The sequence below is a fragment of the Mustela erminea genome, chromosome 15 (assembly GCF_009829155.1).
Source record: "Mustela erminea isolate mMusErm1 chromosome 15, mMusErm1.Pri, whole genome shotgun sequence".
In the NCBI taxonomy this organism is placed as follows: Eukaryota; Metazoa; Chordata; class Mammalia; order Carnivora; family Mustelidae; genus Mustela; species Mustela erminea.
In genome coordinates this window covers 14,648,648-14,873,525 of record NC_045628.1, presented here as the reverse complement: position 1 = coordinate 14,873,525, position 224,878 = coordinate 14,648,648, and the positions used below count along the sequence as shown (strand labels likewise).

General features: G+C 44.9%; 2 protein-coding genes, 2 long non-coding RNA genes, 1 other non-coding gene and 1 pseudogene across 7 annotated transcripts; 1 reads left to right on the top strand and 5 right to left on the bottom strand.

The window, feature by feature from the left end:
• Positions 1–17,802: 17,802 nt before the first annotated feature.
• CLDN10 (claudin 10) lies at positions 17,803–147,727 on the top strand. Of its 3 annotated transcripts, none has more exons than XM_032314479.1 (5): positions 17,803–18,250; positions 131,083–131,244; positions 131,332–131,413; positions 146,173–146,280; positions 147,398–147,727. In XM_032314479.1, the coding sequence occupies exons 1-5, from the start codon at positions 18,037–18,039 to the stop codon at positions 147,519–147,521; spliced, it is 690 nt and encodes a 229-aa protein (XP_032170370.1). In that variant the 5' UTR covers positions 17,803–18,036; the 3' UTR covers positions 147,522–147,727. The 3 variants fall into 3 exon arrangements, with proteins under 3 accessions (XP_032170370.1, XP_032170372.1, XP_032170369.1); XM_032314481.1 differs by having other exon boundaries at positions 17,804–18,193; XM_032314478.1 differs by lacking the exon at positions 17,803–18,250 and adding an exon at positions 122,077–122,376.
• LOC116574001 lies at positions 64,066–71,677 on the bottom strand. Its single transcript, XR_004279096.1, has 3 exons — positions 71,543–71,677; positions 70,891–71,491; positions 64,066–64,395 (listed from the first exon to the last, which is right to left on the bottom strand). It is a non-coding gene; the product is annotated as an uncharacterized LOC116574001 (long non-coding RNA).
• On the bottom strand, positions 75,583–76,843 carry LOC116574564 (annotated as a pseudogene).
• On the bottom strand, positions 89,329–104,615 carry LOC116574002. The gene is made up of 3 exons (XR_004279097.1): positions 104,509–104,615; positions 97,959–98,054; positions 89,329–89,502 (listed from the first exon to the last, which is right to left on the bottom strand). It is a non-coding gene; the product is annotated as an uncharacterized LOC116574002 (long non-coding RNA).
• On the bottom strand, positions 112,340–112,446 carry LOC116574616. Its single transcript, XR_004279396.1, has one exon. It is a non-coding gene; the product is annotated as a U6 spliceosomal RNA (small nuclear RNA).
• Positions 147,728–150,476: 2,749 nt separating the features above from the next.
• Positions 150,477–201,525, bottom strand: DZIP1 (DAZ interacting zinc finger protein 1). The gene is given in 24 exon segments (XM_032314477.1): positions 150,477–150,825; positions 152,798–152,972; positions 153,831–153,961; positions 155,468–155,661; positions 157,212–157,265; positions 157,859–157,985; positions 158,461–158,623; positions 159,068–159,210; positions 164,319–164,378; positions 169,687–169,743; positions 172,109–172,165; positions 173,339–173,387; positions 173,869–174,009; positions 180,191–180,253; positions 181,949–182,086; positions 185,844–186,005; positions 188,113–188,237; positions 190,938–191,022; positions 198,155–198,304; positions 198,306–198,716; positions 198,830–199,073; positions 199,838–200,051; positions 200,420–200,502; positions 201,194–201,525. Coding segments are annotated over 21 exon segments (2,598 nt in total). The 5' UTR covers positions 198,866–199,073; positions 199,838–200,051; positions 200,420–200,502; positions 201,194–201,525; the 3' UTR covers positions 150,477–150,748.
• Positions 201,526–224,878: the final 23,353 nt, after the last annotated feature.

Sequence of the window (224,878 nt, the reverse complement as noted above, 5' to 3'; positions counted from 1 at the left end):
TTCTTCTCTCCCCCATCTCTTCTAACCCATTTCCAAGCCCAGAAGTTTCTACTGGCAAACTGCTTCTCGACTCTACCTCTCCCTCTCTCACACCATGTAATCTGGGCTGCCATCATCTTCTGCCTATGGAACCACACTTTTTTTCTTCTCAAAAAAGCCTTGTTTCGCCGTTAGTTGAAAGAGGATCTTGAAAACCCCAAGAGATCTGTTTTTGGCCATAATTTGAAGAGCTTAAAATGTCACTATTTGGAATTTGTGATTTGAAGGAAGAAAGGATTAAACACGGTCGTGCTTTACTCAATAATTCCAAGTTAAGTTCCTGTAAAACATTTTAAGTACACAAACACACACAAAGACGCATAAACACAGCTGGGCGCTGAGGGTGTAGTTTTCACCGGACCAACTGTTTAAGGGGGGTGTTCTGGGTCTGCTGCATTGGAAGGGAGAGGAAGTAGTTCTGGGCTTTCTCGGGTGACCTGGGGGGGCCACTCCCACCCCAGAGGGTGTCTTGGGATTCTGGTTCTGGTATCCTCCAGAACGTGAAGCAAACTAGAGAGTGGAATTCTCTACATCCATCATCTGCCCGGTAATTCTCAAACAAAACCCAGAGTACCCTCAGCAGAGACGATGAAGTATAAACAGATTTCTTTTCTTCCTGCCTCAATGACTGCAATTTGATACCACTTTTCTCTTGCCTTCAGCAGACAGACAAGACCATGTCAAGCAGTGTAGCAGGCATTAGAGTAAATGAACATCTCAAAGTATAAAAATTGTTGCCTTTGGGTGGCTCAGTGGGTTAAGCCTCTGCCTTCGGCTCAGGTCATGATCTCAGGGTCCTGGGATCGAGCCCCGCATTGGGCTCTCTGCTCAGCAGGGAGCCTGCTTCCCCCCCCACCCACCTGCCTCACTGCCTACTTGTGATCTCTGTCTGTCAAATAAATAAATAAAATCTTAAAAAACAAAAACAAAAAAAGAAAAAAATCGTTGCCTTTTTATTGTTGAAAAAATGTAAACCATGCAAACGAAACCATCACTTTCATTCTAAACGAATGGCATACCACAGGTCAACCAAATGATAGCCAGGATTAATTTTTCTTCAGGGTCCCTACTTCTGATCATTATTACAGCCTACAATACTGTTCACTTGTTAATGGAAACAAAAATGTTTAAAAATTAATTTTAAGATATGAAAGGGATCTATAAGTGGTCCATGCTGCAAAGCCAATTGCTTTTTTGCTTTTATCAGCATATATAAAGAAAGGAAAAAAGAAAAAGCCGAGTCATGCTGAGTACCACTCATGAACTTCCTTTTCTTTCTCCTTTTCCTTCCTCTTTTTCAAAATAAATACATCATTAAACTGATAACCTGAAACAACCCCCGTCAAGCGCCTCTCTATCCTCTTTAATGCGTGTTAATCAGTGGCATTTTGTCCGGGGACAGGAGAGCAAAATCCAGTGCTAGCGATCCTGGGTGCTTGCTGGGGAATGAGCTCTTGTCTGGGCATTACTGCTCCGGCAGCATATCTGACAGGTACAGACAGAACAGAGAGGAGCGGAACGTTTCAAGGGCTTTATGAACTAGCCGTGGGTAAGTCAGTTCAACAGTTCAAGAGATTATGCCTTCAGTTTCCCCTTTCTACAAAATGAGAAGTATTAGAGATAACTGGGTGACCGGTCCTTTGTGGAGCAGAATCAGACAGACCTAGAAGCACAGAGAACAAACTGATGGTGTCTAGAGGGGGATGGGCTGCGGAATGGACAAAATGGGCGAAGGGGAGTGGGAGATACAGGCTTCCAGTTGCGGAATGGCTCAGTTATAGGAACAAAAGGTCCAGCATAGGCACATCATCAATGACATTGTCAGTGCTGATGGTGACAGATGGTAGCTACACTTTGGTGAGCACAGCATAAGATATAGACAAGTGGCTTTCTTTAAAAATTGTATTTAATTAATTAGCATATAGTGTATTATTAGTTTCAGGGGTAGAGTTTAGTGATTCATCAGTTGCATAGAACACCCAGTGCTCGTTACATCATGTGCCCTCCTTAATGCCCGTCACCCAGTTACCCCATCTCCCATGCCCCTCCCCTCCAGCAACCCTATTTTTTTCCTAGAGTTGAGAGTCTCTTATGCTTTGTCTCCCTCTCTGATTTCATATAGAGAAGATGAATAACAATGTTGTATACACATGAAACTAATGTAACATCGTGTGTCAACCATATTCAAATTTTTTTAAATTAAATGACCTTTTAAAAAAACTTTTTTGTGTATGCAAAGTCTCCTTGGTGTTCCCTTCTTCGTCGTCTTCTTCTTCTTCTTCTTTTTTTTTTAGCAATCTCCACCCCCAATGTGTGGCTTAAACTCACAACCCCAAGATCAAGCGTGGTGTGCTCTACCTGCTGAACCAGCCAGATGCCGCACCTGCAGTTACTCTTATTTTCTTTCTTTCTTTTTTTTAAAGATTTTATTTATTTATTTGACAGATAGAGATCACAAGTAGGCAGAGAGGCAGGCAGAGAGAGAGGGAAGCAGGCTCCCCGCTGAGCAGAGAGTCCAATGTGGGGCTCGATCCCTGGACCCTGGGATCATAACCTGAGCTGAAGGCAGAGGCTTTAACCCACTGAGCCACCCAGGTGCCCCTCCTCTTATTTTCTCCATAAGAAAACTAAAGTGCCTGTGGCTTCAGGGCTAGGGAAGTGGCAGAACCCTGGTTGGAAAGTAAGCTATGTGATCCCAAAGTCTGCATTATTAACCTCTACACTTTACATTGCCTCCCTGTTCTCAGCCTTCATTCACTTCCTCTGCGTCATCATTCTGTCGGTGTCCCTTCTCAGGGTCCCCAGCCCTCCGTCGCTACCTTTCTGCTGCCAACCCAAGCTTGCAGAAGAGCGGGACTGAGCGACAGCCGTGGTGTCTTACTGGTGCGTGCTGCCACCTGGTGGCCAAACAGGGCAACTGTACGGACCAACGGTACTTCTCTTTGGGAGGCTTAGTGCTTTATTTTGGGGTAACAACAGAGCTCTCTAGCCGATTTTTTTTCTTTTATTTAAAGAGAGTAACATCAATATGAATTTTATCAACTAAATTCGTGTTCCCGAATTCACATGTCAGTGGAAATAGAAAAGGGGAGATCGGAGGAGCCAAAACATGGCCAGGAGCATTTTATCATTCACATAAGACTGATGCCTCTTTTCCTGGCATTAATCAGGGACGCAGAAGTACAATCATGCTTGAGGTATTGGGATAGTAGCAATTCTTCTTTTTTTCTAAGATTTTATTTATTTATTTGAGAGAGAGACAGTGAGTGAGAGCATGAGTGAGGGGAAGGTCAGAGGGAGAAGCAGACTCCCGGTGGAGCTGGGAGCCCGATGCGGGACTCGATCCCGAGACTCCAGGATCATGACCTGAGCCGAAGGCAGTCGTCCAACCAACTGAGCCACCCAGGCGTCCTGATAGTAGCAATCTTAGAAGAACGTAGCATTGTGAGAATAAATCTCTCTGGGTATGTATATTCCCAATTTCAGTAAACGCCAAACCTAAGACAGGACTATGGAAACCCAGTTACAAATGTGCTTATCCTTCCTCGCACATTGGATAGTGTTCCGTGACTCTTCCTTGGGAGTCGTGGCCTCTGCCTGGGGCGATGATTTCAGGACAGTAGGAAGGTGCTTTGTTCTCTCCAAACCTTTGGTATGTGATTGTGAATGCTGGGAATGCCTTTGATCGAGACCAAAGCTGTCTGTCATGATGTGTGTTTGCTATATTATTTGGTCACAGTCCCTTCTGTTACAGAAGGCAAGACAAACAAGCAAGATGCACAAACCTCCCATGTGCTAGGTATGGATAGTACACAAGAAAGTCACTTGTGAAATATTAACAAAACGAATGGGATATATTGAATATAGCTGGTAAGCTGGCAATCTGAAAGCTAGGCTGAAGATATGTAGAAGGTGGCCCAGTGGGTTAAAGCCTCTGTCTTCAGCTCAGGTCATGATCCCAGGGTCCTGGGATCAAGCCCCGCACCGGGCTCTCTGCTCAGCAGGGAACCTGCTACTCACCCCCACCCACCCCCGCCTCTCTATCTACTTGTGATCTCTGTCTGTCAAATAAATAAATAAAATCTTTTTTAAAAGAATATATAATAGAACAAACAATATTCATCATAGATAGAAAGACAGAAAAATCAAGTTACCATGCTTGCTCTAAGCTGCCAGCTGTGATGTGTTCATGTTGACCACACACCAGGGATGCCCAGGATTGCCCCACTGTGGCCCCATATGTGGCGGAGACAAAGTGCAGTGCTGTTCAACAGGCGAACTGGCGGCTTCCGCTGGGGCCGGGTGCGCATGCCCCAGTGTTTCTGATCCAGCAGGTGGCATATGGTCCCTTGCACCTCTCTCTGTTGGGCCAGTTGCTCTAGTGGCAACCCTGGTCCTCACATCTATGCTTCCAGGAGGCTGACGCAGACCAAGGGTGGGTGGGTGGAGAGAGAGAGAAAGGCAGGTGCAGGAGTGCAAAGGAACTTTGCGTGAGCCGGGATTCAGGCAGTGTCGTCCATATATCCCCTTACACACTGTCCCGCGCCTGTTGACTTTTCAGACCATGAGTCTGTCTCCTGGCCCCTAGGGCAGCTCACCTCAGAGACACTCTTGGAGGCTACCACCACATTCCAGGTAATTACCTACACAACAAGTACAGGTAAGGGTTAACCTGTCGGAGCACCAGAATTTCTACATAGGAGGAACAACAGGATAACAATTTGTCGGGGAAAAGAGGCCAAGGGACCGTCTTGAAGGTGCATTTATTGGCAGATGCACTTTTTTATCCAGAGTGGTGGCGGGACATGGGACAGCTTTAAATCATCAGTCACTGAGCTTGAAAACCTTTATCCCTGGGAGGGGTGCCCCCAGACTTAAATCCACGCAAATCCACAGATGATAACAGGTTCCCCCACCCCCCGGAGAGCAGCTTGGGGCTGGCGGGGAGAAGAAGAAAAGAGGGTGTAGGAGGGTGTTGATGATGGGAAAAGCCACGAAGGAGAAAGGAAAGGGTAAGGGGAAAAGCCCATCGTGAGGCTCGCATATGACTCGGACATTTATCAGATGAGAGGTTGCCCTGACGGCTCTGGGCTCACAGGACCCTGGTGACATCTCGAGCTACCCTGCCAGATGGGACCCCGTTTGAAGACAGAGATGAGGCTGTGGATAGGGTATGACCCACTAGGAGGGCGTGAGGGAGGCGAGCAAACCATTGCTGATTGTCATATGAGCCAAGCGCCACGCTTGCTTTCCACACGCCCTTAGAAGTGACACTGGGCAGGGGATTGTATCTGCCTGGTTCGCAGCGCCCGGGACAACGCGGGCATCACTCTGGAGCCTCACTGAATCGTCTCGACAGCCCTGAGAAGATCGGCTTTTCCTTCCCCATTTTTAACAGTTTAAATAATTTTGATTATGAAATGAATCTATGTTGCTGAAAGCTGGGCGGGGGGCGCTGAGGGTGATGTGGGGGAGAGGCCGGGAGATCGGGACAGGTGGTGCCCACGGGGTGCTCGTCCTCTTCCTGTGAGCCAGTGCCCAGCTCGGGGAAACTCCACAAACGGCACACCTCTGTTCGTTTTCTGATAGTCTGTTCTGCTTTCATAATAAGCTACAAATAGCCTCCGACAATGAAGCGTGGAATTACCGTTGGGTGCAGCAACTCCTCTTTGGGCTACATACACCCAGAAGGATGGAAAGTGGGGGCGTTCCTGGAAGCATCACCCATCGGGGCTGAAGCATGGAAGCAAGCCAAGTGGGCACTGACGGACAAACAGATAAACAAAATGGGCCACATCCAGACCATGGAATAGTACTCAGCCCCGAAAAGGAAGGAAACTCGGACATATAACATGGATGAACCTTGAGGATGTTATGCTTGATGAAGTAAACCTGTCCCACAAGGACAAATATGGTGTATTTTCTCCCTCTCTTTCTAGAAGATTTTATCTATTCACTTGAGAGAGAGAGAGAAAGCAGGGGGAGAGGCAGGAAGAGAGGAAGAAGCAGACTCCCTGCTGAGCTAGAAGCCCGACATGGGGGCTCGATCCCAGGACCCCAGGATCATGACTCAAGCCCAAGGCAGACACTTAGCCATTGGAGCTACCCAGGCGCCCCGGTGTATTTTCTCCTATGAGGGGTGACCGGAGCAGTCAAATTCGAGCCAGAAAGTAGAATGGTGGTTGCCAGCAGCTGGAGGGGAGACACTTACGGTTTAGTGGGCAGAGTTTCAGTTTGGGAAGACGGAGCCTCTCGCTTATAGTGCATTGCTGCCCACGGCCTGACAGTGGGACCTGCATCAAATGCTAATCCATCTCCGTTTAATATAAAATTATGTTTTTAGCTTCTAGGCTGAGAGTTGATTCACTACAAACTAATCAAGAAAAGACAGTTCCAACACCAAATGATGATATGGTTATGAAATTATCATCCAAAATCCTGTCTAGAATTTACTCAAATCCGTATTAATTTAGGAAGCTGTGTGGAGAGAGTCGCTTGGAGATGACGATTCATTTTTCGGAAGGAGCTGTCCAGGGGTACAAAATATTGAACTAGCTTCACATTTGCTTTGAAGGAACTTTAATCTTCTTAAAGAAGCCAGGAAGTTTCTTAGGGGAAGTTAGGGAGGTTTGCTGTGAGGTAGCAGGTTGACAGAATTCACGCCACAACTCACTTTGTTTCTTTGTCGGTGCTGGGAGGTGTAGACGCTGCGTATGGTTCTGGAGTAATCGCACCAGGGTTCAGTCCTACTGGGATGCGTTGGAGGGGTCAGCCCGAAGTAAGTAAGGTCCAGAGATGTCCTAACCAAAGAAGAAGGAAAGAGGTCTGGAAGGTGATTTTAAAAAAAGTTGGGGGGCACCTGGGTGGCTCAGTGGGTTGAGCCTCTGCCTTCAGCTCAGGTCATGATCTCAGGGTCCTGGGATTGAGCCCTGCATCGGGCGCTCTGCTCAGCAGGGGGCCTGCTTCTCCCTCTCTCTCTCTCTCTCTGCCTGCCTCTCTGCCTATTTGTGATCTCTGTCTGTCAAATAAATAAATCATTAAAAAAAAAAGTTGGGGATGGGACGCCTGGGTGGCTCAGTTGGTTAAGCAGCTACCTTCGGCTCACGTCATGATCCCAGCGTCCTGGGATCGAGTCCCACATCGGGCTCCTTGCTCGGCGGGGAGCCTGCTTCTCCCTCTGCCTCTGCCTGCCATTCTGTCTGCCTGTGCTCGCTCTCTCCCCCCTCCCCCGATAAATAAATAAAATCTTTAAAAAAAAAAAAAGTTGGGGACACCTGGGTGGCTCGGTACGTTGAGTATCCAACTCTCAGTTTCAACTCAAGTCATGATCTTTGGTTCATGAGAAGAAACCCCGGGGCGGGCTCCACACTCCCCATGGAGTCTGCTTGGGATTCTCAGCTTCTCCCTCTCCCCCTGCCCCTCCCCCTGCTTACACACTCACTCACTTGCTCGCTCACTCTCTAAAATAAATAAATAAATAAATAACATAGCATAACATAACATAACATAACATAACATAACATAACATATATATTTTTTTTGAAGTTAATCCCAGACCCATATAGACAAACAGAGTCAGACCCCCGGGCCAGGTAACTGATAGCCACCAAGAATGCCAGTTTGGAGAGAGATGTGGAACCACAAGGAAGGGCTGAATACAAACGTTCGGGCCACTGGTGCGTGTCAGAGCAGAGCCCGAATGGGGACAGCCGGACCTTCCCTTCGTAGCCTGTCTGAGCTACTCGTGATCGGACCCCGAGGTTCCGTGAGAGGCCCTCTCCTGCTGTGTGTGTCCGTTTCACAATAAAGAGAAGGGAGAGTGCACCGTCTGTGCGCGAGGCCTGGGGCTTGCCGTGTTGTCTGTAATTGTTCCCGCCGTGGCCGATCTTCAGCGTGTTGTGTTTCAGGTAGGAGCTGGAGGGGACACCGGTTGCTGCCTCAAGCTCTGCCTCTTCTGACGTTGCCCGGTGCGTGCGGCAATGCGTGGTTTGGGGACAGAAGCCGGCTGAGTTGGCGCCCCTCTGCTCCGCACCCACCCTCCTGGGGACGTGCAGGGGGAATGTACCCGAAGGGTCTCCAGGCTGTGTCTCCCAGGGCAGATTCGGGCAACAAGCAACATCAAGAGAACCAGCCCCACTCATGCTTGTCTGGACCTTGAAGGATCTTCCCTGACTTTATGGCCAAGGAGCATCCTCAGAAAAACTCCTAATTTTCTTTGTTTATTTACAGGTAGAAAAGCCTGAATCTTTGTGTCCTGGGTAAAGGCCAGATCGAGCCTTTTGAGTCGCTACTCATGGTGGCAACATGCCAACTTGAAAGCGGGAAGCCCTGGGCAAAGCCGCGGGCTGTTTGGAGAACCCCGTTCAGGGCTATAAATCTGGTTCTTTCTGTGGAGGCCTCAGACTTACCCAATAAAGTGACAAATAATTCAATAACACTTTTTAAAATAAGCCACTACAATTCCAGATGACGGTGCTTTGTTAATTGACCCCAGTGCTGATGGCTTTAGCCGACGTCCATCCAATTTCCCACCTAGAATGGGGCCATGATATCCGCTGGAAAGCCACTTTAAATGAGGGTGGCCAAGTGAAAACACAGTTGGCTGGACAATACATTTTACGATTTCCTGCAATAAAACCATAATCGTGGCTTGTGATCACATTACTATGAAATCAGAGAGATAGATACGGGACATCTACCTCCTGATTTTAGATAATTTTCAGTGACACAGAACAAGAAATACAGTTATTATCGACCACGAGTTTCGCTAAGGGATTTGTCCAGAACATGCAAAACACCTCCTTATCTCCCCGTATCTGCGCCCGGTCAGCATCTCAGCCTTTCTCAACCTGACTTTCTTACGAACATCTGCTGGCAGTGGCATCTTGAGCAAAGGGCTTAAGAGATTGATTTTTACCAAAGTCCAAGTAGAGAAAAAATTTTTCCAGGTAATTCAAGACCTAAAAATGAAAGTCTCTGTCTAGAGATCCGCTTTCTTTCCATTTGCGAAGTCCCCTTTCTCTTACCGATGCCGAAGAACACTGATATTTTATTGCACTACGATGCCGTGAAGAATTTATAAACTTACTCTGAAATGTACGTAGGGAAATAAAGGTCCACCGGAATCAAAGGTTTTATGGTTCTGAGAGCTTTCTTGAAGAAATTAGGTGTGGCAGTGAATATTTTTAAAAATGAGAAAAGAAAGCACAACAAAATACTGGGAATCATGGAAATGTAGGTCCCTTTCTTGTAAGATGTTTTTTCTCTTTTTAGATTGTATTTATTTTTATTTATTTGGGAGAGAGAGAGACAGAGCAGGTAGGGTGGGTGAGCAGGGGAAGAGGGAGACTGACGGGCTTGATAGGGTGGGAAGGGGCTCCCAGGGAGGGGCTTTACACGGGGCTGGATCCCAGGATCCTGGGATCATGACCTGAGCCAAAAGGACACACTTAACCATCTGAGCCACCCAGACATCCCCCAAAATCAATCTTAAAAAGGGACGGTGGGGATGTTTGGGCCACTGAGGCAGGCTCTGGGGCGCGGGACTTGGGTTTCTTTCCTATGCAGACCTGGTGGCTGGGGAGAGTCGGACGGACTGCTTTGTTCCGAGGACGTGAATGTCTTGACACCCAATTCTCAGTAGGCATTGCTACTGTTTCTATGATTTCCTATTTCTTCTCCCCCAATATTTTACTTTGAAAATTTTCAGGCCAGAGAAGTTGAAATTATAACAGAAAGAACACCCAGACACCCCAACCCTCCTCATCAAATATCCACATCTTCTTTTCCCCCACTTAAAAAAAATTAAATTCATTTAATTAACATATAATGGTTTATTGGTTCAGAGGTAGAGGTTAGCAATTCCTTATTCCTTAGATAACACCCAGTGCTCTTGACCTCACGTGCCCTCCTTAATGCCCGTCACCCCCGCCCCCTCCTCTCCAGCAGCCCTCAGTTTTTTTTCTTCCTAGGAGTAAGTCTTTCATGGTTTGTCCCCCTTTGATTTCATCTTGTTTTCCTCTCTTCCCATATGATCCTGTGTTTTGTTTCTTAAGTTCACATTTCAGTGAGATCATATGATAATTATCTTTCTCTGATTGACTTATATCACTTAGCAAAATACGCTATAGTTCCATCCGTGTCGTTGGAATGGCACGATTTCATTCTTTTGGAGTGCAATAGTCCATTATATATACCACATCTTCTTTTTTTTTTTTAAGATTTTATTAATTTATTTGACAGAGATCACAAGTAGGCAGAGTCAGGCAGAGAGAGAGGAGGAAGCAGGCTCCCCGCCGAGCTGAGAGCCCGATGTGGGACTTGATCCAAGGATCCTGGGATCACGACCCGAGCTGAAGGCAGAGGCTTTAACCCACTGAGCCACCCATATATACCACATCTTCTTTATCCATTCGTCTACCGATGGACATCTGGGCTCTTTCCGCAGTGTGGCTATTGTGGCCATTGCTGCTATAAATATTGGGGTGCAGGTGCCCCTTGGGATCATTGCATTCATATCGTTGGGGTAAACACTCAGTAATGCAGTTACTGGGACGTAGAACAGTTCTATTTTCAACTTTCTGAGGAACCTCCGTACTGTTTTCCAGAGTGGCTATCCCACCTTGCATTCCCAGCAACAGTGTAAGAAGGGTCCCCTTTCTCCACATCCTCGCCAACACCCGTCGTTCCCTGACTGGTTAAGTTTAGCCATTCCATCAACAACATCTTGCCTCCTTAGCTTTATATACTAATTTTTGGAACCATGGGAAATTAAGCTGCAGATGCACATTTCATTCCTAAATACTTCCATCCACCTAAGAACAAGGACATTTTTCTATGTGACACACGGACACTATCACACCCGGGGAACCTACCACTGCCATGCTAATGGTGTCAATACAGCCTAGCTTCGGATTTTCTGGATTACCCTGTAAGGTCATGTGCGGCTTTAAAAAAAGAAAAAGAAATCCAATTCTTGATCTAGTCAAGGATTCACATCATGTTTAGTTTTCATGACTTTTTTTTTGAATTTTTTAAAAAGATTATTTATTTATTTATTTATTTGATAGAGATCACAAGTAGGCAGAGAGGCAGACAGAGAGAGAGGGGGAAACAGGCTCCCCACTCAGCAGAGAGCCCAACATAGGGCTCCATCCCAGGACTCTGGGATCATGACCCCGGCCGAAGGCAGAGGTTCAACCCACTGAGTCACCCATGACTTTTTTTTTTAAAGATTTTATTTATTTATTTGACAGAGAGAGAGAGACAGCGAGAAAGGGAACACAAGCAGGGGGAGAGGGAGAAGAAGGCTTCCCACTGAGCAGGGAGCCTGATGCAGGGCTCAATTCCAGGACCCTGGGATCATGACCTGAGCCAAAGGCAGACGCTTAACTGACTGAGCCACCCACGTGCCCCATGACTTTTTCTTTTCTTTTTTTTTTTTTTTAAGATTTTACTCATTTATTTGAGAGAGAGTGTGCATAAAAGAGTGGGGGAGGGGCAGAGGGAGAAGCAGACTCTGCTGAGTGGGACCCCTGACATCATGACCCGAGCTGATGTCAGATGCTTAATAAGCTGAGCCACCCAGGGGACCCTAGTTCTCATGACTCTTAAGCCCACTTTCACTCAGACAGCCCTTCTGCCTCAGCCTCACACACACGTACGTGATGTTTGATCTGCTATAATTTAAATTAATTTTATATCTTCAGAAACCAAAGACAAGCAGTAGGTCCCACCTAAAGATTGAAACTTTTTAAGGTATGAGCCCGTGTGTTTCATATTAAAGACTTTTTATAATATACAATTTACCATTTTTTAATAGAACTGATGTGCTCTAAGATGCTTTATTGAAGGTTAGCTTTTAAAAAATTTTTTTCCAAAAAACTCACCACCGACCCCCAAAATACATCTGGCTTTATTAAAATTTGTCAAAAACCATCATGTCTTTTTTATCTATTAAAAAAAAATATGTATATACAAAGTCTTTCTGATAAAACAATAAAAATTATTTTCTATTTAAAAAAAAACAAAACACACAGAGAGGGGACTTTCCTACCAGATGTTAGGATACATATAGAAGCAGAAGTGATAAAAACAGGGTAGTGCCTACAGAAGGATACACACACGGAGCAGTAAATTAGAGAAATGGGCCCATGTGCAGACAGGAGAACTTAATATGGGATGAAAATCACAACAATCATGAAAAAAGGTGTGGATGCCAGGTTGGGAGAAGAGAGAGGAAATGTCTCAAACCGGTAAAAGGGGTGTCTCTCCAGAGTAGACCAGGAATGCCTGCAAAATCAAAAGGAATCCTAAAGGGAAAATGGGCCAAGTCAGAAGAGGAAAAACTAAAAGGAAACAAAAAGTTAAAACCGTGCGAGAGATGCTCAAACTCAGGTTTCAAATGAATGCAAATTGAAACAGGGGCGTCACTTTACACCCCTCATCCGGCAAAAACATGGACATTGCATAATGCTAAGCGTGGGCGGGGATGTAGGGACACATAGAAACTCCCGTGTCATAGACAAGAGGAATGGGGATTAAAAAAAATAATAAAATCAGCTAGAGAGCAGCTTCCTAGAGGGTAAAGAGGATGTTACCTACACCCGTGAAGGTGTAGGACTAGCCCAAGGTTTCATCTAGTAAGAAAGCAAAGGGAATCCTTAGAGGCCAAAAAAAAAAAAAAAAAAAAAAAGGGAAGAAAACACAAACACAGAAAGGCCAGTCAGCTACCCTGAAGCTCCTTGGTTACTGAGATTTTAATTCCCAGTTGGCCATACCTGGGGATCCTAGCACTATGTAATACTGTAGTCAGGATCAGAGAACTCTGCATAAACTTGTTCCCACCCCAAAGTAATAACTATAGGGGAAAAAACTAAAAAGCATTGCTTCACCATCCCCATCATCATCTCCATCACTGCCCTCCTGGGTCATGGTAAGGGAATGTCCTGTCTCAACCATGGGTCTGAGAATAGGGGCAAACAGAAGTTACTTGAGAAGTCAGCCAACATTCACTTGCATGAGGGACTAGAATTCACACTTACTGAATGGCTAGTAAAAGATGATAATTTAAAGTACTCCTGGGGCTCCTGGGTGGCTCAATTGATTAATCATCTGCCTTTGGCTCAGGTCATGATCTCGGGGTCCTGGGATCCAACCTGCTTCTTCCTCTCCCTCTCCCTGCTGCTCCCCCTGTTTGTTCCCTCCCTCTCCCTCTCTCTGTCAAATAAATAAATAAAATCTTTTAAAAATAGTAACAAATAAAGTAGTCCTGGGTTGGGGTGACTTAGTGGCTCTGTTGGTTGTCTGCCTTCAGCTCAGGTCATGATCCTGGAGTCCTGGGATGGAGCCCCCACGTCAGACTCCCTGCTCAGTAGAGAGCCTGCTTCTCTCTCTCCCTCTGCCCCTCACACCCCTGCTCATCCTCTCTCTCTCTCTCTCTCTTTCTCCTCTCAAATAAAAAAAAAAAAATAGTCCTGGGTTGATAGCTCACCTAAACAACAGGAAGAAGCAAATATAAATTCTATCAGAGGGAAAAAATAGCCAACTCAGGACTCAAAACATGTCCATGAAAAAGTTGCCAGGAACATAAGCTTATAATCATAAATCACAAAACATGTGTTTTTAACAAACCACCATGAGTGAGAAGGTCAGTAGAAAAAAAAAAAAAGACCAACCTCCAAAAACTATAGATATGAGAATAAAGAGATACAGAATATAACTTAAGTATCTGGCATTTGAATTACGACTAAAGAACAAGAGATTAGAAAAAGGAATCAGGAAGATACAAAAAGGATAACATAGAAACTCCAGACTTTTTTTAAAGGATAGTATTAGAAATTAGAAACTCTGAATCGATTAACAGCAAATTACATGCAGCATGGAGAGATAAAGTCATCAAAAATTTTAAAGAGAAGTTAAGAAATAGGACAAACAAACAAAATCTTATCAAAGTTACAGAAGGAGATAGAGAAATAGTAGTGGCAGAAGTAACATCTGCAGAAGGAAGGAACCAAGAGTTTTCCAGAATTGATGAAAGATAAGAGTCATTAGATTTAAGAAGTTCAGTAAATGCCACAGGAGAGTACCAAAAAGTTCATACTTAGAAAGTCAAACCAAAACTGCTAAAACCAAAGAGAATCTTAGAATCATCCAAAGGGAAAATAAGAATTAATTTACAAAGAAATGACAAATCCAATTCAGGATTTCTCTACAACAAAAATGGAAGCCAGATGAAAATGGCATTCTATCTTCAAAGTTCTGAGTCAAAAAAAAAAAAAAAAAAAAAGTCAACTTATAACCGTATACCCAGAAAAATTATCTACCAACTCCAGCACAGAAGATATATTATCTGACAAACAAAACTAAGGTAACTACCAACAGCCCCTCTCTAAGAAAACCTCCCCAGGATAGACCTTAGGAAGGAGAAAAATAGTAAACTCACAAGGAAGTTTTGAGAAGCAAAATGGAATAGCAAGCAAAAAAAGAAAAACGACATATACAGTACTAAGTGTGGGGCTAACATATGAGGAGAGAAAACTCTAATTTATGGAACTAAAAATCAAACAACATAGAAATAAATAACGTAGGCCAGAAGAGGAGTTATTAATATTAAAATGTCTTAAGGTCCTTATATTATTCAGTAGGAGAGTAAAGACAATGATTGATTTTATTATTATGTATGCACTAAAATTTCTAGAGTAACTCTTGAACAGTACAAATAATGTGTAACTTCCAATTTAATAGAGTGGAAAAATTGAAATGTGGAAAAAACTAAAAAAAAAAAAAGAAAGAAGAAAAACAGTATGTACAGTTGATCTTTGATCAACAAGGGTTTGAACTGAGAGGTCCACTTACCTGTGGATTTTTTAAATAAATACAGTAGCAGTATTATAAATGTATTTTCTGTTCCTTATGATTTTATTAATAATGCTTTCTTTTCTCTAGCTTACTTCATTGTAAGAATACAGTATATGATACATATAGCATAAGAAATATGTGTTAACTGTTTATGTTATCAGTAAGGCTTCTGGTCAACAGTAGACTATTATTTACATTTTGGGGGAGTCAAACGTTTTATATGGATTTTTGACTGTGTGGAGGTTGACACCCCTAGTGACCATGCTGTTCAAGAATCAACTGTGTACATCAGAAGAAAATCAGAAAAATCATATGTTAGGTAAAATAGGTGTTAGATTGAGTCCTAAGTTCAAGAATAAATCTAGCCTGGGGCACCTGGCTGGCTTCAGTTGTTGGAGCACGTGGCCCTTGATCTTAGGGTTGTAGGTTTGAGCCCCATGGTGGGTGTAAAGATTACTTAAAAATAAGAACTTTAAAAAAAAAAAAAAAACAAGCAAAAACTGTAACAAGACTTAAAGTATATAATTTTACTGAAAGACACTAAAATGGGTTAAATGAAGAGACATATGGTACTCATTGTGAGGAAGACTCAACTTTATAAAGTTATTTACTTTCTTCCAACAAACGTCCCAATAAGCATATACATGTATAACTTTTTTTTAAAAGATTTTATTTATTTATTTGACAGAGAGAGAGAGAGATCACAAGTAGTCAGAGAGGCAGACAGAGGGGGAGGGGGAAGCAGGCTCCCTGAGCCTGATGCAGGGCTCGATCCCAGGACCATAAGATCATGACCCGAGCCAAAGGCAGAGGCTTTAACTCACTGAGCCACCCAGGTGCCCCATACATGTATAACTTGATAAATTTATTCTAAAATATGAAAGGGACAGCAGAGGTAAAAAAAAAAACAACAACAACAAAAAACAAAAACAAAGGCTCACTCTTGAAAAAGAAGAGCAAAGTAAGAAACATCAACAAGACCTGAAGAAACTTTTACAGAATTGGAGTAATTAAGGGATTATCGTGTGGTACAGGAACAGACAAGATAGATGGAACAGATTGAGAATCCAAAAACAGGTCATGCAATTGCTGATATCTGATATGGCTACAAATCTGTAGAGAAAAATGAGACTGTTTAGTAGGGACAGAGAAACTGGGTCCCCATATTAAAAAATGAAATAGGTCCTTAAATCATAAAACAGAAAAATCAATTCTGGATGATTTAAGAACTTAAATGTAAAAGCTGAAACTGTGAAATAGGAGTAGAGGGTAATGAATTTGGTATCTCTGAGGGGGATTTCTGAATCAAGATCTCAGACGTAAAAATCATTTAGTGAGAGCTTGATAAATTCGACTACATTAAAATTCAGAGTTTTTATCAAGTAGCCAAATAAAGACAAAACACAAACTGGGGGAAGATATTTGCAACATGAGTAATCAGTGAAAGATTACTATCCAAGAGCACCTGGGTGGCTCCGTTGGTTAAGTATCTGACTTCGGCTCAGGTCATGATGTCAGGATTCTAGGATTCCTCCCACTGAGCATGGAGTCTCTCTCTCCCTCTGCCCATCTTCCACTCCCCGACTCATGCTCTTGCTCTAATAAAGAAAATCTTCTTTTTTTTTTTTAAGTTTACTATCCAGGATATATAGAGAACTAAAAATAAATTATAGGGGCACCTGGGTGACTTAGCTGGTTAAGCGTCTGCCTTCCACTCAGGTCATGATCCCGGAGTCCTGGGATCGAGCTCTACATCCGGCTCCCTGCTCAGCGGAGAATCTGCTTCTCCCTCTCCCTGTGCCTGCTGTTCCTGTGGCTTGTGCTCTCTCTCCTTCTGTCAAGTAAAAAAATAAAATTGTTTTTAAAAATTATAAAAAGTCATGCAACTCAAAGAATTACGTGAGTAAAAATGGCAAATGTCTTTGTAGACGAAAACACATGACAACATACTCAGCTTCATCATTAATCCACAAATACAAAAGTCATCCTAATGTGATACCTTTACACTCATCAGAGTGACCAACCCCGCCCCCAAAAGCCCAGCAATTCTAAGAACATCCCAATACCACATGTTATGAAGTAAGGCAATGGGGACTCACCTACTGGTAGTGGGATGGTAACCTGCTAGAATTTCTCAGTAGGGCAATCAAGTATTGTCTATAAAGTTGGAGGACTAGTTCCCTCTTATTTCCAACTCCCTAACAGTTCTGTCTTTAAGATTACCCTGGAGAAATTCTTGTGCAGGTGCATAAAGAGAAATTCAGGGGCACCTGGGTGACTCAGTGGGTTAAAGCCTCTGCCTTTGGCTCAGGTCATGATCCCAGGGTCCTGGGATAGAGCCCCGAGTCAGGCTCTCTGCTCCTCGGGTATCTTGCTTCCCCTCCTCTCTCTCTGCCTGCCTCTCTGTCTACTTGTGATCTCTGTCTGTTAAATAAATAAAAATAAAGTCTTAAAAAAAAAAAAGAGAGAGAAATTCATTGAGAACCTTTACACCTTTTCCAGCCACTGTTGAGGGGAGGCAGATGGGGGTGGGGGAGAAGCAACACACAAGTTCATCTCCAGGAAAATGGATAAATTGTAGTGTATCTGTTTAACAACGTGCTATTTTTCAGCTGTACTATTTAATGAGCGACAGCTACATTCTCACGGACATAATGTGTGCAAAAACAAGGTTACAGAATCCGTGAGATATGATTGCATTTGTATGAAGATTCAGAAGCATGCGAGACTAAAGCAATTGGTCAAATAAGACTTCACTGTTACTGTATAATTTGTACTTTGTAATATCTGGTTATTGCATGGTTCGTTAAGCTTCAGGCTAACAGAAAATTAAGCATTAACTATGGTGCCAGGGGAAAAAAATCTGCGAAGTCAAAACGTTTAAAAATCCATCTGCGAATTTTTAGTAAATCTCCGTGTAGGAAATTGGAGAGATCATCTTAGGTTATCTTTTACATGCCGTCGGGGATGCCAACTTCATCCTGAATTCCGTCCTCCCGCGGGCCACCCGAGCCTGACATGCGGTCCCCTATGCACGTTAACTGGCCGTGACACCTGTCCGAGCGCCAGGCGCCCGCTGCATGCCTAGGCCACCAAAGCGTGCTGTGTGGACGCTGTCACTGCAGAAGGCAGAGCGACATGTCCAGGGCGCAGATCTCAGCGCTGGTGTTCGGCGTCGGAGGGTTTGGAGCTCTCGTCGCGGCCACCGCCTCCAATGAGTGGAAAGTGACCACGCGAGCATCCTCGGTGATAACCGCCACTTGGGTTTACCAGGGTCTGTGGATGAACTGCGCAGGTAACGCGTTGGGTTCTTTCCATTGCCGACCGCACTTTACTATCTTCAAAGTAGAAGGTAAATATAATGGCTTTGTTTGGGGGTGCAAGTAAACTGTCACTTTTGCCCTCGCTGTGCCGAAGCGGCTGCATCCGGCCGGCTGTTAACTCTGTGAACACTGAGCGTCTCAGTCAAGGGCCGGGCATGGCCTGGGAGGGGGTGACCAGTCTGAACGTGGCCTGAAGGGAGTCATCCCTGGGAAAGGGGATCAGGCCACAGCTCTTTTGCAGATAACGACTGCGTTGAGGGATAGACTCCAAGGGACAGGCTACAAGTGGCTGTTTTATGCGTCTATTCTTAAAGATTTATTGATTTATTTTAGAGAGAGAGAGTGTGTGTGTGTGTGAGTGTGCGGGGAGGGGGGACAGAAGGAGAGAGAGAGAGAGAGAATCTCAAGCCGACTCCCCGTTGAACCCCTGAGCACAGAGCCTGGAGCCTAACGTGGGGCTCGATCTCACCACCACGAGATCATGACATGAGATGAAATGAAGAGTCGGCTGCTTAACCAACTGAGCCCCCCAGGCGCCCCGCAGAAATGACTCTTTTAAAAGCTCTTTTCAGTTTCATGGAGGGTTTTATAGACAGGTATGTGCACATCTAATACACACACATATACACATGTACACATACCTATTATCAGTAAATCCTATGTTATCCCGTATTCCTATATTTCCTTGGCCGACTGAGCATGAGGTACTTACACACACGAGCAGAAGAGTATATGAATATTCATGTACATATTTAGGGCAATAGGAGCTTATGACTGGAAAGACAGTGCTGAGGAAAGAATTCTGTTTACAGAGGGGTTTCTATTTTTTTTTAATCATATTGAATGATAACATAGCAGAGCAAGAAGAATTTCAAAAGTAGCTCATGAACTTTACCTTTTTGTTACTTGGTTTTATTTATTTTAAAAAAATGTGTAAGCAAGCATTCATCATTTCACCTGTTAGAAACTCTATTACAAGTATATGATTCTTAGAGAAGGAGTTTTTTTTTCTTTAAAGGCATTTTCATACCTCAGGATACCTCCAGGGAAACAACTTTTGCTTTCATGTCGTTATAAGAATCACTATCTGCCTCTGCTTTCTGTCTTTTCAATGTGTTTGCAAATCTGCCGTGAGCTGTGGGTTTATTAGGTTAAAAATCACCCATTGATATTTTATGAAATAGAGTCTTTTTGCAGCCAAATGGCAAAACTGTACCTTGGCCCCAGTAAAGAAAATGAAAGAAAATGTTAACTAGGAAGTTACTAAAGCATAATGTTTTATGGGATTTTGTGTAAAGTATTCACGTCATTAGAGCACAATTCATGCCAAAGAATGAAGAGAGAATATTTAGTTAAAGTCAGGAGAATTCTAAAGATAAGCAATGGATGGGGCGCCTGGGTGGCTCAGTGGGTTAAAGCCTTTGCCTTCGGCTCAGATCATGATCCCAGAGTCTAGGAATCGAGCCCCGCATCGGGCTCTCTGCTCAGCGGGGAGCCTTCTTCCCTTCCTCTCTCTGCCTGCCTCTCTGCCTACTTGTAATCTCTGTCTGTCAAATAAATAAATAAGATCTTTAAAAAAAAAGAAAAGATAAGCAATGGACATGTTCAGGCTCGGAGAGCCCACTTAGGCGCTCAAATAACAAACTTTCTTGAACACCCAATCAAAGAATCAGGGTTATATTTCTTATAAATATTTATATTTATATTATAAATATTTATGTTTATATATACATATTTATATTATAAATATTTATATTTACAAGTCCCAACTTGTAAACTTACTTTGGGCTATTTCAGAACTGCTCCTTCTCCTCTGGAAGGTTTCCCTAGGTACAAGGAGAAATTGTAGAAGGAGAGGAGGGTTGTGGGGACCATGGTGCTGTTCCGCACATCTCTGTGGTTCTTCCTTCTCCATGGCCCCTGGTGCCCACTCCCATCTTGGGCAGCGCGTAGAAGTTATGTCACGTGGGTAAGTGTAGTTCTTTGTTCTTTACTAGGTTCATTTTTTTTTTTAAGGAGAAAAAAAATTTTTTTAAGTAATCTCCATATCCAATGTGGGGCTCAAACCCACAACCCTGAGGTCAAGAGTCACATGCTTTACTGACTGAGCCAGCTAGGCACCCCTACCGGGTTCATCTTTTTATTTTTTTTTTAATATTCTAAATTTTTTTTAAGTTGTTTTTTTTTTAAGATTTTATTTATTTATTTGACAGAGATCATAAGCAGGCAGAGAGGCAGACAGAGAGAGAGGAGGAAGCAGGCTCCCTGATGAGCAGAGAGCCCAATGCAGGGCTCGATTCCAGCACCCTGAGATCATGAACTGAGCCGAAAGCAGAGGCTTAACCCACTGAGCTACCCAGGCACCCCTTTAATTTTTTTTAAAGGAATTTATTTATTTGGGAGAATGAGCAAGAGAGGGAACACGAGCAGGGACAGAAGGAGAGGGAGAAGTTGACTCCTCTGCCAAACAGGGAGCCTGAAGCAGGGCTCGATCCCAAGACCCTGGGATCATGACCTGAGCCGAAGGAAGACACTTAACATACTGAGCCATCCAGGCTCAGCCCCTTGGTTCATCTTTTAAAAAAAAAATTTTTTTTTGTCTTATTACCCTTTGTTCTGTATTCCTTAATGAAACCCAGCTATTTGAAAAATTGACATTCAAAGTTAGCTCCAAAATGGCTAAAGAACAGTGGTAGATTTCCGTAGGACTCCAATAGCTGCTTCCCCAAATGTATCTTAGAAAACAGGGAGTAACATATTCCAGTTACTATATAGTTCCCCCCTTAAAATTTTATCCACCTTGATTCTGCTTTTCTAGATTAAAGATCATGCGTTCTCTATCTGCTGTGTCCCCTGCACATAAGAGGTAATTTGAAAATACGGTCCACTGACAATGCTGTGATGAGAACATGTAAAATTAATTTAACATAATCTCTCCCTGTTCTTCATCCTGAATCAAAATCTTTATAAAACAAACAAGTTGCTACAGAAATCTATTTTCAACACCAGGAACACTGATTCATGTTTCCAAAGGAAACGGGGGCTCACATCGGGGTTTCCTTATTCACATGGAATCGTTGCTGCTGATTTTCCTTGACTCTTGTTGGAAAACAGAGCAAGGGGGGTGTTGGGAAAGCGTGCCAGTGGGCTCTCTGATGTCACAATCATTCCAAATCAAGAACAGAACTCAGAGCCAGTGAGGAATGAAAATGGGTATATCGCGTTGGAAAATAAGAACTACTTAAGCCTGCGATGTCAGTCTGAGACAAATCTTCTTAGACTTAGGTGAGATTAAGTCTCCTCGAAGAAAGAAAAACAGAAAATCTTTGAGCTGCCAGGATTTTCGTTCGTTTGTTTTGGGCCTTGCTGTTACGTAACCTCACTGCCGGCGCCACACCGTCTTGCTACGACCCCTCTCGGATGTCTCAGTACAGCTGTGGCCTTTTAGGGACTCGTGTAGGTTAATAGTGACTAGAGCCTTGAAAGATTGGCTGTGAGCCAGACGGTCTCTGACAAGAAGCATTTACAGTTACAGTGAAAAATACAGGCCTCTTTGACGATCGTTCTGTGGGATGAATTTGAGGAAAACACCCCAGGGACACTTGTAATTCTGTCCCCCTTGTGGCCTGCCAGCTGCTTGACTTGATTTCATAAAGCCTGTCAGTGTCTTGAGGTACAGGACCCACCACGGGCTATATCTCTAGTTCTGTCATGTTTTGTCCTTCTCGCGTGTCACCGTGAATAGCGGAATTTCAACTGTGAAAGCCAAGTGTCTCTCCGAGGGAGGGAAGCAGTCATTTCGGACAGGGAACGCTGGGTTCAGAAAGTATTGCTACAAGGAGCGGCACTGGGGTCACCTCGAAGACAGGGACCCAGACCGTGAGGTTCTCCTTGTGCTCCTGTCACCCAGGGGGCTCTGGATATTTGCAACGTGGCTGAACAACAAAATAGTGAATGAGACAGATGGTTCCTGATGAGGGCAAAATTGTACTCACGGAGTGGTGTGACTGGAGTGATTTAGGATGTGGACTCAGGCAACAAAAAGGAAGATCACTGAATTGTGATTCAGCAGGCCGAACTTCAAACTCTGACTCTTTTTTTTTTTTTTTTTTTTTAAGATTTTACTTATTTGACAGAGAGAGAGCACAAGCCGCGGAGCAGCAGAGGGAGAAGCAGGCTCCCCACTGAGAGGGAACCCAGCGTGGGGCTCGATCCCAAGACCCTGGGATCGATCATGACCTGAGCCAAAGGCAGATGCTTAGCCAACTGAGCCACCCAGATGCCCCAAACTCTGACTCTTTCATTAACTAGCTGCAAGACCTTGACTTTGCCAATGAATCTCCGTGTCTCATTCATAAATTTCTTTCTCCATAAATTGAGAGCTGGACTCCCAGAGCCCCTTGAAGTATCTTCCAACCTGAAGTTCAATTCCAGGGCTTTGCAGGGCTTCACCACCTTGCGGTAGTTCACGGAAGAATTACAGCTGTAAAAGGCTCCTTTGATGTAATTTCTCATGAGATTAGTCCTTCTTTTTCTCCCGTTATCTATTATCTTAGCTGGCTTCCTGTGTTCCTGTTTAGAATCTTATCTGCATCTGGGTGGAGATAAGTTTAAATGACCTCAAATGACCAAGTAGAGATGCCAGGATTTCAGTGGAATGAAACCAAGCGCTGTTCTAGAAGCCGGCAGTCAAATGCTGGCTGCCTTCAGGAGCGTGGACCTTCTCTCCTCCCTACCTGTCTCCTCTACCTCTCTCCCCCCCACCCCCATCCCCTTAACAGTCGTGCCATAGAAGTGGGGGTAAAGAGGGCACCTGGGTAGTTCAATTGGTTAAGCGTCTACCTTCGGCTCAGGTCATAGTCCCTGGTCCTGGGATCGAGCCCCGCATTGGGCTCCCAGCTCAGGGGAGAGCCTGTTTCTCCCCCTGCTGCTCCCCTGGGCATGGTCTATGTCAATAAATAAATAAAATCTTAAAAAAAAAAAAAAAGAATGGGGGGGATAAAGGAATGGCATGTGCTAGGGAAGTTTTCCGAGGATGTTTATGCACATATAGAGAACAGCTGGGAGCCATCCGAGGTCCTAACCAGATTTCTTGCTGGTTGACATGTGTGACTTAGTCTATGATTAGGTAACAGTAAACACAATGCAAACAGTGGTAATAAATAGATGAAAACTAATTACCTTACCAGTGAGGGAAAACTGACTTCAGTAATTTAAATCCTTCCAAAATATTTCACAAATAACATGTTTCATAGATCTCTGCATTCTTGGAAGGCATTTCCCTTTCATCTCAGGAGAGGTATCCGTTTGCTAAGATTCTGACTGCTTTCTGAGATTCAGTTTCATTCGTTAAAGCTGAAGCTGGGGAGCCTGGGTGGCTCAGTAGATTATGGGTCCTGGGATCAAGTCCCACATCGGGCTCCTGGCCCCTCGAAGGAGGCAGAGAGCCTCCTTCTCCCTCTGCCTGCCCCACCCCCGCTTCTGTTCACTCTCTCCATCTCTCTCTCTGACAAACGAATAAATAAAATCTTTTAAAAAGTAAAATAAAACTAAAGTTAATTTTAATTTCCAATTTATTTTCTTGCCATATTCCAAGTGCACATAAAGTTATTTAAAATCATATAGAAAAACTCAAGTTTCATCTTTGACAGTTTTTACCCCCGAAATAAGCCCAAGAAACATTTGACATGTTTTGGCCCCAACAAAAAAATGACATAATTTCATATGCATACTGATGTGAGATAGGTGAATTGTATTTTCACAGTAGAATCTGGACACCATGAGCCACCATAAAATTGTCTCTATGGCAAGAGCAATGGAATGCGTAGTGCCGGTAGGTGCCCATGTTGTGGTGAAGATGGCCCTGGAGCCAAAGCAGCCAGGATTCAAGAATTCTACGTCCCTAGGGTGCAGGGTGTTTCTTCCTGGTAGCCGTGGAGATTTCCGAACACTGAGTCTCCATTAATAGTCTCTCTGGGGCCAGAACCTTATCTGATCCATCTCAGTGTCCTTGGTGCCCACAGTTGGGGCTGGGTCCTAGAGGCCCTCGAGAAAGGTTTGTGGGTGGAACAAATGGAAGACGTTGTTCATGGAGTTAAATTGCAACATTTAATAGATGCAGAGGAAATCTCCTATCGTGTCATCAACTCTGCCAAAGGGAGAAGGCCCTAGGGAGGTGCTTAAATGGAGAAGAGCCCTGCATGTTTTTTATGAGATGCAAGAGGCATTTTTCAAGACACATACTGATTTTTTTTAAACGATTTTATTTATTTGATAGAGAAAGAGCCCGAGCGCACAAGCAGGGGGAGGGGCAGAGGAAGGAGAAGCAGGCTCCTTCCCTGAGCAGGGAGCCCAACACAGGGCTCAATCCCAGGACCCCAGGATCACGACCTGAGCAACAGCACTTAATTGACTGAGTCACCCAGGCGCCCCAAGACACATACTGATTTAGAGCCTTGCTTCTTCAACGATGGTCCTCAGACTAGCCGCATCTGCATTACTTGAGAGCTTACTAGAAACATGGGATCTTGGCTCTGCACAGACCTACTGAATCAAAACCTGCATTTGAACAACATCTCCAGGTGTCTCTTATCAGATTAAAATTTTGAGAAATCCTTCCTCTTTAGGGCTTGGACTTTGGATCTAATGGACTCACTATTTACTAAATAAGGGTCTTAATTTCCCTGGGCTTCAATTTTCTTACCTGCTAGATGGTGATTAACCAAGATAGCAGAGGAAAATGCGTTGTTCAATGCCAGGCAGAGACGCTCAGCAGAGGGTAGCACTCATCCCTGTGAGTAGGTCTTTCAGCACCAAGAGAGCTCACATCTCGATCGTGGGGGGGGGGGGGGGGTGATCATTACTTTTGTTCCATCAATTTGTTTCCAGCTGGAACCACTGTAGCTGCTTCCTGGGATCTGAAGCCTAGAAGACGGGAGCCTCTGAACCCCAGGTCGTATTTATGATATTGCAAAGAACACTGTGCTCACCAGACACACACTGTTTATGCTTAGGATTTGTTAGACCCCATAGGGTGAGACCGGGCTGCATTCCGAAGTCAGGTTCTCCCTACGCATGTGGGGATCTGTTCGTTACAACTGTCACAGGTTGCATCTGCTGGAAAAGCGGAGAAAAAAATCCACTTTCTGCTCGCCTCATTGAGGAAGAGCTGCACCAAACCAAGGCTAGGCAGCCAAAAAAAGGATAAAGATTTACTCAAGTATTGCTAGCCTCGAAGACTGGGAAAAACTCTGTGACAGTTTAATATATTGATTTGAATCACATTCACATTTTACAAAGTGCTTTCACGTAATTATGTTTTTTCAAAAGATGGCAGTCTGTAGCCCCCATTATGTGGGCAAAATCACTGAGGCTCACAGGGGGACGTATTTATAGCTTTGTATGGTCGTCTACAGATTTTGGAGGGAAATATTCAGCATTTTGTACTAGCTCCCAAACCGCTTTGAGTCCCAGCTCTGCTGCTAATTTTTTTTAAAGCATTTATACAGGTTTTTTGAAAATAAATCAGTTTATCATATATTCAAATGTATGCATGACTTTCTCATAGGACTTTTTTCTTGGTCTTCTGTAGTTTTTGTTTTGTTTTGTTTTCTAATAGAGCGTCTCCTGCTCTCTTTAGTCCAGATTTTATAACTGCATTTAGGAAAGAGATCTAATTCTATAGCATTCTATTGCTTGGTGAAAATAGGTCATTATTGCCATTTCTGGCAGAAACAGTTGACAGGAAACAGGACAGGAAATGATGTAATGATTCCAGAATTGTGTATTACCCCGATGCCCTGCTGTTTGGGGAATGACCTTACAGCTAACCAGGAACTTGCCACGAATTCTTGTATGACCTTGTGTCAGTCACTGAAATTCACTTTGTTCCCCTTTCTTACCTACAGGATGAGGAGGATGGGATGGAGGACATCTAGTTAATACCTCAAAAGTTTGTGGAATGATCAAGAAACATAGTCCTATTACACGAAATAGACTTTTTTTTTTTTTAAGATTTACTTGTTTATTGGAGGGAGAGAGAGAGAGAGAGAGCACGAGCAGGGGGAGCAGCAGAGGGTGAGGGAGAAGCAGACCCCCTGCTGAGATCATGCCCTGAGCTGAAGGCAGACCCTTAACCATCTGAACCACTCAGACACAGACTAGAATGTTTTAAAATGTACCTGGGGGCGCCTGGGGGGCTCAGTGGGTTAGGTGTCTGCCTTCAGCTCCGGTCAAGATCCCAGGGTCCTGGGGTCGAGCCCCGAATCTGGCTCCTTGCTGGGCATGGGAGTCTGCTTCTCCCACTTCCCCTGCCTGTGTGCTCACACATACACTCTCTCTCTCTCCTCTCTGTCAAATAAACACTAAAATATTTTATGAATAGATAGATAGATAGATAAAATGTTGGGATCTGTCTTAGTCCAGGACGGTAAGACACACAGACCCAGAATGCTGTCATGAAGGAAGAAGTTTTTAAACTCAAAGACTCCTAGAAGCGGGAGGCCGGTTCCCCACACTGGGCCACTGGGGAAACCCCAGAGCCCGTGGGGGCGGCAGGAGTGAGAGGAAACCCTGGCCAACACCTTCACTGTGGTTTTCCCTGGGAAGGCTCCGCAGGTTCGGGACTGGCCAGCCTGAACCACCTCAGCGGGCTCTGGGGTAGGGGCTACATGGTCTGTACCTGGCCCGGGCGAGGGAGCGGGGGTGGGATTGGGGGAAGGGGGGGTTGGGACCCAGGAAGAGACTCATTGTGTACAAGCTTGACAGAGAAGGTAGTTGATAGGTGTGGGTGTTGGGTGTGTTGATTTGCATTTGAAAGGTGACGTGATCATTAGCCCTGGGCTGGGGGGCAGTCTGGGGATGCCCAGAGCACAGCGTGAATTCTCCTTTGGTGTTCGCACAGGTAGGGGAGCGAGGCGAGGGCTGGGTTCTTCCACATCTCCTTAAGGCTTCACTTACTCGTCTAATCTTCAGGATTTGTTTTCTCCTGTAAATATTTTGTGTGGAAAGGGGTCGGGTTTATTTTTCACAGGGTTCACTGCTCCTTGGCCGGCTTGTTGCCCAGCGGACCATACGTACCACAGATCAGCTGTCTCCAGTGTCCTCTGTCCCTGCCTTCGACGACCTCCCCTCCCCAGGGAGACACACTCAGAGGACCCTTTCTGGGGACACCCTCTGCTGGAGCTGGTGATTTCAGAGCTCCCTGCCGCTCTGCCTTTTTCGGTCATTCCAGAACATTCAGAAAGCTCTACTGCTCTTAAATGAACTCGGGATAATTAAGCTGCCTTTTGGGAGCCAGCTGGTTTCCCAGTTAGGCTTTGGCCAGGTTTCTTGTATGTATTACAGGAAAAATTGATTACCAAAGGTTGACAATTTGGCAAATGGCTGTGATGTCGTATTACAGCTACAAAGGAAGCCTGTGGGTAGTTAATTCAGTTAGTCACTAATGAGTGCCTTCATCAAAGCATTCATTAGGTTCCTGGCACAGAATATAGGTCTGGGGACGCAGTGAGGAAAAGGAAAGAAGCCTGTCCTCCGTGGGTGTGCTGACAATCATTTAGCGGACAATCAGCTCGGCGTGGTAAGTGCTACCTGGTGGTAAAGTTCAGGGAGGAGGCGGGCTTCCCAGGAGAACTCGCGCGGGGTCTGTCTGGAAAGATGGGTGGAAGTTGGCCAAAGAGAGAGACAGGGAGGGCATTTCAGGCTCCGGGACTCATGCGGCTCTGCACTTATTAACTGCATGACTCTGGGCAAAATGTTTGACCCAGGAGCTCCTCCATCTGTAAAATGGGAATAATATCATCTCCTTCAGAGGGCGGTGGTGAGAATTAAGTGAGTCCCTCTGTGTAGAGCGTGTAGAGCCGTGTCTGGCCCGAAAGGCAAAGGTCTCAGAGCAGGAGGGGACCGAGGGCCTGAGCACCCGAGGGAACGGCATTGTGTAGGGGCTCAGAGTTGTGTGGGGAGATGGGAAAAATCAGCCTGCAGGTGTCGGGAAAGGGGAGCTTGCCAAGGAACCTTTAAGCTCTATGAAGAAGTTTTGACATTGTCTTGGAGGAGCTGGTGGCCCGCGTTTTCGAGAGATCCTGCTGTATTTCATGTTAGAACCAGAACCAGCGGGGCAGCAGGGGAACAGGCAAGGAAGATGGTTAGAGGTAGAACTGGTAAGCTCGCAATGGAGTGACTTGTGAGGGATGAGAGGCATCAAGGTCAGCGCTGAGCGCTCCTTGCTGGAGACTTGATGAGCACTGACAGAAAGTTCCTTGCAGAGCAGGTGGGAAGGTTAATTCCATCTAAGGTACCATTAATAGTATGAGAATGTCAGAATGAGGAGGGCAGTAAGCCCCTGCCTCCTATATTCTGTACTTAAATTGCATAGTGCTGGCGTCGGGCACCATATTTTAAGGGATGTAGACATAAACCACATTTGCTGATTCTAGAGGATGGTGACATGGAGGATGAGGGGTTCTTGAGTTAAATTCACATGGGCAGTTATTTTTACTTGGGAAACAAAGAGGAAGACTGTGCTCAGGAGGGGGAGTGGGAAAGAGACAAGTAGCACCATTGGGTAAACTTTGCTATGGAATCAGATTTAGGGGCACTATGAAAAAGAAACTTCTTTGAGAGCGGCCCCAGAATGGAGGAGGTTGTCTCAGAAAGAACCGTCTAGAGGGGCACATACGTGGCTTAGTGGGTTAAGCGTCTGACTCTTGGCCTGGGCTCAGGTCATGATCTCAGAGTCCTGAGATCAAGCCTCATGTTGGGCTCTGTGCTCAGCAGGAGTCTGCTTGAAAGTCTCTCTCCCTCTCCCCCAACTCTTGCACAGGCTCTCTCTTAAAAAAAAAAAAAAAGAAGAAGAAGAAGAAAAAGAACTGGCTAGACGTATCCAGGGGAGGCTAATGATTCTCTGCTAAAACGGTAGTCCCAGAACTGGTTGGGAAGATAGAATAGGTCATCTCTAAAGCCATTTCTAGTTTGAAATCTGAGTTCTGTGAATGTGTCAAAAGAGAAATATTTCAGCACCAATCTTCCTGATTTGCTATTGACTTAAATACTTTTGGGCAATGCTCGGGCTCTGTGCTGAGCACTTGGGAACACAGCAATAAAGAAGAGACTTTGTCTTTGCCCTAGAACAGAACACTGTTTAGGAAGGAAATGTTATATATGTTGTATTAATGTTATTGTATTTAAACCAACGTATTAATATATGTTAGAGTGAATTTAATTAATATATAATTCACCATCTAAATTGATGTTTTAAATGGTCCTGAGCAAACCCAAGGGATGCCACCTAACCCTTGCCAGGGAAGGAATGACTTCTAAGTCCAGGCATAAAGCTGAGTGATGGAGGCTGGGGGATATGAGAGATCAAGTCCTTCCTTTAATTAAATTTCTTTGGATCAATATTTTTGGTTCCCATGTACCAAATATAGTCCCTGTATAAAACCTAGACCAGCCATCCTGTTGGGAGACTGATTTTCTCCAGAACACAATATGTGGACTTTTGGCAAGAGAAGCAGAGGGAAATTAAGGCTGTTTTCTATCTTACTATAACCAGATGTTCTCATTTAATCCACCAGCAAATACTGAGCCAGTTTTATCTGGGAGCTTCAGCCCGCTCTGCAGGACTCCTACGACTGTCCCTACTAAACTGATTCTCTGCTGCGCGAGACCCTTCCTTGGCTCTGCGCCCTGGCTCTGCTTTGCTCGGCTCCCAAGTTCCTGGAGATCAGCTGATGCCCGCTCTCCTGTTTGAACTTGGACCTCAGACCCCTCGCTTTGTTCTGCAGGCTAATGTTTGGGTTCCAGGCAGTGGATCTGTCTTAGTCATGACCTTCCTGCCTGCTCTTTCCAGCCTGCCTGGCTGCTCAGTCCTGACCCAACGTCTTCCCTGATCCCCAAGCCCTGGACTCAGTTGATCTTCCTCCTGGTTCTGCTCCCTCCCCAGAACGTGCCCTTCTCCCACCCTCTTCCCCGGGAAGAACTACTGCAGTAGGTCTGCAAGCTCCTAGTCAGCAAACGGGCATGCAACCGTTGGGCGTGGCCTTGGTATGGGGTGGAGCCGCCAAGAGGGACCAGCAGACGCTATTCTAGAATTATCTGGGATTCATTTAGATCACCCGGGGAAATACCCATGTCATCCTACTGACCACCAGCCTCTCTCCCCAATTCAAGTTGGGACTGGCGGAGTTCTGAGCCTGACCCGTAGGTAGTGCTCTTCCCCTTGAACGTCCTATGCCGGCTGCAGCTCCGACTCTTTCCTGCAGGGGGCGCGCGGGTTCTCGTGGGGGCAGTGACGACGCCTCCGCTTTGCCTCGCTCTTCCTGCTTCTGCTCCCAGCGCCTTTATTAAGGCTTCCTGGGACAGGTGGGGGTGGGGAGGGGTCGGCCCTTGCCTGGGGCAGCGAGCCGTCCAGCCTGTGGTCCAGCTCCACTGGGGTTCTCAAGCCGATGCCCACTAGAGGGCTCACACCGCGTGGGCGCCCCCGTGCGGACGCCGCTGGTTCTACAGGTGACCTCGCGTCTGCGCCATCCTCGCCAGGCAGGCACCTCTGCACATCCTCGCTCACGCGCACAGACTCACGTTCGCCGTGCAGGGACACACGCACGGCGACACCCATACGCCCAGAGGCAACCGCAGGCCCCGCACCAAACGCCACACACACCCCCGCTCACCATGCGGGACGCGGCACATACAGCCGCCGCCGCCGGCAGAGTCCGAGGCCGGACTTGGAGACCAGGGTCTTCACGGACAAAAATGCGGGTCCGCAGGGCCGTGGTGGGGGGCGTGGGGGGCTCCGCGGGTTAAGGCTCCCACTCTTGATTTCGGTTACGTCATGATCTTGGGGTCGTGCGATGCCGCGCTGCGTGGGGCTCTGCACTCGGTGTGGAGTCCGGTTCAGATTCTCTCTCTCCCTCTCTCTGTCCCCCCCTCTCTGCTTACGTGTGTGTTGCACACAGGCTCTTTCTCTCTCAAAAGAGAACAAAAAATGTGGATCTCCTGCACAGAAACGGTTGCAGATTTCTGCTCCTCAACACCAGAATAAGGAGCATTTCACCCTGGAACAGGGTCAGCAGAGAAAATTTAGTTTCTGCCGTCATCCTTAGTGCGTCTCACAGCCCGGGAATACGAACACCCGCCATCACACGGTCCTCTTTGTCCACTAGATGGACTCGAAACCGCCCTGCCTTCTTCCACATCTTCTCTGCTTGCTGAGGGCTCCCTCAGGTGACCTCTGGGGTCTGGCGCACACTGAGTCCTCCATAATGACCAGTTCCCTCCTTTCCTGTCCTTCTTTTCAGAGCGCAGACCTTGAAGCTTGACTTCTTGGCCAAATTCCGGATCTGCCCTTAGTAGCTGTGTGACCTTGGTCTATTACTTAACCTCTCTGTTTCAGTTTTTGTATCTTTAAAATGAAGCTGATGATAGTATCTTCCCTATGAGAAAGGTTAGAGGAGGTGATATATGAGTTAGCTATTATTGTCATGTGCTCCAAGCTACAATTATAGCCTTCTATTTATTTTTTATTTTTAAATTTCATTGAAATCCTTATTTCTTTTTTTTTTTTTCTTTTTAAAGATTTTTCTTATGTATTTCACAGAGAGGCGGGGGGGGGGTGGAGCACAAGCAGGGGGAGTGAGAGAGGGAGAAGAAGGCTTCCCACAGAGCAGGGAGCTGGATGTGGGGCTCCCTCCTGGGACCCTGGGATCATGACCTGAGCTGAAGGCAGAGGCTTAATTCTAGCCTTTTAAGACTGTTTTGAATCCTGACTTGGTCATCTTCATATTAGTCACTCTCCCAGCTTAGCATCTTCTAAAAACCTGCAGTATATTCCCTGTGGTCTCTGTGGGATTCCTTCTATAGAGATGAAGACACCCGCCACCCTCCCCCTGCCCTAGAATTCCAAATTTGGGAGGATGACCGCACAGCCTCACCTCCTTGCTTCTTCCAAAGTGCGGACTCCGGGCTTTCACGGAGCCTGCCTCTTTGGAATTCCGTGTCATTTCCCTTGTATCTTTCCGAGACCCTCCCTCCTCCTGACTTTCTCGCTTGTTTGGGGGAGACCACCACTCAGCTGGTCCCCTAGACTGAAAACCTGGGGTCACAGAACGCTCGCCTGCTGCTTCTTCAGAGCTCACATCGGGTCAGTTGCCGAGTTCTGTAGATCCCACCTGCACTGCCCTCCTCTTCTCCTGGTGGGGAGGTGCTCCTTTTTTTTTTTTTTAAAGATTTTATTTATTTATTTGACAAAGAGAGAGACCACAAGTAGGCAGAGCAGCAGGCAGAGAGGAGGAAGCAGGCTCCCTGCTGAGCAGAGAGCCCAATGCAGGGCTCGATCCCAGGACCCGGAGATCATGACCTGAGCTGAAGGCAGAGGCTTAATCCACTGAGCCACCTAGGTGCCCTGGGAGGTGCTTCTCGTCTGGGCCTCAGCCTCCAGGGACTCCCTACTGAACTAGATTGGGACCAGACATTAGAAAGACATGACTTTCTGCTCTGCCACTTGCTGTAAGCAAGGCGATCCCACGCTGCCCCAGAAAACCTGCAGAGGCAGAGCTTGGCCAGCTTCATCCTGGGCTTTATTCAGGTGCCTTCAGGGAGCACTTAATCTATGCCAAGCCTCACACTACACAGCACCTCATTTAACCCCCAGAGTGACCCTCTGAGGTAGGCTCTATAGTCACATTCATTCTAGAGCGGAAGCGACCAGAGTTTAGAGAAGTTCCGGAACTTGCTCAATTTCACGGCTAAGGCGGCGGCGGTGGCAGAATTCAAGTGTCGGTCTGTGGCTCCTGAAGCCAGCAGACTGCCTACCCACCAAGGACACCTCGTGGCGGGTTCCTGGCGAGAGGAACGCCCCACAGCCGTGCTCACGTCCTTCCCAGTCTCCCTGCTGCAAGCAGATTGGACTTTGTGCGGAATCTTTTTCCTCGTCTGTGCCTCTGCTCACGCTGTTTGGGGCTAATGCCTTTCCTCCCTACCCCCTCTGTCCTCCCTCGAATCTCCACCTCAAAGGCCACCTCTCATGCAAAGCCTTTTTCATCTTCTAACCAGAAGGGGCCTTTGTCTCCGTCCACACGTGTGGCACTTGGTACTTCCCTTGTTGTGATGTTGTCTCTCTGGCTTGTGTTGCCGTTACTCATGCACTTGTCCTCTCCCACCACAAGCTTATAAACCCCCCGAAAACAGAGACCGAGCAGTGTTTCTCTATCCCTTGCCTAGAAGGGGGCCCTGCACTAAATCTCCACTGTCTAGGTGCATGCTGAACGAGGGAATATTTTGTTGGCTTGAATGAATGGTTGCAAGCCTAGGACCACAGGGGCTGGTTCACCATCCCTGGTGCCGTAACTGAGTCTATCTGGATGGTTGCCAGGCCCACATTTCTCCTTCCTGTCTACAAGCACAGCGTGGGAGAAGTTGTAAAGCATCTTAGTAAAACTGCTCCAAAATGACTTGGTCCAGTACGGTGCTTCTTGCTCTGAGGAATCATGCTGGCTCCTGGTGGGGGAGCACTTGAACCCATCTCTTCAGTGATCTATTTTAGAATTTACCAGGGTGTTGCTACCCAGCTCACGGGGGCAATTTCTGGCATGTGCCATTTTGAAATCTGGGACCTTTCCTTAATCCCTAGGCTTCTCTCCGGTCTTGTTTTCCTTCCTTCTAAGATCACATCTGGCCCTTTCCTTCCGATGTTCACATCATGAAAACTCTCGGGACCATTCCCAGTGTTTCTCCGGGACTATAGAAAACAGCCTCCCTTGGAGAGGTGAGCTGAGAAATCAGAATGTGATAAAAATGACTCTGATTATTCTGATCACTTGAAGGATTTTCTGTCCTCTGAGTGGTTCTGGGCTGAGTCCGCCTCTCGGTAATTAATGACTTTGAGATATGGATGTGGCTGCTGGTCTTGTCCATAAGTCATTCAGCCATGCATGACCACAGTCAGCAGAAAAAAACAGCCTCTCTAGCTCTCATCGGCCGGATTCCGAAGAGGGGCCAGACCGCTGGCCATTTCTGCAAGGGCTCAAGTCTCTGTGTGTTATGGGCAACGCGGTAGAAAGTGCAAGGTTGACATAACGTGCCATTCACTGAAAGGAGCCTAAATTATAAGCGCCAACCTTCTCTAGATAGTCGGGTGCCATTTGGGTTATCTGTGTTACAAAACAGGTCTGAGGATGATTGCTTTGGAAAAAGTCCTGCTTTTAGGTGTCTTACTTTAAGTCACGACGAGGAGTGGAAATCGTTTTCTAACAATAAGTTATTTCCTTCCTGAGATTTTTTTTTTCCTGTCAAGATTTTCCCCAACCACACCCCACCTCCAGTTTCACTGCCCCTCCTTAGCTTCTTAAAATACTTGGGACGATCTTTTATTAGTAACTTAGCTGACGGGTCTTCTCTTCCCGTGTATAAATCTTGACTCTTCCCGTAATCGGTATGCATGTATGCAGGTATGTTATTTCTTACTCTGTAACCTCTCTTAGCTCTCATATCTTTGGGTTTTATTTTTCCCATGTGTAAAAGTTATGCTCTGTACTACAGCAAGCTGTGCGGACCGATGCTATCATTTAGATGTTTATGCCCCAGTTCAAGTGCAGCCCAGGCAGGAACCAGACTTTTTCAGGGGCCCCGCTCTCCATATTTCTGACGTTTCCTGGTGATACTGACAATGATCTTCTCAGCTACCTGCTGTTATCCTATGTTTGCTATGGGGATATGGCTTCTAGAAGAGCCCCCCCCCCCATACCTCTCCCAACAACACTGCGGGGCATAGGCTCCTCCCACTTAGAATTCCAGGGCTAGCTGTTCTCCCTCAAGGTCATATTTCCACTACTGCTGGCCTCAGATGTCCCTGTCTCTATGCTGTCTCCTTCTCTCCTCCCTGTGTTAACTGCAGAGAGACTGTCCCAAGGATCCCAAGCCTGGTTGCAATTTCAGTTCAGCTGTGGGTAGGTGTTTCCCAGAATATGCGAGCTCAGCCAGGATGGTGAAGTCAGGATAATAGTGGGCCAGGACGCCGCAGTCCTCTCTGATACTTCAAAGAAGGCTGATCCTGGGACCGGGTCATGGCCTCAGGCTCCTCTCTCTCTCTCTCTCTCTCTCAGTCTCTCTCCCCACCCTTTTTGGGGATTGATTGCAGGCTGGGAAGGAAAATAGTGCCCATTCTGCAGTCTGGCCTCATCTCAGAGGTTCAGGGATGATGGTAGTAGAGGGGCGGTGTGGGCATGTGGACAGACAAGAGGGGATGTGGGGATGTAAGAAGGCGGTCCGGTGCCAGTTCCTTTCAGAAAACTCAACTCCAGTGAGAATTTGAGAATGCGAATAGGTATTGATGGCAAAGATGTTATCCAGCTCTGTAGGCACTATGCGATTTTCTTTTTTATTTTATTTTAAAGATTGTATGTATTTATTTGACAGACAGAGATCACAAGTAGGCAGGGAGGCAGGCAGGGGTCGGGGGCATGCTCCCTGCTGAGCAGAGAGCCCGATGCGGGACTTGATTCCGGGACCCTGAGATCGCAACCTGAGCCGAAGGCAGAGGCTTAACCCACTGAGCCACCCAGGTGCCCCTCCACTATGTGATTTTCAAGTGCAAAGGGATATTTGGGGGGCAGGTATGGTACCTAATTCCATCCCCCCCTCACAATAAAAGTTTGAATTCTAAGCCTTCAACTTCAGTTTAAAAAAAAAAAAAAAAGTCCTTTTACCGAAATCCCTGGCTAGCTGATTTTTTCTGCTGGCGGGACTTTCCTGCTGTCTCTGCCATTTGCTCTGAACTGCCTAGTCCGTGGAGCCACCCAAGAAGTTGAATATTCTTTGAGGCACCAGGAGGGCTCAGTCAATTAAGCAACTGACTCTAGGTTTCAGCTTAGGTCATGATCTCAGGGTCATGAGATCGAGCCCCACATTGGGCTCCACACTCAGTGGGGAGTCTGCTTGAGATTCTCTCTCTGCCTCTCCCTCTATAATAAACAAATATATCTTTTTTTTTAAGATTTTATTTATTTATGTGACACAGAGAAAGAGATCAGAAGTAGGCAGGGAGGCAGGCAGAGAGAGAGGGAGAAGCAGGCTCCCTGCTGAGCCGAGAGCCCGATGTGGGGCTCGATCCCAGGACCCTGAGATCATGACCTGAGCCGAAGGCAGAGGCTTAACCCACTGAGCCACCCAAGTGCCCCAATAAATAAATATATCTTAAACAAGTTGAATATTCCCATTTCTGGAGGCTTTGATGATTCCTGGGCTCCCCCGATCTTCCATACATCCTTTTGTGGTTCTTGGACCCTGTGTTCCATGCTGGTTCCTGGGAAGTAAACCAGAGGCCCCAGCTCAGGCAGGCAGTGGCCTCATTAATACTAGAAAGGTAATTCCTCCCCACCCCCCAGGGATCAGCAAAGCCAAGGGGCTGCAAGGACATGGTTCCCTTGATTTCTTCTGCCTTGGGTCTCCGCTAGTTCTGATCCCCACCATGAAGCCTGCGATCTCCTAGGACACCTGCTCCCCTCCCCCATGCTTTCACTTCTTTGCTGTATTTGACAATAATTCTGACTATTAAAGGAATAGTGCCACAATTTTTTGTGCTCTTCACAGTACAATGACTATAGAAATGACAAGCTCTTAAGTTTGATCTGCATTTTTAACCTTTTCTCCATCATTTTCTTAAGACTAGAAAATAAAAACAATGAACTAAGCCTTGGTTTGTAGCATTTGCCAATGTCGGTGGTATAAATGGTATAAATACTCCTCTTGGGGCAGTTTCAAGCTACCACAGGACGTCCCTGAACACGGAGTTGGAAAGATACATCCACTGGCACACAGGTGTGTGGATATAACAGACCTAAAATCCTCAAGAGCATAGAGAATGATTTAGGAAGATGAGTTTTTAGTATTTCAATATAATTTATTTCATTGTATGTTCAATATAATTTATTTGTCTTCAACACAATTTATTTCATTGTATGTTCACATATTTCTTTTTTTTTTTTTTAATGGCTGTGTTTCAAAACAGGCATGCAAAATTCCTGAAAATGTAACAACTGGCTCTCAGAGCTCGTATGAGCCATACCAAGTCAGGCCCAGCATAGGGCTGGTCACGGGTGCACGTGTTCTAGCTCACCTGCTAGACCGCAGATCGAGGAGGCAGGTTCCAGCCTCTAACTGCCTTTGTTTTCCCTTCGGTGTCTTACACGTGTCAGGTACAATATGACAACAGGGAAGCCAACGAGAGAAAATATGCTTCCTCCTTTGATTCAGCCTCATAGGTGACCAGATGCTTCCTGTGGCTCCAGCTTCAGACTCTCTCCTATCCCTCGTAGATTCGCTTCGTTTCTCCTGCTACATTTTAACTTCTTAAAGCTTGGAACTCGATCTTACTCGTGGTCCTGGACCGCCGGACCGTAGGCCATACTAGACCTCATCATTTCTTGATCTTTTCAACAGTGGAGAGTTCACCTTTGTCCAGCCAAAATTCACCTCACTGGCTGGGGCTCTTTCAGATTCTTCCAGACAGCCCGCTAGTTCTGTGTTTCACATTTGGGAAGTATCTGTTCCCTTCTCTTCTTACCTTTGCTCAGACCCCTCTCTTAGAACTAAGGTCGTGTTCTCCTTCAGAGCTTGGACCTTATTCTTTTTATCTTTATAATTCCAACAAGTAACAGAGTACCAGAAGAACAAGACTGATCTTGGGCAAAGTGCTGGATGGATGGATGGATGGATGGATGGATGGACAGCACTGAGGGGGCGTCAGAGCTCACCAGTCACTGATGAAGCAAGGAGTTTCTCTCTTTTTGGTCCTTAGCACTGGATCCAATATTTCTCTTAGCCAGTGCAGGAGAAACATTAATCTGTTCATTCATTCAACAATATTCATTGTTCAAGGCACTGGAGATGCAGCAGGAAACAAGACAAAGTCTTTGTCCTCATGGAGCTTGGGTTCTAGTGGGCACAGGAGGACACGAGGAGGGTGCAGTGGGCTGAATGTTTGTGTCCCCCATTCATATGTGGAATCCTAACCCCAGCGTGGATGGTATTCGGAGGTCAGACCTTTGAAAGGTGGTTAGGGAAGAGATTTGAAGGGATTGGTGCCCTTACATGCCAGGAGCTCTCTGCTCTCCTCCATGTGAGAAAGTCTGCAAACTGGAAGAAAATTCTCACCAGAATCCGACCGTGCTGGCTCCCTGACCTCAGAATTCCAGCCTTTTTTTTTTTTTAAGATTTTTTTTTTAAATTTATTTGACAGATAGAGATCACAAGTAGGCAGAGAGGCAGGCAGAGAGAGAGGGGGGAAGCAGGCTCCCTGCTGAGCAGAGAGCCTGATGCAGGGCTCGATCCCAGAACCCTGGGATCATGACCTGAGTTGAAGGCAGAGGCTTTAACCCACTGAGCCACCCACTGAATTCCAGCCTTTAGAACGATGTGGTATTTCTGTTTATAATCCATCCTGCATGTGGCACTTGGTTAAAGCAGTGGAAATGGACTAAGACATAGTGACAGCAGAACAGCCCGTCACATTCCATGGAGGCCCTAATCATCCTGTCCGCATGGGTGTTTGCCGGCCTTCCCTACCTTAACCTTTTCGGGAACATTCCATCATGGCCTTTTGCTTTCTGTACTGTGTTTCATTGAATCTTAAAGAAGTATAGTCCGACAAACAAGGAGCCAAGTTTGGGGCAGTGATGGATTAAATGGAGATTTTCTCAATGTATTTCCGGACTATAGGAACATTTGGTTCTCCTGGTCCATTAGTTTTTACTAAAGGTAATTCTTCCTAAAGCTACGTAGGCTCGTGGCAATGCTCAAAGGAAAATATATACTTGTTCTACTGTACTAAGGGTAGTTTCCTACGGCCCCTAATGGAAACATATGTCTTAAACATTCTCTTCTGTAGCCTACGTTGGCTAGTGGCCATGGATTCAATCCAACCAAACACACATACTCACCCAGCGATGCCGTGTCATCTGTTAGCCTTTCCCCTCACAGAACATTCAACATCTTCTTAAAGGTGCAAGGAAACTGTTCATGTCTATTTCTTTGTGAAGTCTTTTTTTTTTTTGAAGTTTTTTATTAGATTAAACACTAATATACGTGGAATTTAAACTGTCTCATGATAAAAAATAAAATTCTAAGCTTCTGGAAGACAGAAACAGCAACTTATTTTTCTCCTCTATTGCACGGTACTTCTCTCGCTCAGAGCATAGTAAAATAAGGGCTCTGTAAGTTCATTTGTTGGATGAATGAATTTATTTATTCATGAATAAATTCTTTATTCATGAATGAACTTATTTATTCACTCATTACTTTTCTCCCTTTCCTTGCGTTTTATCTGTCGTTTTCTTTATTCTTTTGACGCAGTAATACTTTTCATATCATTTTCAATAAGGGAGTTGAATAAATTCATATTGACCTGAATTGAAAAGAGAAATGGAAACAGACAGAAAATCTTTAGCAAATTGGACCAAACCTCTCCCAGGGAGTTGCAAATTAATCCAGTGAAATGTTCCGGATGTTTTGGATGAGGGAATTCTCTCCCAGACAGGTCACACTCTCTCACTAACCTCGGGTCTGGTTGAAGGAAGATCCCTCTAATCCAAAACATCCTGCGACTTTAATTTAATTATGAAACAACATGTGAAGTTGGACGCCAAGATGACTTGTAGAAAGTCTCTGGCTTGATACTTAAAACAAATGCCATTTAACAAAATAGGAAGGACAGCGTCAGGCCACACCGTCTGAGACACGTGCAAACAAGCTAGAGGAGGCTGCTTTTTTACATGATGTTAGGAGCGATGAAAAGTGTGTGTCATCTGGGGTTAAACTTTAATTTCACATCCTTTAAATATAAACTACACTTGCTGGTAGGCAGACCATCTAGCAGGTAGATCATCAAGCCATCTCTACTCACTTGCCTTACTTTTTTGGTGGGGGGCGGGGCAGAGGGAGGGGGAGAATCCCAAGCAGGCTCCACGGCCAGCACGGAGCCCCAGGCGGGGCTCAATCTCACGATGCTGAGATCATGACCTGAGCCCAAATCAAGAGTCAGATGTTTAACAAACTGAGCCGCCCAGGCACCCCTCGATTGCCTTACTTTTTGAAATGCAACTTGTTTTTAGGTTCCGCCAACTCTTTTTTCTTATCATTTACATTTCTCTAAGTGTCTTAAATTTGAAGGCAGGACAGAAGCAGAAGGGCAGGCACATAAGACGGAGCGGGACGTCCGTGCTTGCAAGCCATGCAGAGGCCTGACCAGGCCACAAACAGCAGGTCCCAAACCAAACACATCATGTTCCCACACAAAAACACGTCCTGTGTTTGTGCTGCTGTATACCTGCTCCTGCCTCTCGGGAGCATTTCAGTGTACCCGTCTTGTCCAGCTCTATTGCTGGCATTCGTGTGTTTGCCTAGTTCTTTTTTTTTTTTTTAAAGGTTTATTTATTTATTTATTTATTTGTCTGAGAAACAGAGAGCACAAGCAGGAGGAGCAGCAGGCAAAGCAGGCAGAGGGAGAAGCAGGCTCCCCACTGAGCAGGGGGCCTGATGCAGGGCTCCATCCCAGGACTCTGGGATCAGGACCTGAGCGAAGGCAGCGGCTTAACTGACCGAGTCACCCAGGCGTCCTGAGTTTCTCTACTTCCCGAGGAAGACTCCATCTTGAACCTGGAAGCGGACGGCAGATTCCTGGGGATTACTCTGGTTTCCTGCTTACATGGGGGCTCAAAACATATTTGTTGAGCTAGATTAAATCCTTATAGTTTCACAAAACTTACAAAATCTGCTTCTGATGAAAAACCACCTTGTGCCTTCTGGAGTTAGTTTTGAGGCAAATCCTCTTCTTCTAAAAGGACAGCTGTGCAGTTCAGGGAAGACCAAAACAAAGGTGTCTGGGGCTCTGTGTTTTGCACCTTTTTAAAAAAGATTTTATTTTTAAAATTTTTCCTGTAATCTCTACCCCGAATGTGGGACTTGAACTCATGACCCCCAAGATCAAGAGTGGCGTGCTCCACGACTGCGCCAGCCTGGCACCCCTCTGTACGTCCTTCATAACATTCCTGACCTTGGACTTGGTCAAGCGCATACAGATGTAGGGGGATTTCCTGTTGCTACCACTGTTTGTTCTATTCTACTCTGGCTTCAAATACTCTGCAGGTGGAGATTACCCTGGTTCCCTAGGGATGCCACTAGCCTGGAATTTGAATGGTTTCCCAATAAAAATCCCTCCCAAACAGAAAAGGTAGCCTGGATTTGTAGTCATGGTCTCTGACCCTTTTCTCTCCTGATGACCTCGTAGGAAGCCAAGCTCCCTAGACTGAAGCCATTAATGTAGAATATTCATGGAGATCTCTCTCATCTCATAAGGGTCTGATAAAAATGGGACGGTGTATGAGTTAGCCATGGTCAGAAAATCACTGTGTAACAAACAACCATAGATCCTCTTGGTCAACAACCACAAAGATTTATTTTCTGCGTCTGTGAAGTTTAGCTGGTCTAAGTGGGCTCAGTTGGACGGCTCTGCTGATCTCCACTGGGGATCTCACGCATCTAGGGGTCTTCTGAGGGTTGGCTGATCTTAGGTGGGATTGGTTAGGGTAACTTAGTTTTTCCTCTACTTGCCCATCTTCTAGGACCAGTGGGCTACCTGGGCATATCTTTTTCATGGCAAAAGCACAGCAGATCTCTGGATCCCATAGGTGGTTTTGTAAGCCTCTCCTTGCATCATGTCTTCCAGTATCCTATTGTCCGAAGCAAGGCACATGACTGAACTCAGAGTGATAGGATGGAGAATTGCACTCCCCATTTTGATGGAAGGAACTGCAAAATGAGGCATCCAAGGGCTTGGTTATAAGAAGTCACAAACTGGGGATGTCTGGGTGGCTCAGTGGGTTGGGCACCTGCCTTAGGCTCGGGTCATGATCCCAGGATCCTGGGATCGAATCCCGCATGGGGCTCCTTGCTCAGTGGGAAGCCTGCTTCTGTCTCTCTGTCTCTGCCTGCCTCTCTGCCTGCTTGTGCTCTCTCTCTCTGACAAATGAATAAACAAAACCTTAAAAAAAGAAAGTCACAAACTGGAGCCAACCATGCAACATGTCACAGTTGGAATATCACCTGGGCAGTGACTTCCGTTCAGCTCCTCTCCTTTCCGGATATTTTGCACAGAACACTTTTACATGTGGGACTTAAACTCTCTTACCCGGCTGGGCCCTTTCCCCTCCACATCCTTGTAAAATGGTCACAAGCTCCCCAAACATTTTCATGTCATCCATGATAAACATAGAAAACATTTGCCCAGGCCTGGGATTTCTTACGGGTTGGGGAAGCGAGCCAGGGGAGCTGGGGAGACCTTACAGATGATCGCAGGTGGGGGAACAGTTGGGAAGGGTATTGCCAGGGCAGGAGGGTTACCAAATATCTCTTCAGGGGACTGTTGGATTATGGTCCTTTGCAGGACTGGGTTTTCCTACAGGGGTGAAAGCCCTTGTGCTTCTAGGCTATTCTACAGTTCTGGGAAGGCAGAAATTAACTTGCGGAAAACTGACAATAATGCTGGCGATTCTTGCCCTTAGCAATACAAGCAACCCCTGCTCAAGGCAACAGAAAAGAATTCTGTCGCGTAGAGACTATGAAAACCAGTCTTAACATCTTACCAATTCCTCCACACACTAATAACAATTAATAATAATAAAAAAAACCTCACGGGTTAATGATGGCCATTTAATATTAGCTTGAGAGTCCCGATTTGACCTTTTTAAAAATTACCCTGGAATACAACATTGCCGAGTTGTTTTCAGGTTCCCATCCCTGTAGTCACTTCCAATAATTTCGTTCGTTCAGCCTGTAAAGCAGTGTGTTTAAGTTTACCAACCCCATAACTGGCTTTCTTGGATCTTTCTCTAAGTATTTTTTAATGAGTAAACAGCTTTCTTAAAGGTGGAGGCTTTGGTATCATAGGAAACCAAGAGGCTGAGAATGAGTCTGTCGGTAGCCCCGAGGGCCGGGATCCGGATGGTTCCCTCACACACTCCGCTTCACAGAGGGCTGGGGGCCGCTCCCGAGACGCATCAGTGCCCACTGATGGCTCAGCACAGGAATCGGCTTCTAGGTCAGGACACCGGGAAGTATTTGAGGCACTAAATGCTCGGAAGAGAAGATGCAAAAAACCAATAGTGCTCAAATAGGCCGAGACAGCAGCCAAATTGTAGCTAGAGGAGAAGAGAGGAGGGTTTGAGAAGCAGCGGAAGGCCACCAGGAACGGGAAAATGTAAGCAACTTGGAAGATTCTGTGAGCTCACGATTCAGAGCGTTTAACCCTTCGGTTCCTGCAAGGTGTGCATCTGACTGAACGGGGAAAAAACAATGCATGGGTTCAGGGATACAAAAGGGAAATTCCTAATCGCTGCTGCTGCCCTGATCACAGAGGGTAAGCTGCTTGCCGAGGATGGGGCCTTCCCGGTCTTTTTGTCTGGCTAGCTGGTGCTTCTGAAATGATGGGACTCAAAATGGTCTTCACGGGGCCCTGGGTGGCTCAGTGGGTTAAGCTGCTGCCTTTGGCTTGGGTCATGATCTCAGGGTCCTGGGATCGAGTCCCGCATCGGGCTCTCTGCTCGCGGGGAGCCTGCTTCCTCCTCTCTCTCTGCCTGCCTCTCTGCCTACTTGTGATCTCTCTCTGTCATATAAATAAATAAAAATCTTAAAAAAAAAAGTGGTCTTCACACAGGCCATGGCCTCCGATAATAGGCCCTTCTCTGTACTAGCCCGCACTGCCTCCCTCGGCTCTTTTGTCCATGGAAGCATCTGAGTTCGCATCCTTGACTCATATATTGTATCTCCAAGCACTTTTTTGAAACCAGTGGCACAGATTTAATGGCTGTAACATTATTTACAGCAGTTAGCCGGCGCTGAAGTGAGTTCAAAACCCTGCTCCTGTCTCAACAGTCACCCTTTGGCAGTGACCCCAGAATACAGGCCAACGACTTATTCTGCTAAATCCTTTATTTTGGCAACGCCCACACAGCACTGTCTTTGCTTTGTGCCATCTATATGTTTACTTTTTTTTTTTTTTTAAGATTTTATTTATTTTGTGAGAGAGAGAGAGAGCACGCGCACGTGAGCGGGGCAGAGGGAGAGAGAGAATCTCCAGCAGACTCCACGTTGAGCATGGAGCCCCCAACACGGGGCTCACTCCCAGAAACCCTGAGATGACAACCTGAGCTGAAATCGACAGTCGGATGTGAACTGACGAGCCATCCAGTCCCCCCACTCTATGTTTACCCTAGATGCACAACGGCTGAAGTTGTCCCGAATGACATTTCATTCTGCTGCTGTTTTCAACAACAAATCCAGCTCTTAAAAGAGAATATTCGTCCCTTTAACTTGGTAATATGAAATCCTTTAGAGGCAAATCCTTTGCCTGTAAGTGGCAAACATAATAGTCGAAAGACAGACCCCATGATTTACCCAGTCTCGGACGTTGTTTGAGATGGCTAATATTTCCGTGGCCCATGCACCGTGCTACATACGTCATAGGTATTATCTTCTAAAATTCTCATCCTATGTGTTGGTTTCCTAATTTCAGAGGTGAAAAAACTAACACTCCCAAGACTTAAAGTTTTAAGAACTTGCCTACAATCACACAACTAGTATGAAGTCGAAGTCTGAGACATTTGCCCTCAACTTCCAAACCATCCAAAGGCTTCTGAAATATGGCACCAAAATACTCATTAATGATGTAGCAGGTGAATGATTATAGACTTTATAGGCAGCAAAGAAGGAACACATACACGTCCTAACTTCAAGAGTTTACTCTCAACACTCCTCTAAGATCTTGGTAAAGTCATTCTTTCTGTCATTGTTCATGATCAAGGCAGATTCAAGGAGACTCTGGCAGATTCAGGAAAAAATTCTTCCCAGTCTCAAACCCTGGGATCCACTCACCTTCTAGCCCAAGGGTCTTCCTTCTCTACTGTTTGTCATCAGCTATGGTCAGAGACCATCTAGAACAGGTGTTCTTTTTTATTATTTATTATTTATGTTTTAATATAATGGGCATGTAGCCTAACAGCGGTTTGAACTCATGATCCTGAGATTAAGACCTGAGCTGAGATCAGGAGTCAGATGTTCAAATGACTGAGTCACCCAGGTGCCTGTAGAACAGGTGTTCTTAATCTGGGGTCCATGAATGTGGATTTTGTCAAATGCTTTTTCTGCATCTACTGAGATGATAATGTGATTTTCGTCTTTTATTCTACTGATAAAATACGTTACGTCAGTTGATTTTCTGATGTTATACCACCTTCGCATCCCTGAGATAAATCCTTTTGGTCATGGTGTGTAATTCTTTTTATTATTTTACTATGTTTAAATTGTGGCAAAATGTATGTCCTACAACATTTGCCACGTTTAAGCTTATAAGTCTTATACATTAGCTGGATTCAACTTGCTAGTATTCTGTTGAAAATTTGGGGGTCCATTGAATATAGATATTGGCCTATATCTTTCTTCTTTGTGTGATATCTTTGTATGGTTTTGGTATCTGGCCATATAAAATGGGTTGAGATGGGTTTCCTCCCTTTTGGTTTTTGGAACAGTTCATGTGACAGGTGGGGTGGAACTTGATTATGATGGGCTTAAAGTGTCAAAGCAGGGGGTCTCCGCATTTTACCCCAAGGTGATGAAGAGCCATGGGACCTTATATTACCGAATATGCATTTCAATAATTATTTTTAAAAAATCACTACAAGTAAGGAAATACGACTTTAAACAAATGGGAACCCTCTTCATGAGATAGGGGAGGAGAGCTAAAATCTTGTAGTTTAGGAGCAAATGGAAATGCATTTGTAATAGACAAAAAGGGATATGGGTACCTTGAAAATAAGGCTAGGGCACCTGGCTGGATTGAACCTATGACTCTTGGTCTCAGGGTTGTGAGTTTGAGCCCCGTGAGGATGTAGAGATTACTTTAAAATAAAACTTAAAAAAAAAAAAATATATATATATATAAAATATATCTCCAATATAGATATATATATATATATATATATCTCCAATGTAGAGATCACATTTGAAAAAAGCACTTACTTATAAAAAAAACTTATTATGAAAATAGTATACAAAGTGGAGAAAATAGGATAATGAGACCCCATGTTCTGATGATCTATTTTTCAACAGTTATCAATACATGACTACTTTATTTCTTCTGTGCTCTCTCTGCTCCTCAGTCTTACTGCAATCCCTACTAAATTTTTTTCTTTTTTTTTTTAGAGAGAGGGGCGGGGAGAAAGGGGGGGGGAGAAAAGCAGAGGGTGTGGGAAAGTGAATCTCAAGCAGGTTCCATGCGCAGTACGGAGCCCAACATGGGGCTCGATCCCCTGACCCTGAAGTCACCACCTGAACCAAAATCAACTGACTAAGCCGCCCAGATGCCCTCTGCTAATTATTTTTAAGCATCAGATATTGGAATTATTTTATTCATAAGTATTTCAACCTCTATGTGAAAAAAATAAGGACTTTTAAAAGCGCCGTCTCAAATATCATCGCACCCTTCACATTTATAGTATTTTTCCATGACACTGTAAAATACCCAGGTGATGTTCTGAATAGAGCTAGTTCCCTCATAAAAGTGGTTTGTTTGTTTGTTTGTTTGTTTTTATAGGTAGTTTGTCTAAATCGGGATCCAGATAAATCTCCTATATTGCATTTAGTTACTATATCTCTTAAATCTCTTTTAATCTACAGGTTCCCCATCCTTCCTTCTTCTTTATGCAATTTATTTGTTGCAGAAAAATAATTTCTACAAGCCTGTAGAATGTCCCATACTCTTTTTTGTTGTTGATGATGATATTTCTGTGGGGAGGTATTTCCTAAAACCATTTGCCTTGATCCATTATTTCACTAGAGTTTGCAAAATAGAGGTTTTCCGATTCTAGTATCCCTCTGTACTTATTAGTTTGAATTCTTCTTCTTTTAAAAAATGTTTAAAGATTTTATTTATTTATTTGACAGAGAGAGAGAGATCACAAGTAGGCAGAGCAGCAGGCAGAGAGAGAGAGGAAAGCAGGCTCCCCGCTGAGCAGAGAGCCCGATGCAGGGCTCGATCCCAGGACCCTGTGATCATGACCTGAGCTAAAGGCAGATGCTTAACCAACTGAGCCACCCAGGTGCCCTTCACATAATTATTTTGTCTTTCTTTTTCTTTACCAGTTTTTAAAATTTTTATTTATTTTTTAAAGTATTCTCTTTTTAAAAATTTAAAAAAAAAAATTTAACTGATCTCTATACCCAACGTGGGACGCGAAACTCACCATCCTGTCAGGACTGTGAGATCAAGATCTCTACCAACTGGGCAGCCAGGTGCCCCTCCCAGTTTTCAGAATAATGAGTTGGATTCCCAGTTTCCTTCAAAGCGGTGTGTGTTGTAATTGTATGAACTCACAGATGTGTTTCACTCTTTTGCAGTCGTTATTCTTTTTGGTGCTGAAATCATGTATTCTCTGGCCTATGGTCTCTTCAGCTTGGTTCCTAAGTCTTTCGGGCATGATTCTGTGGTCTTTGATAACTTCCTTGCTTGCTGGAATGACAAGATAGTCCAGGCTCCTCCCTGACCCTAAGGCACCCATTTCTCCAAGGAGCTCTGTTCTGTCTCGTGAAATGGTATTTAGAAAACACTGTCTGGGTGCTAAGGGTGTTCATTATTATGAGTTAGTCAAGTCATCTAGGTCTTTTCAACAGACAGAGCTAAGAAATAATTTTTTAAAACTACAAGTACATATATATTCTTACTAATATTTCTAATTCAAACTTAGAATAAAGGGTTCTGATCTGGGGTTTTATAAATAAAGGGTTTTATATCTTTGTCCCCCCCTCACTGAAAATCTTGGCACCTAATTTAAAAATACTTAATTTCTTTTGCTACTAAATCTATTCTTCTTTCATAATAACTATACCTTATTATCCAAAAATATCATAATATCAAGGAGGGAATCATGGTAAAAAGTAACTACTGAAAATCATTTGTGATTTCTTTGCAGTTTTGGGGGTTGTTTCTTTTTTTCTTTGGTATATGCCCTACTAGGACTGTACAGTCCCATCGCTGCGGTTTAAAAATAGAAATATTTTAGAAGTCCAGATTCAGCAGACAGCCAGGGAGTTTTAGCCAATACTGAAGGCAGAAATGAGAGCTTACGAGCTGAGTGCTGTAGCCAACTATTAACTCAAGTTTCTATTTATCCGGGGAAGGATAGGTACATAATTATATTTACAATAATTCCTTTAACTTAACCATCGGTATTTAAGAGGAGTTTGACCTTTGCTAATGATCAATTACCCAGCTGACTGAGAGTTAATTTCACTCATAAGGCTGGTCTACTGAACCTTACAGGTCACCTGATTCAGTCACCTCTGTTTGCAGAGGAGGAAACCAAGATCCACAGAGTCTGGTAATCTGGCTAAGGTGGCACAGCTGGTTAGTAGCAGGGCGGGACTGGAAACCATCTGCCATCCCAAATCCGTGACGCTGCACCCCGCTCCCTTGCTCTCCTGTGTGAATGCCGAAGGTTATGGTCATTGCTGCAATAAGCAAGGGAGATCTAGTCTGAACGTTTAGCCTCAAGACTCAAGATACTCAATGAATGTTTGAGAATTTGCTCAGTCATTTGGTAAATAAATATTCAGTAATTGGGTCGGAGTACATAGTGAGACAGAATTTATGGTCCCCTTTTTGTTTTGCTTTTTACTTGCCCAGTAATAAACTGATGAGAACATGTATCTGCATGTATCTGGTACAACGTGAAGACTGAAGACGATGTCAAACATTTAAAATGATTTTCCCACAATGTTTTATCAAAAAACAACCTTAACATAATTTCTACTGTCCTGATTATTAATGTTCCTTTGGATTTATTTATCTAATTCCATAAACCACGACCACATACAGAGCTCTGGGCTTAAGAGGATTTTCCAAAAATTGGAATCCAATGTTGTTACTGTGTTGTGAATTGTTATCAGAGATCTACAGAGGGATTTCCTGCAGAGGTCAGAGGAGGGGATGCACTGCTATCCAGGTCCTTTCTAACCCTGAGATTGGATGAGAAATTTTCTTCTGTAATTTGTGTGATGTCCCAATGACCACGGCTTGTCTGGGGGTAGAGAGTAGTAACCATTTATACAAAGACACACAACCTGTGTTTCCCTCCAAGCTCAGTTCTGTTTACAACATCGCCCACAGAGACCACATATCAGAGAATAAGAGGAAGTGGGCCCTTTGGGGGAGAGTCTCCATGCCATTCTCATCTTGGGGGCCCTCCTCACAAATGAAAGGAGAGGCTCTGTGGGAGTCACAGCAACTTGCCGTTAGCCATGCACTTCCTGAGCTGCCAAGTTCTCCTTCTCTCCCCAGCTGTCTTCTGTTGAAATCATACACGGCTCTTCCATACCCTCCTTCCCCCTGAGTTTTATTAGCCCAAGGATAGTTCCTAGCCCAAGGATAAAAGAAGCAAGTGGACTCACTTGGAACTTGGAAAGTTATTTGCCTAAAGCTGGCGAGTGTTCAAATTTCTCCAACAAATACTTGAGTCCCTACTGTGCGCCTCGCTCCGAGATAGTGCTGGGGGTCCAAGAAGGAGACTCTGGGTGTTCTTCCAGGCTAGCAGGGGAAGGAAGAGGAAAAAGGAGCAGATGAAGGAAAACTGGTGAGGGGGGAGGTCAGGGAAAGGGAGGATCCTCACCTCATGGACGAGGAGGAGGAGTCTTGCTGGGCAAAGGGGTATTTCCCTTTCCTCCCAAAAGGCGAAGAAGGAATTAGTCAAAAAAAAAGCAGAAAGAAGGCTGCATGGGTGGCTCTGTCCATTAAGTGACTGACTCTCAGGGTCCTGGGATCAGGTCCCAGGACAAGCCCCATAATGGGCCCCACACGCATCTTGGAATCTGTTTCTTTCTCTGCTTCTTCTTCCCCCGATAATGCGCTCTCGCTCGCTCGCTCTCTCTCGCTCTTCCTCTCTCTCTCTCTCTCTTGCTCTCACTCTCAAATAAATAAAGTCTTTGGGGAGAAAAAAAGCTGAGGGGAACTTCCCAAGCAGGGCAAAGTCTAGTCCAAAGGCCCAGAACAAAAGAAAGCTTGGTAAATTCAAGGACCTGAAAGAGGCTGAGACGTGTTGAGCGTAGGCTGGAGAGGGAGAGTGTCTTGAGGAGAGGGAAGCAGGCACCAGGTGGTGGAGGGGCTTCTCCCAGCACCTCTCAGCGTGTCACAGCATTTCCAACCTGACCTGTGATATATTCTTCAGTCCTAAAGGGAATTCTTTTCCAGCTTCTTAAATGGCATATCAAGGTTTCTTATTGAGAAGTTAAAAACCAACATTTGAGGGGGTTACTGGGTGGTTCAGTTGGGTAAGCGTCCGACTCTTGATTTGGGCTCGGGTCATGATCTCAGGATCTTGAGGTCAAGCCCCACGTGGGGTTCTGTGCTGAGCTTGGAGCCTGCTTGGAGTTCTCTCTCTCCCTCTGCCCCTCCCCCACTCGCGCTCTTTCTCTTTAAAAATACACACACACACACACAACCCAAGAATCCAAGAGACAAAAGATTAAAGGCTAAAACCCCTCACATCTTTAACTTCTTCAGACTAAATTTTAAAAAGATAGGATACTCATTACTACAGGTAATATCGTAAATCTGAAGCAATAGGGTTCTAATTCCCTTGACAGAGTGCTTATTTTTAAATATTGAGATGTAACTGACATGTAATAATGTTTCGGTATAAACGTAACAATTCAGTATTGGTATATATGTGAAATGAACATCACCATGAGTCTTATTAACATGTACCATCACACAGGTACACAATTTTTTATGGTAAGATTTTTAAGATCTTAGCAACGTTCAAATACACCCCATTTGCCCAACCCCACCTTTGGCAACCACCAAACCTCTCTGTATCCACAAGTTTTGTTTTGATCTTTGGCTTTTTTTTTTCCCCCTGGGTGGGAAGTTAACAAAATGTTTTTAAGTTAAGAATGCTAGGAGAGGGGCGCCTGGGTGGCTCAGTGGGTTAAGCCGCTGCCTTCGGCTCAGGTCATGATCTCAGGGTCCTGGGATCAAGCCCCACATCGGGCTTTCTGCTCAGCAGGGAGCCTGCTTCTTCCTCTCTCTCTGCCTGCCTCTCTGCCTACTTGTGATCTCTGCGAGGAGAGAAAACCCGGCACCATGACCACTCAAGAATTGAGCCTGACAATGGTAATCATGGCGCTTGGAAGCCCAGGCTTCCTGTGTGCCTTGGGCTTCTGCTTGGGACACTCCTGAGACATTAGTGTATATTCCCACGGCCCCCTCCCCCCAGAAGGGGATCTAACAGAACACATTAGAACAAGGGCTGAGGGAGAGGTGGACAACGGGCACCCCAGGCTGCCATAACGCCCAGGGATTCCCAGTGATGAGGAACCATCAGCCCTCCTGTCGCAATTCAGTCTAGGTTGAATAATAATACCAAATTCCATACATATCCTGTTTCACTACGTTCTCATTTTTAAATTCCGTTGATCGCAAACTTGAGTGTCTATCAGAATCCTCTGGAAGGTGTGTGAAACCTGGACCCCACCCCCCTGAGTTTCTGACTCAGCAGGCCCCGGGCGGAGGCCAACGTCTGCATTCGTGATGAGCCCCCAGGTGACGCTGCTGCTGCCGGTCCAGGGACCGCACTTTGAGAACTCCTGATGAATTCATCCCACAAATACTGTTGAAGGGTCTGCTCTGTGCTGTTCAGCTGTGGAGGACACAAGTCCCTGCCCTCAACGAGCTCACCCATTCATGGAGAAAACAAAGGAAAAGAAAGAATGATGACATAATGTGACAGAAACTGTCTCCAGTGGAAGGTAGCAGGGTTTCCGATGGACACTCGGAAGACGAAGGGGTAGGTGAGAGCAGGTTAGCTGGCACAGAGGGGCATGGACGAGAACCAGGGAGAAGGAGCCACTTGTTCACAAAAGGAAGCAGCCCCCCCGGCTGTGTCTCGGTGGAACTGGAGCAGGAGGTGCGAGTAGACAGCAGCAGAGATGAGAAGGCAAGAGATCAGAGACCCGTGCAGGGCTCTGGGCTGGGGTGAGACCCTATCGGATTGCCTTTGGGAAGAGCATTCTGGTGGTGGAGGGGATAAGGAGTGGGGGGGACAGGGTGGTGTGGAGACCATTTGGTGGCGCAGATGAGAGAGAGGTCCTGGCGGGGCAGGAGCAGGCAGGTGGAGACGCTAAGGCTGCTGGTCTCCTGGGGATGTATTATGGGGGTAAATCCCAAGGCCTGGTAGAGAAGAACATTGGCTTGTAGGACACCTGAGTTTTGGGCTGAGGGTGAATTGCTGTCCGCTGAGCGGTCCCGGACACACACCCCGCAGCCCATTCCCTGCTCCTTCACATTCTCCAGCTTCGTAGGGACAGGCTACAGGGACTATCCAAGTGATTATGGAAACTCCTAGTGGGGAAGTAACCCGGTTAGAAAGACGGAGTGTCTGTAGCTTGGCGGGCGCTCCAGCCTGGGCTTCTGGGGAGCTGAATGTATTAGTTTCCTATGGCTGCCATAACAAACGCCACAGATGGGGTGGCATCAGCGACAGGAATGTGTTTTCTCCATCCTGGAGACCCGGAGTCTGAAGCTCCGGAGACCAGTTCCCCGGGAGGGCTATGAAGATGCTCTGCTCTGTGCCTTCCTCCCAGCGTCCGCTGGTCTGTCGCCGCCCTGGTGTTCCCTGGCTTGTAGACCCAGCACCCCGTCTCTGCCATCCTCCTCACATGGGGGTCACCCCATGTTCAATTTCCCCCCACTTTTTTGAATTTGTTTATTAGAGAAAGAGAGAGATCATGAGCAGTCAGTGGTAGAGGGAGAAGCAGGCTCCCCGCTAAGCAGGGACCCCGATGCCAGGACTCGATCCCAGGACCCTGAGATCATGACCGGAACTGAAGGCAGATGCTTAACAGACTGAGCCCCCCGGGTGCCCCAAATTTCCCTGTTTTATAAGGATACCAGCCATACTGGGTTAGGGTCTGGCTAATGACCTGATCTTAACTTATTACATCTGCATCACTCAAGGTCACGTTCTGAGGCAACAATGATTGGCAATTCAACGTTTGAATCTGGGGGCAGGGAACACAAGGCATCCTATAAAGGGAGCTGACACCTGGGCTGATCTGGCCCTCTGCTGAGCGGCTAACAGTTGGGAGGGCCTGAGCCTCTGCGATCGCCATCAGACCCCCCAGCCATTCACAGGGACGGGGCCAGAACCCGGGCCAGCCCCATCTCAGCTGTCCCTCTGCACAAGTGTCCTCCTTGGGCTTCCCTGCTCCTCCGGGAGCCCAGGGAAGGGGCCGGCAGGGTTTGAAAGGGTTTGGATGCCCTTTGCCCCCAAAGGTCTCGTGGACTCTGTGAGGCTGTGCTGCTTGCTGCCCTGTAGGGCAGGGGCACCCCGACGGGAGCTCCAGAAGGTGGCCCCTTGTCCATCTCACGTCTTCCAGTGCCATTTCTGTAGGTGGGGTCTCGGCTCACTGTCCTCGCGCGCTCCCGCCCGCCCAAACCCACTCCTCCAGATCAGGGGAGGCTGATTTTTTGTTTGTTTGTTTTGCCTGCCAGGGAGTGGGGGGAAGAAATGCCATACCTCACTGTAGCTTGACTAATGTTTGATGCCTGACGTTCTGAGGGGGGTGATTGGTCTTCTCTGCTCACTGCAAATGTCTGCCAGCTTATCCCGGGTCCCCGCCACCCACCTTCGGTCACCTCTCCCCTCTCTGCGTGTCCCTCCCCTTCTGGGAGTTGATGGCAGGAAGATAGAGGAGAGAAGGCCGTGTCTTGGGAGATGCAAAGGAATGATAAAGTGACTTGTCCCAGGTAAATATGGCATGTGGATGGGTCCACACGCTGGACACACAGGAATCCTGCAGGATTCCTGCAGGAAATGCAGGCATTTGGTGGGACTTTCGGAGTGCAAGAGGGAAGTCTGAGTTGGGGGTCAGGATAGGGAGGTTCGGAAAGCTAGGCTTTTCCAGGGAGTGTGTGAGGGGCAGGGCTGTCCCCCCCCCCCAGCAATGGTGACAATGTGAGACCGAGAATGGAGGATGCCGGCCACCGTGTTGGTGAAAAGGAGCTTTAACGCCGGGTCTCTCCTTGGTCCTCACGGTGACACGACAAGGTCAGTGAAGCAGGTCAAGTGACGGAGTCTCGAGGAGGCCGAACCTTGGGCAAGCGCTCCTAGCTTCTGGGTGGCAGAGCCTAGTCTTCAACACCAAGTTCCGAGCATTTCTCACTCCACTGGTTCATTGATCCCTCCTGGAGTCACACACGGGGTTTTTTGCGTGTGTGCAGGGTCTTGGTCCACACCGCGGGCAGCGTGGTGGGGACCCGAGTGGAGGAAGGACAGGATGGGAGACGAAGCCAGCCCCTCTTCCTGCTGCAGCACGAAAGGCGGAGAAGGGACACAGGGAACAGTGGCCAAGGCCCATGAGCAGAAAGAGGCCGCGGTCCCACCGACCCTGCGGCAGGTCGTCCGTGCACCAGCAGGGCCAGCACCTGGGAGCGCACTTAGACGCGCAGAATCTCAGCGAATGTGAATCTGCTGGGGACCAGTACCCCCAGGGGACCCGTATTCTGTGCAGATATGAGCAGCGCCGGCACCACCTGCAGACAGATGGAGGAGAACGTGTGGCTCCTTAGGCACAAGGCTTCTTGGAGACAGCCTCTGGCAAGGAAAGCCAGCGGCCACTTGGGAAGCAATGAGATCTTTAGTCCACAATAGCGGTTCTCAGAGTGGGCTGCGGGGGGGGGGGGAAGGGGGGATGGATCACCTGTGGTGCTTAAAAAAAAAAAGTATTGATCCCTGGGGGCGCCTGGCTGGCTCAGCTGCGATTCTGGATCTCAGAGCCCTGAGTTCAAGCCCCATGTGGGGCGTGGACCCTACTTAAAGAACAAATAAAGATGAAGGCACTAAGATTAAAAAAAGAAAAATTTTTTTTTCGGAAAGTGCTGCTTTCTGCCTCCCCGCGCCCGAGACTCTGACTTGGTGGAGAGAACAGGGCGCTGGGATTTTACAGAGCTCCCGGGGGACTCACGTGCGCAGCCAGGGGCGACCCCGGCCTTCCGCCGTGTTTAAGAAGTAACGGACCACACCTGGGCGAGGAAACTAAACAAAGATCATCGGCGGCTCCAGTGCAGAACCAGGAGCGTGTGTTTGGGTGTTAGAGGGTGGGGCTGGGGGGAAGGGGGCGCTCGCTCCCGCCGCCGTTCCTGCCCTTCGGCTCTCCTGGCGCCCGCACCCCCCCACCCCATCCGTCCGCGCTCCTCACGCCTGGTTTCTGCTTCCCCCTAGTGGTGGTTTTCGGCATGGCACCGCCGGCTCGGGTTTTGTACAAATCGAGGCCGTACAGCTTGCGCGCGTTCGCAGCAGGACCTGAGCCCGCGGGCGGGACTGCGTGGTCTGCCCCAGCTGCTCCTAGGTCCCCTGCAGGACCCGAGCGGTCTCACCTGCCCAAACCTTTGCACCGTGGCTTCAGCACGAACTCCGTTTGGGTCCAGAGGGCCCCTCCAGGCGCCCCTAGCTCCTTTTGCTCTGCGCTGTGCGTTGACTCCTATACTTTCCTTTGCAGGGCAGCCCCCGCGTGGGGCAGGAGGACACCCTTGCCCTATTCTAGCGGAATGCTGCTCCCTACAGCCAGTTCCTGGCGGGATGGGGGCTGGGAGCGGTCTCCTGTCGTATTTTGAGGAGCATTTTCCCTCCTTCCTCTTGTCTCCCCTGAAGCTTCTGGCTCACTCGGGCCAGCTCCTCTCTGCTCTGTCTTCACTACGAGCGAGCGCTTCTGAGTTCAGGTGTGGATCAGAATCAGCAGGAGGAGCTGGCTGGAATGCAGCATCCCAGACACCAGCCCCAAGATTCTGATTTTGGGGGGCCAGGGGAGGGTTACAAGTGGGGCCTGGGAATCTGAATTTTTTAAACAACCCTGTTGTGGTCCTCAGAGCACACTTGGAGAAGCATTCAGCACAGCTGGCACTGAGATTTGTGGGGCCCAGATCAGGAGCATAAAGGAAGGCCCGTACTATATGTTTAAATATTTAGAAGTTATACATCAAGCTAACAAAGAGTCAGATGTACCTTCACAATCCTGGCAGGCTAGGATTCCTGGAGTCTGGAGCTCTAAGCCAGAAGGTGGACAACAGAGAGCCTACCCCAGTGCCTGTTACTCCCCCATCTCTTCCCCCTCTAGCTCTGACTCTCTTAGTGCTCTGATGAATCTACTGCTTAAGCAAGAGGATGACCAGGTGACCTACCTTCTTCCCACCCATAAACAGCTGTATTTCAACCACCTATCTGGCAAGAGATGGACCAGGGAGAAGGTCTGCTTTGGCCCTGGAAGCAGGAATTCGAGAGTTCTAGGTACTCAGAGTATGGCCTAGAGTGGGGAGGGGAGCTCCAGGGTAGACACATCTCCTTGTCCTTATTGGCCACCTGCACATCCTTGGGTGTGGCCAGAGGACCACCCAAGCAGACCTCTCTAAAACCAATGCTCCTCAAACCTTAATGGGAGTAGGAATCGCCTGGGGTCTGAAGATCTTGGATCTGTAGGGTCTGGAGCACAGACCAGGACTGTGTGTTCCTAACGCTTCCAGGCAAAGCCAGTGTTGCTGGCTCATAGGCCACACTGAGAAGAAAAAGGTTCTAGGGCAGACTGGGCAAGGTTTTTCTGTAAAGGGCCAGGGAGTAAATCTTTAGGCTTCGTGAGCCCTATGTTCTCTCTGCAGCACAAAGCAGCCATAGTCAAAATGGAAATGAAGAATTATGGACCATGTTCCAATAAAACCTTATTATGGCCACTGTAATTTGAATTTCATGTAATTTTCCTACAGCATAAATCCTTCTTCTTTTGACTCTTTCAACCAAAAATGTAAAAACTCTTCTTAGCTCATAGGCTAAACAGATAGTGGGTCAAACTTGGCCCCAAATCTCTGAACGATCAGGATGTTTTAAGGTAACCCAACGCCAACATCACACCTAACAACAATTAGCAATGATTATTTAATAATTAAATACCCTTTAAGTGTTTGAATTTATAATTGTCTCATAAAAGAGAGATTCACCACCATTCTTAAATACAGAATGCCTGTCTGATCTGTCTTTTCACTTGATTCCTTATCTCCCCTAGTAACTCCATGGCTTTGTACCCAGAAAACGTGGTCATACCAAATCTCACCAATAGATGGCACTAATAATTGCAACATTTGCTAACCTCCCTCGACATTTACAAAAGAGAGAAAACATTTGTATGCAATTTACAATTACAGGTGAATAGAAGAACACACACAAAAAAATCGAAAATAGGCTGTTGCTCTGTGTAACATGTATAAAACCTCAATACATTCCAATTCGAAGGAAAAATCATTGATGTCAAACAAACTCTCAATTTGTTTTAAATGAAGAGCGAACGGCGAGCCCAGGGCTCTATATTGAGGCTTATTGCTACGTGTCAACATTTTCAGTGTTAAATCATTGAGGCCACTCGTGTTTTTATATTCTTCTGCTCACAAAAAAAAGTAAAACAATCTTTTTGCACAGTCGATCGTGCGTGGAATATTCATTGCCAGTGGGCTATTTGGGTTGTATTAAGTGTGCGCACCTCTGAGCAAAAGAGTTTCTTTCCCAAACTTCCTCTAGAATGTTCTGAAGAACCAGGAATCGGGATGTGCTATGTGAATGGAATGTATAGAGCCCCCTCAGCCGTGAGATCTTACGATGCAATCACACAGCAATTTGACGGTGTTCCGTGCACACGTGCCGTCATTCCGTCCGCAATCTCCCCTTCTTCCCTCCACCCCTACCTACCCTGCAGGAAGCATAAACTATTAAAAATATCTAACTACTCAGCTCATTCTAATTAACATTTCACTTTAAGGACACAAAACCCAAATTGTGCGCTTACCCCTCCCCTTTTCTGTCCTTTGGGCGCAGTTACTGCATACCGCAACGGCCAAGCAAGATCTTCTCGCCCAGCTGGGCCTTCTCTTTGAGGTCACATCTTGTAATTCCCTAGAAAGAAATCAAGACAGGGTGCCTGGGTGGCTCGTGGATTAAGGCCTCTGCTGTTGGCCTCGGGTCATGATCCCAGGGTCCTGTGATCGAGCCCCGCATCAGCCCCCCTGCTCAGCGGGGAGCCTGCTTCCTCCTCTCTCTCTCTGCCTGCCTCTCCGCCTACGTGTGATCTCTGTCTGTCAAATAAATAAATAAAATCTTTTAAAAAAAAGAAATCAAGACAATGTTAGGACATCCGTCCATATTAAGTTTCTAATGGGCATCACTGATGGCTCTTTCCTGCAGATGATACAATCATTCTGAGATTTGTTTGTTTTCCTATTCTCCTATATTCAAATTTACACAATTTGGTAATGGCCTTTCTGTTCTAAAGTCAGATCCTCTGTCCAGGGAAGGCCCTAAACTTTTCTCCTGAAAGTTAGTTCTCACCAGATTTACCTGAGAACAACTTCCTTGTAGTACATCTCCCCACTCACCTTCCCGATGTTTCTGGAATAGCTAGGCTCTTCTTCCTCTTCAAGAGACACTCACGGCCCTGCGCTGGATTTCCCATCTTGGTCTGTGCCACTAAACTTTCCCTACACCAGCTGCTTCTTCTTCTTTTAAAGATTTTATTTATTTGACAGAGAGAGAGAGAAAAAGAGAGAGAGACAGCAAGAGAGGGAACACAGCCGGGGGAGTGGGGGAGGGAGAAGCAGGCTCCCCACTAAGCAGAAACCCCGATGCCAGGACTCGATCCCAGGACCCTGAGATCATGACCTTAGACGAAGGCAGACCCTTAACAACTGAGCCCCCAGGAGCCCCCCTACACCAGCTTCCGACTTCACGGGAAGTTACATTCACCTGGAAACAAGCGCACCATCGTTCCTGAGGCGTTTACCTCAGGAGCACCTTCCAGTGTGTTCTGTGAAGTATTCCTAAGTGGGGGATTTCCATAGTCAATAAAGTCTGAGAAGCAACTGGTTAAACAAATTAAATGAGTTTCTTTGCTGCAGGACGTTCCAGAGCTTTTGATTTCCTGATAGTCACTGTGAGTTCTTTCAGACAGGGAGCGAGTAGAGAACATTTCCGAATTGATTTGGTTAAGGACCGCGCTCCCCTGGATTAGTCAGCTCAGGTCGCTCTTACAAAAATCCCGCAGACCCAGTGGTTTAAGCAGCTGACACTGATTTCGCACAGTTCTGGAGGCCGGGAAGTTCAAAGTCAAAGTGCCAGCAGTTTGGGCTCCCGGTGAAGGCCCAGTCTGTCTTCTCGGGGTGTCCTCACAGGACAGCGAGGGGAAGCAAGCCTCCTCAAGGCCTAATTGCTCCCTTCGAACCCCACCTTGAAGGACCTGCACACCAGGCGTTGGGGCTTCAACATAGGAATTTTGAGGGACGTTCAGTCTGTAACACCCGCTTTCCATGTTTCTCGCCGTGTTGTCTACAGTGAGTTGTGTGGAGTAAATCCTGGGACACACACTCCCCAGCAAGCTTTGAATCAGACCCCCAGAGTCCGGGAGCCAGCCACCTGCTTTCCCTCCTGGCTCCACTTCCTAGCTGGGGGCCTTTGGATGAGTTTTCTCCAACTCCTCTTATATTATCTTTTTTTTTTTTAACTTTTTAAAATTTATTTATTTGAGAGAGAAAGAGTATGAGAGAGGAGATGGTCAGAAGGAGAAGCAGACTCCCCACAGAGGCAGGGAGCCCCATGCGGGACTCGATCCTGAGACTCCAGGGTCATGACCCGAACTGAAGGTAGTCACTTAACCAACTGAGCCTCCCAGGCACCCAATATTATCTTTTTTTAAGATTTTTTTTTTTTTTGACAGAGAGACACAGAGAGAAAGGGAACGCAAGCAGGGGGAGAGGGAGAGGGAGCCAGGATGCGGGACTCCATCCCTGGACCCTGGGATCAGGACCCCAGCCCAAGGCAGATGCTTAACGGACTGAGCCACCCCGGTGCCCCCAATTAATAAACATAACTAATAATGAAGAACGGTTTTTATGAGGCAATATTTGATTTCAGCTTAGGCTGCATGCTGGATTTCACAGTCAAGTCTGGGTCAAGCCTCTACTTTAAATCCCGGACTCCCAGAGGGCAGTGCTGTGCTGGAGAAACAAGAGGGGCCACCGCACCGTGCCAGGCATCTCAAGTGGAGGGCAGGGAGACGGGGCCACGGGTCCTGGGGCCAAGGCTCGGTGCCAGCCGCCACAGCCCTGGCAGGAAACGGAACTGTGAGTCTGCAAAGGACAGGCCGGTGGCACCATGGGGGCAGCAGGCCTGCCCATCACCCCCCCCCCCATCACCCTCCTGCCCTGTACAGACTCGTGGGTCTCGGTTGTAAATAACAGGGCCGTTTCACGTGTCTTTGATCGGGGACAGCAGTCACCGGCCGTAGGTACCTGACCCGATCGCCAGAGAACAGGGAAACTCCCATGCAAATGTTCCCTCGGAGTCTCAGGGGTGTAAGGGACCCTTTATGTAACAAGGGACTCGTGCCAGCCAGGAAACCCAGTGCTCCAAACCTGTTCAACATTTTTGCTGCCAAAGAGTAAGCTGCCAAACATTTTTTCTCTCAAAAGAAAACAGGCCACCGAATGAATACGGGATGGAGGAGATTCTGGGAGGAAAATCAAGAGAGGGAAGGGATGTCTCTTTTCTTTTTTTAAAGAGTTTATAAATAATCTGAGAGAGGGAGAGACAGAGTGCACCAGTGGGGGGAGGGGCCGATGGAGAGAGACCAGCAGACGCCCTGCTGAGCAGGGAGCCTGACCCTGGCTCCGGCGCCTGCTGGATCCCAGGACACTGAGATAGTGACATGAGCTGAAGTCAGATGCTTAACCTCGCTGAGCCACCCAGGCACCTCGAGGGAAGGGATATTTTAAGAAAATGTAAACGATGCTTGAATTTAAATTGAGGGGATAGTGAACTTGAATATGTTTTTAAAAATCCACCCCAAGAGAGAAAACAGAAGGCAAGCTGATTTTTAAAAGCCAACCAAGAGAAAATTTTACAATCTAAAAAAGAGATTCTTTGTTGGAGATCCTGGGAGCACTCAAGGAATTGGTGGAGTCAGGCTCTTCCCAGGAAAGAACTTAAAAAGTCAGAGTGATGGTCTGAGGCAGTACTTCTTTGGAGCTCACAATCCAGCTCTCATTGTCTGACATCATCGGTGCCTCCCCCGCCCCCGACCATTAGTATTTTACTGAAATCTCAACCGGTGCACAGAGCCGATCTCCAGATCCTTTTATACTTAAATATTCCTTAAGTAGAATCAGAGTAGAAAATGTTCCAGGGGTACCTGGGTGGCTCAGTGGTTAAAGCCTCTGCCTTTGGCTCGGGTCACGATCCCAGGGTCCTGGGATTGAGCCCGCATTGGGTTCTCTGCTCAGCAGGGCGCCTGCTTCCTCCTCTCTCTCTCTCTGCCTGCCTCTCTGGCCTACTTGTGATCTCTGTCAAATAAATAAAATCTTTAAAAATAAAATAAAATAAAATGTTTCCAAAGAGAATTTAAGCTTCTTTGGTATGTATATGGGTGGTACATTTTTTTCCCTTTATTTTAAAAAAAAAAATCAGTTGGGAGTAAAAAAAGCATGTAAAATTTTAAAATGACCATTTTTAAAAGTCATGTTTAAGTGTACAGATCAGTGGTGCTGAGTATTCATGCCTTTGTGCAACCCAGCTCTACAACTTTTTTTTATCTTGCAAAACTGAAACTCTGTACCCGGTACACCCTCACTCCCCACCCCCCCTTCCCCCAGCTGTGGCAACCACCATTAAACGGTCTGTAGGTCTCTCTGAATTCGACCGCTCTAGGGACCCCATACAAGTAGAATCACACTACATCTGCTCTTTCGTATGTGGCTTCTTTACTGAGCATAATGTCCTCAAGGTTTATCTGTTCATCTATTTCCTTCCTTCTAAAAGCTGAAAAATATTCCATTGTATGGACACACTTCCCTTCATTTTACCCATTCATTGCTCAGTGGACTGGGGCAGAGCATTTTATTTAACAAGTTCATGAAAATGTTGTGGTGTCCTGCTAAAAAGGCTTCACAAATCACCATCAGTAGCAATTACTACAGCAGCAGGAGCTCCACGGTGACTATGCACCCTGGAAGGCCCTGACAAGCACGCCCTGAAACCTGCAGGAAATTTGACATTAGTAAAAAGTTTCCCCGGACCAAATATCTCCTCACCCACCTACCATTCATTCATTCATTGTTACTGACTACCTACTATGTGCCAGGCCACTGTTCTAGGACTTGAGGATACACTGGTGAACAAAACTCATGAGATCCCCATTCTCATGGAGTCTACATTCTAGGGGGATGGGGAGACACAATAAATGAATAAGTGAAAAAGGTTTTTGAGGCAATAAGGAAAAGTGTGGAGGTGACAGCACACTGCATAGTGAGTGAGGAGGTGGGGGTTGCTGCTTAAGAATGGAAGGTTGCGGCAGGACTCTGTGAGGAAACAACCTGAATGGCTCAGAGGGGTTACTGTGCATGAGCAAGGACAGCATGCCTTAAAGAGGGAACAACAAATGCAAAGACCCTAATGTGGTGTATTTGAGGCCAGTGCAGCTGGGGTTCGGTGAGGGAGGGAGGAGGGGGGATAACAGGGGCCAGTTCAGGTACAGTTTGTAGCCAAGTACAAAAGGATGCATAATTGATGTGTGGAGGAAGTGAAAGGAGGGGCTCTTTGACAGGTGGAGGAAGTATGTTCTGAGGGAAAGCATTGTGTGTTCTGGAACAGGAGTAATTGCTGTGAATGGGGTCAAGGTTGAACAATGGTCAGTGAAAGACAAACTGCTGGATAGTTGGGTTGGGACAACTGTAGCAAGCTAAGGAAGGGATTTGAACCTTATCCAGCTCAACACTAGGAATGATTAGAGACTTTTAATTAAAGGAGCCTGGGTGGCTCAGTGGGTTAAAGCCTCTGCCTTTGGCTTGGGTCGTGATCTCGGGGTCCTGGGATCAAGCCCCGCATTGGGCTCTCTGCTCGGCGGGGAGTCGGCTTCCCCTTCTCTCTCTGCCTGCCTCTCTGCCTGCTTGTGATCTCTGTCTGTCAAATAAATAAATTAAAAAAAAAAAAAAAAAGGAGTGATCCTATTTTTGTTTTAAATGTGAACTTGCAACCAGGATGGATTAGAATGGAAGATAAACATCGTCCTGCCAGGGAACCAGAAGAACCAACCTAAGCCAAGAGATAAGATGAAGTGGAGAGGAGGTGGCACGTGAGGCAGATCCTAACAAGGGCAGATTTAGTTTGTCTTCTTGAGGAATTGACGCTTTATCCTTATAAAATGACCCTAATCATCTCTAGTAATTCCCTTTGTCTGGAAACCTTCTTAGTCTGAAATCAATACAGCTACCCTAGCTTTCTTATGATTAGTGTTTGCATGGATTTTTTTCCCCGTATTTACACTTTCAACTTGTCTGTGTATTTATATGTAAAGTGCATCTCTCATAAACAACATATAATTGGGTCTTATTCTTTTTAAAATCTAGTCTAATAACCTCTGCCTTTAATTCAAATGCTTGGTCCGTTTACATTTAATGTAATTACTGATATGGTGCAGTATAAGTGTATGTCTTGCTGGAGTTTTTCTTGATTTCTTCTGTTTCTTGTTCTTCCTTTCCTATCTCCTTTTTGGTTATTGAATAGATTTTAGTAGTCTATTCTAATGGCTCTACTGGGTTTTTAGCTATACTTTTTTTAACACTTATTCTAGGAATTACAGTACATATCCTTAACTTATTACAGTATACTTTTAATTTCTATCACCTAATGTAAGAATATTTATTTATCTATTTATTTATTTAGTGCAAATGGGAGGAGGGGCGGGGGAGCAAGAGAGAGAATCTCAAGAAGACTTCCGGCTGAATGTGGAGCCCAAAGCTGGTTTTGATCCCATAACCTGAGCAAAATCAAGAGTAGGACACTTAATCAACTGAGCCACCCAGGCACCTGTCACCAAATATAAGAACTCCATAAGAGTAATCTCTCCCCAGTGCATCCTTTGTGCTATAGTATTTTTCTTCTGCACAAATTATAAAGCATAGATTTACATGGTACTTACCAAATTTCAGAGATGAAGGGAAAGGTGAAGTTTAGCTCAACTCTTGGGTTCCTGACTTGTGCCATTGTCTGCAATTCATCTAGGAAAAAGTGCTTTAAAAAATCATCACTCTGACAGTATAAATGAGATCACAATTACAGTAATATTTCAAATCTCAATATTCTGCTTCCCACCTGCTGGATTATGGAGAGTCTTGTCTTTTGGAAGTTCCCTCTGCTCACCAATTTCAACCCCAGGGAGCATTTTCTTTCTCTAGAAATTTGCCCTGATGCTCATAGTATGCGCCAGCTTAAGAGCATGTTTTAGGTCAGGGAGATGCATATTTTCCAGTGCATTCTAGTCAGTAAAAGGGGTCTCTCAACAAAGAGCTCATGCTCTTGCACACACACTCTCTCAAATAAATAAATAAGATTTTAAAGAATGTATCTTCATATAGAGGCAAACAAAAAGGCCGCTGTAAAAAAGGGGTGGTTATGGAAACTGCATGGAATTACAGGAAAATGCACGTGTTCAAATACACCTGGGTATAGAAATTGGGAAAACACTTAAAGAAAGGTTATCAAGAAAACCAACAAAGTAAACAAAGAGGATTCTTGAAGAAGTATGGCAACTAAAGGAGAGAGAGAAATAGAGGGGGGGGCTAGAGGATTTCCATTCCAGTTCACGTGTAAGAGCCTGGAAGTCACCACTCCTCCTAACAAGGAAAAAGCTGAACACACTGAAAAATCAACAATTTTTCTTGGCTCCATAAGAGAAGGGACTACACAGGGCAAATCCTATGTCTTGCAAGACTGGAGAGACTAGCAGGCCAATGCGGGGAGTGCCAGCTTCCTGGAACACACACTCAAGGAGCAGAAACCACTTCAGGAACCAGTACTCAGGCAGGAAAATCAGAAATTTAACTGAGGACTTGCTGGAGGCTCAGCGCAGACAAGTCTGAGAGTTGAAAACTCCACGGGGACCCACTCATGACAGGGCCCCTGCAGTTTTGTGAGATTTACTTCCAGGAGCTTAAGCACATTCCCACAGTAAATGTTGGAGAAAAATCCCCTCTTGCTTCCAGTACAGAGAGGGGGAAAGAAGCAGCCATTTTGAAATACATCAGAACACTTAGTCCTTCTCCTTCCTCCTCCTCCGCTTCTTCTCCTTCTTTTTGAAGATTTTTATTAATTTGTCATAGAGAAAGAGAGAGAGCACAAGCATGGGGAGCAGCAGGCAGAGGGAGAAGCAGACTCCACTGAGCAGGGAGCCCGATGCGGAACTCGATCCATGGACCGTAGGATCATGACCTGAGCTGAAGGCAGATACTTAACCGATTGAGCCACCCAGACGCCCAACATTGAGTTTTTCTTAACAAAGCCTGCACTCAGTGGAAACTAGTTGACCAGAGCCTACCCCACTGGGGCATTATCAGAAAGGGAAATAGAGTGAACTATGTATTATGGTAAGATATGGAAGGCCATATGTGGGCATACTTACAAGACAGAAGAGAAAGAACATTCTCTTCTGTCTGCCTATATTTTTAATTCTCCCACAAATCCTCTGCAAGAAATACTAATCATGTTTACCAGAACACGATGTGATCTTCACACATTCTTTAAAAGCCTCCATTTGTTTATCTGTGTAAATCCCCGTTGAATATTGTTACATCAGATATTCTCACCAATTTCAAGGTGCCAAAAATATAAAATCATATTTTCTGGATTCATTTCTCTAGAAATTTAGCACAACCCATGAATTTGAAAAAGCAGGCTTTGTTATAGCCATGTGGGTTATTCCCAGCTTCAATGCGTAGAAATCTAAACAAGGGATATCTTGTGATGAGCTCTGTGAGGTCTTCTGATCGTTGACTGACTCACTTTCTTCAGTGCACTGTCATCAGCTCATACTAGTATAAATACTGTGGTCTTTGGAAGTTGATTTTGGTTCCAGCCTGGGCCAGTGTCCTTTTTGTGGCTTATCTGAAGGATATTTTTGGAGCTTAGAGAGAAACCAAGATGGCGGTTGGCAGCAAGAGAAGCAGATACAATTCAAAAGCTCTCAACTATTTGTAGATTATAGCCACAACACATTTAACACGCTAATGAGGGAGTAGGCAAAGCACATGTTTGCAAAGTGAGGTTGACCGGTATGAATGCTTGAATTAAATATAATCGACACATCTGTGACTTCACTTGTGGCCAGCCCCATCTTTCAAGGCACCCTCTTAAAAAGGGGCTGAGTTCATCCTTGGCAGGGAAGGCACAGGGAACTCGGCCTCACTGCCTAGAGTTTCAAAGGATGTTCTCCCCTGCTAGCCAGCCCAAGGGGTCTCTGTAGCTGCTGGTGTGGGTGTGGGTGTGTGGGTGTGTGTGCACGTGCACACATGAGGAGCCTACAAAATGTTAGGATAATCTCTGTCCTTCCCCACGAGTCCCTCCTGCCACACTGACCTTCCCTTTCTGAACACACAAGAACTATGACAGAGTTTTCTTCAGAAGGGTCGGGCAGATCTCAAAAGAGCAAGCCCACTCGGTATAGGAAGACTAAAAGGTAGACCTTCGTCCTTGAAAACTCAGGCTTCTGGGGGCACCTGGGTGGCTCAGTGGGTTGAGGCCTCTGCCTTCGGCTCAGGTCGTGATCCTGGGGTCCTGGGATCGAGCCCCGCATCGGGCTCTCTGCTCGGTGGGGAGCCTGCTTCTCCCTCTCTCTCTCTGCCTGCCTCTCTGCCTACTTGTGATCTCTGTCTGTCAAATAAATAAATAAAATCTATAAAAATTTAAAAAAAAAAAGAATAGAAAACTCAGGCTTCTGGAAGGAAGGTGTCCTCCTCATGGATGTTTCTCTCTCCCACCCAATCTTCCTTGTGTTAATCTCACTGTTCATCTTATCTCTGAAATCTCAAGTTTTACATCCCATCTGCTGCTTCTCTCCTCAAGAGACTCCACTCCCTCTGCCTCCTGGGGAAGTTCTGCCTTCTCAGCCCCACTTGGTGTCTGAAAAACCCCATCTCAAGCTTCAGCCCTTGGTTAATAGCGGCTCTTCTTGCTCAGTAAAGAGGAATATGGACCTGGTTCGGTCGGCGAAGACAAGGGTCAGTGGGCCAAGTCCAGTGCAGTCTCCCAGTAGCTGATCTCTTTCCTGTTTTACCCAGGAACAAGAATGTCTTGCTAACATAAACACTTTTATCTCTTCCAAAGCAAGGAAACACCAGTTTCTTACGAGCTGGGCAGGGAATCTCACATTTCCTTGGCACAGTAAACTGCCTCACTATGATATACTCCCAGGTCCACCATCTCTCCACACCCAGGAGCACTGACATCCAGAACACCCAATGCCAAGCATCATTATGGGAAGAGATGGTCATCGGTCTCATCTTGATGAAAGGCATGGGCTAGGCTCCACCAATCTTGTTAGAAGATCACTGGAGGGATGCCTGAGTGGTTCAGTTGGTTAAGTGTCTGACTCTTGATTTCAGCTTGGATCTTGATCTCAGGGCTATGAGTTCAAGTCCCATGTTGGGCTCCATGCTGGGCATGGAGCCTACTTAAAAAAAAAAAAAAAAGAAAAGGAGAAGCTCACTGGAGAAACCAGGTCAAATCTCCTCTCCCCGCAAAAGGGAGGTGAGGGGAAAGGGAGGGTTTCTATGCCACAAACGCAGCACCCCCCAGAAGATGACATCTGTTTTCTCTCCCAGCTGTCCTCTCATACAGATGTGTAGGGTCAAGTCTGGGGCCATAGAGCTCTTGAAGTGGAGTTTTCCAGCAGGGTGTGGAGGAGGGGGCAGGTCTGTCCAGACAGCGGCGAGTACTCTACTCCTTATTTTCTCCCATGGGCCCCGGACCTGTCACGTGTGCTCGCAAACCTCAGCACAGCGTTAGTTACCCCAGTGAGCAAGACTGTCCATGCGCATTAAAAACACGTGAATGGGGGGGCGCCTGGGTGGCTCAGTGTGTTAAGCCTCTGCCTTCAGCTCAGGTCATGATCCCAGGGTCCTGGGATCGCGCCCCGCATCAGGCTCTCTGTTCAGCCCGGAGCCTGCTTCCCTTCCTCTCTCTCTGCCTGCCTCTCTGCCTACTTGTGATCTTTGTCTGTCAAATAAATAAATAAATAAAAATCTTAAAAAAAAAAAAAAAAAAGAAGGTCTGACTCTGCATTTGGCATTTGAACCTCCAACTTTTGAAATGCCACCAGAGTATTACTCCCACCTTAAAAGACCACCAGAGATGTGAGTCAAAGCCAAGCAGCAGGGGTGGTTTATTGCAGGTTCGAACCTGGACCTCTGCGCCGCTCGTTGCCGATAACGCCCAGAGGTCTAGAGCTGGGTTGGTACAGGGTTTTTATAGACTGATACAAACAAGTTTCGGGTAGGGTGGGGCTGGCCAAGTATGTCTGTTCAAACTGTCAACCAATCAGCTCAGCCCCACAATTGGCTGACAGTTTGCTCAGGCACACCTGGCGCCAGCGGATTGGTTCAGGGGGCCCTGCGGGCGAAACAAGCAAAGCAGTCTTACAGAAGCAGAAGCGGCCAGTTAGCCCGCGCGCGCGAAAAAGCAAACATTCGTACAGAAGCGAAACTAGCTGGTTAACAGGATAAAAATGCACTTCTAGCCAGGGGGGTTCTTTTGGTCTTTCATTCCCCTCTTCTCTCAGGTGCCTGAGGAGCCAGTCTTGGGTCCTTGGTTGTCATCAGTGAGGTCGTCGTTGTTGCCTAAGTCTAGGTAGGGGCTGATACTGCTGTCTTAGGAGCATGATTTGTACTGTCTGAAGGCGTTGATTGACAAAGGCCACCAGACGATTTAAAATACATGGGCCAAAGGTCAGTAACAGGATCAGAATACAAAGCGGTCCTAGTAAGGAGGATATTAAGGTGGTCAGCCAAGCGGATGAATTAAACCATGACCGGAACCAACCTTGCCCAGCTTCACGTTCCCTTTTCAGTTTTGCCAATCCTTCCCGTACCTTAGCCACCGAGTCTTTAACTACTCCTGAGTGATCTATATAAAAGCAACATTCTTCCTTAAGGGCAGCATATAAGCCACCTTGTTGGAGGAATAGGAGGTCCAATCCCCGTCTATTTTGGAGGACAACTTCTGCTAATGAGCTGACAGACTCCTGAAGTTTAGAAATGGATAATTCTAATTCCTGTATATCTATATCAATGGCTTCTCGTAAGTACTGATAGTGATGTTGTTGTGAGATTAGGGCTGATGCCCCAGTAGCCACCCCGGCGGAACCTAACCCTAGGCCTAGCATAAGTGCCAGGGTTAGGCTCACGGGTTCTCTTTTAGTTCTATGTAATCCTCCTTCCCAATATGACATTAAATCTTCATAAGGATGATAGATTAAGCGAGGAATCAGGTGGACCATCCACAGTAGTCTGCACTTCGGTTTAATGCTCCTGGGTGGATGCATGGAGTTATCCCACTGGCGCAGGCCCACCAGGCATCTTGGGGAGGTATTACATATTGCTCTGTGTTATTTATAGTAAGGTTCTGACTACGTAAGTGCATGTGTTCAGGCGGGATCTTTCCTACGCATGTCCCCCGGCCTCGTACGGCTGCTAAGGTTAGGCGGGGGCTTTGACTTGTCCACTGGCACATGAAGGGTGCAGATGATAGATTATAACCTCCTGGAGTGGCCAGTCCCTCGTAAAAAGGACTCAGTGGCATTGGGATTAGTATAATTCAGGACTTGAAAGGTATATTGGATCAATTTAAGTAGGTGGTCTTTGGGGTTTCTTGATCTAGGTTTTTCAGTACTTATTATGGGCTGTTTGGTGGGGCTTGTGGGGAGTGGGAAGATTACGGTCCGATTGAGGTCCGTTTGTGTTGCCCCGTAAGTGGCAGGGCTCTGGGTGACAACTGTTGGGCTGGGCCTGGGTGGAGGTGGTGGGGCAAGTACGGGGTTGGGCCCTATGGTAGCTTGGTAATACTCGATTGAGAGTCTTACAGTGAATATTGCTCCTGGGTCTTGGTAATTAAGCCTCGAATTGTCATAGAGTCTTAGACCCCATGTAAGACCTACTGAGCATCTGTTATCTGCTCGGCCAGCCTCTGTGAATTTTAGAGTTACCTGAGTGCCCCCTCTGCATCAATCCCAGCCTATGGTTTTGTTCCTCTTAAGGGTAATTAGGTCATCTTTGTAAGGGGGGGTCCACCAGATCTCACCAGTGGAGACACAACTCCAGCTGGCACAATAATAGTAGGCCGGTCCCCCACATTGGTATGCCTTGTGCCCCTTGTGGTATCCTGGGCAGACATAGAAGAATTGTTTGTGTAGTTGTAGTCATGAGTGCCATAGGCTTGTAGGGTTGGGAAATAATTTGGTTAGGTCAAAAGTAAGGTCGGGGTACCAGGTCTGCCGCAGGGCGACTTTTGAGAGGGAATATACAACCTCTGCTGTAGAAAGACTTGTTATTTGCCATGTGAGCTTATAGGGCTGATGGGGATTATCACTGCCATGAGGGGGGTCTATGTTAGCCCTAAGGATGTGGGGCAATGATAGGGAAAGTAAGATTACAGATAGGCTCTTCATGGTGACTGCTGAGGGGGAGATTTGCGGTGCAGGGTTAGTTTAAGAGGATTGTCCTTACTGTGGTCCACGGTCCAACTGACGTCCTGGTTGGGTTTTCTGATGAGATCTGACAGTGGGTCGACTGGCTTCGCATGGGTGTGGTGTATCCAGGTTGCTATGCTGTCCACCTTGATGGCTGCAGGGGTAGTCAGGATAACCTGGAAAGGTCCCTTCCAACGAGGCTCGAGGGTCTCGGCTCGGTGTCGCTTGACAAGAACCCAATCTCCTGGGTGGAACTGATGGGGTACAGACGGAGGTCCTGTTGCATGTAAGTCCCTTAGTCTTGGCCAAATACGTCTATGGACTCGTTGTAAAGCTTGGAGGGAGAATAAAAAGGAGTTATCATGATCTGACTGGGTAAGGTCAGTTCTGAGTTTAGGAATGATGGGAGGAGGCCTACCATACATGATCTCATAAGGTGTGAACCCCAGCTTATATGGGGTGTTGCGTACTCGATACAGAGCGTAGGGGAGCAGAGCCACCCAGTTAGCACCAGTCTCCATGGTCAATTTAGCAAGGGTCTCTTTTAAGGTTCTGTTCATTCTTTCTACCTGTCCTGAACTCTGGGGTCTATATGCACAATGTAATTTCCAATTAACCCCAAGTATGGAAGCCAGACCCTGACTTACCTTAGAGACGAAGGCTGGCCCATTGTCTGATCCCATCATAACAGGAAAGCCATACCTGGGCAGAATATCTTCGAGTAGTTTCTTTGCCACTACCTGTGCAGTCTCATGCTTGGTTGGAAAAGCCTCAGTCCATCCTGAAAAGGTATCTATAAACACCAGTAAGTACTTATAGCCATATTTCCCGGGTTTTACCTCTGTAAAGTCTATTTCCCAATAGGCTCCGGGCAGGGTTCCCCTCTCTCAGGATCCGGTGTAGAGGAGTGTGGGCAGGCGTTTTGAAGTTGGCAAGCTGCACATCCGGTGGCAATTATTTCTGATTTTTCAACGATGTTTCTGATAGTTAGTTTGGATTGTCGCATAAGGTCCAGTAGCCGTCTGGAACCTAAATGAGTTGTTTGGTGAATTCGCTCTAGAACTTCTTGTCCCATGGCTTCGGGGAGGATGATGTTATTTTTCTCATCACGCCACCAGCCATCCTTAACCTGGGCCATAGGGAGTTTACTCATCCATGCGATGTCTTTTTCGGAGTATTCTGGATGGGGTGGCAGTTCTCGGGGTCCCAGGTTGGGTAGTTGTATTGGTAGCGTCGGGACTTTGCTGCAGGCTACTTGGCGAGCAGTCTGATCAGCAAAATTGTTTCCCCTAGAGACTGGATCGCTTGGTTTTTGGTGTCCAGAACAGTGGACTATGGCCAATTTCTTAGGGGCCCAGATGGCTGCTAGTAAGGCCAGAACTTCGTCCTTGTTTTTGATGTCCTTTCCTTCGGCGGTGATGAGTAATCCCCTCTCCCTATAGATTGCCCCATGGACGTAGGCTGTGGCGAAGGCATATCGGCTGTCTGTATATACAGTCATCCGGAGGCCTTGCCCTAACTTGAGGGCCTGTGTCAGGGCGATTAGCTCAGCTTTTTGCGCTGAGGTGCCCGGAGGCAATGCACCAGCCCAGATAATTTCCGTCTCTGATGTGACTGCGGCCCCCGCATACCTTTGTCCTTCGGGACGAAACTGCTGCCGTCAGTGAACCAAACGACTTCAGCGTCTGTTAGGGGATAGTCCTGCAGGTCTTCCCGTAGCCCATGGACCTGGGCTAAGATGTCAATACAGTCATGGAGGGGAGCATCCAGGTCTGGGTCAGGCAGTAGTGATGCGGGGTTTAGGGCCTGAGGGGAAGTATAGACTATTCTCGTAGGATTGAGCAATACTCCCAGGTAGTGGACCATGCGAGCATTGCTCATCCATCGGTCAGGGGGCTGTTTGAAGACGCTTTCAATGGCGTGTGGAGTGGTCACTTGTAATTCTTGACCCAGTGACAGTTTATCAGCGTCCTTTAGCATCAAGGCGGTGGCTGCTATCATTCGGAGGCAGGGGGGCCATCCTGCTGCTACCGGGTCTAGTTTCTTTGACAGGTATGCTATGGGTCTAGGCCAGGGACCTAGATGTTGGGTCAACACCGCCTTAGCCATCCCATTATGTTCATCCACGTATAGGTGGAATGGTTTGGATACATCCGGCAGTCTTAGTGCCGGGGCTGAAAGGAGGGCCTTTTTCACCTGTTGGAAAGCCCGTTCTGCCTCTTCCGTCCATTCAAAAGTCTGCTGAGTTTTAGAGGCTACGTACAGGGGTTTGGCCATCTCAGCGAAGCCCGGTATCCATAATCGACAGTACCCTGCCGTCCCCAAGAATTCTCTTACCTGCCGTGGTGTAGCAGGTCGGGGAATGCGGAGTACAGTGCTCTTGTGGGCGTCGGTGAGCCATCTTTGTCCCCCTTTCAGTAAGTATCCCAGGTTCATTACCTCAGACTTGCAAATTTGGGCCTTTTTCGCTGAGGCCCAGTACCCCAGGTCGCCGAGAGCCTGGAGGAGGTTTTCAGTTCCTTGTAGGCAGGCCTTTTGGGAATCTGCAGCTATTAAGAGATCATCCACATATTGCAAGAGTGTTATATCAGGGTTTTGCTTTCTATATTCACTTAAATCCTCGTGGAGGGCCTCATCAAACAGGGTGGGCGAGTTTTTGAACCCTTGTGGGAGGCGAGTCCATGTCAACTGTCCACTTATACCTCTCTCAGGGTCTGTCCATTCAAAGGCAAAAAGATCCTGGCTCTTGGGGGCCAAGGGCAAGGTAAAAAAAGCATCCTTTAAGTCAAGAACTGTGTACCATATTCTGGTGGGCCCCAGGGCACTGAGGAGAGTATAGGGGTTAGGGACAGTAGGGTGTATGTCCATAACCTGTTTATTAACTTCCCTTAGGTCTTGTACAGGTCGGTAGTCCCCGCTATTGGGTTTACGCACCGGTAACAAAGGTGTGTTCCACGGCGAGTGACAGGGGCGTAGCACACCTGAGTCCAGGAGACGTCTAATATGTGGGGTGATGCCCGATTTGGCTTTCATTGGCATGGGGTACTGTTTGACTCGGATCGGGTCAGCCCCAGGCTTTAGCTCTATGAAGAGGGCCGGCCGATGCCTAGCCAGCCCCATGCCTCCTGTTTCTGCGCAGGCTTTAGGGAATCGGTGAAGCCAGGACTCGATGTTGAGTTCCTGGGAAGGGAGGGTGGTTTGGTGGAGTAGATGTTCGTCCTCCAAACGCATTGTGAGTATTGATAATAGCAAGGTCTGAGAGCTAGTTACCGTGGGGCCGTCGGGTTGAAAATAAATGTGCGCTCCCATCTTGGTGAGTAAGTCTCTTCCCAACAGAGGGCAAGGGCTATCAGGGATGATGAGGAATGAATGAGTTACTTCTCCTGTACCTAAGTTAACAGTCCGTTGAGTTGTCCAAGGGTACCTTTTAGTCCCAGTGGCTCCCTGGACCCAGGAAAATTTGTCTGAAACTTCTCCATGGGGTCTGGTCAACACTGAATGTTGGGCTCCGGTGTCAACCAGAAATTGTACAGGATTTCCCTCCACTTGTAGGGTTACCCTGGGCTCGGGGAGGGGATCCAAACTCCGTCCTCTCTATTCTGAATCTCGGGTAACCAGAGTGGGGTTGGGTTTCGTTCCCAATGGTTGCGGTCTACGCTTATTCTTTCTGGGGCAATTACGTGCCCAATGTCCCTTTTCTCTACAATATGCACATTGATCTGGGTCCAGATTGCGTTGGAACCCTTGGGCTTTTTGAGGTTCCCCTCGAGGGATTGATTCTTCCTGGACAAAGGCAGCTAGGACTTTGGACATTTCTTTTGTTACTTTGAGTTGCTTATCCTCCGGGGTATCTCGGGCATTATAAACCCGTTGTGCAATGCGGAGTAGGTCTTGAATCTGTTTGCCCTCTAGGTCTTCTAGTTTCTGTAGTTTCTTTTTAATGTCTGGTGCTGCCTGATTTACAAAAGACATGACTACTGCTGCCTGATTCTCAGGGGCTTCAGGATCCATAGGGGTAAACTGCCTAAAGGCTTCCATTAATCTCTCTAGAAATGCTGCTGGACTCTCTGTCTTACCTTGCAAAACTGCATATACCTTGGCCAGACTGGTGGGCTTGCGGGCAGCAGCCCTGAGACCCGCCATTAGAGTCGCAATAAATGAGTAGCCGTCCCCTACCTTCTGCCGTGTTGTAGTCGCAGTTGGGCCTGGTTAAAGGGAAACTCGCATTGATGAGGTCTGGATTCACGGTTGGTCTGCCATCGTCTCCGGGAACCAGCTTCCTTGCTTCCACCTGGATCCTCTCCCTTTCTTCGGTAGTGAATAGGATACGCAAGAGCTGTTGACAATCATCCCAGGTGGGTGGGCTGATGGGTGAACATGATGCTATCTAGAAGGGCTATGAGATCTTTTGGATTATCTGAAAAGCGCGCGTTTTGGGCTTTCCAATTGTAGAGATCACTAGTTGAGAAGGGCCAATATCGGAGTCAGGGATTACCAGTCTCATGGGGGGGGCCAATCTCTCTAAGGGGCAAAGCCACAATTGAATCTGCTGGGTGAAATGGATTCTCTCTCTGAGTGCGTCCCCTAGTGTGCCCGGCAGGGCCGTCAGTCCCTCCATGAGCGGCAGGGACCGCAGCAATTGCTTCTCGACCTTCTGCTTCAGGGCGCGGCGACTTCAACCGGGGCGGGCACAGGGGGAGGAAGCTCAGCCCCAGCGGCAGCTAGGGGAGGGGTGTGATAAGGGGGCGGATCTAGACTAAGTAAGTCTTGCCTATCAGGGAGGACGGGTGGAGGGGGTGCAGATGGGACACGAGGTCCTCGTGCTTCTGTCGGCCTGGCTGCGAGAACCCTGCAGCTTTCTGGGAACAGAAAGGGGGCCAACCAAGGGGGGGGGGGTTCCACAAGATCCTGCCAGACTATAATGTAAGGGACTTGGTCTGGATGTCCCTCTTTACCTGGGAGATATACCTGAGCCTTAACCTTAAGAATTATGGGGAGGCAAAAAGTGCCTTGGGTGGGCCATCCTACTCCAAAGGTTGGCCATTCGGAGCGGCAGAAAGGGATAAGTCTTGATCTCTGGATATCCAGGCTCAGGTTATTGCCTCTCGCCCGAACATCCTTAAAGTTAGCTAGGAGGAGGGAGAGCGGGGTACTCTGAGTTTGCCCCATTAGACTAGATGGTTCCCAGATCAAGATAATAGTTGAGACGAAAAGGAAGGCGCCTAGAATAGGCAGAAAGCGACAGAGACACCGGTGTAAGGGGTGCGAGACGACAAGCAGGTGAGGAATTCGAAAGGGCGAATTGAGGGTGGGTGTTCCGGTTCAACCAGTCCGAAGGGGTGGATGAAAGCCCTTGGTGGCCTGGGGGTAGGAGCTAGGCAAGTTTCATCCTCCGACGGCGAGAGTAGGAATTCTCTTCCTCTGTCCGCCAGGGTGAACCTGAAAGTGACATGGGTTAGGAGAGTATGGGCAGGATAATTAGGGAAAGAATTTCCTCCAACCTGGAGGGGCAACTGTTAAGGTACAAGGGACCAGCGGTGTTCAGAACGTTAGGATTCTCATAATTTGTTTACTCTCATATTATTGGCTCATTGAATCTGGTTTTAGCTCTTAATACCTACCTCTTATATTCCCTCCCGATATGTATGATGTCGCAGACAAGGGGAGGGGGACCTTTCAGGTGCTGTCCTGCTCCCGTCCCTCGCGGGAACTTAGGAGCGTCTTAGCTAAGGTCTATCCGTATAAACCCCGGACCAGGCTACTCCATGCAGCAGATGACTGCTATGCCGTATGATGCTCCGCGAAACTCAGGGTGCAGCCCAGTCAGACTCCTTAGCCGAAGGCGGTGGAGCCACACAAACACATTCATACAGTCAGGCATTCCTCAGATTCAAACGGGTTAGACACCCTCCCCTTAAATAGAATGGAACCTTCATAACCAGTACAAGGAACATATAACCACATTTAAAGACATACATGAAGACATACATTGTTGGCCTCCAAGGTGGGACTCGAACCCACGATCTCTGAGAGGCCCTGCCGGCCCCCGAGGTGGGACTCGAACCCACCATCTCTGAGGGGCCGTTCCCTCCGCTCACGAGGGACGTCTCCGTCGGCCGCTGGCAACCCTATAGCGCGTCCGCCAGGGCGTATTTGCCAGTCACCGCCCTGGGACTCTAACCCAGGTCCTGGGATTCTAACCCAGGAATAATCACAGAAAGCACAAAACACACAGTCAGGACATAAGAACAAAGCATACGAAAAACATAGAGACAAAAGACAAAGCTGGCTTTCTTACCGATCAGTTGCAGCGACCTGTTGACCAGTTGTCTGGTGAGCTTGAAGGGGAGATCTCGGTGGGACCTCCAAATGAAATGCCACCGGAGTATTACTCCCACCTTAAAAGACCACCAGAGACGTGAGTCAAAGCCAAGCAGCAAGGGTCGTTTATTGCAGGTTCGAACCTGGACCTCTGCGCAGCTCGTTGCCGATAAGGCCCAGAGGTCTAGAGCTGGGTTGGTACAGGGTTTTTACAGACTGATACAAACAAGTTTCGGGTAGGTGGGGCTGGCCAAGTACGTCTGTTCAAACTGTCAACCAATCAGCTCAGCCCCACATTGGCTGACAGTTTGCTCAGGCACACCTGGCGCCAGCGGATTGGTTCAGGGGGCCCGCGCGCGCGCGCGCGCAACAAGCAAAGCAGTCTTACAGAAGCAGAAGCGGCCAGTTAGCCCGCACGCACGAAAAAGCAAACGTTCCTAGGGAAGCGAAACTAGCTGGTTAACAGGATAAAAATGCACTTCTAGCCAGGGGGGTTCTTTTGGTCTTTCACTTTCGGTGTCCTTGGCAATTATCCTCAGTTTCTTAGAGATAAACCTATTCCATAAAGAGGTTGTGAGAATGACTTAAATGATGTGTGTCAAGCGTCTGGCACACCCAGAACTACAAATGTGCAGCCTCGTCCCCACTTCCTAGCCCCCCAACGTGTTTCATTTCCTCCTGTGAAGCTGCTGGCCTGAAGCCACCACGAACGTGCTTGTGGCTCCGTCCAGCCTTACTGCCCCTCTCAGCCTCTTCTCTGTGTCAGGACCATTGATGAAGCAATCGCCATGAAACGTCATTTTTGTCTTTCCAACCCTGACACTGCAATGCCACACAATTAAGCCAAGTGCTTAATTACACTTAATTACACTCCATATTGTATGCCTCCTGCATCCACACTCAAGCGACCTTCCCCAGCTACAAGGAAAATCAAGTTGAGGACAAATAATTATGCAAATACATTTTCAACATCAACTAAGTGTCAGGGAAAGGAGACACAAGACCAAAGAGGACATGGTTCCTGCCCTGTAATAAGAAATGCTGACGGGGCGGGGCGCCTGGGTGGCTCAGTGGGTTAAAGCCTCGGCCTTTGGTTCAGGTCATTGATCCCAGGCTCCCGGGATCTAGCGCCGCATCAGGCTCTCTGCTCAGCAGGGAGCCTGCTTCCTCCTCTCTCTCTGCCTGCCTCTCTGCCTACTTGTGATCTGTCAAATAAATAATAAATCTTAAAAAAAAAAAAAAGAAAGAAAGAAAGAAATGCTGATGGGTACCCGACTGTATGACAGCACAGTGATTGAAATGTACGCAAGTGCAGAAGCAGGGAGCCCAGAGAGGGGTCGGGAACAGACCCCTGGATCCGTCTGGTGTCATGGACAATTTTTTTTGAGAGGTGATTCTGAGCCATATTCAGAATGAGTAGGATTGAACAAAATCATGAAGCAGGTGCAGAGCTTAGGGGAGTCTGGTGGAGTTCCAGGCTAAGGCATAGGCCGTGCAAATGCACTGGGGTGCAGCACAGGGTGGCAAAGCTGACTGTCCAAAGAGCAGGACTGAAGGGTGGCTGTGCGGGAGCTGAAAGTGTTGTGGTACGGAGTCGACCAGCCCTCAATTAGACAGAGAACACTCTCGATAATGCGAGTCACACAACGAGGTTTATTTCCAACTAGCTGGGGTCCGAGTATCTGCCTGGCACAGCAGGTTTCAACAAGGACCCTGAGCACTCAAAGCCAAGGGCTTATATAGCATTTTCAAGGCACTTTTTCATAGCGACATACATATCTTGCACCCCACTTTGACAGTTTAACTTTGTTTAACTTTTTGCCACCCCGGCGTCACCCTGGCGGTTAAGTGAGATTTAGGTTTAGAAGAAATTTAACTTTATTTACATTTCCTTCTGCCTCAGCCTCCTTCAGTTTTACGGTGGGGAGGGCGACCTTAGGCCTTGAAGAACTGAGCCATTTGTCTCTGGAAATTGGGCCATTGAAAAGAGGGCCTTTTTGTTGTAAATCACCAGGACATTTGCAAACCAAGGGAGACTCGGGTCTAGCAGGATTGTGATCTCTGCAAGTGAACTATTTGTTTTTCTTTAACATCTGGTCCCTGTGGCACCATCGCCTACCTGCCCTGGTGGTATATGATTAAGTTGTTTTTTAGGTTTTAGCTAGTATCTCTTATCTCAAGTCACGTAGCCCTGCGGGCTGGTTAGGGGCGCTCAATAAAAAGGCTTCCCGGCCTTCAGGATGGCCATTCTTATGCTAACCCACTCTTACAAGAGAAATCCTGAGACCCGAGGAGTGAACGAGCCTGTTTCCCGAGGTTCTGCGGACTGATATGAGGAACTTAAACTTTATTGTGAAAAATTCTAGAAAACTTTTGAAGGAATGGGGAAATGACATGATCGGATTTGGATTTTCTAGATGCGACCCCACTGTGGAGCAGAGGTTGGAGAGCAGGCAGGCTAAAGGCCCCAGATCCCAGATAGGTAGGAAGTTTCTGTGGGACTCCAGAGAAAAAGGGCTAAGAACCGGATGTAAGGCAGCGGCCGTGGAAATGGGGAACAGGTGCTAACGACAGTAAGTCGACAGATGCGATGTGAACAGTGAGGGAAAGAGAAAAAACCAAGATGAAACCTGTAAAGTTCTTTCCGGCGAGACAAACACAACACCAGGCAAAGTGCGTGCAAGGCAAGATTTATTAAAAACACTCTCCGGCGAAGTTTCAGGGCTCAGGAGAAGGGGAGCCAGGAAAGATGCGCCGAGAGGAGGTGGGCACCCTCCGGCGAGGTTCCTCGACTCTGGAAGGCAGAGTGGCGGGAGTCGCGCCCAAGGCAGGGAGGAGGGGGCTTTTAAGGGGTCTCGGGGGGAGCTCAGGGGTCTTTTGAAAGTTTCCCTTATTCGGATATCTCGCCTGCTCGTCAGGATCCCATTGGTCCACTGGAGCCCAGGGCAGGGGTCTCAGATTCCTGCTTGTCAGGGTCCCATTGGTCCATGGGAGCCCGGGGCGTGGGAGGGTTTTCAGATTCCTGTTTGGGTCTTTGTTCTCCTGTCCGAGCTCAGGTCCTGTGGCAGGAACTTTCGCCATCTTAAGTAGCCCCTTCCGCCAGCCCAACAATACCAAACTTTTTATTTGGGCTAATTACTTAGAGGATGATAAGCAAGTTTGGAGTGCGGGAGAAGAGGCAAGAGTTGGGGGAGAGACCACGGAATCCATACTGGATGGGCTAGGTCTGTCCGATGGTGGCAAGTACATGAAGGTCTGTCACACCTTGTGGCCAGTCAAATCTGGACATGTACACCCTACAGGAATCAGGCTGAGGGGACGCAGCTGACAGCCTTGCTGTCAGGAGTAAGGCAGTAGGACTAAGGCAGACTATTACCAGATGTTTAAAGAAAATTGAGTGTAATGAGTTCACGTCTACCTCAAGACGGAGGGGACCAGCAGGAGTATCTGTAGGCGAGACCAGAATTCTTTAGGAATTGTTCAGAATCTACTCCAAAGACATATGAACCAAAGGGTCAAGCCGCAGAGCAAAACCACAGTAATTTTAGTTTCATAAAAACATTAGGAGTAAGGCAGACTGTTACCAGATGTTTAAAGAAATCTTAATTCAACCCTCCTAAAATACACAGCTCTGAGCGACTCTACCCTCACCTGAAGATATAAAGTAAGTGGTTCCATGCTTTGTGCAGCCATGGTGCTCTCCTGCTGCTTCCTAGGTCCTGCACATATCTTTCTGGAAAGTCATTGTGGGTTTTCAGGTTGGGGGAGAGGGCGTCTGAGCAGTAGCATCTGCCATTTCTGAGGTGTAAAAGCTCCCAGTTGGGCACGTTGCAAACCCCCCGTAAACATGTTGTGAATGGCCTCTCAAAACCCCTAAAATTTTAGCAACGGGAAAGCCTTTGCAGTGGGCTTCAGCTCACAGCCGCTGAAATGGAGAAGAGTCACCTTGAATGTGGTGGCTTTCCTGCCACTTCCCCTGGGGGTGGAGGGGGGGCAGCTGGGATGAAAATGGATGGTCTGGCTTACAAGTGACGGCATCTCTCAACAGATGAGGTTTGGAAATTCCTACCCCTTCTGGGGTCGTCCTGCCTCTGAGCAGGTGTGTGAATTCCTTCCTCACTTTGCCGTTTGGCAGATCTTCGTATTTTGCTCCAAGAGTCTAATTCTTTGTGCTATCCTCGATTAGAGAATGTTTGTTCCCTGTCTTCCCAGGTTGGTGGTAAACCTCTTAAGGGTAAGGATCTTATCTCTAAGGGGTGCCTGGGTGGCTCAGTGGGTTTAAGCCTCTGCTTTCAGCTCAGGTCACGGTCTCAGGGTCCTGGGATCGAGCCCCGCGTTGGGCTCTCTGGCGGGGAGCCTGCTTCCCCCCCCCCCCCGCCGCCCCTGCCTGCCTCTCTGACTACTTGTGATCTGTCTGTCAAATAAGTAAATAAAAATCTTAAAAAAAAAAAAAAAGGATCTTATCTGTACACACAACTGATTCTGGAACATTTGATTGACTTTTTATTTGTTAAGCCCTTTCCTGCTTTGCCCTGTCCTAATCTTTACTACGCCCTGCATTTAGAATATTATTTTTGTGGCTTAATAATAATAACAATATGTGTGAGAACGTATACATATTATCTGTGATAGGTTATGAAAATTCAGCTATGTTTATAGTAACGTAAAAAGTCTTTACCCAGTCAAGAACTCTTTCAATATTGATAAATTCATAAATTATGCGACTAGGGAATTTATGTGATAAGATATGCAAGTGTGTTGGAGATGAGCCTCTGTGACCGACTTCCCTGCTCTCAGAGGCAAGTTATTCAAACCTCAGGCCTTTAAGTATAAAACAAGGGTAGTAAGAAAGCTTTCAGGACATTGGAAAGGCCGCATCAGCCAAAAAACTTAAAGCAGTCAAACTCTAAAATAAAAATACCCTATGAGTGTGACGTATTTGTCAAGCCTAAGAATTTTTTAGAAAATAAAGCATTTTGCACTGCACGGTTCACTTTTTAAAGCTCTAAGATTCTTGGAACATCTACAAAATTTAGCATTTGACAACCAGTTTTGCAAGAACCTTGTCCAATCTTTTCATACATCCGAAAGTCAGTCAGCTGTAAAAACCAAAAACAGCATTAAGTAAAATAAGATACTACAAATACAGATTAGTATCATTTGTCCAAGCTACTGGGGGATTTTCTTGAGGTAAAAACAGCAAAACCTACAACAGAGGGGCAGAGAACAAAAAGGAAAGAAAAAAAAGACGCCTGAAACAAGATTTAGGTCTTCCAAACCTACGTCTGTTTATTAACAGAAACAAGTGTTGAGAAACTTGCGTCATCTGAAGGGAACTGGCTTCCCAGAGAAGCGTTCCTTTGTGTAGGAGTTTTCTGCAGGAGGCCTGGGTGAGAAGAAGAGCTGAGGATTCCTCTCCGTGGTGTTCAGACCCAGGCCAGGGGTATAAAGAGGAAAAGCCATTTAATGTCAAGATTCTCTCCTTCTCTCCCTCTCTCTTTCTTCTTGCTCTCTTGTAAATGGTAGCAATGTGTTGGGTCAACCCATCACAAGGTCTGGAGGAAGAGAGATGGGTGAACCAAGGCCTGGTGAGTGTTTTCCCTTCCTTTGAGGTAGGCGATTTCATCCAAGGACGATCACTTCATTTCTGCCACTCAGATTGCTGTCCTGGAAATATCCCCCGGGGCCCAGGGCAGCAACAGCCCTGTGCCATCCACTCCCGGACACCTGGTGCCATCTTCTCTCTGCCACCTGTGATTTCAGGTGAGCTGGGACGTGGTGTCCCTACACCTGGGTTTCATGTCCTTACAGGCTTACTTGGAAGAATGTGCTGAACCACAACGCAAAAACTTTAGCTCCCTGCACATCCAGGTTTTTAACCAATGCTTCCTTCTCACTCAAAAAATCTTTTATTAACTTGAATTTGGAATTTTTCTGTCATTTGGAATTTCTGTCAATTTGGAATTTTTCTTCAGTAGAAAGAACCTTATAATCCAAAGTCAAGAGCTTCTACGTTGTTCATTACTCAATAAGCATTTGCCTACCCGCTATTTGCCAGGCACTGTGCTGGGCAGTGGGCACACATGGGGGGGTGGGGAGGAGAAATTTACATTTTACATAACAAAAAGCAGGATTTGCTTATTTTCTAAGTAATACAAAGGCTAGAAATCCTTTCACTGAAGGAGTTTGAGCTATAAACTCATTCCTGTTCGTACCATACCCCGTCCAGCTCTCTCTTCCTCTGTGCCCTCCTTAGCCAATACCCTGTCTCTTTCTTGGCCTTCTGAATTTTAAAAATAGTGCATATGAGGGGTTTTTTTTTCCCCCCGAAGTAAGGAAATTAAAACAAAATTTTAAATATAGAAAACCTAAGAAAAGAAAAGGGCTTTGAAAAAGAGAACTCTTGTGTGTGAATGAAGCACTTACTACTAACTCATAAATACTTTTTAAATTTTTAAAAATTTATTTAAGTAATTTCTGCACCCAGTATGGGACTCAAACTCACAACCCTGAGGTCAAGAGTCACATGTTCTTCTGACTGAACCAGTCAGGCACCACAGCTCATAAATATTTTTTAAAAACCTACTGCACTGTGAGGAATTGGGCTGAGGTTGAGATAGACCATCCCTCATAGACCTGACATCCCGGTCTCTGTCCATACAGTTTAGAGACAAACAAAACAACAATTGTACAAACAAATACACACTATTACCGCTTTTCTCGGGTGCCAGACAGCGAACAAGCAGGCATGTGTGACACACAACAACACCCTAGAACCTGGACCAAGCTCAGGTCTGCTGACAGGAGCGGACTGTTGATCTCAGGACTTCTGCCAGCTCCAGGACTCATGCTGGCAGCTGAAAGGAAAAAGAGGAATGTCGTCCTCTTCACACCACAGAAATGAGCAAACACTAGCAGTCAGGGATGCCCTCACTTCCCTCAAGAGCCAGTGGTTGACCAACATCTCGCCATTGATCATGGGGTAGAGGAACTGGGTGATAACATTTAATCGGAAACCTGAAGTTTGAGAAGAGTCCAGTTAAACCCTCCAGACCAAGGTTCAAGAAGTACAAAGGCAGTAAACAGGAGAGCCGAAGGGTCTTCTATCACTTGTCAGCGGGTGAAGAGGGCTAGAGACAAGAGAGTGATGAAGGGCCCAGCCCACGAGGTGCCACGAATCACGTGATCCCGGCAAGGAGGCCATTCCGGTGTCTGAGGTGTGAAGTGTGTCTCGTAGACTCATGCAGGGGAGGCAGCGAGACGAGGGGAGCAGACAGCAGGGGACAGACTGTGGAGGAAGAGCGACAACTTGTACCCATTACAGCACTTTTCAAGAAAGGAAAGGGCCACACACCAGAGCAGAACGGCCACTGTTTGTGGCAGGAACGGGAGTCTCTCCATTGCCTGAAATGAGGCTCTGAGTCAGCATCCCTGAGGAAGAGGAGCCTGGAGGACTGCAGAAGCCTTGGGCTCCCCTCAGAGCTTGTCTTCTCTGTTGTGTCAACCAGACCCGTCCTTTGGATTGGAAGCACCCGAGAAGAGGGGGTCCCCGTGTGACTCCTCTGAAGCCAGCTTGTGGGGCACCCACGTGCAGGGGACAGGACCACCCACTGAAGCCCTGGGCCTCGGCCGCTTCAGAACAGAAGTTCTTTCTAGTCCTTCACTGAACTCGTGCCCATTTGGCTCCCAGTTAAAAGTCTACGTTCCTTCCAATTTTCTGAGAGAAATTCAGTTCTTTTCTTTCTTTTCTTTGAAATGTAGGCACTGACAAGGTGCCCTCAAATCCCCACAGTGAGAAGACTTACTTGCGAAACGGATGTTGAGTTCTTTGCTCCAATAACCGAAGTGATTTCTTTGGCAATTTAATTCTCGTGGTCCTTAGTGGCCATAATGCAGACGACCATGGGTCCTATATTGGTATTTGACCCATTTTTAAATATTCAGCTCAACAGAAGAAAAACAGGTCAAGGAGAGCCTGGAGTTTGTTGTTTTTTTGTTGTTTGTTTGTTTGTTTGAGGTGAGGAGGGTTTGGCAGGGTGTTTAGGGGAAGATTCTGTAGTGGTGTTTTTATAAGGCTCTTCTTTTCAGGAATACTATGGAGTTTTCTGAGAGTCAGATCAGTGCATTCTTACAAACTATGGGAATAACTTTGTAAGGTGACAGATGGTAACTACCTTTGACATGGTAAATACATTGTAGTGTGTAGAGTTATCAAATCACTATGTTGTACACCTGAAATTAATATAATATTGTATGCCAACTACACTTCCCATTAAAAATGAAGAAAACAGAACTATTGGATGGGAAGGAACATAGCAGGCATCCCAAGCTGGCCTATTTTTAAAAGTTTTTTAAAAAATGAAGATGTGGGGCGCCTGGGTGGCTCAGTGGATTAAGCCGCTGCCTTCGGCTCGGGTCGTGATCTCGGGATCCTGGGATCGAGTCCCGCGTCGGGCTCTCTGCTCAGCGAGGAGCCTGCTTCCTCCTCTCTCTCTGCCTGCCTCTCTGCCTACTTGTGATCTCTCTCTGTCAAATGAATAAATAAAGTCTTAAAAAAAAATGAAGATGTTTTATAATTTCAAAATAATATGTGTCGAACTATCCAAATAAAGAATTGTTGTAAACGTATACTAACTAAGCAGAAGGGAAGTTCGAGAACCTCACAGGGATAGGATATTTGTGTTTCAGGCACTGTGTGAGACATGATATTAATACAGTATCATGTGTTGCAATAATATAGTATACTATATACTATATATATACAATAATATAGTATATACAATAATATAATATAGTATTCATGTGTTTCAGGCAGGGTGTGAGACATGATATTAATATAGTGTCGTCCCAGTCTACATCTTCAGACAGATTAAACAGTATTATATAATGCAGGAAACACTGTGCCAGTCCTCCCCTCTGAGAACTTTAAAGATCATGTAAGGCAGAAAGGATTCACAGAGAAGGAGCAGTAGATCTCAGGTTTGTGTTGCCCAGAGATCTGGATCCAACCCAGAGAGGACCTTCCAGGAAATGCCTGTGTTTCAAGAGCACATTACTTAGTGAATGCTCTCAAGCTTTCCTTTAAAATCAAAAAACAAACAAACAAACAAAAAACTTCCTCTGAAATCCGAGAGGATAATGTTTTCACTAAAAATATTTACAAGGAAACGGGGAAACTTCAATGATTCCCGGAGAAAACCAATTTCCGAAAACCCTGAAAGCCTCTATTATTAGGGAAAACAGAGGCTCTACAGAGCTTCTGGTTCCTCTGCCTTCCCAAAGACTTGTTTGGGGTCGGGTGGGGGCAGCAAAACCTGCCCAGCAGGGAACAGAATGACTTTAGGTCTCGGTGCCTGCAGAGAGGGATGATGGAGGGAAGCAATCCTATTCTCTTACGGTCTTCACACTTACATCATGAATCCTGTACTGTATAAATTAAGAAATTAATCAGGGGGCGCCTGGGTGGCCCAGTGGGTTAAGCCGCTGCCTTTGGCTCAGGTCATGATCTCAGGGTCCTGGGATCGAGTCCCACATCAGGCTCTCTGCTCAGCAGGGAGCCTGCTTCCTCCTCTCTCTCTCTCTCTGCCTGCCTCTCTGCCTACTTGTGATCTCTGTCAAATAAATAAATAAAATCTTTAAAAAAAAAAAAAAAGAAATTAATCAGGACTTACGGTGGATGGGGAGGTTTCTTCCTGCCAGATACAGGACTAACCGCATCCATCAACCACTGGCAATATTTAGGCAGAGTTGCTTGTGCTTAAGCCATTCTCCTTTCCCAGCTTTTTTCTTGTCTTGCATGGACTTCTGCTGAGCACTTACTCCCATGCTAAACCAGGGGTTGGAGATACAGATGTAAATGAGGTGGCCCTTGCCCTCTGGGGGCTCTTCTCACAACAAACAAATAATAGGAAGGAGGTGGGATGAAAACCTACTGACCTTGGGGATCTGGCCGGGGGAGAAGGGGGCAGGGGAAGATTTTACTCATATAGTCCTGGATCTAGTCTAACGCTCAGAAAAATCAATGAGCTAAGTCCCAAAGCTCTGTCTTAGATCATATTGCTAATTATTTACATGAGCACATTTACCAAACCTGCACTTACTGATTGCAGCCATTAAGGGGAGGGCGCGGGGTGGGGAATGCTATACATTGAATGTCTGATTTTAGGAAGTACAACTTGCCAATGACTGCTCTGAGACAAAGTAGCCACTCAGCAGAGCCTACGTAACTCAGTTCTACTGATGTCCTCAGAGCTATAGATCTGTCGGCTGATGTTGGTTCCAAGAAAAATATTTGGGTATAGGCTATGATCTTGTGTCCTATTTCTGACAATAATTAAATAACTCGATCAGGGGTCGAGGCCTCCGAGAGCGTATGACAGCCATCAGTAAAGCCACGTGACCCTGGGAAACCTGGTTAATTTCTCCAGGAGTCAGTTTCCTGGAGAAGGGCTGAGCTGGGGTTGGAGAGTATCACGCATGTCAGGTGCTCCGGGCGGCTCTGGGCCCATCCTGCAAGCTCACTGGAGGGGAGGAGGCCGGGGGAGTTATTTTTCTCTTGCCAAACAAGCAGTCTGAAGGTTGGTAGCCCAGGGCTGGTCCGGGGGCTCGAGAAGGCAGAAGCAAGGTCTCGGTGACTCTGGACCTTTCTCTCATGTCTTGTCCCAGGAGGATTGCTGCAGCCACTGATCTAGGCTGTTCGCTTTAGGCAGGAACGTCAAAGTCTGGGGTCTGTTAGTTGTGTTTTGTTTTAAGATGTATTTATTTCAGACTAACGTTCTGTTAGTCATGTTCCACTTTATCACACCAGATCTTCATAATGACCCCAGAGGTAGAGAGGGGAGGAGGTATTATCTCCATTTTGCAGATGTGAAAACTGAGGCTAGAGGGGCTAGATTTGTCCGGGGCTGTATGGTAGTGAGGGGCAGAAACAGGCTACTAAGTCAGGCTACCATGCTTCTTGCTCTTGGTTCATCGCTCTCTCCAGAACACCAACCTGCCACGGGGAACAACAGTTTGTTGGAGGCACATGAATGCATTTTAAGACAGAAAATAAAGGGTTAACAGAAAGCAATATCATTAAATGTAAATTAAGATAATGTGCTGTAAAATATTCAGAGGATCTCAGGGTCTAGGTGAGATGGAAAGCCAGGGGGAAACGTTAGAGAGTAAGAGGGGACGTAAGTAAATGAGAGTGGTGTATGGAAATCCTCTGTGCAAATCAGATATGAAAAGCAGATGAAACTCTAACGTGCAAAGAAAGAGTTGCTCTTGGGACGCCTGGGTGGCTCAGTTGGTTAAGCAGCTGCCTTCGGCTCAGGTCACGATCCCAGCGTCCTGGGATCGAGTCCCACATCGGGCTCCTTGCTCAGCAGGAAGCCTGCTTCTCCCTCTACCTCTGCCTGCCGTTCTGTCTGCCTGTGCTCACTCTCTCTCCCTCTCTCTCTGATAAATAAATAAAATCTTTAAAAAAAAAAAAAAAGAAAGAGTTGCTCTTATAATTATGACTGAATTATGACTGTGTTTTCCTTCAAGATGTCGTTTGAGGAATATACCATAGGAGTGTGTACATACATGAACAGACATGGCTCAGTTGAGTGCATCCTTGTGCCGTGAGAGACACAATAGTTAACAAATTCAGACATCATCCCAGATTAAGCATTCTAGATCAGTAAAAGCTTTCAGCCCATGTAGATCAATTTATGTAAAAATTCTGTATTGGGTTTTTCCATGTTGTATATTACATATATGCTACATTTGATATAATTTAAACTTTTAATGTTTAAATACCTATTTTCTATCAAAGGACCTGACAATAACAAAACTCACTTTTGTGTATTATTTTATTTTATTTCTTTTCAGTGTTCCAAAATTCATTATTTATGCACCACACCCAATGCTCCATGCAATATGTGCCCTCCTTAATACCCACCACGAGGCATTTAAAATGGGGTGGGAGAGGGGCGCCTGAGTGGCTCAGTGGGTTAAAGCCTCTGCCTTTGGCTCAGGTCATGATCCCAGAGTCCTGGGATCAAGCCCCGCATTGGGCTCTCTGCTCTGCGGGAAGCCTGCTTCCTCTGTCTCTCTGCCTACTTGTGATCTCTGTCAAATAAATAAATAAAATCTTTTTATAAATAAATAAATAAAATGGGGCGGGAGGAAGATGACCATCATTGTTAGAAATCATCATAAAAATTAATCTTATTAGAAATTAAGGTTTAATTGAAGCATTTCTTCAAAGATAAAAACAACTAGCATGATAGAATTACGGATTTGTAGTCCAAGAGAGCTGCCTGGATCAAAGTCGTGGTTCTCTTCTTTGTTTCCTCATCTGTAAAGTGGGAACATATCAAATTTGATACGGTACCTAAAGTGCTTAATACAATGCCTGACGTGTAGAGAGCATGTAGTATTAGTAAATTTTCTTATTTCAGTAACTGGATTTTAGCTTCTTTTATCTTTATTGTATTGGCAAAAAATTTTCTTTCTTTTTTTTTTTTTTTAATATTTTATTTGAGAGAGAGCGAGCATGCGTGCGCACAAACGCAGGGGGCAGGTACAGCAGGAGAAGCAGCTCCAGCCCAGTGCAGGGCTCCAACCCAGGATCCTGGGATCATGACCTGAGCCGAAGGCAGACACTTAACGGACTGAACCACCCAGGCACCCGGCAAAAAAAATTTCTAATACCGACATTAGAGTTTTTATTTCAAAGCTTTAACATTTTTATTAAGGTTAAAATTCCAAAACGTGTACCTTCTTACTCAAACACACAACTACTGAAAGCATGCTAGGCAGAGAAATAATTTCACGGACCTAGCTTATAAAATTAAAGGGCAACATTATTTGTCTAAATTTCAAAATACAATTATTTTAATGTACAGAAAAGGCTTTAGAATTTAAACTTTGTCGTCCATCTTTTATAAAAGTAAGAAACCTAGACTCATTCCCATTATGAGACTGAACACCCTATCCCTACCTTGGCTGTCTGCGTCCGAATGCTTGGCTGTGCTTAAACCCAGTGGGCCGCCATCTTGACCTCGCAGTGGTAGGGTCCCTAAGAAACTTTTCAAACTGAGTGGATGTGAAGCTTCAACCAATTTCTTTTACTTTATACAATGGAGGGAATTCTGTTCCAGGGACAGTCACATCTCCAGAGATTTCCTTTAATCTCCATAGTAAACGCCAGAGCTTTAAGCTTCCCAAACTACAGAAGCGTTTAGCTCAAACATGAAAGACTTAATTCCTCAAGAACCAGCAGCTGCACAGTTCCTCTTCTTTTGGAAGACTCCTTCCTCTGCGAAGGAAGGGGCTGGGGGTGACAGGTTAACCTCAGGCCTTTGAAGATTTGGAAAAGCTGGAGGTAAAGTCTTGGAATAATTTTGACCTAGTTTGGGCTTTATTTTTTTTTTTTTTTTTTTTTTAAAGATTTTATTTATTTACTTGAGAGAGAGACAGTGAGAGAGAGCATGAACAAGGAGAAGGTCAGAGGGTCAGAGAGAGAAGCAGACTCCCCATGGAGCTGGGAGTCTGATGCGGGACTCGATCCCGGGACTCCAGGATCATGACCCGAGCCAAAGGCAGTCGTCCAACCAACTGAGCCACCCAGGCGTCCCTAGTTTGGGCTTTACAATACCATACAATTACACACGATTGTCCTACCATTTTATTTTATCTTTTTAGAAAGTTAATTTATTTTTTGTATCATCCTGACGCCGTATTCATACATAACAGGATCCAAAGACGTCCACAAACTGCATTTGGTGGATATTCCTCTTAAAGTTTTTTGAACTTGTACTCATTTACCCCACTTTTTTTTTTTTTTTTTAATGGCATTCATTTGTTGAATAAGGCCATTTGTCTTTTAGAACATCCCACATTCTGGATTGTTTTGCCATTCACGTAAATTACACAACCCCCTTGGAACTGGTTCATGTGTGTCATGTGGTATGGAGAGCTATTACATTTCTTTCTACGTGGCTATCCTATTGCCCCAGCAGCATTTATTAAAAGATTTGCTATCTAGGGGCACCTGGGTGGCTCAGAGGATTAAGTCTCTGCCTTTGGCTCAGGTCATGATCTCAGGGTCCTGGGATGGAGCCCCGCATCGGGCTCTCTGCTCGGCGGGGAGCCTGCTTCCCTTCTTCTCTCTCTCTGCCTGCCTCTCTGCCTACTTATGATCTCTTGTCTGTCATATAAATAAATAAATAAAATATTTTTAAAAATAAAATTAAATTAAAGATTTGCTATCTGGAATCAAGAATCAATCAGTCCATCCATCCAACCATCCATCCATCCATCCATCCATCCATCTAACCATCTATCTGATGTGTTTTCTGGAGTAGTGTTGTTGGGGGTGGGAGCTGATGGCCAAGAACGAATTCTTGAGCTGTCTTTGGTCCAAAAAGGTGATTTTATTAAAGCACAGGGACAGGACCCATGGGCAGAAAGAGCGGCTGCCCTGGGATTATGTGGAACAACTCAAATTATATACTTTTTATAACTACAAATTATATACTTTGGGGTTGGGGGGAAGTAAAGACAAAGGGGAAGTTCCAAAAAGATTCTCATATGCTAGAGAAGACTCATAGGATACTGGAGACCTGGCTATTGGGAAGCTGAGGTAGTTTTTCCCTCTTAGCAAAGCATTAACATTAAGACAGAACGGAGTGAGTTTCCTGGAGGATCCGTCTACTCTGCCTGCCTCCAACACTTGTTAATAGGCTGTAGGTTATAAAGACATTTAATTTTGGGGCACCTGAGTGGCTCAGTGGGTTAAAGCCTCTGCCTTCAGCTCAAGTCATGATCCCAGGGTCCTGGGATGGAACCCCATATCAGGCTCTCTGCTCAGTGGGGAGCCTGCTTCCACCTCTCCCTCTGCCTGCTTCTCTGCCTACTTGTGATCTCTGTCTGTCAAATAAATAAATAAAATCTTTAAAAAAAATTTTTATTAAAAAAAGACATTTTATTTTATTTTATTTTATTTTGCCTTTGTTCCCCCCATCATATCCATCTATCTTTCTCTGTGCAGGACTGTTTTTAGGCTCTGCATTCCTTCCTATTGGACTATTTGTCTAATACCACTCTGTGCTAATTCCTTTGTATTTATAATGAATATTGTTACCTCGTAGAGTAAGGAGTCCCAGCTTGGGGCTTCTTTAAGAGTATCCCGGCCATTTTGGACTTCTGTGTTACCATATGCATTTTAAAATCAACTTGTCTGGTTCCACAACAACCTGTCAGAATTTTTATTGGAGATAGCATTGAATTTATGAAACAATTGGAAAGAATTGCCATCTTTATAATATTGAATCTTCAAATTAACGAACATGACATATGAATAAGTATAATCCTCAGACTCAAGGAAATGGGGTCTCTGCCATGGACCCCAATTTAAGGTTTTCTGTGGATTGTGCCCCTTTCCCATAGACTAGAGTCTGCTGAGTCAACAGGATAGGTCACTCAGAGCTATCCCTCCCTCTCTAGACTACAAACTGGATATCAGGATCCTGAAATTCCCTGCCCAAATGGCTTCAAACCCACTTCTAGGACCTGGACAGCCCTTAGGGTGTCCTCCTGAAGCCAGAGAAACCCACCCACATACGCTCATGAAATTCCCCTCCTGGTGCAACACAAGGTGGAGCCAGGGCTGGAAAGAGCCATGGGATTAGGGAGAAAGAATCTCAATCAGGCTGTGCGCTGAGCACGGAGCTTGACATGGGCTTGATCTCACAACCCTGAGATCATGACCTGAACTGAAACCTACAGTTGGACACTTAACCAGCTGAGCCACTGAGGCACCCCCGTTTACTCACTTTTTTAGTGGAGTTTCAGGAGGAGATAAATGTAAATATGCCTGTCTATCATTTGTGTACCCAGAAGTCTATCTTCTCATTTCAAGCACTGAGCTAACATGGCCAGTCTGTGGTCAGTGTCTATCACCATATGGCTGTGTGCAATTCTGTGTTTCCAAAGGCAAAGGACATCTTAATCCAGTAGCAGTTATAGCCATTCACTCTACGAGGAACGGGTATACGTAAGGGAAAGTTTTGTGCTCATCAACTGGATTCGAAGTGAATGTGTGCTGAAAGACTGACTTCTAGATTCAGCAGCAACATGGAGATTTTCAGATTCTGTGATCAAGTCCTGTGATCTCAAAGTGTGTCTGAGGGGCGCCTGGGTGGCTCAGTGGGTTAAGCCTCTGCCTTTGGCTCAGGTCATGATCTCAGGGATCGAGCCCCGTATCTCAGCGGGGAACCTGCTTCCCCACCCCCCCTGCCTCTGCCTGTCTCTCTTCCTCCTTGTGATCCCTCTCTCTGTGTCAAATAAATAAATAAAATCTTTAAAATAAAATAAAAGTGTGTTTGGAGGCTCCATGAAGCACTTATTTGCATACTTTGTTCCCCCACCCCCCGTGTGACCGTTTCTCTCAAGTATCATTATATGCAAATGAGCCACACATTTTGGTGTCCAATATTTCTTGGTTTACACATACAGTATGAGCAAAAATTAAAAAATAAAAAGGTACCAGCTAAAGGAAGCCAAGAGCTAGATGAATGAACTACCTGCTAAAAAATTAACTTCAGATAAGATACTGGCAATGAGTAAGATCAAATAGAAATAAATATGAGGACTTGCTTCTCCCAAAGAACTGATATCCAAATTGAGTGACACCAACTCTAAGGAAAGGGAGTATGTCCCCACCAGTCCAGTGTGGAGACTCATGGCAGCAGAAACAAGAACAGACACCATAGCAAAAATCAGTCAATGAGAGTTAACTGCGTTCATGGGCCATTTTATTAAATGGGTAGTTGGCAAGAGGAAAAAAGGTTCATTCAAGAAGTTGGTAACTCTGAGTTCAAGAGGGGAATTAGCTGGGTCATTAAGACACCACACACACTGATCTCTAGAGCTTGAACATAGCATGAATTGATTGTTTACAGAGAATTAGAAAAGGTGCCAACATACATGGTTGATTGATGGCCAATGGATGTTTTGTTTCTTTTTGAAACAAAGCTGGAAACAAAGTTTCCTGTCCCCCACCCCCCACACCTTGAATGTGAAACTGGTTGGGTCAGTGAGATATGCCTGCCCACACCTAGTTTTTTCTAAGATATATCTTTGTGTGACTATGATCATATAAATCCATGCTATTATCTGTAGGTTTCTAAATCGAAAAATAGTAAAAATAATCAGGAGAAGAACAGTCAGCTGATGCTATTGCAATCTCTTCTTGCTTTGGCTATGGATTTATTTCTTCTCCCCGTAAGTCAGGAGTACTTTCTTTTCCAGTGATTAGGAACGTTTTCATCAGAGCTCCTGAAATATTTCTCCCATGGCAAGCGAGTTTCCCAACTAATTGAAGTGAATAAACACGCCTCTTTCCAAAGAATGTGCCACGTTACATAGAAAACAGGACTTGAAAGGAATTGTTAAGAACCATTAGCCTTATTAACATGTTATTTTTTTTATTTTGTCAAGGGCATAGGGAACTAGTCCTTCGCACAGAGTTCTTAGCTTTTAGGTGAGCCTGCCCCCAGGCTTGAATGATTTAGTCACCTGGCTTTCCTGTAACTCTTATTATTTTTGGCTTCATGAGGCGGCATTCATGCGCGAGTGGTCCTTTTCCATTCCCCAAAAGTCTTTTGTAGGACACTGCTAGTCTTTTTTCTTTCTCCACTTCTCTGCATGAAGTGTGCCAAAACCCCTAGTTGTACTCAGGGCTGATATACAAATAACGGATACATTTGATATTTTTCTATTTTTTTTTGTTTAACATTATAGTTTCTTGGTTTAGCAAAGATTGCTCTCCCTCAAAACTAACTTCTTATATATCCGATCACTTGATACTGCTTCTAATAATTACGGTAAAGAAACCATTGTAAATTGTCCTAGACCAGTCAAACCCAATATAAGTGTTATGGAAAGTCACTTTAGTATTTAAAACACTGAGTTTGTTATACTTAATTAAAAAAAAAAAAAGATGCTCAGTATATAAACTTCATGTACTGAAACACCAGGACACATTCGTATAATGATATTTAATGTACACCGACACCAACTAGAAAGAAAGATCGTTACTCTGTTCACATTTCTAAACACTCATACTTGTTTATTCTTGAAACTAGAGGGAGGAGAGAGCATCAGAAAGTTTCCACGATGCCCCATGAATTATTTAAATCCATTTCCTGTGCCGTGAAATCCCTATGACATTTCCAGAGCTGCTATTTATTTTAGGGTGTGCTTAAACCACAACGTTGATGAGTGGCGTGGGACAAAGACTCAAGGCGGGCAGTAAGTGTCCGGACGATCCCTACCGGAAGGAAAGAAGCTATTGAATTACCGGGGAGCAGGCAAGTTCGCAGAGGTTGGCAAGCTCAGGGGAGGCTGCAAAGAAGACTGACACCCATTGTTCCTCTCACCTGCTTGAGTGGATTTGGTCTACAGCAGCAGTTTTCTCTCTCGCTACCTTCATGAAGTGCACAGACCAAACACCAAATCACACAAAGGAGAATGTTGATACACTGGTTGTCGGCTTGTCCACCGAGAGAAACACCGGCTTCACAGATGCTCAAGGAAAACACCTTGTGTTTGTCAGCTAGCCCACACCATATATGTTTTGACTGTCTGTTTTTACTGAAGTGTTTCCCTGAAATTCACTAATCTTGACAACATCCTATCGTCATAAAAACAGTCTAAAAATGACTTTTCTTTCTGCTTTCTTTTTTTCTTCCTTGCTTCTTTTTTCACTCAGTTGTATTTGACATGAATATTATGAGAGCTTCAGGTGTACAATGTAATAATTCAATATGTGTATGTGCAGTTGACCCTTGAACAACAGGAGTTTAAACTGTGCAGATCCATAAATAGGTAGGATTTTTTCAATAAATACAATATAGTATTGTCAATGTATTTTCTCCCCCCATGATTCTCTCTCTCTCTCTCTTTAAGATATCTAGCCATATAAAATAGATAGATAAGATTTTATTGATCTATCTATGATCTTGTATATATATATATATATAATCTATATATCTATCTATATATATCTTATCTAGGTAGATAGATAGAATTAGAAAGAATTAGAATTAGAAGCAGTATCAAGTGATCAACCTGCGCCAGTGGCAGGGCAGGGATGGGGCAGAGGAGAGAAACTCAAGCGGACTCCATGCTGAGGGTAGAGCCTGACTCAGAGCTTGATCCCAGGACCCCGCTGACCTCACGACCTGAGTGGAAATCAAGAGTTGTATGCTTAACCAACTGACCCATCCAGGCGTCCCCCTTATGATTCTCTTAACAACTTTTTCATTTCTCTAGCTTATTTTATAAGAATGTGGTATATAATATACATAACATACAAAATATGTGTTTTTTTTTTATTTTTTTATTTATTTATTTGACAGAGAGAAATGACAAGTAGGCAGAGAGGCAGGCAGAGAGAGAGAGAAAGGAGGAAGCAGGCTCCCCGCTGAGCAGAGAGCCCGATGCGGGACTCGATCCCAGGACCCTGAGATCATGACCTGAGCCGAAGGCAGCGGCTTAACCCACTGAGCCACCCAGGCGCCCCCAAAATATGTGTTAATCGACTGTTTTGTTATCAATAAAGCTTCCTGTTAACAGTAGGCTGTGAAGTTTTTCAGGTATTAAAAGTTGTAAACAGATTTTTGACTGCACAGGCATTGGAAACCCTAACTCTAGCATTATTCAAGGGTGAAATTATCACAACAAATCTAGTTAACATTTGCCTCCATAAATGGTTTTCTTTTCTTCTTCTCTTTCATATTTCTCTTTCTTTATGAAATAAATAAGTGGAGGAAGGAAAGCAGGGAGGAAAGAAATCATTCATCTAAGTTCATGTTCTAAAGTCCCTGAAATACCTCTTGCCATTCAGCCACTTCAGACTCCATTAACAGGAAATGGGTTATCTTTATTAAAATATGGTGAACTTCAAATTGGGATATAATAGCAGTAACATAGCTCTTTATTTTGTACTTTTGAGGCCCCCTTCATGTTCAAATAAGGAATCCAACTTATTCAGTTAGCAAGATAAATGTAAAATCCTTGAAAGAGAGAGAAGTTGATTGATACTTTAAAGTTACAAGTTCTCTTTTTTCCTAATGGGCGATTAGAACCCATTATATCCCATTATATCCTCCTTATGAAAGTCTCATCCAGAGTATGATGTGTAAAGGTTAAATAAGGAGATGATCTTCAAGAAAGAAACTTCTAGGGGCCGCTGTTCAGCAGGGGGTCTGCTTCCCCCTCTCCCTCATTGTGCCTTCTCTCTGTCTCTCAAATAAATGGATACAATTTTTTTAAAAAAAACAAACAAACTTCTGGATGTCAATTGCTCTGTACTGACATATTTTTTGTCCCGATAGATGGACCTGCATGTACACAAGTGTATATCCAACAAAGGCACCAATGCAATTTAAGGGGAATTTAAACAAATGGTGCAAAATACCTCAGAGTCTATGAAAAAATGAGCCCTGATCCCTAACTCTCACCAAACACAACATTAATTAGAGGTACATCATCAGCTTAAATATAACAGCTAAAATCATAAAGCTTTAGTGGAAGTTATAGGGGCATATTTTCATAACTTGGAGGTTGGCAAAGTTGTTTCAAATAGGTCACAAAAAGCAATAACCAAAGACAGAGGAGCAAGTAAAATGTTAATGGTAGACTCTAGATGGTGGGTGCAATATACAGGTATATGAGTCAGCTTGTGCTGCTATAACAACATTCCATATACCAGATGACTGAAGTATCCAAAATTTATTTTCTCACCATTCTGGAGACTGGAAGTCCAAGATCAGGAGCCAGCATGATCAGTGTCTGTGAGTTCTCTCCTTGGATTGCAGACGGCCACCGTCTCACTGTGTGCTTACATGAAAGAGAGAAATCACTCTTCATCTTCTTTTAAGGTCACCAATTCCATCCGATTAGGACCCACTTTTATGACCCCTTTTAACCTTTATTACCACCTAAAGTACTTTCTCCAAATAGAGTCACATTGAAGGTGAAAGCTTTAAAATAAATTTTAGGGGGCGCCTGGGTGGCTCAGTGGGTTAAGCCGCTGCCTTCGGCTCGGGTCATGATCTCAGGGTCCTGGGATCGAGTCCCGCATCGGGCTCTCTGCTCAGCGGGGAGCCTGCTTCCTCCTCTCTCTCTCTGCCTACTTGTAATCTCTCTCTGTCAAATAAATAAATAAAATCTTTAAAATAAATAAATAAATAAATAAATTTTAGAAGGGGACACAATTCAATTCATAGCAAAGGGTGTTCACTATAAAATTCTTGCATCATTGCTCTTTATTTATACCTTTTCATAAGAAAATGTGGAGAAAAAGGAAGACATTAAGAGAAAGAGTTGGTCTTCCAGTGATCTTTAGATACACCATTTTCCTAACACTATTTTTCAGAGTTGTTGTCTGCTGGGATTATTTTTAATTTGTTCAATCCATTAAAAAATAAATCAGGTTGGTACTTTTGAGTGTCTTCTAGGTACAGAGGTATAAGGTAGAAGGGAAGAGCCTTGGGGCGCCTGGGTGGCTCAGTGGGTTAAAGCCTCTGCCTTCAGCTCAGGTCATGATCCCAGAGTCCTGGGATTGAGCCCCACATCGAGCTCTCTGCTCCACAGGGAGCCTGCTTCCCCCTCTCTCTATGCCTGTCTCTCTGCCTACTTGTGATCTCTATCTGTCAAATAAATAAATAAAATCTTAAAAAAAAAAAAAAAGGAAGAAGAAGAAGGGAAGAGCCTTAGGTCGAAAAAAAATAAGTATTCATTGAGCACTCATGATCTGTGCACCCTGTGAGATACAAAAACATGGAAGATCTAGGTCTTACCTGTAGGGGCCATACTGTCTTTGGGCAGCTCCAACAAATGGAGAAAAGTTCAGGTCTATAGGCAATCCAAGTGAAGGATAAATATCCAGGGCCCAGCCGTGCTGATGGCGAGCCCCAGTGTGATGCTTCCCTCCACACTCACTTCCCTCTAACTTCCGCCTACTACAGGTCCCTACACAGTCTGCTGGCTGTGTCTGCAAGCCTTTCCCCTTCCACATGCCTGAGTATCCCCCCTCATTCAGCAAGGCCCAGACCCAGCTTCCTTCCTCAGAGACATTCTCCCTGACACGGAGCACAGATCAGCTTCTTTGTTATATAGCTTCAGAGAACAGTAGTTCTTTTTCGTGAGTATGGGATTCAGTTCATAATTATATGGTCACTGGAGGGATCATTTGAATAATGAGTAATCTCTATTAGATTTTAAACTCAATGACACGTAAACTGTGTTTTCTTTTTAATTCCATTCATATCCCCAGCAATTCACAGCATCTGTTGTGTAAGAGGTAACACAGGAAAACACATAGAAACTGTTAGAGTGTTCATTTGTTTTTTTCCACTCTCAATAGGAAAGAAAAAAAATATTGCTATAACCACATAAACTACTGCCAGGATAGCTTGTTAATAGAATAAATTTATGAAAAATTTTTTCTAAGTAAAAAGAAGGAAAATGTTTGTAGAATTATAGAATCTTGCGTTGGAAAGGAGATTTTTGGGTCATCTGGTCTACCTGTTTAGCTATACTGTCAAATTTATGAATGTCTCTAGTAAGTCTCTTAAAAAATAACTATATATATATATATATATATATCAAACTGTTAAAGAATTGAAATGAAATCAATTCTGTATTCTTTAGACACTGATTATTATATAAAGCATTTAGAAGAATTCTTGATTCACAGTAATAATTATAGTACTTATTATTGGCATGAGCAATGTTACCAGGAAACCTCCAATTGGCAGTGCATTATTTTAAAAGAACACAGACTTCAGACCTAAAAACCCCAGGATTAAGCCACAACTCTGCAACTCACTGGGTACGTGGCTTCAAGCAATTTATTTAATATCTCTAAGCCTTGTTTCTTTTTTTTTTTTTTTCCCTCCTGGCATTCAATGAGTGATAATCAATATGGTTATAATAAAAACCACAGTGAGGATAAATCAGATTCTATGTTTACTCGCAAAGAGCTCACAGTCCAGTGGAAAAATAGGTGAAAACTCCAATTCTGTGTAGTAGATGCAACAATGGAAGCAGGCCACCAAGAAGAACAGAGAGTAGCTCTCTCACCTGGCCTGCTGGAGGAGGAGTGACTTTTGTTTAAAAAGTTAATGAAAAGCAATTCTCCAGACAGATTGAGGAAAAAAGACAATCTGGGCAGGGGAACACTGTGAAGTGGTTTTGGTATGATCCCAACAGAGTATTCCAAAAGTCAGGTGTGGCAGAAGATGGGCAGCAGATCCCAGGGTATGTTGTATGTCATGATGAAATTCATGGGTTTCCCACTCTGGGTGCTGGAGAACAAGTAGAAGGCTTTACAAGAGAAACAATCAGATTCATCTTTTAGGAAATCACCTGGGGAGTCATATGGTGGATGGCCTAGAGGGGCGAGGCGAGAGGCGGAGACGAGTTACGAGGCCATTGTGAGAGCGGGAAGAAAAGAAGGCCTAAATCAGGAAGAGTCTTGGGGGCAGGAGAGGTGAGAATGATTCAAGAGATGGTTCAGGAATAGAGTCAGCCAGATGGGGTGACGTGGAGTACAGAGATGTGAAGGGTCCAATGTGATTCACCGTGAGTCATGCCTGGAGCGCCTGGGCGCCTCAGTTGCTTAAGCATCTTGTTCTCGGTTTCAGCTCAGGTCCTGTTCTCAGAGTTGTGAGATCGAGTCCCTGTCAGGCTCCGCACTCATTGTGGAGTCTGCTCAGGATTCTCTCTCTCTCCCTCTGCCCCTCCCCTCTGTAAAATAATTAAATCTTTTTAAAAAATAATGACTCGTGACTTGCTGGTAGAGTGGGTAGACAGAGAGATATTCCATCAGCCAGGATGGAGGATATAGAAGGAAGAAGGAGGCGCTGGGAAGCAGAGGAAAGAGGAAGTGAAGATGAGCATTTGATTTTGGACATAGTAAGTGTGCGGTACCAAGGAGCTCCCCAAGAGAAAGGAGGTATCGAGCAGGGCCTGGGAATTGGGGCTGGGTAAGGGAATTCCATTCGGGAGCCACTAGTTCGCCTAGGGAAAGGGTGTGATGTGAAAAGGAGTAAGCGGCAAGCACAAAATGCTGGGGATGCCAGGCGATAAGCAGGAGAGAAAGAACCAGAGACAGGCAGAGAGACAGAAGTGAGAACAGCGTCATAGAGACCAAAGGAAGAAAGTAGTTCACAAAGGAGAACTGGTCAACCATCAGAAGGTGCAGAAAGGTCAGGCAAGAGAAGGAATGGGAAATATCTACTAAATCCCTTTGTATGAAACCACGTGGCACCTTGGCTGGTGGTGTTTCACTGGAGAGAGAAAGGGGAGGAGACTGTATTGCATTGGCTTTTTTTTTTTTTTAAGATTTTATTTATTTATTTGACAGTCAGAGATCACAAGTAGACAGAGAGGCAGGCAGAGAGAGAGAGAGAGAGGAGGAGGAAGCAGGCTCTCTGCTGAGCAGAGAGCCCAATGTGGGACTCGATCCCAGGACCCTGAGATCATGACCTGAGCCGAAGGCAGTGGCTCAACCCACTGAGCCACCCAGGCGCCCTGCACTGGCTTTGAAGTCAATGGGATGGTGGAGAGAGAGGTCACCATGACAGACAACTCTATCGAGATGTTTGGTTGAAAAAGAAAAAAGAAGAAAATTTTCAAAATATGCCCCAAGGTATCTTTAAAGATATTTGTGTAGTTCCCTAAATTGGAAAGGAACAAATCCTCTGAGATCTCCTTCACCCAGGCAGAAAGTTCACCCAAGGGACGATCTGTCCCTACCCCTACAAAAATTACAGTCTCAGGAGGAAGATAAGTGCTTACTACTGTTGTCTAGAGAAGACTGTTCCTAAGAAGCACTACTTTGTAATCTAACATTGGGCAAAAATCCTAAACAGATTTTGATTTAAAAGGAAACTGTAGATTCCTAACGCTGGGTCTTTCCTATGGCCCTTTTTATGCCTCTCAGTGGCAAAATCTTTGCTTTGCCGCTTCCTAGTATTATCTTTACCATGCCTCTAACATCTGTTCTTTTGCCTTCTTTCCCACGGTCTTTAAAACAAAACTGCATTTATTTTTGAGCCATCGACTACATTTTTTTAAAGTTCACACTGAAATGTCTTGACAATTGTTATCCAGAAGAGGGCGCAAATTTCTCATGAAATATAGTGCCGGATTTCACAAAATGTGCTGGCTCCTAGTAGTATTTAAATTTCACAGCTGCTGTAATTTAATGCAGAAACATTATTTCTGTGGCATATGCACATGAATTAAGTCCCATTGTGTGAGTGCTAATTAAGAACCTTTGGCGTCTTCAAGAGCCGTTTCAGAAAAGAGCCAAACTAAGTTGGAGCCAACGTTTTTCTATTTTGGGTAGCCAAATCAAATCAAGATAGGCATTTTAAAATTAAACATTCAATGGAATTTAAAAAACCCAGTTTGTTTACAATCTTCTAATTTTAGGGTGTATTTCCATTCTACCCCGGCTCAAAGAACAATTTGTGAAGTAATACAGTTCAGACCTTGTTTGTGGGCGGTTAATAGTGAATCTGGGTTTTTTGTCTTGTTTTGATCAGAGCTGGAATTGTTCGCATTTTTTTAAAGATTTTATTTATTTATTTGACAGACAGAGATCACAAGTAGGCAGAGAGGCAGGCAGAGAGAGAGGGGGAAGCAGGATCCCTGCTGAGCAGAGAGCCCAATGAGGGGCTGGATCCCAAGACCCCCGGGATCATGACCTGAGTCGAAGGCAGAGGCTTTAACCCACTGAGCCACCCAGGCACCCCACGGTACATGACTCTTAAAGACTTGCCACATTCACTGGTATAAAACCCATAATGAAATCAATTAGTTTAGAAAATGGATCTGATTTTATAAAAGTTTTTAAAAATTTCAGTCAGAAACATGTAGCCGGAAGAAAGCTATCACATTAGATAAGGACTTTAATAATATATAAAGGGAAATGGGCAATAAGGCTAACCACGAGCAGCTTAATTTTATTGATGTTATATTTTCTATTTTTCCAGTATATTATCATAACAACACTTACATATTCCTTTTTTTTTTTTAAGGAAAACTGTGAAAATAAGGCGCTCATTGTTTTGAGCTCAATTGTTTATGATTCTTTTGGTTCTTATTCAGCTTTCAAAGGATAATCTTGATTCTTTAACAAACATTTATCTTTGCGAATTGTCTACCACTGAAATCCAGCAGGATACATATTAAGTTACGAGAGAGTACCTCTTAGTTGTTAGTCTGGATTAGATGGGAAACACGTGGCATATTTGAAAATATCAGAAAAAGCTAAACAAAAATTAGGTGCTGGCTAGTGCTTCTGCGTGAGAAATGATATTAATTCTTAAAGTTGGCTCCCTTTGTTACCTGTAAAAATATCATCAACCGTAACTTAAGAGTGTGAGTAATCGAGTTAAACTTTGTATTTGTTGGAATATTGCTTTCCGTAGACACTAACAATATCAGTTTACTACCTATGACACTTTCTATTTAGAACTGAAAGTGATATGCAGTCCTTCTAAATGTTGAAGGTTTTCTCTCTCTCAAATAAATAAATAAAATCTTTAAAAAAAAAAAAAAAGTAAAGCTTGGAGGTTTGGGCACCTAGGCTTTTTTTTAAAGATTCTTTTAAGTTTATTTATTCATGAGAGAGAGAGAGAGAGGCAGAGGCAGAGGCAGAGGGAGAAAATGCAGGACTCGATCCCAGGATCCCGGGATCATGACCTGAGCCAAAAGCAGATGCTTAACCCACTGAGCCACCCAGGCGCCCCACTTGGGCTCTTTTGAATGTTATGTTTAATAAGGCTTGTTCACAACCATGGGCATAGGAAGCTCCTTGCAGTTGACAAGTGTGGGATTTGGAACAGCCATTGGAAAGGCCCCATGGCCCTGTGGCCCCGCCCTCACAGTGGGAACTCAGCAGCTGTCCATGATAAACCTGGTTGCAGCAGTAATCTGCTGTGGGACCTTCCGCAGGTTGCTTAATTCCAGCCTCGAGAATAAACACTGACACGAATCCCCAGCATAGATCTAAGGGAATCGGGCTGTTTGCCCATAAAACTGAAAACTCGCTCTGTCTTTCCTTCCTAACATCTGGGACAGGGAAGAGCTTGGAATGATGGGGCTGTTGACTACTGTTCTTTGCTTCCAACTAAAAGAGGCAAATATAAGCTAGTGGCCATGAGAAGGAGGGAGTGGGGCAACTGGGGTAGGGATGAGCAAAAGGTAAGCAGAATTGGAGAAATAAGAGTAAATCTCTGGGGGTGGTGAGGGGGATTTCTCGGTGTTTCTAACTCACCTGCGGGTTCCCGATGTGGATGGACCACATTACACTCCAGTCACTTGAGTTCCGTTTGAACCTTCCTTTCTCTCCTTATCCCTCTTTCCCTCTGCCTCTCCCGTTCCTTCCTGTTTTCCCTTTGCCAGCACTGTTGGAAGGGGAGGAGGAAACAATATCCTCCTCTTGAATTTTTTATTTCCTCCTTCTAAGTTTAGAGCCAGGAACAATTCTACAGAATCTCTTCAACCCATTCACAATGGGCCAAAGTAAACGTAAATTAACAAAGTAGTAACAGCTGGTAGTGGGGGCCAGGTCCTTGAAATGCCACTCCCAGGCTACTTCCATACCTCGCACCCAAGTTTGAGGACAAAAAAACAAAACATAACCAAAAAATGTCCAACACTGCACTGACTTTCTGTTTTTCATATGTAAGAATGATATTCTATGTTTGTTACTTTACAATCATGGGAATTCAGCAGGAGGAAGATGTGATTGTGTTTCAACTCCATTATTTCATCTACGCAAGGATTATTTGATTTAGAATATGAATGTATGTGCTTTAAAAGTTAGTTTTAAAATGTGGTCACAGGGATGCCTGGGTGGCTCAGTCGGCTAAGTGTCTACCATCAACTCAGGTCATGACCTCGGGGTCTTGAGATCAAGTCCTACATTGGGCTCCCTGCTCAGCAAGGAGCCTTCTCCCTCTGCCTGCTTCTCCCCCTGCTTATGCTCTCTCTCTCTGGCAAATAAATAAATAAAATCTTTAAAAGATAAATAAAATAAATGTAGTCACAAATGTAGTTCATCTTTGGCCCTACTTGGCCTGAAATAAAATACTGTACTCCTTGAAATATGCATATTATATTCTGTCAATAATGAAAAAAAGTTGTAAACTTAAGAGTCATAATCATAACCATAGTTTTTTTGTTTTTTTTTTAGAAACCATAATCACTAAGGACCCCCATACACATCTGTTCACTGGTTAGGTTAAACAAGCACTAGCATATATGTATGGGGGTCTTGTATCCACCCTTTGGAGAAGTCTTCTGCGCTGAGACCAAGAGTCAGCCAGAGCTTCCCAGGTGGTGAGAAGAGTGCCATTTCAACTGGGGAGGATTGTGGAGATGTATGCTACTTAGAGCTGAGCTTGGTTTTCCCTAAACCAGTAAAACCAAGTGTCATGAAAGTCAAAATTAATTGGGTGTTGGGAACAAGGATACAAGAAAGTGGTGATTCTGATCTGTGGGTCAAGTTGCCAAGGCAATTCCTACTACACTACAGGTAGTTAACTCAGCTTACAAACAGAGCAAAGCAAGGGTACGTTGGGGGCTCAGTTGGTAGAGCACGCAACTCTTCTTTTTCAAGATTTAAAAAAATTTTTTTAAGATGTTATTTATTTACTTGACAGAGATCACAAGTAGGCAGAGAGAAAGGAGGAAGCAGCTCCCTACTGAGCAGAGAGCCCGATGTGGGGCTCGATCCCAGGACCCTGAGATTATGACCTCGGCCAAAGGCAGAGGCTTAACCCACTGAGCCACCCAGCCACCCCAAGATTTTTACATTTTTAAAGAAGATTTTATTTATTTGAGAGTGTGAGAGAGAGAGAGCACCAGCTAGGGGGAGAGGTATGAGGGGAGGGAGAAGTAGACTCCCCATTGAGCAGGGAGCCTGAGATGCTGGGCTCAATCCCAGAACCCTGAGTTCAGGACCTGAGCTGAAGACAGAGGCTTAACTGACTGAGCCACCCAGGTGCCCCAAGATTTTTTCATTCTTAAGTAATCTCTGTACGCAACGTGGGGTTTGATTTTACAACCCCAAGATCAAGAGTCACATGCTCGGGGCACCTGGGTGGCTCAGAGGATTAAGCCTCTGCCTTTGGCCGAGGTCATGATCTCAGGGTCCTAGGATGGAGCCCCATATTGGGCTCTCTGTTCTGCAGGGAACCTACTTCCCCCTCCCCCTCTGCCTGCCTCTCTGCCCACTTGTGATCACTTGTGATCTCTCTCTCTCTCTCTGTCAAGTAAATAAATAAAATCTTTAAAAAAAAAAAAAAAAAAAGAGTCACATACTCTGCAGACTGAACCAGCCAGACCCTCCAGGCATGTGACTCTTGATCTTGCGGTTGTGAGTTTGAGTCCCATGTTGGGTGTAGAGATTACTTTAAAAAAGCAAAACCAAAACAGCAAAACAAATGAAAAAACATACTGCATTTTCCTAATTTCATATTGTGTGCTTCCAAACCCTGTAGAGGAAAAATTTTTATTTATTTATTTATTTATTTTTTTAAAAGATTTTATTTATTCATTAGACACAGAGAGAGCACAAGTAGGCAGAGAGAGAGAGAGAGGAGGAAGCAGGCTCCCCGCGGAGCAGAGAACCCGATGCGGGACTCGATCCCAGGACCCTGAGATCATGACCTGAGCCGAAGGCAGCGGCTTAACCCACTGAGCCACCCAGGCGCCCGAGGAAAAATTTTTAATGACAAATATATTATCTATATATGTATGTACAAATGGGTTTTGAGAGACAAAAAGATCAATCATTTGAGAATTAATTTGATCATTTGAAGTATAAACTAAGGCCCCATATTTGCTGCAAGAGTATAATTTGAAGGAATATGACTTTTTCTTCGTTTAAAGATTAATTAGTTGAAAGAATAAATAAAAAGTTAGACATTTACAGGTAGTTGAGAGTATGCTTAACATTCCATCCAATATTCTAAGTTGTCCTTTTTGACCAATAAATTCAATGACTATTTATCAAATGTCCATAGTGTTGTATATACAGTTTTATAACATCAGTGCTTTTTAAAAAATTAAGTAATTTTTTTTATTTTTTAAATTAACATATGACGTATTTGTTTCAGGGGTACAGGTCTGTGATGCATCAGTCTTACACAGTTCACAGCGCTCCCCATAGCACATCCCCTCCCCAGTGCCCATCACCCCGCCACCCCCTCCCTCCCACCCTGCTCCAGTCCAGCAACCCTCAGTTTGTTTCCTGAGATTAAGAGTCTCCTATGATTTGTCTCCCTCTCTGGTTTCCTCTTGTTTCATTTTTCCTTCCCTTCCCTTATGATCCTGTCTTGTTTCTCAAATTCTCAGTAAGATCATATGGTAATAATCTTTCTCTAATTGACTTATTTTGCTTAGCATAATAACCTCTAGTTCCATCCACGTGGTTGCAAATGACAAGATTTCAATTTTTATGGCTGCATAACATTCCATCATATATATACATATATATGTATATATAATCTTCTTTATCCATTCATTTATTGATGAACATAGTTCATCATAGTTCATCTTTCCATCGTTTGGCTATTGTGGACATTGCTGCTATAAACATTGGGGTGCATGTGTCCCTTTGTTTTACTATATCTGAAACTTTGGGGTAAATACTCAGTAGTGCAATTGCTGGGTCGTAGGGTAGCTCTATTTTCAATTTTTTGAAAATTGAAAATTGAAAATTGATCCTCCATACTGTTTTCCAGAGTGGCTGCACCAGCTTGCATTCCCACCAACAGTGGAGGAGGGTTCCACTTTCTTCACCTCCTTGCCAGTCTGTCATTTTCTGACTTGTTAAGTTTAGCCATTCTGAGTGGTGTGAGGTGGTATCTCATTGTGGTTTTGATTTGTATTTCCTTGATGCCGAGTGATGTTGAACACTTCTTAATGTGTCTGTTGGCCTTTTGGATGTCTTCCTTGCAGAAATGTCTGTTCATGTCTTCTTTATAACATTAGTGCTTTAATTTATTTGATCTTATCCCTTTCACCTGGAAATTAACATGAAAATAATGGGAATTTTATTATTTGCTTTTCTCCTCAACGGTATACAAAATCTAGAAACTAAACAGAATATCATTCACGTTACTTAACCAAATTTCATTGGCTGCTTTATGTAACATGTCAAAAAATTACAATATAATCTTTCATGTAGTGTTTTGATTGGGAAACAAAACATTGGTTAACTCTATAGGATTGCATGTGTGGATGAATTGCATGGTGGGGAAGGAGTTGACTTAGGGCATATTTGTTTGTCAGAAAGATTTATGTCCCAAATCCTAGAGGTGTGGCAGTTTGTAATAATTGCAGGCAAAACATGACATCAACTTTGTTCTTTAGATCTTTTTATTAATTCTTTACAAACCCTAAATCAACATAGAAACAGCTATAGCTTTGAACCACGAAAAGAGGTGTGTCTGTTAGGTCTGCCGTATTATCAGCATCAATTCAATTGTTACTTCCGTTCTTTTCATGTTACTATTCAAAAGTCATTTATAAAGATGACGCTGCATTAACCTGAAACGAGAACCTCCTAGCAATATACTCGTAAATATTTTATCAGCACAGATACATCATGGAGGAAAACCTGTATTGAATATGACAGTTTTCAACTTCTAAGTAGTCAAACCGTGCTTGTAATTTCGATTTTTCTTCTGCAGTAAACTTGGATGCTTTTTCAAATTTACTATTTTTGAAGAGGAACATGCACAAAATGTTATTCCCATTGATACGGGTACTGCAATATTCACTTTATACTCAACATACATTAAGAAATTCCTTATGGATTCTGATTTCGTCCTCTACAAAATGTTGAATTAAGTAAGTTTTAAGTGCTTTCTAACTCCAGCATTCTAGAACTATAAAACATGTGTGCCATCGTTTTTAAATGATACCAAACTAATTATTTTAGTACAAAGTAAAATAGACATAAATATAGAAGAACTATATTGTTATAGAATTTTTAAAAAAGGTTTTATTTGAGAGAGAGAGAGCAAGAACTGGGGGGAGGGGCAGTAGAGGGAGAAAGATGAGCAGACTCCCCGCTAAGCAGGGAGACCAACATGGGGCTCGATCCCAGGACCCTGGGATCATGACCTGAGCCGAAGGCAGAGGCTTTAACCCACTGAGCCACCCAGGCACCCCCAAAGCGTACTTTTTTTTTTTTTTAAAGATTTTATTTATTTATTTGACAGACAGAGATCACAAGTAGGCAGAGAGGCAGAGAGAGAGGGAGGAGGAAGCAGGCTCCCCGCTGAGCAGAGAGCCCGATGCGGGACTCGATCCGGGGACCCCGAGATCATGACCTGAGCCCAAGGCAGCAGCCTAACCCACTGAGCCACCCAGGCGCCCCAAAGCGTACTTTTTAAGCCTGAAGCTCTCCCTCAGCTCTGGACTTATATATCCAACTTGGCTCCTCCTCCTCCTGGAGGTCTGCTGCGCGTTGGAACTCAGGGTCTGTGATACTGAACTCTTGTTTCCATCGCTCAGTCTGCTCCCTGAGAGCTTTCCTCATCTCAGGAAACAATCTGCCCTTCCAGTGCCTGAGGCCAAAACCCTGATGTCTTCCTTGACTTCTACTTTTCTGTCATACTTCCCAGCCCATCAGCAGCAAATCTCACCAGTTCTAGCTTCAAAGGAGACCCAAAATGCAAAGTCTGAGCGTCTCTCACCACTGCACTTCTACCCTCTTGGTCAAAGCCACCGCCGTCACCCAGCAGGGTTATGGCACTAGCCTCCCAACCGGCACCCTCGTTCCTCTACAGACCTCCCGGTTCTGACCCATCCCAGAACGGAGATTGGATACTTCTTCTCACAAAACCGGCCGGCGTCTCCTCTTTGCAGTCAGAGTAAAAGCCAAATTTGTTAGGATTTACAGAGCCCTGCATGAACTGTTGACACCCCCACGCGTATACACATTCCCAAACACATCAAGAGGCATGCGCACACACAGACCCACAAAGACACATGAACACACAGATAAGCACACAGTAGAGACAGACACAGACACTCAGATGCACACATGGGCCTACAGCGTCACACACGCAGACCCGGTTCTCTCTCTGTCCTCATGTCCCACCACGCTCCCCTTCGCTCCCCCTGCCGCAGCCGGGCGGACCCCTCCACTGTTGCTCAGACAAGTCCCAAGTGCTCCCCGCTTCGGGAGTGCTCTGCAGAAAACCAGCCACATGGCTAGCTCCCTCTTTCCTTCAGGTCTTTACCCAAAAGTCATCTTCTCAGGGAGCTCTCCTCTGGCCATCTAACTAAAATTTAAAAGCCAGCCTCCCCCCCGACACACACTTGGTAGAATGCCCCCGTGCGCACTGTCTTAATGTCTTTCTCCCGAGCATCTATCGTCTGATACACTAACCATTTCTCTTACTTACTCTTGCCTCTGCCGATGGAAGGTGCACTGTGTTCCCGTGGAGATTTTGTCCATTTCACTCGCCGCATCTACTGGAAAGGACGCCCGGAGTGTGATAGGCCCCCAATAACTACACTTTGAATTGTTTCAATGAATGCATAATGCCGTGCTCACCATGAAAGCAAAAACTGAGCCAACCATATAGCTGTTTGAGCTTCTCGAGGCAGGGAACCCTCAGCTCTTACAATGGCTTCCCCCAAGCGCTTGGAATCCCCAAATGTCAAACGGGCTGCCTGGCTGTAACTTTTTCTAGCCACTGTTCCCGCAACAATCATTGGTTCCTCCCAGGTTTCAGGGATGTTCCGCAGTTGCTGGCTGCCTCTGCTTTCTCAGTCATATCCTCAAAGGGACGTTCCACAAGTTCTGTGGCCATTGGGGATGCCCTCAAGCATATGGGAGAGGAAATGCAGCACAAAGATCAATGGGCAAGAGAACTTGCCTTTGGGGCACATCAAGCAAATAAAACATAATGTTGGGGCGTCTGGGTGGCTCAGTGGGTTAAGCCTCTGCCTTCAGCTCAGGTCAAGATCTCAGGGTCCTGGGATTGAGCCCCGCGTTGGGCTCTCTGCTCAGCGGGGAGCCTGCTTCCTCCTCTCTCTCTGCCTGCCTCTCTGCCTACTTGTGATCGCTCTCTCTGTCAAATAAATAAATAAAATCTTTTAAAGAAATTTAAAAATTAAAAAAAAAAAAAAACCAAGCCAAAGGGGCGCCTGGGTGGCTCAGTGGGTTAAAGCCTCTGCCTTTGGCTCAGGTCATGATCTCAGGGTCCTGGGATCGAGTCCCGCATCCGGCTCTCTGCTCAGCAGGGAGCCTGCTTCCTCCTCTCTCTCTCTGCCTGCATCTCTGCCGGCTGTGATCTCTGTCTGTCAAATAAATAAATAAAATCTTAAAAAAAAAATAACGTTTGGTTATAAGGTGCTTCTCGTTACAAGTTTGTTTTGCCTCCCTCCTCATTCCACACATACATATAAGCTCATCTGAAAAATCCTCTTTGTCATCTTTCTTTTTTTTAAGATTTTATTTATTTATTTGACAAACGGAGATCACAAGTAGACAGAGAGGCAGGCAGAGAGAATGGGGAAGCAGGGTACCCACTGAGCAGAGAGCCTGATGTGGGGCTCGATGCCAGGACCCTGGGATCATGACCTGAGCCGGAGGCAGAGGCTTCACCCACTGAGCCACCCAGGTGCCACCCAATCCAGGTTTTAAAGAGAAAACATCTGAGGCGCCCGGGTGGCTCAGTCAGTTACACATCTGACTCTCGATTTCAGCTCAGGTGGTGATCTCTGCGTTGTGGGGCTGAGCTGCAGGCCGTGGGGTTCATGCTCAGCAAGGAGTCTGCTTGGAATGCTTTCCTTCCGCTTCCCCCCAGCTTGCATGTGCGCATGCGCAAGCTCTCCCCGAACTCAATAAATCTCCAAAAAAATGAGAGAGAACACATCTTCCTTTGTTATTACACGTCACTCTGGTTTCCCTTTTACTTGCATCTCTTTGTTTCTCTGATACACACACATCTGCCTCCCTGATATCTCAGTGCAATATTCCAAACTTCTCTCATCATCAGGTAAGAGGAGGTAATGTCTGGAATTTTTTTTTGTTAAGGTTTTTTTTTTCTTTTTCTTGTCTTTTTTTTTTTTTTTTTTTTTACATGAAACGCTTCAAGAATTTGTATGTCATCCTCACACAGGGGCCATGCTAATCTTCTCTGTATCCTTCCAATTTTAGTATCTGTGCTGCTGACGTCAGCACTTACGTTTTATTTAAACAATCTCTATACCCAACGTGGGGCTTGAACTTATGACCCCGAGAATCAAGAGTCACGTACTCTTCCGACCGAGCCAGCCAGGTGCCCCTGGAATGTTTCAGTATTTGTATTTTTTTTTAAATTTTTAAGCACATATCTTTAAACGGCTTCAGAATTTGAATGACTAGGATATCATTTAAACATAATAAGAACGTGAACTTTGGAAATGAAGAAACTTGGGTTTCAGAGTAATATAATAATTATATAGTCAGATGGAACAAGTATTGCGGATGTGAAAAAACAAAAACAAAAAACAACCCGCCCTGCTGTTGGTGAGCCCATGGGATCTAACCCTTCCAGAAACAACTCAGAAGTACCTAGTGAAAAAGGGAAAAAAGCAAAACCAAAAACAAAACCCTTGCATTTTACATCTGAATGGGACCCTTTTCCTTTGTTTTATTGTAGCGCACTTTTCTTTAGCTAAGATGGGTCCCAAACGTCATCAGAAAACAAAATAAACATAAGAAAGACAGTCCAGAGCAAGGGGAATTCCTTACACCACAGAAAACCCCCAATTCAGGACAGTGAGGGAATAGGGCTGTAAGGGAAAATTCTTGAATTCTAACTGGCTGAGAGCGTGGCACAGGACCCAAAGCATGGAATAGACAGAACAGAGTACTCTAACGAACTTTTTATAATGTGTGTGTGCACATACATATACGTACATACACACGCGTGTACATTTCTTCATCTACACATGCACAAACACGCGTACATTTCAAGAAAAGTGTTGCAGAAACCAACTGTGATACAATGAATCAGCATTGCCTGGGACATCATTAAACAGCATGTGATGAACTCCAGTTCATCTCTTAAAAGACTTATCTCACAATGAAATTAAATAAGGAAATTATTATTAAAAAAGGAAATTAGGTATCCTGTTCAAATACCTCTGACTATAAAAGCCACTCTCTGAAAAACAAAGATAAAAACAAAGCATCTAAATTGTGTTGATTCATTTTATGTCTGTATTTGGTCATATACCCAGGGAATTTTTTTTTTAAGATTTTATTTATTTATTTGACAGAGAGATCACAAGTGGGCAGAGAGGCAGGCAGAGAGAGAGAGAAGGGTTAGGAAGCAGGCTCTCCACCGAGCAGAGAGCTTGATGCAGGGCTTGATCCCAGGACCCTGAGACCATGACCGGCACCGAAGGCAGAGGCTTTAAACCCTCTGAGCCACCCAGGTGCCTCTACCCAGTGGATATTGATGGAATACACAACTTCACAGAGTTGTGTTGGTAGGAGGCAACATAGTACAAAAGACTGTGACTCTAGGACCAAACCTGGCTTCCACCACCTCCTAGAGTAAGTGACTTCACCTGTCTTTTGTTTGGTTTCCTCATCTCTATCTACAAGGGAATGAAAACAACCCACTTCATGGGGTTGTTACTAAATGGGTAACTATGACAGTACCTAAAAGGTACCCATACAAGTTTTAGTAGATAAAAATAGAAGAAAGCCTACATTTTGGAAGGAATCATCATCAATTATTTGCTTCTGGGTATGTTTCTGTAAGAATTTGCATTTTTGACCCTTAAAGAATTCGTTGTAAACGTCCAATAATGTTTGCCATGAAGCGAGCCAAACAGTAAACATGGAGCTCCTGAGTACTTTGGAATACATTCTCACCAGTTGTATTTAGAGGACCGCAGAGAGGGAAAATCTCTTCCTATGTAACGGTCACTGGAATGTTCTGCTTCCCCCCTTACACACACTCATGTGGGAAGGCGAGGGCTGTGGACGCAATCTCCGTCCTCTCTTGTGCCCATCCGTCTCCTTTTTCACTGCAAAGATTCTCTTCCCAACCACTGTTTGGTGGTCCCCTGGCCCCCTCCCCCACGTTTCTGTTCCCCTTCTTCTGTCATGTAACTGTCCATCCTCTCTGACTTTCAACTGTTGTCTAGTTAAATTTCCTACCGTTGCCACACTTCCCTTTGGACATCCCCCCCCCCCCCATTTCTTTCCCTTGGATTAATCTCCCTCTTGCTTCCTGGTTTTTCTCCCTCTGCTCCTGCATCAACCTCTTCTTTGTTGACACGCTACCAAATACTTTCTCTTGCCTGATTCCTCGTTTGCCTTCTGTCCCCTACATCACCCCGCTTCATTAGCGAATTCAACTATCCTGCTTTAATCACGTTTTTCATAAGCAAAAATAAGAATTGAAAATAAAATAAAATAAAATCATATTATCTTCATGCCCAACCCCTCCCCCGCAACACACACACCTGTACCTATACAGTCCTTTCAGTAAAGCAAAGGAGTGAGAGCGATGGCAGGAAATGGTTCATAGAAAAGAAAGCATGGGGGCACCTGGGGGGCTCAGGGGGTTAAAGCCTCTGCCTTCGGCTCAGGTCATGATCCCAGGGTCCTGGGATGGAGCCCGGAGTCGTCGGGCTCTCTGCTCTGCAGGGAGCCTGCTTCCTCCTCTCTCTCTCTGCCTGCCTCTCTGCCTACTTGTGATCTCTGTCTAATAAATAAAACTAAAAAAAAAAGAAAGAAAGCATGGAAGACAGCAAAGGAAAACTCTTGCCTTTCTTCTCTCCTTGTTGATTTGGTCTGTGGCTGGTCAAGATCATTAGGAATCAGACTCAGAGACTTTCAGAGCTCCAAGTGGTCTTGGAGACCATCAGAATAACTCCTTCATTTTATTAATTAGGAAGCTGCAACTCAGAGGGAAAAAAAAAAAAACAACCTGACTTGTCCTAAACATACAGATTTACTTGCTGCCCAATCTGAGTGGGTAGGATTTATTAGGATTCATGAGATGCTTATTGACTAGCGAAATACAACCAACCGATCTGCAAGCACTCACGGGAAGATTCTAGCATCCCTGAGTGAGAGTCCTTTCTGGCTGGAGGGGTATTCATCAGGACAGCTGTGAGCTACTGGGGGCCAAAACTTACCCCTCCAGAGGATCAAGAGGAATCTAGATGGCCCCAAGTACCTCAGAATTGGGAATGAAAGCATTTTTTATATTTAAATTCAATTACTTAACATAGAGTATTATTAGTTCCGGAGGTATTCAGTCATTCATCAGTCTTTTACATCACGCGTCCTCCTTAATGTCCAACACCCAGTTACCCTCCCCTCTCCCTCCCCTCCTGCAATTCTCCGTTTGTTTCCCATGATTAAGAGTCTCTTATGGTTTGTCTCCTTCTCTGATTCTGTCTTGTTTTATTTTTCCTCCCTTCCCCGATGATCCTCTGTTTTGTTTCTTAAATTCCACATACAAGTGAGATCATATGATAATTGTCTTTCTCTGACTGACTTATTTCACTTAGCCTAACACTCTCTAGTTCCATTCCTGTGGTTGCAAATGGCGAGATTTCATTTTTTTTTTTCATTTTTTTTAAATTTATTTGACAGAGATCACAAGTAGGCAGAGAGGCAGGCAGAGAGAGAGGAGGAAGCAGGCTCTCCGCTGAGCAGAGAACCCGATGTGGGGCTCGATCCCAGGACCCTGGGATCATGACCTGAGCCGAAGGCAGAGGCTTTAACCCACTGAGCCACCCAGGCGCCCCTCATTTTTTTTTTTTTGATGGCTGAGTAGTATTCCATTGTCTATATATATCACATCTTCTTTATCCATTCATCTGTCGATGAACATCTGGGATCTTTCCATAGTTTGGCTATTGTGGACATTGCTGCTATAAACATTCAGGTGCACATGTCCCTTCGGATCACTACATTTGTATCTTTAGGGTAAATACCCAGTAGTGCGATTGCTGGGTCGTAGGATAGCTCTATTTTCAACTTTTTGAGGAACCTCCATGCCATTTCCCAGGATGACTGCACCAGCTTGCATTCCCACTAACGGTGTAGGAGGGTTCCCCTTTCTCCACATCCTCACCAACACCTGTAGTTTCCTGACTTGTTACATTTAACCAGGGATTTAGTGCATTTTAAATGTAATGCAGGAAAAACAAGTCCACAAAACACATGTCACCAACTTGCAACAGGTCCATTGAAACATTCTTCTTCTTTTTTTTTTTTTAGATTTTATTTATTTATTTGCCAGAGAGAGAGAGCACAAGTGGAGGGAGCAGCACACAGAGGGAGAAGCATGCTCCCCAAAGAGCAGGGAGCCGGATGCAGGACTCGATCCCAGAACCCTTGGATCTTGACTCGAGCTGATACAGTACAGCCTTAGACAATACCAAATGCCAAAATAAAAATACTGTTTCCTCATAATTTGCAGAAAAATTATATATATATACATACATACATATATACACACAAATATATGATTAATGATGCAATGATAAGCATGAGTGTTCATTCCCATAATACTCCTATCACTCTGTAGTAGCTTTCCTGCTAAGGAGATTATAAATATCATAGAATTTGCCTCGATAGAATTAGTGTAGAGCATTAAGATAAACAGAGTCTTAGGGAAAATAGAAGGAAAAAGAACACAGATATGCTATTTTACTCTCTTAGTATCGGCATTAATGTCTTCTCTAACATGGTGTAACAGTATTTGGCTCCTGGGTAGTTGTTTTTCTAGTTAATACTACTTTATCAGAACTTAGTTTCTTCCCAGCTGATTAGCAGCACCCACCTCCCTGGCGTCTAGGAAGGAGCTAATGTCTACTGAAACCAAATTTGATGCCTAGAAAATCCTTGAGTTAAGAGGCACACCTGTGTTGTTTGGCAGGTGAGTTGAATCTCAAGTAAAGAATTTCTGCAAATCTCCTGTTAAGTCGGCTAAACTGGTTTCACTCCTATTAAACAACCCTGGGGCAGGGGGTGGGGGGAGTCCTCTATTTATCCTTAATAAGCATAATAATGCCCAAGAAATAACTTCCAATGCTAATCTCAGTGGTGTAGGTCTCAAAAGGGGAAAAGGTCAGAATATCTTTCAGGACATTCGATGGCTCCTTGTCAAATTTATTAATTTATAGATAAATTAGCATCATCATATTGGAAAAAAATCCACGGTTTTTTGTAAAGACCAGAATATTGTTAGTTAATTAAGATGTGACTTTGAATAACTTGGAGAAACAACTTTCTAGCTGTATTCACACAATATTCAAAGTAAGAATGGGGGCACCGGGGTGGCTCAGTGGGTTAAAGCCTCTGCCTTCAGCTCAGGTCATCATCCCAGGGTCCTGGGATCTCAAGCCCCACATCGGGCCCTCTGCTCAGCAGGGAGCCTGCTTCCCCCTTTGTCTCTGCCTACTTGTGATCTCTGTTTGTCAAGTAAATAAATAAAATCTTTAAAAAAAAATTAAGGATAGATCATCATGAATAAGTAAATAAAAATTTCAGTGAACTGAATCCTGAAGAAAATAAGGAAGCATTTATCAACGGAAAGGTACTCTGTAAATAGGTTTGCAGATTACCTGCAAAGGTTATCTGGGAATCTATAATCTTAAAGTGAAATAGACCATTTATTTAGAGATTTTAAAAAAATTTCTATTCAGTCTCTTTTTATTTTTTAGATATTCTAATGTTGAAGTATGTTGTTGCCTAGTCTGAGGTTTCTTCTGACTGAACAGGTTTTGAAATATATATAATATAAGACGTTTTAAAATAGATGCTTGATTCATTACATAATGCTCTTTAGGTACTGAAGGAAGTTAACATTTTCATCTTTTGGTCAAGCACTTGTGGGTTCTAAAATAAAACTCTTTGGCAATTATGCAGGACGTGCCAGGGAAGAAAAAGAAAGAGTTTAGGCTCTCTAACCTCATACAACGGACAAAGGATAAAAGTAAAAGAAATGAATCAAATCCACAGGCGTGACGACCCTAGTCTGTTTCAGCAGGCAAAGGAGCTAATAGCATTGCCATCCAGGTCTTAATTTATGGATCCCTTGAGGTATTTTCAACTGCTTTGAAGTTGAAATTGTGGGCCACAGTCTCTTTTTTACTCTTTTACAGAGTAAAAGAATATTTCTTTTTTCAAAGTTTTCAACCAAGAGATTAATTTTCTTTCTCTCTATAATGCACACCATCTGTTTTACTAAACTAACAGTTTATAGCCATATATAAATATATATATATATCTCAACCAGTCAGAGCTGTGGTTCCCAGCCTGGTTATACACTTATACACTAGAAGCTTTGGAAAACTCACTCCCGGCATTACCCCCAGAGATTCTGGGCTTCAATAAGTGGTCTGGTGATGCAGCAGAGAGAAAGAAAGTCTTTCTTGGAGTTCCAAGTTGGAATTCTTGGAGGATTTTTTTTTCCCCTCTGGAAACTATGTTGAAATGGTGATCCAGATTCATGGATTCTTTTTTTAAGATTTACTTATTTAGGGGCACCTGGGTGGCTCAGTTGGTTGAGTGACTGCCTTCAGCTCAGGTCATGATCCTGGAGTCCCCCATCGGGCTCCAGCTCCACAGGGAGTCTGCTTCACCCTCTGACCTTCTTCTCTCTCATGCTCTCTCTCTATCTCAAATAAAAATAAACAAAATCTTAAAAAAAAAAAAAAAAGATTTACTTATTTATTTTAGAGAGAGACGGAGAGAGTGAGCCCACATGAGCAGGAGGAGGGGCAGAGGGTGAGAGAGAAACCACAAGCATGCCCACCGAGCATGAAGCCTGCACAGGGGCTCGATCCCAGGACCCTGAAATCATGACCTGAACGGAAATCAAGAGTCCACCACTTAACGGACTGAGCCACCCAGGCACCTCTGGGTTTATGGATTTTTTTAAAAAAAGATTTATTTATTTATTTATTTGACAGACAGAGATCACAACACAAGTAGGCAGAGAGGCAGGCAGAGAGTGAGAGGAGGAAGCAGGCTCTCGGCTGAGCAGAGAGCCCAATGCGGGGCTCAATCCTAGGACCCTGAGATCATGACTTGAGCAGAAGTCAGAGGCTTTAACCCACTGAGCCACCCAGGCGCCCCTTATGGATGTTTTTTAAAGTACAATAGGGAAAGCTACATAATCTGTTAAATAAACATTCAGGGGCTGGTCTAAAACACCAAACCATTCTTCATAGTTCTTTCTTTAAAACACACAACGAGCTTTGATTCCAAACAATGAAATCTAGAACCAACCTATTATTAAATTAGGAACTGCTTGAGTCTTCAGAGCATAATACTATACATTTTTGTGTGTCAAATGACTCAGGGTTTTTTCTGGAAGAAAAAAAAAAAAAAGAAAGAAAGAATCAATAAATTTAGTACCTGCCAGGAGGAAGACACGAAGAGACTGTCAAACAAGGCTAGAAATAAAGTACAAAACCCAAATACGTGCAATTTTGAATTTTAGGAAACGCCATAGGGAATGTCCTGGTTCATGATTTTTTGTGTTTTCTGAATAGTAAACTGGGTTAGAAATAGATCAGTCAGAAAAGAATATGGCAGAGAGACCCTAATGGAAATACACTGGAGAGCAAGAAAGGAGGTGATAAAAGCTCATTAAAAGGCAAATCATACAAAAGAATAGTGGACAGTTTGTAGTCAATAGAGAAAGGTGATCTATTCCAACAGCAGCAAAGATGAGAAGGATGAGGGGTACCAGGTGCTTCCCAAACTCTTTTGAAGCTTGACACACCGGGACAAGGTGGGACCAAGAGCAGTACAGAAGTGGAACCATGTCTGCGTCCCACCGTGTACACACCATCTTCACCCTTATTCCCATTCGTACAAAGCATGACACGACCGTGCACACACAACACAGCTGCTGGGGCTGCTGCCTGGCTCGAGTAGGACTTACCTTGTGTTGTCTCAGCACAGATGACGGCATTGAGGTGGAAGAAAAAGAGACAGGGTTGAGGCGCTTGAGTGGCTCAGTCCGTTAAACATCCGCCTTCCGCTTGCGTCCTGATCCTGGGGTCCTTGGTTTGAGCCCTGTATCAGGCTCTCTGCTCAGCAGGGAGTCTGCTTCTCCCTCTCCCTGTGTGCCCTCTCTCTCTCTCAAGTAAATAAATAAAATCTTAAAAAAAAAAAAAAAAGGAAAAGAGGTTTGAGCTCATTGCACAGAAAAACTTTCTAAAGGGCTGTCAAACCAATACAAAACAAAAACAGAACATATGCACTGAACCCCATGGGCCTGAAATTGTAGCATGAATCAAATACTATCTCAAGAAATAGACTAATTGGGCTGAGCGTGGAATGTATCCTAATGGTCTCCAGCGGTTCTTCCTAATGTAAATTTCGATGATTCTATAGTCCAAACTTCTCTTTTCTTCATAGACATCTAATCACTTCTACTTTCATTCTGTACCAATTTGGCTGAAACAAAAAGTGACAAGAGCACACTTATGGTGATGAGCACTGAGCAATGTATAGCGTTGTCGAATTCTATACTGTATAACTGAAACTAATATTAACACTATATGTTAATTATACTGGAATTAAAATTTAAAAAGATATTAAAAGACAGTGACAAAGAGGAATTGAGAAACTCTTCACAATGAGTGAAAATGTGAAGCAGAGGGTTAGCAACTAGCTTTATTGTAGAGGACTGATTTACAGGTTTTTAGACCTTTGGTTACTTTTGGCAAGAAGTGAATCCTGAAAGCTCATACCAAGAACCGCAAGAACTTTAAAGGGACAAATAACCCCATAATAAAGCCAGCGTCTTTGTTCTCTTATTTATGCCCAGATTCGTGACCTCAGAAACTGAAAGGACAACTTGATCTTTATGTTTAATTCGATACAGCAATGAAAACACGAATGAGTTTATTTTTCATTTAGGTGCAAAAGGTGGCCGTCCCAAAAAATAAAGTAAAACAAGATATGGAACAGTGTTCACTGTGACAGAGCCATCCGCTGATAGAACAGACTCGCAGAACTGGGAGCAAGACGGGACGTCCAGGGAAAAAGTCTTAACTGCTTGTCCTACGCGTACTGCACGGGCACAAGCAGGCCAGGCTTGAGGCTGGAACATTCAAGATCAAAATGGCAAGGAAGGCTGCTGCCACTGAGCTTGCGCGCTCCACGTCCTGCGGTCTTGAATTTAAGCCTGTGCCCCACACCTCTTAGGATGACTTTTTGCATATCGCGGGGCCAAAAAAGAACTGCAGAGATTTAAGGGCAAGGCCTATTTCAAGCCCAGAACTGCAGTCGTCCCTCCGTGACAGGCTGAACAGGGTCACGCAGAGGAGCGTAGCATGAAAACCTTTCGAGTTCAGCAAGCCTAGGGCTGCGGCGTGATCTGGCAGGCCGTGTCCTTTCCTTTCGGAAGGCTTTTTCTGCTCTGCTTTTGCACTCTAGAAGCCGAGCTATTTGCCAGGGGTAGGACGGGGGAGGGGGAGGAGGGTGGAGGGGGAGGGGGAGGAGATGGAGGGGGAGGGGGAGGAGGGAGGTGGGGGGGCACGAAGCGGGCTGTCCACATCCTGCTGCCAGTCTGTCCAACAGGATCGCCGCTCTCCAGGGTCCCGGCCCCGAGATACCGGGGCTGGGGGCGAGGGGAGCGCAGGCCACGTTTCCCCCAGCACCCCCGACCCTGGGCGCCGGGCCAGCTGGCTGGAGAGAACCCAGGCAGCGAGCCTAAGAGCTCCCCGCCAGCCCTCTCCGCCGCGGAGGGAGCGTCCTGTCCTCCGGCCCGTGCGCGCCCCCTAGCGCCGGTCCGCGGACGGGGCGGGGCAGGGCGGGGCGGGGCGGGGCGGGGCGGAGCCCCGGGGCCGGGAGCGCGGGGGGCCGTGGCGCCCAGTGGAGGCGCGAGCGCGAGCGCGGCTGCAGCGGGAGGCATGGCGAGCACGGCCTCGGAGATCATCGCCTTCATGGTTTCCATCTCCGGCTGGGTGCTGGTGTCCTCCACGCTGCCCACCGACTACTGGAAGGTGTCCACCATCGACGGCACGGTCATCACCACCGCCACCTATTGGGCCAACCTGTGGAAGACGTGCGTTACCGACTCCACGGGCGTCTCCAACTGCAAGGACTTCCCCTCCATGCTGGCGCTGGACGGTCTGCATCCCCTCGGCCCCTGCCCCCGGCCCTCGCTCCAGCCCGGCGGGGCCGCGGGGCGCCCTCTTGGCCCTCTAACCACCCCCTCCCCGGCCGGGCTCCCTCGGAGGCCCGGGTCCGCTTTACCCCCAGGGCCTGGGGGAGCCGCGGAGAGCCCCATGCCCTTCGCCGCCGTGTCCGGACGCGTGTCCCGCGGGGGCGCCTGCCCGAGCCCGGCGCCCCGGGGCGGGAGAGGGGGACACTCCTGGGGGGGGAGAGTGGGCGACTCAGGAGTCTGGAGGGGGGTGCGGAGGGAAGCACCTTTGCAGTCCCGAGAGTCGAGGACACGGTTGCGGGATCCCCATCTCTCGGGGACTGTTAGGACACGGAGTGACGCTGGTCCCCTTCACCCAGCACTCCCCGAAAGAACTGGATCCTGAGTAAAGTGGTATCGTCCACATGTCAACGCCAAATTTGCTTGTCCTCAACTCCCTTTAACCGTTTTGTCAGTTCTTTTAAAAATAGGCAAGGGGGAAATAAACATATTGCGGGGAGTGTCAACCGGTTCTCGCCTCTCCCCAACTTCCTTCCCAAGGGAGAAAGAAAACAACCCCACGCTTCAACAAATGTGTCCTCCTGGGCTTTAATGCTTCCTCCAAGTTTTAGACAAATAAATAGCTTTTGCCTGTGCCGCAGTGGGTAGAGAATCCTGGCTAGCAAGAATCTTGTGCCAGAGACTGCCAAGGACTGTGTCGGTGCCTCCCTCATCTGCTCTCCGGGTCTCTCTCCTGCGGTTCTTTTGTAGATCGTTTGTTTTTAGTTGTGTTCTCTATTGTATTGCATTAGAGCAACAGGTAGATGGTCACATAGAAAACTGGTGTTTTAGTTTATTTTTTATTTTCTTGAAGATTTTATTTATTTGACAGATAGATCACAAGTAGGCAGAGAGGCAGGCAGAGAGGGGGAAACAGGCTCCCTGCTGAGCAGAGAGCCTAATGGGGGGCTTGAACCCAGGACCCTAAGATCATGACCTCAGCAGAAGGCAGAGGCTTAACCCACTGATCCACCCAGGCGCCTCTCTGTTTTAGTTTTGGGAGGAGTGGGTGTCAGCCCAGTTACCATGACTGCTCAAGTTCTAGGTTCGACAGGACTCAGTAGATCCAGGCACAAATTGAAGGATAGTCATTTGCATTACCTCTAGTTTCAAGTTGTTTTCTTTCCTTCTTTAAAAAAAAAAAAAGGTTTTCTTTTATTATTCCATGACAGGTTTTTATTTGCATAGCTGACTCCATAAAAGACAATAATTAATTCCCCTAACACAGTGTTTGCCACGAAAAGCAAACTGTTGCTCAATGTGGTATTTGATGGAACCTCCACAGACAGGCGTACGTGCCTGGTTTTAGATGGGTGACACCCAGGTCTTGGTCTGTTGTGTAAAAGTAGTAGCTGGGACACTGTTGATGCCCTAGAATTACTGGTGAATTTCCCATGCTCTGTAGAGCACACATTCAGGTAGATGCTTTGAACAGGCAGGCTCTTGTTTCTGTGGTTTACATTCGGGAATTGGGGATTGATGGTTACTGTCCTAAGTGCATCCTTCTGCTGTTAACTGTGCTGTTACCTGAGATAGTGTGCCAGATCCGATCCCTTCTATAAGACAGCTGGGGGACAAGAGAGAGAGGAGTGAGGAAGAAGGGCTCCGTGAAGAGCGGCGGGGTGCAGAATGGTGTTGTCGCCTTGTGAGAGTGCACTTAGCATGGAGACTTGGGGGCCAGGTTGGGTAGAGAGGAGGGAGGGGGGCATAGCCCTCAGTTATGAGGCTTTGGAGAGAGCTGAGGTTGGAGAAAAAAAAGGAGTGACATTAATGTACAACCCGACTTGCAAAATGGCCTTTCATGTGTGCTCACGTGTCTAGGAAATGGCTTAAAAAAAACACAAATGACTTCATACTCCCTGTTGTTCTGCAGTATTCTAAAATTAATAACATACCCTTCCCAGCCAGCACATATAGAAGTAACTCTTTCTAACAACTGCATAGGGTGCATAAGTCTGGACAGACTGGTTTGCCGAACTACTTTCTCCTTGTCCGACAACGGGCCCTTTCCAGCGTGTCGGTGGTGGTGGTGCTGCACTGAAAATCTTAATATTCATCTCGTTGTGCACTTGTGTATTTCTGTAAAGTAGATACTGAGAAATGGTACTGTCAGGGGGTAGATGATAACATTTTAATGTTCGGTTTATAGCGCCAAATCGCAGTCCACCAACAACATACGAGGATGCCTGTTTCTCTGCATTCTCACCACTAAGTTTTTCATCCAGCATCATAGGTGACATAGTATCCTGTTATCATTTTCATCAGTATTTCCCAAGTTTTTGCCAATGATTTTTACCACTTTATCATGTATTTATTGACCACTTTCTTTCTTTCTCTTTCATACATTGCCTGTCTATATCTTATGCCTATAGTCTCTTATTTCCTCTCGATATAAATGATTGGGTTTTTTTTTTTTTTTTAAGATTTTATTTATTTATTTGACAGAGAGAGATCACAAGTAGGCAGAGAGGCAGGCAGAGAGAGAGAGAGGGAAGCAGGCTCCCTGCTGAGCAGAGAGACCCATGCGGGACTCGATCCCAGGACCCTGAGATCATGACCTGAGCCGAAGGCAGCGGCTTAACCCACTGAGCCACCCAGGTGCCCGGGTTTTTTGTTTTTGTTTAATTTCTTTTTAGTGTTTCAAAATTCATTGTTCATGCACCACACCCAGTGCTCCATGCAATACTTGCCCTCCTTAATACTCACTACCAGGCTCACCCATCCCCCCACCCCCCTTCCGTCCAAAACCCTCAGTTTGATTCTCAGAGTCCACAGTCTCTCATGGTTTGTCTCCCCGTCCAGTTTCCCCTAACTCACTTCTCCTCCCCATCTCCCCATGTCCTCCGTGTAATCCCTTATGCTCCACAAGTAAGTGAAACCATAGGATAATTAGCTTTCTCTACTTGACTTATTTCACTTATTTCCCATCCACGTTCATACAAATTTGGGTATTCATCCTTTCTGATGAGGCATAATACTCCATTGTATATATGGACTGTATCTTCTTTATCCATTTGTCCGTTGAAGGACATCTTGGTTCTTTTCACAGTTTGGCAACTGTAGCCATTGCTGCTATGAACATTGGGGCACATGTGGCCCTTCTTTTCACTACATCAGTATCTTTGGGGTAAATACCCAGTAGTGCAATTGCAGGGTCATAGGGTAGCTCTATTTTTAATTTCTTAAGGAATCTCCACACCGTTTTCCAAAGAGCCTGTACCAACTTGCATTCCCACCAACAGTGTAAGAGGGTTCCCCTTTCTCCACATCCTCTCCAACACTTGTTGTTTACTGTCTTGTTAATTTTGGCCATTCTAACTGGTGTAAGGTGGTATCTCAATGTGGTTTTGATTTGAATCTCCCTGATGGCTAGTGATGGTGAACATTTTTTCATCTGTCTGTTAGCCATTTGTATTGTATGTCTTCTTTGAAGAAGTGTCTGTTCATGTCTTCTGCCCATTTTTGATATGACTATCTGTTTTGTGTGTGTTGAGTTTGAGGAGTTCTTTATAGATCTTGGATATCAGCCCTTTGTCTGTAGTGTCATTTACAAATATCTCCCTCCATTCCATGGAAAGTGATTGTTTTTAAGATTTTATTTTTAAGTAATCTCTGCACCCAATGTGGGGCTCAAACATACAACACCAAGGTCAAGAGTCATAGGCTCTACCAACGGAGCCAGCCACGCACCCCTAAATAATTGTTTTTTAACTTTATTTCTTTATCCACTCAGTTTCTACACCCAGTGTGGGGATCAGACTCACAACCCCAAAGATCAAGAGTCTTCTTGACTAGCCAGGCTAGTGCCCATAAATGATTTTTTTTTTTTATTTTGGAGGTCATTCCTGGACTTGTTATATACATTACAATCTCAGCCCATTGCTTGTCTTTACATTTATGACACCTTTTCTTATACAAAACTTTGAAATGTGTACTATGATCAAATTTATAAATTTCCTACCACCTCTGTCTTCTGTGGCTTAAGACAGCATTGCCAGAGTGTTTAGCCTTACTTTTCTGTGTCTCTCAGAATAACATCTTGGGGGGTTTAATCACACAGCTTTGTTTTCACGTAGAGGAGTCAATCCCCCCCATCCTAGAAGCTGACCTTCCCGGAGCAGGCCCCGCCATAAGGTGTCTGCTGTATTCCCCAGGGCAGCTGCATCTGGTGGAGGCTGGTTCTGAGAGCTCCAGCCAACATCGCACAGCCCATTGGACTCCCTGACACTCCTTTGAAGGGGCAGAGAAGACTGCATTACCGTAGACCTTGGTGACCGCAGGCCTCAGCAAACCAGTCCTCCCCTTCAACCAGGCAGGGGCTCTCGATTGAAAAAAGAATCCAGGAAGGAAAAGAGAAGGCCCACAACTCTCTCTAGGCCAAGAAGGAGCTTCTTAGGCAGAAGAAGGAGCTTCTTGGGTATAGATGATGGTGACGTTTTCCCCAGTATCATCCCTGTAAGGCAAATGAGACCCAGAAAAGCTCAATGTGTAGATTCAAGTTTACGTTAAGACGCCAACTCCACGTTCTGGTTAGTGCGATGGAAGGGAAGCTTTGGTGAGTTTCTCAAAACTCACCAGACGCTGTTTGTACCGTTCATCTTGCGAAGGAAGCGCTCTTAGCCCTGTTTTACAGCCGAGAACACTGAGGCTCCAGAGAGATAAGGTCATGTAATCAAGTCGCACAGAAGGTACATGAGTAGAAGATGCAGAGCGGAGCCTCGGGCTCCATGCCTTCCTCCCATTCCACTCTTCTTGCGGAGGATTTGCAAAAGCCACACAAATCTACCCACATAAGCAAAGCTCATTGTTTTTTCTCCCCCATCTCTGTCAGCTCACAAGAGGGCTACCAGGGTGTTGTCTCCACCAGGTGGATGTTTTCATTTTTGCTCGTTTGAAATGGAAAATAAGGCACACATCATTTGGAAATCACTTAACTTTTAAGGGACACCTTGAAGGTTTCCTCCAGCGGAATTCGTGAACTTAAAGTCCCTGTATTTTACTAACTGAAAATTTCACGGTGGAACAGCAGGTGATTTCTGTTTATCTCCAGCTCCCATGCCTCTCAAAGCACCGCACGGTCTTCATCTAAGAATCATTTTCAGCAAAGTTGTTTTTAGTACCTGCCGTCTATTTGTGTTAGTGGGAATGTTTGCCGTTTCTTCCAAGAGAGTTAACTATAAATTATACGGCAGAGAACTTCTAAGTAAATATGTTCATGCCTCAGCACTTTAATGTGTTAATTAGCTATTAAAGGTGTCAGTAAATTAGACCTGTCAAAAATAATGGCCTCCTTGACTGGGTTTTACTACCACTTCACTTACTTGCAAGTTTTGCCCTCTGGAACTGTTAATAAGCAAAGCTGCAGAGGTTAGCCTTGCGAAAGATAAACTCTGGAGTTTGTTGGAACTTACCTGAGGCCTGCATCTGTGGGTGTTTTAAGGAGTAGTAGCCCCAAATTTACACAACCCAGGCTTACCAACACCTGGAATCCATCTACCGCCAGCAGCCAGGGTGGTCTTTATCCTGCGGAGAATCTCGGTCCCTATTCTTTGTTCCCTCTAGCCAATGATTGTCTGGTCAGGTGCCTTCCTTTGTTCATACAGCAAATTAGCAGTTTCCCCACTGCTGTTGGAGGCTGGAGACCGCTACCTTTCCCTCCAGGTCAGGGTTCTTCTGGTGGTTACTGAGCAAGGACCCAAGCTCATCAGGGATAGTATTTCTCCTCTCTTGCTTGTGCCAGGAGACCAGTCCTGCTGCAGACCTGAGGGCCGAGACAGGAGAACAGGAAGAGAACCTCAGAAAGAAGTTCTGGGAGGAAACGGTTGAATATAGTTTAAAGACTCATGGTGTTTTCATATGAAGTCAGATGAAGGATAGAATGCACCACCAGAGATTCTTGCCTCCCACCTACATCTGGGAAAACTCATCCTGTGTTCTAAATGATCAAATTGTAGATTTCGCCTTTTGCCAGCCTCCTGCTTCTGCTCATCAAGCCCGTATGATTGCGAAAGTAAATGAAGTTTTCTAAGATAATATTTATGCATATCTTATGGAGGCTACCTCTCATACAGACTGTTTTCTCTGCTTCGTGATTGAGGCTAGTCAGCCAACATAACTCTAGACCAGAGATTGTAATAAATCTCCCGAAAAAGAAAAATGAAACCACACTGTCCCAGGAGCTCCGGTGGTAAACGATGAGCCAGTTGTGGTTATCCTGATAGATGTTCTCCAGTCTTATGAGGGGCTAAGGGCCTTCCTCTCCATCTGTGCTTCTGCCTGTCTCTCCGCTCCCCGACCCCCCCCCCCCCCCCCCCCCCCCGCCCAGGTCTGGCTGGGGGACTAAGGGTGGAAATTTAAAAAAAAAACAAAAACAAAACCTGGCTCAGTCTTATGCAGCAGAGACCCAGATAGCCTTGCAGCATTATAATTGCTACCCAAATAAGCCTCCTTTGTCCTGTTGTGCTAATAATAGATTTGTTTTGCTGTTTTTGATAACCTCACTACCAGCAGAACTATTTTGTCTGTGGAATTAGTTCACATTATAAAATAGAACATTGTCACTGCTGTCTACCTTCATGGAGGTCTAAATTTGTTGGAATTAAACGGAGCACTTTCAGAGTACTCTTCAAAACAGATCCTAGCAATGGAATTGAGGCTTAAAATTTCATTTCAAAGCAACGTGGGCTGGAAGTGACCTGTCAGCCTTATTTCTTGAATTTATAATTACTGCGGTCTTAGAATTATTACTTATCGTAGGCTTTCCCTGGATACTACCAATAAATGACTTGCTGTATTTATGAATCTTTTCAAATTAGAAAACTTAATTCCATATGTAAGCCTGACATACTCCTATGTTCATTTACCCAACAAACATTTACTTACACCTGGTATATGCCATCGCTATTTCAGGTTGAAGTATGGCCCCGTTTCAGGCTGAAATGAAAATGACCTTCTGTGCTTAAAATGTATGGGTTTAAATTCTGTTAATTTAAAATTTGTTAGTGTCTGGACAAAAGCCACGTCGAAGTTGACCCCCACTTGGCTCTTCAACTAAGAACAGGTGGTTAAGAAAATGGGTGGTGCCAGGAAATGATCAGGCAACCCAATAGAATGAGGTTTTGGGGGCTTGGAAAGCATCTATTTATATGTATGTAGTTAACTTCATAATGATGGAGTATTCTTTTAGTAAACAACTCTGCTTTAAAAAAATTTTTTTTAATTTTATTATGTTACGTTATTCACCATACAGTACATCATTAATTTTTGATGTCACATTCCGTGATTCATTATTTGTGTATAACACCCAGTGCTCCATGCAACCCACGCCCTCCTACATCTTTAGGGCGTGGGTATGAACGCCTGGTGGGTATGAACCCACCACTGGGCCAACCTATCCCACCTCTCTGAAACCCTTAGTCTGTTTCCCAGAGCCCATAGTCTCTCATGGTTCCTCTCCCCGTCTTGATCCCCCCCCCCTTCATTTTTCCCTTCCTTCTCCTAATGTCCCCCATGCTGTTCCTTATGTTGCACAAGTAAGTGAAACCATATAATTGTCTTTCTCTGCTTGACTTACTTCACTCAGCAGAATCTCCTCTAGTTCCAGTCGTGTCGATGCAAATGGTGGACATTCATCCTTTCTGATGGCCACGTAATATTCCATTGTGTACATGAACCACATCTTCTTTATCCATTCGTCTGTTGTAGGGCATCTTAGCTCTTTCCACAGTTTGGCTATTGTGGACATTGCTGCAGTGAACATTGGGGTGCATGTGGCCCTTCTTTTCACTACATCTGTATCTTGGGGTAAATACCCAGTAGCACAATTGCTGAGTCATAGGGTAGCTTTATTTTGAACTTTTGAGGAAACTCCACACTGTTGTCCAAAGTGGCTGCACCACCTTGCATTCCCACCAACAGTGTAAGAGAACAATCCTGCTTTTCTTTTCTTTTTTTTAATTTTTTATAAACATATAATATATTTTTATCCCCAGGGGTACAGGTCTCTGAATCGCCAGGTTTACACACTTCACAGCACTCACCAACAATCCTGCTTTTCTAAACCTGGTTTTCCTCTGTGTGCTCCGAAAATAATAAAATGTCATTAAAATACTTCTTGATTTAGACTCATCATGGTTTCTGATGGGATTCCAGTTGGCCTCCTTTATGAGGTCCCACTAATATCAGAATACCATGCTGCCCAATTATAAATTTTTATAATCTCAAAACATCCATCTCAAAGGTCAAATGTGCAAAGGAGGAGAAGGGTTGAGACAGTGGCAGACGATGTTTCTTACAGAGAAGGATTTTGTAGTCAGAACAGGGTGGAATCTGTTTTTGTCTCTTACTGACTCATCTCTGGCGTATCCTGTAACCTCTGGTGCCTCTGTGTCCTCACCTGTGAAAGTGGGAATACCAGCGCTCAGGGGCTCTATCCTGAGGATCATGCACACCCTGATCCTGGAAGTGTGCTTTCCTGGCTTGCTTGTTTTATGATGATGGGTTTTTTTTGTTTCTGTTTTTGTTTTTTTCCAGAAAACAGAGCGATCACTCAGAAGGACAGTGCAAAATGGGGATTTCTCCCTGGACAGCCACATGTTTTCTGTTAACGGAGATGTGACCTATTCTAATTGCAGGTTATATCCAGGCATGTAGAGGCCTTATGATTGCTGCTGTCAGCCTGGGCTTTTTTGGTTCCATATTTGCCCTGTTTGGAATGAAGTGTACCAAAGTCGGAGGCTCAGATAAAGCCAAAGCTAAGATTGCTTGTTTGGCTGGGATTGTATTCATACTGTCAGGTAAATAGTAACTTTCTCCCAAACGAGGTACTTCACGATATTAATGAGAGGACACTAACCACAGTTCTTTCTTCTGATACTTTGTAGGGTTGTGCTCAATGACTGGTTGTTCCCTGTATGCAAACAAAATCACAACGGAATTCTTTGATCCTCTCTATGTTGAGCAGAAGTAAGTACTCTTCTCAGTGTGTCTGTTTCTAGCTTGCAGGAAATGTACGCAGATTAATCTTCTAAATTGAGTTACATAAATTCCTTACGTGGTGCCTGAAAGGGAGACAGGCTGATCAGCAGTGTTCGATGACATCATGGCAATAGTAAACACGTTCTGTGCTGCATTGGCAAAAGATGCATCTAATCACTGCGTGGGTGTCACGTAGGGTCTTGTCTCTAAAGAGCTCAAGGCATAGGATTTAAAATTCTAAACGTCATCCACTGGACATCATTCATCTGGGGTCAAGTAGAAGGAAAGTGGAAGAGATGTGGGGGCAGGGGAGGAAGAATGATGTTGTGTGCTCACAGGAAATGAAGAGCTGGCTTTGACCGGTAGCCATCCCGATTATAGCTGCCAGCTGCTGGCATCTGGGCCAGGGGCCACCGCGCTTTCGGATGCTGATCTGGAAACTGCGACCATGCTCCTGAAGATTAGGGGTCTGTGAAGGAAGTATCATTTTTTTCATTTTTACTTAGCCTTTTAAACTAGCTCCTTGATGAGCTGCAATTAGTCAACCTTTATTTTAAAAAATGTACATGATGCAGGGTTAAAAAAAAAAAGCTCCCGCAGTGGTGCAGACACCACCCAGTTGTGACCGGTCTGGGTTACAGGTGAGTGGTTTGGCATTTACAGATGAGTTTGTGGGAGGGGGTTGGTTTTTAACTATGGGCTATTGGTTTTTATAGTTTCCCTAGGCTTATTTCTTTGCCTTGGGAAAACCCCAGGGATACCAAATTAGAAACAATGATATATGCAGTATTTTGTCTCCCACAAGAATATGCCCACATAGCCCTGTGGAAAGCCACATCTGTACGCAGATGGATAGTTAGCAGCTGGGCTGGTGATGCTTTCAGTCTTCAGGTCAATCGTTACTGAACTTTCCAAAAAAGTTACTAAAATTGCTGGCTAGGTGTGCATTCCTTTTTTCTGGTGGGTTTAGAATCTTCAGGGAATTGATTTGTTAATTCTGTCTTTAGTGTCTGTCTTTTATTCATAAATAACAGGTGCTTAGATAATGAAATAGAATGAAAATAGTCACTAATACGTGTTGAGCCCCTACCATGCACCAAGCAGAGCATTGCAAATATTCTCTTATTTTATTCTTGCAACAGTCTTAAAAGTAGGTTCTCTTGGTGCGACCTTTTTGAAAATGGATGTGTGCAGTTAATGTGTACAAGGGAACCTGGACTAAACAAGTACTGTCTGATTGAACTAGGATTGAACTAGGAGTCAGACCACACAGGCTTGCTCTAAGACGCGTGGTTTACAATACTTGATTTCATAATTTTGGTGACCGTATCCTATACATATTTTTCATCATGGGAGTTTCTTTTTGTATGATTTTAATAACTATTTTAAATTTTATTAAATGGGAAACAAAATAACTGTTTTGGACCCCAGTATAATTTTTACTCTCCTGCCTCTGTTGGAAAAATGGGTTCTGATTTATAAATTTTCTCCTAACTAATATTTGATTATGAGATTTGTACAAGTGTGCGTGACACCAGACATTGAGACGAAAACTCAGACCGTGCTCCTGGAGATAGGAAGCATGTTAATGATATTTAAATGAAATATAATTTTACTCGAATGATAGATTTTTATTTCAGGTTTTGGTATCCTAAATATATAACAAATTTCTCATGATTTACTGTATTAAAGAAGTTGCTCATGTTTTTGGACTAACCATTCTAATTGCTCTTTTTGTTTCCCTGACAATAATTAAGGATGTCTTTTTCAGAATCTTAAAAATCATTTTCGTCCTTTCTCAGAAGGTCAGGACTAATTCATATATACCCTGTAATTTAAGTCTGTCCTTTGTGTGATTTTATTTTTCCAGTACTTGCTATATACTCAGTCACCTAGTTTTGTGCCATCGGAATTTCTGACTTTCTTTTTTTTTTTTTTTTTTTTTTTTTTTTTTTAAAGATTTTATTTATTTATCAGAGAGAGAGAGGGAGAGAGTGAGCACAGGCAGACAGAGTGGCAGGCAGAGGCAGAGGGAGAAGCAGGCTCCCCGCTGAGCAAGGAGCCCGATGTGGGACTCGATCCCAGGACGCCGGGATCATGACCTGAGCCGAAGGCAGCTGCCCAACCAACTGAGCCACCCAGGCATCCCATTGACTTTCTTTTAGATTTTGGTTAAACTCAGTTTAGTGATTATGGCCTCTGAGATGTTTTCTTTATTTCCACATTCTTGGTGCAACATCGAACGACCCCATTCCCTGTAATAATCTGTCGGCATTCCTCTCTCTACCTGCGCCTGCTCTGTCTACACGCTCACCTGTAAAACCAGGATAATAATGGCACTCTGCTCGTAGAGTTAATGTGGGAATTCGTTCAGTGTGTGTATATATGCTTAGAACTGATTAGAACACAGGAAACCCCGGGTACCCTATTACTGTATGGCATTAGCTATTATTAAGATTGCTTTTAAAATTAGGTGTAGTATTTAAGATGTGGCTTATCTTTATAGATGCTTTGATTAGCTCTCTTCTGAAGTGACTTAAAAATATAACACCTGCATTTGGCAATTTACCTCACGTAATTAAAAACACAAGAGCGAGGCACTTTTTGAAAAGCAACAGGGCTTATAAAACGGTAATATTTACAAATAACAGCTCCTTCACACAACACACTGAGAGAAAATATAAACTTTATTAATTATAACCGCTGCATATTGAGAACATGTTAGCTCCTTGAGATAAGAGCTCGCTCACGTCTGTATCTCCGACAGTGCCTTGCGCAAAGGCAGATAGTCCATTCAGATGAAGGAATGACAAAGCCCTGAGAACTGTAAATGTGACCAGATTCTGATTACCCATCATGGTAGAAAAGAGGCATAAAGGACAGGGGACATCTTCAGGAATTCACAGGCGTCTCTGAAACAAACTCCCTTCTCTAAAAGCCGGCAAATCAACCCTCTTGGCTTCATCTGTTTTCCTCTTATCAACAGCTTGAGTAGAGGACAGAGAGTTGAAAATGAGAAAGATTAAGAAGCTAGAAATTGGCTCTCCACACGAAATTCTTTTTTTTAATTAATTATTTTTATTAACATATAATGTATTATTAGCCCCCGGGGTGCAGGTCTGTGAATCGCCAGGTTTACACACTTCACAGCACGCACCACAGCACATACCCTCCCCAGTGTCCGTAACCCAACCGCCCTCTCCCTAACTCCCTACCTCCCAGCAACCCTCAGTTTGTTTTGTGAGATTAAGAGTCTCTTATGGTTTGTCTCCCTCCCGATCCCATCTTGTTTCATTTTTTCCTTCCCTGCCCCCCACAACCCTCCACCCTGCCTCTCAAATTCCTTATATCAGGGAGATCGTATGATAATTATCTTTCTCTGATAGACTTACTTCGCTCAGCATAATGCCCTCTAGTTCTATCCACATCATTGCAAAGTGGCCAGATTTCATTTCTTTTGATGGCTGTTTAGTATTCCGTCACATTAATATACCACATTTTCTTTATCCATTCATCTGTGGATGGACAACAAAGTTCTTTCCATAGTTTGGCCATTGTGGACATTTTTGCTATAAACATTCGGGTGCACGTGCCCCTTTGGATCACTACATTTGTATCTTTGGGGTAAATACCCAGTAGTGCGATTGCTGGGTCATAGGGTAGCTCTATTTTCAAATTTTTGAGGAGCCTCTATACTGTTTTCCAGAGTGGCTGCACCAGCTTGCAATCCCACCAACACTGTAGGAGGGTTCCCCTTTCTCAGCATCTTCTCCAACAACTGTTGTTTCCTGACTTGTTAATTTTAAGCCATTCTGACTGGTGTGAGGTGGTATCTCATTGTGGTTTTGATTTGTATTTCCCTGATGCCGAGTGATGTGGAGCAATTTTTCATGTGTCTGTTGGCCGTCTGGATGTCTTCTTTGCAGAAATGTCTGTTCATGTCCTTTCTTGATTGGATTATTTGTTCTTTGGGTGTTGAGTTTAAGTTCGTTATAGAATTTGAATACTACCCCTTTATCTGATATGTCATTTGCAAATATCTTTTCCCATTCTGTCAGTTGTCTTTTGGTTTTGTTAACTGTTTCCTTGGCTATCCACACAAAATTCTTTTTTTTTTTTTAAGATTTTATTTATTTATTTGACAGACAGAGATCACAGGTAAGCAGAGAGGCAGGCAGAGAGAGAGGGGGAAGCAGGCTCCTCGCTGAGCAGAGAGCCTGATGCGGGGCTCGATCCCAGAACCCTGGGATCACAACCCGAGCCGAAGGCAGAGGCTTTAACCTACTGAGCCACCCAGGCACCCCTCCACACAAAATTCTTAAAGTAGAATCTTTAAAGCAAGATTTTGGTTTGGCCTCAGCCAGCATTTGCCAGAATTTCATCACCGGGGCCGGTGACTTAGTTTGTGCATGAACTTAGGGATGTACTGGAGAATCGAGGCTAAAGGCAGGGCAGCCCTAGGTGGGCTGGTGTTTGGAGAGTATGGCTGCAGGAAGGTTCTGACTTTCGCTGGCAAGAGTAAGTTCCTTGAGTTCAGAAAACATGTATCCCCTCACTGCCTAGCACCGTGCCTGGTAAGTGAAATTCTGATCTGTAGAACTGATCCTTTCAGGATCAGGGGGAAAGCTTGCCATGGTCTCCCCCCACGGTGGAGAGGAGGGAGGAAGGCAAGAAGGCAGGCACGCTCACTCCTCTTCCCATCCTTATCTTATACCCTTCTTCCTAAAACCAGTTACCTCCAAGTCACCGCTCCCCCCACAGCCCTAGAAGGCATGGCTGAGGCACAGGTGTGTGTGTGTGTGTGTTTGATCTTCAGCTAGGCGGTGAGCTCTAGTTTCCATCTCCGGTGAGCAAATCGTAGCCCTCCCACACCTACCCCCTAAAACGCACTGGGAAATGGTCTGGACTCAGAACCTAGTTGTGTTGTTGTTTGGATTTCCTTAGGATGCTGTGCTATATTAATTGAATCCTCTGTGGATTTCCAGGACATTCCTATGTAAGGTCTACCCTGGTGGCCTAGTTAGAAACACATACCTAAGCTCATCAACAAAGTTCCTACTCCATTCCTACTGTGTGCGAGGAACTCAGTAGGCACTTTACGGATGAGAGAAAACGAGTGGCTTCAAGGGTAGCTGGAGAAAAGATCAAGGCCGTAGCCATGCCCCCAGCATCCTGCTGTCTGTTCTGTGGCTTTGCATTCCGAAACCTGTCCTTGTTGGGAAGTTCTTCCTACCAGGCTCCGACACTTGACACATGGCAGTTCTTAAAAGAGTTACATCTGACTGTGGTCATGTTCTGCTTTTCCCCCCTTTCCCCCTTTTGTTTGGCTTCTTTGCTCTCATTCAAGTTGTAATTATGTTTCATGACATGACAGGCTGGGCTCCCACAAAGCCTTGAAAACGATTTCCCAACTCTCTCCTTTGGGCTATTTCAAACCAACTTCCTCCTTTTTATTAAAATAAAGCCTAACAAATCCAAAAAAATTCTACCTTCCTGCAAGGTTATGGTAACTGGTACCCCCAGCATGATTCATCCTACTAGGGGGATGAAATTTAAATCAGTTATTCCCACCACCACTTTGTTGTCCAAACCACGAACTTCCTAAAGGTCTTGATTTGTTTTCTTAAATAAACTGTTCCAAGAAAGAATTTATGGACACAAAGAAACTTCTTTTCAAATCCGTGCAAGGTTGGAGCATTGAACCATTGCCCTAATTGAGGAAACAGGGCGTTGTAATCTTAGATTTATTCTCTTTTAGTACACGAGATTTATTGTTAATATTTTGGCTCAGATAGTCTCACAATTGGGCCTTATCCTCCGGGCTTTCTTATTATTTTCAGAGTGTTTAAAACCATAGATGTATTTATCCCTTGCACTCACTCTTGGCATACATTACATTTCCACCTTAGGGCTTAAGCTTTACTCAGGTCAAGGCTTTTCACCACTGTGGTTATTTAGTCGTTAGAAATGAACAGCTGTCTACGCTCTGGTCAATTCTCTCTTCTTGTTGTCTGTCCCGTTCAACGAACAAGCGATAACTCAAGGAGTCCCTCTCTAAATTACACATTTCCCCGGGTGTGTTTCAAAGGAATATCGATCTCACTACGTGACCTTGCCAAGATATTTGACTTCTCTCTTTTGTCCCTATTATAACTTAATGAATTATGGATGTTTGTTTATTTAAGCATACTCCACTCATGAGATTATCTGGAGAGTGGATTAATATCGGTAGGCAGCTCACAGATTCTCGGACAAGGGGTTCCATGGATGTGTCAGATATCACGAACAGAAACAATTCAGCGGTTGAATATGAAGAAGGGTGATTCCATGCCTTCCCTGCGTTTAGGAGGAGCCCAGGCCGCTTCAGATCACCACAATGGCTCTGATGCTTTTGGCAGGCTAGCATGACTTAGAAATACACTTGGAAACCAAATGGGTTTTGTTTTCACCAACCTGCACCTAACGTCATGAACCCTGCCAGCTTGCTGTGGTTTCGGATGACTCTGCTTTCTGCACCGCGCCCCCCCCCCCTCCCAGGACCCCTTCCCTCTCCTTCTCACATACTGGCTAGTTCCTGCTTATCCTGCAGGACCTGTGTCCTGGGGAGGTGCCCCCCTGTGTGCTTCTGTTCATCGCCCACACTTGCTGCTCCCTCCCCCAGGCCAGACCAGCAGCATCTCCAAGCAGAGACCACATCTTGCTGATTTTGGAATCTCTTGTGCCTAGCCCATGCTCCGTGACATTTGTAGCAAGGATGGGCCGACAGCAGTGTTGTATGACTGTCTGTCTGCCTGCATCTCTCCTGCAGTGGAAAGACCAAGTACGTTTGTGGAGCTAGGCCGAAAGGAGTGGGGACAGTATGCACGTACTGTTTCAGTGTGAGGACCTGGATCCTGTCCTTCGGGCTGCCTGGGAGTAAACCCCTGCTCTGCCACTTATGCGTCGTGTAACCTTGAAAAAGAGCCTTATCTTTTCTGGGCCCCGTGTTCCTCGTCAGTAATGCGGGGATAATAAATAAATATTCAGTGATTTAGAACCGTGCATCAGCGCACAGTAAGGACTCAGTAAATGTTAACTCTGATTTTTAAGGATACTGATGCTTAGGCCGAGTACCTTAATGTCACTATTCCTTACTTTACGTGGTATGTTGAGGTTAGCCACAAAGAGATGGGTCTTGAAATGCTGGAGACATTGAAATGATATCATTGAAGTGGTAAGGCTTGGCTCTCAGATAGAAGGCATTTGGAAGAGGACCTAGCATGGAACCATTTAAAAGAAATAAGGGTTGAATAATTTCTTCTTTCTTCCTGATCACCTTGGTCATAGCATTGAGTTAGAGACGGGCAACCGCTTGAAACTGTCCAGTGCACAGACGTTCTGGAGGCCCTCCTCGTGAGATCTGTCCTGCATACTTCTCCCCCAACACCCGGCTGATTCTAAACTGCTTCCAGGCAGCCTGTGGACAATTCTGAATAAAATGTGGGATACGTGTTCTGTTGACCCAGGCTTTTTGCTGCAAGTTCATCTATGTATTTTTTTTCTCAACCCAAACAAATACACATACCCCCCTGTGCACACACAGATTCTTGACCTGTGCTCAGTGACGGGGGCCGTGCCCTCAGGGGTCCCAAGGCAGCGTCAATTGTTTTAGGAATTTCCTGTCTGGAATCACAGCCCCTTCTGCCCTGTCCGTTTTGCAGACTTCATGGTTGGTGTGCAAAGTTGTTACTGTACCGGCTTGAGCAGTAGGACTCAATACATCATTTCTCACCTGAAATCAAAGAAAACCCAGTAGACCCCACACTTGTCCATATGCATGGAGCTCAATGGCATGGATATTGCCAAACAATGTTTTTTAAAGATTTTATTTAATTATTTGTCAGAGAGAGAGAGAGCACAAGCAGGGCGAGCAGCAGGCAGAGACAGAGGGAGAAGCAGGCTTCCCTCTGAGCAAGGAGCCTGATGCGGAACTCGATCCCAGGACCCCGGGATCATAACCTGAGCCAAAGGCAGACGCTTAACCCACTGAGCCACCCATCCTTCCCAACAGATTTGTTTTTGAAGTGAAATATGAAACTTTGGAGACAGGAGTTACTTCTAGATTGTAAGTTAATTTGGCTAATATTATGTTAAGTTACACTGTGGATTTTTTTTTTTTTTTTAATTTCCCTGAATACTTGGCAAGAATTGGACTTCTGTAGAGATACTCACTGTGCGCTTTACAGGCTGTTGGAAGGGGAAGGCAGCAGAGAGGCGAGAGGCAGTTTGCAGGCTGGCTCCTGGCCGGCTCCTGGCCTCATCCTTGCCCCTCTGGCCTCTTCAGGGACATGAAGTTGTCTGTCTGGTTAAGAGCTCTACTCCCTCCTGCTTCTCCATGTTAAGAGGATTGAAGAAGAAACATATATTCACCACGGTAGCATGTGGTATGTCACCAATAAGTGTTACCCGTTGTTAATATATGCCATTTGGAGGATTCTGAACAACCTTGTTGGTGAGTCATAATACAGAGAAAGATAATGCGTGCTTGTCTGTTTTAATCTGGCCACAGAAGAACAATTTAGAATTGGCATTCCCCCCCCCCACAAAAAAAAAAATCAGTCTTTATTTTGTGTTTCCTAAAAATGAGGATTCTCCGTGAAGTTTCCATGTTAGTGGATGCTTATTATTTAAGTTACCCCTTCCTATTTTAGCCAGCATTTGGAAGGCACCTGCTACTACTTTGTAAGCCTCCTGGGAAGCCATGGGTGACGAATCCTGTGGCATCTCACAGGCCGTGGGAGGGAACTGTTCTCTGAGGGGTTTGTGGAAGGGAAACCAGACTGGGCCCAAGGCGGGGAGATGCACAGGCTGGGTGGGCACCCCACAGCCCGTCCCAGTAGCTGGCCCCCAGAAGAAGAGTGTGGAATAATGGGTGTGTGTATGTGTGTGTTTGTAGATCATACCTCTAGAATACTTCTTTCATATAAAATCTATTCATGTATTTATATAGACCTTGGATTATATAAGCCTTTGAGTTGAAGGAAGTTTACTTGAGGTGGTCATCTTTAATTTAATTTAATTTAATCTTTAATTTAATTTAATTCCGTACCGATGGAATTCAATTTTAAAATATTTACATTGACAATATATGGTATACTTTCTAAACTCTAAACACAAGGAGAGAGAGAGAGTGTGTGTGTGTTATTTTCAGGTAACTGGAATATTTATTTTGGCTGCTTCCACTCCTGGTGAAAATGAGGAGTAGGACAATATGTTTGAAGAAACACATTATCTTAGGTGTCAAGGGCTTGGACCCTAGCTCTGTGACTTTCAGCAAGGTCATGTCACTCATCTGGGGGTCTTAAAGGAGAAGACTTTTTTTTTCATCCACTACCCAGTTTTTGTTTTGCCGGAGCTGCTGCGTTTTTGTTTTGTTTTTTTTCCAGTCCAACATGCCCTGATTTTCATTACTACACTCACCTCTTTTTGTGTGGGGTGAGAAGACAGCCTGAGGGGAATTCAGAAGAAATTCCATACCCTGGAGCTTGTGAGCCACAGAGAAGGCAGTGAGCCGGGGAGAGAGAAAACACCCTCCTCTCTGGAATGACAACTAGAAAAGTACATTGCTCTGATTGTATTTTCTCAGATTGATAAAATCTTTTATTTAGCTAAAGTATACTGTAAAGGGAAGAAGGAGAGGTGGTGAAGGGCTCAAGCTTTGGAATCATGGTTCTGGGCTTTAAATCCTGGTTTGACTGTTTACTGAGCTGAGGCCCGAGGCATGTGGTTTCATCTCCCTGAGCTTCAGTTTCCTCATTTGTAGACCGGGGTAGCAATACCTCTCTCTCAGAATTAGAGTGAAGATCAAATGTAATTATGCAAAGAACAAAATGTTGACACACACACACACACAAATCCTAGTACAGTGAGCTGATGCTAATCGTCGCTATTGTTGTGGGCGTTTACTTGAACCACATCTCTGGATCTGAGAGAACAGATAATGTTTACTGGGCAAAAGCATGCTGTTCCGATGCTGCTGTTAAATTTCATTCCACTCTGCTGCTGCTGTTTGCTTAATATCTGCCTATCCTTGTGGGACTTGGAGATCCTTGAGAGCACAGCTGTATCTCTCTCGTCCACCTCGAAATACAGGATGAGCACAATGCCTGGCATGTCGTTTCTGTGCTGGTGACCCCAGTAGGCTACACGAGCACTCTGGGGGTGGCTGATAAGTCATGACAGGGGTTTGGATGCAAGGAAAATGGAAAGTGGAGGTGCCAATAAGAGGTGTTCTCCATTCCATGCCTTTAGATTACCATGAAGGTTACAGGGCTGAAATATGAGTTGAAGTGTGAGATGATCAGAATTAAGGCCTCCAGTGTGCTACCAGGCACAGCCAGGTGTGTGAGAATAATTTCACCCAGTAGTGTGGAGGACATCTGAATGTGTTCAATCTTTGTGTTTCTTTTGGGGGGAGTTTTTAAGGATTTAGTCTGTGGTTTCATTTCTCTGGATGGAAGTAAAGTTTTTCCCTGTTTACTAAATTTACATTCCATGGCATACATGAATTGAAGTCAGGCAATTACATACATGAATTGAGTAGTCCTGTCAACTGAGTGGATTTTTTTTTTTAAGATTATTTATTTATTTATTTATTTGACAGAGAGAGAGAGAGAGATCACAAGTAGGCAGAGAGGCAAGCAGAGAGAGAGAGAGGAGGAAGCAGGCTCTCTGCTGAGCAGAGAGCCCAATGTGGGACTCGATCCCAGGACCCTGAGATCATGACCTGAGCCGAAGGCAGCGGCTTAACCCACTGAGCCACCCAGGTGCCCAACTGAGTGGATTATTTGAGGTACTCCAAAAACAATGTTTTGATCCATGAAACAAAATTCTGTCCTCTCCTTGACAATCATGGATCTGTCTGGTGCTAAGCAGATTTATAGCTTTCCAGAATAATGAGAAAACTTCCACAATCGTGGCAGCCCAATAAAGAGAGCATGCTCTGAGTGGGGAAGCTGCTCTGGGGCCAGGAGGGCATGGTTAAAAAAAGAAAGACCCACAATAGAGCACCTGAAATTTGCTGATCTTCTGAGTTGTAAGAGTCAGCTTCTTAGCATTACCCCAAAAAATGAAGAAAGATTTCTAGGCAGAGACTAAGCTTCCCAGTGAGTGTCAAAGGAGACGAGCTCTGGAACGAATCTGAGTGGATATTATATTGCTCTCCCTCAATCCTGTCTCTCAGTAATACCAGCCAGTTTTTGCCAGATCACGCACACTGATAGGTGTGAATTTGAGTCCATGCTGAGTTAGTCAGCTCTACGTGTCTTTTCACAGAAGGAAGAAGAAAAAGTCTCTGCGAGAGAAAGGACCAAATCACAAAAGCCAGCTTGTTAAAAATTTCTGGTGTAGACATGGAGTCTCTCAGAGACTTCCGCTCTGAGCTGGTACTATTTATTGTTTGTCTCTGACAGAACTCACAAAGAACTCAAGTGGAAATGATATTTTTCTCGGAATAGAGTCTATATCTACAGATTTAAAGAAAAATGAAAATATATTTAAAAATAGGAATACACAAACCAGTTTTTTTAGCCTAAGACAAACCCATGATTCCTCAGGAAGTTTCCAGATGAGCCTAAATGAATATAAAGGCATGTCACGACATTTGACCTGCCTGAGTAATTTATCTTCTGATTTGTGACAACACTGTATACACGTTTGCATGCTCCTTTGAGTGAATTCACAGTGCTGAGCCATGGCTTATGATTTCTATCACCATCGCCGTTGATTGACTATTATTAATAATTAGAAGCTTGTTTTTAATCAATCGTGGTAGCCAGCACTGGAATCCTATTTTAGAAAGCTAAATATATTTTTAAGAAAAACCTCTGGCTATAGCTTCAGGGGCTAGTTGCAGGAAAAGTAATATTAAGGCTCAGGAGTGAAGACTTGCCTGAACTCTAGGAGGACAAAAAAGAGAGAAAAACAGAAAGTATCATTAAACGGTAATCCCACGATAATGTTCTCCAAGTAGAAATGTTCAGTGTGCTCACTTGTGACTGTTTTTGCAGTGACAGCATGACAAGGGGCATTTGGTACCAGCTTACTACTGTAGCACTTGCAGAATTTTGTTTGTTTCTTCATTTTAAGATTTTACTTACTTATTTTGAGAGAGAGCATGCGCACACTTGGAAGGGCAGACGGGGAGGGAGAGGGAAAGAATCTCAAGCAGACTCCACTTGGAGTGCAGAGCCTGACATGGGGTCAGTCTCCTGACCTTGAAGCCATGACCTGAATGAAAACCAAGAGTCGGACACTCAACCGAGTGTGCCATCTGGGCTCCCTAGGACTTTCGGATGTTTTAAAGAGGTCGGATGACCCGCGCTTAACAACCTGGAAGGCACTCTTCTTTTTTTATGTGCATGACTGTGTTCAAACATCGTAAAAGGGCTGATTGTGGAAATTCAGGATATTGTTTAATGAAGGCACAGAACAGAACTCACAGAACTGTGGATTTCATGCTCTTGGCCTGGTCAGCTCTTTTAACCAGTGCATCTGAGTCCTTTGGGGCCAGTTTTTGTGTGCAGTTTGAGGGTGTTTTTTTCCCCTTTATAGCAATCTTCTGTTCTTGGGAGCATTTCTTGGTTTCCAGAACATAGTTAGTGCTCTACTACAGGGTGAGGTCTTATCCCCTGATTGTTCTGCTGAGGCTCTTCCTTGCTTCAGTGACCCCCTGGGTTTCCCAGAAAAGGCAACACAAGAGTGAGAAAAGAAGGGACCCCTGGGCAGCAAATGCAGGCTGTGAAAATGCCACCGTAGCCAGATCTGCAAATGAGCAAGTAGACCCAACATTCCTAATCTTCAGTGAGTGTTGCTCCTAACTTCTCCCAGCTGGCAGTCGGGGCCACTCTTCCGTCACTGCTGTGATTCACACCAGAAAGCCTACCCCTGCCCGGCCAGGAGTTCAGGTCAGTGACACGGCATGTAGAAACAAACGAGGCAAAACTCAGGATGGGCCCAGGCAGGACATGCCTCCTGCTCTCAATGGTGCAGTATGGCCTTGAGACCTAAGCCTGACCTGCCGCGCCTGGCTCAGGGGACTGGCTATGGAGGGAGCCTGCCTTGGCCCTGCCTTGGCCCTTGTCACCCTCACTTCTGACTTTCCTGTCTCAGCCCTTCTGCCAATTCTACGTGACCAAAAGAGACCCCTTTCACTTGGGGTCTCCACTTCTTTTTATCGCCATTAGGTTGGGGGTAGCGTCCATCAGTCGTTGCCTTGAGACAGAAATCTATGGGCCAAAAAAACTTGAGAATCACTTCTTTATTTAAAAAAATCCCTGTTCTTCAGAATAAGGATAGGCAAACATGAAAACGCACAGCCCTAACACTTTGGTATACTTTTGTCATTCCTTATTTGTTTTTCTGGGTGAGTGCTCTTCCCCTAAAAAGATTTCCTCTAGTCCTCCACAGCAAAAAGTGATTTCCTTTTTTGTTCTCCATAGCATCATTTGTATCCTTGTGTGGGGACCTGTCCAGTGCAGGAGCTGACTTGTGTATCGGGTGGATCTTTGCATCTGCTCGAGGCATCAGCAGAGTGCTGTGGATAGCCAGATGGCAATCTGTCGCTAAATGATGTTATTTTGTATTTATCTCTCACAAGATTGTGGTGATAAGATAGTTCTGTATCTAACACTGACTTTGTATGGTCTCTGTAGAGGAAGAACTTAACTTTCTCCCCCCTCTACTCTCCTGGGCCCTATAAATTAGACTGACAAAAGACAGATTAACCGGAGAAAAATAGAGTTGGTTAACACCCGCATCATGGAGACCTGTAGGAGTACTCAGTGATGAGTAACTCAAAGGGCTGGTTAGAACTTGGGCTTATATGGCATCTAAATAAAAGAACACAAGTTCAGAGAGAGGTGACAAGACCAGAGAAAAGGACTTTGACCTTCTGGGGCAGCAGACTGTGGGAAGGCAGATCTATGGGGGAACTAATGGAAGATATGGCTGGTTAGTTGAGTTTGTTATGAAGATCCCCCTGGTGTCTTTGTGTGTCCGCCTGGGTGGTACTATTGTCTCTGGTGATTAACTTTTGTCCTTCCTGCTAGGCAGGGTAGGGGGGCTGGGAGGGACATCTTTACAAATCCATGTCCTGCTTTAAAACAAATGGGGAAAAAAAAAAAAAAAAAAAACAAATGGGGAGGGGTGGAGAGCTTTTCTGGTATCTGCTTCTCCGCTGCTGCCTTCAGCTCAAAATAACCCTCATGCCCCAGTGGCCTGTTTGGGGGTGGCATATTCTGCCATCCTTCAACACCTCATACATGATTTGCAAAGAAATGTTTATTGAATTGAATTAAACTGAAAGCAAAGGGAACCCACCATTTTCTGACCAGACTCTGCGAAATAATTTACCCTGCGCAGTGGACCAGCTAGATGGAACGTTCTGGGAGCTTCAGACGGGCCCAGAGAGAAGGTACCAGCTGAGCCGGGAGGCCTGGGCTCCTCAGCTGGCTTTGCTTCTGCTTTGCCTGCAGGGGTCACCTCTTCTTCCTTTCAGGAAGTCAGAAAGATATAATCAAGAGGTGGCTAGAAAAACACGTCAAGGGAAGTTTAAAGTGTTATACAGATATAAGGTGTTGGTACTTCCTGTACAAGCTGCGGTAGCAAACGTTTGCGATGAGCATTTAGACAGTCTTGGCTCGTTGGTCTTAAATACTGTTTATGCCCCGCATAAGTCCACCGTAACACCTGTACGCACTCCCTCGCAGGTACGAATTAGGAGCAGCTCTGTTTATCGGATGGGCAGGAGCCTCGCTCTGCATCATTGGTGGAGTCATATTTTGCTTTTCAATATCTGACAACACCAAACCTCCCAGGTATGGAAAAGAGACAGGAATGACCTGTTAAAATTATTGCAGGTGGGGCAAGTTAGAGATCGTTCACACGATTCTCAGAAATGTCCAAAAACTAGGATTGGTAAAAGTTTGGGACATATAGTGAAGGTAATATTAAATAAAATCAATACAGTGAATAGAATAAATAAACAGTTAAAGTTAATTTAAAGAAAAAACAAAAAAAAAAAACCCAGAGCGCTACCTTCTTACACTCCAGAGCCGTTTCTGTGAGCAGAACTATAGGGCTTCCTGTGTAAACTTCACCGTTTTTATAATTTATATATAATTATAATTTATATATTATATTATATATATTTTATAATTAATATATAATTAAAAGCCTCATCACTTTCACATAGAGAATCCTGACGAAGGTCCTTCCAATCCCCAGGGTCCAGGAAGATGGGTTTTATTTTATTTTTTATTTTTTATTTTTTTTAAGATTTCATCTATTCATTTGACAGACAGAGATCACAAGTAGGCAGAGAGGCAGGCAGAGAGAGAAAGGAGGAAGCAGACTCCCTGCCAAGCAGAGAGCCCGATGTGGGGCTCGATCCCAGGACCCCGGGACCATGACCTGAGCCGAAGGCAGAGGATTTAACCCACTGAGCCACCCAGGTGCCCCGGAAGATGGGTTTTAAAAGAGAAAAACTGAGGGGCGCCTGGGTGGCTCAGTGGGTTAAGCCGCTGCCTTCGGCTCAGGTCATGATCTCAGAGTCCTGGGATCGAGTCCCGCATCGGGCTCTCTGCTCAGCAGGGAGCCTGCTTCCCTCTCTCTCTCTCTCTGCCTGCCTCTCTACCTACCTGTGATCTCTCTCTCTGTCAAATAAATAAATAAAATCTTTAAAAAAAAAAAAAAAGAGAGAAAAACTGAGCAGATGAACAAGCCATGCGTTTCTTCTGCTGAATTCGCACTAACTGTTCAGAAATGACAGTGAGACCGCTGGGTGGGTGGGGAGTGGTGGCGCGAGAGAGGAAGAGAGAAAGCCCACTCCCGAGTCATCAGGGTAGGTCTGAAACTGCTGGGACAGAAGCAGGGGGTGATGGTTTCTGCTCTCTGTGTACAGGAGGATCTACCAGACTATGTTTTGCTTTGCAGGATGGGATACTCCTACAACGGGGCCACGTCCGTCCTGTCTTCTCGGACAAAGTATCATGGCGCAGAAGGAGATTTTAAAACCACAAACCCCTCCAAACAGTTTGATAAAAATGCGTACGTCTGAAAAGCACTGCTGCGAGCTGTCTCGAGTTATTGTACAAGTGAACTGTTCACAGAATGAGCCCCCTCCTCGAGGCCCTCCTCTAATTCACACTCCAAACTATTTTTAAAAACATGAATTTGGAGAATTTGCTGATTGTGTGGATGTCTATGTTCTAATCATTTTCTGTTGTGGCTTTCTATAAAAAAATAAACAGGTTATTTACAGGATTTGTACATATTTTGTACATTTATAGAACGTGAGGAGAATTTAGCACCAGCGGATCAAGTATGTGTAACGGAGCCTTCTCGACCATTCAGACGTGACATCCTTTGTCCCCATTCCTGGTTTCTCTTCCTTCCTGTATGAAACAGAAGGTGTGTAAGGAGCGGTGTCTTATGAGCAGTGTGAAGTCTGAGGCTGTTCCTCAAAAGATGTTTGGGTTGAATGATCAGGTTACTGGTTGTGTCGCGACGACTTCCAGTTTCTTACACCTGTTTGTCACCACTGTGATTCGCAGTGACCGCTCAAGGCTTATGGGGCCAGGACATTGCCTGGCACGTCCACCTTAAAGAACCGCTTAGGCTTCTCTGATACAGAAAGCAGATTGAGGGCTGGAGTGTCAGCATGAACCTGGCTAGAGACGCTGGTCATGGTTGACTCGGGGAAGGGTTCCAGAGCCTGCGTGGTGCCTGCCTTGCTCACAGTGACGGGTGAGTTCCGGCGTGTCTCTCAGGCCCTGTGTGCACAGCCACTCTGGGTAATGGAGAGACCTACCCTTTTTCAGGGCACGTGAGTTGCCCCAAGGGGTCTCTGAACAGCGTGAAAGACTTAAAAGGGAAAAATCACGTTATTTGGAAGATGCTCAGTGGGAAGAAGAGGAAATGAACAAGTTTGTTACTAAAAAAATGATTTCTGTATTACATATATACATATATAATATGTAGAAATATATGTGAAAATATATAAATATGTAATATATAATTAAAATAATATGAAAATAAGATATATATATTATATATAATATTTATAAATATCTCTTCTAGGGATACAAATGCAATGAAAGCCACAAGGGGGTATTAGGTGCTACAGGCCAATGTGGGGGGCAGGATTTTATGGGTGTGTGTTTAGAACCAAGTCTTTTATTTCAGAGCTGTGCTGAAGGTACTAAAGGTAATGTTTAGATTGTACTGAAGTGTTCTAGCTCCTGAAGAATTTAGGGAGAGGAGGGGGTGGTGAAAACAGAGAAAAGCTCTGTTGGGAACCACAAGCGTGGTAGCTGTGCATCGGTGAAGGGACACACAGGGTGCAAAGACGACTGAAAGGAACCACATCTCCGAGGACAGCAGGGTAGGTTGAAAGAGACGAGCTCAAGGAGTGGCTTTTGCAGCGCAGACGGGCCGACTTAATTTAAATACTGGGTTTGCATAGCAGAGCTCAGCCCATTTCCGCACCCCTTTCCACTGGGTGTGGAGACGCGGAGCAGAGACCCGGGTAAAGCTTGCTCTTTTCACCTTCTAGTTGTATGGCTTTGGGCAAGTTACTTAATAATTCTACATTTCTCACACCTTCAGGATGAGGATTATGATAAATACCGTTTCCCAAAGTTGTTCTGATTAAATGAACAAATGATGCATGTTAAAAAAGCAAAATAGGGGCGCCTGGGTGGCTCAGTCAGTTGGGTCAGGGCTTGGGTGGTGATCTCAGGGTCCCGGGATCGGGTCCCACGTCAGGCTCCGGCTCAGCGGGGAGTTTGCTTCTCCCTCTCCCTCTATCCCTCCCCCTGCTCATGTACTCGCTCTCACTCTGTCTCAAATAAATAAAATCTTAAAAAAAAAAAAACCAAAACACAAAATAGACCCATATACTTCAATAAATATCTGTTGGAAAAGTGACTGAATGAGTCCAGTGGCCCGTGTGTCTTCTCAGGCACGGTGTAGCTCTGGTGTGTTGCTCATTTCTGTCCTATATGGGAATTTGATTTGGCATTTATTAAAGTGCTTACACAGAAAGTGAGTGCATTTCCATAAAACGGCCCCTGTGGGAAGTGCTGAAAATGTGCAAGTGGACAAGTGAAAAGGCCCGTTGGGGGAGGCGGGGGAGGGGCAGAAACACAAATGATTGTGGCTTCAGATCAGGATGTCGAGTGGCACAGCTAACAGGGCGAGCCGGACCTCCCAACAAGGTAAGTTTAGCTCCGAACTCATCCTTAATAACTCAGCCGCAGTCACAGTGAGGTAAGGGACGGCTTTACTTGAAAGGTTGGCGAACTGAAAAAAGAGATCCAAGACCCAACAGACTGTTAGTTAAAATGTTACTTTTGGAGTGGGGGGGGTGGGGACAGAGTACAGATAGTACCACAAAGTAAAAAAAAAAATACAAAAACAGCTTCTATGAACTTTCTGACCACTGACAATTGTTAGGAACAGAACTAATTAGTTTTGAGGTATTTTATAATATGGGTGGGCATCTGAAGAGTGGGGAAAAAACCCGACATACACGTATGAGTCCAGTAATGTCTCAATCTTTGCATATTCTGATAAATTAATTGACATTGAAAACAGCTACATTTTATTCATAAAATATCCAAGGTAAAGACTATACTGCAGAAATGGTATTTAACGTTCTAAAATAATTGTTTAATAACAACATGCTTACAAGGGAGTAAGTACTCCCTTACAAGGGAGTCGGAGTATGGTGCACATACTTCTGGAAAATGTATTTAACTTAGCCCAGCTCTATTTTTATAATTCTAAACGTATTTCTATATGAAAAATAACCAATCTACTCTTAAGATTTCACCGATTCCACTAATTCAATTTTAAGCGTACTAACGGAATTTTATAATAAAACACTTCCAGTGTGAAATGGACATAAGATATATTAAATAAAAAGTTTTAATTCAAACCGAAACCTGCTATAAGTTTAAAAAAAATTTCACTTAATAATTAGTTGAAAAAATACACTTAAACACTAGAGTACCGTTCTGAAGAAAAAACTTTTTATGACTTCAAATGACATATTAGTTTTAAGCAGCAGAAGTCAAACACCTCTATATGCTTCAAAATACTGTTGACAATTTTTGTGTTCCGATACTGAATTAGGTGCTGTTATAGAGACCCTTGTTCTTGGAATCAGCTTCCGTGTCCTTGTGGGAAATACTGTAAGGCAGGAGCAGGGGGGTGGGGGTCTTGTGGGCAGGTCGCTGGGAAACTGCCGGTGTCTTCACCTTGACCCCCTTGAGGTGGTGGTTACACATCTGAAGAGTCGCTCCAGTCAGTCACTGTCACTAAGCTGCTTTTCAGGGTGCTGGATTCATCTTGAAGTCCTGTGGAGGGAGAGAGAGGAGGAGGAAGAGAAGCTCCAGTGATCAGACAAGCCTGTAAAAATCCGTCATTTGTCCCTCAGTGTCCAGGTCTGTTGGCTAATCCCCACACCCCCAACTCCCACAGGCTTGGAGGAGGCTACAGGGCCACGAAATGGCCACATCTCCAGGGAACCACGAGGGACCCTTGTCTAGAGGCTTCCACTCAGCATTTCTCCTCTGTATCCAGCCCGGGGTCAGGATCCTTAACCGCGCTCAGGAACGTTCTGTTGCTACTGACTCTGAGTGACAGGTGTGAAGAAAGGAGGATAAAATTATAATAAGCCAAGGAGGAACTAAATGGTAGATATGGGTTTTCCAGGGTCGATGGGCTTCACTAGGAAGCACAGATATGGGCACCATGTGAGAGCAAAGGCCCGGCTCACATTCTGGGGGAGAGGAAAGAAGACTTGGAGAGCAGACGCAGCAATGGCTCGGCTTACAAAGTGATGTGGCGAGAGATCTCGCTGAAAATGGGAAGGACAGGGAGGTTTGCGCATATAATTTAAAGTAACAGATGGGGCGGGGCACCTGGGTGGCTCAGTAGGTTAAGCCTCTGCCTTCGGCTCAGGTCACGATCTCAGGATCCTTGGATTGAGTCCTACATCAGGCTCTCTGCTCGGCGGGGAGCCTGCTTCTTCCTCTCTCTCTGCCTGCCTCTCTGCCTACTTGTGATCTCTCTCTGTCATATAAATAAATAAAAATCTTAAAAAAAAAAAAAAAAGTAACAGATGGGGACAGGAAAACACCGAACAGGAGTCCTGAGAGCTGTCCTGAGAGCAGAAAATGAGCCACAACCCCATCTGTCTTAGCAAGACATCAAGAGTTCAAGTCTAGGGGCACTTGGGTGGCTCAGTCATTAAGCATCTGCCTTCGCTCAGGTCATGATCCCAGGGTCCTGGGATTGAGGCCCAAATCGGGCTCCCTGCTCAGCGGGAGGCCTGCTTCTCCCTCCCCCACTCCCCCTGCTTGTGTTCCCTCTCTTGCTGTCTCTCTCTGTGTCAAATAAATAAACAAAATCTTTAAAAAAAACAGTTCATTTCTAAAGTTGATGAGCCTGGAATCTGTAGTCTGACTTACTACCGAGAGACGTGGTGGACCTCGGGGTGCCACACAGACCCGAGGGCGGGCGGCACAGACAAGCCCTTCTAGATGACCTTTCACCACGTGCAAGAATTACTTTGACAAAAATTACAAATCACATTTTATAATTTTAAAAACGAACTATACTGGGCGTTAAGTTACTGGACTGAGCCAGACCCTAGCGCTCATCCAGGAACCATGTCAGCTCCTGGTCTCCTCTCTAATTCATCCCACTGGCTACAGTGTTGCAAGAGAAATCTTTCCTCAAAGAAAATAGAGGGAAACATTTAATATGTAAACAGATTAATACAGGAAGACCGCCAGAAGAATGGCCCCATTCCGGTGTAAGATCAGAAATTTTAATTTCCGCGAGGCACCTGCATGTGGAGAGTAACTGTATGGGCATTTTCAGAAATAACATTAAAATTTAAAGACTAAAGTTTGGGTCCAAATTAAATACACCCGGGTTAAAGGACTCTGAAGAGGAGTAAGTGTGCACAAAGCATATGGTATTTGTTATACCAGCAGCATTTCTGTCCGATGCTGTTTCAACACAGTTTCGTTAGGTTTTTTTTTTGTTTTGTTTTGTTTTTAAAAGATTTTATTTATTTATTTGACAGAGAGAAATCACAAGTAGTCGGAGAGGCAGGTAGAGAGAGAGAGAGGGAAGCAGGCTCCCTGCTGAGCAGAGAGCCCGATGCGGGACTCGATCCCAGGACCCTGAGATCATGACCTGAGCCGAAGGCAGCGGCCTAACCCACTGAGCCACCCAGGCGCCCCTCGTTAGGTATTTTTAAAGAGGACACGAGTAACTGGAAAACGGAGAGCACTTTAAGGCGCTCGAGCCGCCAACCTTCTGCATGTGGCCCCTTCAGATTAGATGCGCCCCAGGCACTTGGCACTTGAGTCGAATTTGCCTCATTCTTCGCAGGGAGAGGTTCCTTCCGTTCTCTCCCGGTTTTCTTGCCCAGAGATCCTTCCTCCTCTGAGGACGAGAGGTCCCAGTCGTCATCATCCACGTCCGCGCACTGAAAGAAATGCACAGAAATGCACAAAGGCGTGAGCGTTTCTTAAAGACGCGGCGCATGCGGGCGTCCCTTGGTTACTCTCTTGGCCAGACAGAGCCGCTGACACTGGATGATCTGAAGCTGGGGAACCTCAGAGATTCCATGTCTGGTGATTTCTGGAGGGCAAGGAAATGGATTTGGAAATCTGCGCTTTGTAGGACGACAGAACCACCTCCTTGTTTCTTGCCATGAAATTTCCATGTTTTCTACTTACTCTACCAGCCATGACTTTAGAAAATCTTGGAAACACTACGTTGTAGCAGTAAAGCTGGGCTGGTCCACAGGCAGGAGCTCTTACGTCGGGATAATCTGACCTTGAACCTCAGGTCAAAGCTTCTGGGAAGGTGTTGGGGACTTTCCTCCACTTTGGGAACAGAGCTTGGGCTCTGCCCTCGTCTCTCGGATACCTTCCTCTGCACACTCCAGCTCCCAAGTGGGGCTAAGCCCCCAAAAGTCCCCATCTTACTGTCAGGTCCTGCTGTGGACCCAGAGCCGAGGCCCAGGTTCTAGCCAGTCTTAAGCATCTGGGTGCAAACTCGCTAATACTTGGCCGCGTCAAGCCAGACACGTGATAGGAGTTTGAAAACCTGTAAAGCCTGAGAAGCACGAGATGCCTTCTTACCCACTATCGTTCCAATATCCTGGATTCTCTACAGAATAGAAAGAAATGCAACCATCCTGCAGACAAGGTACGGTATATATCTCAGCGGCTGCCACTAAATATCTGTTTGACATTTTCCTACAAGAAGTACGGTTATTAAGGTATATTCGTTAAAAGATGAATCTCTCTGTATGTTTAGCGAGCAAGGGTGATTTTACCTTCAGTTCTTCTTTTAATTCTTTTTTGATGAACGCCTCAGCAACGTTAATCCCACCAGCTGGCTTATTCACATTTCTGTGATTTGAAACTGTCTTTTCAACCTTCTCGGTTAGTGTTTTAATGGCGGTTCCTGTGAGACCAACAGAAAATAGGTACGGTTTAAAAAAATATATATATCTTTTCCGATTCCAAAATATCTTGAACAAGTGACTTTGAAAGAGCCTGAGCATTACATTTCATCATGTTTATTAAATTAAAATCAGTTGATATATTTTGGGGGTTGAAAAAAGTTACATTAAGACGTATAACTCTTTTTAGAAAAGTCATGATCCCCTAGACCAGAAGCAGTAACATGTTCTTTTTTTTTAAAGAATTCATTCATTTATTTGAGAAAGGGAGAATGAGAGAGAGACAGCATTAGAGGGAGGAGATCACAGGGAGAAGCAGGCTCCTCGCCAAGCTGGGAGCCCGATGCGGGACTCGATCCCAGGACCCCAGGATCATGACCTCAGCTGAAGGTGGTCGCTTAACGAACTGAGCCACCCAGGCACCCTAAGGTTTCATTTGAAATCAAAGAACGGTGGTCTTATTCAAGCTGTGGTCAGAAACTTTAATTTCAGTGAGGTAGTCTGTAGGAGTAGAATATTCATGGGGGTATATGCAAAAACAGTACTACTTTAAAATTAATTAGTTATAGCTTATGTAATTATATAAATCTTATGTAATTATATAAATTATATAAACAAAAACAAATTTTATATAACTATATAATTATAATTATATAAAATGATAATTATATAAATATAAATTGTGTAGAGTACAATAAATGAATTCTATCTGATATGTTTAAAATATATAATTTTTGAACTGCATTAAACAGAATTTCTTTTTTTAAGAAATGACCGTTCAGCCCCACTTCTCTTCAGCAAACGGTCAGCAGCCGCACACTTGGCTCTTCTGCTCCTTTAGAACCAACGCGTCTCCCCAGGCGGCCCGGGGTCCGAGAGCGGCCCTTCTCACAGACGCCCAGTGTGTGCGTGGGTCGCGTCCGTCCACGTCATAGGATGATGTTCTCATCCCCAGTATCTCACAAGGTGACCTTATTTGAGGAGAAGGCCTTTGAAGAGGTCATCAAATTCAAGTGAGTTCGTGAGGGTGAGCCCAAATCTGGTACCACTGGTGTCTTTATAAAAATGGGAGATTCGGACACAGATGCATGAACGGGGGAGGGTGATGGTTCCCTCCAAGCTGAGGACAGAAGCTTAGACCAGATCTTCTCCGCATGGCCCTCACAGAGAACCAGCCTTGCAACCCTTGATTTTGGCCTTGTAGCTTCTGGGATGGAGACCAGCAATTTCTGTTTTGAGCCACGAGACCTGTAGACTGTGATCCTACAGTCCCAGGAAACGAACGTATCTAGGCACCCCTGCTGCTTCCTCTCCTTCCGCCGGAGCGTCAATTAGCTGCTAAGCCCTGGGCGTCTTCCTTAGGCAGCGGTGGCCTCTGCGTTAGCCCCCTCCTTTCCTTGAGCACTTTCTCAGCCTCTCCTCCCAGTGCCGGGGGCCCCCACCCCGCCCCGGGGAACCACTGTTCCCAAACAAAATTTCCAGAAGGATTTTTAATGACCAGAGCTCACCTGCGGGCTTGGGAGAAACATCGGAGTCCTCGACTTCACTTCCCTCGGTCCAGTCCGTGTCGCTTCTGACTGTGTTCTTCGCAAAGGTACACCTGTTGCTTTCGGAGGACGGCGCAGGAAGCAAGTCCGGGGATGCGCATGCCTGGATGACGTCATCACCGTCCAGCTCTTCCTCCGAACTGAACGGAGGGGTCCTAAACCAATGAAAACCCAAGGATTTGGGGGAAAGAAATCTTTTCTGTAGTAAAACTACCCCATCTTTTAAAATAGCATCATTACTTATAATTTACCTCCTCGCTGCACTTTACGGAGCGCTTTTATAGACTCAAACCCACTTGTTTCATCACATGAATTAGCACCCCATTTTAAAGTGGGGGGGTATGGGCTAGTAGGGGGTGGGCATTAAGGAGGGCACTTGTTGCAACGAGCACCGGGTGTTGCAGGAGGTCACGAATCACTGGATTCTGCTCCTGAAACCAGTACTGCACTGTATGGTAACCAACTAGAACTTAAATAAAAAATTTAAAAATTTTTTAAATAAGGAAATTGTCTATGCTTAATGTATATATAGCCGACAATAGTAGGTACACTTGGAAATTGCTGGGTGAGTTTTTTTTAGCCACAATTAAAAAAGAAAAATTAAAGGTATTTAAAAAAATAAAGTGAGATGTTTATAGCAGTGTTCATTCATTCAAGAATATTCTTTGATCACTTAAATTTTTCCAGACAATGTTCAGTCATACTATGTCCCATGAAATAAGGTTCCTATGAGATTTTTGTACCTAAAAAATGCTTTTGAAAGGTCATCTTATTGTCTCCATTATAGTCTATTTATACCGTCCTTATTATCTATATAATTTATTTTGTCTCTATTATATATACACAATGCCTCAAGAAGAGATATTTATAGCAGTAATACCTCCAGAAAAAGTCGATGATGAAATTCAGTTTATGATAAGATTAGTTTTACTTATAATTAATAACAATAATGTACCTATAATTTATTAAGTCCCCACTAAGTGTCAAGCCCTGAGGTCAAGCTCTTTTCTTTTCTTTTTTTCTTTGTAAAATATAAATCTTCTAATTTTTATCTATTTTACTTTATTTTTAAAGTAGGCTCCATACCTAATGTGGGACTTCAACTCATGACCTTGCAAGACTTGTGTGTTCCACTGACTGACCCAGCCAGGCACCCCTAAATCCTTTTCATATATCCTTTATTTATAGATCTGTGTTGTGAAAAAGGCAGCATCGCCCCACTGAACAGATAAGAAAACAGGCCTAAACAGGTAAGCAAGTGAATCAGTGGTACAAGTTCATGAGTGATGGATCTAGGATAAAAGGGCCCATGAGAGTAAGGTCTAGAGACATTCTTGATGTCTGTAAGAACACCACAATATCATCTGATTATACTCTCAAGGATCCAGCCACTAAAAGATGACATCATTCTTTGAATTCATCGTGCTTATTGAAAATCATATTGACACAGAGAGGGGAACAGTGGAAATAACTGGGGGTGGCCCCACTGCTTAGTGGGGGCCACAGGGTGATAAGGGCTATTGACTTACAGAGAATCTGATGAAGACACAAAGACATGTCACAAAGGAATAATGAATGGTGACAAATGAACTGCCATGTTTAATAGCGTTTTAGTTAATCACAGAGCACATACCAATTTACAACAAAACGAATGTTCAGGGGAATGAGCTTTTTAAACGCCCTCTCCCCACTCCCAAGTACTCACGTAATAGTTGAAGACTTTCTGGGAAAATTATCTTCTATGATATTTTTCTTAATTCTAAAATACAAAAGAAAACGATTTCTAAATGGCAGAAGCAAATAATGTAATTTTCAATATAAATTTCTATGGAATGGGTAATTTTTCCTTTTGAACATTTGTTAAAGAGAATAAGCTACAAGAAATGGGCTGGTACCAAGGACAGGCAGGTAGGAACTGTACGCGTGGCGCTCTGCTGGGGCAGACGTTACTGTGGGTAGAATGGCCCTACAATCCACGTGTTGAAGTCCTAACCCCCCAGGGACACTCTCTGAAGGTTGGGCCTTTGGGAGGTAACTATGTTTATTAGAGGTCATGAAGCTGGGGCCCTCAAAAGGATTAGTGTCTTTTTAAGAAGAGGAAGAGGGATTAGGCCCCTCTCTCTCCCTGCCACAGCGGGACACAGTGAGAGCGTGGGCCATCTACCAGCCTAGAAGCAAGCTGTCACCACAACCTGACCATACGTCATGCTGATTTCAGACGTCCAAACTCTGAAAGTGTGAAAAAACAGCTTTCTGTTGTTCAATCCACCCGGTCCATGGAATTTTGTTATAGCAGCCCAAGCCGACAGGGATAAACATGAGTACAAACATTTTAGGGTCAAAAATACTTACTTTGGGACAGATGTCCTATCAGTAAAAACAGGTCTTTGCCTTATCAGCTGTCTGCTTCTGGGAGGAAGCTGCACGGCCTTGGGTATCTCTCCATTGGAAAGGGTATCCACTTGAGGAACGTACTTATCTGGAACGGTACCATCATTCATGAATCTCCATTGCCTTCGCGATCCGTGAGTGAAGAGCACAGGAAAATACTACAATACCATCTATGTTGGCTCTTGATACCAAAAAGCTCTTGGCTTTAGAGTCCACATGACACGCATTTTTTTTTTTTTTTTAAGATTTATTTATTTTAGAGAGAGAGAGAGAGAGCAGAGGAAGGGACAGAGGAAGTGAGAACATCCAAGCAGACTCTTGCTGGGCATGGAGCCCGATGTGGGAGCCGAAACCAAGAGTCAGATGCTCAACCCACTGAGCCACCCAGGCGCCCCACCCTTTTTTAGTATTAAAATTAAATCCAAGACTCAACCTATAACGGTCCAAACAGTACGAGACTTGCCAATGAAGTTCCAAAGTCCGCAAACTGTTTAAAATTATAAAAGGCAACAGGACTTCTTTCCTATGTGCAGAAATGACATGGTGGCCAGTGACGGGCTTACCTGAGGTCAGTAAGGTTCTCTCCTCAATTTTACAGCTGACCTCATGTTCAAGGAAGTCTCGAATCTGCTGAATGTTGGGTATGTGTCTCTCTCGTTCGTGTCTTGCTGATTCCACGGTTCTTAGCACCCTGCTGAAGTGATCGCTTGGAATTCCACGTATATCCTGAGGCAATACAATGTTGAGCTTATTAGCCTGGGACATTCTCCATCTCATGAGCGTTTGTCAGCATCAACGGTGCCAACCTTGTCCTCACTGCTGCATCCGAGGGAGGGGACGCCCCGACATAGAACACAGCATTCTGGCCTCAAGAGGAGCTCCCAGGGCAGTGGGACATAGAGGGGGTGTGTATGAGTGCACGGGACTGGTTAGTGGTACCAGGCGGTGAGCGCCAGGACCGAATGCACAGAGAGGGGTGTGGTGTGTGTGTGTGTGTGAGAGAGAGAGAGAGAGAGAGACCGTCCAACCAATAATGCAAGCTGGGCCGTCAGGACAGAATGAGTGCACAAGAACAGAACAGACATGCCTTCTTCTCTTCTCTGATCCTCTGCTATTGAGAAAACAAAATACAACACAACCAGCGAACGTTCCCAAAATGAATGAGCTTACCGCATTAATCCCCAAGGTTTCCAGCTTCTCTAGCAAACTCTGCTCCAAGACGTTCCTTATTTCCTTGGTGAGGGAGGGGTTACTCTTCAAAGCTTTCCTTAGGTGGACCTTGCTTTGATTTAATTTCTGTTCGTTCTCCCTTCCTGAAATAAGGTTTACAAAGTGTGTTAAAATTTTAAATACATAAAAGCTCTAAGTAGAAAATGGCAAAACACCGCTTTTAAAAATAGCAAGCAAGCATTTTGTAATGTGGTAAGGTTTTTGGATTGTTTAATCATTTATATGGTGCTGAAGTATCACAACTTTTAAAAGTATCTTAAGTTGGCCTCAAAACATTGTCTTTAAAGACTCTTTCTTGGGCACCTGGGTGGCTCAGTCATTAGGCATCGGACTTCAGCCCTGAGTCAAGAGATCGGGGGTTGCTGGGATCCAGCTTGCATCAGGCTCCCTGCTGGGCGGGAAGCCTGCTTCTCCCTCTCCCACTCCCCAACTTGTGTTCCCTCTCTCGCTGTCAAATAACTTACATAAATAAAATCTTTAAAAAAAAATACTCTTTCTTGACCCCTTAACTGCATCATTATTAGATGAATAATCTAAGAGAAAGGTCTCTGCAGAAGCACAGTAGAAAAAAGGAGTTCTTTGGACATTCAATGGTCCATCCTGAAATTATTTTACTACTTTCTGAAGAATTCATCTTGCCTAAATCATTAGAATTTATGTATCATTTTTGAGGAAGCCTGATTTCTATTAAATAATGAAGTTTTGATTTAATAAGTTCAGTAGAACTTATTAATTTGATATTTTGAAATTGATATATTTGAAATCAGTAATTTGAAATTGATACAAAATTTCAAAGTGTGAAATGATCCCTCCCATAATATGTACCAAGAAAAAGAGGATAACAAGAGTGTTAGGAAAAGTATATTCTGTTTAAAAAAACCATCATTAAAAGCAAAGGAAAAAATAAATGGCCAGATTCTCCTAACTTTTCCTTCCCTGTTCCTCTTTCATTCCCCCACTAGAACGGGTGGCGTTCAAGAGCGTTTGGGGAAGGGGAGTGACTACATGACCCTGAATGGAGTCCTATGTCCAAGCAGAGGGAGGGCTTGATGGAAGAGGCTCCTTCCTGGGCTGTTCTGACCCTTTGTGAAGGTGCAAAGCCAGGTTTGGGAGAACATGATGACACTGCTGTCATTTGGAGTCTTTCCCCCAACAGGAACGTTTCACCCCCACAAGGGTGGTGCCTAGTGCCTGTGCCGAGCTGGTCTGGGGCTGCAGGGGCCCAGTCTCACCCACCCCGCTAGATGGGAGTTGTAGGGACCCACGAAGTTCAGACTGACAGAAGATCCACAACAAAACGCCGCAATGTCTCAGACTTTCTCTAAACTCTCTAAAAATTCCAGCAGTAAAGAATAGTTCTGTTCATGAATCCACACTTTTGCTGAGGGCAAAAGTAGTTCAATGAACTGCGTGTACATTAGGTAAGAGGAAAAATCCTGCATGTTAATGCTGTTCTATAATTTAGAACTGTGGTCTGAGAAACCGAAATTACAAAATTTTGTAAGATTATGCATTAGTAAAAATCAAAAGTAATCCTGAATTTTTCATTCTCAGCATTCATGCTGCTTTCTCACTGATGTTTTCCAATATTCTGGAGCCACCTTAGAGAAAATGCTTCTGCCCCTGGTGGCTCAGCTGGCCAGGCATCTGGCTCCTGATTTTTGGTTCAAGTCATGATCTCAGGGTCATGGGATGGAAGCCCGCATCGGCTCTCCACTCAGTGCAGTCTGCTTGTTCCACTCCCTCATGCTCCTCCCCCCCTCACCCCTGCCCCACTCACACTCTTTCTCTCTCTCTTTCAAATAAATAAAATTTAAAAAAAAAAAAAAAAAGCACTTCTGCCTTGGGAACAATACAGCAAAATCCGGAGGGCTTAGCTGCAGCCGTGGCCGTGTTGCAGACTTTGGTGATTGGCTGGCATTAAGTGTAGAAAACCATCTAGGGTGAGCAGCGAGAAGAGGTACCAAGAGATTGCCCAGGAGTCATCGTGCTACCACAGGAAGAGACACAACTCCCGCCCTGTTCACAGAAAGGGAATTTTCAGGCCAGTGCCCAGGATATAAAAAGAACTACACAGAAGCACAGCCAGAGAGACTCCAGGCTCTGTCTGCTCCCCAGGACCCGGGTCAAGAGAACTGAATTTGTTTGCCGACTGGGTTGAGTTCACCCTCAGCCCTGATGATAATAAGTTCCTTCTGGTGACTGAGTTTCCCAAAATGACTGCAAATTAAACATTTCCCCTATTCTCAAATTTGCATTATATGTTGACGCTTGCTTTGGATTCATTTATGGATAATGAGAAAACTCTTGGTAGGAAGGACTCTCACGAGGCTGGGGCTGGTCAGGGGGAACTAAAAGAAAGAATGTAGAATGGACAGGAAAAAAAATGAAGTTTTTAATGTAAAGGTGGAATTCATTGCTGGAAAGCTAATCACAACGGAAGATTTTAATCAAAGCACGTACTGCTCACCAAGATCAGTAAGACAACGCTTTCCCAGGCAGGTGGTCCAACATACAGCAGCCCACACAAGTGATCATTTCTAGCAGACGTACAACATACCAGTTTTGGTGAACAAATAGTTACAGCACAAACCAAAGAGTGAAAAACAAACACCAAAAAACAATTTCTGAGTCAGAAGGGACATCAAAATCTAGCAATCAGTATTCTCATTTTTCACGTGAGAATGAGAAAACCAGAGCAGTAAAGACACTGCTCCAACCCCCCCCCCCCCCCCAAGTCCTGGACCAGCCTGCCTCTGTCCCCTTTGTTCTGTGCGGTAAACTGTGGAAAGCTGGAAACCTGGGCTTGAGTTCCAGCCCTGTCACTAATTAAGCTCAACAACTTGGAGCACGCTCCCCATCCCCCTGTGTTTTGAGTCCCTGAACAATGAAATGGCCTCTGAGACCCCTGCTGGCCCACATTCTAACATCCTATAGGACAGCAAGATCAAATACGCCTCTCCAGGATTGTCAGAAGTGCTAAGGATGCAGAAATGGTCATGCACGCTTCTGGGTAACAGCCCCCGTGCTGTGCACGCCATTGCCAAAATCCAGCTGTACAGACATCATCTGCAAAATGTTAGCCCAGCTGAGGAACTTTCTGATGGCAATTTACGTGCTAGCGGCTTGCTGACTCCACAGAGCTCCTGAAGGACTCGTGAGGTCACTGGCTTCTGTAGCAGCCTGCTGGGGACTCAGGCCGGTCTGGCTTCGGCTCTTGTCTCTGTCCCACTAGAGCTGTGTCTAAACACGTGGAGGGCGGCAAAGGTTACTTTCTTTCCCAGTCTGGTGCCCTGCATGCGGCAACAACAAATGAGGGGGTTTGCTGGCAGTGATCCCAAACTCACACCGTATGTGGACTGGGGAGAAGAATTCTAGAACGCGGCCAGAAGGATGTCGGGGGTCTAAGCGGGGGCCCCGACGGGTGACAGTGCACTAAGTGAGGATGGTCTCTAGGAATCTAACAGACTTGTTTTTTTTTTAAATGAGTGTGAACTTGAGACTCTGTTGTTTTTTTTAAATGAGTGTGAAAACTTGAGGCACATTTCATGGATTCTGCTGAAAATAAGATATCTGGTGTTCCAGACATCAATAAATAACATGTAGGAGGGAAAAAGCATATTACTTGAAAGCGAATGGAAAATAAACATTGCACAGATACAATAGACGCGCCTGAGTCACGACTCGATTTGTAGCCCTGTTAAAAATAATTTGGGAAGGGGCGCCTGGGTGGCTCAGTGGGTTAAAGCCTCTGCCTTCGGCTCAGGTCATGATCCCGGAGTCCTGGAATCGAGCCCCACATCAGGCTCTCTGCTCAGCAGGGAGCCTGCTTCCTCCTCTCTCTCTGCCTGCCTCTCTGCCTACTTGTGATCTCTGTCAAATAAATAAATAAAATCTTTAAAAAATAATAATAATTTGGGAAGGGATGCCTGGGTGGCTCAGTTAGTCAAGCATCTGCCTTCGGCTCACATCATGATCCCAGGGTCCTGGGATCGAGTCCCACATCGGGCTCCCTGCTCAGCGGGGAGCCTGCTTCTCCCTCTGCCTGCCGCTCCCCCTGTTTGTGCGCTCTCCCTGACAAATAAATAAATAAAATCTTAAAATAATTTGGAAAAAGTCGTCTAGAGAACACAGAAGTTATAATAAATATTAAGAATTTACAAATTGGAATGTGTCGTTTTTAATTCTCTTCCTAACACAAAGGGTAAAACCTGAGTTCATACAAATATTAACAATTTGCTTTCTCCTAAAGAGATAATATAGGGTGTCAATCCTTATCATTGTTAAGGAGAAAATGATGGTAAACAGATTCAAGTATAATTGTTTCAGGATCTACAAGTCTGGCATCAGGAAATACTCTAAATAATGTGCAATGATTTTCATAAACTTCAAAGATTAATTGACAGGAAATAATTTTGAGAGCTGCTGAATAAAATGAATAAGCCACAATGACTTTAATTGTCTCCCCAAACCTTGAACTGTTCCCAAATTTCACCATAAAGATATTATCCAGGGGTCCCTTGGGTGGCTTAGTCGGTTAAGCCTCTGACTCTTGATTTGAGTTCAGGTCAAGATCTCAGGGTGGTGGGACCGAGCCCCTGCATCAGGCTCTGCACTGGGCATGGAGCCTGTTTAAGATTCTCTCTCCCTCTCCCCCCATCGACCATGTGTGCACTTGCTCTCTGTAATAAATATATCTTTTTTTTTTTTTTAAAGACATTCTGCCTACAAATATTCTACATTGGGAGCTTAAACATGCTTTTCTTGCTATTAAAATAACATGGAAACGGGCAGCTCACCCTCTCATTTCACAGATTCAGGGTGTGAGAAAGAACTCCTATGCTAGGAATATTTTTGTCTCGTCTGGCGCACAACGCATATGTGTTGACTTGCCCTCTGACCAGAAAATATCTGCATTGACATAAAGACTTCGGTTTTTTCCCCCAAGTCCCCTAACACAGGAAGGTCTTAGTCACATGCTAAGAATACAGTAAAGCAGGGGAAAATATAACAGCATATTAAAGGAATAAGATAGTAAAATAGTACGGATGGATTGAAAACGTCATCCCCAAACCTAAATGTCTTCCCTAATTGGTGTGACAAAACCACTGGATCATCAATTTCAAGATTTGGGTTTTAGCATCTCAATAGAATCTACGCAGGTAGAAACCCCGAGTGAGCCCTTGGTTACCTTTTTCCTCCTCTGAAAGCTCTTCTATGGTTTCCAGTATGTGTGACGAGAATGCCTGCTCTATCAACAAGGAAAAATAAGAATAGTACAAACAGGACAAACAGCAAAGTAAAATTAGTTTCCTTTCAAACAATTTTGAAAGATACAGTTTCATGGTATTTTAATCATGCCTAAAACAGCAGAATTTGCTGGGAAGAAATATGGAGGCAGTCAGTTAAAGCTGGTCCCTTTTTCATGGTATCTGCTCTTTCTGTGTATATTCCATTAATTCACACCCCCCCACCCCAGGGAAATTACCTTTTCAGATAATTACATCATTTCTCACTCAGCAACCTCGTGCCTGATGGGATTCTTTTAAGACACAAGGTCACAACTGCAAAAGGTCGTCTTCACTTATTCCCCCCCACACAATACTTTCCTTATAAAATATTTTGATGAGGTGGCTAAAGAGGAAATTAATTAAACTATTTCAATTCCCAAAGATTAAAAACATGATGATATGCCAAGGCCCTGGGATCCCCACTTCTCGCTAGCCCCTAAGGTCTTCAGGTGGGAGGACCAGGATGGTGAGAGAACAGGTCAACCCAGGGTCAGCAGCAAGATGAGGACCCCATTCTTAGACACGTCTGTGTCCCCAAACCATGGTTCACACCTCCTTCTGCTCCCAGAAAGCCACCAGGGCAAGGCTGTGGACAGATGACACGTGAACAGGGGCTGTTCGCAAACCCACCCCAGAACAGTGCCCTGGATGGGTGGGGGTGGGGGCGTAAGGTCTCTCAGTGACTTCCCAGGTAACATGACCGAGGCTCAAGGAAACCCGTGGGCAGCATGGATAAAGCCAAGCCCCATCCCATCAAGAGAGGGGAAGTTCCTTTTGGGGAAGGTCAAGTTTGGGGGGTCAGGAAATCAGGCTTCGAACACTGGGATAAAATGCAACCGGAAGTCTAGCCAGCAAGCGCATGTTTCACTCACCTTCGGCTTGGAAAGTGCCACAGGGCACCTCCCCAGGGAGCTCTCCCCCTGCACCTACAAGGTGAAGGCCATTTCACTCCACACTAGACCCCAGAGTGGGCAACCAGCGAGGGTAGTCACGGCCAATAATTACTGAACGCCCACCAGCTTGTCGGGCACAGATCTACATGCTTTGCAAGTATTAGCTTAGACTTAATACCTCCTACTTGGAAGTCTAAGCTTTTAATTTGCCAAAGCATATTTCTGATACTCTGTTTTAGGCATCTACAAACACACACACACACACACACACACGTATACACAAATAAATAAATATATACTATATTTAAGTACACGTAAAGAGGCTCTTCTAGCTTGTTAGCGACCTAGTCAATCTATCTAACACAGAGTGGGAGAAAAGCGTTTTACACTGCTTTCCAGTGAATGTTTGGAGCAGGGCTTATTAGAAAATAACCCCACTCAATTTTGAAACATGAACATGATCTCACAAAGAAGCATTTAATTCTATCCATGCACAACTGCTGAACATCAAAAATGTGCTTTCAAGTGTGTTATTCAGCATCGAGATTTTAAAGTTATATAGGTAATAATAAAAAAAACCCTGTAGCTATGTGTGGTAATGAATGTTAACTAGATCCTGTGGTGATCATTTCACGATATATATAAATATGGAATCATTGTGCTACACACCTGAGCTAATGCTATAGGTCAATTTTATCTCAATAAAAAATTTAAACAATTAAAAAGTCAAGTTATACAAAGAGCCTACTTACTTGTCTGAACTGCTAAAAATAGGGATTTTAGGAGGATAGCTAATTTCAGTTTTTTAAAAGTCACATGATTTATATTTTATTGCCCTTTATGGAAATGACAAAAATAAAGTTATGAGGAAAAGCTCTATAAAATCTCCCCGACCATCATATGCATCTTTGTTATCATTATAAGGACAGTCCTAGGACTTACTTGAGTGGAGATAAAGCTTCAAAATTGTGACCTTTGGTGCTGTCAGGCAGAAGGTGGGGTCCTGAGGGGTGGGGAACCTGGGCTTCTACTATACAGGCTAAGGAAATGAGGGCCACCAGACCCCAGCTCTAACCCAGCAGACTGATATCCAATGTGGAGTGAAGGGCCTGCCATTCTCATGCTTTCTAAGCCATGGGCCCAGCCTCCAAATGACCCAGCTCTTGTCTTACGTTGAGATATCCAGGCTGAGCTGACATACTCGAAGACCTGAGTCTCTCTCCTCTGAACTCTCCAGAGGCTTCCAGAAAAATCCTTATGTCAGTCTCCTGCCATTACCTCCAGAAGACGAACTCCCAGGTCTCTACCAGCCCTCCCTGGCACGGGCTGGCTGTGCTGGACTTTGTCAGCCCGACCCCCGAAGCTAACACTGGCTGGCGTGCTCGCTCACTGGCTCCGGTTCCAAAGGCGCTGCTTCATCTGACCTTACCACAGCCCGCTGAAGCAGCCATTCCTGTTCTCCCCATTCGGTAGGTAGGGAAACCCAGACCTATGGCTTCATGAGTCACCTGTGAATCCAGACTGCTTGCCTCCCTTTACAGTTCAGGCCCTTGGCACGAAACCGTACTGCCTTCCTACTGGCTGTTTCTGGGTTTGTCTTCTGGACTTCTCTAAATGGCATTGTCTCGGGAGCTCATGGAGGTCTTGACCCTTCCCTCGCCCTTGCCCGAATCACCTGCACCTACACCTTTCCAACAGTTCCACGGAACAACTGGTATGTCTGCCCTCTCTTGTCTCAAAACCTCAACCCCAATTCCTAGGTGAAGAGTCTCACAGAGACCCCCTCCTTGATCCCCAGCTGGTTTGTCTGGTTCAGTTCTTGGAGTACACTCTGGTGGGGCTGAGCTTCCCCAAGCTCCGGCCCTCCAGCCTGGCCATGCCCAGCCTCTCAGCGGCTACATCCTGCCCAAGGACGGCCCGAGCGTCTGGAGGCTGGCACCCGGGGCTCACTGCGAACAGTCTCAACCAGCCAGGCTTCCCTCAGACCTCTTCTGCATACCCTATGCTCAGCCAAATAATTCATCTGCACCACTCGTTCCCTTCTAGTGCTTTCCTCTGACCTTTGGCTTCTACTTTTTGCTTTGTCTCAGGGGAAAGGAGCAGCCTACACCCTTGAGCCCTCCATGGGGCAGCCCACATCTAGAAACGGATGACTCTATCCAGGACAAGTCTGAAGAGCCCATGCCAGCTTTCCAGCTCCCAGTGAGATCTGCAGAGGCCCCCACCACAGTGGGTCCAGGCTCCGTGTCCCCTTCTAGCCACTCCGGCCTCTCTCACAGGGGTTGTCCAAGAACACTGCCCAACAGACCTCCCGCCTGCAAATCTCCGCCTCAGAGCCGGTTTCCCCAGGGAACCCAACCGAAGACAGTGAGCGATCATGACATTTTTCATCATAAAGAGCTTCATCGAGCTCTAGAAGGAACAACAGGAAAGACTGAGAGGTAATTGGGTGAAATAATGTTACGCAATACAGACTAAGGCTCCCTGCCCCCTGTCCCCCTGCCCCCACCCCCTACAGCTGGGGTCACTGCCATGGCCGTGGGGGGGCGCAGGTCAGCGGGCCCCGTCCAAGCCTCCTCCTTCCTCCTGCCCATTGAGATGCTCACAAATCAGCTCAGATCCCAATCCAAAGGCATCAGGCCTCATGCCAGGTCTGGCTGGCATTTAAAACTAGCATTTTAATCCCAGCAGATGCCAGCAAGGGGGCATGGCTGTTCACGAAGCCCAGCTCCAATCAGGACAAAGTCCATAAGGAACACAGTGCTTTGAAACTGACGGATTTGTCAGGACTCTTGGATCAACTCCAGACAGCGAAACGTACCTACTATAGGAGTTCTTTTCTGGGTGCCACAAATAGGAAGCAAAGAAAATGTAGTCCTCTTATATTGTCACACAAAAGGCTAATGATAACAAAGTAGCAAGAAACAGAAAAAGAAACTCTAACACACTGAAGTACAGAAAAGTGACCAGCAATGTGTTAGAAAACTCAACTCTGAAAAACAAGGCAAGAGAGAGGTTTTTGACCTGACATAAAGAATACGACTAGGGAGGGGCGCCTGGGTGGCTAGTGGGTTATGCCGCTGCCTTCGGCTCAGGTCATGATCTCAGGGTCCTGGGATCGAGTCCCACATCGGGCTCTCCGCTCAGCGGGGAGCCTGCTTCCCTCTCTCTCTCTGCCTGCCTCTCCATCTACTTGTGATTTCTCTCTGTCAAATAAATAAAGAAAATCTTTAAAAAAAAAAAAAAAAGAACACGACTAGGGAGTACTTGCCAGGGGACTTTTTCTTGCCTATTCAGTATTAAAGCAAATTTACATCGGTCCCACACATATTTTACCTCTGTTGCTGATCCAGAAGGAGGATACCTGCATGTTCTAAAGACCTGTAAATACTAACACCCAGTAAGTGGGAGTTTAGGCATTACATAGTGTGAACACACGCTTAGGGGGTATTGATCTAAGTGAAAATGACCTCAGGAGAAAAAGTAAGGGGCACCTTCATGAGGCTGTTCAGTGATTCAGTGAACAAAAGGATGGGTACAGAAGGCCATGCTAATGTGAAAAATATTTGTGAACACACAGAGTCTGACTTGACTGACCACCATCAATTTAAGTCTAACTCAAAGGCTAAAGAGCAAAATGGAATGAAGTAATCATTTACATTCCAGAAGCATTTATAGGTAAGACAGAAGAAGCTTGGTCCCCCTCCCATCTTTTAATTCAGTGAATATACAGCGGACTGTAGGCAAACAATGGACTAAAAACATACTTACAAAAACTGTAAGTGCCTTAACACTATAAAAGTAAAATATGGCGACTGATATTCACCTATAGGCTAGATCACGTGATTAACAATGATCACCCTCGCACCCTGGTCCAAGAACTGATTCCTGGCAGCGGTTTCCTCCTGAGGCTCCCAATTTTCCCTTTGGTTTCCGTCACATGTCTTTTCTAGATTTTTCCAACCAATCACTGAAACTGTTTGTTTAAAAAAGGTGACTTGCTGCCGCACTGAAAGTTATAAAAACAGTCAGGTATGCCCTGTGGCATGTGCTGGTTGGCTGGTCTAGTAGAAAATCACCTTCTTGCCCAACACCTATCACTCTCCACCCAAAATCATACACAATCAAAGTACCACTCAACATTAAAATCTCTGCTTGTAAGTCTAGCAACACACATTTTTTACTTTATGACTTTGGTAGGTATCTACGGTTTATGATAAAGGGACATATGAAGACAGCAGTATTATTAGCTTCTCCGCATTCACTAAAACGTCTTCTGTTTTGCATAGTTACCCCACAGAAGCACTTGTGGTTAATCAGTTCTCTGACTCAGGGCAGAAACTGCACATAAAATGCTGAGACTTGGCTGACTTACCGTGGGCCATTGTAAGACCTGATTTAGCATCCACAGTCTGTACAGCCGAGGCACTCACTGAAACAGCAGAAAGAGAAAAAGCTCACAGCCTTCCGTAACGAAAACATGAGCATCTCAACTTCATGATGATCGAGTCCTCCTCAAATTAGTCAAGCTACATACAGATCGTAAGGGACAAATGTTTCAAATGACAATCACCAGCTAATCTAACACTCTTTGCTTTATTAAAATATAATTTGCTCCTTTAAAATATATAATTCAATATAAAATATACAACTTTAAGAATACAATTAGTATATTAAGAGTGGTGCAACCATAACCACTACCTAATTTTAGAACATTGTCATCACACGCGCTAAAATCACCCAGTAGCCGTGACTCCCCACGTCTGCCCCCGCAGTGGACCCTGGCAACTACCGATCTACTTTCTGTCTCTATGGATTTGCCTATTCTGGACATTTCATACAGAATGGACTCATACTTTGTGGTCCTTTGTGACTGGCTTCTTTCACTTAACATCACGTGTTCAAAGTTCATCCACGACAGCCTCAGCATGCAGTTTTACTAATTTTTTAAGATTTGATTCATTTGTGAAAGAGAGAAAGAGAGTGAGCACACACAGGGGAGCTGCAGGCAGGGGGAGAAGGAGGCTCCCCACTGAGCAGGGAGCCTGATGCGGGGCTCGATCCCAGGACCCTGGGGTCATGACCTGAGCCGAAGGCAGACGCTTAACCATCTGAGCCACCCAGGCGTCCCCAGTATGCAGTTTTATGGCCAAAGAACATTCCACTGTATGATCAGACCACATTTTATACATCCACCCATTAGCTGACGGAAATGTGGGTTGCATCCACTTTTCGGATGTTATGAACACTCATGTCATAGTTCCTCTCCAGACCAATACTAATGTATTTATTAGTTTTCTCTTTCACTAGCTTGTTATAATAGATCTTTAATTCTACTCCTACTCTGAAAACTACTGGCCACAAACCTCGGCTTCCTCCATAGGCATACATTTTTGTCTTTATGATGATCACCGGCAAAGGTGTGCATAGGTTGTAGCTATTCTGGAAATGTAAAACCCTCAAAGCCATTTGCAACTTACATCATCTAGATGGAGGTTTGCAAAAGTATAACCCATAGGACATATTAGCCCACCACTTGTCTTTGTAAATAAAGTTTTATTGGAACCCAATATTGTTCCAATATTGTGCCGAGTCTAATTAAGGTATGAACAAGAGCAATTTAATGCCTTTTAACCTTCCCAGCCTTCTGTGAAATGTATTTTTTCCATAAGATATAAGCCCAGCTTCTACTATTCCTTCAGACCTACTCTTGGGACTAAACTTCCCCTCCCTCCTCACAACTTTTAACCTCTTCAGGGTTCCAGAAACAACATCAAGAGGCCTCCAGAAATCAGGTGTCTGGGTGGGTCAGTCGGTAAAGCATCTGGCTCTTGATTTCGGTTTGGGTCATGATGTCAGGGTTCTGGGATAGCCTGTGAGGTGGGCTCCTCCCTCAGCAGGGAGTCTGCTTGAGAATTCTCTGTCCTTATCCTTCTCCCCATCCCCCTGTTTTCTCTCATAAACAAATCTTAAAAAAGAAAAGAAAAAAAAAAAAGAGGTCTCCAGAAGCACTTGAGAAGACTGAGTAGTTAAAACCATTAGCATTTTCCAGTCAATTGTTCCAAATTCCCAAATCTGCTCACCAAAGTCCTTTCATCACTGCAGTTCTGGGCCGATATGAATGGTCCCGTCACTCGGGGCCCAGCCCCAACCTGGACCCTCCCCCGGTACTCAGATGCCCATCCACACACACGTCCTCTCCTGCCCAGGGCCGTCTGCTCCCTAGTTTCCTCCACCCTTCCACTTTCCTGAATGGAATAATAAAATATAAAAATATCTCAACTATTTAACTATTATTAGGGAAACAACCTTTCCATTTCGACACTGTCCAGATGATGTCCTTGTGGATTACAGCCAAATCCTGACAGCTCCAAGAGACAGACGTGCTGAGTCCACCTCAGGTGAGCGGCTGACAGAACATTGGGTCAAAGCCTGCAACCCTGAGTCTCAGTGATGCTGAAATGTGGCGGCCACCACAAGGTCACGTCGTCACACAGCGCCACGCCTTGGGAAACCCAGTACAAACTAAAGCAATGCCAAAGAATTTATAGTTGTCCCTTGATTAGGTGAACTGAGACATAATAGGTACGGCTAACCAAAATCACCAAAAACCACAAGGATATTTACAGTGTTGGGTTTTTAGATCTAGGTCAAAAAAGCCAGGAATCAAAATAGATCATCATGTAATCTCCAAACACACTGGTTTTCGAAGGCAAGGCTCTAAAAATAATAAGTTGTCTATTGGGTTAGCACTTCAAAAGTATCTTTAGAATCCTGAGCCTTTTATAGAAACTTACTAGGTACAGCTGGGGCAGTTGGCTTTGATTCGAAAGTTTGCCAGATTACAGGATTCCCTGAAATTAAAAAAAAAAAAAAAGAAAAAGTTAATGACCCAAATGATAAGCTATGGGTTATATTTTGTCAGCACTTATCCTAATCTTTTCCCCCCAGAAAAAAAACAAGCAAAATTTACCAACATATGGTGACTCACCCAACTGAGTAAAGACGTTTAACATAAATCCTTATAAAACTTTTTCCTAAAATTATTATCACTCAAATATTCATGCTGAGTAATTACACAGCTTTTGCTCACTACCTGAACTCAAAATTTCGAAGAGAAGTTACAGGGAACCTCAGCCCTTCCCAAACCTTTTTCTCAAAACAAGGAACCAAGTATGTAGGTCGTTGAACTCCCTCAGGGGCCCCCTAGAGACAAGGAGGAGATCCAGCTCACACAGCCATTACCAAGCCCCTGTCAGTGCCCCCTCAAGTAGACAAGGATCCTTTAATGACCTGAGATGAGCAGGAGTCTTGGCTCCTACTCTGAGAGGGGGTTATCTGAGAGGGGTCCAGGCAAAGGCAAGCTGTGTGCATTACTGGGAGACCCTGCATGCACTTCCGGGTGCAGCCTCCCTTCTAGACTCGTTCCTGAGGGAGAGGAGATGGGTGGCCACTGCCGCCACAGACAGTAGGCTGGATGTGCCCCCTCTATGCTTAGAACAAACTTTTATCCCCCAACTGCCTCAGCTGACAAGCCAACAACCAGCCCCTACAGTAATTTGGAGTAACTGAGGCCAGGGTCGTTCACAATGGCGCATCCCCGCGAGTGCTCAAATGAGCTTTTTATACATGTTCCCCCATTTCATCCTCATACAAAGCCTGTAATATGGTTCTCTGAGTGCTCCAACTCCACAGCTGAGGAAACGGAGGCGGGCACTCACAGGGCTTCAGTGAGCCCCGTGTGTCTCCAGACCTGGTGCTTTTAGCAGTCACTCCCCCGCCATCACTCATCAGTCCAGAGGTACGGTTACTAAGCATGGATTCTGTGCCTAACAATATTCTGATAAAACCTAGGTGAGACCATTCAGTAACAGTCAATGTATTTAAAAATTCAACTCTCTGGATCAAGGTGACAGATCTCTCAAATTAAAATCACCACTGGAATGCCATGTTGGTGCCCCCAGGGGCCCCACATTCTACTGAGGAAGGCCACCTCACCTCCAACACTGGGATCCTGGTCCACTTACCTTTGGGCTCACTGACGTTGTTTAATGGTTTACTGGTAAACTCTTTAATCTGCAAAGAAAAACTGTTTTGTTTTTTTTGTTTGTTTGTTTTTGTTTTTTAGTGATACAAGTTTGAAACCAGATGGGGACATACCGGATTTCGGACAGATAATGTATTTAAGTAAATCAACCTTTTCAGGAAGTCCTCCAAAGACAGAGGACAGATGGATTTTAAAGATACAAAGGCAAAAACTGTATAAAAGTAGCCTTTGGATTGGGCTGCTTCTCAAAGTAATCTCAAAAAGAAATTTTTCTCTACCTTCAAGTTTATTCTAAATTGTAACTGAACAAATTTTTGCTCTTCACAATTAAAAAAAAATACCTTGAAAAAATTATCTTATTGGATTTACTTTTACAAACAACCACAGGGAAGAAAATATTCTACCTCTTTTACCTTATCCAACTTACAAATGCCCTAAAATAAAACAGAATGTTCTTTGATAAATTGCACTGCTTGAAGAAAAACAGTGCCAATATGGAGCCAAAAATACCTGTTGTCTCTGTGTGATAATCAGTTCGTTCTGTTCCTGGAGTCTCTGCCCTAGCTCTTCTATCCTTTTCTTGTAGAAAACATTACTTGCATTGAGATCATCTATCATGGAGGTCCGAAGTTTCTCTATATGTGACAAGAGCTGGAAAAAAAAAACAACAATGAAGGCGTCCGTCTGCAAACCGCATGCGCAATGTCTCCATCCCACCATCTGTACACACACACCCCGTGTTCTTTGCTGGCCTCAGATTATCTGTGCACTTCAAGTGACCGCATACATCTTTGGTAACCGTGTAGCAAAGCCTCAGCTTTACAAGGGCTTCACTTGTGCTCCCGGGGAGCTCGTGACCCAAGACACAGTACTGAGAAGGTGAACGACTGCGTGCACTCAAGCACAGCACAGGACACACCGCCAGGATGAGCACTGATCCAGCATTGGGGCGCTCCCACTGAGGGGCCATAACCCCACACCATCCTGCCCCTCAGGTGCGCAGAGAGCCCACCTTCCTTACTTGTAAGTCCAGTGACTAAGCACAACCTCAATAAATCCTTGCTGAGAAAAAGAAGGTGGAAGAAGGGAGAAGGGATGGGGAGGGGTGCAGAGAACAGAAAGATCCAGATGCATAGACAGATCCGTCCTCAGAGACTTCGTGTCGGAAAAGATCCTAGACTGCACGTAGGAAAAAAATTCCAGAACGATTTGTTTTCAGTGATTTAGGCAAAGATTCTTAGAACAATTTCAGGAGTCACTTACACAGAGGGGGAAAACCCGGGTCACTGGAGTTAAGCACAGTCCCAGCCTGGAAGAGCCTGAAAGTGGAGGTGACGTGCGGACGGAGCAGGGCAGGTGGTGAGGTGCCTCAGTAGGCAGAGTAGAGAGCGCGGGCGAGGCAGCCCCGCCCGACCTGCTCGGTTCTTCCCAACAAACCCTCATCAAGCACTTCATCCTGTTGTGTCCACACACAACCTTACGGATGCATGTTCTGACTCCACAGTACAGAAGGGGGGACTCGGGTCCAGACAGCGTAAAGCAGATGGTCTGAACTCAGACGGCTGGAGGGGAGGAGCCCAGACTGGAACTTTCCAGTCCGGCTTCAAAAATTACTGCTCTCAAATTTAGTGACTAAGGCATGGAACATCTTAGTAAACAGGACTTGAAAACAACCAAGAAGCCCCCCAGGCCTTAAGAAATAAGTCGTCAAAGGGGCTCCTGGGTAGCTCAGTTTGCCTTCGACTCGGGGTGTGATCCGTGGGTCCTGGGATCGAGTCCCACATCGGGCTCCAGTCCCACATCGGGTTCCCTGGTCAGTGGGGAGTCTGCCTCTCCCTCTCCCTCTGCCTGCCTCTCTGGGCTGGTGCGCTCGCTCTCTCTCTCTCTCAAATAAATGAATAAAATCTTTAAAAAATTTAAAATTAAAATAAAAAGAACCTTTCATAACCTAGAGGATGTCAAGAATCTCCCCCAGGAGAACAGTGTTAAGAACCCTCTCTACATTTTTACAGACCATGGGAAGAGGGCCCTAAAGCAGTTTGAAAAAACACTGAGCTAGAAAACAGAAGGAAAAGCCTGTGAAAATGTCCAGGGCTTAGGGTGGAGGTTTAGGACTGACAAGTCAGTCCAGACCCTCCAGAGGAAAGGGACACAGAAAACACTAAGGGAGAGCAACCTTTTGGTACTGGACTCAAGAATTGACAGAAATCACAGAAAGGAGTTTGCAGAAAGAGGAATGTGATAGTCTAAGCACAGGATAGCCAGAAATTATTTCCGAGAGTTTGTGGCCCTCGAGCCCATTTCTTGTGACCTCCTGTCCTTTCAAGTCCCTGCTCTTTCTCTCTGGCAGAGCACAGGACTCTGCCCTCTCCCTCTGTTACGTGAGCACCCGACAGCCTCCCAGCCTCCCCGGAGTCTTCTGTCAGGTCAAAAGGGCATCCCATCATTTATCTGTGACTCCCTTTGAACTCCTACCAATATTATTTAAAAAAAAAAAAAAAAAAAAAAAGATTGCCAGGAACCTAGGTAAAGCAATAAAAAGTTGGCAATCGCAACTTCCCTTAAACAGAGAAACACAATATGTGCATTGTAGGACCAGTAGGCAGCAATCATGTGGAATAATTAATAGTTAGGTCTCAGGCAGAGATTACCAAACCTGATTGAATTCTCCCCTCTGTTCGGGTTTAAGAGAAATTAAGGAAGAAGAAAGCAGCTTCAGAGAGAACAAAACCAGTAGACAATGGAGCAGCGTAGCCTAGCGGCAGAGCGGAAACCCCCACACCCCCAGGGCAAGGGGGAGGGGGCGCCTCACTCAGAACCAGGGAAGGCCTCTCCCCCCTCCTCCAACCCGCCACCGGGCGGTCCTTCCATCGGGACTTGCGGTGGCCAAGCGTGCAGATCGGCCACTTGCGTTCTGTTCCTGCCAGAGGGCCACTGAACCGATGGTTCCCACGCCAGTCTGGGACACCCGAGGCTTTAAAGGAGCCAGAACTGAACACCAAGCCCTATTCATCCGGAAGCCCGAATTCTGTCCCTAAGTACCAATGCTAGAAGACGCCTTGAAGGATTAGGGTAGAACGTCAGACGATAAGGACGGTGGTTCAAACCACGGAAATCATCGGGGGATCTAGTGCCCCCCCCATAATACACACTCCCCACCTGAGACTGAATCGGGATCCCCGGCAGTGCAGCTGGGGTGTGTGTACTGGCAAAGAGCCACTGGTCATTCTGAAGCCTGTCCCAGGTTCGGAACTACTACCTTAGAACCTCTCCAGGGGATGCCACGTTTCCCCAGAAAAGCAACAGCTCTTAGTTGTCCCTGCCTGTTCGTTCCCCTTGCGAGCTGGCTCAGTGCCTGACAGAGGAGCAACGTGACGAGGCTGACAAGCAGGACCCCAAGTTTAGGAGGTTCAAACCTGCAGTCATCCCCACAGACGACTCTCTGAACCTGGCTCTTCCAGACCAGACCCTACACGCAGCATTTCCCCACCCAGAAAAGCAAGGTTGAACGCTCCCCTTGCGGGTCGACTAGCCACCCTCCGTGTGGGTTCCGCAAATATTTCATGAACGCCAATCATATGTTGGGTAGTTAGTCGTACCCAAAATACAACAGAGAACGAAATACACGGAGCCCCTTCCTCACGGGGCTAGGGATCCGGCTGGAGACACACACAGTAAACAAGTGACTACATCATCAAAGAACCACATGAGACCATGTGGTCGGACCCCGTGAGGGAGGTGGCTACCTACTTACCCGGCATCCGGTGACCTGGAAGCCAAGGGCAGAAGGGGCTGTGGCAGAGAGAATTCTACACGGCCCTCAAGTCTGCACCCCCAGAGCGCACGCCCTGTATAATTCCTTTCCCTTGGCGGAGTTAACGAACTGAGTGTTCCTGCCGCTCTCCACCAAATTCATAGCTTGAAGCCCTAATCCCCTACATGGTGGTTTTAGGAGGCGGGGCCTTTGGGGGGTGATTAGGTTTGGATGAATTAGGGTAGGGTCCTCATGATGGGATTAGTGCTCTTAGAAGAAACCAGGGCGCAGGCTTTCCTTTTCTCCCTGCCCCTGAAGACACAGAGGACAGCCATCGGCCACAGGGATCTCACCAGGAGGTGAACTGCCCAGCACCTTGACCGTGCCACTTCCCGGCCTCCAGAGCGGTGAGAAAGAAATATCCGTTGTTTAAAGCCACCAGTGTGCGCAGACCAAGACATGGGCTGGCTGGGATTAAAGATGTGCTCCAACAGCACAATACGGCAAGCGTGCGCGAGGGACTTGACAGATGGAATTCAAGTCCCTTGTCCGCTGACTCTGAGTTCAGGAAAAGAAAGATCGTCCTATGTGGGCAGGTCTCATTCAGGCCAGCCCCTCCCCTGCTGGCCGTCACGAAGTCAACAGCCGGGCACTGAGCTGTGGAGCTACGGTCCTGATCCTACGGTGAGCCTGAAGGAGACACATGTTGCCTATAACCTGCCCAGGCTTGGTTTGAGCCTCAGACTTGGATGAGAACACAGCCAGTCGGACACCCCGAATGCAGCTGTGAGACCCCGAGCACAGGACCCAGACAGGCACCCGGGTGACATGGATACTGTGAGATAACCAGCCGCTGGGAATGTGCGACACCCACAGAGCAGCCATACAGAGGGAAGGAGCCAGGCGCGTGGAGAGCAAATGGAAGGAAAGCCCAGCAGCAAAACCCCTGGTGGAAAAAGAAAAAGGTCAGCATGTTCTCGAAGTGACCAGAAGGCTCTTGTAGGCAGAAAGAGTTAGGTCCGGAGAGAGGATCGGGATGGCCAGCTGCCAGAGAGACTCTTCTGCTCTCCAGAGAGCAAACTGGGAAAGGGGTAGGTTGGAACTGGGACACCAGTTGCGGGGTCCTTTTAGAAAGGGCAGGGGCTCGGTGGAAGGGAAGAGCAACGGAACTGAAATGGGCAGAAGCACACAGATACGAGACACGTGGAAGGCCTTGCTGACGGCTGGGAGCTGGGCACTGACGGACAGATGGGGCTCACGGCGGGCACCGGATCGCCCCGACCAAGATGACACTGGACAAAGGAAAACGTATCATCTGAGACCTGTTAAACTCAGGAAGCCCGGAGATACCAGGTCCAAAGCTGGCTAGCCCCTCCGCAGCTGAGGGTGGTTTAGGCTAGAGAAATGAACAGGGGCCTTACACCCACACACAGCCACACCCTCACCACACGAACTCTCTGCTCCATTCCTAGAGCCCCAGACTATGAGAAATACATGCCTGTTCTTTGTCAGCAACCTGGTCTATCGTATTATGTCATAGCAGCCAAACAGGCTAAGACACAGGGGACACAAAGGGCTACAAAATACATACAGAGTGAAAAAAGAAACAGAAGTTTTCCTATCCTAAAATCTCAAATGAAAGTACTTTAGGTTTTCTGCACCAGCGTGAACACTTCCCCATTTAGATCTGTGTTACTCTCGGCTGAAAAGCAGTGTTATCATCAAACTGTTTTCATTAAAATGATTTTAACATGCACAATCCCTGCTTTGCTTAAAAAGTATCAAGATGGTTGGGACGCCTGGGTGGCTCAGTTGGTTAAGCAGCTGCCTTCGGCTCAGGTCATGATCCCAGCGTTCTGGGATCGAGTCCCACATCGGGCTCCTTGCTCGGCAGGGAGCCTGCTTCTCCCTCTGCCTCTAGCCTGCCACTCTGTCTGCCTGTGCTTGCGCTCTGTATCTCTCTCTCTGACAAATAAATAAAATCTTTAAAAAAAAAAAAAAAAAGTATCATGATGGCTACCCTAAAAGATGGAAAAGTCAGAAACGATGTGTTCAACAAGGAAGGAATCACTAAATAACTTACGAAACATCCTTAAGAGCCTTCTCCAGCCATTAAAACATCACGATTTTGATGACTATTTTTTTTATTTATTTATTTATTTATTTATTTATTTATTTGAGAGAGAGAGAGTGGGAGAGAACATGAGCGAGGAGAAGGTCAGAGAGAGAAGCAGACTCCCCGTGGAGCTGGGAGCCCGATGCGGGACTCGATCCCGGGACTCCAGGACCATGACCTGAGCCGAAGGCAGTCGTCCAACCAACTGAGCCACCCAGGCGTCCCTTGATGACTATTTTAAAACAGGAGAATGTTTGTGATATATTAAGCAAAAAGCATGTAAAGTTATAAGGCATGATTCCAGATTTGTAATACTATGCGTATGGGTTTCCATATTACAGAAACACAATATTTACGGCATAGAACACAGACTGAAAAAAATTATAACAAAGTCGTGCCAGGGATTATTGAATTTTAAGTAATTTTATTTTTTATTTTTTTAAATATTTTATTTATTTATTTGAGAGACAGACAGTGAGAGAGAGCATGAGCAAGGAGAAGGTCAGAGAGAGAAGCAGACTTCCCGTGGAGATGGGAACCCGATGCGGGACTCGATCCCAGGACTCCGGGATCATGACCTGAGCCGAAAGCAGTCGTCCAACCAACTGAGCCACCCAGGCGTCCCTTAAGTAATTTTATTTTTTAAAAGATATATTTATTTGAGAGAGAGAGAGAGAACGAGCAGGGGGAGAGGCAGACTCCCCCCAACCCCCCCATGCGGGGCTTGATCCCAGGACCCTGAGATCATGATGGAAGCCGGAGGCAGATGCTTAACCGACCGAGCCACCCAGACACCCCGAATTATTAAATATTTTATAATTAAATTATAAAATTTAAATTTTGCCACACATTTCTCCACAAAGTCTATGAAGCAGACAAAGACTACCTTTGTGGTATAGAAATAATATATATATTCTTTTCAAAAATGACCCACTGACAGACCATTGCCTTCTCAATCTTACCCGACCCTTCTCTTTCTTGTGTTCTTGATGAAGAGCTTGAACTCGCGCGGTCCACTTGCTTTCCTACAACACAGGAAAACCAGAGGAATTCACGTGCAGCCGCAGCAGTAAAATCCACTTGAAATGCAAGGTTTTGGTGGGTCCTATGGAACCCAGTTACCTCCTTAGAGACATTGTAGAGGCATTTTTTTTTTTTAAACTACAAAGACTCAAAAATGTTTAAACACATTTGCACTTGGTTTTCATCTTAAACTCTACGGCAAGGGTCTGCAAACATTTTCTGCTAAGGGGCTACTAGGACAACTTTAGGCTCTGGGGGTCACATAACTCGATCTTTACTACTAGCAGTAGAAGAACATCCATAGGTAATACACGAGTGGGCATGGCTGTGCTCCGAAAAAATTATTTTCAAGAATACGCGCTTGTGTGCCAGTTTGAGGAGCTAAGAGACAAGACCGAGGTTTCTGAGGCCTGCGGTTCTGATCTGACACCAGAGCTCACAGGAAGGAAACGAGAAATGTAGGCAGGATCTTGGGATTTCATAACTGGGTCCTTCAATTCCTGAGACCAGCTGGTGGGGAGCAACTATCAACAGCTCAGTAGGGGACACGATTCCTGGTCTATGACCATGTCCCAGGGACCTCACTGCCGTGGCCCGCGAGGGGAGGGCTAGGGGACGTGCTCTGCCCTGCGCCGGAGAAAAGCCAACTTAACAATGGAGAGTCCCCCCCCCGCAATGGGTATGTGAGCAGGTCCCGCCTGGGGGACTACAGACAGGCAATCACCCAGAGTCCGAGAGAACACTCTGGAAGAGGTGTCCCCCAGCTGAAGGAGTCAGCCAGAGGTCCTGAAACTCCAAGAACGGCATGACAGAGAAAGCCACAAGGGCCAAAGCAAAACCCAGAAAGCCGTGTTTGGGGAGCCATGAGCTCTCATGTCTGGTGCAGCGGGGACCTTCAGGTAAAGCCAAGAATGGTGGGGGATGGCGCAGGGTCCAGATCCTCAGGGACTCTGACGACCGGTTAAGGATTCCAGACTTGGAAGGATAAGACGGGACAGTGACGTGGTCAGCCTGGCCGCAGGATGGAAGATGGACTGCGGGGAGGGAGGCAAGACATGGGCGGCAAAGTACGCAACAGGAGCACTAGTCTGTATTTCAAAAACACACTTCCTCTTTTAAAAATGTTACTGGTTTTTTGTTTGTTTGGGTTTTTTTTTGTCTTGTTTTGTTTTGTTTTTTAGCAAAATCCTGAATTCATAAACTTGGATCTCTGTTTACTTCCTGGTAAAAAAACAATGTTCCCCTAAACTAGTATGACCAAAATTGCCAAGCTGGTTATGTAGGGCCACTATAATTAACTTTGATAAATGAAAAAGACCACCAGTACACCAACGTAGCCTTATATTTAAGCTCTAAAAATTAAGTTGGTGCTTCAGCATGTCTTTCTGTGCCTTTTGAAAGTGAGACCTACATCTGAAATATGAAAAAAAAACCCTTAAGGTAATCCCAAACGATTCAGGGTGCTACCATATTAGCAAAAAAGGCAACAATTTTGCCAACAGTTCTAGATCTACATCGATTAGTCAATCAACAAGCATCTAATGAACTCCCGTTACTAGGTATCCGGAGACAAGAAGAAAAGAGTCAGCTTCATGGCCACTGACAGACAAATCCCTTTTCTGTAGGTAAGGCCTGCTGTACACTGCTTCACTAATTAAAATCAGGCCCTCCGGCAGTGACTACCCGCGGGTACATACCTGGCTGTCAAGAAACTGCATCACATTTTGGAAATCTTGGGGATACTGAGGACGTTCTTCTTTAAATTCATGGGCATCCTTTAACGTGCCTATGTTGGACTTGATCTGCATGTTGGACTTCTGGATTTCTGACAGTTGCTAGAAAATAAGATACAAACCGACTGGTATGGATGTTTGTACTTTTGTAAGATGGAAACAGAGAGTGAAACTGGGGAGCAATGGAGCCACTGTGAAATCTGCCTGTCCTACTGGAGGCTCCCTGTGCTTCTCCTACTTCTCTCACCTAATGGTTTTCCAGTGTTCCTGCCACTGCCTTCCAGTTTTCCAACAGAACGTGTATGGGGTGAAAAAGGGAAAGGAAAAACCCAACTTTCTAATCTTGTACCAGGGGTCTTACATTTTCTGATGCGCACATAACGGATGCCAGGAACAGAGGAACTGGGGGCAGCTGCTTCTCACTATAACTGGGTGCCAAGGCCAGCCTCATTCAGCAACTGAGAATCCGTGAAGGACATGGGTTTTTTAATTCTTTCTTTCACTTGTTATGTTATTCCCCAGGTCACCAGCGGTAAAAACCCCCAGAAAAGCCACAGAAGGTAACATGTTAACTGAAAAAATAAAAGGGTGGGGAGCATAGCTTTCCTGCCTAACTCTGGGCTGAACACAGCAACTTCTTTTCAAACGGTACAGCAGGAAATGGGGGTTGGGGGTGACTTTTCACTGGAGGAACCTGACAGACACTACCTCAGCCAGGTGACCAAGGTCAACACTAACAATCACATATCATGAGGAGAGTGGTCTGATGTGATGAAAACTGTATTTTAGCTCTGAGGATTTCATTCCTCAAACCCATAAGCCCAGTGTAGGCATGAGAAGACTATGGGATAAATTCTTGTAGAGAGAATCCTCCTGACAAGTACTCCTCAAAACTGTCCAGGTCACCAAAAACAAGTCAGAGACACTATCCCAGATAAGAGCCCAAAGGGACAGGACAACTACATATCAGGCAGCATCCCAGATAGGATCCTGGAACAGAAAAGTGACATCAGCTAAAAGCTCAAGAAGCTGGACTGAAGTACGGAGTTTGGCTAATACTACTCTATCAATACGGGTTCCTCAACTAAACAAATGGGCCACACTCATTTAGGATGCCAATAGTATGGACAACTGTGTACAGGGGTAGGCAAGGAGCATTTCTATGACATTTTCTGTACTCTGTACTCAATTTTTCTGTCCTCTAAAAATGGAGCTTATTGTAAATAATAATATTAAAAACCAACTATAGCTGAAAAAGGCCAAACCCACAAGTGGTCCCCTGATGAACAGACAGAGGAAATGTGACACACATGCGATGGGACATCAGGTGGCAATAACAAAGGCATGACACGGTGGGACAGAGACGTCCCTTCCTCATGACGCAGATGAGGCTTGAAAACATGGCACTAACTGGGAGCAGCTGCTCACAAAACCTCACATGTTATATGCTTCAATTCAAAGGAAACGCCCAAAATAGGCAGATCTGCAGAGGTAGAAAGTAGATGTGTGGTCGCCAGGAGCTTGTGGGAGGGAGTGCTAGTGGGCACAGGGTTGCTCCCCGGGAGTGATGAAATACTCTGAAAGGATTGTGAGGGTGGCTGCACAACTCTGGGAACATACTAGAAACCACAGAACTGTATACTTGAAGTAGGTGAGTTTCATGCTCTACAAGTTAAATCTCAATAAAGCTGTTTTTTACCCAAAAAATGTAGGAGTAGTAAAAATAAAAGTCCCATGTTGGACAAAGTCCCAATCCACTATTTTCCTGGGGGCAGGACCATGGAGGGACTTTCAGGCAAAAGAACTCTAATTAGCAGCTTATCATAAGGGAAAAAAACGAGTCTGGCCTTGATGCAGATGTGAGAAGCCAGTTTTTTCTTTTTGAGGGAGTAAGGGGGGAAGAGAAAGACTCTTAAGCAGGCCCCACTGTGCCCAGTGGGGCCCAAAGTAGGACTCAATCTCACAACCCTGAAATCATGACCTGCGCCAAAATCACAAGTCAGACGTTTAACCGATTGAGCCCCTCAGGCGCCCCTGAGAAGGGAGTCTTAAACTGACTGGTACCGCAATCCACCAGTGGGAGATGCGGCACCCCACTTTGAGCCACAGTTAGGAGTGCAAGAGGGGCCCCCAGGGCACGGGTGGGAGAAGAAACCACGGACAGAGAAATGACTGCCTCAGAGCCATGATGCTCAGGACCAGCCACAGGCAAGAACAGCTGATCCAACGGGAAGTTGCCTGAAGGAAGCCCTACAAAAAAAAAGACACAATGTGCCATCCACTTTTATCTCCCCTCAGCTTTTAAACTGGCAAATTACAACTTAGAGAAAAATGGAAAGGACAGTATAATGAACACCCATTTCAATTGTTAACATTTTGCCACATCTGCTTTATAAAGATATGACGGGGTTGGCAGGATTTTTCTGTCAAGAGCTGGACAGTCTTCCAGCTTTGGGAGACACACAGGTCTTGGTCATGACCACCCAGTCTACGGGCCCCACACAAAAGCACAAGGGACAAAATGTAAAGGAACATGTGCGGTTGGGTGCCAATAAAACTTTATTTGTGGACATGGAAATGGGAACTTCATGTAATTTTTGTGTCGTGAAATACTCTTATGACTCTTTCCAACCATCTAGAAATATTAAAACCTTTCTTAGCTCACTGGCCATATAAAAATGGGCGGCACGCCAGACTCAGCTCACAGATCGTGGTTTGCCAACCTCCGTGCCAAAGTTCCAGGTGTTTTTAGAGAAGGCCCTCCTTAGCCATATTCCAAAAATACCCCTCCATTTTAGTTTACAAAGCTTGTCCCCTAGAGGGAGCTCAAGGATCTTGTTTTCTTTCCCCAAGGGTGACTCACGACTGAGCTGCCCATCCAGTTCAAGTTATTCTTAGAGGGAAGGCAATGGCCACTGTCACAGAGTTAGAGGTCCCAGCCCAGCAAGGCATGTCTCTGTCTATGCGTGTGACCAGGGCAGTGTGGACCAAGGTCGCTCCCACAGGGGATGAGGGCTCATTTAGCCACATCCTGCTTGTTCAGACCTCCTGTCCTCCTCACTGACCAGGCTGGAGATCTGGAAGGGAACTGGTAAGGGGTTCTACTTCTGTTCTTTCTGGGTTGGCTTCCACAATGGTGACCTGTGTCAGCCTTTCTAGAAAGTTCCTTCGGAACTTTGAAAGCTTCAGAACTCACGGAAGGGTTTATGGTTTATGGCTATCTAAACCTCACCAGCTAAGAAAAGAGAGACCCTGTTCTATGTTCTGACCAAAGGTACTAAATGTATGAAGTGTTCTTTTTTTAAGATTTTTTTTTTAACTTTTGGGACACCTGCATGGCTCAGTCAGTTCAGCATCTGCCTTCGGCTCAGGTCATGACCCCAGGGTTCTGGGATTAAGTCCCACATGGGGTTCCTTGCTTAGCAGGGGGCCTACTTCTCCCTTGGCTCTTCCACTCCCCCTGCTTCAACTCTTTCTCTCTCTCTAACAAATACATAAAATCTTTAAGAAAAAATCTTTATTTTTAAGTAATATCTCCCCCCAACGTGGGGCTTGAGCTCGCAACTCTGAGATCAAGAGTCCACGCCCCAGTGACCGAGTCAGCCAGGTGCCCCTCAAATGTACCAAGTGTTCTGCACACGCATTTGGGGCCAAAGCTCCCACTCTCAAAGACAACTTCGCTGACTTGCTCTGTCTTCTGTGTGTCTCGGGCTCCCTCACCACTCTCAGGAAGAGGGGTGTCTGGGCACAGTGAAGTAATTTCTAGATCTGCTGGCCATAATACCATTCTACCACCACCTCTCAAGGCAACAACCCTACCCCTACCGATATTGTGAGGACTTTTTGGCTTAATACTTACATATTCTAATGCTGAATTCTTGGAAGTCAATTCTTTAAACTCCTTCATAAACATTTCCTTGACTTTTTCCATTTCACCAACCAGTTTCTCCTTTTCTTCTTCCTTCCATCTATCAAATAACTTGAGAAATTCTTCCTCTTTTGTTTTTTGCATTTCATATTCCTGAAATTATTTTAATGCATGGCTTTAAAAGTTCTGATATGAAGCAAATACGTAAAATTTTAAGTAAATGGACACAGCTTCACCTCCAGTGTGGCAGCTAATATTGTGTGTATCATTTAGGTTTGCAATCACACTTCCTCTCCTGGCCATGTGCACAGTGATTTTTTCTAAACCAAAAACAGCACACAGCATCCTTCTGTCCTTATATCTCTTAAAGTACAAACACAGATGTGCAAAGTCTCAAGAGTAGAGTTCTGTGATATATGAATTTGCATAGCAGATATGCAATAATATGTAAAATGTAAACATACTTTAAAAGAAAATGTCTATTGAGCAGAGGAACCACTCTCAAGACTGTATCCATTTAGAGAGAATAGCCACATTGCATCGCCCGAAAACACAAATTCATATTTATACAAGCTAAATTCAAGGTCTAGTCAATCAACCTTTGATTTCTCAATGACTTAAACTTTTTGGCTTTTTACCTAACTGGGGACTTAACATGATAATTAAACTCAGTCTGACATAGACAACACTGTACGCAACGACCCCAGAACATACCATCTTGCTAAATGCACATGGAAGATTCACCAGGATAGACCATACATTAGGTCATAAAAGATTCTCAGTAAACTCTAAAAGACTGAAATCATGCTCAGTGTATTCCCAACCATGACAGAATGAAGCCAGAAATTAATAACAGAAGAAAAACTGGAAAATTCATGAATACTTGAAAATTAAACACTGTATTCTTAGGCAACCAATGGGCCAAAGAAAAACTCAGTAGGACAAGTAGAAAATACTTTGAGATGAATAAAAATCAAAACACAACATACTGAAAATAAAAAAAAGAAGCTAAAGCAGCGCCCAGAGGGAAATTTATAGCTGTAAATACCTACGTTAAAAAAAGAGAGCGCGATCTCAAGAGACAATGAAGGTTATTATACAATATTCAGGAGACCAATCATCAAGAAGATAAAAGAATTGTAAATATTTATATGTCCAATATTGCAGCACCAAATTTATAAGGCTTATACTAACAAAAGAAAAATGAGATATAAACAGCAACATGGTAATCATAGAGGACTTTAATACTCCTTAGACAGGCGATCCAAACACAAAATCAACAAGGAAACACAGATCTGAATAACGCTACATACAAAATGGACCCAACAGACATACATTATCCAACAGCCGCAGAATTCACATTAACATGGAACAGGATAGATTACACGCTAGGTCACAAAACAAGTCTTACCAAACTCAAGAAGACTAAAATTATGTCAAGTATCTTTTCTGACCACAATGGTATGAAACTAGAAATCAGTAACAGGAGGAAAATTGGAACAATTACAGATACATGGAAATTAAACAATACACTCCTGAACAACCAATGGATCAAAGAAGGAATCAAAAGTGACGTCAAAAATATCTTGAGATAAACGAAAATGGAAACACAACGTACCAAAATGTACAAGGTGCAGCAAAAGCAGTTCTAAGAGGAAAGTTTACAGCTAAAAATGCCTACGGCAAGAAAAAAAGAAAGATCTCAAATAAACAATCTAACTTCACACCTCAAGATCTAGGGAAAAAAAATTAATCTCAAAGTTAGCAGAAGGAATTATAAAGATTAGAGCATAAATAATAAAATAAAGAATAGAAAAACAATAGGAAAGATGAACAAAACTGAGAGTTGGTTTTTTTTTTTTTGAAAAGATAAACAAAACTGACAAACCTTTAGCTATACAAACCGAAAAAGGACTCAGGCAAATTATAAAGGAAAGAAGAGACATTACAATCGACACTACAGAATTACAAAGGATGGTTAATAATCTACTGCATACAGTTGCATGCCAACAAATTGGACAGTCTCAAAGAAATGGATAAATGCCTAGAAACAGGCAACCTAACAAGACTGAATCATGAGAAGAATAGGAAATCTGAACAGACCAATAATGAGTCAGGACACTGAATCATTAATCAAACACCTCCCAACAAAGAAAAGCCCGGGACCAGAGGACTTCACTTGTGAATTCCATCAAACGTTTCAAAGGAACTCATACGGGTCCTCCCCAACATCCCACCGGTTCAGGACTCAGTACCCTACCTTGGAGAACCTGACGGCGTGGGCGTGCTGGGCAGCCTCCAGCTGAGACCTGGTGAGCTGCAGCTGCTCCTTGAGCATGTCAATCTCACTCTGGAGCTTATCAGTCTGTGCCTTTTTCTTATACTCTGTTGCAACAGAAATATGCAGTTAAAATACCACCTCTTCAGAAACCTAGCTGAAAACTTATGGGGTACAGCCTCATTGATAAGATAAAGACAAAGGAAAGTGCTCTGACTTGGGCTACTACTACTTTTTCATGCCACGTGAGCCAATTTTTGCTCGTGAGTGTTTACTTGCAGCCCTTCACCTTATGGGGCGCCAAATTACTTGTAGCAGATTATTTCAGCCACTGTGTTGGATTATCCTCTAGAGACAGTGTGAGAGCCCATTCAGGGTAAGCTAATGGTAACAAAGAATAATCCTGAGCTCTTCTTGGAGGTGCCAGTCTCAAGAGAAGAGAAGCCAATAGCTTCCACTACAGGTAGTGCCATATTGGAAGTCTCTAAGGTCACTGTCCTTCTGGCTCCCACCACACACTCTCCTGAGAACCCCATCGGTGCTAAGACAAGCAGAGGCTGGTATTCAGAATGCAAACTGGGGCCATATGCTGTCCACAGGGCCAAAACGAGGTACCAAAAGGTTGTAAAAGGAAGCAACAAGTGAAGGGAAGGTACTTATTATGTACATGTACTTACATGAAGATGTGCACATGACTGAATGGATATACATGTGTCTGTGAGTGTAGACATGAAAGGTATGGAAACCAAAGTAGAAAGTCAGAATCTCAAAGATGACCTGAAGAAATAATACTCATTTCAGAGTCTGAACCACTCTCTGAAACGAGTATGAGACAGAATAAGATACTGAAACAGAAGAGAAAGAAGGTCAATTTCACACTGAAGAATGGTAGTTTAATTAAAATACTTAATCTTCCCAATTTCTCCAATACACTGCTAAACTCTTATCAGGAGTCCAGGACTTAACTAATGGAATTTTCCGCTGTTGGTATTGTTTATACAAAGCTTAGCTATTTCCTAAATAAATCTATTTGTCTGAAATAGGCAGGAATGGAAACAGACTGACCCAAAAAGGAGACTAGAGCAAGCACTTAGGAACAAGCTAGCAGCACACACATTTAGATGCTAAAAGCATTTAAGACCATAATGAGAATTTCTGTGGGTTACCAGTCTACAGGCAGTCGGCAGAATGCTTTGTCTGCTCACGGAGAAATGAGGCCTGGCATTTATTTTACCTTAAGAACGTTTATTCCTGGATAAGCCACAGAACCCCTGCCCTCTCTTGCTTCTTTAATTTCCCCCTCTATACATAGTTAATTCACGTCAAGGACCCAAACACACTTTTGTATCTCCCACATCAATGGAAACAAAAATTCTCCCTTGGTTCCACATTTCCCTCTAGACAATGCTCATGTCTCTTGCTGTCCTTCCCAGCAAATGTTACTGACCACCTGCTCACCTGACTCTCAGCTCGGCTCACTCCCTCTGGGCTTCTGTCCCCACCAATCCACTGAAGCTGCTGTGTCAAGGTCAGCAGCAGCCGTCGCAACAGCAATAACCAATCCTTGGTCCTCATCTCACTCTGTGCTTCAGGAACTTTCAATAAACTGACCTCTGTCTCGCTCTTGAAACCCATGTTTCCCTTGGTTTCCATGACAACACACTCGAGCTTTCCCTCCTGCCTCTGTTAACTACTCCTCACCACCCTCAGCTGTGCTTCCTGAGCTCCCCATGTTGGGAGAGCCTGAGGGCTGGCCCTCGACTGTCTTCCCTTTCCTATCTAGGTGAGCTCCTCCAGACCAGCTCTGCAGCCTGGGCCTCTCCCTTGACCTCCAGACCCCCCACCTCCCCACTTGGATGGCGATTGTATGTGTGACTCGAGTTCACCCTGACCAACACCAACTCTCATTCGCCTTCCTTTCTCAATCTGCTTCCGCCCCTAGATCCCCATCTGAGTCAACACCACCGCCATTCACCCAAACATCTAGGACAAAACCCCAGGACTGTCTTTCTTTATCTCTTGCTCTCATGCCTCTGCAGTCTCTTTGTGGAACACGTCCTCTCCATCTTCACGTCTCTGGTCTTCCTTGGTACCGTCCCGGTCCCACTGCCATGTCACTCGCCTGGGCTACTCTGGCAGCCCCCTCACTCTTTCACCTGCCTCCACCACGGCCTATGCTTTCCACCAGGAGCTACCCACACTCCTGGCCAGCCTGGGGCGGGGTAAGGGTGGGGGGTGTTAATCCTCAAGGTCCCACGTGACCCAGCCTCCTCCCCCCAACCCCAACGCCCCACCCCCTACTGTCTTGCTCCCTCTGCTTCACTAACCTTCTATCTGTTCCTCAAACGTGCCTGTGCCACCTCTCCCTCATCCCCACCCCCCACCCTGACCACAGTCGTCACTCCCTTTGCCTGGGATACCCATTTTCCAGATTTTCCCCCGGCTGGGCTCCTCCGCATCATTCTGCCTGCGATCAGCTAGCATATCCTCAGGGAAGCCTTTGCCGACCACCCCCAGCCCATCCTCCTGCTTTATTTTCTTTGTTGCATCTGCCACATCTGCAAAGAACCACTTGTTTATTTGTGTGAGTGCGTCTCCTCCGCCCCTCCTGACAGACCCCAGGCCTGGTGCCATGCACCGCACGTAGTCGGGGCTCAAGCGTTCCTTAACAAATGAACAAAGACTATGATACTTTCTTGTCAAAGATGCGCAAAGATGCGCAAAGATGCGCTGGACCACGTCTCCCTGAGAAAAAGAAACAGGGACCCGAAGGAAAACCGATCTTTGAGGCTGAGCCTGTGACTTACCGAGGTGAGAATCTTCGGGGTGGCGCCGCTGAATGTGACTTTGTAGGAAAGCTTGGTTCATAAAGGCCTTGTCACAGAAATGGCACTGAAAAGGAGAGAGCAGCGAATCCCAGGGTCAGTCACCAGTGTCCTCCCACCTACGTTCCATTAAAAGTGGGGTTCCTGGGGAATCTGGGTGGCTCAGTGAGTGAAAGCCTCTGCCTTCGGCTCAGGTCATGATCCCAGGGTCCCAGGATCGAGCCCCACATCGGGCTCTCTGCTCAGCGGGGAGCCTGCTTCCCTTCACCTCTCTCTGCCTGCCTCTCTGCCTACTTGTGATCTCCGTCTGTCAAATGAATAAATAAAATCTTAAAAAAAAAATTGGGGTCCCTAAAGCACCACCTCTGGGGAATTTTCTACCCCTGTAGGGATATGTAAAAGCAGGACTAAAAGGACAACTGTAAACCGGGGTGTTGTCCCCAAACAGTGAAAACTATCTCTGGGCAGCCACGGTGGCCCAACCTGGTGCTTCCAGGAACCCCGGTTGCGGCTCCCATTAGACAGGTGGTTCCTAGCCGGTCACCAACTTGCTCGGGACACTCCAGCCATGCGGTCTTCTCTCTGTCCCTCAAGCAGGTCAACTTCAACCTCTGCCTGAATCTTCCCCAGACCTTCCCCGCTGGCTCCTTTTTGACCTTCCCTGAAGCATCTTCCACACGGGGGAGGAATGGCGCATCCTCTACCAGACCCTCGCGGCCGGTCCTCCTGCCAGTCTCCGTCCCAACCCGCTGCCTTATTTTCAACATTGCACATCTCACCGGTTACTATTTCCACATGTACACACTTCATGTGTTTATGGTCTCCTGCCCAATGCCTCTGGGTTCCAGAACATCCTATTCCTGACGCCATGGGCTCTTGTCGATCTTATTCATAGCATTATCCCCAGCCCAGCATTAATAAATGACTGAACACATGCTTAGAAATGTTTAGCTTCCTAAATAAACTTTACTGGGGGAAAAAAAAAAAAATCAATGCTACCAATATCTCCATTTTCCACTTTAACATTGATTCAAATTTTAAGCAAAAACTCAACTTGTGGGGTGCCTCGGTGGCTCAGTGGGTTAAGCCGCTGCCTTCAGCTCAAGTCATGATTTCAGGGTCCTGGGATCGAGCCCCACATCGAGCTCTTTGCTCAGCAGGGAGCCTGCTTCCTCCTCTCTCTCTGCCTGCCTCTCTGACTGCTTGTGATCTCTCTCTGTCAAATAAATAAATAAATCTTAAAAAAAAAAAAAAAAACCTCAACTTGTTTCATCGTACCTGTATTACTCTGAATTAAACCGTGAATATTAAATATTTTTATTTCTTAGTATTTCAGAGTCTATCTCTAAAAGGGCTTTCTTTTTACACATCATAATAGTATTATTCCACCTTTTAAAATGTGAAAATTATGGGCACCTGGGTGGTTTAGTGGGTTAAGCCTCTTCCTTTGGCTCCAGTCATGGTCTCGGGGCCTTGAGATCAAGCCCCTAATCTGGCTCTCTACTCAGCAGGGAGCCTGCTTCTCCCTCTCTTTCTGTCTGCCTCTCTGCTTACTTGTGATCGCTCCCTGTCAAATAAATAAATGAAATCTTAAAAAAAAAAAAACTGTGAAAGTTAATTCCTTAATGTCAACACATTAAAAATATTATTTTTCTCCAATATTTCACATACTGCCTTAGGAAAAAAAATGTTGCAATGTTTTGTTTTGAATCAGGATCTACATAAGGCCATATCCTGCAATGGCTCATCATGTCTCTCAACTCTCTTTTGATCTAGAAGTTGACCCTCCATCTCTCTTTTTCCCTGCAATTTGCTTGCCAAAGAAACTGAACATGTGTCCTATGGAGTTTCTCCCAGTCTGGATTCTGCAGTTTCATCTCCAATGTGCTATTAACCTATTCTACTCGCACACAGTGTTGCCTTACTCTGAATCAGGAAACCTACATGGCAAGCTCTGATTCTCTTTCCCAGAAAACCCCCAGGATGCCCTATTTCCTGGCATCGTGTTTCAGGGAACCTTGAACGTATCTTTCCAGCCTTCTCTGCTGATGATGAGTGCTTGAGTTTCCTCACAATACTTTAGGGACTGTCCTCCTGACTCAGGGGTCAGTGTGGGCTCTAACGTTGTGCACAACCCTGGAGAAAGGAAAGGATGAAGAAACCTAAAATATGGGGCTTTTAATTTCTGAAAATGGAAAATAGGTATTTTAACTATTTGAATAATACATAAAAGCCATGAGCTCAGGGTAAGAAGAGGTTCCTACTCCCAAAAAAAGAAGCCTGACATTGTGACTGCATCAAGATGAAAAACTTCTGGGGCGCCTGGGTGGCTCAGTCCATTAAGGGTCTCCCTTTGACTCAGGTTATGATCCCAGGGTTCTGGGACTGAGCTTCATGTTGGGGCTCTCTGTTCAGTGGGGATTCTGATTCTCCCTCTCCCCCGCTCCTTCCCCTCACTCATGCTCTCTCTGCACGCTGTCTTTCTCTCAAGTAAATAAATAAAATCTTTAAAGTAAAAATAAAATTAAAAAATGATGAACTTTCATATGACAAAAACAACAAAACGAAGTTAGAAGACTTTCAGTTTGAACAACTTGGAAGTTGCCATTCCATACTAACAATAAGTAAAAAGCTGAACAGACTAAAAAATCAACAACTCTTCTTGGATCCATAAGAGGAGAAGACACCGGGCAAACCACCACCTGCAAGCTTGCAGAGACAGACATTGTACTGGAAGTCGTTGTTAACGTAATACAGCAAGAAAAGGAAATAACAAATACAAAGAAAAAAAAAAAAAATACAGCCTAGGAAGGAAGACACAGAATTTTCTTTGTTTGCAGATGACACTAATGTATATAGAAAATCCAAAAGAATTGACCAAAAAAACCCCTTAGAACTAATAACAAAGTATACTAAAGTTGTAGGATATAATGTTAATATACTAAAGCCAACTTTCGTATATTCCAGTAATGAAAAATTGGAATTTGAGATTAAAAACACACTACCATTTACATTAGCACCCCCCCAAAATGAGTACTTAGGTATGAATCCAACAAAATATGTACATGATCTATATGAGGAAAGCTTCAAAGTTCTGAAGAACAAATCAAAGAAGAACTAAATAAATGAATGTCCATGTTCATGGATAAGAAGACTCAATATTGTCAATAATTCTCCCTAATTTGATTTTTAGATTCAAAGCAATCCCAATCCAAATCCCAGCAAGTGATTTGTGAATAGCAGCAAACTCATTCTGAAGTTTGCTAAAAAACCCAGAATAGTCAACACGGAATTGGAGGAGAAGGACAAAGTTGAAGGACTGACGTTTCTCAACTTTAAGACTCACTACTTAAAACAACAGTAATCAAGACAGTGTAGTACTAGCTAGAGAACAGACGAACAGATCAATGGAGGAGAAGAGAGAGCCCAGAGAAAAACCCATGACAATACAATGGTTTGTTTGAAACTACAAAGATAGTTTCTTCAACAATGGTGCTGGAACAACTGGACATCCACACGCAAAAAAAAAAAAAAAAAAAAAAAAGGAACATCAGCACAGATTTCACATCCTTCCCAAAATCTAACTCAAAATGGATCACAAACCTAAATGTAAAATGTGAAACTACAAAACTCCTAAAAATCAACATAGGTGAAAACCTAGATGACCTTGGTGATTTTTAAAAATTTTTATTGTTTTTTAAAGATTTTATTAATTTATGAGACAGAGAAAGAGATGGATAAAGAGTGTGTGCAGGAGCAGGGGAAAGGAGGGGCAGGCAGAGGGAGAAGCAGGCTCCCTGCTGAGCAGGTTGGTGGTGAGGAGGTGCATGGAGAATGAATTAGGTCACAGCATTATCAGAGGCATATTTTAAACTATGTCTCTCTGACTGCAAAATGCATGCTTTTGCTACCCCCAACATTCATCTCCAACTCCAAAACACTGAAAAACTGCAAGGAGGATCAGAAGTTCAATGGCAGATTCCCAAATCGGCCTGGCGTGCCAAAGCATGGAGAGGAATCTAAGTCTTCCCATTACGAGAACAAAAGTTCTTCTTAGAATGAGTCTAAGTCCTGTTATGACCCATTGGTATTTTTAATTTTTTTTTTAAGGATTTTATTTATTTATTTGACAGAGATCACAAGTAGGCAGAGAGGCAGGCAGAGAGAGAGTAGGAAGCAGGCTCCATGCCCCATGCGGGGTACAATCCCAGGACCCTGACATCATGACCTGAGCCGAAGGCAGAGGTTTAACCCGCTGAGCCACCCAGGCGCCTCAGTATTTCTAAATTTTTAATTTAAAAAATAATTTGATAGACAGGTCATTGGTACGCACTGGCCTTTACCCATGGCCACAAGACTTCCCCAGCTGTTAGTGGTCTCTTATTTAAACACAATTTAATGACTGAGGGGAAGGTCCAATAGCTATTTCAACAAAACCAATCGCATTTCTGCAAATTTTATCATAAGCCAAATATCCCCAAACACAGGCACCTGAAGTTAAAATAATTGTAACACTTTAGAACCCAAGGCTAGTTTATGCGTCAACTTTTCTTAGCAGCAGTCTTGACTTCCCCTCCCGGAGTCAAGCACAGCAACAATATCCAGCTCCCAGGAAAGATGTAAAGATTTGCAGAGATCACAGGGAGCCATGATTCATTACCAAGAGAAATCCGCATGCACGTGTCAGATGCCGTTTCCTCAGACCTCCTCATGCCACACATGCATTAACTCATGGAATTCTCAGAAGAGCCCTAAAAGGTATCCCTACCACCAACGTTCTCATTTTCCAGATGAGGAAATGGAGGTTCAGGACTTGCATGGTAGAATACATTGGATTTCAATCCATGAAGTCTAACTCTAAGACTGTCACCCTACAGGGCTTAACTGCTCAAAGACACCATCTAGAGCCCCCCAAAGCAGCAGAGTGTATTTATACTACACTGAGTAGGAAAAAGTGGTCTGGTCTCCTCTACTTTTTCATGGTCACACCTGGCACGCCATACACCTGACATTGTCATTCAGGGAGTCTGCTGAGTGGCCGAGAGGACAGGTGTCACTCCATAAAAATCAGCCATTACCTTTATTTATGCATCTCATTCACACTTGAAAATCTTTACTAACGACTATTGCTACGGTAACTAAAAGAATGAAAAAAGTTCATAAATCTTAAAATGTCTGTATGTTATAGGTTTTAACATTTCACGGATTACGGCCAAAGCTAAAATTTTTTTTTAAGATTCATTTATTTATTTGAGGGAAAAAGAGAAAGAGAGCGTGCGTGTGCTCACGCAGGCTGGAGAATCTCAAGCAGACTCCCCACCCAGTGAAGAGCCTGATGGAGGGCTCAATTTTAAGATCTCGGAGATCATGACCAGAGCCGAAACCAAAAGTATGGTGCTCAACCAACTGAGCCACTCTAGCGCCCCAAGCTGAACTATTTTTAACGTCTAAACAGAATCCATTCCATTCATTGTATAATAAATATATTTATTAAAGGCCATATCAACACTATTTATAAATAAATTTTGAAACAAACAGGCAATGAGCAACATCAGTTGTTATTTGAGGGTTATACCTCAGGGCTGTGTACCCAAGGGCTAACACTAAGGCTTTCTAATGATATTCTCTCCTAACTGTTTCAACTTATTTTTTTTTTTTTTTTTTAAAGATTTATTTATTTATTTGACAGACAGAGATCACAAGTAGGCAGAGAGGCAGGCAGAGAGTGAGAGAGGAAAGCAGGCTCCCTGCTGAGCAGAGAGCCCGATGCGGGACTCGATCCAGGACCCCCGAGATCATGACCTGAGCCGAAGGCAGCGGCTTAACCCACTGAGCCACCCAGGCGCCCCACTTATTTTTTTTTTTAAGGATTTTATTTATTTATTTGACAGAGAGAGAAAGCGGGTGCACAAGCAGAGGCAGCAGCAGGCAGAGGGAGTGGGAGAAACAGGCTTTCCACTGAGCAAGGAGCCAAATGCCGAACTCGATCCCAGGACCCTGGGATCACCACCTGAGCCGAAAGCAGCCACTTAATGGACTGAACCACTCAGGTGTCCCAACTGTTCGCGTATTTTAAGTATACTTCTCCCAAGGCTTCTATGGGTTAGCCCTAAGCACTAAGAACCACACCATTATCTATGCCTACGGCCAGTCTTCCGCAATCACTCACACCATTAATACCTAAGCCTACTGAGGCTTTTTTTTTTTTAATAAACTCTACACCCACCATGGGGCTGAAACTCATGACCCCAAGATCATGAGTCCCACACTCTACCAACTGAACCAGCCAGGCGTCCAACTCACTGAGACCTTTTAACTCATATTTAGCCAAAGTCACTACAGTGTCAGGGAATGAACAATCTTGTCCGCCTGTTGCTTACTTTAATATCTTTACCAAAGATATCTTTAACAAACATTGTTGATTAAAAAAAGTACATTGATTTTTGTTATACTAAAAATTACAATATTTATTTGAGCTCAATGTCTAACCCATAATAGAGATTAAAGGCAGAAAAGCAAGAGGTTTTACTCTTTTAAATCCTGTTGTTTTAGTAATAAAATATATTTTAAATACTACCCATTCAATCAAAACACACTGTTGTCTTATATCACTAATATTGTTATAGTAGGCAGTGTTCTTGTTCTTAGGAAATATACACACTGAAATATTCAGGAGTCTGAAACTCACTGTCAAATTGTTAAAAATAGTAGTATGTACATAGATACTGAGGAAATACAGCAAAGGTGGCAAATGTTCATAACCGGAGAATTTGGGTGAGGGGTTTATGAAGTTCCCTGCGCTATTCTTACAACCTTTCCGTAAGTTTGAAAATATTTTGAAATAAAATGCCCACAAGTTTCATCATACCACCTCATCTGGGGCAGACCTCATCAGCAGTTTGTAAAAGGTTTATTCCTTCATTCCATCGATTAGAAGAAGGACGCAGTTTCTCAAAACCAGCATTTAGAGGGCTTCCATAAAGCACCGTGGACACTGTTTAATTATTAATCCCGTGGTCGTCTACGGAAGGTAATGACCATGTCCCTGTTGGTTACAGTTTACTATTTTGCTTAACTCTTGGGGAAAAAAAGCGGGGGCGGGCAGTGATCTAGGAAAGGGCTCTCCATATCCTGGCCAGTGGGGACCCGGGTTTTTTTTTTACTGAATTATGAATCGGAATCGCAACGCGCGGTCCCACCTGGTAATAGCTGGCTTTGGCCTCGATCATCAGCTGCTGGGTGGAGATCATCTTCTTCCTGCGTTTACACTCCTCCTTGAGCAGCTTCATCTCCCCAGCCTGCTTGGCGAGGAGCTTCTGGCTCTGCTCGCTCTCGGCCACGCTCAGGCGCCAGGCGCTCCTCCAGGCCGCGCAGCTGCGACGTGAGGAACTCCTGGGAGTGCAGCAGGTACTCGATGGTGAGCTGCGCCAGGCGGATGAGCTTCAGCAGCACCGGGTCCACCCCCGACTGGCAGTGCGGACACTTCTCGTCCTCCAGCTTGCAGAAGGTGATGTTCATGATGTTCTCCTGCAGCGTCAGCACGTCCACCGCCCCCGCCACCTTGTCCACGTCGATGGCGCTCAGCCGCCGCCAGTCCACGCTCTCCAGCCGCGGCCGGAACTGGAAGAAGGGCAGGGGGCCCGACGCCGCGCTGTAGGGGCCACTGGCCATCGCGGAGCGCGCGCCGGAGGCAGCTGCGGGGGCGTCGGGGCCCTCCAGGCCGCCGCTGGCCAGCGGATAGTAGACGTGCTTCTGGAAGGGCTGCGGGAAGGAGACAGCGTGGCGGTGGTGGTGGGGGGGGGAACTGGGAGTCCCGGGAGCCGCGGCCCCCGCCAGCCCCACACGCCCAGGCAGCCCGATCTCACCGCTCTTACCATGCTTGGAAGCAAATCCGCCGCCTCCGCCGGCATCCGAGGAGGGGGCGGTCCCGTCTACCCGGCCCGGGCCGCCTCCCGGGCCGCCGCCGCCCCACCCCTCGGGAGCGGGAGAGGGCCCGGTCTCCCGCGGCGGCGGCGGCCTAAGGTCCGGGCGTCCAGGCCGTTGCTATGGCAGCGCCCCCGCCGGGACCTGGAGCGAAGGGCGCGCCTGCCGGGGAGCGGTCAGCGGGCGCCCAGGGCCCTGCGGGACCAGAAAAGACGTCGTGGGCGAGCGCGTCCACCCGGAGAGGGGCTCTCCTGGGCGCCGGCTCCCTGGGCCACTCCCCTCCCTGGCTCTGGGGCTGACGCTCCCCAGTTCCTAAGGAGTAGACAGCCACATCCCCCCCACCCCCACCCCCACCCCGGCACTTTTGGGCCCAGCTGCCTGCCTCGGGTTATTTTACTCCCGCCCTCGCCCTAGGTTTTGAGATTAGAAATGCTACTCATCTTTATCTTTCACACACAACTTAAAAAACGTTAAGCAACAAAACTGTAAAATTAAGTGGGATGGAGGGGAATTGGCTGCAAAAGAGCAGAAAGACACTTTTGCCGTGTAACAGGAATATTCTGAACTTTCGTTGTGCTGTCTGTTGATTACCTGGTATACACATTTATCAAAATTTATCGAATTGGACATTGACGATGAAGGGTGCATTTATTATACCACAATGAAATAGTTAAAAAAATTAAATTAGTAGCTCATTCTATTTGATGGGACCTCTTCTCAATTCCTTATACCCAAGACCCTTTTTAAAAATGGAGTCTTAAAAAAAATGGAGTCTTTCTTCCTCTATGAGTTGCCTACCTAAATATAAGATACTGATAGAAGTGCAAATGAAGGAATTTCCCGGGATAGTAATACTTCACTTGTCTTTCCAAATGGATACACTCTCAAAATGTAAAGGTTTAAAAAAAAATTATATGGAAGGGAACATTACCCATCAGCTTTGTACCATCAAGTTTTACCTTAAGAACTTGTGTGGCAGCTGCATTCTGTTATATGGAGAGGCTAAAATATCTCTAGCAGCAACTTGCAGGCCACAGGCCTTTCATTCTTGGGGTCCTTTGGGTGCTGCCCGTGGCTACCACAGGGATCAATGAGCTGAGGAAAAGCCACACATTCCTCAATCCACCGGGGAGTCCCTGCTTGGAACAACCATCAGGAAATTTTTTTTCTTTCCTAACAGCCAGATATGTGAATAGAAGAAAAGAAAATACAGTTCAGGGTAACTTAATGCAAAGTTGTAATGTCAAATATTTTTAGCACTTTCCAGATACTGCGAACTAGAGATAAATTCACATAAAAGCATCCAGGAAATTGAGAAAACACTTCATATGACTTCACATAAACCGTACATGCAGTTAACTTTTAAGGGGCCTTTGGGGAAAAAAAGAACTATTAACCGCTCACTGCAGCTGGCATAAAAGACTTACAGACCTAGGTTCAAAGTTTGAGTCTTCCATTTACTTGCTGCTTGACCTAAAACAAGTTATGTCAGGCCCGGGCCTCAGTTTCCCAACCTGTGTAAGGGACGTCCGGATACCGACCTGGCAGGTCTGTGGGCTGTGGGCTCCATCCACCGGGTTGCAGGATCAGCGGGATCTCTTGCTCACCGTTATGTCCTCAGCACCTGGCAAAGTTCAGGCACAGAGAGCGTTGAGAATTTGCCAGACGGACACGTGGATAAGGAATAATTGAATGAATTCGGCGTTTTGTTAAGTAAATGTCAGATCCCGGCCCGTATCCCTCCTATGTTCTCTGCCTCTGGCCTGTTACGAAGAGTCACCCATGCTCTGGACCCAGGCCCTTGGAGCTGAACGTGGGGGGCTCTCCGCGCGCCCCCACGGCGGTCGGAGGAGGAGGCGGCGCGCGGGGACGGAGCGCCCATCTACGTTCGCTGCCGCCACTCTGGGCGCAGAGAGAGCCGCTCGGGGGGCCACCCTTGCCACTGGGCTGAATCACGGCCCCAAGATGGCCGGAACAGGAAAGATGGGGGCACGCTTTCCCGTTCCCTCCGCCCCTCCTGCCGGGGCTGGGCGGCAGCCCCGCGCAGCGCCTCCGGTCCCGGGCGCACGGCGGGTGGCCCGCGGAACCCGCAAAGACAAAGGCCAGCTTACACGGGCTCCGGGGAGGCCCCGGCACTGTCCGGGGGAGAAGGGAAACGGGGAGTGGGGGGCTGCCGCAGTCACGCCAGCGGGGTCTGCAGTGCCTGGGCTCGCGATGGGGGGAAGCGAGAGGAGGCCCTGGCTACGCCGGCACAGAGATGCCGGTTCGGCCGCGGGCTCCCAAGGGCTCCAGGCGCATCCCGGGCCTTGGCTCACCCCAGCTGCGCGCTCCTTGGCGGGCGCCGGGCGCTGCAGGCGGACGGGCGGACGCTGGGGACCCAAACCCCAGAAGCGCTGCGAGCGCAGGCGGGGCCCACGGAGGCCGAGGAGCAGCCGAGCGGGAAGCGGCGGGCCGGCTCCTTCTTCCAGGGCGCAGAAGGAAGCCTGTCTGGTTTGGGCAAGTTGTGGCGCGGCCGGCCTGGCGCCTTTCGGGCCCTCCCAGACTCCCGGCCGCCGGCTCCTCGGAATCCCCCACCCCCCTCCCGCCCCCCTCCCCTGGACGATCTCCCTCCGGCTTCTCCGCTCTGCGTCCCAGCTCGTCTGGCAGCTGGGCGGGACCGTGCGCGTCTAGACCGCAGCGCTAAAATGCGCTCCGCCAATCCCGCCGTTGGTGCAGACACGTGGTGCCGGGGCGCGCTCTGTTGCTGGCGGGGGTGTTCTCCCCGGGAAGGCTTTTCAAAGAGAAAGCAGATTCAGTCCAGCCCTGCAGCTGGCCTGGCCCTCAACTAGCTAATTTACTATGGGTGCTTTATGTGAATTCTCTCCCAAGAAGAGATGCATTTTAATCGCAGAAGTCTTACAGATGCAAGGAACCTTGAAGAGGCTTCCTGCTGCAGCTCTGCATTTGAGTGACGTGGAAAATCGGGTTAGGGACTCTGCCTGCAAGCACGCAAGGATGAATCCCACGTAGGTTTCCGCGTCCCCTTCGGATATTTTAAGACTTTATTTAGTTATTTGACGCAGAGAGAGAGACAGCTAGAGAGGGAAGGAAAGCAGGGGGAATGGGAGAGGGAGAAGCAGGCCTCCCGCTGAGTAGGAAGGCCAGTGCGGGTTTGGTCCCAGCACCCTGGGATCATGACCTGAGCCAAGGAAGACACTTAATGACTGAGCCACCCAGGCGCCCCAACTATATTTTTAATCTAAAATTGGAACACTTGGTTGAGAATTGGGCAAAATTCAGTATTTTAAAATAAGGAGTAACCCAGAAAGTATGGGTGTATCATTTTAACAACCATGAGATTGGCCCAGATTGAGGAATTTGAGTGCCTTGAGTACAAAAATATTAGTGTCTGCTGTAGCAAAAATTGTTTTTCACTTAGAAAGGGGTAACTACAGAATCTTTGCTGAATGGTAACATGTTAACCTAAAATGCCTTTCCTTGTGCTTCTCCCTCACCCAATCAACTTTGTCCCGTACTTGATTTAGCACAAAGCTTCAAGCATCATAATGCTTTAATAAGGATTTGTGTGAATTTCTTTTTTTTTTTTTAAGATTTTATTTATTTGACAGGACAGAGAGATCACAAGTAGTGAGAGAGGCAGGCAGAGAGAGAGGGGAAAGCAGGCTCCCCACTGAGCAGAGAGCCCCATGTGGGGCTCTATCCCAGAACCCTGGGATCATGTCCGGAGCCAAAGGCAGAGGCTTTAACCCACTGAGCCACCCAGGCGCCCCTATGTGAATTTCTTTCTTTAGTTTTTACTTGAAATCATCAGGCCTAGGAGAGCCTTGGTAAGATTTTTAGACTCGTTGAATATTAAAATGCTTACATTTGAATGTGAATCCAAGATCCCATAAAAATTCTCTAAGGTAAATGGGTAAAGATCTCTAGGTAGAATTTTCAGGCATTATAAAGTAGAAAGGCCATTGTTTTGCGAAGTCTATACTCTGGAAAGCTTTGTGGTATGTGAGTGAGTGAGTGTGTGTGTGTGCAGGATGATGTACAGCATTGTTTGATGACGCACTATTTGAGTTACTTGTATCCTCCATTCCGCATTGTCAGTACATTACCCCATGTATGCAGAGTTGGAAGAAACAGGTTGACTTTGGCCTGGCACAGCAGCAATCATACATTCTTGATCCTTTTAAAACTCTTATAGCAATTAGCACAGCCCAGCAGGGAGTGGCTGTGATAATTAAATAATTCAATTTTATGAAACTATTTAGGGGCATCTGACTTTGGCTCAGGTCCTGATGTCAGAGTCCTGGGATGGAGTCCTGCTTCAAGCTCCCTGCTCAGCAGGGAGTCTGTTTCTCCCTTTCCCTCCGCCTGCCACTCCCCCTGCGACTCCCCCTGCTTGTGCTCTCATTCCCTCTCTGTCAAATAAATAAATAAAATCTAAAAAAAAAAAAAAGAAAGAAAGAAAGAAAAAGAAGAAGAAGAAAGAAAAAAGAAAGGAAAGAAAAGAAAATCATAAAGAAGGAAAAATACATTTACAGTACTGTCCTGTACTTTTTTTTTAATTTTTTTTTAAGATTTTTTATTTTTTTATTTTATTATTTATTTTTTTTAAAGATTTTATTTATTTATTTGACAGAGAGAGATGACAAGCAGGCAGAGCAAGAGGAGGAAGCAGGCTCCCTGCTGAGCAGAGAGCCCGATGCGGGGCTCGATCCCAGGACCCTGAGATCATGACATGAGCCAAAGGCAGAGGCTTAATCCACTGAGCCACCCAGGCACCCTCTTCACCACATTTTTTATATAGACTCTCATTTTAGTAACGAGAAGTATAGATTAAGGGGTATCAGTACCGCTTTATGGCAAGAAGGTGAAGCCGCTTCAGATAGCTTAAGCAGTAAGATAACTGCACGCAACTAGATGCTTGCAAAATCACTGAAAGAGACGGGGGAGGGTATGGAGGGGGGCAGCACCCTAGTCGTGAAGTTCTGGAGTTCTATCCTCTGATAAGAAAAAAAGCTACCACTGTCTCAACCGCCCCTTGGCAGTGCTAAAAGTTGTGATTAGACACGCTTAGGTCAGTGGCTGCCTTTACCTACCAACGCTCTGATCTACATAGCCTTGGATATGGAGTGGCAGGAGAATTGCTTCTGTCTCACATCTCTCTTTCATGTCATTCAGGAGTGTGTCTAATTGGCAGAAAACAATTTGCTTCTAGAATATGAGCTGGAAAGGAGTCGGGGAAGCCTGGTTTTTCACTTCCCAGCCTCAGCAGAGCAGGAAGGATGCGTGAAGGGGTGGTGAACTAATTCGGTACCCGGCTCCCATGAGAAGTGACAGCTCTGTACAAAAAGCCTTCTCCAGACTCGGAATGCTGGGTGTGAGAGCTGTCACTCCCAGATCTCAGGAGTGGGGGGAGCTCAAGATGTGTGTGCCCACGTAGAAGTGCTAACCACCAGAGGTAAACGGAGCTTGGTCATCCTCGCAGGAAGTACGGTGGCCAGGGTAATCGGGTTCCAGTAGAAGTAGCCCGACCCTCGTGAACACCCAGTTGTGATAGATGAATCATGTGGCTCCAAAGGGTGGCATGTCAGGAAACTCCTTATTCGATTTGTATGACCCCTTCCAGCCTACCACAAAGGCCAGGACTGAGCCACCTTCCTTGATGGTTAGGCTGGGGGTTTTGTTTTTGTTTTTATTTTTATTTTTTAAAGATTTTATTTATTTATTTGACAGACAGAGATCACTAATACACAGAGTTAGGCAGAGAATGTGGCCGGGGGTGGGGAGTGGGGGGTGGGGGTGGGGCGGGAGCAGGCTCCCTGCCAGGCAGAGAGCCGGATTCGGGGCTCGATCCCAGGACCCTGGGATCATGACCTGAGCCGAAGGCAGCGGCTTAACCCACTGAGCCACCCAGGTGCCCCTCTGTACTTATTTTTTTTAAAAATCTGTGTATAAATGGACCTGCACAGTTCAAAGCTGTGTTGTTCAACGGTTAACTCTCCTCTGTCCAACAACAGAAGAATACGTGTTCTTCTCAAACTCGCATGGAACATTCAGGAAGATAGACCACATTCTGGGCCATCAAACACACCTTAACAAATGTAAAAGAATAGAAAGCATGCAAAATATGTCCTCAGATAACAGAATTAAATTAGAAATCAATAGCACAAAGATAGCTGGAAAATTTCAAGATATTTGGAGATGAAACAACACAGTCCTATATAGTGCATGGCTCAAAGAAGAAATCTCAAGAGAAAAAATTAATTTGGAACTAAATAAAAACAGAACTTACAACATTTGTGAGATGCAGTGCTAGCAGGGCTTAGAGAGAAATTTGTTGATTCGAAGCAAGTTGCTTTGACTCAAACCCAAGGGGGCAAGCACTCAGGTTTGCCTTTTGAAGAGAGGAACATCAGAGATTTCCAAGTCTGTATTTTGAAACCACCACAGCAACCATAACTCCCTTTGGTGGTTCCTGGTGGCCCAAGCAGTGAATTGCCTGTGGCAATTTCAACTTACAATTCAACTGTGTATAACTAACTCGGATCTGGAAGATAGGTTAAAAAAAAATACAAGGGGCGCCTGGGTGGCTCAGTGGGTTAAAGCCTCTGCCTTCGGCTCAGGTCATGATCCCAGGGTCCTAGGATCGAGCCCGGAATCGGGCTCTCTGCTTGGCAGGGAGCCTGCTCCCGCCCCACCCCCACCCCCCCACTCCCCACCCCCGGCCACATTCTCTGCCCTAACTCTGTGTATTAGTGATCTCTGTCTGTCAAATAAATAAATAAAATCTTTAAAAAATAAAAATAAACACAAAAACAAAACCCCCAGCCTAACCATCAAGGAAGGTGGCTCAGTCCTGGCCTTTGTGGTAGGCTGGAAGGGGTCATACAAATCGAATAAGGAGTTTCCTGACATGCCACCCTTTGGAGCCACATGATTCATCTATCACAACTGGGTGTTCACGAGGGTCGGGCTACTTCTACTGGAACCCGATTACCCTGGCCACCGTACTTCCTGCGAGGATGACCAAGCTCCGTTTACCTCTGGTGGTTAGCACTTCTACGTGGGCACACACATCTTGAGCTCCCCCCACTCCTGAGATCTGGGAGTGACAGCTCTCACACCCAGCATTCCGAGTCTGGAGAAGGCTTTTTGTACAGAGCTGTCACTTCTCATGGGAGCCGGGTACCGAATTAGTTCACCACCCCTTCACGCATCCTTCCTGCTCTGCTGAGGCTGGGAAGTGAAAAACCAGGCTTCCCCGACTCCTTTCCAGCTCATATTCTAGAAGCAAATTGTTTTCTGCCAATTAGACACACTCCTGAATGACATGAAAGAGAGATGTGAGACAGAAGCAATTCTCCTGCCACTCCATATCCAAGGCTATGTAGATCAGAGCGTTGGTAGGTAAAGGCAGCCACTGACCTAAGCGTGTCTAATCACAACTTTCAGCACTGCCAAGGGGCGGTTGAGACAGTGGTAGCTTTTTTTTCTTATCAGAGGATAGAACTCCAGAACTTCACGACTAGGGTGCTGCCCCCTCCATACCCTCCCCCGTCTCTTTCAGTGATTTTGCAAGCATCTAGTTGCGTGCAGTTATCTTACTGCTTAAGCTATCTGAAGCGGCTTCACCTTCTTGCCATAAAGCGGTACTGATACCCCTTAATCTATACTTCTCGTTACTAAAATGAGAGTCTATATAAAAAATGTGGTGAAGAGGGGCGCCTGGGTGGCCCAGTGGGTTAAAGCCTCTGCCTTTGGCTCATGTCATGATCTCAGGGTCCTGGGATCAAGCCCCGCATCGGGCTCTCTGCTCAGCAGGGAGCCTGCTTCCTCCTCTCTCTCTGCCTGCTTCTCTGCCTACTTGTGATCTCCATCTATCAAATAAATAAATAAAATCTTTTAAAAAAAATGTGGTGTGGGGCGCCTGGGTGGCTCAGTGGGTTAAGCCACTGCCTTCGGCTCAGGTCATGATCTCAGGGTCCTGGGATCGAGCCCCACATTGGGCTCTCTGCTCAGCGGGGAGCCTGCTTCTCCCTCTCTCTCTGTCTGCCTCTCTGCCTGCTTGTGATCTCTCTGTCAAATAAATAAAATCTTTAAAAAAAAAAAAAAAAAATGTGGTGAAGAAGTGCCTAGACTCGGTAAGCATCAGCTATCCTATCCTTTATTCCCTCTTCCTCAAGTGTCTGAATTCCTCCTTTTATACTTATTAAGGGATTTCTGACTTTTGGGCTATAATTTGTTGTGGGACAAAGTTCAGTGCATGTTTACGTTGGACAAGCTTTCCCCAGCTGGTTACACTCTGAATGCATTGTCTCTGGGAGGTACCCATATTTGTACATTCCCCCAGATAGTCTATAGGGACCACGCTCCTGACCTAGCAACCTCAAAGTCTGTTCCCACATTCTTCCAATTTGGGGGGATATAAGCGAATTTCTGCAACTCCTTCTAGGCTCCTAACTCTCATGTCCACATATTCAGGATTGCCTCCCCTTCCCCCTACTAAGGCATAGCTAGTTGCTGTTGCAACAGTGTGACTGGGCTTCTGAAGGAAGTTATTAGTTCTCACATGCAAAGGTGACAATGTCTCCTATCCTCCATCAAAGAAAGCAGGGTGAGGAGTTACTTCAGGATGGTTTGAGAGCTTCAGTTCCTTTATGTCAGTTCCTCTCAAACTCTCATTAGCGTCCCCTGGAGGACATGCCAACCCCCAGACAGCTGTGCAAGCCCCTAGAGTCTCAGATTTAGTAGGTCTGGGGTAGGGCTAGGAAATTTGCATTTCTTTTAAAATTTTATTTTTATTTCTTTGAACAAGAACGAGAGAGATCCCACAGGAAGAGGGAGAAGCAGACACCCCGCTGAGCAGAGAGCCCAGTGTGGGGCTCAATCCCAGGACAGTGAGATTATGATCTGAGCCGAAGGCAGACCCTTGACAGATAGAGCCACCCAGGTGTACCGAAAATTTGCATTTCTAACAAGTTCCCACAGGATGCCAGTGTCCTTGGTCTGGGGACCCGTGTGTCTCTGAGCTGTACTGTGTTCAGTTGCCTTTTCTTCTTGCCGGGATGCACTGCCTTCGGTTCACTTCTCCAACCTCCATATGAAAGACTTAGAAAGACTTGCGAACCCAACTCTCAAAATCAGTTTCTGGGTTTGGTTTGTACATCCTCAGTCTCACAGCTTTAGATTGGAATCCCTTTTAATTTTATTGTTGTTGTTGTTTGTTTGTTTGTCAAAGACAGAAAAAACTGAACTATCACCAAGGTGAAATTTTGAGATTTGATCTCCTTCTCTTGTTTTAAGTTATACGTTGAGGGGAGAAAACTGCCATCATGCAGTTAAATTGGTCCGTGCGGCAACTGCTAGCCTCCCAGAGCCCCAGTCATAGTGAAAGAACAGTGAGTATTAATGGAATTAATATGGAATTAATGCCTGTGAATATTAATGGAATCTCACATTCTTTTGTTTCCTATTAGCCAGGTAACTCTTTCCAAACACCCCACATTTCCCCAAGGTTGCCCATTTTCTGGCACCAATTTCCATAATAATTAAGGTTCTTTGCTTGTCAATAACAGACACCGATTTTGCTAACGTGAAGGGGTTGGGTGACTGGCAGGATAGTGGATAGCTCACATGACCAAAGGAGAAATCAACCAGGCTTCACGAAAGACAGTAACCAGGTAAGCTCCAGAGCTCCCTAGAACTCAGGTCACTCCCACTGCTACAGGATCATTCAGCCCCTTCTTCCTCCAGTCCTTTAGAATTCCACTCCAGATTGCGATTCCTGTGAGCAGGCATGAGATGGACCTTGTGTGGGTCACGTACGTGATGTGCTCTGTGGTGGTGGCAGCAGGAGGCTCCGTGATCATGATACAGTCAGTAGGTCAGTACCCAACACAACTCTGGGAAATGGTAGGGAGCCTTCCCAAAAGGAAGATACTCCAAGCAGAAGGTTAACATACCTAATACAGGTGGGCCGGCACGTTGCTTTCCTTTCCCATCCGTCATCTGCGGGGGAACCACCGTCAAGATGCAGGTTTTTGTGAAAACCCTTATGGAGAAGACCATCCCTCTTGAGGTTGAACCCTCGGATACAATAGGAAATGTAAAGGCCAACATTCAGGATAAGGAAGGAATTCCTCCTGATCAAGAGATTGATCTTTGCTGGCAAACAGCTGGAGGATGGATGTACATGGTCTCAAGGCAACATTCGTGTGTTGAGACTTAGTAGTGGTGCTAAGAAAAGAAAGAAGGTGCCAAGAAAGAAGTCTTATACCACGCCCACGAAGAATAAGCATAAAAGAAAGAAGATTAAACTGTCCCGAAATACTATAACGTGGATGAGAATGGCAAAATCAGTTGCCTCCATGGGGAATGCCCTTCAGATGGGTGTGATGCTAGAGCTTTTATGGCTGGCCACTCCCACAGACGTAGTTGTGGCAAATGCTGTCTGAGCTACTGCTTCAACAAGCCAGAAGACAAGTAATTGTGTATAGGTTAATAATAAAAGACATGAACTAACATTTAAAAAAAAGGTCTAATATGGACAGTGTCAACTCTCCCCTTCAACACCCAGCTCTAGGATCTTTCTTTTAGGAAAGGTATCCTGATGCTTTTCTTCAAAATATTCTCTCTCCCTAAACTGAAGAGTCAAGGTTTGAAGATGCAGGTATCACAGAACAAGGGATAACACCTTTATATTCCTTTGAATAATTTGGACTTTTGTCTCTCAGGGAGGTACATTCTTTTCACCAGATACAAGGATCCTAACCAGCTCAAGACAGGACAGTCACTGCTGCTTAGAAAAAGATAGAAGGTTCACCTGGGTGGCTTGGTTGGTTGAGTGTCTGACTCTTGGTTTTGGCTCTGGTCCTGATCTCAGGGGTTTGAGTTTGAGCCCGATGCCGAGCCCCGATGCCGAGCCCCGTGTTGGGCTCCCCGAGGAGTCTGCTCGAGATTCTTTAACTCTTTCCTCTACCTCGCCTTCCCCCTGCTTGTGTTCTCTAAATAAATAAATAAAATCTTTAAAAAATAAAAGATAGAAAAACCAAACACATTCATAGGAATTTTCCCATTCTTCTAGGGATATAAGCTATTGCTTGGTGTTTCCATCTTTCTTGTTCTCCTGCCTTCTAATTTTACCTTCACCGGGAAGAGTAAGGGGAGACAGGGTTCAGAAGCTGGCTTTGTTCGTTGGCCTATTCCTTGTGAAAGCCAGTCCTCCTCTCTCTCAAGGACACATCAAGTCTTTATTCCAAAGGGTAAGATGACTAACAGGAACCAATGCACAGACAAGAAGTCCTGGAGTGTTAGGCAACCAGAAATCATATGTGTTGACTTTCACCAGATTACACTGAAGTATCCAAACAATCCCCCAAATATCGTTATTTATGATAGAAAAGTCTGTTGTTTATGTTTTACATCAGTTTTATGTTTGGGGCGCCTGGGTGGCTCAGCGGGTTAAGCCTCTGCCTTTGGCTCAGGTCATGATCTCAGGGTCCTGGGATCGAGCCCCACGTCTGGTTCTCTGCTCTGCGGGGAGTCTGCTTCCCCCTCTCTCTCTGCCTGCCTCTGCCTACTTCTGATCTCTGTCTGTCAAATAAATAAATAAAATCTTTAGGGGAAAAAAAAAGTTGTATGTTTGCTGTGGTCTCCTTATGAGACCCAGACCAAAGAAGCGGCCCCTTTCTGGGATGTGCTTTTCTTTTGGCAAAATAGCCAAGTCTCATATTGGTTCATAAAGTCTCTGAGAGACAATGAGATACCGAAAGTGGTAAACTGGATGAAGGGTCTATGAGGATATTTTGTGCTATCTTGGAAACTCCTTAGTATATAGCCTGCCCCAATATCCGAAGATAGGGCATTCCTATAAAATCTTCTGTAAGCTGAAATGATGGAAAGCAAAGAAACAATTACATTAATTTATATGGAAAATGTTTTGAGTACTCCCAGACCCCCAAACTTACCTCTCTTAGGCTTTTCTGATACCTTAGAATGCATGTTGCACAAAACAATTTGAGATAAAACACCAATGTTCAGAGACACGCTACAACGCCTGTGGCTTGTGGCTGCAATGCTGAGTGTAGTGCCTGGGGAAGGGACTTGGTGACGTCACTCTTGCCCCCAGCGGTGCTCACTGCCTCTATGAAGGCTAGCTGCAAAACAGAGGCTGAACACTATTTTTTGCTTTTTTTTTTTTTTTTCTCATCAAAGAGAGAATCCTCTCCTGATTTCTTTTGGTTAAACAGGTACTGGGGCGCCTGGGTGGCTCAGTGGGTTAATGCCTCTGCCTTCGGCTCAGGTCATGATCCCAGGGTCCTGGGATCGAGCCCCGCATCGGGCTCTCTGCTCAGCCAGGAGCCTGCTTCCTCCTCTCTCTGCCTGCCTCTCTGCTTACTTGTGATCTGTCTCTGTCAAATAAATAAATAAAATCTTTAAAAAAAAAAAATAAAAAAATAAACAGGTACTAATGTTGGTCTTTGGTAAAAGTGAAAGTGCATGTCGTAATCATGAACTTTTGAAAGGACAGTGGGGTCGGGGTACGTGTATAAATTTGTCTCATTTAAAGGCATTACACGGGTGTGTTGACTCACTCTATTGTACACCTGAAACTGAAAGTACACTGTATGTTAACTAACTGGAATTTGAGTTAAAACTTTAAAAATTAGTGAAGGAGGGGGCGCCTGGGTAGCTCAGTGAGTTAAAGCCTCTGCCTTCGGCTCAGGTCATGATCCCAGGGTCCTGGGATTGAGCCCTGCGTCAGACTCTCTGCTCAATGGGGAGCCTACTTCCCCCTCTCTCTCTGCCTGCCTCTCTGCATACTTGTGATCTCTGTCAAATAAATAAATAAAATTAAAAAAAAATAACAATAATAAAGGAAGTCCAGAAGGAAGCAGTATGAGTCTGTATACCGGCTCCTTGAAGTTAGTAAGGGTCCCCCCTTCTCCCTGCTCTCCGCAATTTTAGACATGTCCTGCCTCCTTGTGGCTGATGGTGGGTGCTGCAGTCCCCACAGTCACCGTCAATCCAGGTTGACTGCATGGAGGAAGGGGAGAGTATCTGTGTAATATTCACATGGAAAATTATGTCCAAATAAAGTTAGGAAAAATAAGCGATTTGTGTAAACACATTTCTTTTTAAAATGAAGTTTCGATGATTATTTTAGCTAGGTATCATAATGGGGCTCCTGACAGTGATGAATCCAGCCATTTAGGGCTAGAAATTAAGTATTTCTAGAAGTCTGAAGGCTTAGACATTTAGGATTGTGACAAAAGGGATCAGCAAAGGGGAAAGAAGATCTAGTAATACGTGAAGCTTCGTGAGATTATTTTTCTCAGAGGCAAATATAATATGTGAGTCCAGAAAAAATTTCTTCCAGAATGACTCATAGGAACAGTATTCTGGTATTCTTGGCATGGTAAAAATGACGGATCTGTGGCCTTTATCCTTAAATAAGTTTTTGCTCAGTTGCCTTATAGCATTGAATACTTAGTAATGACTAAACCAGTCCAGATCTTCTCTTATAAATGACTTGAACTTTCTGTCTGGCTGTCTGTAGTATTACTTCTTTTTCCTTAGAATTTGGCACATTCACCTGAATGTGTCTCAAGAGTGACAGTTCTGAGATTATTTTTCCTGGCACAAAATGTGTTCTTTGAAAATACAGATTCAAGGGGTGTCTGGGTGGCTCAGTTGGTTAAGCATCTGCCTTGACTCAGCCAGGATCCTGGGGTCTTGGGATTAAGCCCTACCTTGGGCTCAACTGGAAGTCTGCTTCTCCCTCTACCTCTCTCTCTCTCTCTCTCTCATGGGCTCTCTCTCAAATGCATAAATAAAATCTTTAAAAAAGGTACAGATTCAAGTCCTCTTATCTTAGAGAACTGTCTTATGTATTGACTGATACATGTGTTCTCTTTCTGTATTTCCATTTCCTGCACTGGGAACTCAGAACTGTGTGTATAATTGGATATTGCTTGCCTTTCTTTCACCTTCATTTCTTTCTTGCTAATCTTTATTTTAATAAACATTTTAATTGAGTTAAAATATACCTATGAAAACTGCACAAATTGTAAATGCATACCTCAATGAATTATATGGAAAGTAACACACCCTTGTAACCACAACCCATATTCTAACTTTTAAAAAAGTTTTATTTAATTTCATTTGTTTTCTTTTCTCATTCCTATTCTAGGTTGTTATTTTTTTTAAGATTTTTTTTTAAAGATTTTATTTATTTATTTGTCAGAGAGAGAGAGAGAGAGAGCACACACAAGTAAGGGGAGCATCAGGCATAGGGAGAAGCAGGCTGCCCGCTGAGCAAGGAGGCCCATGCAGGACCCAATTCCAGGACCCTGGGATCATAACCTGAGCTGAAGGCAGATACTTAACTGATTGAGACACACAGGCACCCCAGATGCCCCAGTTTTTCTAGGTTTTCAGCATGATTCTTCTTCCAGTTTGAACTTCATTGCATAATGGCTTCTTTTTCTCCCATACACATTTTTTTCCTGAGTTCTGTCAGCTTTCAACTCCCATTGCTATCTCTCCATTTCCTTCCTAAACTCTTTATCTCCACTATGTTCTTTTGATGTATTGCATATTTACAGGGAAGTGGTAGATACCAAGTATACACTATCTACAATCACACAATACGTGCAACATCTAAATTTGTTATGATCTGTGGTCCATCACCAGACCAAAATACATAACATTTCCTATATATAGGATCCTGTATGCTCTTCACAAATAATACCCCTTCCCAGAGATAATTTCCATTCAGACCTCTATCACTTTACATTAGTGTTGTTTCTTCTTGAACTTCTTCATATAAATGGAATTATTCAGTAAATAGTCTTGCGTATTATTATTTTTATTGGTGGTAAAACATATGTAATGAAAATTGATCATTCTAATTATTTTTAAGTGTATAGTTCAAGATCATTAGGTATCTTCACATTGGTGTTATGGTACATAGTCCTTTGTGTTTGCATTTTTAAAATCATTATATGAATGAGTTTATCATAGTTGTTTTTTTTTTTCAACCCATTCTCCTGTTGAGACACCTTCAGTTTGTGGCTATTATGAATAAAGCTGCTGTGACTATTATTGTACGAGGCTTTTGTGGACGTATGTTTTCATTTCACTAATAACCAATAGCTGGGAGTGAAATTGTTAGGTCATTGAGCAGACACAGACTTAACTTTTTAACACATTAGCAAACAGTTTTCCAAAGTTGTTGTACCATCTCATGCTCACCAGCAACTTATGAGAGTGACAGGTGTTCCAGAAGCTTGCAACCCTTGGGATTGCGGATTGTCTTACATTTTAATGTAACGTGTAGCAAAGTAGTGGTACCTCCTCCAGGATTTAATTTGCATTTCTTTGATGATAAATCATGTTGCACACTGTTTCATGTGCTCAGTGGCTACTCCATTCTGTCCTTTTCAATTACATAGCTTTGAATGAGCTGAAGTTCCCCTACAATCGTTTTTGTGGGAAGTTTGTATTGTGTCTGTTCCATACTGGTCATCATGTTTCTTATGACCCAAGGATTTGTATGAATTGGTCTAGGTTTTACTTATCCCATGCAAAGGGAGAGAGTTAACCATAAAGCTGATGATCGTGTGAAGTTTCTCTTCCCTCCTTCTGCCATGGTGGTAAATTGCATCCCGGAAACGATAGTTAATAAGTAAGTGAGTCATGTTTCAGGTCCATATCTTTGGCCTCTTGGAATCAAAGTGTGTCCTAAGTAGCTTCTGTTGTCAACAAATGAATCTCATTCTTCTTGCTGCAACAAGATATTTGGGCTCTGTACTCTAAGAAATGCCTCTGAGTTGGAAGAAGTATCGTGTCACATTTTTTTAGGTGTGCATTCTAAAGTAGGCATCTCCTGTCTGATTCCTCTACTGTGTGGTATCCTTCCCACTGAGTTGGAGACCCAGCATGCTCCTACATTTTGCTAAGGTTTTAATTAGCTTTTCTGTTTCTTATTTGTTGTGGTGATGGTGGTGGCCTTGGGTGATTCCCAAGAAGGAAAGGAGACACTGTCCGGACACTACCATCTTCAAAGTAGAAGTTTTGATAAATATCAATTACCAAGTTAAAGCAGTTTGCTTCCATGGTTTGCTGAAATTATTTTTTCCTTGAAACATGAACAACAGCTATATTTTATTTAGGAATTGATTATATTAGAATGATTTTTCATCCACCTGTTAACTTGATGTATTTCATTGAAAGATGTTCTGATGTTGATCTATCCTAGTATCCCTGGATCTCATCTTCTTGGTTACCTTTCATTTTTAGCTGCACGTATTTGGTTTGGAAATATTCCACTTAAGACTGCTTTATCCAGGGGTGCCTGGGTGGCTCAGTGGGCTAAGCCTCTGCCTTTAGCTCAGGTCATGATCTTAGAGTGCTGGGATCAAACCCCACATTGAACCCCACATGGGCTCTCTGCTCAGCAGGGAGCCTGCTTCCCCCTCTCTCTCTGCCTCCCTCTCTGCCTACTGTGATCTCTCTCTCTGTCAAAGAAATAAATAAAATCTTAAAAAAAAAAGTCTGCTTTATTCATCCTCATAATTTACTTGATGATTTTTTTTCTTTTCAATTTTAGCACCAAGCCTCTTAAAATGAGTCAGAGAGATTTTCGTCTTTTAAAAAATACTCTGAAATACTTTGTGTAAAGAAGGAATTACAGTCTGTGGGGACCAGTGGCTTTTTTTAGGAAGAGACCTATAATTACTAATTCACTATCTTCAATAGCTTACTCAGTCATTCTATTTTTCTTTTCATCTCTACGTTCAAATTTGGTGGCATAAAGACATTCAGAGTCTTATCTTAAAAATCAAAACATCTCCACCATATTTGTAGTTATGTGCTTATATTTATTTAAGATTTTATTTATTTATTTGACAGAGATCACAAGTAGGCAGAAAGGCAGGCAGAGAGAGAGAGAGGGAGAAGGAGGCTTCCTGCTGAGCAGAGCCCGACATGGGGCTTGATCCCAGGACCCTGGGATCATGACCTGAACTGAAGGCAGAGGTTTTAACCCACTGAGCCACCAGGCACCCCACGTATTTTTATTTTTAAATTAAGTTTAAATTATTTAAAGAGAGAGTGAGCAGGGGTGGGGCAAGGGGCAGAGGGAGAAGGAGAGAGAATCTCAAGGAGACTTGGCGCTCAGCAGGGAGCCCACTCCGGGCTTCATCTCAGGACCCTGAGATCAAGACCTGAGCCAAAATCCAAAGTCAGCCGCTCACCGACTGAGCCCCCCAGGCACTCTAGTGTGTGCTCCTTTTAAATTCTAGTGTGTCTTTTCTCGTTTTTCTTTTGTGAGTTGTTTTTGTTTGTCTATTTGTTTTTGTTTTGTTTTTTGTTTTTTTTTTGGTTTTTGTAAGCTTGCTCAATTTTTGTCTGTTTTGTAACTTTTGTCAGTAATGACCTTTTTGGTCTAGATCCCTCATATTTCTTTGCCACTCTCAATATAGTAATTCCTGCTCATTTTTTTCATTATTTCTTTCCTTCTGTTTCTTTATTTCTGTCTTAAAGTGTTCTAGCACTGAATGCTGAGCTGAATGCATCATTCATTTCACTTGCTTTAGGAGCATTCCACAAATTATGATAATGTAGCGTTTTCATTATCATCTTGCTTTGGGTAATTTGGAACTTTCCCAAGACTAATTTAGAGACAGGTTTTTGTTGTTGTTGTTGTTATTCCTAAACACATGACTTGGAAAAAGTCTGTTTATTGTGGACTTTCATTTAACTGCACTAAGTCAGGGACATGAAACATATGATAATGATTCTCAGGAATTGGTACTTTCTTTGTGAACTAGGATTTGGTAGATTTTTAGAAGTATTCTATGAGTATTTGAAAAAAATGTCCTATTTGGTAGGCAGAGTATCCTATCTCTCTCTCTCTTCATACAGAGCTGTTAGATTAAGAATTAGATAAAGCCCATTAAATTTTTGCTTGTATTTACTAAGATTTCCTAGGAGTTTCCACTCCCTACTAAGATTTTTGTATGTGCTTTGTCTAAGAGTTTCTGATGGTGATATGTTTTGAAATGTCTTCTATTATTAATTCTCTCACTGTGTTCTAGAGGCTAGAGGTTGTTCAATCTAGTAGGTTCTGAGTGTGCGTGTGTGTGTGTCTGTGTGTGTGTGTATTTGGTATTTTCTGTTTTTTTTTTTTTCAAATTTCAGGGGCTAATCTTTTTTTTTAATTTTTAAGGGTTTTATTAATTGTTGTGATGTATTAAATAATTCCCTTCACCCCAAAATTCAAGTCTGAGAGCCTCAGAATGTGACTTTATTTGGAAATAGGGCCTTTGCAGATGTAATTGGTTAAGAAGAAGAGGAGAGAACACGTAGAAGAATGCCACATAAAGGTGGAAGCAGAGATTAGAGCAGTGTACTACAGGCTAAAGGAATGCCAAGGTTTGTTAGGGGCCACCAGTAAGGAGGGAAAAGCAAGGAAGGTTTCTTTTCCAGAGCCTTCAGAGAGAGTATGGCCCTGTCAACTCCTTGACTTTGGACTTCTGGTTTCCAGAACTATAAGAAAATAAATTTCTGTTGCTTTTTAATAATACACTTTGTTGCAATTTATTATGGCCGCCCTAAGAAATTGATAAAATTATTTACAACTACCCATTCTCATTTTGTTTATGCCTGTTTTGTTCTGTACTTCCTTTCTTGTGTTTATGGATGTATTATATCGGATGTATTGTATGGGTGTTCTTATATTTATGTCTATAAAGCATCCTTAGTCTATAAAGTTGATTTCCTCTTATGTGAGCTTAGGTTCTGTTGTTCATTTGTTGCCTGTCTTTCTTAGCATTACAGTTCTTTATTTATTTATTTATTTATTTAAGAAAGAGTGCACAAGCAGGTGGGGAGGGGCAGAGAGAGAGAGAGAAGCAGACCCCCCCAACCTTCCCACTGAGCAGGGAGCCCATGTGGGGCTCCATCCCAGGACCCCGAGTTCATGACCTGAGTCGAAGGCAGCTGCTTCACCGACTGAGCCCCCCAGCCGCTCCTGTAACATCACAGTTCTTGATATGTTTTGAACTTTTACTTTGCAGTTCCATTTTGAGAGGAGAGGGAACTTTTTGTTTATCTGCTTTCTTGTTTTTCCATTTTTCTTTTTTTCTGTGCTCACCCTCTCTTCTCTGCACATCGTTGGTTCCAGGCTGATGTTGCAGAGCCCATCAGGAGCGGCTAGATTCCCCTTTCCCGGGTTTCTCCAATTCCACGTAAGCGAGTACTCATAACGGAGCTGCTTGTGGTGGTGTCAGCGCCAGGGAGAATGGGGAGGCTGTCTCTTTGGCCCCTTCCTAGATCTAAAACATGAGCTAGTATGACCATGGCTTCGGCTTACCTGTGACTTTGTGGGTTTTCCCCTCACTACTTTTAGTCCAGAGAAATGTTTATCATGGCTTAGGCCCTAGCTAGGACCTTTTGTTTGCTTGTTTTCTCATTTTAGTTTCCATACCACTGCTCCGAATTTGAAATAGAGTCTCAACGAGGGAACCTTTTGTGTCTTCTTGCCAGGTGGCCTTTCCAGAGCCTAGAGAGCTTCAAAAATATTTTAGGGGTGTCTGGGTGGCTCAGATGGTTAAGCGTCTGCCTTCAGTTTAAGTCTTGATCTCAGGGTCCTGGGATCGAGTCCTGCGCCAGGCTCCCTGCTCAATGCAGAGCCTGCTTTTCCCTCTCCCTCTGGTATTCCCTCCACTTGTGCTCTCTGGCTCTATCCCTCTGTCAAATAAATAAATAAAATCTTAAAAAGTATATGTTTTAGGTTACACTATTTCATATTGCAATTGAGTAGAAATTAACCGAATGAATGTAACCTGGTTACTCACCTGGTCCTACCCCCATCTATCCCATCTATTACCCTCCACCATACATGCCAGATGTGTTTGCTTCTCTCCACCTCCATTTCCGCTGTTCCCACCATACTTCAAGCCCCGGTCACCTTACATCCAGAATGCTGCCTAAATCCCATCATGTCAGCCCTTTGAGATTTCATTGTTCAGTAGAATAAGAGCAAGCCTCCCTTAAAGTGGCCTAGAGAGCACTCAATGATCTAGTTCCCATCCTCCGCCTGACATCACGTCATCCTGCTGTCCCCCAAGGTTATCACATTTCAACATGTTATTCCTAAAACACACTAGGAATGTTTCCAACTCAGAGCCTTTGTATTTTCTAGTTCCTCTGTCAGGCTACTAAACGGGCTGGCTGCTTTTCCTAAATCTGGCCTCATTTGTTGTCCTCCCCTGACCCCCACCCATCAGTAGTCCTATTGGCTCTGCCTCCAACATATTTTCCAAATCCTGGCACTTCTTTCCATCTTCACCATTACCATATTGGGCATAAAACCTTCTAACTGGTTAAGGCTTATTGACTATCAGGGTGCCCCAACAAACTCTCCAGTGCCTCTGAAGTTATGTGCAGTCATGTCACTAATTATGGCCAATGGAAATGTAAATGACATCTGTCACTTTTGGATTCAAGCTCTATTTTTCTTTTTTCTTTTTTTTTTTTTTTTAAAGATTTTATTTATTTATTGGACAGATGGAGATCACATGTAGGCAGAGATACAGGCAGAGAGAGAGGAGGAAGCAGGCTCCCCGCTGGGCAGAGAGCCTGATGTGGGGCTCGATCCCAGGACCCTGGGATCATGACCTGAGCCGAAGGCAGAGGCTTTAACCCACTGAGCCACCCAGGTGCCCCCAATCAAGCTCTATTTTTCTTTCCATGCCTGGGCAACCACAGGACACTGGATATGTTTTTACATTATTCACTACTTGTAGGGGGCTGTGCAGGAGTTGCCTTGTAGGGTGGGTCACGGTAGCCGTGTTGGAATTTGTGTGCCTTGATTGTGTCCCTGAAAATTTGGTAAGTTGTATTTTCATTTTTATGCAGTTCTAGTATTTCCTCATTTCCCTCAAGACTTCCCTTTTGACCCATGGGTTACTTAGAAGTGTGTTGTTTCCAAGTATTTGGATGTTTTTCCTCTTACCTTTCTGTTACTGATTTCCAGGTTCATTGTAACATGGTCAGAGAACATACTTTGTATAATTTAAATTCTTTTATAATTGCAAATATTTTAAATTGGTTAAGGTTTGTTCTATGTTGTAGAATATGGTTTATCTTGGTGAATGTTCCATGTGCACCTAAAGAGAATGTGTGTTGGGTAGAGTGTTCTATAAATCAATTAGATTCAGTTGGCTGATGAACAATTCTTCTATTGATTTTCCTTGCTGATTTTCTGTCTACTCATTCTAGTTATTACTGAGAGAGGAATGTTGATGTCTCCAACTACAACTGGCATTTGTTTCTTTCGTCTTTCAGATCGGCTAGTATTTTGCTTCAGTTCTTTTGAAGTTCTGCTGTTAAGTGCTTATCATTTAGGATACTTAATCTTCTCATTGGATGGATCCTGATCCTTTTTCTTTTTAAGATTTTATTTTTATTTGACAGAGAGGGAGAGATCACAAGCAGGCAGAGAGGCAGGCATAGACAGAGAGGGAAGCAGGCTCCTCGTCGAGCAGAGAGCCTGACGTGGGGTTGTATCCCAGGACCCTGAGATCATGACCCAAGCTGAAGGCAGAGAGGCTTTAACCCTCTGAGCCACCCAGGCGCCCTGATCCTATCCTTTTATTATTATGTAATGTCCCTCTTTATCTCTGGTAATTTTGTTTTGCTTTGAATTCTATTTTGTTTGATATTAGTTATTCTAACATTATTTCTTTTTTAATGTGTGTTTGTTTCCACAGCTGTGCAGAGATCTAGTACATTTTTAAAAAATTGTGGTAACAAATGGATAACAAAATTAGCTATTTTATTAAGTATATTCACATTGCTGTACAATAGAACTTTATCATAATGTACAATTGAAACAATAGGTCCCAATTTCTTCTGCCCTCAATCCCCTGGGGATCACCATTCTACTTTGGTTCTATAGGTTTGACTACTTTAGATATTAGTGTTCTTTAGATTAGGGTCTACATGATAAGTATTTTTCCATCTCTTTACTTTGTTTGTTTGTTTGTTTGTTTAAGGAGAGAGAGAGAAAGTGCACACACATGAGCAGAGGTGGGAGGAGCAGGGGTAGAGAGTGTGGGGCTTGATCTCATGACCCCGTGATCATGACCTGAGCTGAAATCAAGAGTCAGGCACTTAACCCACTGAGCCACCCAGCTCCATCCCTCCATCCCTCTACTTTTTTTTTTTTTTTTTTTTTAAGATTTTATGTATTTATTTGACAGACAGAGATCACAACCAGGCAAGAGGCAAGTAGAGAGAGGGGGGAAGAAGCAGGCTTCCCAGCTGACCAGAGAGCCCGATACAGGGTTCAATCCTAGGACCCTGGGATCACGACCGGAGCCGAAGGCAGAGGCTTAACCCACTGAGCCACCCAGGCATCCCTCCATCCCTCTATTTTAAAAAAAAAAAAAAAGAAGTTTATTGAGTTATAATTGATATGATTTACCCATTTAAAGTGTACAATTAAATATTTTTAAGTATATTCATACATACGTGCAACCATCACCACTGCCTAATGTAAGAATAGTTTCATTATCCTCAAAAGAAACGCCATACACATTAGGAGTCAGTCCCTATTCTTCCTTACTCCCAGCCCTGAATACTACTAACTTTCTTGCCTCTATAGATTTACCTATCTTGGTCATTTCACATAAATGGAGGCATACATTGTGATCAGTTTTTCACTTAACATAATCTTCAAGGTTCATTCATATTGTGGCATGTATCAGTACTTTATTCCTTTTTTAAAAGGAATAAGTAGAGGAAGGAGCAGAAGGAGAGGGAGAAGCAGACTCTCCATTGAGCAGGGAGCCCAATGAGGGCCTCAATCCCTGGACCCCAGGATCATGACCTGAGCCAAAGGCAGACAGATGCTTAACTGATTGAGCCACCAAGGTGTCCCACTTTGTTCCTTTTTTATAGTCAAATAATATTTTATTGTATGGATCTAACAGTTTTATACTCTTGTTGACAGACACCTGAATTGTTTCTCCTTTGACTATTAAGAACGTATAATAACGGGGCGCCTACATGGCTCAGTAGGTTAAAGCCTCTGCCTTCAGTTCAGATCATGATCCCAAGGTCCTGGGATCGAGCCCCACATCAGGCTCTCTGCTCAGCAGGAAGCCCGCTTCCTCCTCTCTCTCTGCCTGCCTCTCTGCCTACTTGTGATCTCTGTTTGTCAAATAAATAAATAAAATCTTTAAAAAAATAAAAAAAAGAACATATAATAACTAAGAACTTCTGTGGAACAGGATTTTGTGTGAAAATGCTTTCAATTCTCTTTAGCTGGAGAGGAATTGCTGGGTTATATAGTAACTCTATATTTAAACACTTTGATGTTTGTTTTCTAAAATGGCTGTGCCATTTTACAGTCCCAATAGTATTATGTGAGAGTTCCCATTTCTCCATATCCTTATCAACTCTTGCTATTGGTCATCGTGATTATAGCCATCCAAGTGGGTATGAGGTGGCATCTCACTGAGTTTTTGAGTTGCATATCTCTAATGGCTAATGATAATGGAGTATCTTTCTATGTACTTACTGGTCATTTATATAAATTCTTTGGGAAAATGCCTATTCATATTCTTTGCTAATTTTTAAAATTGGGTTGTCTTTTTATTGTGAGTTATACACACACACACACATACACACATACACACCATCTGGATACGAGTCCCATATCAAATGTATGATTAACGTTTTTTCTCCCATTCTGTTTATTGTCTTTTCATTTTCTTGATGGTGTCCTTTGGAGTATAAAAATTTTTAAATTTTTATGAAATCCAGTTTAATTTTTCTTCTGTACGTGTACTTTTGGTGTTGTATCTAAGAAGGCTTTACTGAACCCAACAATAAGAAGATTTACTACTCTTTTCTTCTATGAGTTTCATAATTTTAGACTTTATAGTTAGGTCTATGATCCAACTTGAGTTAAGTTTGTGTGTGGTCTAAGGAAAGGGTCCAACTTCATTCTTTTGCACATGATTATCCAGTTGTCCCAGCATCATTCATTGAAGTGACTACCTTTGTCCCGCTGAATTGTCTTGGCATGCTCATTGAAATTAATTGACCATATGTAAAGTTCATCATACCATGTAGAGAGCTTATAATTGATTGATGTTATTTCTTTTATTATCCATGTTGACATTATCTGTCATTTAATTAATTTTTTAACATTTACATTTAATGCAGTTGTTTCTATACTTGGATTTAGATGTAAGGATATAATTTAGATATGAGATCTGGATATCTAGATATCTAAATCTGTAATTTAGATATAAGATCTGGAAAATAATAGTAAAGTCCTATGATTTGTGTTTTTATAAGAACTTCACAAGAAATCTTTTTAAAGACATTGACTATTAGAATTTCACTTAATTTAGAAAGTTTGAAGAGTTTACCCATTGCATATAAAACATATTATATTATCATTAGTTTCGTATAATCAAATCAGAAGACATAGAGCTTTCCCTATTTTAAAATTTTTATTGAGATATAATTGACATCATTGTATTAGTTGTAGGTGTACAATGATTTGATACATGTATGTATTGTAAAATGATTATAAGTTTAGTTAACATCCATCACCACACAGTTACACTTTTTTTCTTGTGATGAGGACTTTTAATATCCATTCTTTTTTTTTTTTTTAAAGATTTTATTTATTTATTTGACAGAGAGAGAGAGATCACAAGTAGGCAGAGAGGCAGGCAGAGAGAGAGGGGGAAGCAGGCTCCCCACCGAGCAGAGAGCCCAATGAGAGCCAGAGATCATGACCTGAGCTGAAGGCACAGGCTTAACCCACTGAGCCACCCAGGGGCCCTAAAAGGAGCTTTTTTTTTTTTTTTTTTTTAAGATTTTATTTATTCACTTGACAGAGATCACAGATAGGCAGAGAGGCAGGCAAAGAGCAAGGGAAACAGGTACCCTGCTGAGCAGAGAAGCCAGGACCCTGAGATCATGACCTGAGCTGAAGACAGAGGCTTTAACCCACTGAGCCACCCAGGTGCCCCTAATAGTCATTCTTTTAGGGGTGCCTAGGTGGCTCAGTTGGTTGGGTGTCTGCCTCTGGCTGGGGTCATGATCTCAGTATCCTGGGATCAAGCCCTCACTTGGGCTCCCTGCTAGCCAGAGCCTCCTTCTCCCTCTCCCTCTTCCCTGCTTGTTCACTCACTCTCTCAAATAAATACATAAAACCTTAAAAAAAAAAAATCTGTTCCTTTAGCAACTTTCAGTTTACAATATAGTATTGTTAACTACAGACTCCATGTTGTACATTATGTCCACAGGACTTGTAACTGGCCGTTTGTTTGAACCTTTTGACCACCTTCACCCATCCCCCCCTTTCCCACTTTTGGCAACCACCAATTTGTTCTCTGTATCCATGAGTTTTTTTTTACTTTACTGTAGGATCTCACATAAGTGAGCTGTACATAAGTGATCACATAAGTGATCTCACTTATGTGAGATCCTACAGTATTTATCTTTCTCTGGTTGACTTATTTCACTTAGCATTAATGCACACAAGGTCCGTCCATGTTGTTGCAAATGGCAGGATTTCCTTCATTTTTTTTTTATGGCTAAGGAATAGTTCCCCGTGTGTGTGCACACTTGTGGGCATGCGTGCCACATTTTCTTTCTCCATTCATCCATTAATGGACACTTAGGTTGTTTCCATGTCTTGTAAGTCATGGTGCAATGAACGTGGGTGTGGACAAAGAGCAATTTTAAAAATCAAGTATTCATTCCAACTGTCCAAAGATACATCTGCATATCATAAATATTACATGAACGTTTCATTCAACACTCATTTTTATACTTATTGGTAAACTAGTAAGTTTGCCTTTGACCATAAACACAGAAGAGCATTACTGTTTGACCCCAGCTAAAACGTCACTGGGGTATGGCATGCACTTTGGATTGTGTTGGGGACGCCAGAGGAAACGGTCTTG

What these genes read in the sequence shown, in the direction of transcription:
- CLDN10 (XM_032314478.1), top strand. Translation starts at nt 122,157, where the DNA reads ATGGCGAGCACGGCCTCGGAGATCATCGCCTTCATGGTTTCCATCTCC. An exon ending in CTCCATGCTGGCGCTGGACG is followed by an intron (nt 122,377 to 131,082) that starts GTCTGCATCCCC and finishes TTCTAATTGCAG; the next exon opens with GTTATATCCAGGCATGTAGA. An exon ending in CCTCTCTATGTTGAGCAGAA is followed by an intron (nt 131,414 to 146,172) that starts GTAAGTACTCTT and finishes ACTCCCTCGCAG; the next exon opens with GTACGAATTAGGAGCAGCTC.